This window comes from Silurus meridionalis, chromosome 9, assembly GCF_014805685.1.
Source record: "Silurus meridionalis isolate SWU-2019-XX chromosome 9, ASM1480568v1, whole genome shotgun sequence".
In the NCBI taxonomy this organism is placed as follows: Eukaryota; Metazoa; Chordata; class Actinopteri; order Siluriformes; family Siluridae; genus Silurus; species Silurus meridionalis.
In genome coordinates this window covers 11,597,240-11,850,735 of record NC_060892.1, presented here as the reverse complement: position 1 = coordinate 11,850,735, position 253,496 = coordinate 11,597,240, and the positions used below count along the sequence as shown (strand labels likewise).

At 37.9% G+C, this 253,496-nt stretch overlaps 13 protein-coding genes, 1 long non-coding RNA gene, 1 other non-coding gene and 1 pseudogene across 57 annotated transcripts; 8 read left to right on the top strand and 8 right to left on the bottom strand.

Moving 5' to 3' along the window:
* Window positions 1-26,040: 26,040 nt before the first annotated feature.
* Window positions 26,041-94,463, bottom strand: LOC124391732 (CLIP-associating protein 1-A-like). 25 transcript variants are annotated; one of them, XM_046858496.1, is made up of 46 exons: window positions 94,275-94,463; window positions 92,080-92,141; window positions 91,449-91,934; window positions 77,718-77,796; window positions 77,426-77,529; window positions 77,130-77,221; window positions 76,972-77,047; window positions 74,658-74,755; window positions 74,386-74,450; window positions 58,682-58,810; window positions 58,482-58,558; window positions 57,973-58,065; window positions 56,917-57,062; window positions 56,490-56,625; window positions 55,579-55,649; window positions 55,438-55,497; window positions 55,024-55,101; window positions 54,759-54,926; window positions 54,592-54,638; window positions 54,330-54,500; window positions 53,988-54,011; window positions 52,749-52,856; window positions 52,109-52,147; window positions 51,671-51,814; window positions 50,428-50,535; window positions 49,823-49,882; window positions 47,433-47,536; window positions 47,252-47,275; window positions 46,193-46,437; window positions 44,565-44,628; window positions 44,443-44,445; window positions 44,186-44,349; window positions 42,234-42,312; window positions 40,425-40,568; window positions 37,080-37,175; window positions 36,085-36,231; window positions 35,775-35,881; window positions 34,846-34,962; window positions 33,435-33,582; window positions 32,589-32,823; window positions 32,386-32,442; window positions 32,060-32,250; window positions 31,310-31,438; window positions 30,643-30,849; window positions 30,336-30,452; window positions 26,041-29,834 (listed from the first exon to the last, which is right to left on the bottom strand). In XM_046858496.1, the coding sequence occupies exons 3-46, from the start codon at window positions 91,641-91,643 to the stop codon at window positions 29,748-29,750; spliced, it is 4,833 nt and encodes a 1,610-aa protein (XP_046714452.1). In that variant the 5' UTR covers window positions 91,644-91,934; window positions 92,080-92,141; window positions 94,275-94,463; the 3' UTR covers window positions 26,041-29,747. The 25 variants fall into 25 exon arrangements, with proteins under 25 accessions (XP_046714452.1, XP_046714451.1, XP_046714454.1 ...); XM_046858495.1 differs by lacking the exon at window positions 92,080-92,141 and having other exon boundaries at window positions 94,275-94,461; XM_046858498.1 differs by lacking the exons at window positions 47,252-47,275; window positions 92,080-92,141 and having other exon boundaries at window positions 94,275-94,462.
* LOC124391759 lies at window positions 78,314-78,444 on the top strand. The gene has a single exon (XR_006927046.1). It is a non-coding gene; the product is annotated as a U4atac minor spliceosomal RNA (small nuclear RNA).
* Window positions 94,464-97,135: 2,672 nt separating the features above from the next.
* LOC124391503 (hydroxycarboxylic acid receptor 2-like) lies at window positions 97,136-98,574 on the top strand. The gene has a single exon (XM_046858108.1). It carries the CDS (start codon window positions 97,136-97,138, stop codon window positions 98,105-98,107), a length of 972 nt encoding a protein of 323 aa, XP_046714064.1. The 3' UTR covers window positions 98,108-98,574.
* A 5,645-nt stretch (window positions 98,575-104,219) lies between these two features.
* LOC124391200 lies at window positions 104,220-107,972 on the top strand (annotated as a pseudogene).
* A 2,350-nt stretch (window positions 107,973-110,322) lies between these two features.
* Window positions 110,323-111,258, top strand: LOC124391199 (hydroxycarboxylic acid receptor 2-like). Its single transcript, XM_046857614.1, has one exon. The coding sequence runs from the start codon at window positions 110,323-110,325 to the stop codon at window positions 111,256-111,258; it is 936 nt and encodes a 311-aa protein (XP_046713570.1).
* Window positions 111,259-112,693: 1,435 nt separating this feature from the next.
* Window positions 112,694-119,295, top strand: traf3ip2b (TRAF3 interacting protein 2b). 3 transcript variants are annotated; one of them, XM_046858089.1, is made up of 9 exons: window positions 112,694-112,811; window positions 114,834-115,471; window positions 115,602-115,638; window positions 116,656-116,720; window positions 117,212-117,309; window positions 117,399-117,467; window positions 117,978-118,094; window positions 118,239-118,313; window positions 118,885-119,295. In XM_046858089.1, the coding sequence occupies exons 2-9, from the start codon at window positions 114,847-114,849 to the stop codon at window positions 119,029-119,031; spliced, it is 1,233 nt and encodes a 410-aa protein (XP_046714045.1). In that variant the 5' UTR covers window positions 112,694-112,811; window positions 114,834-114,846; the 3' UTR covers window positions 119,032-119,295. The 3 variants fall into 3 exon arrangements, with proteins under 3 accessions (XP_046714045.1, XP_046714044.1, XP_046714046.1); XM_046858088.1 differs by lacking the exon at window positions 112,694-112,811 and adding an exon at window positions 113,430-113,471; XM_046858090.1 differs by lacking the exon at window positions 112,694-112,811 and having other exon boundaries at window positions 114,967-115,273; window positions 115,363-115,471.
* Window positions 119,259-132,882, bottom strand: clcn4 (chloride channel, voltage-sensitive 4). The gene is made up of 12 exons (XM_046858087.1): window positions 132,668-132,882; window positions 130,869-131,023; window positions 130,138-130,237; window positions 129,866-130,053; window positions 129,408-129,530; window positions 128,193-128,399; window positions 127,994-128,074; window positions 127,271-127,816; window positions 126,506-126,692; window positions 122,827-123,222; window positions 122,458-122,674; window positions 119,259-120,382 (listed from the first exon to the last, which is right to left on the bottom strand). Exons 1-12 carry the CDS (start codon window positions 132,681-132,683, stop codon window positions 120,292-120,294), a joined length of 2,307 nt encoding a protein of 768 aa, XP_046714043.1. The 5' UTR covers window positions 132,684-132,882; the 3' UTR covers window positions 119,259-120,291.
* Window positions 132,883-138,232: 5,350 nt separating this feature from the next.
* On the top strand, window positions 138,233-140,486 carry LOC124391399 (putative claudin-24). Its single transcript, XM_046857948.1, has one exon. The coding sequence runs from the start codon at window positions 138,264-138,266 to the stop codon at window positions 139,080-139,082; it is 819 nt and encodes a 272-aa protein (XP_046713904.1). The 5' UTR covers window positions 138,233-138,263; the 3' UTR covers window positions 139,083-140,486.
* A 2,256-nt stretch (window positions 140,487-142,742) lies between these two features.
* LOC124391484 (claudin-34-like) lies at window positions 142,743-146,936 on the bottom strand. 2 transcript variants are annotated; one of them, XM_046858084.1, is made up of 2 exons: window positions 145,572-146,936; window positions 142,743-144,770 (listed from the first exon to the last, which is right to left on the bottom strand). In XM_046858084.1, the coding sequence occupies exon 2, from the start codon at window positions 144,651-144,653 to the stop codon at window positions 143,871-143,873; it is 783 nt and encodes a 260-aa protein (XP_046714040.1). In that variant the 5' UTR covers window positions 144,654-144,770; window positions 145,572-146,936; the 3' UTR covers window positions 142,743-143,870. The 2 variants fall into 2 exon arrangements, with proteins under 2 accessions (XP_046714040.1, XP_046714041.1); XM_046858085.1 differs by having other exon boundaries at window positions 145,632-146,936.
* A 92-nt stretch (window positions 146,937-147,028) lies between these two features.
* Window positions 147,029-168,106, bottom strand: shroom2b (shroom family member 2b). Of its 9 annotated transcripts, XM_046858077.1 has the most exons (12): window positions 157,646-157,731; window positions 156,723-156,734; window positions 155,526-155,662; window positions 154,174-154,260; window positions 153,921-153,938; window positions 153,506-153,613; window positions 151,069-153,388; window positions 150,637-150,719; window positions 149,685-150,167; window positions 148,987-149,152; window positions 148,181-148,453; window positions 147,029-148,059 (listed from the first exon to the last, which is right to left on the bottom strand). In XM_046858077.1, exons 4-12 carry the CDS (start codon window positions 154,239-154,241, stop codon window positions 147,787-147,789), a joined length of 3,792 nt encoding a protein of 1,263 aa, XP_046714033.1. In that variant the 5' UTR covers window positions 154,242-154,260; window positions 155,526-155,662; window positions 156,723-156,734; window positions 157,646-157,731; the 3' UTR covers window positions 147,029-147,786. The 9 variants fall into 9 exon arrangements, with proteins under 9 accessions (XP_046714033.1, XP_046714032.1, XP_046714034.1 ...); XM_046858076.1 differs by lacking the exon at window positions 156,723-156,734 and having other exon boundaries at window positions 157,646-157,755; XM_046858078.1 differs by lacking the exons at window positions 155,526-155,662; window positions 156,723-156,734 and having other exon boundaries at window positions 157,646-157,757.
* Window positions 168,107-170,022: 1,916 nt separating this feature from the next.
* On the bottom strand, window positions 170,023-170,716 carry LOC124390888. The gene is made up of 2 exons (XR_006926877.1): window positions 170,549-170,716; window positions 170,023-170,102 (listed from the first exon to the last, which is right to left on the bottom strand). It is a non-coding gene; the product is annotated as an uncharacterized LOC124390888 (long non-coding RNA).
* Window positions 170,717-171,042: 326 nt separating this feature from the next.
* LOC124390980 (guanine nucleotide-binding protein subunit beta-4-like) lies at window positions 171,043-177,175 on the top strand. Its single transcript, XM_046857151.1, has 10 exons — window positions 171,043-171,248; window positions 173,352-173,454; window positions 173,565-173,603; window positions 173,784-173,890; window positions 174,014-174,077; window positions 174,502-174,664; window positions 175,101-175,167; window positions 175,336-175,537; window positions 175,623-175,839; window positions 176,513-177,175. Exons 2-10 carry the CDS (start codon window positions 173,398-173,400, stop codon window positions 176,617-176,619), a joined length of 1,023 nt encoding a protein of 340 aa, XP_046713107.1. The 5' UTR covers window positions 171,043-171,248; window positions 173,352-173,397; the 3' UTR covers window positions 176,620-177,175.
* A 361-nt stretch (window positions 177,176-177,536) lies between these two features.
* On the bottom strand, window positions 177,537-189,839 carry LOC124390979 (mitofusin-1-like). Of its 5 annotated transcripts, none has more exons than XM_046857148.1 (20): window positions 189,684-189,831; window positions 189,171-189,225; window positions 188,394-188,428; window positions 188,188-188,310; window positions 187,956-188,091; window positions 187,686-187,848; window positions 187,232-187,356; window positions 186,972-187,080; window positions 185,977-186,084; window positions 185,729-185,882; window positions 184,677-184,744; window positions 183,108-183,229; window positions 182,726-182,852; window positions 182,531-182,635; window positions 181,741-181,843; window positions 180,537-180,763; window positions 180,207-180,395; window positions 179,888-180,084; window positions 179,585-179,719; window positions 177,537-179,360 (listed from the first exon to the last, which is right to left on the bottom strand). In XM_046857148.1, the coding sequence occupies exons 4-20, from the start codon at window positions 188,300-188,302 to the stop codon at window positions 179,291-179,293; spliced, it is 2,253 nt and encodes a 750-aa protein (XP_046713104.1). In that variant the 5' UTR covers window positions 188,303-188,310; window positions 188,394-188,428; window positions 189,171-189,225; window positions 189,684-189,831; the 3' UTR covers window positions 177,537-179,290. The 5 variants fall into 5 exon arrangements, with proteins under 5 accessions (XP_046713104.1, XP_046713102.1, XP_046713101.1 ...); XM_046857146.1 differs by having other exon boundaries at window positions 189,177-189,225; XM_046857145.1 differs by lacking the exon at window positions 189,171-189,225 and having other exon boundaries at window positions 189,684-189,839.
* Window positions 189,840-193,905: 4,066 nt separating this feature from the next.
* On the top strand, window positions 193,906-213,340 carry trappc10 (trafficking protein particle complex subunit 10). Its single transcript, XM_046857142.1, has 23 exons — window positions 193,906-194,123; window positions 195,769-195,850; window positions 199,149-199,284; window positions 200,272-200,468; window positions 201,649-201,844; window positions 202,105-202,216; window positions 202,318-202,565; window positions 202,958-203,104; window positions 203,622-203,736; window positions 205,093-205,169; window positions 205,362-205,453; window positions 207,155-207,295; window positions 207,874-207,986; window positions 208,082-208,617; window positions 209,492-209,633; window positions 210,126-210,284; window positions 210,403-210,632; window positions 210,744-210,844; window positions 210,951-211,077; window positions 211,171-211,335; window positions 211,596-211,776; window positions 211,898-212,092; window positions 212,592-213,340. Exons 1-23 carry the CDS (start codon window positions 194,063-194,065, stop codon window positions 212,837-212,839), a joined length of 3,801 nt encoding a protein of 1,266 aa, XP_046713098.1. The 5' UTR covers window positions 193,906-194,062; the 3' UTR covers window positions 212,840-213,340.
* Window positions 213,341-215,311: 1,971 nt separating this feature from the next.
* On the bottom strand, window positions 215,312-227,363 carry si:ch73-100l22.3 (centriolar coiled-coil protein of 110 kDa). Of its 2 annotated transcripts, none has more exons than XM_046857144.1 (11): window positions 227,340-227,363; window positions 225,654-225,761; window positions 224,522-224,647; window positions 222,394-224,428; window positions 221,368-221,468; window positions 219,311-219,505; window positions 219,041-219,151; window positions 218,368-218,466; window positions 217,208-217,321; window positions 216,171-216,259; window positions 215,312-215,768 (listed from the first exon to the last, which is right to left on the bottom strand). In XM_046857144.1, the coding sequence occupies exons 1-11, from the start codon at window positions 227,346-227,348 to the stop codon at window positions 215,651-215,653; spliced, it is 3,105 nt and encodes a 1,034-aa protein (XP_046713100.1). In that variant the 5' UTR covers window positions 227,349-227,363; the 3' UTR covers window positions 215,312-215,650. The 2 variants fall into 2 exon arrangements, with proteins under 2 accessions (XP_046713100.1, XP_046713099.1); XM_046857143.1 differs by lacking the exon at window positions 227,340-227,363 and adding an exon at window positions 225,862-226,650.
* A 5,829-nt stretch (window positions 227,364-233,192) lies between these two features.
* Window positions 233,193-251,853, bottom strand: mafgb (v-maf avian musculoaponeurotic fibrosarcoma oncogene homolog Gb). 3 transcript variants are annotated; one of them, XM_046857153.1, is made up of 3 exons: window positions 251,237-251,853; window positions 234,428-234,494; window positions 233,193-234,342 (listed from the first exon to the last, which is right to left on the bottom strand). In XM_046857153.1, exons 1-3 carry the CDS (start codon window positions 251,404-251,406, stop codon window positions 233,869-233,871), a joined length of 711 nt encoding a protein of 236 aa, XP_046713109.1. In that variant the 5' UTR covers window positions 251,407-251,853; the 3' UTR covers window positions 233,193-233,868. The 3 variants fall into 3 exon arrangements, with proteins under 3 accessions (XP_046713109.1, XP_046713110.1, XP_046713108.1); XM_046857154.1 differs by having other exon boundaries at window positions 250,794-251,376; XM_046857152.1 differs by lacking the exon at window positions 251,237-251,853 and adding an exon at window positions 234,709-235,321.
* Between the last annotated feature and the right edge of the window lie 1,643 nt (window positions 251,854-253,496).

Sequence of the window (253,496 nt, the reverse complement as noted above, 5' to 3'; positions counted from 1 at the left end):
GACAATATTTCGTGTGTAGTTTAATGGACTTAACGAGGTATCGATATAAATAATTTGCCTCGATGATATTTTTTTTTGTATTCGAATCACTCGAGTTACTCTGGGAATCTTTTCAGCCTTACTATACAGAATTAATGGCTAGTGTATTAATGGGTTTCATTAACAGTGGTGCAAATTGAAGATGAAATCCACTAAGGTCATTTTTATTGGCTTGAATATGACCATATATTCACTATATAGGAATGAATGAAGGGCCAAACTGGCAACGTATTGTCTGTATTGTCTCTATGGGGACGCTACCTCTACTTCTTTGGAGTTTTCATATGGCACACCGCGGTACTGCTGGAACACATTTGAATATCTTCCAGGATGAAACTAATAATTGTCAATATCTTATTATATGATTTAGGTTCCATCTTGAACAAATATACCAATACGAATGCTGTTTATCTAAATAGAGTAGTATAGAATAGTATGAACTATTGCAATGTGTCTGTATGTTTATTTTTCAAATACTTTAAAATACACCAGAACATATTTAAAGGTAAGAAGTTTGATTTTTTTAAAATGTCATAGGTTTGCTAGTTTCCTTTTTAGCCTTCACTTGAATTTTTGCCTACTGAGTACATAAACACTCATTTACCCATAGTCAACCATATTGGTTGTGTGTGTTTATAGTGATGTGTAGCACATTGCACGTACATGAACGGTATAAGAAAAGATCTTAATTAATCTTAATCTTTGAGTTGAACAGAATCCTATATCAGATTAAGCAAGTATAATTTAAAGAAGCATAATTTGCCTTATACACAGTGACCTGGACATTAGCAAACACATTCCATGTCCCAGTATTTATTGCAGGATGTTATAAAATTATTTAACATTTATACATTTAACAAGCTAATATAACTGCATTTTGATTTACACAGCATAAACCATTTTAAAGTTAAAAGAGCTACTTTGATTTTTTTGTTGATTCTGTGGGCAGCCATGTTGATTTGACTATCACATCTTGAATGTCACTTGCTATGGAAATTCAAATTCAAAATTTTTAGTTTAGGTGGCATTTTCTTTCATTTTTTCAAGTCAAAAGTAAAAACTTTTACACAAGTTTTAGTCAAATGCATTATTCTTACCAGCATATTAACATACCGTTAAAGACTAATAGAATTCAACACAAAATGTTTAAATGTTTTACTTCATCACATACTTCACATGGTGCAAAACACCTTTCACAAAGCATTCAAGCAAAACAAGCTGAGAAGAAACTTTATGTGGGACATAAGGGCTCTGTGTTTTGAGAAAGAGCAAAAGGGTTCAGTCATAGAGACCTGAGAGAGGTACAGACAGATAGAGACAGATGGAGGAGGCGATAGGGAGAGAGAGACTTGTGGGAGTTGATAATGGTGTATGTTGAGAGCGGGGGGCTCGGGAGAGCGCTGGGCTAACGATGCTATAATGTAGTGCTGCTGTCCACATGAACAACGCTGTGACTGATTGGGTGAGCAATGAGAGCAGGCCATGGAGCCACACATACATGCTGCCCAATCCATCAGTTAAGCATGTGGGAAGCCCCTCCCGGCACACAGCTAGCCTGAGACAGCTAATTAACACACACTGGGTTGAGACAGGTTCACCCTCTACATGCACACACTCACATTCGTTAGATATGTTAGTACTCCATGCTGATGTGTAACTTTTACGTAACAGGGGTATCAATCAATATGAAATAAACTCAGTCCCAAAGGAGATTCTTTCTTTTTTTTTTTTTTATCCTTTTTTTTCATTTTGTATTGCTGTATTTTTTATTGATATTTTCCCTCTTATTTAACAATTACATTTTTAGGCCTAATAAATTTAGGGAATAGGCAAAGGAAACAAAAACACACAGCACACAGCTGTCCACATGATTTAAAAGAAAATATGATTTTCAATGACTTTCAATGCTCCTTGGTCTAGTTGTGATCCTCATATGCAGAAACCTGTATTACCGTTTGTTTTTTATTATAGCTCGCATTAAATCTCTTAATAATTTGTGCAACAGTGACTCTTCTGTGGGCTCAAAGCAGACATATTAGCCTTCCCACTCAATGTACATCATTGACTTGGGTGCCCATGACCCTGTCAACTTTCACCAGGTGTCTTTCCTTGGACCATATTTTGGTACATACTAACCACTGCATACCGGAAACACGCTAGAAGTTCTGCTGTTAAGTCATCAAGCCATTACAATATGGTGCTTGTCCAAGTTGGGCAGATCTATGAATTTACCCATTTTCCTCCTACAAACACCAACTTTGAGAACTGACTGTTCACTTCCTGCCTACTATATTCCACCCCTTGGTATATGCCACTGTAACAAGAAAATCAATGTTATTTACTGCCTATATTAGTACTGTAATGATTAAATAAATGGCCAAATCTAGTATAAAAGGAAAACTGAAAGTAAATATATTTTCAAATATACTATGATACATACTTAAATACTTGGATATTCTTAACTCTCATACATGATGCATTTAAAAATGCTAAAAGCACATTTAAAATGCATTCTACAAATATTTCTTTTGGGTAATAGATTTTAATACATCTATATAGTGAAAAAAGTGACAGGACATGTTTTACAGCACAATAAATGAGTTGTGTGATGTAAAGGAAAAGACTTTTACCACCACAAAGATGATTACTGCTCACACAATCAGGCAACAATGTGAGTGACAATTAGAAAAAAGCAATCCCAACTTAGTTTGCTTCACTTAGCTTACTCCTGATATTTTGTTAGATACAGATGACTCTCCAGAACCCTGTAGCTGAGGCCATCCCCTGTGTGTGAGCCTAGCTGATATATTAGCATGGATGCCTCGTTTGAAATACTCTGGATGAAAGTGTGATGCCTCTGAAGGAAGCCCGGGGCTGTGCACTCTAGCTACAGATGAAACCAAAGCACAGTAGTCCCAGCGCGTCTTCATCAGGCCGGAGTTTATCTGTCAGTATGAAAGAGAGAGATCCAGGCTGAAAAGTGTTTAATTACCTAAGAGTGAGATGTGGGCTTTAATCTCAGGCCATGACTGTTACAAGGAGCCCACCTGTCTGATCACACTGATGCACTCTCAGCACAAGCAGTTACAGTGTGAAGCTAGAAGATTTTGTCTTGTGGGTCCAAGGCTCCAAAAAAGAATCTGATGTAAATAAAAAATGAGAACAGCAAGAATGTTCTCAGCAAAACTTTGGCAAGCTAAATGTGCAATTAATTTATGCCGAGTATTCGCTACTTTCTTTTGAATTTTGCAGAATTATGGCTCCATCTCATTTTAAACTTATTTGCGGTCTTTAAGGTTATTCATTGTTAGTATAAATGTTTTTCTGGTCAGAGTCATGTGAAGCTGTCGATTGTCCTGGGAGCTCCAGAGCTAATGCAAGAATACACCCTAGGTGTATTGCAGGACATTAGGGCAGTGCTTTGTAGATCTCACACACATATTCGCACTAGACAAGGGCATCTTCTAAATGCATCAAATGTAAATATAAAAACATAAGTGTCTAACATATACACACACACCAGGGACAGTAAAGTATATTCACTTTGTTACTGTAAATCATTATTTAAATATGTGTACTCAATCAGAGTACTTTCATTTTGGGAAATTTTTACTTTATTAGATTTAAATGTGTCATTTCTTTTTCCTTTTTTTCCAATACATTACAGAAAATACAGAAATGCAGCCATTAATGCTACTTTGAGTAAGTGCACTCTCACTGTGTCTGTAACAATAGAATTCTATAAAAATTGCATCAGTTATTCAAATATAATTCTCATAGATCAGTACTTTTACTTTTGATACTTATATTGAAAAAAAGCAAGTACTTTTACTCAAGTAGAAATGTAAAAGCAGTACTTTTACTGAAGTTGTATTCAAGCTGGAAATTTGAATTACCCAATTACCCAATAGGGAATGGCGTACTGTACTTCATCCACCTCTGACACACACATACACACACACACACACACACACACACACACACACACACACACACACACACACACACACACACACACACACACACACACACCTACTCACTCATTCACCTAAGGGCATTTATATTAGCCATTCCACCTACCAGAATGTTTTGGTGAGGTGGGAGAAGACCAGGGAGGACATCATTCAAAAGTCCAAAGAGACTGAAGCCACGGCTCAAGATTAAACCATGAACCTCAGGCTGTACAGCACCAACACTACCTGCTGTGCTGCCCTTACAGGCCTGGTTTTACATCTTTTGATTCAATATATTCCAATAAAGAAAACCACCTGGTCTAGATACAGGACTTTATGTTTTGTTATAATTTTTTAGAGATACTAAAATGCGATTAAACTGGATTACAAAACGACTTTCTAATTTCTTTAGTTCAAACGTATTCTGGATGCATGAATGTGGCTTCTAAAATTTTAAGGTCCACATCCATGGTATATTCTGTTTATTGCTATCTTTATATGCTCTATGTATTCATATATTAATATTACAAACAAATAATTAAATTTGAATACATTTTGGAGTATTCTTTAATTTTATTTCTTTAAGTTAAATCTACTTTGTTCTTATATTAAATCTTATATTAAATCTGTTCTGTATATTCCCAAGGTCATCATTAATAAGAAGTGTTACAAACTTTTACTCTTTTATCACTGGCCAAAATCTTTTTGTCACATCCTTTAAACAACTCAAGAGAGTAAACATGCCCCATTTGTTGAAATTTGCTTGTTTTTTTCATCATTAAAGGCTTTTAGACTTTCACTGTATTAAATGATCCTGATTATATTCATGAGCAAATTTTATAACAGCTTGTTTGATAAAATGCCCTTCATGCCAGATTATATACTGCAGGTCCTCTAACAATATACATTATAGACCGCATACAGTATATGTTCTGTTTGAACATCTTAGTCCACATTTAGTCCCACTTTTCTGTTAGAATAACCTCTACTCCTTAGAGGAATACCTTCCACTAGATTATGGAGCATGTCTTGAAATTTGTGTTTATTTTTTCACAAGAACAACTGATGTTGATGTCTGATGTCTGTGCTTCAGTCAGCTTTCATCCCAAACGTGTTCAATAAGGTTGAGGTCAGGGCTCTGTGAAAGTTCTTCAACTACAACTTTGGCAAATTAATCTGAACCTAATAGGACATGGGGGAATTGTCATGCTATGACAGGATTGGACCTTTTAGTTCCGATAAAAGGAAATCATATTGCTAAAGCATACAAAGACATTCAAGATGTTGTAAGCTACCATTTATATGACAGCAAAATCGATAAAGAAATGCTAGACATTTAATGTAAATTAAAAAAAAAACATCAACAAACTGCAGTGTTTTGCATTAAGTCTGGAGGTTTCTACAAATGTGTTCTTTCTGCATGCCACACATACAGTGTAAAGTAGAACTGAAACTCAAACCCTTGCCAGACGTGTGTGGACTTGTCAACAATATTAGCCCTAAGGACTGGGACAGGACATTCACTTACAATCTGTCTCTCTGGTTACACTCTGTTATTGCATGTGTGCTTTTTTAAAGCTTTCTTTCTTAAATGTGTCTTTTGACTAAGCCTTTCAGAATCTCCTAAGCCATTTAATTGGGCATTTAAACGTATGCCAGGGGCAAAAAAAAAAAAAAAAGAAACTGTGCAGGATCACTAAGTGATAGTCTGGAGGAGGAGAAGGAAGAAGTGCTTGAATATGTTCTATGTGGTGGACTCTAAAGGGAGTCGAGAACCCCCTGGGAGTGAATAATAAGATGTATTAATATCAAATCCGTCTGTCCTACTGACTTCTGGTCCCCTCATTATAATAAGACCACCATACAGCCAATCCAAAGAAAGAGTTGATACTTTTGTAAACGTCAGGGGTCACGAGTCTAGATCAGGTGAATATTAATATTCCTGACTGAATAATTCTACACTGCCACAAGGTCAGAGAGGGTGAATGGGACCCTGCAGCAGGGTTACCAATGCCCACGAATAACCCACTTCAAGAATGAGAGGTTTACCTACAGTACAGATTGAGGAGCGAGTGAGGCAGTATGTCGCATGATGTACTGCTTCTGCTGAGTTTGTGCATCTGTGTTCATCTAAGAACAAAGCTGGAGCATGTAAGCAGGCAGAAAAAGAGACAGAGAGAAGGTGTAAACACTCGTTTTCATGTAGGTGGATGTTTGCAGCTCCGTCTCATATGGGACAGCTTTAGGAAGAATGCTAACTCTGCGCTTGTGGGCCACTTTAAATTGACAGAAATGGACTCCAGCTGCAGACAAACAGCCCCAGCTGTATTTTCACTCCCCTCCTCAATCCCAAACCTGCTGATGATGGCAGCCCCTATTCACCTGATCCTGCCCTGCTCCACCACCCAGAGCCCCCATGCAGGAAATGCATCTCCATCTGAACATGACGCTGATCACAATCAGACATAGAGCCCCTCCTTTCTACAACATATCATTTATCAAAAAAAAATCACAACACAATATTTTAAAGTATTGCAGTATTACATTTACAAGCAAGAGAAAAATTTGGCATTCCACCAACAACCCTAGCAGACCAAGAAGACCCAAGTTTTACCACGACCACCCTAGTGAATGTCAGTGGTCAAAACTGATCATAGGCAAAAGATGTAAAACAGTAAGCCAAAAGACTATTGAGATCTCTACCGACACTTTTCTTTTACTAAGATATTATTAATCCTGCTTTCCCCTGATTGGAAAATTTAACTTTTAGACATAAATGCATGTTTTATATCCCATGTCCTTTTACTTTCATTAAAAAGCATTTCTTAACTAATTTGCAACTAATAAAAATTATCAGTTGCTGAAAATATTATAACTTCGTTTGAATTAAAATGCATTAATAACCTAATTTGTATTCTGTGTTACAGTCATGACAAAAGTATCTTGCTTCTTGTGCATTTTTATTCTAAATGTCTATGTATATGCAAACATTTAAATTGTACATATCAAGCATAATGTTCAGCATTCTTTTGAAAGCATTTTATAGCTATAGATTTGAATGTTTGTATAGCAGTTTGTAATATTTTTTAATATCCCTCGCTCCTTTACAAAAAAAAAAAAAAATGCCAGAATCACTTTGTTGACAACTCTGACAAGCAAACCAGGAATTCCTTTGGTCAACATCCATAAATGCAAGGGCCTTATGAAAACAACATTCTTTAAATGCAAAGTGGCATGTCTAGATTTACCACAAATCACAGAATCCAGATCATATCCCATTCCATATTATTTGAAAAGATTGAAGAAATCCAGAGGTAACCTGACCCCAAACATTTACAATTACTGCACATACTAAATATGGGCTGTGAATTAAAAATCAGCTTAATGATCAGTTGTGTTAAAGTTGAGAAAACTACATAATCATCTGAGATTGAGCCCAGTTAAACCTGTCAAAACACAGGAGGAGATAGAGTCTGTTAAAACAGAGGCAATATTTTTTACAGCAGAAATAAAAGAGCAGTCACATAGGGAAATAGTACAAACTGCAGTTTCTGCATGTTCATGCAAGATATCCTAAACATTACTTGTTGAAGTCAAGTAAATTTCTATCCAGTGCTTTTATATTATTACAACAAATAATAATTTGTACACTTTTACCTGTATTAAGCAAAGACTTTACTCTAGACTCACTTATAATAGAAGTCTATTAATAGTCATATTGCCTTATGTCAATAAAACCTCCTAGGAAGTACATATGTAGTACACATTTTTTTTTTATATTTTTACAAATGATGCTCCTAATATTAATATCAAATTACACCTAAGTATGTAAAACGATTGAATCAGAGTTTTCAGCTTGAATAATATATCATTATTTATACAGACGCTTTCTATGAAGACATTTCTATTATTTATTTGTTTGTTTGCCTGTTTGTCATATAAAACATTGAAAGACTTTACAGCGTCAATTGTTCCTTACATATTTCCACAATCAAGAGGCTTTTAAGTATTTTACATGTTGTAGTTTCTTTGGTAACAAGCTTCATTTTTCCCCTCATTACTACATTCAAGATGCTCACTCAAATGTAAATAGAGATAAAATTGCATGAGAAAAAGCAAAACTAACATTTGTTCCCGACAAAAGCATGATCACTGTGTGAAGAACTCACACTTAACTAGCAAGGTGTTTGACATCTTCATGCATATTGACCAAATTGTTTGGATAGGTTGTTAAAGATCTCTTTTTGGTTGTTTGCTTGAATTTATCCACAGACAAATTCGATGTACAAAGCTGCTTATATATTGTGTGTTGTATACCCTCAAATGAGATTTATTACCAGAAGGCACCTTTTTCATGTCTCTTGAACTATTTGTTGCTAATTGGCATAGATAATTAAAATCTGGTACCAAAATGTCATTTTAATGCAGACATTTTATAATCCGATCCAGAAACTGAACAGAACATAATGTGGTATGCTAATGAGCTAGACTCTGTGTTAGCATTGGCCAAGGCATACTGTGTCTTTACCTGGGGTTACATGTTGGCTTGTGTGAAGCATCTCAACACTTACAGGTCCGTCAGTGTCATTAAATAATTAAGCATAAATATTCATGCCTTGGTTCTATGCAAAATAGCATCTGTTTTGGAATAGCATGCCATCTGTTTTTGGGACTTTAAGGGGACGATTGTGCTAAAGAGCTGTTGTGATACACACTATCCATTTTGATCTAAAAGGATCATTTTTTGCATTGCTCTTAAAGATGTATGCTTTTATTAAGGTGATAAATGTTTTCAATGCTGATCCTGAAAACCTCATCAAACAAATACTAACTTTCATGCATTAATAGTTTATCCTGCCTCATTAATTCACCAGGGTATGTGTAATATTACATAGAGGGGAATGCTTCTATTTATACAAGCAAGTCCTTGTTCATAAAACACTGTTTAAATGCTGATTAGCATATAAACTGCCTACAAAACACTTTAAACATGAAACATCGGTGTATGATAAATTTCAAAGATGGCTGTCCTCTACAGCATTTCAGCTGTTTTATTAAAAACAGGAAGCCATCAAATATAAGCATAATACCCACTCAACACACATTGCACAACACATGATCCATCCACTCATTTGTCTCCTCATCCAGACTTTTTCTATCTCTACATCTCTTTTTCCCTGTATCTTATATCCCTGAGAAAATAAAACTATGTGTTTTCTCAGTTTAATTCAGAGCTTCTCAATGCCACACATGTAGCACTGATGGCTTTTAGCACTCTAAGGTGTAAAACACACACATTATAGGTGGGAAAACATTCCCAGCAGCCCTCAGGGTGATCCCAGCAGCCCTCAGGACAATCAAAGGTTGTGACCTTGCAGGACAGTTTTCAAAAAAGTGGCTTTCAAAATTTTTGCCCCTGCTCAAAAAACACTTGTTTCGGCAAACCAGCTCATTTCTTAAAACCGTCATGTAAGGATAAAGCTGACATTCTTAGACCTGACCATGTACTAACTTTTTGTGTAAATAATCTGTCCAGTGTGTTCACACACAGAAACACAAAGAAATGCATGATAGTAAATAGACATAAATATAATGTAATAATAGAAATAGATTTGAAACCTTTGAAACTCAACACATCCAATCACGCACCATTAAACAGAAGAGCCAGGGATTGTAATGGATAATAGACATGAATACTGTGGAGGCTGTAGAGGGTTCATCAATGATGCTATCTCCATCTCCATCTCCATCTTATAACACAATACACATCCATGAACAGAGAAAATAGAGAATATAAAAGAGATTCATGAAAAGAGGATATGGAGGGGTGAAGAATGGTGTTAAACTGCAATGAGCATTGTGTGAGTGTATGTGAGGAGGCGTCTCTAGCAGGAGGCCCAGCTGAGGGAGGTCACAAATGGCAGTTCCCTTAGCTGGAGACCTGCCCACTGATCCTTTCCTCCATTTCCCGCTTCACATCACCCCAAATCCAATCCTCTGCTCCTCTTCCCTCTTGTCTTTCCCCTTCCATACTCTTTTCTCCCTTCCTATCCTCAAGAGACTCATTAAAACTCTAAAAACTGCACAGATTCTAACATAGGGCTCACTGTGACCCCCCAGAATCCCTAGACCTGTCAGTTCCATGAAATCCTCACTCACCCATAGTCACATATCCAGAAAGTCACCAGTAGCACACTGATAACTTAAATGCCAGTCATTCCATTGCAAGAGTTCTCCAGAGCAGTCCTGAAAAATATAATTGTTAGTCACTGATGCATTTAATCCATGTGTAAGGGCATAATCATTGTATACGCGTAAAAACCACTCACAACATCGTTCTGGTAACTGGTGGATCTGAGTTGATGAAAATGGTCCAATATATGTCCTTAGAGGCTACATTCTAACAGGTAAGTTTAATTTGAGCAATAGAGAAAGGTATTTTAACCCCTTTTATTAATTGATAAAATTTTTATTGAAAACATCATTTAGAATCTTCACCCAAAAATGCCCCCAAGATATTAGAATATTTTATAGAAAATATCTCTAAATAGGTCTTGAGATCATTTGTTAAACAAATGAACTACAATTCAAGTATAGAGTCTAATGCTATTTTCATCTTGATTTTCCTTTAGCAGATATGCATTTATTATAAAGAGAAACTATAAGTATGTAAACAAAGCATTTTATTGTGTTCATTAGTTACTTTTTGCATTGTGAGGTACAGTAACTTAAATGGAACTGTATTAACTCAAGTGGGCACAGTTGTAGGACTACTGATGAAAGCTGCTGGCCATCTGAATTGTCAGTATATGCAAATGAAACAGGCTTTCACTTTCCATTTTTTGCTAATGAAAATTTTTATTTATTTTTCTTGCCTTAACTTAAAACAAAAACAGAAAGGACACTGAGAGAAGGATCATTTAGAGCAAATATGAATAAAGTGATTATAGAAACTTACATGGATGTACCTAAACATTAAATGTAACTATAAATAGAATATAAAAAGTACATACATTGGGTTATAGGAAAAAAAAAATCTATTATAGGTTGGGCAATCATGTTTTATTTTTTACATATGACCAGCTCCTTCCAAAGTTGCCAAACTGACTCACAGTCCACATAAAATAAAACACGGTGTGATGTTTTCCGGGAACCGATCAAAAAAAGTGGATAGTGACCTGCTTGCTGTTACCATTTCAATCATGCGGGTATGTCAACCTACCAACACAAACCCCTTCACTTTATTCTCTTACGGAAAAAAAAGAGGAATTCAACTCACTCACAAACTGCTGAACCCAAAACACAGGTGCCTCCACTCTTTCATCTTGATGCCACTGAAGGTCAACAATGTAACGGTGGTTTGAACATGAAGAATATATTTTACATTATCACAAAGTCGGCAAGTTTAAAGATTCTGCTTTGTTGTGGGCTGAAAGTGAAATGCATGAAAAGGTGTGGAAGAGTGAGGGTCAGATAGAACAACGTTAGAACACCTTTGGCAACTTTGATAAGACATGTTGGTGTACTGGACACTTATGGGGACAACTAAGAGGACATTAAGTCTATAGATTTTAATTTTTTTTTAACAATTTAATAATATACAATAACACACATTTTAATGGAAACCATTTGGTAACTGGTTTAATGGTTAAAAGCTGATAGCTTGTAATGGACTATTAGCTGGGCTGTGGGGCTGTTAGTTGATGTGGCTTTTTTTCCAGCAGCATATTGTTCAGTGTTGTAGCTGACAGGACCTGAGAAAGTACAGTACAGTCTACTTTAATTTTGTTGCTCCCAAAAGCTTATTTTTTGAGATAGCAGTGGATAAATTGATAAGGACTTATTTATATATTAAAATGTTATATTTACCAATATGTTTATACTTATATTTATATATACTGATTATATTTAAAATTTTTAATTATATTTACTTCTGTGAAGCTGCTTTGGTTCAATGGCCATTGTTAAAAGTGCTATACAAATCTATAATCAATAATCGAGTGCCATTGTTATAGATATAGTGTTAGTTATTAAATCTGTTATAAATATTCATTCATTCATTCATTCATTTATTCATTCATCTATCTTCAATTGCCCAATCCGGCTTTCCTTGAACAGTTGACTGAAATACACACACACATATACACACATATACACACATATACACACATATACACACACACACACACACACACACACACACACACACACACACACACACAAACACACACACACACACACACAGTCTCATTCACTTCAATAGGCAATTTCCCATAGCCAGTCCACCTACATGTATGTACCTCAGTTGCGAGGTGCAAGGGAAACTAGAGAACCCACAGGAAACCCACAGACACAAGGAGAATATGCAAACTCTACACAGACAGTAATCCGAGCTTACGATTTTCTCCACACAGACAGTAACTTGAGCTCAGGGACCCTGGGGCTAAGACACTTCAGTTTCCTGAAAACAGTGTGAAGGTTAAATAGTTTTAATTTGGTAAACTTGTTAAAAATTTTTAAAGCTATAATCCAAAGGTTATTTTGGAGTCCTCTGAGAGATCCCAACAATCCAGTGTTACTTTGTCAGAGAAGGTATATGAAAAAAGCATAAAGGATTGTTTCATTCGATGCTCACTACTGTTTAAAAACAATCTTTAACCTTTAATGCTTTTCGAAAACTGGGAACACTCATGCCATGTTTGTATGTTATGCATTTTTGATAGATTGCTGAAAAAAGAATTACACTTATTTTTATATTAGGAATATCTATTTATGCATAACAAAACTGTTATAATGATGTTCAAAACAAATTATAACTTTGGGGTGGTATGGACTAACAGTAGAAATTTGTTATTTTCCGACTCCTCTGTATTCCTTCAGTAAACAGTTATAAAAGATATACAGTTATACATTATAAAATGATAAATAATAATTTTATTTTATAAAATAATCAATGTATTATAACACAGTATTCACAAAGGTCATTATACATACAAGCTATATCGAAATTGTTAGCAAAATAAAACCCTTCCTTTCATTTTCTGTAAAAACTGCAAACATTAATTTGGGCCCTGGCAAAATACATTTTCCTTTAATGGCCAATATGTTTCCGAGCCACCGATCAAATTTTACATGCAAAAGCTTCAGTAATATTTTCCACAGTTAAAAAAAGGTCTTGGGTTACACCAGTGGTGGGCCGTCAGGGCCAGCAAGGCCTTCTTTGCTGGCCTAAACACTATCAGAAGCACTGACCTACATTTACAACCTAAATTCTAATATTTGTTCCATGAAACTGTATTAATTTATTCCCAACAGTCTATTCTCTTCATTTCGTAGCGTTTCTCTTGGCTGCACTGCTTCCAGTATGTGTGTTTGGATGTTCGATTTCTTGTACAATCAGATTTCAGCCTCTATGTGCTGCCATGTCAATCTAATCTGCCCAGGGCCTTCAGATTCAGTAGTGCTGGCCGTTGTACCTCAGACTACCTTAGCAATGGGTCTGTTTCTTTAACCAATTTTTTTTCGACTAGCAAAACATGTCTGTAGTGCTCTGCACACATTAATACATCAGAGTTAGACTTTTTAATGCCCACAATTGCTGATGAAGGAAAATAAATCAATTTGGTCCGGACATTCTTAAAAATCCATTTTCAAGAAAAGCTAGACATCGTGAGAAAAGGTCGGCCAACCCTGAAGCTAAATAGCTTGTCTCAGCCCGGGAAATTGTTTATTCGCTACTTCCAGACCAGTGAATACGAGCGGTACCACTGGCTTACAGCCTCTGAGGAGCGGTGCAAATTATGAGTATGTATTATGAGTATGCTTGTTATATTTAATTTAAACTTTTTATGTTTTTGTCATGTTATTAGACAAATATTGATTCTAAACTGCTCCAGATGATGTAGGGGGCACAGTTGCGGTTGTAGTGTAGAGGTTTGGAGATTGCTTTAGTAAAATGGTATTCACCCACCATATGTAAAATTCCTCTCTCTCAGGTGTAATAGGTGAATAGGTGAATTAAGTTCGGGTAAGTCCCCACTGAAGGCCCAGGTACCGAATGCACGGCCTGGCACTGGGTTACACTGAGATCCACTTTTGGTCTAGTAACGTTTCTTTTAGTGTTTTCCAACAGTCAATTTTTAATGACAGATGGACCCTGTGCTGTATCATGTCAGGACTGTTCCTCAGCCCTGCTAATAATGTCACAGCATTCCGAGACAACATCATAAAATCTGGTCGTGTTTACAATAGAGATTTTGCTGGGCCAACCAGGCAGCGTTAAGTCTCGGTTATGCAGAGCGGTTTGCATGGCCTGTCACTGGCTAATCATCGGCAAGGATGATAGATGATGTTTATTTTGTAGTGATGGAACACAACCCCCTGGCCGATGATAATTGTAATAAAAAGGACAGATCAAGCTGGCGGAGTTATTAAATTATCGGACTATAATTTGCATTAATGTCGAAAGGGGAGCCGCCTCACTGCCGGACACGTGGCTGGCTGCTGTGGAGAAAAAAAAAGATATTTAGATTCCTGGGTTGTCCTTGAATTCCAGAAAGTTCTCTCTTTCTTTTTTTGCTCAGACCATGTTCTAGCCTTTAATGTGGATCATTCTGATACTGTCGAGTGCATGTGGCTTATTACAGATTGCCAAAGCCCTCCACACACACACACACACACACACACACACACACACACACACACACACACACGAAAACCACACTTACTTCCTACATTTATAGCTGTTTCACAAAGCAAAAGAGAGGCCCATAATCATAACAGCATGCATAATAACAGCATGCAATCATTCTGTATGCGTTTCATATTTAACTACAGACATCTCAGGCTTACGAATCTCCACTATATACACAACCACTGAAGTCCAAGAAGGGTAGACAATACAAATAATTCAACAGCATCACAATTACAGAGAGCAAGAGATCCCGTGCCACATGAGCGGCCCGTTTCATGTCTCACATTCATATGCTCTCTTCCCGCAGGCCCAGGAGAGGCTCCGTGTTCATTAGCCAGCCAAGGACTCGGAAACATTTGCCTCGGTTGTCCTTTTCTAAGCGAGCGTTTGAAGGCCTCTCGCTGGGGAAAGGAGGCCCTGGTGCCGAGCCAGCTGGACGGAAACAGAGGAGTAAAAAGACGAGAGAAAGAGAGCGAAAGTGAGAGAGGAAGACAGGGAGGCTAATGGGGCTGCTCCTCTTTTAAGTGTGATCTACCAGAGGAATACACGGATGCGCACAATCCCTGATGTGTGCTGAATCGTGCTGAACAGCCTGTTTCTATTCTCCTTTTCCTGCACTTCGATAATCTCTCTTTTTTTCCTCGTACTTTCCTCTCTCTTTTATTTCACACAAGTCTAAAAATGGATTTAGCACTTTAAATGAAAATTTAAATGATGATGATAATAAAATTCAGGGTGAAATCAACATCACTGAAATGTTCACAGTAATTTAATGTATGAATTTTGAAATGATTGAATGAAAATTATATGAATTATAGCAATGAGCAAATTATTCTAATCTAAAGTTTAATAATATCCACTAGAAGAAAATTTAAAATAGAGTAGCAATTTAACCCATTTTATCTTATAAATCTGTTTTGAAATAAACAAAGCAAACTTTAAAACATTTTAAGGGGAAAACATGAATAATGATTGATTCTTGATTAAGAAAGTAACACTTCTAAAAATGTTTTATAATACCTTTTAATATTATGGAGTGTCTTTAAAACAAAGGACACTCCATAATAGTAAATTATAATACTTATATAATAAGCTTAAATATCATTATATCCGCTTTATATATATATATATATATATATATATATATATATATATATATATATATATATATATATATATATATATATATATGTAAACTGCATACGTATATATATATATATATATATATATATATATATATACGTATGCAGTTTCTGTACACCCAGATACTATTGGCTGAATTTTATTTTCTTTCTTCAGAAAAAAATAAATAATAAATAAATTACCAAACAAACAAACAAACAAACAAATAAATAAATAAATAAAGTGAAAATTGTTACCATTTCACCTATTATTTTTTATTTTCTCCTAAAAATGAATGGGCTTCACAGTTTCATACCCTGTCGATTTACAAGCTTTGAGCATTAAACGATGGTTTTGGAAGGCAAACAAACAATAATAAACAAAAGAAATCACACGTAATTACCAGAGGTGCCAATTTCATCCAGATGTGATCAGGCTTTGGCCTGGGACCTCGGCCGCATTAAATACGTCGCTTGATTAACAGCATGCGCTCCCAGCCGGTCCAAGCCTGTCCCTAATGATCTTGAGGTCAGAGGTCACCGGACTAAAAGCAGATCAGAGGGGCCGCGGGCCTCCAGTTCAGACACCGTCATAAATTCACTCGAGCACAGAGGAAGCCATCTTTCACCCAGCTGTTAAATAATAACACAATCACGCTGGGCCACTCACACTCAATAGAGACAAAACATGCAGCACTGCAGGAAACACACCAAGTGGTTAACAACTCAACTGCAGGCACACAAATCAGTTCCTGAGCTCAGGCTTTTATTTCTGAATTTAATAAAAGGCAGACAGTGTTCAGGTTTAGTAGAGAACTCTAATCCAGGGAATGGCAGAGAGTCAATGCTGGGCCTTTATGGCTGTTACATACTTGGTACTTATAACTTCTTCTAAATAGCAAGTTGCTTTCGAAAAAAATTAATCAGTCACCAATACAGTGTTGGATAGTAGCAAAGAATTCTCACTACTGTACTTAAGTACATGTTTCAAGTGTCTGGACTTTTTGAGTATTTTCATTTCAGGGATCTTTACTTCACAAAATGTCAAGGCTTAAAATCTACCTTTTAATTCTGCCATTTCTAGCTACTTTAAAATGAATACATAAATAGTATTAAATGATAGTCTGTTGTGAGAGTTTGAATCTCATAAAGGTTTGCTTACTGTGGGTCTTTAATGATATAAAACTCTCTCCTTTAAAACATATGGTGCTCAAGAGAATGGAACAATTGCAATATATAATTAAATTAATTCTCACAGATCAGTACTTTACTTTTGATACTTTAACAGTTTCGATAGTGTATAGCATGGTCTTTTTGTACTTTTACTGTACAAGTACAGACGAAATGTATAAGGAGTATGTTTACTGGGGTAATATTTAAGCAGGGGATTTGTGCTTTTACTCAGTAGAGGAATGCTGTGCTTCGGTTATTACTAAAATATGAGAAATTATTATGGCTACAAAAAATATGAATAAAAATACTTCTGAGCTTTCAGTTATAGAAAAATAATCAATCCATTGAGTGGTGTGATGTAGTCCAACGGGAAGTTACTGTGACCACCCTATTTTCCACCACAGAACATCCTGAAGTCATTTTATACTTCATCTGCATACCACAGCAATTTGCCAATGTGAACTGTTATTATTGAGTAAAGAATGACTCATTGTACATTTTGTCTATTCATGGTTGTGCTAAATGTTGGATAGTGAATGTTACTTACTTACATTATAACAGCCATTGCTTTCTCACCAGAAATGTGAAATTTCTCACCTCTTTATCTAGAAAAAGATAAAGAGGTGAAGTCTAGAACACCTCAGCCCGATTTTGCACACACATATATTCAATAAAAAAAATAAATAAATAAATATTTATATATATATATATATATATATATATATATATATATATATATATATATATATATATATATATATATACAGGTAAATAATGAGAAAATAATCGAATACATACACTACATTGGAGACTCATTCCACAAAATGTCAATCAAATGTCTTTTTAGAAAACAAAAAAAAACCCAGATATCATATGAACTATTACAGATGTTTGAAATAGTTTTAGAACATTTATATCAGTTTATATTACATACATACGCTCCTGTGTAGGTTGTTTCTCTGGAAACACATTCAAATAAACCTTACTGCTGAAACTAATCCCTGACCAATCACAATCGAGTACTGAACAATGCTTTGTTTTGTTTTTTTTGTGTTTTTTTTATTTTTTTATTGTGCAGCACTGCAGAAATGCAACAGGCTCTGATTACAGCTGTACCAGACCCTCAATAACAATCAGCACTTATACACCCTCTAGTGGCGATGGTGAGACTAAAACGAGAATCTAGACGCCTTTGCTAATTCATTTAGGAGTAAAAAGTCTTCAGAGCAGTTAAAGTCTGAACATTTACAAGATATTTTTTAAATGGGTACTGGTAGCTAAGCAGTTTACATTTACTCAAAACTGTTTAGAGTGCCTTCTAGTCACACACTTACACAGTGAGTACAGAAATTCTATGGGCTGCATTTGCATAATTTTAGGTTATAGGTTATATAAGCATATTGTATATTGCATTATAATGAAATGTTATGTGAAAATGCTGATTATTTTAAATATTGTACATTTTGAGTCTTTCATTTGACCTCCCCTAGCGTTCATTTTATCTGGAGCAAGACATTTTTACAAGACATTTTTACAATCAGTGTCAAAAGCTATTTGTTGTTAAATATGCTATAAAACGTAGATTTTGATTAAATACTCTCCTAAATCCACACTTTAGGCTTTCGTAGTGGACAGAAAAGGAGATCTGAGATCTAAGCATTAAGTCTACAGAAACAGGTGGATGCATAAAGCTCATAAAGAGTATGGGGAGGGAAAATATATCCATAAAGTTCTGGCCTGTAAGACAATCTTCTTTCAAGACAAGTTTTTTTTTAACATGCCTCACGGGTGATTGTAAAAACAAGGCCGACTGCCAAGCGAAACTTAAAAGCAGCAGATAAAGTAGGCTTCGGTTTAATATTACATTAAGTCCAGTGAGACAAGAACGGAACACAAACTGGGACAGTGACACAAGAACCTGGCTGTTTTCAACATCAGTAAAACAATGAATCAATGCTCATTTTGACTTTGCCTTGTACACATAAATATAACACTAAAATAATGTTATAATCCATCAGTAGCACATTACAACATTGTTGTAATTAGTTATGCAAATGCACTAATGCTATTATGAAGTCTAAACATGTATACTAATCAATTATACTGTATATAGTGCATAATGAGGCATGTGTTAAAAAACAATTAACAATTCATAATATACAATAAAAAATTACTGTCATGTAGTTTTCATTAAAGTGTCATGAATTCCTATAGGTTATTCTAGCAATGTGTTAAGTTTTTCCTAAAATGTTATGATAAAACATTATGCATATGGTCTTCATAAAACAATGTCAAGTTAAAGACATTCATGAACCAAATGACTAAAATCCGACAAGCTAAATATCTTTAATTAGCCTTTTTACATTTTATCACATTACAGCCTTTAGTTATAATATTTAGCAACTGAAATTAGAAGCTTCCTCAAAGCCTAGTGCAAAATAAAGTAAAATAAAATAAAGTGGAAAAATAAATATTAGTATTAGTGCTAAAAATTAGCAGTGTTAAATTGGGAGAGAAAAAAATAGATACATGATGCTCTTCTCATCAGTACAATTTGAATCAGAATCCAACAAAAAATATGAAAATTTTTAAAAGATTGAAGCAGTGAATTAAACCCAGCTGAGACAATGACACTTTGTGTGAGTCTGTGCTGCCATATGACTGGATTACAGCCCACATTCAGCTCAATTACATCTTCATAATCAAAATGGATGATGTGACGGGCATCTCACCCCCCACAGTCCCCCCAACATGAGACATTTTAATGTCAGTCTGACAGGCCTCACATGGGCTGCGGGAGCTGAGCGCATGCATACTAATCAGGCCGATTAGGGCATGTTAAAAAACATGGGCCAAGATGGAGAGGTGGATCTCTCAGACCTCCAGGTCTGAGTCTCATCTCTCTCAGCACGATGTCTTTCTTCCTCTGCTGCGGAGAAACAGAACACCATGCACATTCTGACCTCCTACACAGCCGGCGTCTGCCGCAGTCCAGTGTACCCAGCATGCCCTGGGCCTGTAGGACTCCCACGGGCCTGCGCCCGTTCCCCGCCATCTGCTGTGATTTATAGAAAAGGCCCGATGATTTATGGTGCAGTCATTTCACAATGAAGTCGTTCTCTTTCACTGGCTCGACCTCCCCGACCCAGCCGCCACTCCTGGCCAGGTTTGGGAAATGCACGCTAATCATACGCTAAAAAGATGCTTAAACAGTCAGGCCTGGCCAAGGGAACCAAGGGCCTTTAATAAAATTAATTTTCAGCAGTGGGGAGAATATTGATGAGAATGCGGTGCCGGAGATGAGACGTGCCCACCGGAGAGAAAGATTGGGCCGTAATGAGAGGCGAGGACGGCCGACACACCTTCACTGGACTCCCATTAATACCTGCGATGTTAACACTGCTGCAGCTTTAAAATGAAACAAATAAAAACTGGTGCCTGGTGAAAGATACTTACAGATTTAGGCCAATATAGTTTATAGACTTTGCAGCTTTGGATGAAGTTTCAATGAGTTGAAAACTAAAAAATTACCTCAAGGATTAGGATCAATAAAGGGGTATAATAATGTAACAAGGAAGAACCAACCTGCTGTAATTATTCATGAATGCTAAAAAAAAAAGACTGTATACAAGGGGAAAAAACAACAAAAAAAAGACAAAAATAGTTTTTTTTTTTTTTTTTTAAAGCAAGACCCTCCATATTTTGCTAAAATGCAAATGCATTTTTATTCTTGATTCAGATTTATGTATGATGTAAATGTTATGATTCTATAAGTTTTAAGTTTTAAACCTTCATAATGCTTATTGTCTCGGTATACTCACTCGCCCCTACACAATCTTAGACTGCTGTAGTTATAGTGAAACACTAAAATTGCAAAAGGTGGACTTCTGGTGACATAAAATTGTTTCACCACCACTACACTTGTGTGTATTTCTGGCTTTTAAGCCCAATTTCAGTTACAGAAAATGTGGAAAAGATCAAGGGTGTGCATCCTTATGCAAGCCACTATATAAAATCATTGCATCAATTATTGCCTCTTCCTATTCATTTATAGGAATCAGATGATTGATGACTTAGAAGGAATTCTACAGTAAATGAATGGTTTTGATGTAAATGTATCTGTCAGTGGAGACACTCGAAAGAAAACACCCAGCGCTCATGCTCATATCACTCTGAGTCACGCAGTCGACGTCCAGAGGAACGGCTGCAGAGCCATTTTCAGCTTCAGTGCTCATGCTTTCCAATCTCAATGACACACTGTGTGAAAAAGATGACACACTCACTCCTGACGAGGAACAATGATGACTTGTCAGGACATATGTATAAATACAGTCATTTATCCAATCACCCACTCAAATCGTCTTTTATCACTCAATTATGGTTCCATAATTTTATTCATGAAATGTTTGTGAGGTTAAAAAGCTTACGGCTGTTTATGGAAATCCAAGGGCATCAAAACTAGTTCGATATTAAACAAAAATGGGCAAAATGCAAAATGTGAAGAGCATAATAGCTAGACATTAATATTAATATTTTGTATTCAATTTTGCATTAAGAGTAATGTTGTGTGTTTCTCTATCCGACATTATACTAAATATTAATTATCTACAGTATCTCCAAAAGTGAGTACACCCCTTACATTTCAGCAAACATTTTAGTATATGTTCTCAAGAGACAATGCTATAGAAATGAAACTTAAAATTTTAAGTAGTTAATGTGCAGCTCATATTAGAGTACAGATTTAATGTCCTCTGAAAATAACTCAAAATACAGTCATTATTGTCAAAATAGCTGCCAACAAAAGTGAGTACACCCTAAGTGATAACATCTGTACGTCATGTAATCATGCAAAGGCACATGTTCTATTCATCATGTTCACGTTTTTGACTCCCTGACAGGACCAATTTTTTATATTGTATTAGAGCAGTTAAATTTGGTGCTTTGAGTACAATTCTCTCATACTGATGCGTATTCAACATGGTAAATCATGGCAAAGAACTCTGTGAGGATTTGAGAAATTGGAATTGTTGCTCTCCACAAAGAACGCCTAGGCTAGTAGAAGATCGGTAACACCCTAAAACTAATTAACAGTACAGTGGGCAGGGTCATACAGAGGTTTTCCAAGACGTTTTCCACTCTGAACTGGTCTCACAAGGGTTGAAGTTGAGTCCTCGTGCTCTGTGTCAGGTGCAGAAGCTGGCTTCAAAAAGCAGAAGCATGATTGCTGTCGGTTTGGTTTAGAGGTTGCAGAAAAAGACAAACTGAGTTGCTGAAGGTGAAGGAGTTGCCAAGTATGTCTCCAGACCTAAACCCTACTGAGCACCTGTGGGGCATCCTCAAGCAGAAGGTGGAGAAGCGCAATGTGTCTAACATTCAGCATGTACTTTTGGAGGAGTGGAAGAGGATCCCAGCAACAACCTGTCAGCTCTGGTTAATTCCATGACCAGGAGGATGAAGGTAGATCTAGATAACAATGGTGCTCACACAAAATATTAACATTTTGGACACAGTTATTTAAACAATAATGGCTTTATGTTGAGATATTTTCAGAGGACAGTAAATCTATAATGCTATAAGTTGCACATTAACTACTCTAAAGTATATTCCAGTTTCACTTCTATAGTATTGTCCCTAAGAATCTATCTATCTATCTATCTATCTATCTATCTATCTATCTATCTATCTATCTATCTATCTATCTATCTATCTATCTATCTATCTATCTATCTATCTTGTTATTATTGTAATAATAACCTTCACTCTCCAAGTCACTGACATGGTTCAGGTTTCTACAGGAATATGTGTATCATTGAAGGAAAGAGTCAATGGGTCAGTGGTATGTAACATTCTACAGGATAGTCTTCAGGACAGGAGTTTCTATACTCTGTAACATTACATGCTGCATTTTTGCTCTATTCATTTAAACACATTAACATTCAACTGATTTAGCATTTAGCAAATGTTAATTCCAAGAGCCATAGATATACCTGTTATATACCAATGTGGCCTGCAGAGGCCAACGATTAGCACTTATTAGTTACGTTTTTTTCTTCTTCAAGATACAGTATGTGATGTTTATAGAATTAAAATTGATTTTAGTTTAAAGTTTTGGTTACCCACAAAAGTGATTAAAAAACAATCCATTCTGACTTAACTGAAGGATGTACTATACAACACACTGATTTCCTAACTGTTATTTATTGAGTTGCATTTAATGTACCATGCAAATAAAATTATGAACATAAGTGGTGCAGCAGGTTCTGTTCGTGCTTCACAGTTCGATTGGTTTATTGCTTGTTCCTGAGCTTGGGCACACATTGGGTTTTCTCCAGGTTATCTAATTTCCTTCAAAAAAACAAGTATGTGTATTAGGTATTCAGAATGCACCATGCACCATGCACACACACGCGCACACACGCACACACACACACACACATTCAAACCTTAGGGGAAAATCTAGTGTAACAAATCCACTAATCCACGTAGAGGCATGCTTTTTGGAATTGGGAGAAGGAACCCATGAAGACACAAAAAGAACATGTGAAACACACAGACAGACATCCAAACACTTGTGGAGTCTGGAGTTGTGAGGAAACAACTCTACCCACTGTACCACTTTTTCCTTTAGGAGAAATGGGAACCTCATCTATCTGTCTGACTTTTTTTTTTTTTACAATAATCTAGATAAGTATTTATCTATATATTTTGCAGCCTTGTTTTCTGATTCTGAAAGGCCCAGTCAGAATAGTGTGATATCACCAGGCCTGAGCTTGGATTAATTCTTTCCTGCAGTGGGCTTGTCTAGGCAAGACTTGTCTGCTCTTAAGCCTACTCACATTACACTTTAATGATGGGGCTTTAACAAAGTTAGAAATGTGACCTTTCAGTCAGAATGCACAGCAGTGTTCAAAAATAAGCAGTTTTGAATCAGCATTGTGGAGTAGCTAGGATGAAACAGTTAGATTCCACAATTATATGTGTTGTCTGTGAATGCATTTATTCTCAGTCAACTGAAATCATATATGCTTCATATATATATATATATATATATATATATATATATATATATATATATATATATATATATTTTATTACACACACACACACACACATATATATATATATATATATATATATATATATATATATATATTTTTTTTTTTTTTTTTTTTTTTCTTGCAATAATTTTAGATAATATGCATCCTATTATGATTATCTTCACTGAATTAATAATTACTATGAACTGAATATTTTATGTAGACTGTAAATTTTGTAGTATGTGTCAAAGCTGAGTGTGATCTAACTAGTGGCAGTTGGCTTCATTCTCAGCTCTCTCACTTCCCCTGCTGTCATGTTTAGGAACTGCATGATTACAATGCCAATGACCAATCAGAAATCATAAAAGTGTGCTTGATTGACAAGCCGCTTCAGGTTTTTGGACGGGAAAGGACATTTCATTAACACTTCTCTGACTGCACTTCTGTTGGAAAAGGTGACGGCTTTAGAGAATCGGTAAAAGTCCTCTTGTCCTTCAAAAACACATTACTATATGCAACTACACTTTTATATATATATTTTAGAAATATTAAACTTATTGGTCAGGAAATGATGAGACGGAGCAGTTTCTAGACTCTGGAACATGACGAGCTGCATTTTTATCTTATTTTATATATATATATATATATATATATATATATATATAAGTTATATATTACACATGTTTTTCCTTTTGCAACAATCAAAATAAAAGTCAAAAACATTAAAATTGGACAGTCGATGAATGGAAGAAACTGTAGACAGATAAGTCAAATTAGAAATGTTTGTATCTAACAGAAGAACATATATAATATGAAGAACATGCTATCAGACTGTCTCACACCCACAGTCAGAACTGAAGGTAGAAGTCTTAATGGGGTTGTTTTGGAAGAAGGGAAAGTTGGAGACTTATTCAAGGTGAAAAGAATACTAAATCAACATGGCTGCCATTCTGTCTGAACTGTGGCTAATTGGAATAAGCGATTTCAATGTATCGTTATTTAGACAGTTCCAAACAGTTGGATAGTGTTATCTATGGCTTGCCAGACTGGACAGGCTGAACTGTATGTATGTTTGGTTTGGTGGAAAAGAACATTATATTAGAGAAAAGTGCCGCACAGCTTGTTGGAGCTCATTAGTGAGAGGAGAGAATGGAGAGTGTTAGTGAAGCTACGTGATGTTATGAGCTCTATTCTGCCTCAGGCTGTGATGTCAGTCAGAGGATCAGAAGGTCTAAAACTCTTCCTCCTCCATGTAACCTTCCCTGATGAAATCTTCTGCAAGCTGGCGCACGTGTCTGCTCGGCACAGTGAATGACAGATCAAATAAGAGACAGGTATCGAGAATGGAACAAAGCAGTATGAAGTGCATAAGAACAATGATTTTAGATAACTTTAGATTAACGTAGGAAACATTCTGAAATATGATTTTAATTTACAGATATCTTGATCTAAATAAGACACCTGTTGTTTGTATTATTTATTTTGCTCTACTCACACACATTTAAATACAGTTTAAGGTTGTGTCCTAAACCACACAATGTACTTTTAATTAAACACCTATTTAGCAATGATAGTTATGCATAATAAACTACCGCTGTAAACACTCGGGAGTAGGAATTACTGTGTTCTTATAGGAAACTAAACCAGTGGAGTGACTTGTTTAAATATGAAGTAGAGAAGCCTGGGCATATACTTAAGGGGAGCACCACTTGAGCGCACCAACAGAAATGAACAATGCATAAGAATATATACGATCAACATAATCTGCAAAGATTAGGGCATTGTATAGAACGATGGCTTAAATGTAACAGTTTTATTGATTTAATAAACTTAATACACTAAAATTATTCTATTATAATGCATATGATTGGAGGATTTACACTTGATTCAAACGTGACTCCAATCAGAATTTTCAAAACCAAAACAATTATTTTTTTGTTTAATAAAATTAATTTGACATACAATGCTCAAAACGCAACACATAAAATATACAGTATTTTAAGAAAGAGACAGAGACTGAGGTGGAAAACTGAGGGTTTTGCTTTATCTAGAGCAAATGGAGTTTACAGATTCTATCACAGGTGGAAGTTTAACAAAAAAAAACAACAGATCTTTATGTACAGTTGCTGGAACACACACAAAATAAAAGACATAAATACAGATATGGATATTAAATAAGAGCAGCTAAACAAAAGGCATGCACAGTAAAGCGATAGGCTGCGGCTAATATTTTAATACATCAGCAAAAGCTGAAAAAAACTTTTTTTTGTTCTGGCTGCCATTGTAACAGTCCATCGAAACACTGGCTTTTCCTTTACACACTCACGCATACACATACACACACACACACACACACACACACACACACACACACACACACACACACACACACACACACACACACACTTTTCTTTAGTAGTAGTGAAGAGTGAATAGTAAGGGAAAGGAACGTATAAAGCATTGAGCCCCTCTAGACATTTGTAACTGAAGCCTGAGGACGTAGCAAAGTATCCATGTAAACATATCTACAGTATACACACAGCCAGGATTATTACTCAGTCAGCTACAGTATGATGCTGCATACTGCACACGTCATTACAGTACTGTGTATACATCAGAACAGATTGTGATCCAGAATATGAGATTCTCTTAAAGCAACTGCTAAAACACGCATGCTTTTACGTGCATGCAGGAGGAACTTCTCAGGATGGTCCATCCAAACATTTCCTACACATACCACCTAAGCAAGAAGAAATCTTGAATAAAGGCAGATTCTGTAATTTAGATGGTTATTAGGCCTATTCTTTAACTTGAAAATGACAAACAGTGGATAATTCTGCTTATTTCAAAGTTTTTTTTTTTCCATAAAGACGCTAAATTATCCACTGATTAGAACAGAAATAAACACCATAGAAATAATTAAGAACGATTTTACTTTTTATTTACTATCTCATAATTATACATATTACATGAGTTTGCCTTTTTTCACTTGCATAGATACTGTTTTTATTTTATTTTTTCATTTTATTCTGTGCAGTGATGTTTTAATGTTTTCTGACTTAATACTAATACACTGTGATTAGTATCTGTCTGGTAGTGTTAGGTCTAGACCAGGGGCTCTCAAAAAATATTTTCTAGAAAATAAACTCTAGAGATCCCTTAGCACTGATTTATGAGCATAACCAAACTTATTTAATTAATAGGTTCATTATTTATATATACTGGATTGTTTTTTATTATTTATAAGAGGCACAGAGCTTTATAACAACTAGACAAATGTAAGAATAATACAGTAATTAGAATAAAAGTGAACTGAGATTTTCACCACTATAACAAAATGAATAAATCACAACCCCCTTGGGGTCCCTGGACCCAACCAATGCTATAGACAGCTATTTCCTTTTAAATATATTGAATTCAAGACATTATGCTAACCAGGATTGAACCTAAAGGGCTTTTTTATCTGGTTTCACAGTGACATAAAGACAAAATACACAAACATCCTGGGCAAATAGTTTTTTTAAAGAGTTTCCTGCTAAGGAGACGTCTTTATTCTCTAACCGTTCAACTGAGACCTTTTTTGACTCTGAAAACACCTTATGAACATTGCCTAATGGGTAACAAGCCAGCAGACATACCAACATTCAGCATTCAAGAGCGCAAAGTGTAATAACTAAAGAGCCAGGGTTCTATTATAACGCAGCTTTGTGTAAGGAAGAACTTTAAAAGGCCATACAGGCACAAAACTTTCCCACAACCATAAAATTGGATAAGTGGTTTGGTTAAAAGTAAATCCAATTTGGATCAATTTAGAATTATTGCTCTAAAAAAAAAAAATTAGATTTTGCACTAAATATACTGTGTAGTATTGGAGCAGAATTGTCAATTCACTGCAGTATTTGAACCTGATAAAAAAAGGCTGAATGCATTTTAAACTCAGTTTTAGGTGAAAGTCTCCTTTGGGTCTCTGAATATCATTAAGAGCAAAGTTCACTGATAAAGAAGTTCGCTTCAAATTGAGCACATCTGATATCCACAGTCTATTTAAATACATGTACTTGATCTTTAAAATCAAATATAAAGGAAATCTAATTTCTATATTATTCTAAACAGTCTTTCTTAAGGTACTAAACAAGCCAAATGATCGTCAAGCAAATATAACAGGATATGCTCAGTCCATAGTTTTTTCTTAAGAATGAACCAGGTGTACTTTCATCCTTCATCTGTTTTTTCCTTCTTAATGGACAAAATTGACAATTACTGTACAAATACAATCTGTGTTTTTGCATATTTTTAGCATTAAATGATCCCCCAAAGGAGAGTTTATTTTGTCTGTCCAAATGATTGACATGCAACAGAATTTTCCAGACATTTGAGGCAGCAGAGATAAAGATATCTATTACTAACCCTACATAGGAATAACATATTAGCTATGCCTTATGTTTACTAAAAGGTCTTTTTCACAAGCTAACAATAATGCAGTAGCTGATCAGCCAATCATAAATGTCGTTACTGGAATTTTGTCATAAAATTGATTTTAAACTGCCACCAGCTACAGCAAATAAAAAAAAGTAAAAAATAAATAAATAAATAAAAGTTTTAAAACGGCACTGATGTTTGAAAAAAAAAAGGCTTAAAGTAATACTCCAGAATTTTTCAATCTAATCTCTGTACACCAAATCTGTAGTTCATGTATGTGTAATCTTGGTAGGGGTCCAAGCACAAAAGTTTCCCCATACAGTAGTTGTATAAGGAAACCATTTCTTAGTGGCGGTCCAGGCTCCAAAGTTTTCTTTACTGAAAAAAGTTACACTTTTAACAGGAGTCTAAGGGCAATTGTTGTCGCCGTAAATTAATGTTTAAAGTACAAGGCAATAAAACAAGAATTCTAACCAGTATAGGCTGTAGCAATGAACAGGTTAGAATAGTACAAAAATAAAAGGTAGTGTTACACTAGGTTTTAACACTGCAGCAACAGTAAAAATCCATAAGATACTTTAGATACTTCACATACAATTTTGTGCCATCAGGTGAAAACCAGCCCACTTTGATGTTTTCCTAGAGTTAAAGAGACGTCACATACCGAACAATAAATATTTCCCTCACAAAAGCTAGTCCTGTTTCTAACAGGCTCAATTGTGCAGATTTGAGCTTAAATGCTTTTGATTTAAAAATTCACAAAAGTGCTCTTAACATTTGTCTGCAAAGAAAAACAATTGCCCCTAGACATACATTTTAGGCTACAAATCTTTCCGTTGGGTTTCTTTTCTTTTTTCAGTATTTTCCAAAATTGTCTGTAGTCATTATATATATCTGTAGATGTGGAGAGATTAAGTTAAAAAATGCAAGCATATTCCTTCAATAGAAATAGATCAGCCTATAAGAAAATAAAGACAAACAGGACCACTGGACTGAGGCACAACTGCTCTCGTTAATGCCTGATACATTACACACACATTCAGGAGTACGGTAATACAAGGGACCCCTATATTATAATGCATACTGGAACATGGACCCAAACCGGAAAAAGCAACGTCACATTTCCGAATGCACGTCTTGACATATAATTTTACTGCAGATTTGGGTTTTATGAGGGATTCAAATAAAAACCATTGTAATTTTATTACAGGAAGACCTCAGAATGTGGGTTGGGCTGTTCTGATGAGACCTGACACATTTCAGTAAGATTGGACTGGGCATGAGGTTATGATTGGTTTAGAATTTGATTGGATTAGCTGTGGGAGGAGATGTCAGAGGAGCTGCTGCTGTTGCTGTTGGTATTTTGGGCTCGTTTGATGTAGAGGTTCAGCAGTTTCATCTGCCAGAGGACAAGATGAAGACAGTATTAAAGATTGGCCATGATAGTAAAAACAATGCAGGCATAAAATATAAGGGCTAATTTCATAATTGCTGATTTATTTGTGCATTTAATAACGAATGCTGTGGCGCCTAAATTTTCTCAGGGGGATCAGTCTATCTGTGCATCAGCGTCCAATGCTGCATTAATAGTCACACATTTTTTAATTGATAATACAGCTTCTCTCCTAATTATTAACAGCTTATAAACTAGCTCTTGATACAGTTGTTTATCTTTGTGAATTGTGAAGCTTAAGTATATTAAACTGAAGTTATGATTTCCTAACTCTATGCATTTTATCATGCATTGTTTAATTTCTGTTCTGATTTTTCCAAGTACTCACCTGTAACATTACAGTTCACTTTTAGTATTATATGTAATCATGAATAACTAAAACATTATTGGTATGAAACCATCAGACACATACACATACACAAATACACACTATGTCTTCAGATTTACCTTGCTGCCTGTCAGTTGGGCAAGATGAGGCTTCAACCCTTCTCCAATCACAGAATAAATTGCAACAAGGCAGAAGACACTGGCTTTCCGCACGCTGCTCTCAGTGTTATCATAACCCTTAAACAGAGATGCATTGACTTGAAATGAATGTGTGTTAATGGCTGTGTGTAACTTCAATTTGTAGTTAAATCGTTGTGTATCTGTGTTTTTTTTTAAACTGTGTAGCATGTGTTTTTTAGAAAGTGTGTATTGTATTTTAGTGACTGTGTTGATCTTGGTGTGTATGTTTGAGTGTGTGCATGCGCACCTGTAGTAGGCCAGGGATGATGTCAGGCAGCAGCTGATAAAGAGACTCCTCTGGAATGCGCTCAATGACCTTGGTCTGCATTTTAATTGCGGCCAGGTCGATGGGGTAGTCTGAAGTCTGTACGATTGGACACAGCACCTTTATGCACTGCTCTGGGTGGATGGAGGAAGCCAAGGTAGAGGCAGCCTCCTCTGCAGCACGTACCACCTTGATGCCAGAAAAAAACCAAGTGTGATGTTAAAAGGAAATGTATTTCTACTGCTTTGGCTAAAGCAGCACAAGCGTCATTAAATGATAACCACTGTTATAACTTGGTGGTCATAAGTATGTTTTGTGCTGAAAGTTGGGCGTCAAATCCCAGGACTAGCCACTAAGTTTTTTGGTCTTTGAGGAAGGCACTTACCCCCTCAACTGCAGCATTTGCTGAGCAAATGTTAACATTATTGAAAAAAAATTATCAAATACTGCACATATAAGAAGAGTGACTGTAAGGAAGTTTCCATCCAAGAACTTTGGAAGAGGGAAACATCTGTTCCCTGTTTACAGTGGACAATATATTTTGGGTATGAATATTGCCATCATCAGACCCATCGGTATTTTTCACTCTTTACCAATATGCAGTCTTCTGCAGCAAAGATGAGTTTTTTGCCCCCTACTTGTGTCTGACCTCTTTGTGAGAGTCTTTGTGTGCCTCCAGCGTTTTCATAATGGTCAGTTCTGCATAGTTCCTGAAGCGTGCTGGTTGACTTCGCAGGATCTCTTTTAGAACACGCAGAGCCAGTGCCCGGATGGTATGCTGAACAAGAAAACAGCAAAAAACTACCATTAGGTATGGATATCCACACTCCTACTTGGGAATTAAAAGCCTTAGTGCACTACCAGAGACTGTTTAAAGGGGTAATACTAATGATTCAATAATTATTGGTTCCACACTGATATTGTACACTATGATCTGTTGCTCCAATTGTTTGACTTGACTGGTAATTTGGTGTTAAAGTGTTTCTGTTTATTTCTATCATTACTATTAAAATACTTTGTAGTGTAAGATTTGACACATCACTGAAGCTTAACTGAATATCATACATACATCATTACATTATGTTACCTAGATTTTATTTTCTATGGATAATCTCTTATATAGTTACCTTAATGCTGTATTAGTGCATCTTTGAACTAAAAAAAAAGGGGGGGGCTGAAGTTCCCAGTTGCATCAGTCATGACTTATATAAAAAAACAAAACCTTTTGGCATATATCTGAGTGACACCTCATACAAACATACTTTGACGTTAAAATATGACACGTCTAAGCAAAGTAAATAAGCAGGACACAGTCTTGCTTATTCATTACTCTTTCTGCAGCCTGTATGTGAGTGGAATATACTGACAAGCACATAGGGCTGTAAAGCAGATCACTTACATCTTTGTCCCCCAGTGTCTCAAGGAGCAGAAGCAGCATGGTTTTAAAATGTTCCTCCCATACGGCTACACTGTCGTCACGGGTCACCTTCAAAAGCTCTAACAGGGCAGCTCGCCTCTCGTCCACACGATCACTGTGATTAGACAGCTCTTTCAGGAGGTCACCAACTAGCTCCAAATGCTGTGCCGGGCCTGGGTGACAGAAAAAAAGGAAAATACATGAGACTACTCTCTGAGAACTTGTGTGCTTATTTAACACCTCATGTGCCTGTTTAACATAGCAAAATTACAAAATTAATAAATAAATAAATACTTTTTTTTTTTTACCTGCAGAGTAACTTTTGGGAGCCAAGATTTTGTTTTCACCAAACTCTTGACGACGACCTAGAGCAAATTCTTCATTGTGTTAGAGAACAGAAAATACTGCATGCTATATATATATATATATATATATATATATATATATATATATATATATATATATATATATATATATATACACACACACACACACACAAAAAAGGCATTACCATCACGGAGCTGTTCCGCATCATCGTCAAACACTGCCTCCTTCAAAGCAGCTTTATCATAAGTGCTGGTGGAGTCGGTGTAGTTGTAGGGGTTGTACTCGCGTGTCCTTGGCCCCAGGAATGAGCGAGGAGATGGTGTGTTCAGTAAAGAGGTCTTGTTATCGAGAGCCATTCGGCCTCCCTCCACCACGTCTGTACATAGCCGGGTGTCTGCAGCTGAGGATGCTACTGCACTCTGTGTATAACACAAAAAAAGACACATGGTAACCTTTTGATAGTAATCTATTTTTTATATTATATTAGTTTCATAGATGTTATTAAACAGAAAAGATGGCACTTAATTTGTACATGTATGGATGTTGGAAACTACCAGAAAAAAATTGGTTTCAGACCTGAAATTCAGTTGAATTGCAAATATGGGCACTTAAGTCAAAAGCACTCAGCCTTCACATCCCCTCCATTTTTTAATTGATTTTTATATCTTAAAATTTTTGGTTAAAAAATATTTCGTTCCAATCCAAAGAATGTGCCCTGCATGAGAGCTAGCTCAGTAGTTAAGGTTTTGGGGTAGTGATCGTAAGGTCAAGCTCTGGCCACTGTTGAGCCCATTAACTCTCTTAAGCTTGGATATGCAATGAGAATAAAATTCCCTGCACTGCATTTATTTATAATATATTGACAGTGATGTCAAGGTCAAGAGTCAACAACAGTAAGATGTTTTTTCTTAAAATTATTTAGGGAAATTAATGTTGTAATCGAAGCACATCTGGAGAGATAAAATGTTGTGTGAATTGCCAATAAAGAATTAAGCCAAATTTGTTCCCTTCAGAGTGAAGTCAAACTCACAGCATCATCTTTCTTGGTGTCACGTTTGATTGGCTCATAGCTGTCCTCCTGGCTGCGGAAGCTAAAGCTCTGAATGGCTTCAGTGACTCCTCTCAGAGAGCTGTAGATCTCCTCTGAGTTCATGTTCTCTGTGTCGTATTCCAGCATGCTGCACACATAACACACAGACACACACACACACACACACCATAACCAATTTTACTTTAATTTAAAGTAACAATTAGCAAAGTAAAGCAAATAAAAGAATCCTGAAACCCCTCGGACCCACAACCACCCCCACACACAATGTTTAAGCTCCTGTCAGACTTTTTAATACCATGTGTTATAATCATTAAGAATCATCTGAGAATAATCCAGACTATCCTACTCCAAAGAATATACTATGCTGGGACATTGTTTTAATGCTGGTTTAAGCCTAAAACATACGGAATGACAACAGGATAACCTGAAACGTAACAGTACTGTAGTTACACCAGTTTAAACACGTATATATCTTCATGTCAATGTAAATCCCTTAAGCATAAATAAGGCATCATGTTCAGCCATAAAAAACGAGCAGCTGCGAGTCTCTCAAATCTATAAGACTAAAAAGATTACACTGAGCTTGCTAAACAGTAGTGTGGAAAGATTTAATGTATACTGAATGTTTTTCCTGTTTTCTATTGTATCTCAAAGCCAACTTTACTATTAAGTTCGACTATAAATGATATCTACTAGTCACAAATAAAAAACAAGACAATGTGATGCTTTAAGGATGTAAAAGTAACATTAAACTTAAAACAATAAACAACTTTTTCAGTAACTATTTCTTAACATATGTATTTAAACAACATTCTCATTCAAAATTGTAAATATCTCAATGCTGTATATAGTTTTAGCAATGTCTGTCAGCTCTATCAGACTAATTAAGTGTGACTAGAAATGTGCAGTTTAATGAAACCATGTGCATGTGAGACTGTCTGAATAGATTTAGCTCACATTGTGGAATCCCCTTGTGGACAGGCTCTTTGAACATTAGACAACATGCTGAAAATTTTGTTTTATGTGGTTTGGTAATCTTGTCAACAGCTCCCTGAAGGAAGCCATCGATGCAGAATAAAGCAGAATGACAGAAAAACAGAAACACAAATAAAAGGAGTAAAGCGGATAGATTTGAAATAGTCAGGCAACCAGTGTAGAGTGATGGGGACTGATTTGATATTTAGAGAACCATAATGTGAAGAATGAGATGTGAAGAAAACCAAAAAGGTTAGGACACCTACTAGTCATTTTAAAACATTCCTCATAAAAGAACTCGTAATAAATGCAATGCAAGCTAAAAGGTAATGAACACCAGCCTGTTTCTTAATGGCAACGTGACACCCCATGACCTTTGACCCCACACTGTGACCCCCAAGTGGAAGACCGTTACCTGGGCGAGGGGGCCTGGCGCCCAGGGCGGAGAGGGGGGGTGCCAGGGCCAGAGGGAGGGGGGGTGAAGGGACACGGGGCCTTAGATAGACCGTTCGAACTCCAGCCCCATATACGACTGAGTCAGGAACAAGGGATGATGCAGGGAGAACGAAAAACAAAGAGAAAGACAAGAAAGGGAAGGAAAAGCAGAGGAAAACAGGCTTGCGTGTTAGAAGGTCAACTTGCTGGTTAGTATAACAGGAGTAGTACTCTTTAACAGCAGCAGATATTGGATTTTTTTAATCATGTACAGAGGCATAAACATTTGCCGACTTAAACTTTTCCAACAATTTTTGTTAAAACCTGGAACTAAAATAGACTCATGTAGACTTTAATGTCTACAAAATAATTAGCCATAATATAGGCATTAGGGGATGTGATTCTCTAGCGTGTGGAAACCCATTATTCTGATAATGTCATCTGTATAGAGAAGCACACTGGTGGTAGCATCATGTGAACAGTCATCACTGGCCACTTGGATGCTTCTTTGACTAGTTCACTCCTCAAGTTGGCTACAATCAGCTCACTAACATCAGAGTTGCCATATTCTTTCCATTTTTAACAGATGTAAAGACATACAGTCCCGGTCCTTTTTATACCAGGTTGTAACACTACAAAATATAGAAAAGCTCAAGAGGGTAAATACTTGTTCAAGGCACTATAGGTTCCTACAGTGCATAACCTCTTAATTCTCTGTAAATGAAATGGGAATCTGTAGCATGTGTAGCACAGGGGCTTAGCTACATAAAAATGCATGCAAACTGTTGGAGAATTTATAGATTTTAGATAGAAGCTGTGTGACTCATCTTTGGTAAAAAGCCACAAAAGTGGTCTTGCCAACATACTTTCACAATGTTCTGTAGGGCTTTTTAAACAGAGTGGTAGTACCTGGGTGAGAGTCCTCCATGAGAGCAGTTCGTAGGAGACGTCAAGGGGCTGGTGCGGGAACCAGAGAGTCTTGGATGTGTGCGGCTCACTGTGTTGCTCGGTGAACTCTTGAATGTAAAGAAAATAGAGAAATGGAATGTGTGTGAACAACAAGTTGTATATTTGTTTTTAGAAGTCCATAAATCTGTAAATGGTTTTAAATTCTATGTATTCTGCACGTTCTTCTATAATTAGTTTCAGTATCAAGTACTGTGAATGTTTTAATTCCATTTTTTATAGCACTTAAGAGTAGGTGAGAATATTGGTGTACCGTGGCTGCAGTATTGCTGGAGTTCTTTAGGTGATTATGCAGGAGTTTGGTGGCGCCGTCCTGGAAGGTTTTAGGCAGCGCTCCCAGCAGCATAGTGAACTCTGGTGTGTTTAGTTCGAATAGGGAGATCAGCACCACCTGTGCAGCCTGCAATACAAACACAATATACAGTTATAAGAAAACCAAGAGGGGCGTGAGCCATACAAGGAAGAGGAGTTGTTCCACAGCTGCATAATTATATAGCTGACCTTACATCATGATACGTAAACCAACAACATACATACTGAAAAGAAGTTTGATTAAAAACCAACATAAAGTGAAATATTAAGCCTTTTACTATATTCTCAGAATGGTAATCTGAGCCACTCTATTGTAATCCCAATCTTTCAAAGAAGCTTTACTTCAAATCCACAGTTTATATTCATTCTTGTATGATTATAGTCAATAGAAACATCTCATCTACATTATTTATTATTATTTTCAACCTCATCATCATCATCATCATCGTTATTATTATTATTATTAATAATAATAATAATAATCACGCATCACACCACCACATAATTTAACTGCAGGCCACTTCACGTTTTATTTCTAGTGAATTTATTTATCTGTCCTGCAGATTTTCACAGATCCTAAAACATATATAACTACAGCAATTAAAGGAAGTGAAGGAGATGTTAACAACATTGAAGATAAAAAAAAAAATTGTTAGAGTCTGCATTTTCAGGCATGCACGAGTGCATCATTCAAGCCCAAAGCATCAGAAAGGTCAGATAGTAACAGGTTCTCAGGATGGCAGAGTAAGAATTCCACATCTGCAGATATATATTTAGGAAAGAATACTGATTTTTATGCCTTTTTCCCTCAGTAGCAATATTAAGAGTCACAAATAAGAGTTGAAGGTTATCCAGAAGAGCAGCTTTAGAGAGAGAGTACGAGCCATATGTGGTTTATGCACCGGTCATGCAGGTTGAAAGTGAAACTTTGACTACCTGCTTACATCTTTCCTCCAGATTGCCCTCCACGGGGAGGGAAGTGAGTGAGCTTAGCCTGCCTGCCAGCTCCTCACTTACCCAGCTGTGCAGGGTCTGACACATACACACACACACACGCACAGACACACACACAGTAAGAACAGCTGGGTGCACATACCTTGCACTAATACTCACTGTATATTTAACTGTCATAGGTCACTTTGTAAGCATGATTATCTCATTTAGAATCCCTCTGGACTTCCAGTGGACCACCAATGGCCCGACAGCACATGGCCATGGCACTCACAGTCAGGATAATTACATTTTTATGATGGACTGAACATTACAACCCATCAACAAAGTTATACCGCTAAATAATATGAACTACAATCTAAGGAAAATTGTAATTAAAATGTTTTCTATGGGTGGACAATTTTAAAAACAATAAAATCAACTCTCGGGCTCTACCTCTTTTACAGTTACAAAACATCTTCTGTATAATGATGGATCATTTTCGACACAGCCGTGACAATAGTGTCTTTGGTACTTGAAAGAATTGAAAGGGAACAGTATTATCCCTGATGGGTTGAGAGACAGCGCTGTGGTAAGCAACAGGTCATAAATGGTAGATGACGATCAGCACAGATTGTTCATCAAAAGGGATGAGCAAAAGTGTGTAATTATAGTGAGACTTGTAGAGTTTATCACTATAACACATTCTGAAATATGCCCAAAGTAATGAATCATAATCCGCCTGAAAAACACCTCCTAAATGCTGAAGTAGGCAAAACATCAAAATTCTGTTGATGGACATGAGCTTACATGCTGCTCTCATTTTCAGCATCAACATTTACAACGAGTGAGATGCACAGTTGTCCAATCCTAAGCATTCTAAGGCATTTTCAGGGTGTGTAGGCGTCAAACGTTAGCTGCAACCGGAAAGGGTACAAGTTGAATTGGCTGGTAACGTGCGACATTTCTTAACTTTGTCTTTTTTACCACCAAGCTACTTTTTTGTGTTTGTTTTAACTTTCAGTGACTGCTATAACCAGCAAAGGGGGAGTGAGAGTGATTTACCTGGTGGCACGTGCAACACATACAAACACACACAGACACACACGCATGCACATACACACACACTGGTGGTAATATGACATAGGTGCAACTCATCACATCTTCATCCCATTGTTTAAACCCACAATCACTATTTATTGCACTAGTTATTGGCCTAAAATAGAGATTTTCAATTGTGGAAATTACTTCTTTGCTGTACAATAATTGCCAACCAAATGAATATAATCAGGCAAATATTGTTCTGACCGATGCTTAATATGTAACATGAAACTGTTGATAATGCAAATAAATTACATTTTGAAACTATTCCTCTTTTCAAATGAATGCCTTGAAATATTTTTCTTTTAGATATTATTACCTGGAATTAAAAGACCAACCCCAGCCTACTGTGTTAGGGTGTTTTAGGCTACATGCTGTGTTGACTGCCATTTTGCACAGCAGGCAAACATAGAAGCATATGCTTCTCATTCAACTCGCGATCAGCTCTTGTCCACGCGCCCGTAATGGTGCTTGTCCATGCACCCGCTGCCACATACAGTGAGGAAAATAAGTATTTCCACTGTGAGAGACATAATAAAAAAAAAAAATCCAGAAATCACAATATATGATTTTTAAACTATTTATTTGTATGATACAGCTGCAAATAAGTATTTGAACACCTGTCTATCAGCTAGAATTCTGACCCTCAAAGACCTGTTAGTCTGCCTTTAAAATGTCCACCTCCACTACATTTATTATCCTAAATTAGATGCACCTGTTTGAGGTCGTTAGCTGCATAAAGACACCTGTCCACCCCATACAATCAGTAAGAATCCAACTACTAACATGGCCAAGACCAAAGAGCTGTCCAAAGACACTAGAGACAAAATTGTACACCTCCACAAGGCTGGAAAGGTCTACGGGGAAATTGCCAAGCAGCTTGGTAAAAAAAGGTCCACTGTTGGAGCAATCTTTAGAAAATGGAAGAAGCTAAACATGACTGTCAATCTCCCTCAGACTGGGGCTCCATGCAAGGTCTCACCTCGTGGGATCTCAATGATCCTAAGGAAGGTGAGAAATCAGGCCAGAACTACACGGGAGGAGCTGGTCAATGACCTGAAAAGAGCTGGGACCACTGTTTCCAAGGTTACTGTTGGTGATACACTAAGACGTCATGGTTTGAAATTATGCATGGCACAGAAGGTTCCCCTACTTAAACCAGCACATGTCCAGGCACGTTTTAAGTTTGCCAATGACCATTTGGATGATCCAGAGGAGTCATGGGAGAAAGTCATGTGGTCAGATGAGACCAAAATAGAACTTTTGGGTCATAATTCCACTAAACGTGTTTGGAGGAAGAAGAATGATGAGTACCATCCCAAGAACACCATCCCTACTGTGAAGCATGGAAGTGGTAGCATCATGCTTTGAGGGTGTTTTTCTGCACATGGGACAGGGCGACTGCACTGTATTAAGGAGAGGATGACCGGGGCCATGTATTGCCAGATTTTGGGGAACAACCTCCTTCCCTCTGTTAAAGCATTGAAGATGGGTCGAGGCTGGGTCTTCCAACATGTCAATGACCCGAAGCACACAGCCAGGATAACCAAGGAGTGGCTCTGTAAGAAGCATATCAAGGTTCTGGCGTGGCCTAGCCAGTCTCCAGACCTAAACCCAATAGAGAATCTTTGGATTGAGCTCAAACTCCGTGTTTCTCAGCGACAGGCCAGAAACCTGACTGATCTAGAGAAGAAGATCTGTGTGGAGGAGTGGGCCAAAATCCCTCCTGCAGTGTGTGCAAACCTGGTGAAAAACTACAGGAAACGTTTGACCTCTGTAATTGCAAACAAAGTCTACTGTACCAAATATTAACATTGACTTTCTCAGGTGTTCAAATACTTATTTGCAGCTGTATCATACAAATAAATAGTTAAAAAATCATACATTGTGATTTCTGGATTTTTTTTTTTAGATTATGTCTCTCACAGTGGACATGCACCTACGATGACAATTTCAGACCCCTCCATGATTTCTAAGTGGGAGAACTTGCAAAATAGCAGGGTGTTCAAATACTTACTTTCCTCACTGTAAGTTGTATATGCAGTGGTTCCAAGGTATTTTATTAAAAGCTTACTCTGCTGCTAAATCTTTAATCAATGTCTTTGTGTAGACTATACAGTACTCTATTTACAACTGAATTACAGTGTGTAATTACAACTGGGCAATTGTGGTGGCTCACAAAAGCTTTCGTGGTCAGCCTTCAAAAAAAATAGAAGAGTGTTTTCTGAGAGATGAAGGAAAAACCCTCACTTTTCTGACATCCGAGCTTTTCGGCTCCGTTGTCCAGGTGATGATGCGGGAGACGGCTAGTCGCGTCTCACTGGAGTTTACAAAATCGGTGGGATCCATTTGCCTGGCCAGAGACTCGATATACTTCAGAATGGCCACCTTCACCTACACAACAGAGACAACAAACTGAAATTTAGGGAGGATGTTTGTGGATAAATCAGTTTGCGGATATAAATCAGTAATCTGTTATTCTTCAAATTTTTTTCCAGATGAGCAACCCCAGTAAAACTGAACTAACTGTGGGGAATTAGTGTGTACCTGTGACTGTTTGTGTGAGTTTCACCAATATGCTGTTTTGCAAACTTCTAATTTCCATGTCATTGCCTTTCATAGTCTAGGTCACTTATTTCACATACAGTAATTCCTCTTTTTTCGCAGTGGTTACGTTCCAAAACCGCCTGTGGTAAATGAAAAACGGCGATAAACGGACGCCACACCAAAAATGCTATTTTATGTATACAGTACTGTACTATATTAACCTTTTACTTCATTTTATAATTAATAATTATATTTTTATGAATACATTTAATTATTTTAACTTCAAACTTCAAAAACCCCTATAATTCCATATAAGTTTTTTGGTCTATCGTGCTATCCGCAAGAGACCGGAAAAAACTGCCAAATTAATTAGTTAGTATGTGACAAATGCAATTCCGTGATAAACCACGGCCGCGAGATTCAAACTGCGGTAAAGCAGGGGATTATTGTAAAAGATTCATGTAAAAGATATTTAGGATTGTTGCCACTATAAACCTGCAATTAGAAAGTATGAGAGGCAGCCATTACTCCTGTCACAATGATGAGGGCGTGTGAGAACCCAAATACTGATCACGCTCCCATTCTTTCTTCTGTTAGCTAGCACTAATCAAATTTCACAGTCAGTGGAAAGGAAATAGTTTACTCCTACCTTCCTACTACCACACAAAAGTAACAAGCTTCTTTGTCTAGAAGGATAGGCATACACATTTTATTTGTAAAAAAAGGTAAGACTATGCAATATACATTTTCATCTGTTAATTGAGTGTATATATGTATATGTATAAATATCTAAACTGTATTTTAAATTTTGATTTTAAATTTAACGAGTTCTTCCTTGATTCCTCCCATCTTTCCACCAAATAATAAAGGAAATCGGGCTTAGATCCTATTCACATGCCGCACCAAAAACATACAAACACCAGGGAATAAAACATGACTCAAATATGCTCTGTGTGCATAAAGAATTTAACAATAAATAGTTAAAATAAGGTTGCCTAATCAAACAAAGCTATAATCTCTTTAAGGTTCATATATGTGTATATCTAGCACTGTCCATCCAGCACCTCACCTGCCCTTGATCACACTGCACATCAATGCTTTTTCAAATGCCTGTGATAAAAATGAGTGGCAACCAGATATGACAATATTAAAATGTGTTGTATCAAATGGCACCCTGCGACACCATTATAATCAGTGTTTCTTCAGCTCATATTTTTTTAAAGAGATCAAGCTTTGACTTAATGTGATATTAATTCGCAGCTCAGAGTCCACAAATCATAAACTTTGAGGTGCAGCAACATGAGAAACTTTGTTGTACTCTGCGTGCGTTTCCACATTTTGCATGAACTGAATGGGAGTCAATGGAGTGAAAAGCGCAGTGTGACCATGGCTTAAGGGTAATCTTGGGTATAACACAAAGCAAAGCAATGATTGTGTTATGTTGACAAGTGTGTGTCTGTCAAAAGCTTTACATCGGCTTTAAACATTAAGACTCTGATTAGGTCTACCAACCTTAAGATTTGGAGTTTGTGTCTGATCAACAATAAAGCGCATTAAGATGTTGAACTGCTGATCGTAGGAAAAAGAATCCCTGTAAAATAAAGAGAGGTCAAAGTAGAGAGACAACCACTGAAAGTAACAGGCCTTGAAATAATGCAATAAAAACATGCAATAAATATGAAGTCAAGAAATAAATAAATAATAAAATAACATTTACTAAGATTTATACTGTGTGCACACGAACACATAAATCAAAATAGTTAAATATATAATATAAATAAACCATGCGCATATATATATATATATATATATATATATATATATATATATATATATATATATATATATATACATACATATACAGTGCCCTCCACAATTATTGGCACCCCTGTTTAAGATGTGGTCGTGGACTTCTAAAAATTCTCCTTTTTTATTTAAACAACATAGAACCCAAATGCAAAAAAGAAAAATCCAACCTTTCATTTAAGTACATAACTTTGGTGGTAAAAAATCATACATTTAGAAAAAAAAAACTTGAAATCATGTGTCCCACAATTATTGGCACCCCTAACAATTCCTCTGAAAATGTAATTGTTTTTTTTTATATATATTTTCTGTAGTTGCTAAGGTTGGTCAGGGTATCTAGGGACTTTTAATTAGTAATTCATGATTTCCTGTTTCCTGGGGTATAAATATGACGTGACACAGAGGCCTAATTCTCTTACCCATTTGTCAACATGGCAAAGACAAGAGAACACACCATTCAAGTAAGGCAGATGTGTGTCGACCTTCATAAGTCAGGCAATGGCTACAAGAAAATAGCCACTCGCCTTAACTTGCCTTAACTCGGTATCTACAGTCAGAGGAATCATTAAGAAGTTTAAAACAACTGGAACAGTGACAAACAAGGCTGGAAGAGGTCCCAAGTTTATCTTGCCACAACGCACAGTGAGGAGGATGGTAAGAGAAGTAAAAAAATTTCCCAAGCTCACCGTCACAGAATTGCATCAAAGAGTGGCATCTTGGGGTCACAGAGTCTCCAAAACAACCATCAGACGCTCTCTACATGCCAACAAGCTGTTTGGGAGGCATGCAAGGAAAAAGCCTTTTCTCACTAACACTCACAAACGTAAACGTCTGGAGTTTGCTAAGCGGTACTGGGACTTCAACTGGGATCGTGTGCTTTGGTCAGATGAGACTAAGATTGAGCTTTTTGGCAACAAACACTCTAAGTGGGTCTGGCGTAAAACAAAAGATGAGTATGCCGAAAAGCACCTCATGCCCACCGTGAAGTATGGTGGAGGATCTGTGATGCTGTGGGCCTGTTTCTCTTCCAAAGGCCCTGGGAACCTTGTTAGGGTGCATGGCATTATGAACGCTTTGAAGTACCAGGATATTTTAAATAAAAACCTGATGGCCTCTGCCAGAAAGCTGAAGATGGGTCGTCATTGGGTCTTTCAGCAGGATAATGATCCAAAACATGTGGCAAAATCTACACAAAAGTGGTTCAGCAGTCACAAACTCAAGGTCCTCCCATGGCCATCTCAGTCCCCAGACCTCAACCCAATCGAAAACCTGTGGGGCGAGCTAAAGAGAAGAGTGCATAAGAGAGGACCCAGGACACTGGATGATCTAGAAAGATTGTGCAAAGAAGAATGGTCAAAAATCCCTCTCTCTGTGTTCTCCAATCTTGTGAAATGTTATAGGAGAAGATTAAGTGCTGCCTTGTTGGCAAAAGGAGGTTGTACAAAGTATTAACATCAGGGGTGCCAATAATTGTGGCACACATGATTTCAAGTTTTTTTTTTTTCTAAATGTGTGATTTTTTTACCACCAAAGTTATGTACTTAAATAAAAGGTTGGATTTTTCTCTTTCTTTGCATTTGGGTTCTATGTTGTTTTAAAAAAAAGGGGTGCCAATAATTGTGGAGGGCACTGTATATATAGAATAGTAGAGTTCACACCTGGTGACATCGAGGGCTTTCTGCACTTTAGCCTGCACTGAGCCCAGCAGATCAGCACCCATCTTCTTTAACAGCTGTGTCAGGAGCACAAACAGCCAGTCCTGCAAATCCTCCCTATGCAGCACGATGAAGTCCACCAACGTTTCCAGGAACATGCTGAACACCTGATAGCACAACAGTTTTCAGCATTTACCACACAAAGGTTCATATTACATAAATCAACTAAATAAAGCAAACCCCAGGAGGAAAATACATACTCTCTGTTGAAGCAATCCACACCAAGGAAAAGCCATGCAACAAAATACAAAAAAAAAAAATCTGTAACACCACATATTACAGGAGATTTATACATTTTAAACTCAAGTCAAAATGTACTCACCTTGCTGTGAGGGTCAGCAAACATCCTAGTGAAAATCTCACACAGCCTCTTGAGTTCCACACGGCTGAAAGACAAAAAAGATAATAGTATAAAGATAAAGATAATGATTCAAAGAGAACTACCTTTTTATTATTATACTATACAGAAATGCATATACTGTACTTTGTTCATCTGCATTATTTTGAAAGATTTACAAGCAAGTCATGAACACTGAATAACTTTGTATGTGCCAGAATTAAAAATTTTTAAATCTATTCAATTAAAATAATAATTTAAAAAATAATTTTATGTATGCAATTTTATTCGTCCCAAATACATTACCCCAAATAAATATTTATCAGCTATAGACCTAATGCTGTTTAATTATTAATGGATAATTACTTACTAAAAATCATACTGTTTGGTAATGTAATCATCTGTTTGCATGCAATTTTTATTTACTTTCCTATTTACATATTTACGAATATGTTGACCTCGGATTCAAGATGATCTTTTAATAAGGATTTTACTTAGAACAAGTGAGGAGTAAAAAAGAGCTCTGCCTATTTAACTACTTGAAAAATGTAGCATATAATAATAATTCATAGTATTTGTTATAAATACATAATACATTAAAACATTGTAATAAGATATTAAATGGTTTTAGAGCATTTAAGTGCTATTATTATTTACTAAACTCTATATTGACTATTTATTATTGATAGATAGCTTTTTTCTATTGACTTCACAAGTTAATGTCAAAGGTCACCTAGAGCAAATCAGTAAAAAACAAAAGTGACCACAAAACCTCGCTTCCCCTTTTGCTGTTTTTTGCTGTTTGATTGAGCAAACGTAGTTTATATATGTCTGAAAACTTCCACAAGTTTTCAGGTGTCTCCTGTAACACTGTAGCACTGAGGCCAAACAGCCAAAATGTTACAGCTAAACCATACATTTTGCAACATTTTTATATAATTACTTTATTATAATTATATAACTGTTTACCTGCTGTTTTGAACATCTACTTGATTGCTGCTGTTGCTGTTTGGCACAACTTTTTGTGTTTATATTTTGTGTATATACAGTATTTACAAGTACACTCTTGTTTACAGTTCTCTTTTGCACATTTCTCTGTATAACATATTATAGAGTAGGTTTTCTGCTGGTGCTATTTTGTTCTATGCTGTGTGATGTAGCTCTCTGTTGTGATGTAGTACCAGGGTTCTGGAGAAACGTTGTCTCATTTCACTGATTACTGCTTCAGCAATTTGAAATGACAATAAAAACTTCTTGACTTGACTCTGAGGGATAATTAGAACTACTATAACTAAAAACAAGATGCAAAAAAGCTAATTATATCTTAATTATGCTTGCACTTCTATAAATCTATGGTTGCTAAATGATACCACTTACTCAGATTTTAATCTCTTTTAAATTGCTAATGGTTGCATTTATATTTGTAATAGAGCATGGATATTTCCTTTAGAGATATAATGAAGGTCATAAATGAGGTAATTGTTTCAGATAATTGGGATCCATTGCTTAAAGCTTTAATTCTCAACACTAACCCCTAAAGAAAACGTGACAATCATTTCCAAAAAAAAAATTAAAAATTTTCAAGGCTGTTTTACTGTTTAGATTGAGCCTACCTGAGGGTTCTTTGGCTCTTCAGAAGGTTCTGGAGACCCACCAGGCCTTCTTTCCTCTCAGACCAATTGGAACTGGCACAGTGGTTTAGGATCTCAGCGACGTCCTCCGTCTGACGCATGTAGTGCGGCACTCCTCCGTTACGAGAGCTATAGGAAAGCTCTGAACAGGCACTAGAGGCGTCGCTGTTGGCATCATCGTCCGAGTACATACCAGGAGACTCGTACCAGCGCCGCACTGGCCTCCGCTAACAATCCGATTAAAAACACAAAGCACAGCGAGACTTATTTGCTTAATAATGCTGTTATTTGAGGTTAATGCAGTACTACGCATGCAGCTACCTTTCTAAGAATCTACTGTTGATGGAAAAGGGCATGCAGTGGGTTAATGACTGCTGTCATGTAGGTGTGAAAGATGTTACCACACTACAGGGATTTTAAAAACTCTAATTTGAGACAATATGGAATTATACCACAGCATTGTCAATTTCCCAGATGTGTTTGGTATAAATGGTGTGGACTATTTTCGCACGAGTTACAGCAGCTCTGACAGCAGTGCCAACTGTAATGCAAATCATTTTATATTTATATTTATTTGTAATATTTTGTACACTTAATTTTGTAACATTTCTAAAGCAACCTTTTTTTCTCTCATTTTAACTCAAAAACGAGAAAACAAAGTATTCCCACCTCATACAATGTAAGTGCTAAAAAAACTAACTTGCTTTACTGATGAACTGTACCTACAAACAGATTAAAAAGTACATGTGGTTCTTTAACAAATAAAAAATCTTTAGCAAATTGCTGTGGTATAAGAGAAATAAAACACCTCTAAGCATGCTGTTTAGAGAAAATAGTCCAAATGGCATAATAACAGTAATCAGCCCCAACGCATTGTTGATTATTTTCCTATAACAGCATGCACATTTTATTCCCTGCATAATTGCTCCATTACAAACTACTGCTAGTGACTGTTGTTTGTGATGTCTGTATGTAATGGACTCTTGAGATGATGAAGATGAAGAGAAGGTACAGTTTATATGTCAATAAAAAAAACCCAACCTGATTTCTGGAGTCTCCTAATAGCTGATGATATTTAAGACAGCAGGAGAAGGAAAAGCAAACACAACTACATGTCAGGGATTTCGCCTTCATCATTCCCACACACTTCTGGTGTTAAGCAATAGAGGTCAGTCATGATTTATGTGTTTGTTTCATAAAAAACAAAGCTGAGCAATCTCACCAGAGCATCAGCCACTGCTGCCTCCACTTCCATGCCTGTGTTCAGAATGCGCATGGCGTTGACTGAGGCTGAGATTCGTGCCTGATGGATCAGCCCAAAACGATCTAAGTGAATGAGCAGAAAAAAGAAAAATGTGAAAGCCAAAATTATGGTAATTAAATACTTATCAACAACCGTTAAAAAAGCAAAATGTAATTGTGGATTTCTCTTTGAAATATGATTCAAACATAAACATGAGACAAGCCTCTCCCCGCAGAACAAGCCAGCATAATAACAATACAGCAAAAATATGAATGAACAGAAACATTCATTTAAAAGTAAACTAAATATAATTACAGAATAACCACAAAAAATGCAATGCATGTAACATAAAAAAAGTTCAATAATACAAATAAAAAATGTCAATAATACCACAAAAACAAAGGGAAAAAATATATATTAATACATGCAACTGTAATGTACTGTACTATAGTCAGTGTATCTATTCCTACTGATATAATAATTGAAGCATTAAAGTATCCAGACTGGGATCATGCAGGACCTAACAAAAAAAGCTGAGAGAGCTGCGATAATATTTAACACTAAACTGTAAAATCTTAGTTATCAGTATGTATGGAAATGTAGTTTTTTTGGAATAATAAAACATTTATTAAGACTGTGAATATTGTAATGATATTTTGATGCAACACCAATGCTGCATGAATCTGTCAAATGCAGGGCCCTACACTAATACTGGTACTAGGGATGAGCGGTATACCAATACTAAGGGTAAAAAACCGTATATACTATATTTCAAACGGCAAATGATTTTGCTGAATTCTGTATTTCATACGCTGTTGTTCCGAAATTCACCTGTAAGCGGCAGTGCTTCCCAATTTGCTGCAAAACCGTTAAAAGACTGAAAAGATATGCACATGCATTAATTGTGCTACTTCATTTCAATTTTTTTTTTCCAAAGTCAAAATGTAACCCATGTTCCTGGTAGGTTTTTTGTTACATTTTGAGACATTTTGCAGTGTTTGCACTGAAAAGATTTGAATATATTTTCATTGTATTACTTCAGTTATATATAGTATTTATTTTTCCAACATCAAAAGGTAAACTATGTTCCCTGTAGGTTTTTTATAACAGTTTAATACAAAAGTATTAAGATATTAATCTATTTTTATTATTACTTTTGTTTTGTTTTTTTGTATAAATGTACTTATCTTTTGAGGCTGATTATTTGTATTACATTCTGGTATCGTACCAAAGCCAAAATTATGGTATCAAGCCATCCCTAAATGGCACTCTTGGCAAATTCCTGTCATAGTCATCTCAGTCCCCTGACTTGAACCCAACAGAAAACATGTGGAATGAACTGGAGTCCACATGTTTGGACCATGAAATGTGAACAATCTGGAAAGGGTCCGTTACCTTGAGGCACTAAGAAGACTCAGATCTGTTTTCTTGGCAAAGAAATGCAGCACAAAATAGCGACTAAAGCTAAAACATTATGGCAATAATTGTGCCACACAGATCTTTTTTATATTAAACTGAAATGTCTTCACAATTATTAAATGTTTAGATGTTTGTTAGATGTTTAAACAAATGTTTAAAAGGATAAACTATAAAAAATTTTCACAGTCATCATTTCTCATATTTACGAAGGGTTGCAATATTAGTGGCGTGGACTATATGCAAAATCTATTAAAAAAAACAAGTAAAATCAAAGTAATCTAACTACATTTGTTAAAAGCAAATTGACAAAACCTCTTCTTTGAAGCTTAAAAAATAAACAAATAAATCATATAACCAAAAGCAATAAAAAGGTGACATATCAATTGACACATAAAAAAAAAAACCTTATTTAAATAAATTCCATGATGACAATATGAACAACAGTAAATAAATTAAGCACAAAACACACAAAAATGCAAAAATAAATAAATCAGACACTTCACACTTCGCCTAAACTGACAGCCTTTATGATAATTGCATAATTAGAAGAGTATGGATTCATGGATTTAATTATTCAAATAATTAATTTTTTTTTTTTATTAAATTCAATAATTCATAAGATATATGTATTACAAATTTTACTACGATTTTATAAATAGAAAGATAAGTACATCAACTGTATTAGAAAGTGTAATCATTTTACTGCTATCTAAACACAATATGAATTACAGCTCTGCTTCCCTATTACTCTGTGTTCATGATAGAGAATTTATATTCCGTAAAAAAACCATATTGTTTTTGTACAATTTATTGTTTAACTTATTTCTATGTCCTGAACCCTTGCCTACCCTAAATAACTGACAGTTAAATAGAGATGTAAGTGTGAAATGTGTGAATTTGTGCTCTCTGGCACCCCCTGTGGGTTCAGAGGCCCTCTTGCCAGCGTTCACCTGTTTGCAGGGCGTCACCGCTTGTCAGGGCACTGGTGGAGCGTGAGTGACGCCGAGACACTGGTCAACAGGAGAACCAAATACAGTTCAGATTTAAAAACCCATCTTATATTGCATTTGATTGTTTTGAACAATCATGTACATACAATCATGCATTCTGAAAATACAAGAGTGAAAAAGAAGAACAGTTCTATGAAGTTTAGTTACACCTTATAAGAATGTTATAAAGTTGCAGCGTGCAGATAAAGAAAAGGAAGCTGAAGAAGTGAATGAGAAGAGACAGAGGAAGAATAGCTGCTCCTAGTAAGGAATAAATCATGATGTGGCATAAAAACATCAAGATGGTTTATGTATTTTTTTCCCTTATACACCACCTCAATCTGACAAATGTTAATTTTTAAATTTTAGACAATAACATTCATAATAAAATTAATTTATAGTTAGATGGATACTGTGGATATTTATAGGTTATAGCTGCTCTGAATTGTACATTATTTTAAGGAGCACCTTTGTGATATTTATGCCTCTATATCCCTATATATATATGTATGTATGTGTGTGTGTGTGTGTGTGTGTGTGTGTGTGTGTGTGTGTGAGAGACTCACCAAGGGGAGTAAAACCCCGTGCAGGACTTGTGTCTCTGCTGCTTTCCCTGCTTGTGTCACGACTGCAACCCTGACTCATACTGGGACGTGGGATGCGACTACCCCGCACTACCAGCCCCCATACACACACACATATACGAGCAGCATAAGAAAGGAAAGTGAAACAGGTAAGGCAGGACAAACAAGGAGACAGGAGGTTAGGTATTTTCGAAGCACAGGAATAGGGATGGTAAGAATAGTGAAGAGTAATATGGTGTAGATTTGTAACTCTACCTGCTTCTGCAATCATAAAGACAGTCCTATACTCATCCTTAGACTCATATTTACAATCTTCTCCTACTGAACACACTTCTAACACCTGTAAACTGTAATGATTTAATCCATTACAAAAAAAGGGTCCATTTTGATGAAAGCAGAAAAGAACAGCTCCCTCAGAGGAACTCAAAGGCTGAATGAATATGTTTCACTGACACACATCATCACATTTATCTTTACATTTATCTCTTAACATGAACCTTTACTTGTAATATTCAAAAGAAGTTGGTGTAATTTTGCCCTGAAATAAAATTTCTGTCTAGTTATACACCTTAACAAAGTTTAACAAAATCAGGACTAAGGTCACAAACTACAGAATCATTTCTATGTTTCAGGTTTGCACACACACGCATTTTTAAAATACTTGCATTCGCGTCACTCATAGTTCATGACAAACCAAAAATATATATTTTTTAAATAAATGCAAATACAAGCAAGCCAAAAGAAAACTATATTAGTTCATATTTAAATTAATAACACATGAGTATGAGGAAGCAAAGGTTTTACAATTACAATTAAACTACAATCCAGAATATATTCAGTAATGCCTTCAACAGGTTGGAACATTTCACAGCCTGTACTTGTTTACACCTTTTTTTTGTTGTTGTGATATTAAATTAAATATGAAAGATTTAAGTAATTTTCACAAGGATTTACTGTTCTGTCAAAAAATGTTTTGGCTCAAAAATCTTTGGGAGTCAAAAACATACTCTCAGCACCAGAAAACCTGATAGATGAAATTATAACAGAAACTCTTTTTTATCCACAGATGAAAATTGCCAACTGTGGATAAGCACCAAGCAGGGTTTTTTATTAAAGTGGTTCATCCATGCATGCTTCACTGGTGTAAATTGAACACAAAACTTTATGAAGGCTTTTTCATTAAAACTAAATCTGTGTGTGTGTGTGTGTGTAGTGTTTCTCTCACCCTGGCCCGAGCGACCAGGGCTGCTCTCTCGGCTGCAGCCCTGACTGCGTGGGATCCTACTGCGCTTCTCGGATGGGGTCACAGAGGACACTTTGCCATAGGACTGACCAATAAGCTTCCCAGGAGAACTGGAACGACTCCCAGCTACACACACATACACACAGAGTGAGACTTTAGTCAAATTTATCCTGAACATCTCATAGTAGTATAGTATAATAGACATACAGTATAATACAGTATCACATGCAGGAACACCAGTACACAGGATGTCATAATCACATAAACAAAACTGAACAAATTCAACAATGATGTACATCAACATCACATTACATAAAAACTTAAAAGGGAGGAATTGTACATATGGGTGATGGAGAAAGGGGGTATAAATGGTTAAAGGGGGAATATCTCATGCTGTAGTGGTAAGAAAGTCAGCTGTACCGTGAGTCTTACCACCTGCTTGGTTTGCTGATCTGGATCCTTATATATGAGAAGCACATGAACAGTGAAGGGCATCCAGTTATATAATGACCGTGAAACTGCATTACCCAACATGCATTGGGCATGTCATTAGATTTGCTTGTACCACAGCACTGCTGAATGCTGCTGAATGTTCCATAATGTTAAATGTATATTAACAGATAAAGACTACATTTTCTTTAATTAAAAAAATATTGCTGTGGTATAAGAAGAATAAAAGACGTTGTGACATACTGTTATAAGAAAATAATCAAAATCACGGTGTTAACATTATTTCCACTCCTCGTCAATTATTAATTTCTTATAGCAGCAGACCTCGTTGTGTTTTATTCCTGACATGAAACATCCCTGATTGTTGCCATGGGCAAACAATACCAATCATGCTGATGTTATGAGCATAACTTTTCCTAACACTCAGTCGTTCATAAATAATGCCAGTTAAGAAAAAAAAAAATCAAGAAATACACTAGAATCTATCCCATAATGTATCTGTTGCTTTGCCCTGTCAAGACTTCTCTTGTAACCCTGATGACAAATAGGAATTTTTCCAAAGAACAAATGGAACGTCTAAGAAAGGGAGTGTGTCTGACAGGTAACTTACGCTGTGACTGCGACACCACTTTCGCTCGGCTCCGCCCCCGACTGTCTTTAACAGAGGATCCACCTCCAACGCTGCTGCCAGAACTCTGCCTCCGTGTGCGTACACGACCTAGAGATATACCAGTGAATAATGTGACATAAGTTTCAACAAACAAGTTTCATAAATGTACTTTAGATTTTATAATAAAAAATACATAGACAATGGAATCAACTTCTACATAGAAACACACAGTGTAGCCTAGCAATTAATGCATGCAATTATAGATACACTCAGGATGTCAAGAGAACATCCACAAGCTAAAAGATATTTTAATATTTTAGTTGCATTTTCCATTTCTGGACTGGGAAAAAGGTTTACACAATTTTTCAGATATGTCAGTAAGTGTAAACCTAAAATGCAGCCTATTTGGTAAATGTAAATAAAAACCAATGCCCACAGTGAAGTGTGGTGGTGGTAGCATTGTGCGGAACGTTATCCATGGCTTCTTTATGGTTTCTATATATAATTCCCTTCCTCCTTAGTAACTGTTAAACCATATTCTTCCAATTTTCAAACAAGAGATTAAATGAGCTCGATGCAATGATTAAATTGATTCAAGTTTCAAATTGTAAATGTTTGTTCTTTTTAGAGGGAAGAGGAATTTGTGCCAGTGGCCTGGCATTTATAATCATGTTGGTTCTTAGACAAACTCAAGATTCATTGAGTTACAGTGGAATTTATATTGTTTTGATTTATATAATAAATGTCTAATATTTCCTCCTCCAAAATTAATCATGATTTATGTCCCACATACACAAAATAAACCACACACTTTTAACTGAATCAGCATTCCTAATGTAATGAAGAATCTATCAGCCAGTATGGTCAGTTTAGAGGTTACTGTCAGACTCCATGCAGGTGGTCCATGCAGACTTACTAAGCACAGTTTATAAACAACATCTTATAAATCACTGCATATCAATTACAGCATACCAACCACAGCTTATCAGTCATAGCTTGTCAACTATTCTCAGAGATGCCCAGCTCTACCAAACCTGATTTATCTGTTTATTAGGTCGAGATATGAATCAAGTAAATCAGATGTGAATCAAGTGAACCAACAACTGAGCTGGGCTTCCCAGAATCATCACTACAAGGGAACTAGCACAAGATGAGAAACATGGAGGACTGCACACTGGACCCAACTCTACACACACACACACACACATACATACACACACACACACACAGATACCTTACCCTCCCAATTACCAGGAGTTGCATCTTGGGCAAATAAAAGCAGGAAACCAAAGGAAATTCAGAATATTTTGTTACTTTTATTAGTACTAATAAATAATATAAAACAAAATGTGTTTGATGCCTTTTAACAGTAATCTATGACATATAAAACACCTCAAACCAGGAGGTTTTGCTTTAATCCTGCTATTCCACATTACACTCAACCCATAAAGAGAAGAAACAAGGTTCCCCAAAGACTTAAAATACTTCAATGCAGTTTTATTTGTTTAACACTGAACCAAATGTGATGTCTTCTGTTAAAACTGCAAGCTGGTGGCTGTAAGTGCAGATGTAAGGTGTTACCTAGTGAGGCATAGGAGCCAGGCGGCAGTGCACCGGCTGAGCTGAAGGGAGCAGCAGCGGGTACTTTGGGCATTCGAGACTTGGCGGTAGCGGCAGCATTGACATCGACATCGCTGCGTGAGCGCTGCAATGAGCCAGGTGTAGAGGACACTCTAGAGCTGACCACTTTATCTGAGAGACAGATACACAGCATATTAATAGTTAGATCATTACACTGTAACTTCGCATTACATTTCGTTTACATCAGTTACAGAATTCTTACTTCTGGTTATGCTGCTTTGTACAGATGCTTTAGCAGACTGTGGACGACTAAAACGAACAGCAAAACAAACAAAAAATAGAAGAATTTTATTTATTTAATGTAAAAAAAGAAAAAAAACTGTTCAAGAGCAGATTCAATCTCAAAATCCTCTTAAACTCAAATCCTACTTGAGGCTCTCTTGAGAGCTGGAGGAGGAACGATCAGATTGGGGGAGAGACGTAACACTGTCCGAGGCCTTTAGATGAGACTGCAGTGCCTTCTGATAGGTCAGCTCAAGGGCCTGAAACAGTTGCTCTGCCTCCTTACTGAAGTGGCTGTGAAATCCCCAATAACACCTAAAAAATGAAATCAGATTGTTCCAATCCACATACTTTTCATACACAGATCCTTTGCCTCCCTTTTATATTAAGGGTACAAACCCAAATCACGTACTTTCTGGCAACAGATCTCGCTTCTGAGTCTGCATCATGGACTCCTTTCTTAATAGTCTCCATCAGTACAGCTACATGTCTGCAATGACACAATGCAGCCAAGTTTAACGGAAGCTCTGGTGAAAGCAGACCCAAAATCAATATGTGGGATCTCTCTACTCCCCTATGGTAACCACACATGCACTTTTTTGTTACCACTTGAAATCCTGATACAATCCTGTCCTCACAGGAAGTCCTGATAGAAGCGAAGGTGGCAAACCCAGAGAGAATGCTAGGGATAATGGTAGTGATCAAGGACATGACCTCTATGTGGTGATGTGTGTGCCAGTGAATATGTGATCTTCCTGAAGAGTAAAGCTTTGTCCCTGTAAGTTTAAATAATGTAAAGCAAAGGAGAAACTAATTGTGAACCTACCTGTCCAGACAGCTTGTCTGCCATTCCTGGAGTAAAAGGTCTAAAAACTCGTAACAGCGCCTAAGAATAAAAAAAAGACTTGTCAACATGGCTGGTTTGTCAACATGTTATCTATTGATCACAAGAAAATCTTGAACCTACCGCCGGACAGCCACAGATTTGGACGTGCAGTTACTGGTAAGGATGGGGATAAGTCGAGGATAGTGTGTGTGCTGGAAAAAAAAACACCATTGAATAAAACCATACACAGCACAACACAAAGTCTATAAGGCTGTAATATTATATTCTAAGTAGTCCAAATTTTAAAGAGGCAGCTGGAACAATTTAAAGCAGCAGAATGCAATTCCGTCTGTTGTAAATCCAATACAAGTATAAAAAAAACCTTCACTTTACCTCCACTCAAGCCAGTTGGGTTAAAACTACATATGACTCAGGTGTTGTCTTTTAACACGTCAGACTCTTTTGGCTTTGGCAAGATGCACTGGTAAGGGGACGACTTTTTAAAGCTACTAGTTAAATCAAGAACTAGCTAGTTTAAAAGTAACTATTAACAAACATACATTAAAATGCTGTGTGTATTTATTTTATTAAAGCAACTACAGTCATTGCTATGTTATATAAAACAGTAGTTAGCTTCTGGTTCATGCTGGGTCTCATCACAACATCAGATCATTCATTAAATGCTTTGTTTTATTCTTTACTCTACACAATAGCAGCCTTACCAATTATGGATAAGCACAGTTAAAGGTTATAGCAGTTCAGGACCTTGATCACATGTGACTTCTGGAATTCAGACTTTCAAGCTTCCAGTCACTAGCTTGCTGTTAATTTTCTCTGACTGACAAACACAGCAGTCAAACAGAAGCATCACTTATGCTTCGACACGAGCCCAGTGTGCTGGCATAGACATTATGCTCTGATCAATGCCATTGATTTTTCTGTTGTTTCCTTCAATTTAACAACCAGCTGCACAAGACATGAAGTAAAATCTGGCCTTTAACGGTGTGGATGAAGCAGCATGACAGCAAACAACGACATGAAAACGCACTCACTCGTATAATAAGTCGTATTGCTGCTACACCAGATGTGGCTATTACTTTAGCACTATTGGGTACCAAATTGAGCAAAGTGGGCATGATGGACTCAGCTCCATGGTCAAACTTGTTACCCAGCACAGACGACAGATGCCTAGAGACATATTGAAAGAGAGAGAGAGTAGGAGAGAGAGAGAGAGAGAGAGAGAGAGAGAGAGAGAGACAAGAACAAAATACATCTCGGCTTAATTTACATATCTGCAGAATGGGAATGTGGATCAATCTTTCATTAAGTCACTCCTTCATGATAATGAAATGTAATGGGTGAAGCATAAAAGCAATCCTGGAACCTGTTCAACACGAACACAAATGCATTTCAACTAATTGATCTTTTTTCCTTCATAGCCCTTTTAGAACCAATATCTATCTGGTAAATTGAACGTACCCCAGTGTGATGCAGGCCTCACGGACAACTTGAGAGCGCAAGTCTTTCGCAGAGAGCTTAAACGCTCCTTCCAGCTGCCGCAGTTGTTGTAGGAATGCTTCATGATCAGTGGCTCTGGCGAGAAGCACTGAACGCACCTTCTTCAGCTAAAATAAATAAATGCATTTTAATATGCGTATGTAATCCACAATTAATCGCATTAGATGGCTCCTTTATTTGCACACTTTTTTTTCCATTTAAACGCTGGTGAGTTTATCATGCTGTGTAGGTGTGAACATGGCTAGACTGCAGACTCAAGCATTGACCAAAACAACAAGTCTGACTGCAGATGCACTTGAGAGCAAAAATAACACATTTAATTAATGTTTTAGTGTTGATTAGTGTGCCTTAAATAAATTATATTTATGGCATTATGCATAAGCAGTAAATTTGAGTAAACCATATTACTCCATTTACTCTACTTCAGTTTTTCAACCTGACTACTGACTTTCCTAAATGTCTTACTTCTTACCTTCCTTACTTTTAGCCTGATTGATTTACGTTATTTTTACTTACTGCACCTATTTTCTTTACTGTCTGACTCTTTTACATTGCTACTTCCTTTACATCCTCACTTACTTACTCATTCACTCAGATGTCTTTTATTTACTCTTCTTTATTTACTGACATAATTTCCTTGTTTAAAGACTTACTCATTTATTTATGCTCATTCTAACCTTACTTTTTATTCAATAACTGAATATCATAATTTCTGTTTATTCATTATCTAATTTTTATTCATTTTTCATATTTTTCATATTCATACATTTTTTATTCATACTTTCTTTAATCACAGCTTCTACTGACTTTTTTAATGACTCCCTCACAGCAGATGCAGAGTTTCGGTCAACCAAACAAACATAACAGTAAACAAATTCAGGCACCTGAGGCACAAATGGATGCTGCCAAATCCATATCATAACCTACTGTAGCTTAAATCTAATAAATACACCATAGTTCTGCGCTTAACTTAATTTTTTATCAACAAAAGCAGGAAACGACAGGAAAATCGCTCACCGCAGTCACTCTGTGCTCCCAGTCTTGCTTTTCATCTGAGAGGACCTCTCTGATTTTATTCATGGACTCCTCAAGCTCTCTGCTGGAGTAAATCTGAAATGGGCACAAAGCACAACCCTAATGAGCAGAGTCAGAACTGGGCGATTTCCAAACTGCGAGGCCTCTGTGACCTTTCGATGAATGTTAGAGCGATGGGAAATGACAAGCCCAGCCGCACATCAAATTTCAGATTTGAAAAAGTTAGTGTGTGTCTAAAGCTGAATTTCTTTCTTTCGGGGTAATTAAAATTTATCTGATTTCTTGCACATTTTCATCTTTCAATTTATATATATACATTTTAAAGAAGTGTTAACATTCAGGCAAGAGAGAAAACAAAGCATTAACACAAAACCTGAGATGGGACGGATCCATTCTACCTTCAGAAAGTCTTTAAATATGAATGCTGCTATCCTAGCACTAAATTCAATAAGGAGGAAAAATTGAACATGATGCTGTAAAGAGGGTCATACCTGTAGGGTGGGCACATCCTCAAAGGCTCGGATGAAGTCTTCTTCATCCACAGCACCAGCACTTGAAACCTCTTTTCCTGTGAAGGAAACACACAAACACTAAATTTACATGTCATTATTTACTACATGCAACTCCCAATTACAACATGGTAAATATTACAGCATATTCAGTCTTTTAACAGGGTGGGGTTAGAACCAACCTGTGCTCTTGGTGCTGGAGGCGGAGCTTGGCCTGCGCATGGATCCAGTTCGGCGAACAGACGATGCGCCTTTAGATGAGGCAGAGGAACGGCCTCCATCCACAGAGTCGTCATCATCTATGTTCTTATCTAGGAAAAAAAAACACAACAAAATATTTCAATAACATTTTCACTTTTCAGTTCTGAAGCTGTGCTTAACATCTGATTTAGAAACAGTATTTTCTGTTGTTGATTGTATTAGTAACCCTATTATTAAAGTACATTGTACTCAATTGCTTATTTGTCTATAAAATTAGTGTTTGCAAGCTAGTCATAAAGAAAAACAAATCTAAATTAGCACTGTTCTTCAAGTATTATCTAGTCTACCGAATTTAAATATAACAAAATATAATTAAAATCTAAGATTTAAATTGATGTCTAGTAGTAATCATTGCTAGCTAGCTATGGTGTGAGGTGAATGCTAATCGTAAGAGCTTTCTGTCAAAATCTAATAGCCATCATTGCCAGCTAAATATAGTGTGAATTGAATGCTAGTCATGAAAGCATTTTTAAATATGTAATAACATTTATTGCTAGCTGACAGTGGTATAAACTCTCTCATAACAGCTAGCTAGCAGTGATGGCTGTTAGAGATTGACTTTATAATATTAACTAGTTGTAATTTCAGGTGATGCATAGTTTATGTCTTATAACTTCAAAAGTCATTAATTATTTTTAGTAGTAGGACTAGTAGTAGTAGAAATAAACACAACAACAACAACAACAATAATATATTAATGATTTGATCATGTAGTGTGATGATGCGACGTAAGTGCTTGGCTGGTCATTTTGTGATATGACAGCTAGGTTAGCTTATGATGTGATCTCAGTGCTAGTCATTGGGTGGTGTGATGTCAGTGCTAAGCCAGCTGTAATGTGCATACAAAGCTGGCTTCAATGTAATGTTTGCCCCTCAAATAGAGTTTTCTCATCTAAATGAACATGAACATCCCTTTAGATCACTTCTCTATTAGTTGCCTTTGTACAATAGAGGAATATCCCAAAACAGATCTGGTTTAAAGTAGGTAACAATTATAGCACAATTAAGCACAAAACCTGTATAATTATGACTTTGTAAGTGGAAAATGGGACCATATAACAGGGATGCACATGTTCCAGGCTAGCCATGATGTTATGTGAGTTCTTATCCATCCAAGATGTGAGGTCAATACTAGGCTAAATGCAATGTGATGGCAATGCTAGGCTAGTCGTGGTTAAGGATTTCCTCTATGAAGGGCACTGTCTTATTCAGCACAACCTTATATTGAAAGTGCATCCGTATTTCCCCTTGAGTCGCACACGAGAGCTGCACTGAAATGTGCCAGATCGGCAATCAATTTCAATGAATTATTAAAACACACACACACACACACACACACACACACACACGCACACCTCAGACCAGAGCAGTTCACAAAACTCATCGTTCACTGGCCACAACACATCTTTCTCACAAATGCATCCTTTGATAAACACTTCTTCTATGTGTAGTGATTTCTGCACAGATATTTCATCATAAATATTGAATTTCACACAAGCCAAGAAGAACAGACAGACATGACAGTGATAAATTCACTCAAATATCAATTCACAGTCCTGATTATGACCACTACTTTAAAACAAGGGACTAAAAATGAAGTCCATAAAAAGAAAAAATATATGTTCCCAGTCCAAAATGCTCTCGTTCATTGTGCTATAAATACTGTCTACTGTTCACACCCATTTGCCATTCACACCCAATGCTACTGTCTGTTACCATTCTGCCATGCTTCTGCCTCTCTGTCCCTTTTTTCCCTCCCTCTATGGAAAGAAAGAGTGATGCTTACAGGCGCAGATCCTCCGGCATACCAGTTTCCTCAACATGCCGTCACACTCTCTGGCTCAGCCTCATGCTGCCTGTATCTCCACAGCCTACCTCTCCTTGACTGCTCACTGTGTGTGAGCAGTAAATATGTGTGTGTGTGTGTGTGTGTGTGTGTGTGTGTGTGTGTGTGTGTGTGACTAAGGATGCCCTTTCAAAGTGTGGTCGAACGTGTGGACAAGCAGACACTGAACATGATCATCTCTGCATGATTCATACAAGCACACTTCCTACCCCTGTGCGTGTGTGTGTATGTGTGTGTTTGTGTGTGTGTGTGTGTGTGTGTGTGTGTGTAAGAGAGAGCACGAGAGAGAGAGAGAGAGAGAGAGAGAGAGAGAGAGAGAGAGAGAGAGAGAGAGAGAGAACACTAGGAACACACCATTTAAATGATGTGTCACTCTGTAAACGCTCCTCCCAATTTTACTTGATGGGGGAAGGGGTGACATAGCTGGGGGAGGTGCTAATAAACACAAACCCACCCTCACATACACACATTTACACACATTTAAACACATACACGCACACACACACAAAAGCAGGCTGTGCTAGATTGGACATACGTGTATATAGTATGTAAAGTATAGTGCACCTGTATAGTATATACTCTGTACTATATACTACATAATAGAGGAAGTCATATGTAACACAATGTGCCATATGTAATGGAAAAAAAAACATGACAAGGCGTGCTGTTACAGGAAACATAATCAAATTATTAGCCTTAGATTAGGTAAAGTGTTCGCTCTACATGTCTCTGTGAATGAGGTGTTGCACAGAAACGAAACCATATTCTGACGAGTGCATTAATATAAACCTTCTATTTGGATTATTGCAGGAACTACTGTTAAAGCTGCTGTTATAGAAAATCTACAACACTGTGATAATTGAATAAATAATAATTTAGGCAACTATAGTAATGTCATTTGCTGCTTGCTGAATTAACTACTGGATATAGCTCTCCATTTACCTCAGATATTTGTTGCAGCCAACAGAGGATTAAAGTAACATGTAAATGGTATTTTAGATCACCCACTGCCTTCCCAAAATGCCACTGGTTGATTGGAGGTCAGACCATCAGGCCTCTTAAAGTACACTGTAATATACTGTATATACCCGGCTGATGAATCTGCACTTAAAGCATCCTGTCAGTGAACACATTCTGATGCGTCACCAGAGAAAGTAAATGAGAGAACGGACGGTGGTATTGGAACACAATGCGCCGTCTGAGTAAACTGGGTTAGCAAAGGAATACACCAGTAATAGAGCAGAAAGTATAAAGCTGGTTTGTTTTTTATATTATAGCTAGGGGGCTAAAAAGCTATACACACAATTTTCTTCAGCTACACAGAATCCACAGAAACCCTGATAATGATGAAATGGCACATCAGCTTTTACACTGTTGTTGCATGAAATATACTTGCAAATAAGAGAATAAATGAATTGTCAAACTTTGAGTAATTTTTTCTTGTATTTTTTCAAAAACAGAGATAAAACTCAACGTCAATAAACACACAAAAATATTCTTGAGACAAGAAGAAAGCTACTGCAACCACAGTATTATTCATATCAACAAGCATAAGATCGGTAGAAGATTACAAGAAGAAGAGCCACTGCTTCATGAATAATAGCAGACAAGACTGTCTGCTTTACCACACAGGACAACCAGAAATACAAATATCTAAAAGGCATTTTTACAATGTGCCACCCAAAACAGTAAGGCCACATTAAGGTAATAAAACACATTTTAACAGCTTAGAAATTTTACTCAGTTAGTGTAAGTAACTCATGATACTGGATCCACAATGCCCTTGAAAGTGTGTAAATTAGATATAACGTGAAAAAAATGAATTCCTGAGTGCACAAAACTGCAAATATTGTTGAAAGGATCAGCATAGAATGCACATATTCTTGAAAGGAAACGTTTAATTTCTACACCTTATAATATTTCTCCACAAGATGGCAGCGTTTCTCTTTAAAGTATCAACTGAGACCTTGAGAGTGTGGGTTTCCTAAATATTCCAGATATAGAAAGTGCACTAGTTATTATTGCTTAGACTTTCTGCTGTCACTAAATGATATCATCATTAATAAATTAGTTTATAAAGTGTGCATATAGTATGAACATACACATTTAATAGTTAGTGTCTAATTGGCCTAAACACACAGCCACACCACACACTAACCCTTAATGTCAGTGGACTGTTCACTCCATAATTCAGAAAATGAGGTAAAAATGGCCAAGACACATACCAAACACAGAACCCAGTAATCAACACATTCCATACAGACTTTTAACATGCTGAGATTGGACTTTTTCTGTTAGAAATTGAGATGGAAATTATATGCTTGCGTTGACACATGGCTCAAAGTTGGCAAAAAATGCAGAGATGCACCATAAAACTGCAGCTTCTGAAATACTCCGGTGTTACATCTCAGCTCACAATTTGTCTCAAATGAAATCCACTAATGGATTTGAAAGGAAAAAGAATAAAGAGCTAGAATGCAGGAGGTTTTGGTCTCTGATCGTTCCTGCAGATCAGCTTAACCTCAATCAGAGCTACAAAAGCTCAGAGCACACTATTGTGCATCTCATGTTTCTTAACACTGAAAACTCTCGAATAAAGCAAACACTGCAAAATAGAGACCTCAGAACAGTCACGTGAACGATTTACGAGGTCTCACAAAGAAAGCAATAATGTCCTACTTTTTCGTCCTTGCGTTTTTTTTTTTTTTTGGTTTCTTGTGTTTTTTTTTTCAAGTTGACACTTGTAAAAGTAGCTCTTAACTAGGTCTGGATGTGTCCTTTACCTATATCTTAAAACTGACCTAATTTCTTTCATTTGCCGCATATAACATGCCTCTGCTTCAGGTACCTCCTTATTAGGCTTCTCAGGTCAATGTGTTCTTTAATACTCAGACGCCACAGATAGCTTCCTACTGTAAATAACATTCCTAACTGCAGTGCTGGAGTCATTCATAAAGACCACAGCAGTACTAATCACTTTGAGAATAAAAAAATGTATGCGCAGAAGGAAATGAGCTTGAAGTTGAATGAGCTATGTATGAATTAACAGTGCTTTTATCACCTAATGTTACAGTCAACTGCAGTATTATTGACAATAATGAAAAAAATGGAGAAACTGAAATAGTATGGAAAAGTATATCTTGTATTTGCTTTTCCATTTTCCACAATTACCCTAGACTTATTTCTCCATCAACCTGGTTTTATGTTTGTCCTATTCTTCCTCACTATATTTTGTTATTCTTATTATTTTCCTCCAACTCCCTGGTAACATTTTGTCTCAACACTTTTGTCCATATATTGTAGATATATTTGTACAAGCATTGTACAAGCATTGTAATTTTTTAAATATTCAAAAAACAGTCTTTCATGGAAAAAATATTACATCCACATATTTATTTTTATAGATTTACTAATGTATTCTGTTTTTTGTACATGCGCATTGTGTGTGATACAAGCACATAAACCTCAGAAAGCACAGACGCAGCCACCCAGCACAAAACTGCAGTGTGGGTACTCCAGCTTTGGCTCAGACAGAAAGAGAAAAGGAAACACAGGACGCTTCTTTTCAGGGCAAACCGATACACTATTCAGAACGGTATACAATGAACACAGCACTCTACTTGGATCCATTACAAGAAACAGGAGAATCATAGCATTGGAAGCAAAAAAAATCTAAAGCAAATAAACCAGAGGGTATTTACACATACAGTACATAAGAGCCTATCTACACTACTAAGATTAAAAAAACATACAAATTTGTCAAATGATCATTCCTAAACTGCACATTTTTTGCAACAAGAGCTAAGCACATTTACCCTCACCACTATTAGTCACCTCTAAATATCACTTCTTGCTTTAAAAAAATGTTCCATTCATTACAAATTCTTTCCATTCTACCTTTTTATGTATTGATTTCTTGCTTTGTTTTCTGGATTTTCCTTAAAATTACCGATTGAGTTTATTGAACTGTACATTTCTGGGAACTGGGGCTGGGACTTCTTATTGCCTCCTTTTTTTAATATATGCCACAAAATGACTTTCCATTGTTGTTTAATATAAGAAAAAAAGCAAATACACTGCACTGAACAGCAACCGAACAGTTTGTGGCTGCTTCATGAGGAAGTGATGTGGTGCAAGAAAAAAAAAAGTTCAAGCCTGGCAGGCAGCCACAAGGCCCCAAGTGAAGGTAGAAATCTAGCCCGATCATGACATTAAGGTGCTGAGGTTTGCACACTGCTCAATTGCAAATATTTCTCCCTCACATGATCTGCTCTTAGAGACACATGATTTGCTCTCATATTGAAAATACAGCGTTAAACCCAGCAACAGGGTGATGAAACACATCCTAAATAAAGAAATGCTCTTATTTTGGAGAGAAGTGTCACTGTGTGTGAGCTTGGCACAGTGAAAGAAGGACACATACCCAGCAAGTCCCACACACATTCTATAACACACACATGCATGCCAAGATGCTGGAAACACAACAGTCTACACAGTGATGCCCTTCAGTGTTCCTCTGCCAGGCAGCCATTTACACACATACACACAATTGCACACATTTGATTTGATTCAGTGCCAAATGTATCCCTAAATTCACACTACCGGGCAAAAACATGACAGGTGAGCATTCATCTTCTAGTGTCAGGATTTTCACGACAGCAAAACAAAAAACATTTAACTATATTTTTTTTCAGATGCGTGCAAAATTAGTTTGACACCATTTTGTCTTGTCTTGTAATGTACAAGCTTTCATTATATCTATGTATCAAGAAAAGAAAGCAGAGATTGTTACTTCACTAGTACAGTTAGTTTGTTTTGCTAATCTACCAATGAAGCTAGTACAAAAACTTGTTACATGTAAAACAAAAATACGTTTCGCACTAATTATTGCATTTCCTATTACTTTAGAAGCTGTAAATAGCTATTTCTATTATAGGTATTGTTTCCCACTAGAACTATAAAATATATTTAAGCCTTGAAGGTTGTTACTGTAAATCTAGGGCTAAAATATGATTCGCATTTATTCACACTCAAGTGTGAAGCATTTAAAGTGAGCCTCGACAGAAACTGTTCCATTTCAGTTCTGCAAGCCCTGAGAACTTCTTTTCTCCATGAATCCTTTCAATTGGCACTCATTTTTGATGCCATTACCACTTTTTGGTCAACCTCTTTTAAACTTTTAATTAAAGACCAGTTTAAGCACTGTGTCCTCATACACATAAAACTTTAAATGAAGACTTCATTGCTAGCATCACATTTGTGTATGGCACTTGGCAGATACCCACATCTAACTTACTCTACTTATTCTAACCTAATGATCTTATTTAAACAACTGAGCTTTTGAAGGTTAAGGATCTTGCTCAAAGGCACTACAGTGTAAACTTGGGGTACTGGGACTCTTTGACATTCCAATTCATCTTAACCCCTGGGCCACCACTTCCCTAAAAAACTGTGACTGTGCTATATTAAAAAACAATGTTTATTGAGGAGAACCAAAAGCCATATACTCAAATTCAATCTGAAAAAGAAAATCGATTCTAACACCCGTAATTGCTACTAATAATAAATAAACAGCAAACAGACATTTGCTGCTTATTATTCCTGCAAAATGAATAGATCAAGTTTCTTGCAGTGCACACTTTAAAAATTAAGGTCTTTGGCATCAATAGTTAATCCTTTGTAAGAAATATGAGAACTAGTGCAAAGCAGGATGTCACACAAGATGAATTCATGGCAAAAAACTAAACTAAGTCAAGCAGTTACTTCCTGCTTCTAGAACATAAATTAGCATAAATCCACAAAACAGAAGTATGATAATAAAGGTCCATAAAAGTGCACCTGCTTCATTCCTATTGTAAATGAGGTTAACTATTAAATGCTATAATTGAGCTTATGTAAACAGCTTGTTTAACTCGCAGCATGTACCCACACATAGCGTGTGCAGGAAATCTCAATCACCTGCCAGAGTCTATAAATATTCAAAGACAAAATTAGCTAGAAATGGTTCCTGCCTGTATACTAAGCTCTTACCTTCTCCAGACGTCATGCCCTGATGTTCGATGCAGTGCAGTTAGTGTGTGTGTATATAAGTGCGAGCGTTTGCTTTGCTCTGCATAGCTTCACTCTCCAGTCATCCTTGCTCCCTCTCTCCCTCCCTCCCTCGCTGGCTCGCGCTTTCCTTCTTGCTCTCCTCCCCTCTCTGTGTGATCTTGTGACTGCAGATACAAAGAGACTGCAGCTGCTTGTTCAAGCCTCTTCGTCTACTTCACCTCAGTCCCTTATGTCATCTTTTTATTCTTTTTCTCCATTTTACCCACTCCCCACTTGGCCTCCTTAACAAATAGGACTTTTGCATTCTGGAGAACTGTGCTGGCAGGAAAACGGGTGCTTTGACGTGTGCTAACCTTTAAGCAACACAAAGAAACACTGAGTGGCTTCCACCTCCACTTTCAGACACTCAGCAGAACGAAAGACTCTTTTGAGCTTTTCATCTGCTGTGCTATTTAACATTTTTGGCCTAGGGGGTGTAAATATTTATAGTTCTGTGAAGTGTTCTTAATGTTTACAGTATGGCTACACAAATGAAAAACTCTATCTGTCAATAGAGCTGCCAATGTGGCTGCCAGTCCCACTATAGAAGGTGTGGCTAATGTGGCATTTAGCAAAAGAGGTGTGTACTATAAGTGTCAACTCCATTAAAGGTGGTAAGGACTCTATGCTAGTCTGTTCATTGAAGAAGGTATGTCCTCTTTTTCTGTCAATCCAAATGAAAGAAGTGTGGCCTCTGATTTTTTATTTACACTTGGGGAAGTATGACCTCTGAGGCACAGCTCTGTCTGGCAGTCCAGTGAAGGAGTTCGAGTCCCCGTAAAAAAAAAAAAAAAAAGTTGGTACTTGTCATCAATTAAAGAACACAAGACTGTGTCTATCAGTATCAACAAACATAGTGTGACCTCAATAGCCAGTATATTCGATGACATTTGTGCCTGAAAGTACTGTTAAAGAAAGTGTGTATGTGAAATTTGTACACAATTGGGCATAGCCTCTGTATTTGTTGGTTGCACTGAAGAATGAGTGGCATTAGTGAATATCATACTGTTAGGAGGAGAGATAGCATTGGTATCCATCAATTTTAATGAAGGAGGCATGCCTAAAATGGCTTTCAGTTTCAGCTGTGGAGGTGGGGCCTTTATACCAATCAGATTTAGTAAAGGGAGTGTTGCCAAAGTGCCTGTCAGTTTTAGCTGTTGCTGTCAGTGTCGTGAGTTGGCATTTGAAATGAGCATTTCCTTAGTTTCTCTCAGTAAAAACAAAGGCGTTAGAATATTGAATTGCAGATTAATCGCATGATTGTCATGATTTAACTCATGATTAATCGCAACTTAATTGCACATTTTTACCTCACATTTTATTTAAATTTACCTTAAATTAATACTTTTCAAGTTTTTAATACTCTACTCTACATAGACATGGACAAATTATGGATGCCTTATGCAAATGTATGTTTATTATTAGTAAAACATACTCAACATAGAGCATAAAGACAAAATATTATTGTAAATGTTTTAAAGTAATTATAGTGTTTTAAATTAAATCATTAGGACACAAAACGGAAATTTTGCCTCCTTAACATTTATTTATTTATATTTTTAATAAAAATGGTCAAACAGAAATGCATGCTGCATTAATTACACATTAATAAAATGAGTGCACTTAATAAATTAATTTGTGTTAATGCGTTATTAACACGTTAAATTTGACAGCCCTAATATTTATATTTATTTACACAGACTAACTTATACAGACTATCTTATTTGTACAACTGAGATTTGTTTTTGACAACTGAGATTAAGACAACTGAGATACAGTTGATGTTTAAAGGCCTTGATCAAGGGTCCAAGTGTGTCAGCTTGGTGGTGCTGGGATTTGAACTTCTAATCTACAGTCCACCATTTACCACTGAAATCCCACATCGAATGGAGAATGGAAGAGATTGCCTTACACTCTCCTTACTGACTTTTTATAATACATATTTGATAAACAATACTGAAATTAAATAATATTTAATCATACTATTCCAACAGATCACTGATATCATACAACTAGAAAATTATTTGGAACCAGCAAGAGTATATGAGAATAGATAAGAGTAAATATAATACTTTTCATGAAGACACTAATGCATTTTTTTTGTGTTGACTATATTAAAATATTAACCATACTAAAATATGCAATGCTGACATCATACACAAATTCTGCAGTTAGAATATGTTTAGCCAAAAACATTATACATTTATTTATTAACAGTCCAAATTGTTCCACATTTAAACAAGTTTCTGCTCTTAAATTATCAAACAGAAAATTAATCCAGGCTAAAAAGTCCAAGTGAAACCATTTTCTAAACAACTAATATAAAATGTGAATTAAAGATCTAATCATTTACCTAATGTTATTTTTAATAGCCTTATTCACAAGGTACAAATAATTAGCTTTTTAGCAAGTAGCAGAAAGTCAAGTGATAAAGAAGTTGCAGAATCTGCATGCCACCCTCCTCTGAAGGCATTTTTGCTGGAAAAAAAGGATAACAGTGTAAACCTTGTTCACAGTTATCCTCTAGGACAGGGGTGTCAAACTCAAATTCACAGTGGGCCAAAATTAAAAACTGGGACGAAGTCACGGGCCAAACTCAATATTTATTGAAAGATTTACTGCAATTGTGCATGTTTTCCGTCTCTCCAGATCTCTAATGTTTAACCTTTTCATATGGAAACAAACTTTAGTTTTGCATAAACATTGAATCTGGAACAACCAAAGTTTAATATTAGAAACACATGAGAAATTAAATTTTAAATAAAACACACATCAGTGGTTGTCAGGAATTCACCTGCCACGCCTCCTTCAGAGGCTGCCTTTGCCGCTGCGCGCTCCCAAGCGTGCAGCGCAAATCACACACAGCTGAAGCGCATTATGAACTCTCTCCCTGCCTCCATATAAACCACTCACTCACCCACACTCGGGGTCCGTTATTGTAGGTTCATGTGTGTGTTCGCGCTTCCGCTGCTTCCGCTGCCGCCGCTGCATACTCTCTCCTCCCGGACTCCGCGTCCTTTCCACTGCCGCGTTTGGCTTTCCCAGCGCACCTCGGACTAGAGACGCTTCCCCGTCGCTTCACCCCGTGCCGCGCTTCCTTCTTCACGCACCGTGGTTGTATTCTTTTGAACTGCCGTTTGCCGGATTATCCCGAGTCTGCACGGGTATTTTGTGTTGGCTCTGCCTTTGCTGAATAAAGTTTATGTTTGCCGTTACTCCGGCTTCCGCCTCCGTACCTCGCATAACAGAATAACGGACCCCTGAAAAGGAATATACAAAAAAAAAAAAAAAAAAAAAAGGACAAGACATGATCGGATTAACGCCATGGTCCCGGCGCGAGCCGTGCCTCGGAGGTCGGGTTCGCCAGCCACGATCAAGCGGCAGCCAAGCTCCGCCCGGAAAACCCGGAAGCTCGCAGCCGCTCGGGCACGCCGCAGCGCCACGCCCCTAATGACGCCATAGGACTCGGCTCGCTTCTCCGGCAACAGGGCTGAGTGGAGCGTGTTTTACGGAGCGTGGAAGGTTACATGGGCGTATCCGTCCAGCTTCCCACGGAGAGTGCTAAGATCGCGTTCCACATCTCTCTACTGACTGGGAAGCACTCTCTCTGCCAGTGAGTTGTGGGATGCGACTGGAGGAGAGTTCCGCTCCTGCGCCCGGTTCCTGCAGCTGCTCACCAAGGAACTTGGGATGACCACGGCTGATCTTCATCTCCTCACCCCTGGCCCCGAGAACGCTGTTCCGCCAGAGCTTCCAGGAGGTCTCCGCCTGCTTCAGGCCCTCCAGGGGAGGTCCGCTCCGCCTCAGGTTCTCCAGGGGATCACCGCCGTACTCCAGGCCATCCAGGACGGCTCTGTCCCGCTACAGGACCTCCGGGAACTCTCCCTTCTGCTCCAGAATCTCCGGGACGACTCCGTTCCGCTCCAGGGTCCTGTGGAGAGCTCCATTCCGCACCGGGTGTCTACAGAGTGCCCCTCTTCGTTCCGGAACGGCCCTGAGAGCTCCTCCCCGTTCCCGTGTCCCGAGGAGAGCTCCATTCGGCCCCAGGACCTCCGTGAGGGCTCGGCTCCAGCCCCGGACCTCCGTGAGAGCTCCTCTCTGTCCCTGAGCGACCCAGCGAGCCCCTCTCTGTCCCTTAGCGAACCCGTGAGCTCCTCTCTGTCCCTGAGCGAACCCGTGAGCTCCTCTCTGCCCTGAGCGAACCCGTGAGCTCCTCTCTGCCCTGAGCGAACCCGTGAGCTCCTCTCTGTCCCTGAGCGAACCCGTGAGCTCCTCTCTGTCCATGAGCGAACCGGAGAGCTCGGTTCCGCTGCAGAGAGTCCCCGAGAGCTCGGCTCCGCTGCAGAGAGTCCCCGAGAGCTCGGCTCCGCTGCAGAGAGTCCCCGAGAGCTCGGCTCCGCTGCAGAGAGTCCCCGAGAGCTCAGCTTCGTCCCAGGGCCTCCTGGCGAGCTCCTCTCCGCGCCTAGGCTTCCAGGAGAGCTCCTCTGTGCTCCAGGTCCCTGACGAGAACTCGGCTCCGCTCCCGGTTCCTGACGTGAGCTCCTCTGTGCTCCCAAGTCCCAAGGAGAGCTCGGTTCCAAGCCCATGCACCGCTTCAACCAAAGGGGTCCCGGAGCACACAACTCGTCTCAGAGACTGCGAAAGGGACGTCGACCCGTCGCCCCCGGGCGTCACCAAAGGCTACGGCTCGCCCCCCCGTCTCCCAGAAGGCGATGCCATATCTCAGAGCTCCGCCCACCAAGAGATCCCCAGAGCTCTCACCTCAGTCCCTGGACTGCGAAAGGGAAGTCGTCCCGTTGCCCCCGGGCTCCACCGAAGGCGACGGTTCGCCCCACAGTCTCCCTGAGGGCGATGCCACCTCTCGTTCTCCAGAGCTCTCCACTCCGCTCCAAGACTGCGAAAGGGACGTCGAACCGCTGCCCCTGGCTTCATCCGCAGGCAACGGCTCGCCCACAGTCTTCCAGGAAGCGACGGCTCGCCCCACAATCACTCTGTGGCGATGCTACGTCACAGACCTTCTCTCTTCCCAAGGGGTCCCCAGCGCACTCACCTCAGTTCCTGGACTATGAAGGGGATGTCGAACCACTGCCCCTGGCTGAATCTGCAGGCGACGGCTCGCCCCACAGTCTCCAAAAAGGTGACGGCTCACCCCACGAGCACTCTGAGGACCAAGTCACGTCACAGAGCTCCTCCCACGGCGACGCCTCGCTCCCGAGCTCCTTCCTCGGTGACGGCTCGCCTCAGGACCCCTCTCACGGTGACATCCTGTCTCCAAGCTCCCTGGACAAGGACAGGTCACTCCTGTGTTCCCTGGAGGGTGAACTCACAACGATGAACCCTGCTGAAGTCATCAGTCAGCCTCTGTGTTCAGTCAGGGGCATCGCTCCATCTCCGGTCTCCACCCCGAGGGTCTTCCAGCCGGTAAGCCTCGCCGAAAGCTCTGCCCTGCTTCCGGTAGTCACAGAGGTTGTCTCTCCATTCCAGGTCCACGTGGGTGATGAGGTCCCGTTGCTGTCCTTCCCGGGTAACGCCGGTCCGTTCCAGGTTGCTGCCAGGGACGTCATGCCGTGTCAGGTCTCCAGGGCTACCGCCTCTCAGCTCCAGACCACCGCAGGGGAAGTCGCTCAGCTGCGGTTTTCGCTGAGGCGTGGCTCCACCTCCGGTCTCCGCTGTTGGTATCTCTCCGCCTCCAGTCTCCACCGAGGTGTCAGCCTGCTCCAGAGCTCCGTGGATGGGGTCTCTCCGCCGGTCTCCGCAGAGGCGTAGCTCCGCTCCTGGTCTCCGTGGGGGTCATCTCTCCGCCTCTTGTTTCTGCTGAGGGCGTCGCTCTGCTCCAGGTCCCCACCGTGGGCGTCACCCCTTCCGGGTCTCCGCTGTGGCCGTCTCACAGCTCAGGTCTCCGCCGAGGACCTACAGCCGCCTCCTGTCTCCGCTGAGGGCGTCGCTCCGCTCCAGGTCGCCAGGGGAATCGTCTCTCCGACTCCTGTCCCCGCTGAGGGCGTCGCTCCGCTCCAGGTCTCCAGGGGGGTCATCTCTCCGCCTCCTGTCTCCGCCCAGGACGCCGTTCCGCTCCGGGTCTCCGCAGGGGTCGTCTCTCCACCTCCTGTCTCCGCCGAAGACGTCGTTCCGCTCCGGGTCTCCACAGGGGTCGTCTCTCCGCCTCCTGTCTCCGCCAGGGTCGTCGTTACGCTCCGGGTCTCCAGGGGGTTCGTCGCGCCGCCTGCAGCCTTCGCTGAGGGTGTCGCTCTGCTCCAGGTCTCCGTGGTGGATGTCTCTCCACCTCTGGCTTGCGCCATGGACTTCCGTTCCTGGCCTCCGCATGGGGCTGTGTTCCGTCCCGGCTCTACGCAGGTGTGGTCGCTTCGCCTGGGGCCCTTCCTTGCTGTTCCTGGCTCCGTGACGGCTCCGGCACGTTTGGCTTTCCCAGCGCACCTCGGACTAGAGACGCTTCCCCGTCGCTTCACCCCGTGCCGCGCTTCCTTCTTCACGCACCGTGGTTGTATTCTTTTGAACTGCCGTTTGCCGGATTATCCCGAGTCTGCACGGGTATTTTGTGTTGGCTCTGCCTTTGCTGAATAAAGTTTATGTTTGCCGTTACTCCGGCTTCCGCCTCCGTACCTCGCATAACAGTGGTATTCGTTTCTTATTATGTTTTTCTCTCTCTCTCTCTCTCTCTCTCTAGACGTTCTAATTCCTTTTTTCACAGGGCAACAACAAAACAACCAAAAATAATAATTTCCTTCCATCAAAAAAAGCAATCACTCAACTATTAACAGTCCATGCCTTGGAGTAGGAAAAGTGCATAAAGACATCATTCATTCAAGCTCGGTTTTTACACTCTGATTTACTCTGATTGGTTGAAGCCAGATTCCTCCATCTCTTCTTAGATAAAAGTGCATCATGTCTGGGTTTAGGCTCTGAGCTGAGGAAATCCTCAGGATTGAGTGAAGGTGTTCATCAGTGAGACTCCTGAGTGGTGTTTTGTTCATCTTCATTAAAGAGAACAGTTACACACACAGATATGTGCTGCCGAACATAGAGATGATTTGAGTAGCTTGGGCACGGAGTTGGTGCAGTGTGTCGGGGAGGAAACATGGAAACTGTGCAGCACAAACAGAGTCGTAATTTAACTTGAGCGTGTCTCTACACTGGAGTTCAATCGGCTCCATTTAGAGGTTGTTTGGTGCGCTTTCCACGTCAACCACAAACGGATTACTGAGCAGTTCAAATCTGCATTTTTGGGATTCAAAGTCGGTAAATCTCCGGGTAAATTCAGCACTGAGTACGCGGAGTTTTTCAGCGGTTTCGACTGACGCGCCCGCGCACTAACAAAGCATTCTGGGATTCGTAGTATTAGCGGTATATGCGCTATATACGGGCGGGCCAGCACTAATACACATTTGATATGATCTTGCGGGCCAAAAATAATTACTCCGCGGGCCAGATTTGGCTCTAGGACCTGAAACAATCTAATCCCCTGACACAACTATCACAGATCAGCTGAATGAGTCTACAGCAGAAAATTCCATTTCATACCATTTTGTGTATTTTATTATTATGCTGTTGTGCATGGGTTTAAAAAATCCAGTATAATCCACTGTAAAACAAACAGTAGAAGTGTTGCACCGTTTTATCCTACAAACCCAAAAACAAAAATATACAAAGAAGAGCTGATGTGTAATCACTTACCTGCAGACAGCACCATATTCCCTGATCGATTTACTTCGTCAAATTTGCTAAAAATGACATTCAACCTAAACAAAAACAGAGAGAGAAAAACCACGAGAGAAGAATTGCAGCGCTCCCATTAACGTTATCACACTGCTAAATGTTTACAAGTGAGAACTTCGGTCACATGCAGGAAAACCAAAACAGGGAAGTTCCCAAAAGGTCTAAAATAAAGCAGCATATTCTGATGTGGCAGCATTCAAATAATAATAATACATTTTAAAAAGTCATACCGAGATTGTGGCAACCCTTTTTTCCCCAGATCCATTCGCACTTTCTCTCCTACATGTCTGTAAATCTCCACAAGGCAGTTCATAGCTCCATCTCGAACCTAGAACAGAGAAATTCAGACTTGGACACAAGCAACCATAATTTACATAATGATTTAGGAAGGAAACGGAGAGAAACACATCAGCATTGTGGTTGTGTTCTGCTCAAACATCACGGTTACACATTGTTAGTGCAGTTATAATAGAATATGTAAAGAGAAAAAATGGATCTAACAATCAGATTTCACTGTAAGCTTAAAAAAACTTTTCTTACTCAACATTTCCAGAATCGGAATCAGAAATCGCTTTATTACGAAGTATGTTTATACACACAAGGAATTTGTCTTAGCGGCAGGAGCTTCCAGTGCAGGAGAAAGTACAGACATATTATACCAAAATATAAGTAAAACAGACAATTAAATATTGTCGAAATATAAAGAAGTCGAAATATTGTTTAAACAAATGTACAGATGTTATTTACAAGTGTGCAGTTTACAAATTGACTATTTGGATTCTATGTATAAATGTGCCAGTTATGATGAACAATGTGTAGTTATGAATATTTAAATTGTTCATGCTGAGTATAGCCTGCGGGAAAAACTGTTTTTGTGCCTGGCTGTTTTGGTAGTCGGTGCTCTGTAGCGCCGACCAGAAGGCAACAGTTTAAAGAGAGTGGGCTGGGTGTTAGCCCTTTTTCTCACTCTGGAGGAGTGAAGATCTTAAATGTAAGGCAGTGGTGCCCCAATAATCCTCCCAGCAGTCCTGACCATCTGCTGTAGCCTCTTGATGTCTGATTTGGTAGCTCACCCAATCCAGACAGTTATAGATGTACACAGGACAGAGTCAATGATGGCTGAGTAGAACTGTTTCAGCAGTTCTTGTGGCAGGTTGAATTTCCTCAGTTGGTGAAGGAAGTATAACCTCTGCTCCTTTTTAGCAATGGAGTCAATATTATTGTCCCACTTCAGGTCCTGAGAGATGGTGGTACCCAGAAACTTGAATGACTCCACTGTTGTTACAGTGCTGTTCAGGATGGTGAGTGGGGGGAGTGCTGGGGAATTTCTCCTAAAGTCCATGATCATCTGCACTGTTTTGAGCATGTTGAGCTCCAGATTGTTGTAATTGCACCAGGCTCCCAACTCTTTAACCTCCTATCTGTAAGCAGACTCGTCTCCGTCCTGGATGAGGCTGATGACTGTAGAGTCCTCTGCAAACTTCAGGAGCTTGACAGAGGAGTTTTTAGTGGTGCAGTCATTTGTGTACAGAGAGAAGAGCAGTGGGGAAAGAAAGCAAACCTGGGGAGCACCAGTGCTGATAGTAAGAGACCTGGATTTGAGTTTGCCCAGCCTCACTATCCACTGACAGATTGGGGTGGGCACTGAGAGCTGGGTCTGTTTGGCTGAGAGAAGGTCAGAAATTATTGCATTAAAGGCCAAACTGAAGTCTACAAATAAGATCCTTGCATAGGTCCAAGGTCTTTCAAGATGTTACAGAATATAATGCAGTCCCATGTTGACTGCATCGCATAACTGTTTGCTCTGTAGGCAAACTGAAGAGGATCCAGCAAAGGTACGGTGATGTCCTTCGGGTAGGCCAGGACCAGGCTTTCAAATGACTTCATGATCACAGATATGAGAGCAACCACCTGGCATTAAAGGGGATGCCAGGTGGTAAACTGGGCTTTTCAAACCGGCAGTAAAACGCATTCATATTTTCAGCCAGTTGTTGATTCTCTGTCCATACTGATGCCGGGTCGTTGGCTACAACCTTTTTTTTTTTTTAGCCAATTTGATCTCCTTTGATAGTTTGTTCCTGGCCTGGTTATACGAGATTTTATACCCAAAAATTAAATATTGTATTTCATCAATCTACATTGTCATATTAATGAGGAATCTAAAGTAGAATCAGTGGAGACTACAAATATTGGACTCAAAATTCCAGAATGCAATGAAGCTGTGCAATGCGTTTGTGCTGAGTTACTAGTAAATGATCTATGTCCTTGCTAACAGTGTTACTATGAAATAGGCTCTGCAAAAACACAGCTGTATATTAGCGTTTGAATGTACAGAGCCTAATGTTTATGTACATGAGCCACAGAAAGAGAGAAAGAAAATAAAAGAGAAAGAGAGAAAGATGCATACAATAAACTACCATACACTAACATGTAAATTTTTGTAGTATATTATTTAGCCACTAGATGGCACACAAACCCAACATTTCACATTTAGCCCCATGACTTTTTTTTAAAACCCCAACTACAACAGACACTGTACTGTACCTGACTTGTAGGGTCTCCTAATAGGTGGCATATGTGAGGCACAATCTTGCTCAGAGTTAAACCCTGGGCTCCATATCTGAAGAAGTCAGATTAAAAATTATTTCTATTTTCATGCCCATTTAAAATAATGTGCAGACTGGACAACAGGTGATACTCACATGTTTAGTGTAGAAATAAGGCAAAAACAGACAGCCTCTCTGGTCCTGTTGTTCTTGTGTTTGAATCCTCCCAACATTCGATCCCACACATACTGCAAACGGCAGATCACAAGGTTTAAAGCACACAGCAATATATGATAAATTAGCTAAATATCAAATAATTAGCATGGCCCACACAAAGTATAAAGCATATCACTGGAATGAGTTTTTATGTATTAAAAAAACAAAACTGAGTGGACTGTTTAAAACTGGGCTTCTTCCTAAATCAATTATTTCGCTAGTAAGGGTGTACAGACCTGTGGATTTGCAGCTTGATCCATGATTTTTAGTAGAAGAGCCTGGGCTTGGTCTCTTACTTGGTCTTTAGCATCACCTAAACGATCTGTTAAACTGGGCAGAACTGAAGACAAAAAAGACAAAGACGGAAAAGCTACACCTATTCTTATGACAATGAAAACCTTTATAATGAGTCAGGTGTGAATGGGTCATTTCAGTCTGTAAACGATCCATTCTCTCTATTCATTAAATATAATAAAGGAGTGAGGTCATCTGTAATAAATACAGCAGTGTTTAAGATTTTCTTTTTACCTGTTAAAATTTGGGATTTAAAGCGATTTTGTAATCTGGTCACTAAAGCAGACACAATGTCCATTCCCAGAAGTGCGACCTGAAAAAGAAAGGCAGAATAAAAATAAATAAACATATTAGTCAATACATAATATATATTATTTATATATAAATGCATAGTTTTTATATAAATATATAGTTTTTAACTCTCTCTCTCTCTCTCTCTCTCTCTCTCTCTCTCTCTCTCTCTCTATATATATATATATATATATATATAAACTGAATAAAACTTGTTTTTCATTAAACATGCAATAGGTGCAATGATATTTCATGCGTTTGGCTTGTTTCCTCTGTATAATCCCGCCCACTTGAGATCGGCCTGTTGGTATGCAAATGAAGAAAGCAAAGGCTCATGGGTAGTGCAAAAATCGCTCTTTACTCGCAAATATTTCTATAAATACATGCAGGATTTTAGAAATACTACATTAAACATGTATATAAGAGTTATACTCGTTGATAAACAAAACAATAATAAACAAATGGGAGACGACTATATCTTCCATCAAGTAAATTCCGGGGCAAAATCATATTGCCGGTACAGCAACGGTAAAACGATAACCTTCCTTGTCTTGGGGTGGATTGGGCTGTTCAATGAACGTGTAGTGAGAACATCCCTGCTAACACCAAACCAACACATTTAGCATCACCTGAGCGGTTTCGTTCAGGCTACGGTGCAATTTTTGGAACCCTTTACATCCTGGTTAAAAAAGAAAAAATATTTCTTGTGTTTATACTGCTCTCCAGTGGCTATTTTGTAAAGTGTGGTTGATTTTTTTCAGACACGACAAGACCATGAGATAAAGCACTATTGCTATTTATATTCGTCCTATTCATGAATAGGACCCAAAAAAATAAGTCATTGTAAACAGAATGACGTTTTCATTTAGTTTTATAAACTAAAACAATAGGCACAAATAAGAAAGTCCTTCTTTCGGTTGCTCCCATTAGGTGTCGCCACAGCGGATCATCCGTCTCCATGCTACTTTGTCCTCTACTTCTGCCTATTTTAAACCAAATAAAAAAGTCCAAAGCTCCACACATTCACACAATCGTTCAACATCAAATGGAGATACAGCAGGCACGCAGAGAACTAGTCGGCCTCTACACACACACAATAACCAATGCTCAGGATCGAAAACTGACTCACCAACACATATAACATATAAGGAATAAAACAATAGTTAAATATGTGAAGCAGAGTTAAACGTACCACCCAGAAGTTGATTATTTTCCTACAACAGCATGCCCTGTAGTTTTACATTTCTCTTGCCCTTACAATATGTAACACTGTATCAAAGCACTGACACTAGAGAATCCTTTTAATCCTTTTTGTTAAATGAGAAAACATTCAAACGCATATACTAAGCCGAGTTTATATTGATGCTTCCTGTGTACATGATTATTACTGAAACAATCACATATTCTAAGAAGTACAATAATATAAACTTGTGATTTAAATTACATTTGAAATTAATGTCAGCTGCGGGAAAAATAAAAAATCAACACCTTCTGACTAATCAGAATTCAACAACTTTTGCCCCCACGGTGGTTCACACAAGAGCCAGTAAGCCAGTAAGACAAGAGCTTGTGCTGCAGTTTATTCTTTCCTGGTGTGGATTTCCTGCCTGAGGGAACAACAGGTCTCTAAACTAGAGCCCGCACACATCTGCAATACAAAACACACACTTAGAAGAGTCCTATTGGACATTTAGTCCTCATAACTTTCTTTCAGCTGCTCCCATTAGGGGTCGCCACAGCAGATCATCCGCATGTTTGATTTGGCACGTTTTTACGCTGGATGCCCTTCCTAACACAACCCCTTCCCATTTATCCGGGCTTGGGACCAGCACTAATGCTTGTGCAACCCTAATGGCTGGGGTCGGTTTCCTGACCGGGGATCGAACCCGGGCCCCAGCATTGAGAGCGCTGCATCCTAACCACTAGACCACCAGAGAACTTAGTCCTCATGATTATGCTTATTTGCCTTAACTGATGCTTGTTTCTGCATAACATCAATGTAACATGAGGATAGTCCACACTATTACTCAAGCACCCCATGTGTGTGGGCATGTTCTAAAATATTCTTTATATATATATATATATATATATATATATATATATATATATATATATATATATATATATTATTAAAACCAGACACATTAAAAAATAAAAAAAATTTAAAAGTTTTCCTTTTGGTTACTTCAGGTTTGTTTAGTGTTAGTGTCTGTGTGAAAATACATGCGGAGCTGCACAGGGACTCCTGGCCTCATTTCTCTGTGTGGTGCAGTTACACATGGTGGAGATGACTGGGTTTCCAGGCCAGCTGTGGAAGAAGCACTCTGATTGGTCGGATTTGTCTTAAGCGTTGTGAGAACGTTCTAGTAAAGTGGAACTACAGTATATAGGTCAAACGGTGAGGTGGTGACAACCGGCGCACTCACTTTTCACAAAGACAACATGATTCTTGGGTTTGTAATTTTAGTAACAACGATCCGGATTATAGGAAAATTTGCAGAGCCAAGTCAAAGCACACTGTACTGTTATAAAGCTCTATCTGTGGCTTTGGTTTTTTTTGTTTGATTTATTTGCTTGTTTGCACACTGCAAGGTTGTGAAGGCAAGAAATAAAATGAGCATTTGATTGTGAAGATCTCATGCAGGAGCATAAAGAACACATTGATAATGCTGCAGCATTTCAGGTCTTTCAGGCCTTCCGTCCGGCTGAACTGCATTCATTATGCGGGTTCCACTGCAAAAAACCTACTGCAGTACACACAGGAGCTGCACCAGGAGTACTGAGCTCCCTCTCTCTCCCTCTCTCCCTCTCTCTCCCTCTCACTCACTCACTCACTCACTCACTCACTCACTCACTCACACACACACACACACACACACACACACACACACACACACACACACACACCTAAAAAAAACCTGAAAATGGTACATATTTTCAATAATTTAGAATTTTCTAGAAGAGAGTAAAGCAGTGTGATTGTTAAAGAAAAAAGCTTTTTACAATACCATAAAAAACATATTTTTGAACTGCTGCATCACAAGGCAGCATAACATACTCTGAGGAAAGCAATAGGCCTTACAATGCGTACATAAGCTTGAGAACGCCCAAGACTGGCTAGTGTCTCTGTGATTGACCGTAATGACACAGAGAAAAAAAGTGTGGTCAATCGAATTGAATTGTCTCCAGGCAACAAAGGGAATGTTAGGATTCAATGGCTGTGGCTTCCAAACTCACTGATTCTGTTCCTATTTGTATTGTTTTCATTGTTTGTTTCAGTACTGATAATCAAGTAAATGTTCAGCACCAAACAAAAAACACATCTGTCCATAGAATAAACTGTAATATTTATTTAACCTGTCATGCAGGTAAAACTCCTCCATTCAAGCTACCTGCAACTCACTCATTTGTTTACCAACATAAATAAAAATGCTTTGCAAATTAAAGGTATTGGACCATTACATGAATATAAACATGCATTACCACTGAATACAATCAAATAAACTTTCCTTCCTCAATGAAATAACTTAATTGTTTGTAACCACTAACCATGCATCAGGTTTAAAACAAGTTTTAAAAAACGTAATATTAATGGACTTAATGCTTCATATTTAACACATTCAGATGGAATATACAGATGGGTGAAAGATCTGTATATGACACAAGGGCTGTATGTGACACAACACAGACTGTGTTACAGAACAGCTAAAGATATTTCTGCCATTAAGCTTTGTTGAAGGCAGCAACACAGTGAGCTTTATGAAGCCGTAATCAGCTCCAGGGAATTAAAGGGTTTGCTTATTTTGTCTGTCGAGCGCTTGAGCTACAAAATACATGTCTTATTCCAGCAAATAAGTAAATAGAATGTCTTTCTGTCATGAATATTCCATACAGGCTATTACATCAGGGCATCCAGATGTGGATGAAGCAGATGGTGTTTGAAGACTTGGAGAGAAAAATGAATTAAGGTTGCTGGAGTTGCTCTTTAATGTATGCTTAATAGCTACTATTTAATATATGACAAAACATCCTTATCCAATAAAACTTCCCCAATATGTGGAATATATATAAAAAATTCTAAGGTGGGTTAACAAAAAATGTCATTAATTCCAACAGGAAGGGACACAGAAACAGGCCCAAACCTTTAATCTCTATCCCAGGGGTACTCAATTAAAATTTACGAAGGCTTAGTCATATGGAAGGATTAGCTAGCATGAATGAATGAATAGTGTCATCGGTTTTAAACCTAAAAAAAAGGCAAATTGGTGATGATGGTATATGAGATAATTTAGGCAATTTGTCATTATGTTTTGGTTTGTTGTGGCTTTTCACTTTTCCCATAAACTACATTATCAATTCCAAGAGTTCGCTAATCAGACCAGGGAGGACAAATACAATAAAAACACTCCAATTTTTTACTTAGTAGCTCTCTGGTCTGACAGGCTGATTTGGCTAAATAATATATGTAAATGGCAGTGACTGGATAAAATGACACATGGCAATTTTTCTTAATTGTACACCTATCAGCAGATGTGCAGAACTTATTCTACTGAAAACAGTGTTGCACTGTTTGAATTTGCATAATGAAAAAATAATTGGCACTTTAATTAGGGCAATTCAATTTTATGCCTTATAAGGAAAGTGGTGCTATAACAGAATTCTGTGGCCACCTGACCATAAAATGTACATTCTACATTTAGTACCCATTTGTTGTTATAACAACCTTCACTCTTCTAAAAAGATTTTGGTTGTGTTTTATAGATATTTGTGCGCATTCAGGAACAAGGGCGTTAATAAAGCCAGGTACTGATGTAAGGTGAGAAGGTCTGGGGTGAATTCAGCATTTTAAATCATCACAAAGGTGTTGAATAGGGTTAAGGTAAATGCTCTACAGCAGGCCACACAAATGTTTCCACTCCAAACCATGTAAACCATACCTTCCTTGAATTCGCTTTGTGCACAGAAGCATTGTCATGCTGAAACAGGTTTGGGTCTTATAGTTCAAGTGAAGGGAAAATTGAATGCTACTGCATCCAAAGGCATCTTACACAATTGTGCCTCCAACTTTGTGGTAACAGTTTAGTGACTACATGGCTGGAAAAGTGTTAACATTTGTTTGTATTGTACTACTATCATTTTTAGAAAATGTGTGTTATCACAGATTCACTGAGTAAAAGTACATTAAGGAAATCTAACCTGGACTGTTTGCACTGTGTTATTGTTAGCTCATGGAGGTGCTGTTTTCTGTCTGCTACCCACTCAGAGTGCAAAGTCATTTTTCCTTTATAGCCACAGAACAAAATATAATACAAGGTAGCTTAGTGGCAATAAATCCCAAGACTAAAACAAATCCCTAAGTGAAATCATTCACCCTCAACCAAATCCCAGAGACGATTCAATAGCTGACCCCAGAACTCTAACACAAATCTCTAACCAGAACATTTGTTTAAGAATGTGTGATGCACACAGAGACTCCTTTTCAAGATTCTGAAGCTTGTGGTCAGAAAAGTGTGAAGCATCTAAGGTGCTTCATGAGACATCCTGTGCATATTCCCATATCCAGGGTTTAAATATTGAGAACAAATATAAAGCAAGGGCTGAATACATCAATAATACATACAACATACAACAAATAGATGCATTACTTGTTTTCATTATTGTGTTGGGCTCTGTACATTGATGAAGTAAATGATGAGTAGTAAGAATCAAGATTTCTGCCAGATATTTTCATTTCTCTTTTCTTCCTCATGAACCTTTACAATAGGAAAGAAATCACAAAAATACAGATATTAATAATGATGTTTCACTCGATAGCTGAAATCAACACAAAATAAGCATATAGAAACTTAATAATTAAACAATGTCACCTTATCTGGCCCTGAAAAATTCCATAAGTTCAGGAGCTTATTTGTTTATAAATAACGGTTTGATGTTACACAAGTTATTGGGCTGTAACTGCCAAGTTCATGCCAAGCTCCTGTAATTTTAAGTTTAGCCCAAAATTGTGAACATGCCTCACTTTAACAAGGCTATAAAACCAGCACTGACATTCAGGAAAGATCTAGAAAAATCTGTGTCTAACATCACAGACTACTGTATATAAATACATTTACATTAGTGCGGATCCTGCTTCCCTGCGCTCTCAGCCCGAATTCATTTACATTTAAATCTGCAGTGTCCACACTCACGCATGGTCTGACTGGGTTTTGTCCATTTTATTTTATGAGGTTAATTTAAGGCGCTTTAATATTTTATTCAATCCGATTCGCATCCCTGCTGACCGAAGAGGTTCATTTCACTCAGCTGAGCAGTAAAAACAGGCAAATCTGTCTGAAACACTACGTATCTCATGTTTAAAATACCTGCCCATTTTCTATAAACCTGTAGCAATAATTTGTTACAAATTTATCCTGAATCAATAACCCAGATACTGGAACGGCTGAAAATGTCATGAGAGGAAATAAACCAGACAAATAACAGGAAAAAAAACAGAAGTTTTTATACTGTGGCCTTTTGATACCCCTTTGTCTCAGACACTGTGTCAGATTCAGCACAGTCTGAAATTTCCTGTTGAATAAACTATTAAATGTAGTGCGAGTAATCGTTAGTGCAGAAATACAATATCGTCAATACAACTTTCTTAGCGGTTATAGATCTTAAAAGTAATTACTCATATTTTTCTTTTCAAAACTGGCTAACCCATGTCCGTGATTTACAGTATTAATTACACAATATCATATTTATTATATTATTATGTTTAATGCTACATCTGCATGAAACATCTTAAACTTCAGACAGACATGCTCCTAAATTTTCTTAGATACCTTATTATAGTTGTGTAACAATAAAATAGTAAAAGAATAATCAGTCATTCTGTTCCAGGAAGAGTTTCCAATTTTGAGATTTTGAAGCTTTATTATTTTGTTGAGTCATTACTTTGCATGTTTATATGCTAGGTTTGACATAAAAGGTCAATTAACTTGCACACTAGTTAGCCATATTGGCTAGCAGAGAATTCATGACCCGAGGGCTGTACATTTTCAAATGTGCTACAGTCTGTGGAATTCTGAACCACTATTTCATCTGGTTACTTGTTGTCACAGTATTTTACATGTTCATGATGTTTTAAATAGCTAATATTGTCATAACTAGTGTATAACAAAAACAATAAAATTGGCCTTCAATACTTTTTGAGGAGACTAATTAATCATATATCAACTTAAACTTGGGCTGGTGTCCATTTTCGGTGTATTCCCTGTATCCAAGTGGGTTTTCTGCAGGTTCTCCTGTTTCCTCCTACCATCCAAAAAAGTAGCTACTACTGTTCCCCTAGGTGTGAATGAGAGTGTGTGTTGTGGTGATCTGAAATGGTCTGGCGTCCAGCCCAGAGTGTTTTTCTGCTGTAAGCTCAGCGATCAAGGACCAGGCTCTGATTCCACCACAACTCTGACAAAGTATTTGAATTTGATGAATGAATAAATGAATTAATGAATGGATGAACGAATGAACAAAAAAAAAAAAAAAACATCTCAATAAAAGCTCATTCAACACCAGGTGGTGTTTACAATGTCTCCAATACCAATACACTTCTCATTCACAACTAGCCCAAACATGCTGCAGAATTGAATTCTAACTGTAATATATAATAGGACTGTGCAATATGCTGACATGTTACTGATTATACACAACATCCTCATTTCACCCGTTTGTAGAAAAAGTCACAGTACACTGTTTATTTGAGACACAGAGATGCCTGGGCGTCATTCAAATTGGATTGTCATTTCAATGGCAAATTTAGCGCAGAGCTGTGTGTACGGGATACAGTGATGTACAGTCTTTTTTCTCCTTCAAGGTCACAATGTCATCTGGAATACTGAATCCATGAAGGCTAAAATCACTTTAAAATGCTAATGCAACGTGAGCGAACTGCAAGTGACAAAACAATCGATGAATATTTCATTACTCAGTCCTGGGCATGATCAGTACTTGATAATTCAGATTGCAGCTACTTTTTAGCATTAACAACAGATGTAGAAGATGCTTGTGCAAGACTCAACATGAGGAAAGATTTGTCCGTTCTAGTCCAGATTATAATTATTTGACTCACACCAGTGAGAGCAGAACTGTGGGTGTGGCTCAGTCAGCTCTCATTTGTGAATCAGTATATATCATGGATTGGGACACTGTGTATCATTACACATTGACTAACTAATTTTCAATTTTCTCAGTATTTACTATATAAACCTAAACATACACGTTTTATTTAGGTTATTTGGGTTTCATGTCAAATTTTTTTGCGTTATCACACAGCTGATTCTGTTATGGTACTTTAAGCTCCAGTACATTGTAGGATGTTGGAGAAGCTGTGTGAGAATGACTGTTCATAGGTGCTATAATGCATGTAATAAGACCTAACTTCCTCACAATTAAATGTGATTAAAAATAGATTAAAAAACTCTGCAAGCATTAATACATTATTACAACACCGAGTTGAAAAGTAATCCAGTTCAGGGAGCTCACAGTAACTCCTCTTCACTTCAGGCCACTGTCTAGTCGTTGCTTATTTAAAGAGAAACCTTAAGTGTTTAATTCCTTACATGACTGATATGACAATAATAGTTTGATGGATTTGTAGACTCTGTAATATGTCACTAAATTATTTACTGCGTACTACTAAGACCACTCAAAATCTCATATCCAACCGGTTCCGTTTCACACATAACAAATGAGTGTGTATATCTAACATTTATGCAGGATAGAGGATGTGACTGCAGAAACGGATAAAGAGTGCACACATAATATGTGCACACATACACCCAGACGCATGCACGCACACACACACATAATACACACACTGCTGTAGTTTATCTGCAGAGTCATCATGAGGTCAGTGTTGTTCAGATGACACGGTTGTAAGTCTAAACCTGCACGATGATGTGATACACCAAGGCAGCTAAACATCTTTCATTTTCAATAGGTGACGAATGGGAGTTGGGGGCAGTGTTAGATTTCGTTTTGTCCCCCAGCTGTGAAATATTATCTGCGTTTTATGGTTGCACACAGTCATTCGTACAAAACCAAAACCAGTACACCTCTGATGTTTTCATGTTCTATCTTTTTTACTATACTACAAGCCCTTTAAGACTGTAAAATCAGTGAAAATCACTTTATATATTGTACATACGTTTTTAAGGTCATTCGGACCCAAGTAATAGATTCCCTTGCGGCAGGACAACACCCAAATTTTGTTGTACATGCATTCTACAGCCTCACTTTTAGATTTGTGAATACCTACCCATTAAAAACACGTGCTTATTAAATATCACATGCCAGATTTTAATCCTAATTTCCTTTTATATTCCATCCAATCTTGTAAAAAGGATTCTGGAGTGTGGTTTTGGGTAAATTTGCTCATTAAGCAATAGGTACTTTGGACCTCTTCAAAAAATCGGACCCTTCGGCTCTGTTGTTCAGTGAGGAGCCCTGGGGTGCAATCAGCATTTCAGTTTTACAGTAAAACCCCGTTGGACGAGCATAATTCGTTCTTTAAAATTGCTCATAGGTCCATTTGCTTGTACATTCGAACTGATTTTCCCCATAAGAATGAATGTAAAAGCGATTTAATGCGTTCGGAGACCTCTTTCAATCGCTTATTTCCGCACTTAAAAAGTATTTGTAGCCTATTTCAACAAACAAATACACCGCAAATTACCATAACGTAAACATAATTTAACACTTACCTATGTGATAGTGGTTGATTGCGAGTGTAAACGCACACCACGCTCGTAACCTTCTTGGTTTCAATGGTAATTCTATTTACTTTCTTTTTTGCAGCACCATCACCATCATGAAATAAAAAAAATAACACTAAAAAAAGTTACGTTTTTGTTGCACTGAACAACGAGAGCGACCGAGCGACACGTCATCAACTAAGCGACTGATGCTACCCTCGGCCGAAAGCAGGGAACCGGCGGCGTGGGTTTGCTCGTGTCTTCAAAATTTGCTCCTGAAATAGGGTAAAATTTTGCGAGCAAGATCGCTTGTATCTCTGTTTTCTCGTAATATTAGTTGCTTATACAACAGGGTTTTACTGTATCCCAAAGGTGTTTAGTGGGGTTTACATCATGGCTCTGTGCGCTCTTCCATTCAACCCATGTCTTCATGAACTTTGCTTTGTCTACAGGTGCATTGTTAACAAGTTTGGGCCTTGTATTTCCAGTGAAGGGTAACTGCAATGCCACAAAACTTAAAAAAAAAAAAAAACATTCTATACTGTATAACTGTGTGCTCACAGTCTGTAAAAGGGCACATGGATGTGATGGAAAGGTTTCCAGAAAAGTTTTACATTCTCCCGAATTGACCAGTGAAACCATGGCAACCGATGATAAATTAAACATAGGAATTCCCACATGCATTGAGCATATACTGATTTGCACATCAATGTCAGATATAAAAAAATAAAAATCAGACATATTTCAATACACATACAGTATGTCTATTAGTCATCAGTCTACAGTGAGATTAGTGTGTACAGTTTTCTGAAAAGACTGACAGGTTTCGGCCTGCGCAACAATGCTCAAGTTTTCTTAAGCTTGAAGCCGTTCCTGTGGGTAATCCACAAAACACACGTGAACAGAAATGCAACTATTTAAATCCTCATCAAGAAAGAAACACAATGAGAAGCACAAAACATGAGAGTCTGAGTAAATCTCTCAGACAGGCAAAACTACAATTTGTAAAGATTTATATTGATATGGTACAAAGTGACAGGGGGGAAAAAAATAAATGTAATTTCCAGGCAATATTTCCCAGTCTTAGAATACTTTCCACTGAACATATAACATTTAACACAGGCTCTTTCCATGACACATTTTGAGGTCACACAGTTTACTACTAAAAGCAGGTTATACCGTTACGGCATGCTAAAGCTGGTGTACAGGATCTGGAATCTTATATATACACACACAAATAAAATAAATCAATAAACTAATTTGTGCAGTTAACATAAATGTTTGACACTCGGTAGGACTACTTCAAAGAAAGATATCATATATTAGATACATAAGAGATAACCATCAGACAAAATGGCACCGACCTAAACAATATGGCAAAAAAACTTTTATATTACAAATGCAGGGAACTAAATATACATAATCAGGCACTGCCCTATTCAAAATAGCTAGCTAGTTAGCTAACTAATAATACAGTGCATCCGGAAATTATTCACAACGCTTCAATTTTTTTTTTTAAAGATTTATAGTTTTATCACTAATCTGTGACTCAAGACAATCCTTACTAAAAGGCACATGACAGCCCAACCTGGAGTTTGCCAAAAGGCACCTCGAGGACTCTCCGACTATAAGAAAAAAAATTCTCTGGTCTGATGAAAGATCAAAGATTGAACTCTTTGTCCTGAATGACAAGCGTCATGTCTTGAGGAAACCAGGCACCGCTCATCAGCTAGCCAAAACCTTACAGTGAAGCATGGTGGTGGCTTGTCTGGGATGTTTTTCAGCCACAGGAACTAGGAGACTAACCAGGATCGAGGGAAAGATATGTGCAGCAATGTACAGAGATGAAAATATGCTTCAGAGCTCTCTGGACCTTAGACTGGGGCCACAGTTCATCTTCCAACAGGACAATGACCCCAAGTACACAACCAATGTAACAAAGGAGTGGCTACAGGACAACTCTGTGAATGTCCTTGAGTGGCCCAGCCAGAGCCGACTTAAACTTCATTGAACATCTCTGAAGAGATCTGAAAATGGCTGTGCACCGTCGCTTTTCATCCAAAGTAATGGATCTTGAGAGGTTCTGCAAAAAAGAATGAGAGAAACTGCCCAAAAACAGGTGTGCCAAGCTTGCAGCATCATATTTAAAAAGACTTGAGGCTGTAATTGGTGTCAAATTGCTTCAACAACATATTAAGCAAAGTCTGTGAATTTATTAATTTTTTTTATAAACTTGCAAACATTCAAACTTCTTTCATGTTGTCATTATGGGGTATTGTTTGTTGAATTTTGAGGAAAATAATGAATTTAATTCATTTTGGAATAAGGCTGTAACAACAAAATGTGTAAAAAGTGAAGTACTGCAAACACTTTCCGGATGCATAGTATTTGTCACAAGTGTGTTTTCAGGGCCTCAAATTCCCTTCCTTACTACTACCTGTTCACACGTGGCAAACTTAAATATAGTGACAGCGTTAAAAACAAAGTGGCGTTTGAGAGCGTTTTTGAGTCTATAAGAGACGGCCCAGCAATTCAAAAAATCCAAGCAAGTGACCCAAATGGTTCCACAGAACAATCCTAAAGCTTATGTGGGCCAAATTTTGTTCAGTTTCCCACTCATGGCCAAATTGGTTGGTATTAACCGTGTGACACGGTCATCAAAGAAAAGTATATAAACATTTTATTTTATCCTGTGTTATACAACCTTTCATTAAGAGCAATTCCGAAGACAAATACAACTTAGAATGTAGTATCAACACATCTCTACGAACGCTAACTAATAATTTGCTTTGCTAATACCTCACACCCATCATCATGGCCCGCTGTTATAAAAATAATTTAAACATTACAATTTACCTAGACAATGAAGACCACAGAAGTACCAAAGCCTATCATTACTTACATCTGTTATGAAGTACCTCACTAATTAATATTTATTAGCTTCACAAATCCAAAGAATACACTACACAGTGAAACAATTTAAGGAGCACTATGGAAAATAATTCTGTCATTTATATACAATATGTCCTGTGGGGATTTTGGCTGACTCGACAAAATGGCTGCACCCTACTATGGGATTAAAATAGATATTCGTTGTCTTAACTGTAGATGTATGCATTAAACTGCAGCCAGACCTTTCTTACATCTCCTAGTTTTTCTTTATTATTATTTATATATAACCATTGCAAAAAATTGTCCCAACACTTTTTAAATATTATATGTACATATGTTTTTTAGAAGGTGATTGATTTTTTTTTTTTTATGTAAACCTATAAAACCATGATAAACAATTATTTCATTAGTTTTATTAAATGAGACTATTGTGGCATGCGCAAGAATAAAATCCAATTAGGTTGTAAATAAACTATGTGATGCAACCAGATGCAAAAAGGAGTTACTGCTAGCACCCCTGGACTTAAATTTTTTGCAATACATCTCATATACTGAAATCATTAACCAAATCTTTCATGATCTATTAAGTACACAATGTGCTGAACAAAAAAAACATAGCTTTAACCATATAAATTTAAATAATGTTAATATATATATATATATATATATATATATATATATATATATATATATATATATATATATATATATATATATATAAAATATTAGTCAACTCCAGAAGCATAAACAGCTCTATGAGCCTAAATCTAAGCTGCTGATGAGACAACACAAGTCTGCCAGAGTGTAGAAGTATGTAATTGAACTCCATGTTCCCTTTCCAGGAATGAAAGTAGGGTGCTCTTATCGCCTAAATCAATAACCATTTTCATCTTAATCATGTGATGCATTTCTGCTGAGGTGTGATATCCAAATACAGTACACCACTTAGTCTGCCTACAAATATATACAGCTGACTAGTGTATAAGGAGCTTGTGAGCCTTTTCATCGAGCACAATTCAACATTTTGAATCAAGCAAAAGCATCAATTCACCTTGAAGTTGCTAGAGTTGACCCATGAAGTAGCCACACTGTCCACCATCCTGTCGAGCATGGTCTGGTCTTGCTCTAGATCATGTGACTTCTGCCTGTCCAGAATGTAGTCTATGATCTCCTGTCCAACCTGGAGTCGCCGTCCCAGGTCTTTTTGCATCACCTGTCCCACAATATATTCCATATTGACCTCCATTTTCCCTTATGATGGAACCAGTTGAAGACCAAAACTTGCATAAAAAAAAGGCAACCAAATGCAGTAACCAGTAAAAGCGATGTGTAAAAATGGCACTTTATTCCAAAAAGGGTCTCCCTTTATTTACAAGTCAGTGGTACGTGGGCACCATATGTGAATTCAAAGCGATTACAGAAAACAGTTCAAACAGTGGTGATGGAAAGACTTCAGGGATTCATATGTGATCAAAAACGAATGTGACGTCAGTTCCTGCATTTTCCTGCAGATCAACTCATGGTCCTCTGAGAAACACTGAAACAAGATACAGAAATATTTTGAGTTTTCCAGGACAAAGTATATAAGCCTTTCCTTCTAAAATATTTTATATATGTATGTATGTATTAGGGCTAACAACTAATTGATAAAATCAATAATGAAATTTGTTGTCAACGAATACCATTATCGATTAGTTGGGCTGCTCAAGTTACGGGTTAGTGTGATGGCAAGACAGCACAGCCACTAGCGAAAATGGCAGAAAAAAAAGTGTGCGTCCCAAGTCATGGCAACATTTTATTATAAATGCAACAAAGAAAACTGTACCTGGAAGTTATGAAAAGCTTATATTGTGTGGCATGGAAGAAACAGTGATGCATGAGCACGTGAAAAAAGCACACATTGGTGTTACGTATGAAGGCGAAACATCAGCACGGTAAGCAGAAACTGTATAATACTAATCATGTGAAAGTGGTATAGTTTAATGAAGTGCTACTGTGTAAACTGTTTTTTTACAGTTTGGGACAGTCACACTGGATCTGTTCTGTTGTGACTCACGAGCATTCGGTTGTGCAATCAGTTCCCTCGCGACATAGTGATGGACTCAATTAAAACGGTGCAAACAAACACTAAATCTAAAAGCAGCAAATAACAGCAGCACTTAATTACGTTTTTAGTCACCGTTTTGCTTTTCCGCAAAAATAATTATGCATTTGTACAATGCATATTTTTTTCGTTTTTTTTTTTTTAAATCAAGCGTGTTAGCATGCAGTGTTTCTCTGTTCCATTCTCTTTTTATAGTTTTTGTCTACTACTTCAGTTAACTTATCTGTTTTCAAACATGATTTACTGCAGCTTTACTATAGTCACATGCTGTGTGTTTGAATGTTCAATGTTTGAATATTGAATTTATGCAGATATCATTTAATTACTATACAAAATTAAATTAATTATCTATTCTAGGTGATTATATCGTCACAAATGAACACATTATCTGTGTATTTTTAAACAAATATTCTCAAAACAATGCATTATATTTTATATTGATAATGGTTGTCAACTTGCCATCTTCGGTTATCATTAAAAACAACACAAATATTTATTTACAAGTATTGCAAATATTTTTGTTTAGTTTTTTTTTTTTTTTTTTTTACAGAAACAATCCAGTGAACTTTAAAATGTCTAAATTGAAGATAGTTATGTTAATTAAAGTTAGTTTTGCATTTTTTAAGTACTTTTATACTTAAATACTGTGAATTATGTTTTTTTTTATTGTTATAATAAGCAAAACATTAAATTTTACAATATATATTTGTAATCTGATTAATCAAAAACAAATCTTCTGATTAATTGATTATTAAACTATATATAAAGTATATAAACTATTTATATATATATATATATATATATATATATATATATATATATATATATATATATATATATATATTTTGTGTGTGTGTGTGTGTGTGTGTGTGTGTGTGTGTGTGTGTGTGTGTGTCTGATAATCCAGTGTGTGGATTCAGACCTGATCCAGCTTCAGCTTCTACCTGGGTGGAGTCAAAGCAAATGTGCAGTCGGTGGGGACAACTCGTTTTTAAGCTGGATAAATGTGTTTAATGTCATTTATATTGTATAATATTCGGTTAATAGAAGTGGAATCAGGTTCAAACCAACCCCCTGGTCTTTTAGTTCTGCAGCAAGAACGATGTTATAAATAAACACATACAATGTGACATTCTAAAAGAAATTAAACATATTAATCACATTGTATTGAAGAAATAAAACAATTAAAGACATGTTGTTAATGGAAAATAACCCACTTTGTAAATCACAATACTGTGGTTGGAAATTTGGATAAATACATTTAAAAGCAGAGCTGCAGAATAAAATAGAAAACATTTAAAGTTAATCTTCTTTTCATAATCTGGCCAGTAAATGAGCTTAAACAAACACATGGTACTAATAAAATTGCGTTTAAAAACTCATCCGATTCACAGAAGAAGTAAAAACAAATTATTTGCATTTTTGCAAAGCTATAATTAATAAATAAGTTACAATCAGAATTTTAAAAAGACAGACCTCCACGTAATTGCAGTTTTTTGCTTACTATAGATGCAATTTATTAAAATGCAATTCAGGTTTGTGTTAGAGTAAATTCCAGAAACCACTGCCTATCTGCTGCTACACACTGCTATAACAAGTCGTGCAGAAAAGGATGCCCGGCTAACTTGCTAGCTAGCTGCAGAAATACTACTTTCATTTGTTAGCGTTGTTTCAGCTAACTTGAAATAAAGCTAATCTGGCAGCTAACGAGGCAAATCAGTTTCGTCTAAAAATGATCAAAGATAAAACAACACAGGCTGCAATCGGACATACTTGCCATGTCAGTCTTCTGCACTGAGCATCACCGGGATTGTTGATTAGCAGATATTTCTGCAGCAGGCACCACGGATCATCTCCGCCCAGAAGCGCCCGTTTGGAATAAAAACTAAACTGCGCGTGCGCACGTAGTAGCGCGTTTCAACGCGTTATTTTTTCCAGCACATTTTGAGCAAGTCCCGCCTTCTGCAAGACGATTGGTTGAAATGCTGTAGCCCGATATACAAACGTATCACTTATTGGTTAGTTTACAGCTATTGTGAATACAAATAAGCCAATCCTAGCAAACAAGGCGGGACTTTTAATACTCCCGACTAGTTTAGGAGACAGTGCCCTCTACAGGCAGGAAATAGTTCTGTACACACATATATTAATGAGAGCCAGGGATTAACACAAGTAAAGTCAAGTTAAGAAGCTTTTTATTGTAATTTCAACTATATATAGCCGCCGCAGTACACAGTGTAATGAAACAACGTTCCTCCTGAACCCTGGTGCTACATAAAACAAACCTGACAAATAGTCAGGAATGAACTGAAGTCACCAGAGTATTAGAGTTGAGTGATAATTAAATTGTTAACATTTTTTTATTAATTATAACTATATTGAGTGATTTTTATACAGAGTTTATGTCTTAGAAGCAAATGTAAATGTGCAAAAATCGTAAGAACACTATCTATAGCAAATAGTGTGAGTAATTATTCTAAGTAAAATATATATAAAAGAGCAATAACAAAAAAATAAATAAATAAAAAATTGCACTGTTTACAATATTTGCTGTAGATGGCGGTGTTACTGTTTTTGTACGAACGAATGACATATGCAACATTTCACCAGATCACCTGTGTAATATTTTTACTATACATTAAAAATAAATAAATACATTATTATTATTATTATTATTATTATTATTATTAATAATAATAATAATAATAATAATAATATAATACAAGGTGGTGTATACCTATCATTATATCATTGAATTAGACGCATGCATGCATAATATTGCAGCATGTAATTGTATATAAAAAAAAAAAAAAGAAACCTGTAAGCCCCGTTAACAAATCTTTTAATATGAAAATGTTAAACAAATTGCAAATTGCATCTGTTTTGTTGGCTGTTCGTAAATCTACATTTGTAAATATAAAATTTACCCAAAATAAAAATAAATGTATAACATATTATGGATGCTTTATTTAATTGTGTGTATATTATTAGTAAAACCATACTCAACAAAGAGCATGATGACAAAATAATATTGAAAATGTATTAAAGTAATTATGGTGTTTTAAATTATGTTAATTATCAGGACACCAAACGGAACTTTTACTATGTTTCCACACAGACGGTATTAATTGCCGGATATTGCTTCATGGTGGATTTTGGTTCTTGATTTGAGACTTGGTGCATCAGTGAAACAAATCTTTAGTGATTAAAAGTCTAGAAATGTTGATCAATTTTTTAGAAGAAATAAATCAGATCCTTTGCACATGAACACATGAAAATTAGCTCAGGTGCCTCTGGACTCTTCCAAGAGCTGGTCACCCCGTCACACTTAGCATTTGGGGAAGAAGGACAGGAGAAAGAGATGTGACTCTCTGGTCACCATCACTGCAGCTCTGATTGAACCCTGTTGATAATCTTGGAGAGACATGAAAGACCCAATGCAACCTGACCCATCTTGATTCATGATTCTGCCCATGATGAATGGCTAAATATCCCGCAGTCTAGGTGTGCAAAGTTTGTTGTGTCATACCCAAAAAGACTAAAGGCTGTAATTGCTTAACCTAAATACTGATTGAAGGGTCTGAATACTTATGTACCTGATATTTAAGTTATTGTTATTTTTTTTTTTTTTTATTACTGACATTTCTAGAATTCTGTTGTTAGTTTATCATCATGGGGTGTATGTATGAGTATAGATTAATGAGATGTAGTTGTAGTTTCAGGCTGCAACCTAAAAAGTAAAGGTTGTCTGAATACTTTCCAAATGCACTGTATGTATATATAAAAAAATTAGCTGACAAAATATAATCTTTTTGTCAGCTCCTCACAAGACATCAGACATTGTTACAGCCACATAATTTCATTTGCTAATTAGTTAAGTCGACCGTAGCATTTAGGAAGGTGTTAACCACATTATATAAAGAATTCAAATAAAAATGGGGAAATATTTTTGCTTGGGTTGTCATTAATAGAGAATTGAGCTATCATATTATGAATACACAAATACTGTATACCTATGTCTGTGGTCTTCCACAGACACGAGTGTAAGACACGAGTGTCAAACTACAAAAGTTACCTACCTCATCAGTGGAGTTACCATATCTCATTCAACAAATCTTATTTTACTATAAATTAAATCAATTTCATGTCATGCCACAAAGGTGTAAGTGCACAGTTCTCCAGAATGTCTTTGTTTTCTGTAGCATTAAGATTTCTGTTCACACTACTTAACACTGCCACTGTGCTCAACTGTTAATAAAGGTGTGGTTCACAGTCAGAAGTCTATTGGGAAGCCATCCCAGAAGTGTGCATTTTATTGCATTCTATTGTATATCGTATATTGTATATTTATTCTTAGTGTTTATTGTATTGTGTGTGTGTGTGTGTGTGTGTGTGTGTGTGTTTGTGTGTGTGTGTGTGTGTGTGTGTGTGTGTGTGTGTGTGCTAAGAAAGTGTGTTGCATTGCGTGCCACAGTGAATAGTGTCTTTCTCATAATCATTTTTACAATATCATGTGACTACACAGTGGCAAGTTGTTTGACGTTTTTGTTCACCTAGTTATTTGCCTATGGCTGTAGAATAAAATAGCACTGTGGGGGTAAGTCCCTATGTCCATTTGCATCAGTTCTGCCAACATGTCAAACTCCTCAGTTTGTTGTGCTTTTCAGTCCCAAATCTTACACCAATTCCTCCCCCCTATACTTTATATAGAATTCATTTTTGGCCTCACAGGGAATGTTTTGGCCCTCAGCATGTTTGCTCTCCACATGGAGAGCTGGAAGCCAAACTCTATCTATCTGGCACATCTGGCTGTGGCTGATTCAATGGTATTGTTCTGCCTGCTATTCAGAGCTGACTACTACCGCAGGGGCCAGGACTGGATCTTTGGAGATGCTTTTTGCCGCATCCTGCTCTTCCTACTTGCAGCTAACAGGGCTGCTGGAATCTTTTTCCTCACTGCTGTGGCTGTAGACCGCTACCTGAAGATTGTGCACCCACTACATCGCATAAATCGGATGAAGCTGAGCTATGCCATGTGGGTTTCTGCAGGCCTCTGGGCGATGATTATAGTTATGACGACATACTTGCTGGGCTCCCCGCACTTTTTCATGGTGGGCAGCCGCATCCAGTGTGAGAGCTTTAACATATGCTTGAACAACAGTCCGCTGTCAATCTGGCACAATTCCTTCTATTTGATCCAGTTCTGTGTGCCAGGTGGAATCATCATCTTTTGCACTGCCTGCATTACATGGCAACTGAAAACCAAGACAATGGACACCACAGGCAAGATCAAGAGAGCTGTCCAGTTCATTTTTGTTGTCGCCATGGTTTTCCTCATCTGCTTCTTTCCAAGCACTGCCTCACGTGTCGCTGTTTGGGTCCTGAAGGCCTGGTACCAAGAGTGTTCACACTTCAGTGAGGCAAATCTGGCTTTTTATACTTCAGTCTGCTTTACTTATTTCAACAGTGTGCTCAACCCACTGGTTTATTACTTTTCCACGCCAGCATTCAGTGGGATCATACAGAAATTTTTCAGGAGACTCACAGGGCAAAAAGAAGAAGCGGATTCAGGGAAAAGCAGTGTGTCTACAGTAACAAGTGAATAAAGTAGGGCATCTGCTAAATTTCATGAATGTATATGTAGATCTTGGCAAAATATGTAAAAAATTTTGTTACCTGATAAGTGCATATTATTCTAGTGATGACTGAAATTATGATATATGGCAGCTTTTTATAGTTAAGTTTGCCTAAAGAGAAAAATGCTTAATAACCTTAAGGCTTCTAGTACTGTACTGTTAAAGAGCGGAACAATTGTTAAAAACATTTTAAAACGCTACATTAGTGGTACAATCAAATACTGCATGCTACCAGCATCATGTAACATCTGAATTCATATTGACTTACAAAATTGTCAGACTTCATGCCAAGCTTAGAATCAATGAAACAGTTTCAAAATCTTGCCTACCTATATCAATCTTAATGATAGTATAAATATTCTGTCCAAACGTGCAGCAAATCTACAATATATTTGTACATGCCAATACACTTTGTTCCTTTAAGAGTTTTTGGATAATAAAACAAACAAACAAAAAAGTCTGAAAGACATAGGTTTATAATTATAATTATATATAATTATATATAATTAATATGTATAATTAACAATATAAATAATATAACAAAAAAGTGTTTTCATATGTAATTGACAATTTATTGGTAAAGATCTTCTACTGTCTTATGAAATAGCCTTTAAAATATTAATGATTGCAGTCCCCTCCAGATGTGAAGCAAGTCTCTGGTTGGTAATCTGTGTGTGTCTGGGTGTGTGCGTTCTGGAAATAAAACATTGTTCATGGTGGAATATTTATTGGTCTCAGTACTATAAAAGATGAAACAGAAGTTAGTCTCTGATCGTATAGACCTATTATACTGATCTTTTAAAATATATATCTGAACAAATAATGATTTGTTCTTTGGTAGTTATCGAAAAGCTATTAAAATGAATATTAAAACCTGACTACTTCAGATTTAATTTTGTGTATCGAATTAATTGAAATATTGAATTGTACTATATCAGTTGGAAAACAGTGCACATTTTCCCCATGATTTTTACAAAAAATCATTCAATTTGGTTAATAAATATATATATATATATATATATATATATATATATATATATATATATATATATATATATATATATTTCAATTAAATAAAATTTTATTTGTATTATAATAATAGTATATAATTTTATTTGTACAATGTATATTGCCTTAAAGTAGCTTTACACAGATAAAACGGTAATAAAGTTATATAAAAGAATGTGTAAGTTTATTTAGTATCAGTTATTTTATTATAATTGTTTAACCCTGGTGAGAGAGCCAGTAACAACTGTGGCAAGGCAAAACTCCATGAGAATGAATGAGGAAGAAACCTTGAAAGGAACCAGACTCAAAAGGGAACCCATCCTCATCAGGGTGGCACCGAATTTCCATTCATTGCAGTTACATTGTAGAGGTGTGTAATAATAGGTGCGTAAATAGGTGTAGTAATAGGTGCTTATAGGTCCTGAGCAACTGTATAAATTGTTGATATTAATTACATTCTGAATCAGTCCTTAAAGTTCTTGAGTTGCTTAGTGGCTTAAGCTGTAGATGTTGAACAATTCCCAGCTGCACAGAGTGGTCTCCATCCAGAGGTAGGGCATCAGGATGCACCAGGCAGATCCGAAAAGAAGGAAAGGAAAACTGGAACCTCATGAGCATGTTTACTTGACAAAGAGAAAGCGAGAGAGAGAGAGAGAGAGAGAGAGAGAGAAGAGGGGTGACAGAAAGAGAGAAAATAAAGATTGTTAAGCATTCTCATTGTTTAAGTGTTTAAGGACACTATAGAGATGGTCCCCAAATTAGGATGATTCGACGATTTTCCTATTTTCCGATGACAAGAGCGATACGACAAAATTGTAAAAATATAAAACATTTTGCGCAACAGGCAGCAGCGTACAATGTACGTTACGTTGGACGCCCAGCTGGGATGAGCGTATCTCTCACCCTGTGAGATGCCCCACTCTCGCTAGCAGTCGATTTAGTAAAGTTGTCTGAGTTTGTATTTTTTCTGTTTCAAACAATTTCAAACAGCAATTTTAATGATAAAGGCATGTCTTCCAAGCGCCAAGTATGTTTCCTGCTGGTATTGAAAAAAAGAAGAGGAAACCCATCAGTTTAAAAAAAATTAAATAAAAATTATATATCAGGCTGTCACAGGCTGTCACTGTCACAACATCTTCGACTTACAATTTATTTGACTTACAATGGGGTCATCATAACGTAGCTCCATCGTAAGTAGAAGACTACATGTACAGTGTGATCAAGGTATGAGTTGAGACTCTATAGAGGAAGACCTAAGACATTAGAACTCCTGACAAAAGGCTTGACTTAATTAATGTGTTTTCAGTCTAGACTTGAACATTGAGACTGTGTCTGAGTCCCGAATACTAATTAGCAGACTGTTCCATAACTGTGGGGCTTTGTAAGAGAAAGCTCTGCCCCCTGCTGTAGTCTTCATTATTTTAGGTACCAACAAATAGACTGCACCTTTTGATCTTAATAGGCGTGGTGGATAATAATTTATCAAAAGTTGGCTCAAATACTGTGGCGTGAGACCAATCAGTACTTTATACGTCAGTAGTAGTATTTTGTAATCAAGCACTCAGCCTTCCTACTAATCACCTACACCTGTCTCCAATCTACACTCCCCTTTATAAGGCCCCCTTTCCCACTCGCTCACCGTCAAATCTACAGTTTGCACTAGAGATCATTCCTGGACTTCCTATGCTACGAATTCTACCCATTTTCTGGTTTGTGAAATAAATTAATTCTGGAATTATCTGTTTGAAAAAGCAGGTAGGTAAAGGATCTACAATATAAATTGACGATTTTGATGTGGAAATAAATGAATTCATTTTCTTGAATGGGAATAAAACTTTGCAATTGATGATCTGTTATAACTAAAGTATTTATAGTATAGTACTTCTCTGCTATTTGAAATACTGACAATGTAATTTGACACCATTTACGTTGAAATTCTTGAGTTTTAATTATGATTAAATTTCACTTTGAATAAATAAGATATCAAATACGAATAGTTCATTTTGAAGATCAGACTTAAAACTTGCCTTTTCAAACCCAGAGATGACCCTGAATGAAAGCTCATACCAAAACTTCACCTTCAATATGTCAGCTCCTCACAGTACATCAAACATTACTTCTAACCCAATAATTTCCTTTGCTAATTAGGTTAGTAGACCGTAGCATTAAGAAAGGTACAGACTACACTATATGATAAATAATTCAAATAAAAATGTGGAAATATTAAGCCTTGAGTTGTCACTTATAAGCAGTAGAGTCATTCAATTATACTGTAAGTTTGCAGACATGCCCATATATCATTGTATAAGATGTGTCAAACTGTAAAGTTATTCTACCTCATTATCAGAATTATGGACAGGGACTATGTTTCACACAGCCCACTGCACTGTCACGTCACATCATTTGGCTTTTCATACCTTGAGTATTCTCACGGTTCTCTGTCTTGCTTTATTTTTTATATTTCCACAACAAATAAAATGTATCTGCACTTATATCAGCTTCCCACTCACAGTCAACTCAAGTAAACTAACCTGAATAATACTGAATGTCTATTCATTATAGTTCCATCATTGTTGATGTTATCTGTAAAAACTGTTTACTAATGGACTATTAAAAGCAAAACTATTCATGACAATTGCATTCCTAACCAACTGTGATAGACTGTTTATAATATTTACAGTGCAAATCCATCTTCATAGTTTTTTTAGTTTAACCCTCAACAGTTACCTCATGAATTCTAAGGCTGGTTATGTGGAGCCATCCTTAGCTGCAACGAGTAGTCTCAGATTGAAGAGAACTCCATCTAGAGGCAAGACATCAGGATGAATTAGGCAGGTTTGGAAAGAAGTCACAGGATGACTGGTGCCTTAGGAACATATGCAAATTGACAGAGAGAGAGAAAGGGAGGAGTGGGAGAACAGGGAGTGAAAGAAACATGGTTTATTATATAGTGGCATGAAAAAGTGTTTGCCCCCTTCCTGATTTCTTTTTTTTTTTTTGCATGTTTGTCACACAATGTTTTAGATCATTAAAGTATTTTAAATATTAGTAAAAGATAGCAACCCCAGCCACTTTCAGTGCCAGTCCCAAGCCCGGATAAATTGGGGAGGGTTGCGTTAGGAAGGGCATCCAGCGTAAAAATATGTGCCAAATCAAACATGCGGAGGATCCGCTGTGGCGACCCCTGATGGGAGAAGCCGAAAGAAAACAGTAAAAGATAACACAAGTGAACACAACATGCAGTTTTTAAATGAAGGTTTTTTATATTGAGGGTAAACAAAATCCACTACATGGCCCTGTGTGAAAAAGTGTTTGCCCCTAAACCTAATAACTGGTTGGGCCACCCTTTGGCAGCAACAATTGCAACAAGCGTTTTCGATAACTTGCAATGAGTCTGTTACAGTGCTGTGGAGGAATTTTGGTCTACTCATCTATGCAGAATTGTTGTAATTCAGCCACATTGGATGGTTTTCGAGCATGAACCGCCTTTTTAAGGTCATGTCACAGCATCTCAATAGGATTCATTTCAGGACTTTGACTAGGCCACTCCAAAGTCTTCATTTTGGTTTTCTTCAGCCATTTGGAGGTGGAATTGCTGGGGTGATTTGGATCATTGTCCTGCGGCAGAACCCAATTTCACTTCAGCTTGAGGTCCCGAACAGATGGCCGGACATTCTCCTTCAGGACTTTTTGGTAAACAGCAGAATTCATGGTTCCATTTATGACAGAAAGTCTTCCAGGTCCTGAAGCAGCAACAGAGCCCCAGACCATCACAATACCACCACCATATTTTACTATTGGTATGATGTTCTTCTTCTGAAATGTGGTGTTACTTTTACACCAGACGTAATGGGACACACACCTTCCAAAAAGTTTAACTTTTGTCTTGTCACTCCACTGAGTATTTACCCAAAAGTCTTGGGGATCATCAAGATGTTTTCTGGCAAAACTGAGACGAGTCTTTATGTTCCTTTTGCTCAGCAGTGGTTTGGAACTCTGCCATGCAGACCATTTTTGTTTCTGAATTTCTTTGGATCTCGGCATGATGTCTAGCTTTTGAGGATCTTTTGGTCTACTTCACTTTGTCAGGCAGATCTTATTTAGAATATTTCTTGATTGTGAACAGGTGTGGCAGTAATCTGGCCTGGGTGTGGCTAGAGAAATTGAACTCAAGGGGGGGTGGAGACAGTTTTTCACATACATAAAAACCTTCATTTAAAAACTGCATGTTGTGTTCACTTGTGTTATCTTTTACTAATATTTAAATTAGTTTGATGATCTGAAACATTAAAGTGTGACAAACATGCAAACAATTAAGAAATCAGGACACAAACACTTTTTCGAATCAAGTCAAGTTTATTTCTATAGCGCTTTTCACAACAGACATTGTCTTAAAGCAGCTTTACAGAAATTATCAGTTAAGGTGAATGGTGTGCATTAATCCCTGATGAGCAGCCATGGCGACTCTGGCAAAAAAAAAAAAAACTCCCTTAGATGTTATGAGGAAGAACCATTGAGAGGAACCAGACTCAAAATGGGAACCCATCCTCATTTGGATGACATCAAGAGTGTTTTTCACACCACTGTATATGAACAGGAAGTGGATGCAAGAGCAGATAATTAGGAATTACTGTTCAAAAACACTAATAGGAGAAGTGCACAGTTTGCTACATTCTGCACTTCTTTGGGCCGGCAAACAAAAAAAATGGTTCTCTTTCAAACATTCGTTCGGTATCTCACTATGGGAATCGCCTCGGGCGTGACCAATCCTGGAAGCATCAATCACACCACGTCTGTCGGCTGACAGACCAATCACGACAGTGATGCGGTACGTCTCCGAGCATGGCTGCTTCTTGGGGAGAATATCCACTGTCAAAGCGGATATTCCCTTCTGCTGTTTTCTTTTCACATCGCGTCAAGCGAGTATTAGCATTATTGTTCGAGACCCGTTTTCGAGAAGCACGTCGTGGTGATCTCGTTGTTTTCCTTTTTTTTCCGGTGTTTGCACCTCCGTTATGGCGGCTGCGAGTTCATCCTGGTGCACGGCGGAGAAAGTTCAATCCTGACCGTGTGCATGCGGGTCTACGATCTCGGCAAAAGACTCTCATCCCCTGTGCATCGTGTGCTTAGGAGTTCGGCACGCTCAAACTGTGCTCGCTTACCCCGAGTGCTGCCCGCACTGCGCTCTTTTCCCGTCGAAGGTTCGAGAGTGCCGCCTGCGAGTCGCACCACGAATATGGGACACCCGTGTCTCTCTCTGCTGCCCGCGGAGAGGGACGAGGCTGCTTCGCAAGCACAGTGCAGCTGGGGAGAGTTTATGGACGAGGTTTCTCCTGTCCTTCCTTCACTCTTCGAATCACACTCTCTGCTGGATAACAAGGGTGTAGAAGAGGAAGATGATGAGGTCGCTCATTTTTTGGAGGAAGATTTGGAGGATGATGAGGAGGATGCTATCCTCCCTCCTGATCTTCTCTCCAGGCCTGGAAGTGCTATGGGCCCTTCCCCCTTGCCAGGTGAGCTGGACCTTGTGGAGAGCAGCCAAAAAACTTTCCATCGAATGGCCGTCTCAGCAGGTGCATTCCGACGCTGAGAGGGATTTATATGACGGGAAGAGGCTGCCATCGCGCACTTCCCCAGTTAAGCAGCTGATTCCTTCTGTACCGGCGTGTGTCACGGAAATGCGTCGTTTTTGGGACAAACCCTTCTTGCATAGAGTGCCCGTTAAGGGTTTCTCTAGACTGGAGGTGCACGATATGGATGCTTTGGGGATGTACAACCCCCCCCCCAACCCTCAGAGCTGTCGGTGGCTAGCCACCTCCACCCAAATCAACGAGCTGCTCTATCCTCCTCCTCCCCTTCTCTGCCAGGACGTACAGAAAGGCTGTCCGCCTCCCTTTTTCAGAAGATCTACCGCTCCTCTGCCCTGGTGGTTAGAGCTCTGAATGCCACCTCCATGCTCACGGCTTACCAGGCAGAGCTCATGGAAGAGATGGGAAGGCAGATTGATGCTGGGTCACCAGATTCAACCTTGTGGGAAGAAATTTGCGTCATTGCAGATCTCAACCTGCGTTCCTCTAGGGGAGCGGTCCAGAGCTGCGGCCGCAGCATGGGCCTCGCTGTGGTAGGCGAAAGGGCCCTGTGGTTGGGTTTGACGGGCTTATCGGAGAGGGAGAAGGTGAAGTTCCTTGATGCCCCGATAGAGCCAAAAGCCCTTTTCGGGGCTGCGGTGGCGAATATGCGCCAGCAATGCGACCTTAGCAAGAAGGATGGTGAAGCGTTTGAGGCATGCCTCCCAAGAAAGCCTCCTGCTCGCCCTCCCCAACCCGCACGTTCATATTTCGCCCCTGCATCCAGAGAGAGACAGCCTGGTTTCAGGGCTCCTAGGCAACCCCCAACCCAGCAGTCAATGCGCGGGGAGGCTCGCCAGAAACAGCCCCAACCCAGGAACAAGACCTCTTTTGCAGCGGCAGCTGCTAGACATCGCCCAGCGGACCCTCAGGGCGGGAAGAAAAGGCGGGCGACCTAGCCTGTGGTCTGATTTTGGGTCAAAAGAGAGGTGGCAGCACTCTCGGAGTTTCTGTAGCACCCCTCGACTCATCTCAGGAGTCTTGTCCTCCCCCTCCAGCAAAAAGGCCTTGGGGAGCGTTTCAAAGACTGTGTTCGACGAACGAAATTTCTCCGGTTGGAGTGTTGGCACCAGTTCCCCCAGTGCCCGGAAAGTTACTTCTCCCCTCTCCACCCGCGGGGTTATGCAAGAGAGAGAGCAGAATGTTCCATGTTCATCCAAATTTATTAAAGATTTGTTCTGTGCATCCAGGCAGTGGGCCGAGGGCACAGACGTGTGTGATAAAGAGAAAAGTGAAAAAATCCACACACACAATAAAAAAACTCGAACCAGAGTTGCAACCCCTGGCTCCGCAGCCAGATGGTGCCACCGCACCGTCTGTCAGCGAGAGCCACAGAGGCCCGCTCTCTGCTCGCGCGGAGAGTTGGCGCGCATGCGCAGTTCGTCATTGGGTGTATTCCACAATACAGCGGGGATATCGCCTGCAATTTGCCGTGAAACCACCGCTTTTCAGTGGCGTGATTTGGTCGACAGCAGAGGGCGAATCTGCTCAGGTTTTGGAGGACGAAATAACCTCCTTACTGAGCAAAGGGGTAATTCGATCGGTGCCACGAGAGGACAGCCAGCTCGGCTTTTACTCCCGGTACTTTGTCGTTCCCAAGAGAGGGGGGGGTCTCCGTCCCATTCTGGATTTACGGAACCTCAACAAACACCTCAGAAAGTACAAGTTCAAGATGCTCACTTTGAAAGCTTTGTACAGTGTTATTCGTCCCAGAGACTGGTTTACATCAGTGGATCTGAAGGACGCGTATTACCACATAAGCATTTATCCGGCACACAGGAAATTCCTACGCTTTGCCTATCAGGGCGCAGCCTACGAATATTTGGTGGTTCCGTTCGGGCTAGCTCTAGCTCCACGGATCTTTACCAAATGTGTCGAAGCTGCACTGTCACCGCTGAGAGCATCGGGTCTCAAAGTGTCAGCGTATTTGGACGATCTCCTCCTCTGCGCTCCGTCACGGCAGCAAGCGGAGGTGGATACGAGTGTGCTTCTGTCTTACCTGACTGGCTTGGGTTTCAGGATAAACGAGACAAAGAGCTGCTTGGTGCCCACACAGGAAATAATATGCCTGGGTCTCAGATTGAACTCAGACCTGTATCAGGCTTTTCTATTGAAAGAGCGCATCAGGTCGGTTCGCAGTTGTCTCTCTTTTTTCCAGAGAGGAAGGAAAGTTCCATTCAGACTCTGTTTACGCCTGCTGGGGCTGATGGCTTCGGCAGTGTCTGTCATACCATTGGGACTGTTGCGAATGAGAGAGTTTCAATGCTGGGTTACGGCACAGCGCTTATGTCTGAAGCACCACCTCAATCGCAAGGTGATGGTGACGTCACTGTGCTAACGCGCTCTCCATCACTGGAAAAATCGTGATTTTCTCGAGTCGGGAACCCCGCTGGGGGCTGTTTCCCTGAGGAAAGTAGTGACGACGGATGTGTCACTCGCAGGTTGGGGTGCGGTGTGCGAAGGCAGGATAGCGAAAGGGAAATGGCCCGTTTCGCTTCGGTGCGCGCAAATAAACTTTCTGGAGCTGTTAACGGTGTTTCTAGCTTTGAAACATTTTGTGCAGTTTCTTCGGAGTCACCACGTATTGGTCAGATCAGACAACACGACGGCGGTGGCGTACATAAATCGCCAGGGCAGAACGTGCTCTCCTCGGCTTCACCGTCTAGCGCGAGATCTCGTGGTGTGGGGCATGGAGCATTTCCTGTCGCTGCGAGCGACTCATGTGCCGGGAATGTTGAATGCGGGCGGATCTCTTGTCCAGGGAAATCCCTGTACGGGAGTGGTCTCTCCATCCTCAGGTGGTGAACCTGTTATGGGAGAGATTCGGCCGGGCCACCGTAGATCTCTTCGCCTCGCACGAAAACATTCATTGCCCTCTGTTCTTTTCTCTGGCGAGAAACGGTGCACCTATGGGTGTGGATGCGTTAGCCCACCCGTGGCCAAACGTTCTGCTTTACGCATTTCCTCCACTAAGTTTGATCGTGCCGACTCTACAAAGAGTAAGAGAAGGCGGTCACTCTGTCATACTAATCGCTCCGAACTGGCCAGGAAAAGTGTGGCTGACGGAGATTTTCCAACTCCTGCACGATCGACCCTGGCCTCTCCCGTTGCGCAGGGATCTCCTCTCGCAAGCGCGCGGAGAGATTTTTCACCCGACACCGGACAGAGTAGCTCTCTGGGCCTGGCTCGTGAGAGGATGAATCTCAGCGTCGCTGGTTTGCCTCCGAGGGTGATTGAGACGATTCAGAATGCGAGAATGCATATGATAGGAAATGGAATGTGTTTGAACTGTGGTGTGCTCAGAGACATATCATCCCTTTTCACTGTTCTGTGGCAGATGTGTTGTGCTTTTTGCAAGGACTTTTGGTTAAGGGCAGGGCTTTTTCAACCGTTAAGGTTTATCTTGCCGCTGTTTCTGCATGCCACGTAGGGATTGACAGTAATACTATCTGTCATTACCCGCTCGTTTATGGTTTATGAAGGGAGCGCGGCGTCTGAGCACATTCTCAAAGCAGCTGGTTCCACCATGGGATCTGTTAGTGGTCCTGAGCGCGCTCTCTCAGTCTCCTTTTGAGCCGATAGGGAGTATTGATTTAAAGCTCCTGTCGCTGAAGGTCGCTTTGCTATTGGCTCTTTCTACCGCGAAGCGAGTTAGTGAACTTCATGCTTTGTCAGTTCATAACTCCTGTATGCGGTTTGCTTCGGATTTCTCGCGAGTGGCTCTCAAGACTAATCCGGCATTTATCCCTAAGGTGAGCGAGTCAGCTTTTGCCTGCAGACAGATGGATTTGATGGCTTTTCATCCGCCTCCTTTTTCCTCAGCGGAGGAGGAGCGACTTCACTGTCTGTGTCCTGTCCGTGCGTTACGTCACTATGTTGACAGGACGAAGGGTTTGAGACGGAGTAATCAGCTGTTTGTTTCATGGGTCGATTCCCCTAAGGGTAGTCCCGTTTCCCGACAGCGCCTGTCCCATTGGCTCGTGGAGGCTATTATAATGTGTTATAATAGCGTGGGTCTTAACCCTCCGGAAGGACTGAGGGCTCATAGTACCCGAGGCTTGGCCGCCGTGGGCGCTTTTAAGGGTGTTTCTATTCGGGACATCTGTGCGGCAGCATGCTGGGCTTCGCCACACACTTTTGTCCGTTTTTATAGGCTGGATGTCACAGAGCCTTCGCTGGCTCATTCCGTCCTGAGTGTGTAATACATATTTGTGTATATATTGTAGGTATGAATATATATACATGTATTTGTTTATATAGATGTGCTTTTGGTCATGTATACGTGTATACGTAAGGGAATGACAACGGGTGATGGAAACCTTGTGGTTCGGATGTTTGTCATTTCTCTCACTTTTCCACTCTCTTCAGTGAGAGGGATTATCTCTTTTTATCACATCACTGGGTTGGTTGACACCTGCTTCGGACAGCATATCTGCAATACGGAAGTTGTCTATATCCCATAGTGAGATACCGAACGAATGTTTGAAAGAGAACTTTAGGTTACTTACGTAACCCCGGTTCTCTGATAACAGGAGTGAGGTATCTCACCACACTTCCCTCCTTGCAGTGCACGGAGAAGAGATATGTGACAATGAGGCAGGGACCGCCAGCAGCGGTGTATATAAGAAGTTGATTTTGAAGATTAGACTTCAGATTTGACTTTTCCAAAACAATCAAGTTCTTAAAGAATATGCAAATTTACTCAGATCTGTGGTCTTCTATTAGATAAAATATGAGTCTCAAACTCCAGACTGGAGGACTAAGATACTACAAAGATCAGCTACCTTGTCCAACACATCTTATTTATAGTTTCTGTTTTTAGCTGTTGAATCGATTTTTAAATCATGTATTATTAATGTTAATTCTAATGTAAGTAAACACTAGTACATACAAAGCAACTGAAACAATGTAAATTAAGATTTACAGCTAAATATAATTTGCAACATGTGTCAGTGGTTAAGCTTCAAGATGTCTGTGTGGTTGTTATCAATTAGAAATGAAAAAAAATATATACACAAAATATGACTGTGACAAATTTAAAACTAGATATTTCTGTATGAATAGGTGGCAAGCTGAAAGTATAGAATATATATTGTATATATTTATCTCCTGTGCTCCTGCAGTTACATAAGCATTTATCTATTTATTTCCTGAATCTCTTCTGGAATGTGCTCCCACTGTTTTGGGTGAACACTTGGATCTCTTTGGGCAAAGACATGGTTTTTCTTTTTCTTTTTTTTCAGATGAGATTTAATAAATAATTAGAAAATGTGTATATTTTTAATATACGTTTGATATAACTGCTTTATTTTCACATTAATTCAATGTGCATTTACTATGTTTCACTAATGGTACTTTAAATCAAGTTGCATTCCACAGGGCGCTGTGTCTTTGCCATTTATAAAGCATAATAGGGGTGGTGGGTGGCATGAAGTTGGACATTTTCATCACCAACATATTTGCCTATGGCATCTACTTATTTGCCTATTATGTAGAATAAAACAGCAGGGTAGAAAAAAAACAGTACCATTTTGTATCAGTTCTTCCAATATGTTGAACTCCTCGATTTGTTGTGCTTTTGAGTCCCCTGTTTTAGACAAAATCCTACCCCCTATACTTATCATGGAGTTCGTTTTTGGCCTCACAGGGAATATTCTGGCCATCTGTGTGTTCTTATTCTATGTGGAGACCTGGAAGCCGAACTCTATCTACCTGGCAAACCTGGCTGTGGCTGACTCAGTGGTGCTCTTCTTATTGCCATTCAGAGCCGACTACTACATCAGAGGCCAGGACTGGATTTTCGGAGATGCCTTTTGCCGTATCCTGCTTTTCCTCATGGCAACCAACAGGACTGCCAGCATCTTCTTTCTTACCGCTGTGGCTGTGGACCGCTACTTGAAGATTGTACATCCACTTCATCATATAAATCGGTTGAACCTGAAGTACACGATGTGGGTCTCTGCAGGCCTATGGGCAATGGACTTAATAATGACAACTCAGTTGTTAGCCTCGCCACACTTTTTCAAGGTCGGGAGTCACACCCAGTGTGAGAGTTTTAACATATGCCTTGGCAATAGCCCACTGTCAATCTGGTACAATGCTTTCTATGTGATTCAGTTCTGTGTGCCAGGTGGTATCATCATCTTTTGCACTGCCTGCATTACATGGCAGCTAAAAACCAAGACGATGGACACTACAGGCAAGGTCAAAAAGGCTGTTCAGTTCATTTTTGTTGTTGCCATGGTCTTCCTCATCTGTTTCTTTCCAAGCACTGCCTCACGCGTCGCTGTATGGGTCCTAAATACCTGGTACAATGAGTGTTCATACTTCAGTGAGGCAAATTTGGCATTTTACATATCAGTTTGCTTTACCTATTTTAACAGTACGCTAAATCCTCTGGTTTACTACTTTTCCACTCCTGCATTCGGAGGTATCATACAGAGAGTTTTGAGAAGACTTACACAACAAAAAAAAGACATAGCATGATGAACATCAATGTGGCTACAGTAACAATTTAAGCAAAAAACAGTGCTGTTATTACAGAATAATAAAAGTACTATATAAATGAGGTAATGTTCCTGTAAGAAATCTATAGCTAACAGTTTCAACATTGTACTATTATTTAGCATTTTTCTAGCAATACAACACAGCTGGTTGTAGCATTAACTCTGTAAAATACTGCACTTAATACTATAAATGAACACTGGGCATTATTATTTCAGCATTATATGACATCTGGACTCATAGTGACTTGCAAAGTGTCTCATCGCATCAGTGAGACAGTTTGCATATTTGTCATGTAATCTTTCCAGGGGAAATTCAAAAATATTCAAAAATAAGACGTTCATTTACATTTTATAGGTGGTATTGAATTAAAAGTAAGCTTAAGTAAGCCCCTCAACCACACACCTGTGATGACATCAAGTGAAAACATACAATTTTTGCTTTATAGAACAATTCAAACAGTGTGGCTGGTTAAAATAATTCTGATGGTATAGTAATTGTAATTATTTAGTGTTTAGGTGTAATGTTTCTTTAATTAATCCTGTTTTGAATGTATTAAATAAGATCAATAAAATGTGTATATTTGTGCTGCATAGACTAATGCTCTTTGTTTTTTAATTGTATCATATTTATTTATTTAGCATTGTTATTAAATTCATAATGTTGTGCATTAGCTATAGCATGTTTTCTAATGAAAAATATATTTTATGAAAAAAATCTAAATTGAATTAAACATTACATCATATAATAATGCATATATTATACAGTATTGTAAACAGCAAACTGCAGAGTGCATTGGACTGTGCTACATTTGGGACCAAAGTGGCAATGGGTACACGCACAGAATTTTGAACATTTTTGAGCAGCAGCGTCGTCTGACTAACTATTGTGTTGCCTGAGATAACATGCTTTGGCAAAAATGGGATGAAGCTTCATTATAAGAAATTCCTTTGTTAATAGGGTAGGGGTGCAGGGGCAGGAAAACAGAACAAATTAGGGCAGGGAAACTAATGTCATTTAAACTGGATATTAATACTTTTTGCTGTCATCTTTGATGCTTTTTGTAAATGTAGGCAACAATTAATATATAAAATAAATGATTAAATAAAGAACACAATGAGGGATTGAATGCATGGACATGATGTCACTATTTTTTCTGCAGAATGTTGGTGTCATAAGGATTGTTACACCACAGGAAACTTGTATATGGATTTAGCTTTTTAATTTTTTTATATCCATTTTTTTAAGCCTGACAATGTTCTGACAATTGTCATTCTCCCAAAGAGTACCAGTAATTATGGAGTTGGCATACTACTCAGCACATTTCTACACCCATGGTTTCCATGGCAGCCTCTGTAAAGCACCACCCCCACTGTGTCTATGGGGTGGCCTTAATAAACCCAACCGATCTGTTTTCTGATAATCTACTGGTGGTGCATTACCTTTACTAAACTTCTACAATCTACATAAAACACACACGCAAAGTAGATAGACAAGTGCTCTGATCAGTGCGTTGACTATTCGCCCATCCTCAAGTGAGTTTGTGATTTAATGATTTTTTTCTTTTCTTTTTTTATTGTTAAATGCTTTCTGGGATTACTCTGCACATTTTCAACAATGGTGATTTATAAAAGTCTATACATTGTAGATATATTTCATTTCAACAATCATCAAATGTGTACACATCAAAGTGTAATTTATCATTTATATAATTCATGTTCTGCTAATAAACTGGTTATACAGTAGTCAAGCAAAACAGAAAGTCTTAAAAGTTACTTCCAGCTAAATGCTGATTTGTGTGTGTGTGTGTGTGTGTGTGTGTGTGTGATGATGGAGGTAGATACAACATTGCATAGATAAGGCTCACATGTGGTTTTTTTGTACTTGCAATGTTTGCAAAAAAAAAAATTAACACACTAAAAAAAAATAGCTCAAAAAAATAGCTCTTTTGCAGCCTCAAGTAATTCTTGCAAGTAAGAACGTGTGCTTGTGTGCTCTGTATGCAAAGGCCTAGTTTTTCATCTATGTCACAAACATGCTGCCCTTTTTCTTTTACCACAAAACGTGGCCTTTGCCTGATTTTAAATGTGCACTCGCACTAGTTCTCATTTATGAAGGCGTTGCAAAAAAGAAAACACAACAAATGTCAACGTCAGCGCCTTTATCACTGCATCAATGACTAATGTTACAGAAAGGTAAGTTATGTTGTGGTTAACTTTCTATCTGAGTCTTAGTTAATCTTTGTCACAATTTAATCAGGTATCATTGACACTTTCAGGATTTGATAATGTATAAGTTTATTTTCTTATTTGATTAAAGGAGCATTTGTAGCTTATTCACAGGTTTCATGCTGGCCTTAAGCAGAAAATTATGGCTTTTAAAGTGCCACTTGTTAGTATTAAGATGGGCCTCATACTAGTTCTCTATACACACAATAATCTTTATGATGCGAGTATGTAAGGTATACGGAATGTCTTTTTCTGGGCTCACACATTGATGATTACTGTGTCTTCTTACCAAATCAGGAACTGATTGAACTAACTGTTTCAGCTGAGTTTTTTCCAGTGTGTATACAGTATATACTTGTCTGTTAATTACATTAAATTGAAGAAAAATGTATGTGCCATTCTGTGTGCTGCCACAGGCATCGTAGATCGCATGGGAAACCTCTTCAATAATAAATGTTTTGTTCGGGCATGATAAAAATCTAACAGCACTCAAGTGGGCAAAATGTTTTAGAACTACATGGGGCCTGCTTTTTAAAGTAAAATTGAGACATCTGGGATGTTCAGGATTTTCTAAAATGTTCACTTTTGTCTCCCACACTGGTGTTCATGAAACTGAATTCATAATTTAGTTTAAACATTCAAAAAGGCATAAACATTTTTAACATGTGATTCTTCATGATTCTTCTTGTCATAAACAAGATAAATAAGTTTTTCCTGTACTACTATTTTCAAGATTCAGCATTAATTTACCTAATTTTTAGGTTGTGACATTTTTATTATCTTTACCTCTAGAATTACTGCTAAAATTACCTTGAACCTTATCTCAGATTAATATCAGGCACTGGATTTTAAAATGTACTTGAATATGTTTTTGAATATGTGCTTTCACACTATGTGTTGCTCATTTTGCTCATATGGCACCTGGCCACAGAAAGCTGGTCATCATCTCCCTTTGATTTTCTGCTGCACCAATCTTACACATCAGTTGTTTTTGTAGACAAAAATACTGTTTAGAAGCTTATTTTGTACTCAGACACTCAGAAAGCCGCTCATGTACTGGCACAGTGTAACATTAGTCTACAGCTCAGTGATGTAGCATTCGTATAAACCTAATTTTTATGATAAAAATGCAGGCTGGGTGACCATCCACACAAATTGGGTTAATTTTAAGAGTCTTAATTTTAGAGTTTATAATTATATTTGGTCTGCCCATGTATATCAGTATATCTGAAGTAGTCTTAGACTAGTTTTGCAGTTTGTTGTAATTGAGGCTGGAACTTACTGATATCTTAAACGATGCCTTGTGTAATATATTGGGTTTCTTTGCAGCTCTCGCAGCCATATGGCTCATCAAGGTCAATATCAGACATCACTTAACTGTCCTGAGGAAAATGATGAGACAATGAGTGAGGAATTCCAGTCTGGACTTCTCCTGGCCTCAAAGGCCTCTACTGATCAATCCCTTGACCTAAGCAGGGTGGTGAAAGGACAAACATTTAGCTACAATCACAACCCTGTGCGGCCCAGTCCTACCCAGTCCTGTGTAAAATTAATCCAGAATGATAAATTAATAAGACCAGGCCAGCAGGTGTACCCCAACCAGGCTGATAATGACCAAAGAAGAGATCATGGCTGGCACTTCCCTGCGTACAGCAGATGTCTTGGCGCAGGCCAAACAAGCAGTCTACCATCATACTTGCCTTCTTCTGAGGAACAGACTTACCTGGGGGCTGGCTGCATTTTTCCGAGTTGGCATCACTCCCATCAAGGTACACACAGCCTCAGCCTTAACAGTCTGGATCAGCCTGGATCTCTGCATACTTTTCTCACAACTGGATCTTCTATACACACCAAGCAGGTGATGCCATTCCCAAGCTTTTACTGTGGGTACCATGGTCCAGTTCCATTGCATGTAGATCCTCAGGAACACCTGATTCCCAGGTCTGAATATGAACAAGGACGCAAAGGTATCTAAATACAGCCTGTCAAAACCCTCCCGGACTGCCAACAAGTGTAAACAGATTGATAAATTGTAACAAATATAAATTTTTCACTGCAAGCTAAGCATTTTGTCCTAACTCTTTTTATATCCCACAGATACTAAGCAATTAGGACAAAAACATAGCACTAAAAAGTGAGTAGCTGATTCACCTTTGACAATACTACAGTACAAAAATAAAGGGATTTACCCCCCCCCCCCATCAAAAAAAGGACATATATATGTATTTTTTTATATATGTATGTATTTTAAATACGTATTACAAATATAAATAGGGTTTTGACATTTGTACTAGATAGGGTTGGTGAAAATGGCTTCATATTTTGTATAAGTTTGTTTAAGGTTTTGTATTTTTTAATTATTGTAAAATACTTTGTAAGTTCTTCATGATGACTAAAAAACATAAAAATTAGGCCTCTGATTAGTGCCTACACAGTAGTTTACCCAGATTGTTGAGATCAGAACAGAAAATTTATCCATATGGAAGAATTGCTGCCAGATTCCAAATAGGTGTATAATGACTAATAAATAAATATATAATTGCAGAATACTGTACATTCATTGGAGAAGCTGTTCAGTAGGATCATGATTTTGCATACCATTGCAAGAATGACTGCCTGACACATTATTATATTTATGAGTAACAATTAAATGATTAATTAGACCTTTGTTACCAAACACCAAGTAACTAAACTAGGATACAATTATGAGTCATTCGCCAACTGTTAAACATTAAACTGTTGGTTACTTTAAAACTGACCTTCATCTGAGAGATCATAGGCATTATGTATGTGAATATTTGATCTGTTAACTGGTTGCATATGTCAGATTTATTGCATGAGTCAGCCAGAGAGAAACTGTTGCTATCAAGGACAGATCAAATAGGCCACAAACAGATGGTTTGCAAAGAAATGTTTTGCTCCCTTGTAAAAGTATTTTGTAGTATTATTAATACAGAAAAATACAGTAGTTTATTTTGATACATGGTGTGCCTGTTGTATTGTGTAGTTTACCTTAATCCACTTAAAGTTAAGGTATTTGGTATTTTATTTTAAAATACATTTTCATGTATCTTTGCCCAACCCTGTTATATTTAATCTGTTATATTTAACCACTTATATTTATATCTGATTGGGGGTTTCTTTTCCACAGTGGTGCTGTTTCCAGCAGACCTGAGCAAAAAAGTCCCTGCAGCACAAAGCTTTCTAAGGAACAGAGTGAGCACTCTTAACTAATTCATTCTCTTGCAGAAATCATGGACACTCATTTGTGGCCATGCTCTACATCATAATGATTAAATGAGTAATTGATGTTAAAGAAATTCCAAGCACACTTTCTCTTTGAGGCTTCCTCTAAAAATCTTTGTGGTATCAATGTTAAAAACAGACACCAATGTGAACATGATTTGGTCTTCTCTGATTGTGCTCTGACCTGGTTTTTATCATATCTACAGTATTGATCATTCCATATAGCTTAGAAAATTTTCATTTCATTACATCAGCTTCACTACAGAAGTTCATTTGGGTTCTTAGTCTATTTGTGTTTTTTATACACTAAATTCAATGACAGTTTGTCATATCACTAATATGCTGATTAAATATAAACTACATTTAGTTGGAAAAGTCATGTGTCCCAGTACTTTTGTCCATATAAAGTAGGTCAAAGATGTACTACACTTCTTTCACTCACATCTCTTTTGCATGCACAGGAAAAGTGTTTGTCACATATGAGGTGGACAGTGAAGATCATCTTAAAGAGGTCATCAAGTTCGTGGCCTTGTTAAGAAACAACGGCTTTGACACGCATGTACGATAATATGCATCATCTTTTGCATCTTTTGTGTTTCCATGAAAGCATCGTGAGGTGACAAATTATTTCCATTTGTATGTCTATAGATTGATGTCTTTGAACAGCAGCTTTATAGCATCAGCAAGATTGACTGCATGGAAAGATATCTCAATGAGGTAATGCATGTAAAGGTTTGTTTTTCCTTTCCTTCATTTAAAATCTTTCCAAGATCTTGATCAGTACCAATGCATAATTCTATTAAGAAAGCAAACAAAATACAAAAAAATACGTTTAACTTTTTATCCATTTATGTTGACATTCATTAAAAAAATAAATAAATAAATGTTTCATCAAAATCAAAACGTCATCATATAATTTTCATCATATTAAAACAATTACATTATTTTTATCCATTTACTCTAGAAATAATACTGTATAAGAACAAGAGCATAAATATAAACTTGCAGCAAGAACCACTGTTAGAGCTGCTGTTAGAGAATATAAATCTATATTTATCACTTTCTGAACTGTGAAATCAGCAACTCTGTGGTATAAATTTGGATGGACTGATAGAACATATTACTTCAATCAAATTTGCAATGACCCAAAATAGTTTTTGTCAACTTTATTTCGAGAGAAACTATTACTGCATTTGGATTACTAAATTGCTGTTTGTCTTTTTGCAGAAAGACTACCTGATTATCATGATCATTAGTCTGAAGTATTTTAAGACAGTAACCGGAGCTGGTGTAGGTGTGGACTGTGATGAAAGGACCTCAAACACTGTGTACATCCACAAACAGGTGTCTACTCCTGATTCTTGTCTTTATAGGGTCACACAAATAAATGTTCATTGTTACTTTTGTTACTAAATAAAGTTCATATACTCTTCCTCTTAATAGTGTACAGTGTAAAAATGTACAGTGTGTCTTTTGTTTGCTACTCAGCTTCAGAATGAATTCATTCAGACTGGATGCAGAAACTTCAGGGTAGTGCCGGTGCTTTTTCCCGGGGCTAAAAAGGTAAATGTTTAGCTTATTAGTTCAGCTTTCTTATTAGTGACTAGACGTTTGAGAGGTCAAATTCAAGGTTTCGAGTTCAAAAACACAACTCTATGAATTTGACTGAATGGAAGTATATCTGCATATAGCAAATGAATAAGTGGTAATGTAATGATGACCTCTTAATCTCTGTTTAACTTGTAGACAAAATGAACCAATATTATTTTTGCATGTTTTTGAACCAGGGGTATCAAATCCTTTTAAAATCTCAGCTTTCTAAAACCGAGGATTAAAGGGCAGCATTTCACAATAATATGCTTGAATATGTGGATATATATATATATATATATATATATATATATATATATATATATATATATATATATATATATGGTTTTTTTTTTTTTTTTTTTTTTTTATTAAAAAATTTACTTCAAATGTGAGATTTTCTACTTTATACAGTAAAAATTAAATATATTCTTTTGGAAGATCTATCTATCTATCTATCTATCTATCTATCTATCTATCTATCTATCTATCTATCTAATTTAATCTATTCTATCTCTTACTTTGATTATGCTACACTCCTCAGAGCTATGTTCCCTGTTGGCTGCAGAACACACATTTGTACAGCTGGCCCAGGGACTGGGATGATATTCTGCGCCGACTCATGCGAGTGGAGAAGTACAACCCGCCACCTATTGGCCCGCTACCCACCATCTTCTCCATGCCTATTTAACCAAGATTCATTTGAGACAATCACAGTACAGCAGACTTGGACAATTGTATGATGGGACATCAGTATAGATACTGGTGTAAAATATTATGTTTGGCATCATGTAGAAGAAATAAAAATTTGAGATTATTACGCAAGTTAAATTTGCATATAATATGTATGTACATATAACAAATGCGCATTGTAACAAACAAGTTGGCGAAATGGTCTTCAAGAAAAATGTCCACACGCTCATTAAATGATTTAATAAACATAAACTGAAATTGAGCAGATTCCTGTTTTCTTTTTTAAATTATTATTTCATTAGAGGTTTTATTAGGGTTGCATCACTTAAGACAACTCTGCCATTTGGTAATTTAGTACTGAGCAAATGCTTAAAGTGCACATAAAAAAATACTAACTTGCCACGATCACAAGAAAAGAATGTAACACAACATATTATCATCTAATCATTTTGTTCCTAAATAAATATTTACATGTAAATAATAAATATAAGCAAAATGTGGTACATCACCCTGATATCTAAGGCAAATCTGCCATATCCTGACAAGCTACTGTGTTCTGTGGTGCAAAAATGCAGACACAAAACCTCAAATACCACCCAAATAAATCAAATGTAATTCTGTAATTAAAGCGTGTGATAAAAGTACCTTCATTGTGAATTGATTTGTTCTGAGTGGAAAAAAAACAAAACTACTTAAATGTCAATTGCATCGATCTGTACCAGTTTAGTTATATCCCTTATAATAGAGAATATTTTATAAATGACACTAGCAAAGACTAATGGTTTAAATGAATAAAAAAAATTGTTGTATGGCAGCAGCAGTTGGATAAACACAAGTTACAGTGGTTTAAAACACTTGATCTTTTTGCACCTGATGCACAGCAACTTGAGGCAATTAGGCAATGTAAAGTTCCAGAATCCTAACCAAAGTTTACAGTCTCCTGATATCACTTTATATTATTTTTGAGTATTTTAAAGAGGAACCACTGATTACCAAGGTACTAATATAGAATGCATTTAGTTAAGAACATAAGTGACTGTATCTTCTGTTACCCGATTGCCTCTAAATGTTGCCATGCATAGCATTCCAAGTTTTCATTTAAGATTATGATCTTTTTTGGCCGAAAACACATAAGGGTTTGGTATTACACTTCTACACGTTTAAATACTTGAAGTTATAATAGTGTTGCACTATTTACAATCTGAATGGTTCATGAGGTCACTGGCCTGACAATGTGAAAGGTCAGAGATGGAGTAGTCTAGTTGAACATGATCGATCCAGGGTCCTGGTTCATCATTTGGGCCATGTGTCGTAGCACGTCTTTCTTGGTGATGATCCCGAGTAATCGTCTGAGGAGCAGAGAAATATAATGTCATAATATGGAGTCAGAAAACCTGAATTACCACATGGATTATACATTTACCACCCACTTTACCAGGAACACCACTTCATTCTTTAAGTTATTTAATCAGCCAATCATGTGGCAGCAGCAGCAAAATGCAAAAGATAACAAATACAGGTATAGGTTAAGAGTGTCAGTTATTGTTTACATCATTATAAAGTGCAAATTCGGTTACATTGATAGTGGCATGTATTTTGGTACCAAATTTTGGGTGCCAATGCAAATGGAGAAGGTTTTAGAATAAAAACCAACAGAGTGTGTATACAGTAGTTTACTATATTTGTAATTGATTTAAAAAGATTCTTTGTTTTTTTCCATATTGTACAAACCATACCAACAGTGTTAGCCTAATTAACTTGCATAAGTGTTTTTGACAAAAACTACAATGATATCTTTGATAATAAAGTCTGCTAAATGCTATAAATGCATTTGTTTTATGACAACCTCTATAAACATAAGTGTACTTGGCAGATTATTTGCCATTTGCTTTTTTTAGCGATAAACATAAACCAATCAAGCCATGCAGATACATTTCAGCTCTCATGTGCCCTCTAGTGGACAGTAGATTTCAACCTCTCAAATACACAAATGTTGACTGACTAGTGAGGAGAGTGTGTTGAGAAGATGGAGGGAGTATTTTGAGCAGCTGATGAACTGGAAAATGAGAGAGAGAGATGGGTGGATGGTGTGGAGATGGTGAAGCAGGAAGTGGATAGGATTAGTAAGGAGGACGTGAGAGCAGCGATTAAGAGGATGAAGAGTGGAAAGTCGATTGGACCAGATGACATACCAGTAGAAGCGTTGAGATGTTTAGGTGAGATAGCAGTGGAGTTTTTAACAAGATTGTTTAACAGGATTTTGGAAGGTGAAAGGATGCCTGATAAATGGAGAAGGAGTGTGCTGGTACCAATCTTTAAGAACAAGGGAGATGTGCAGACCTGCAGTAAGTTGATCAGTCACACCATGAAGTTATGGGAAAGAGTAGTGGAAGCCAGGCTGAGAGAAGAGGTGACCATCTGTGAGCAACAGTATGGTTTCATGCAGAGGAAGAGCACCACAGATGCATTATTTGCATTAAGAATGTTGATGGAGAAGTATAAAGTCAAAAGGAGTTGCATTGTGTGTTTGTGGATTTAGAGGTACGACAGGGTGCCGAGGGAGGAGTTGTGGTATTTTATGAGAAAGTCAGGTGTGTCAGAGAAGTATGTGAGGGTGGTGCAGGACATGTATATAGGCAGTGTGACAGCAATAAAGTGGGCAGTAGGAATGACAGATTGGTTCAAGGTGGAGGTTGGACTGCATCAAGGATCGGCTCTGAGCCCTTTCCTGTTTGCAGTGGTGATGGACAGGTTGACGGACGAGGTCAGACAGGAGTCTCCATGGACTATGATGCTTGCGGATGATATTGTGATTTGTGGTGAGAGTAGGGAGCAGGTTGAGAAGAGCCTGAAAAGGCGATACGTGCTGGAGAGAGGGGGAATGAAAGACAGTAGGAGTAAGAGAGAGTACATGTGTGTGAATGAGAACGAGGGCAGTGGAGTGGTGTGGTTGCAGGGAACAGAGGTGGAGAAGATGGATGAGTTTAGGTACCCGGGGTCAACAGTGCAAAGTAATGGAGAGTGTGTTAGAGAAGTGAAGAAAAGAGTGCAGGCAGGGTGGAGTGGATGGAGAAGAGTGGCAGGAGTGATTTGTGATAGAAGAGTATCTGCAAGAGTGAAAGGGAAAGTTTATAGGACTGTGGTGAGACCTGCGATGTTGTATGGACAGTAGAATTGAGTATAAGCTGGAGGAAGTGGTCTATCGTGCTATCCGTGAGAGACCGGGAAAATCAGCTAAACAAATAAGTTATATGGCAAATGCAATTCAGCAATTAACCGGTGGCATTAGATTCAGACCACGGTAAAGAGGGTGATTACTGTATTAGGATACAGTATGTATACAACAGTACTGTTAATACAGCTTCAGGAAATAGTAATTATTAATGTTCTAGTCGGGTGTAGTTTCCTTTTTATATGCTCTTACCCACTGCGAGTGACAAGGCACTGGCGAAGGCCAAGTTTGCGAAAGATGTCCACCACGGTCTCCATAGGTGTGTGGTCAGTGACCGTAAAGGGGCTAAGATTGAGGATGCGCCTTAGCTTCAGGGGCTGAGGGTTTGAGGCTGGCAGCTGGGGTGCATCCTCGGTGAAGTATACCACTGAGTTACTTACCACTCCATCCTGCTTCTGACGTGCAGTCTCTACATTTACATTGACAGAGAAGATGGCATGGGTTAAATAATGATGCATAAGAAATACTGAAGAAATGTACAAAATAATTTGTTAAACATGAATTGTGTTATTTAAATCCTAATTCACAAAATTTGCAAGCGTGACTAAAAAGTGGCCTTACTAATAGCCAGGGTCAGATCCCTGCGCTGCACAAAACCGATGAGTCTCTCAGACTCTCGTGAGACAACCACAGGGAAGCCGTTGTAGTCCGTCTCTTTGATGAGCATCTCTACATCCTCCACTGTGGTGGAGTCCTGCGTGAGAACTGAGAGCTGTGGCTCGTTCCTGCGTGGTCGCATCACATCAGTGGCCAGTGTGCGGTGGGTGAACTCGTCCTGATCCAGGTATGGGTAGCCGTTCAAACGAATGTGTGCCTCATAAATTCCCTCTTTACCAAACGCATCCGCCACCCACTTACTTGTAACAGCGGCAGCCATTAGCGGCACAATGTACTCTAACCCACCAGTCAGCTCAAACATAATGACAACCAGGGACACAGTCATCCGAGTGACTCCACCTGAGAGGAGGAAAAAGAGAGTAAAGAAAAAATGTGATGCAAAATAAAATCGGTCATTTGATTTCTATTGAACAATCATGTTGTTCAACTCTAACATGATGAATTCCCAAAGATGAATTCCCAGGCAATAGGTAAATCATACTCTATACTTCATTAATCTATCATTTGTTTCATTAAAGTTGATTACATTTAAACATTGATTAATAGTTATACAAAGTCATAAAGTCTTTTTGTCAAGTCTGCTTTCTTATTGCTCCTATAACACACTCTAGTTTTAAACTCTAACTTGGTCAAAATTAGAGCTGCAACAACTAATCAAAAAAATCGATAATGAAATTCATTGTGAACGAATGCCGTTATTGATTAGTTGGGCTGCTCAAGCATGAAGGCAAGATAACACAGCCACTTGCGAAAATGGCAGACAGTGCAGGGTGAACCGGCAGCGGGAATAAATGTGCGTCCCAAGTCATCCAAGGCATGGGTGAATTTTATATTAAACGCAAGGCATGGGAACATTTTATATTAAATGCAATAAAGAAAACTGTACCTGAAAGTTATGCAAAGCTGAGCGTGTGTGGTAAGGAGATACCACAGTGATGCACAAGCACGTGAAATGAATGAAACAGCAGCAAGGTAAGCAGAAACTGTGTAAACCTCATAATGTGAAAATGGTATAGTTTAATGCAGTGAAACTATGTAAACTGTTAGTTTGATAACTTCGGGACAGTCGCACTGGATCTGTTTTGTCGGGCAATCAGTTGCCTCACGACATAGTGATTGATTCAATTAAAACTAAAAGGTAATTTATAAATTTAAAAAGCAGTAAATAACAGCAGCAGTAAACGATTACATTTTTAGTCACTGTTGTAGTTTTTTAGCAGAGGTGGCAAAAGTACACACATCCTTTACTTAAGTAGAAGTACAGATACTCATGTTTTAAAATACTCAGGTAAAAGTTGAAGTACTGATTATACTTTTTGGCTCTGACATGTACTTAAGTAAAAAGGAGGTATTACTTCTATCTGTTTTAGTGTCACATTGGTAACTGAACCTTACATCATATTAATATTTGGGCTGTCAATCAAATTAAACATTTAATCACAACTTAATCGCACATTTCTCTCTGTTCTAAATGTACCATATATTAATACTTCCCGTTTTTAATACTTTAAGCAACATGGACACAGAGAAATATGGATGCAACATACAGCATGAAGACAAACAATTCTTGTAAATGTTTTAAAGTAATAATAGTGGTATAAATTACGTAAATCATCAGGACACCAAACGGAACCTTTGCTGTTTCCACACGAACAGTTAATGAGGTGATACCCAAAAAACTGCCCCTCTTCAAGTCAAATCGAAAAGCTTTTATCATAATCATACAGATTTATGGTATGGTATGGTATGGTTTTATGGGATTTATGGTATAAATCATACTGATTTATGTAATCAAATCAATTACATAATCAGTTCAAATTTTTATTCGATGTGAATGTGGTTTATGTAAAAGACATTTCAAGCTTTCTATACATATATTTATGTCTGTGAGGCAAATATTCACTGAGATTCAGGTTGTTTTATTTGTGTTTGTGAAGCGAGATGACATGGCAAAGAGCTGTTTATTTTATTTTACAAAAGCACAGCATTTTGTTGTTATTATAAGTGAATACAAATAAAATTAGACATTTTACAGATTCAAATGATGTATTGTTCATTTCTGTATGATCAAAAAAGACTCAAAACGCCACCAGAGGGTTAATTGTTTGAATCATGGCGGATTTGGCGTTGGATTTGAGGCGCATAAATAAAACAAATGTTTACTGATTAAAAGTATTTTCCGGTGGAGTTTATTTATTTGTTTTATATCTAAGTTAAAAAGGACGTCATGAGTAAAATGTTGTTACCTAATGAATGTGTCCAGGCTGAACATCCACATATAGAACACAAGCAGAGAAAAGATGATGATGATGATCAGGTGATCAGGAACATCTCTGTTCTCAGTCATGTTTACACCACTGTCTCTCTCTGTCTCATCCACGTTAACTTTACTTCTTGTTCCTTTCTGCCCTGCTGATTCTTAGCTTCGTAAACTAGTATACATCTGTGGTATGTGAGAGCCAGGACATTATATAGCAGTGGATTAAAAAAGACGCGCAATGACAAGAAATTGGTTGGTGGGCTGAAATTGGCGCGCAGTGAAAATAAAAATTTTGAAATTTCACCAAATCAGTGGATTAAAACTCAAGTAACGAGCCAGTTTTGAAAATGTAATAAGTAGAAAGTACAGATATTTATGTAAAAATGTAATGAGTAAAAGTAAAAAGTTACTGAAGTAAAGTACTGATACCAAATAAATCTACTTAAGTACAGTAACGAAGTATTTATACTTTACTTCCCACTTGGGTTTTCAGTGAATGAATATGCATTTCTACACTAATATATATTTCTTTTTTCTTTTTTTCTAGCAAGCCTTTTAGCTTGCTAGGTTTCTCAGTTCCATTCCCTTTAATAGTATTTGCCTACTACAACAGTAACGTATCTGTTTTCAAATGTGAGTTAATATGGCTTTACTACGTTCAAATGCTTGGTTTTTAATGTTTGTATATTTAATTTATGCCTATATCTTTTAATTCTACAAAATTAAATTCATTCTATATTAATTATATCTTCACAAATAAACAAAATATCTATATTATCTATAATTATAAAAATGTTGTCATATATATACCATATATATGTTTTTTTTTTTTTTTTAAGCATGGTTATCAACATGCCATCTGCAAAATACAATATAAATGTTGATTTACACAAATTGCTTCACCTTGCATACTCTGTGCTGTGTTTTTTTATAGAAAGAAACAAATCAGCATGAGTGAATTGGAAATCCCCCATGCACTAGTCAACAAGCAGCCACAATGAACTTTAAAATGTTAATATAAGGATCTCAATATGTGGCTTTTGCATTTTTTAAATACACTTTTATACACAGATAACCTGAATTAGGGTTTTATATAGCTATAATAAGCAAAACATAAACAAAAAATAAATAAAATAATAAAAATAATTATCTGATTAATCGAAAAAAAGAAAAGAATCAAAATAATCGATTATCAAAATAATTTTTAGTTGTAGCCCTAGTTATAATATATAGCTTTAGAGCTTCAAATAACCCATTGACTATAAAAGATAAATTCTACAATCACATTTATGGTGTTGTATGCAGCTTAAACCCATAAGGTAATCAGCAGAGTGGAGCCTCTACTTTGCTACACTGTTTTACCGAGACATGCTGCAGCCCCCACCATGGCGTAGAGGCCAGGAGTGACACAGTCTGCACCCGGACGACACCAGTTCTTAAAGATGATCCATTCATGGTGGTGGTAGGCCATCTGCTCCACAGCAATGCCCACTATCCTTCCTGCAATAGCTCCAACTGCCATACTGGGTATGAACAAACCTGATGGGATCTGGGTGAAGCAGCAGCAGGACAGAGAACAACAGAAGTTAGATAGATATAGAAAGTTGGATAGATAGTTTTTATAAATAAAAAAAAAATATATATATATATATATATATATATATATATATATATATATATACTGTATATACTGTGCAACCTCGATACTCGTGGCAGTTACCTTCTATGACCCCTCGCGTTACAAAAAATCTCAAGGTTTTGACTCTCTCCTTTTGATGGTTCATTTTTTAAGGGAAATTACTGTACTGTAAACTCAACGAAAATTATTAATTACTTGTCATAAATGTTTTATTTACTACTTTTAATGAATAAATCAATAATAAAATAGTTTTTCAAACATTTATATGTAATTTATTAATACAAATCAAACATTAAAGACACTCACAGCTTCTCGCAAACTATCATATTTTTTGTGAGTTACTCTTAGTCCGGTTCCAAATGAAAAGTCGAGTGTCAAGGTCGCGAATATCAAGTTTCCACTGTATATAAACACGCACACGCACACACACACACACACACACACACACACACACACACACACACACACGTAAAAAAGCAGTGACCTACCTTCATGCCAAATGTAAAGATGGTGATGACTATTTTAAAGATCAGTGCAAGTGCTAATTGCCAGAGTGCATTGTAGACCCCTGGTCCAGCTGGTCTGTCTGGTATATCATCCTCTGGACGGCTCATGTTAGGGTTATTGATGTAATCGCAGAGTTGGGAGGACTCAAAAGCACCACAGTCATTAAATAACTCAGAGATGAGCTCACTTGTGCTGCGGCGTGTGTATGGGTTGGGGAAAGCCAAGATGGCTGTAATGCCTGTCACCACGATTACTTCCAGGACAGGGTACTTGCCGAGGCGAGTGGTCTTCCTGCGACGGCACCAGGCGATGTTGCCTCGAATAAACAGGGTGCCCCAGAGGCCCCCAAATACCCCAAGCAGAATGAAGGGAACTAGCTCAGCCATGTACCATGGTGTGTGATATTCCACATAAAATAGCACCAGGCGGTTGTTGCCAAATGGGTTGATAGAGCGCAGAGTGAAGGCAGCAACCAGCGCAGCGAAAAACGAGCGCCACAGAGTCTTAAGGGGGAAGTAATAGCTCACCTGAAAGACCCAAAAGATGCTTTAATTGGAAAGGGTTCATAACAGAAAGCTGTATTCAATACTTTTGATATGTAGACAAAAATATATTGGTATTAGAACAGTTCTAAAATAATTTATTTTAAGTTAATATCACATGGTTGTGGTTTAATAAGATACTGATTCCTGTGATTTGAGTACCTCCTCTAAGCTGAAAAGCACTCCACCTATTGGAGCACCAAATGCCACAGACACTCCAGCAGCTGCAGCAGCTGATAAAACCTAAAAATCAAACACAAAATGCAGTGATAGTGTTACTCCTAGACATCAACATGAATAAATGCAAAATTGAAATAAAAATAAATGAAGGGTGTATCGCGTTGCCAGCAGTGCTTCTCACCTCTCTACGTTTGCCTTCATTCTTGCTGTATTTAGAGAAAAGGCTGCAAAAGAGGTTTCCACAGCAGCAGGCTACATGCACTAGTGGTCCTTCTTTTCCCAGGCTTAGGCCAGACGACACGGCCAGCACCAGTGTAACCGTCTTAATCAGCAGGGTCCACTTCCCAAGGTAACCTCGAATTATAAACCCACTCAAGATTGTCTTTATCTGGCAAACAAGACACAAATCCAATTTAGGATAATTGGTGTATACCGTCATTTCCGGACTATAAAGCGCACCCATATATAAGCCCACTAAATTTGACAAAGATTTTTATTTTGAACATAAATAAGCCGCACCTTTCTATAAGTCTACATTGAAACTAATGAACTTCACACAGGCTTTAACGACAGTGTCTGTTACAAGGGTGAAATATGTTGTGGCTCCTTTAAGAGCAGAGCGGCATTTGGGGGATAGCCTGCTGCTGCATTATTCAGCTATTACTGCATGTGTGCAAGACCGAGGAATATGTCCTTATTATTTTCTGATGCTCATTTCTTCTAAGTTTCTTTGATTAACCTGTAACACTGTTGCCAAGAAAAATAAAAAAGCACGAGTTTTGGAAACCTGTCTGTGCTTATATGATTTCTGTTGCAACTGGAGTTAGCGAGCTCTCCCTTCACCCAGACTCAACGCGTTACAACGGCTTGTATCTAAACAGTAGCCTACCAAGAAAGACTGTCTTCCTCCTTCCTTTCACAACTATTTATCTCGGAAGTTTTTCTTTTGGCATCGTCGTGCGTTTAAAAATCAATACCGATGGAAGTTTTTTCTCCCGATGCCATGCAGCTCAGAACACAGGTGAGGTGCGTTTTTTCATTTCCGTTCGGAAAATTTAATTGGTCTAAGGTTATGGGGCTCAGTTTTTTGGCTTGAAGTTTGTGAAACTGGGAAAAACCCAGGAAAAATCCATAAATTAGCCGCTTTGTTGTTTAAGCCGAGGGGTTCAAAACGTGGGAAAAAAGTAGCGGCTTAAAGTCCGAAAAATACGGTAATTAATAAATATAATTGGAATAAAATACAGTTATCATAGTCTGTAGTCTAATTTTATTGAAAACCAAATAATATTCTCAATTGTAGTGTTTAAATTTGTAATAATTGTTAACTGTTTCTGGAGAGATAATAATTCTGAGATGTTCAAATCCCTGTTATATTTCTTGTATCGAAACAACTTACCTCTGGTATTCCTGATCCACAGGCATACGGAGCAAACACTCGTACCAGAGAAACAGCCAGAAAGGAGAAGAACAGCGCCCACAGCACATACAAGAAGTAATTTAACACGTAGGCACCAGCACCCTAAGCACAATACACAAAAGAGAATACAATTTAGCTACCCACTCAAATTTTTTCCTGTCGTTTACTGTAGTTGGCACTAAATACACAAGCCCACCTAACCAATATAAAATCAGCCTATATTAAGATTCTATCATTCCAGAGATGTCTCTTAAAAATGTTTAATAATAAAGACTATAAGGCTAACTTACAATTTTCATATACTGTCTGTTTTTCTATACTGTCTCAACTCTATACAATTATAAAGGGTGATGTTATCAGAATGTTTTGATAATTACTGTGTTATTAAATTAAAGATGCATTAGTCAAGCTAATGATCAGCATGTGTCCACCCCTACCGCAGAGTGTCCTGTCATCAGTTCTGCCCATTTCTGCCACTGAGGACATTTGTCCCTGTCTGCAAATGTAGTCTCATTTGACGTCCAGCAGCACTGCTCATGGCTGTACCAGAATGCAGACAGACAAACCCCCTCCTTTAGGTCCGTCATCCAGTCCACAGCCAGGTCTATCACTCCTGCCAAAGTGCCTGGGGCAGAGGGAAAGAATCATCACACTGACCATCAACCAATCAGTGCTGATCAACCCCACATCAACACACTGAGTTGTGTACCTGATAGCAGTCCAATAAGCAACATGACCACCCATCCTGACCAAGCATCAAGTAAGCTCTTTACAAATTCCCAGATCGACTCCTTCCTCCTTTTGCGGATCTAAGCACAATATTACCATTTAGTAGGTGTTATGCAATATGGCCCAACATATTGTGTACACCTGACCATCACACCCATATGCGCACATTTTACAAACTGTTTCTACAAAGCTGGAAGCATACAATTATGTAGAATATCTTTGTATGCTGTGGCATTAAGATTTCCTCTCAGTGGAACTAAGGGACCCAAATCTGTAAGGGACCCAAACCTGTAAGGGACCCAAACTTGTAAGGGATTTAAACCTTCAGCAGGGCACTGCCCCTTTGTAGAAAAATCTGTGAAGACATAGCTTAGAGTAAAAGATCTCTGACATCAAGCCCACTGAACAGCTTTGGGATGAACTGTCCCCAGACCTCCTTGACCGGGCATCAGTTCCTGTCCTCACAGCTCATGTGGCTGAAAAAACACATATCCTGACAGCCACACTGTAGCAGAAAACCTCCCCAGAAGAGTTAAGGTTATTATAATAGCATTAGGAGTTAAATTCTGGGACAAAATCTTCTTGAAAAAACATATTGGTTTGATGGTCACATGTCCACAAACATTTGTTTATTCTACATGGTACACTTCAGTTTAAAACATTCACAATTACCAGCTTATGAATCTTGTTAAACTCATGTGGCTCTTATACCTTCCTGTGGCGGTCAGTGTCTCTGGATTTCTCCCTGAGCCAGTCAATGGTGTGGAAATCCTCATATGTGCCCACATCTGGAATGGGCTCATCTAGGAAGTCCATCAGGTTCCCAGCCCCATTCATCTCCTCTGAAGGGGTGGCATTGCTGATCACTTAAGAAAAAGATTACACTGTCAGCCACAAACAAACCTCACAACATTGTCTACAGGTCAAGAATATACTTTTTAAAAAGTTAAAACTTCCTAAAGACTTGGGTGAAAAAAGTGGGAGTTTTGCCACAATCTTCATAATCTGTCCCACCCTACACCAAAGTGATTAATTAAGCAAAAATGTTTTCATGCAAGAAGCTTCCTAAAGTTCTTAGAGACATTATTATGCAACATTATCAAAAAACATAATTATTAACACCCCTGCCAGTAGATTGGTTCAATAATATGCAGGTAGAAGCAGTTACTGTTACAATGACAATTAATAATCATCTTTAATTCTACACCTCTATAAAGCTCCTCTACCAAAAAAGCACATTGATGTATGAATAACACAAGTCTAAAATCTACAAACGCTTGAATCAATCAGAAAAAGAACTGAATCTATGAAGAATGGGTCAAATGTAACCACAATGCAGCAGAAAATAAATTATTTGTTACCAGATATGTCTTTAAACTATACCTGACATCAATAATCCTACAAAGGACTTATACTAGCAACTTATTTTGAGTTTTTGCTCACATGTCTATAATTGTCTATAAGTGCAGGTCATGTGACACTAAGGCAAACCATTACTAGCAACATATCATAGTACTAATAAATATGACATTTATGAATAAATATATTTAATATGTACTGATTTCTACAGACGACTGTCTTAAATAATAAATAGATTATACAAATAATTTAAAAAGAATTGCTCAATTGCTGTTTACAAGGTATTAAAATTGTACAAAATTGTTGTTATTATTATTATTATTATTATTAGTAGTAGTAGTAGTAGTAGTAGTAGTGTTATTATTATTGTGGAAATGTAAAATATGAAATAATAAAAAAATATTAGTTAAATTTTTAGGACAGCACTTAAAATACAGCGGGTAATAATAAAGCATTATAGATAATAATAATGATAAATATCTGCTTTATTATTATTATTTTTATGATTATTATTTGTGTTTCACTGTGTTTATTTGTATTACATCCCTGCTTATTATTTTAAGATCATTCCATAACCATGAATGAAACACATTAAATATATATATATATATATATATATATATATATATATATATATATATATATATATATATATATACAATTAATATTATATAACGGCTCAGGTAGACAAAAATAGATTTAAAAAATCAATAAATAAACCAGCTGTTATAAATACATTATAAACAATAACAATGAACAAGTTTAGTATATGTGTCTGAAGATATAATGTTTATATGCTCAAAATATGTATATAATAATGAATATTGAGTGTTATCTTGATAATGCATATCTCTAATAAAGATATAAATGAATTATTATGTTTATCTAAAAATAGTTTATGAGGATTTTATTAGGGCGGAAATCAAACGACTGCAACATAACATTAACACAAAACCACGAACCGAGGGCATGCTAGACTGAATTTGGAAACAAAAATAAATAAATAAATAAATAAAAACAGAGTCACAGCGTAAATAAACGCATAATTGTAATTTATATTATTGTAAATATGAGACGTGAAACAGGTGCATTGTAATTTCCCATAAGCGAAAATGTGTCACTTCATGCATGCACACTAGCGCCTTTCTTACCTTCTGCCTCCGCCATTCTTTAATATGAAATAACCGAATATATCAGGTCACTTATATCTGTCTGTGTAGCGAAACCATTATTTAAAAAAGTGATAACTGTTTTAAACGCCACTTTATGGCTGCCATATAATAATTTACAGCGAGCTAGTAAATAAAATAGCCGTCACTTTCCCAGCATGCAACTGGGTGCGTCTCAAATCAGCAATCCCTTGCTGAAAAAATCCAGTTTGGTCTGACAAACTCCCAGCTTCCAGAACACAACTATCTGAAATTGTTTGTCACGTGTACATTACAGCACACAGTGAAATTCCTCCTTCACATACCAGTGATGTTAGGAAGCTGAGGGTAGAGTGCAGAGTCAGCCATGATACAGCACCCCTGGAGCAAAGTGGATTAAGAGCCTTGCTAAAGGGCCCAAGAGCGGATACCTGGAAATACTGGGGCTTGAATCCCTGACCTTCTGATTAGCAACCCAGAACCTTAACCACGGATCTACCACTTACCCAAAGTCAAGCAATAAATGTCTAAGCCAGGGGTCCACAAAGTTTTTCCTGCCACATCATTTTTCATTTCTTTACTCGGTCTAACAAAATTTGAGATTTTATTATGATTCAGATGTATTTATTCAAATTCATTGCTATTAAAATCAAAACATGTACTTACTTATGCATGTGTATATGTTGATGGGTGAATCTAATAAATAATTAGGTGTATGGTAAAAACTAGAGGCATCCGATGGATTTTACTGATACCGATCACTAGCTTGGATCATACTTTCCGATAATCAATTAATCAACAAATGGTTTTTTTGGATATTGGATAAAAATAAAAAAAAAACACTTCATGTAATATAGTAATGTAATATAGTAATACAAAGAAAATAATAAAACAGTACTGAATCATAAAAATGTGCTAAAGGAAATAAATTTTAATATTTTTAATAATGAATCTATTTCTATAAATAATACATTATAAATAATCAATATAATAGAACGTGTTCCATGCAGTGCGCAGTCTCACGTGTACAAACAAACAGCACCTGGTGTCAGTGATTCGCCCCTAGAGGCCGCTCGTGTAATAGCAGCAGACCGGAAGCCACAAAAAAAATATCCGTATGGATTTTTCCCCAATAGCCGATAGTTCTATTGGTGCCGTGACCTCTGTTAATAAATAATTAAAATTTTAGTTTGAAAGATAACCTTTATTATTAAATACAGATATAATATGAGTAAAACATATATTTAAAATTAAAATTTCAAAATATGTCTCTGGAACTGTTCAAAGGGCCGTTCCAAATGTGGGGGCCGATCGTATTCAGCTTGTGGGCCATAGTTTTGGGACCGCTGGTTGAAGCTATTTGAATTGCCTTTTTGGGAATTTGCCTCAAAAAGCATTTTTCCTGTTCCTGTTGCAATTATTCATTGCTGCCAGCGTTTACGAGCTGCCTTAGATAGTTTACCAGCTTGGCCTTGGCTTTGGCAGCTGGTATCTTGTAGACAAGTAGCCATACGATATTTCAGTTAATAATGTCAGCACTGAATCTACTATGACACGGCAGGATACAATATGATACACAATGCAATATTTACCAGATCTTGTATGGCAATCATATTGGTGCGTCAATGTTTACTTATTACAATGGCAAAAGTTTGGACATTGTCATTGAACATGCAGATCCCAAATCCAGATAAATGGGGAGGGTTGTGTTATGAAGGGCATCCAATGTAAACATGTGCCAAATCAAATATGCAGATCACGAATCAGACTTTTAAAGCAGATCGGTCAAGGCCCGGGTTACCAATGACCACCACAGGTATTGTTAGCAACAGGGTACCGGTGGAAATTGGGCTTCTGTTGGCCGAATTAGGAGAAGGAGTGGAGGAAGATGTCTGCAGAGACGGCAGGTAAAGGAGAAGTGGAGGAGATTGGAGGTTCCGGTTGGTACTTTAAATGTGGGTACTATGACTGGTAAAGGGAGAGAAATAGCTGATATGATGGAGAGGAGAAAGGTAGATTTGTTGTGTGTTTAGGAGATCAAGTGGTATTTTCCGCTAAATTTTGGAGTATGGTTGTAGGGATGTGCAAGATGGTTGTAGGGATGGTTGTAGGGATGTGCACTACAACTAGGGATGTGCACTACACGGAAACAATAGTGAGATCAGCCTGGGGTGCAGTCGGCATTCCAATTCATTCATCTAAAAGAAGCTCTGTAGGTTTAAGGTCAGGAATTGATGCAGGTCATTCAAGTTCTTCCAGTCTAATCTTGACAAACCATGTGATTATACTACACTCCGGCTAACATCTCAAACAGCATGGTAATGGCTTATCTACACTAAATTGCCCCTAGGTGTTTAATGAGTAGGTCCATAGTGCCCTGCATATACCAAGTGTATTCCTGCACCATGAACAGGTTTTCTATCCCATCCCTGCTCTAAGGTGAACCTGACCAGAGTAAAGTGCTTACTGAGGATGAATAGATTATTAAAGTTATTATGGCATGCATATGGTTCCACCTCATGCTTATGGTGGACTATGTGAGTTACCAGAAGAATTGCTATTACAGCCAATATGTCCCAATCCCTAAATTTTAAGCATATTTAGTTTTTCTATAGTCATTTATGTTATGTACTTAATATTTATATTATCCAACTCCTATATAGGACTCCTATGTAGAATCAATTCTACTATGATCTTTAACGCTAGCGTTAAGGGCACACCCTTAGTCCCTAATCAGGTCAGTCAGGTTTTTGATATGAGGTAGTGAGGCCGATTATTCTCGTTTTGAGACGCAGAATCTGACTTAATTAAAAGGTATCAGGCGCGTTTGTAAACGTCAACACAGCAACCAGTGGTGCGCATAAACTGCAGAAAGGGAGAAAACGTTTAAAAGACTGGCGCTTATGCGTGAGCGATTCAAGATTAAACCATTTTTGTGTTAATATTTTGGAGATTAAAAAAAATAGATCGAGATTAAACACAGGCAATGCTGGTTTTAAACGTTTGTCCTAGAGTAGGCTACAGACATACTATAAACTGTACTATATGCTATTATACAAATATATACTATAAACTATAAAATATTTAATATTGTGTTCTGGCGCCCCTCTGTGGTGAGACGTAGCAATAAGAATTGTGAGCTGTTATTATTACATATTTTGAAAGAAAAGAAAAAAAGGAAAAATATTCTTATTATTCTTATTAGCATTATAATATTTTTAAATAGTCTAAATACATTCCAACAAATTAAATGAAAAAGATGAAAACTCCAAACAAGGTATTTTTGTGCCTTTATTTCACAAAAACTTTTTTCACAAAAAATTCAGTGCTTTTATTGTTCAGACAGCTACCAGCAGATGTCATTATCTGCATTGTACTCTGTCCCCTAAAATAGATTCTAAGGAAAATGCACATGGTGCTTTGCTTCCAGCCACTATACCGCACACACACACACACACACACACACACACACACACACACACACACACACACACACACACACACACACATATATATATATATATATATATATATATATATATATATATATATATATATATATATATATACCACATATAAACCTATATATATAAAAATAATTTTATATACCTATAAAAAATATATATATATATATCTTTATCTTTGATATTGGTATATCCCCAGCTGCAGTGTCCTTAACTTTTATACAACAATAAGGATACCTAATAATGCATATCATTCTCTCCCCTCTCTCCTTCCCTCTTGCCCTCTCTCTCTCTCTCTCTCTCTCTCTCTCTCTCTCTCTCTCTCTCTCTCTCTCTCTCATTTGAGTTAAACATGCTCTTGAGGTTCCAGTGACTACTGTTCCTGCTCCTCTCCTTGGACCTGCCCACTTCGTCCCTGCCTGCCTCTGGATGGTGTTTTCTTCGATTGGAGGCCACTCTGTGCAGCTGGGGATGTTTCTTATCAACGCCCTTGGGATCCATGAAATTACAGAGTAATAACAGGCGCTTTTAGGATTTGGATTTGGACTGTAGTTAATGTCAACAGTCTGCTACACTGACTCAGGACTTCAGTTTGCATCTGATCACATCAATGCACACCTCAACAATGTTTATCTTTAATAAATGGACATTCGTTGCCACCCAGATGAGGATGAGGATCCCTCTTGAGTCTGGTTACTCTCAAGGTTTTTTCCTTATGCCATCTCAGGGAGTTTTTCTTGCCACAGTCGCCACCAGCTTGCTCATTACAAACTTACACTTATCAAGTCCTAAAGATTTACAATCTTATTCATTCTTTCTTACCACATTGTCTGTGTAAAGCTGCTTTGAGACAATGCCCATTGTTAAAAGCGCTCTACAAATAAAAGTGAATTGAATTGAATTGAATATTTAACTTTACTAATAAAGATAACTGCTGACTAAGTGGTTGTTTTTATTAATAATAATAATAATAATAATAATAATAATAATAATAATAATAATAATGATGATTATTATTTTTATTATGGTCAAACAACCTGTAAACACTAAGGCAGTTATCTTTAATGTTATCTAAAAGAAATGTTAAATGTTTGACCATAATAATAATAATAATAATTATTATTATTATTATTATTATCATTGTTATTATTATTATTATTATTATTATTATTATTATTATTATTATATAAGCTAGATTTTTTCATGTTTTAATTCCAGATACATGAGGGTTGAAAACCTTTCAATTCAACCGAAGCTTCAAAGTCCAAAGGTAAACATGAGAGCATTAGTGGGTGCTTGTATTATATATATATTTTTTTTCTATAAAAAATAATTGCTTTGGTGATTTTGTTGCTATTTTTATAAGTCCACTTATTTTCACCCTGAAGTTCATGACTTCATATGCTGGAATGTCATAAGTGATGTCAATTATGAAGAAATGTTCTTAATCTAATTGCTAAGTGCATCTATGTGCCAGTGCCAGTGACTTCAACATGTCTTTATGCATCATTCCAAGACTGAAATACAGTGTAATAAATCACCTCTATAATTAAGTTCCCTGGTCTCGGTTGTTTTGTCTGTGTCTTACTCATTTTTAAATACAATAGCAACAAGTTTAGTACTTCATAACCACAAAATCTTAAGAAATTATACTTGTGGTTTGAATGTATTAATTTGTGAGCTGGTTAAAAAAAAAGATGCTTGCACATTTAAAACTTTGAGATTCAAATGTGTAAATTAAATGGTCACTGATTTCACCTGAGTCAATGTGAACAAAGGCTTAACATTTTAGTTTAATTCCAGAACATAAAGATTTTTTATTTTCTCCTTACTACATGTTGCAGTCAACAATTGTTGAGTGCCTTAGCCAAGTTGTATTTTTTCTGCTACAAAGACTAAAAAACTGAATTTGAAGAAGGAGTACCTCCACCATGTAAACTTTCACACTGTTGTACTAGCAGAATCTGCATTTCTAAACCAGCCTGACATTATTCTTCCCACATGCTTTGAGATTGACTGTGTGGAAATGATCTGCATGTGTGAATAACGCTGTTGTTTTCCTGCAAATTTCCCTTGCCGCTGATCCGTGCAGTTCAGACGCAACTTTAGCGAGAGGAGGGCAACATGTCAGAACGATGCCATCCTCCTGGCCGTGCCTGTTAAATACACTCCTTCAAAGGAAACTCACTAGAGAAGAAGGAATTGTTATTAATGCTTTAGTAAGCAGGCAGCACAGTGGTGTCTCTGCTATAATCTCTGCTATTAACTTCTCCTGGTGTACTGTCATGGAACCTGGAGTATGTGTTCTGGAGCTTCTTGGTGTGTTTTTCGCTCTGAGCGCCTGGCTCTTCTCACTGACTACCACTCTGATGTCCCAGTGGCTCACACTGTCCACTGATCTCCTTCCTACTGAGAGCTACGAGCTGGGTTTGTGGGAGACGTGTGTAATACAGGAGCTGGGTGTCCTGGAGTGCCGGCCGTACAACAGTCTTCTTGGACTCCCTCCTGATATCCGCTTGGCTCGCATCCTTATGTGTGCCACATTGGCTGCCGGTTTCATAGGAATATCTTTTACAATCCCAGGCATTTATTTGGTCAACAGCTGCAAAGGTACTGAGACCCTCAGAGAAAAGAGGACACTGAAGATGATGGGGGGAGTGTTGTGCTTTGTTGCAGGGGTTATGGGTCTGGTTCCTGTGTCCTATATAGCCCATCTGACAGTTCTGAGATTCTTTGATGAGTCTGTTCCCGAAGTGGTTCCACGTTGGGAGTTTGGTCAAGCTCTGTTCTGGGGCTGGATTGCAGCATTTCTGCACATTGTCGCTGGATCTCTGCTCATTACCTCCTGCATCTGGCTGCAAGATGTGCCATGCCCGTTGCCAGAGTCTGTACCATTACAAGGAGGACATGCCAAGCCTGAACTTTCTCCAGGAAGGAGGACTGAATATGTGTAATATATGCTAGGGGATGATTTTTTTCAAAATAAAATATCTGCTTCCAATAATCACATTCCACTTCACCATAGAAGTAGTACTCTGATGAGTTGGAACAACTGTACTGGACATAATCTGCAAAATTACAGGATGCTGCTCTTTCACCATTTTTTTTAAGGTAACTTATTTTATATATTAGAATTTATTTTATGCACCAGACAGAACACTGTTACAAATCATTTCAAGCAATATAAAGTGTATAAACATAGTATTTATGGGATTTTAGTAGCTGTTCATGCTTGGACATTTTAAGTTATTCCATTGTTATATGTGTAGGGCTGAATATTATTGGCTAGCCCAGAACACAAGTAAATGCTCTAATGTGCTGCCTAGACCCATGGTTTAGTGTTTCAGAAATGGTTAGAAAGAATGCTGTATACTAACATAGCTAGTTTGCTAGCTAAGTGGATGAATACAGACTAAGTGAAGCAAATGTAGAGCATTGTGTCTGCACCATCAACACAAAATCATTTGCCAGTGTTTTTACTATGCCATTAGCTGTTTGTATGATCTTGCACAGCATGGTATTTAGGTCTGGCTGGCATCTTTATTTTTTGTCTGCATGTTTAGTCAAAAGATAACTACAGTATGCTGCTGTGCGTGCAGAAGAGTTCAACGAGTGCTTTGCATCTAACCTTATTTTGTAAGCCCCTGTCAATGATTCTGTCAGCTGTGACTGTTAATGTACAGTACAGTAATGTTAATGTACATTACATGTACAGTATAGTCTACTTCTGTTTGAATATTTGTGCTTTAGCATTAATTCCCAAACATGTAATCAATTATTATGAGGAACAAACATGAGAAGGTTTTTCATTGCTACTGTAATATGTGCAATGTGTAAAGAAACAGACAATGTAATATACAGCATGTGATCCAAAGACTTTTGGATGCGATGACATTTCAAAGTTTGCTTGACTTGTTGTTTATTATAAAAGATCAATGATAAAGCCTTATAATGAAATGTGCGGAATAAAAGACCAAACAATGCCAAAACATTATAGCATCTTTACAAGAACAAATTGAGCAATTTATCATTTACTGTAAGGACCATTATTAATGTTTTAGGTCCATATTTCAAATAAAGGGATGGAAGATAAAGTATTTAATTTTTACTAGTTACTTTTAGGTATTTTATAACTGCATCCATCACATTGTTCCAGCTTGTTTGATTTTTTTCTTATGTATGCAAATGTCTATATCTTATCAAACAAAATGTATAGAGAGTGTGTGGTTATATCATTTTATTATGTCTACAGTTTCATTTATAATTTTGTTGATTTTTCTTTGGTTAGAATAAAAGTAAAGCAGTTCTTGGTTCTGTTACAGATGATTGGGTGATGTATATGGTGCTAACTAGGTTAAACCGATAAAATAAATATATTGTATACAAACATTGATGTACATTTAATGGATTTATTCTATGTGCACTGATTTGAAAGATTTGTTTCTTTTAAAGAAACCTGACAAAGCAAGATTTTGGAAGCAGCAGTTGAGTGTAATCTTCCCTGATCCTCCTGTCTGCACTGCTAAACTAAGCTACAGTTAATGACCACTTTAATAATGATACAGTTACACAAGACATCATTGAAATTTTCTCAGCAATTCTCAAAACTGTTCTTTAGCCAGGGATTTAACATCTGCCTTTGAAGTGTCTCACAGCTGATTTTGTGTGTGTGTGTGTGTGTGTGTGTGTGTGTGTGTGTGCAAAGCTCTCTTTGTTGTCCTTCCACAATGGACTTCTTTATCTTTGTATGCTAATCTCAACATCTTTAGACATACAAAGGTTTCTTCAGCACCACAACAAGCACATGGTCCTTTCACTAGCTGCCCATTTCCTGCCCACTTCCTTTGTGCAAATAAACCACACAGAAAAGCAGAAGGGAGAAAAATCTCCAAAAGCAAAAGGGAGAGAAAAGAAATCCCTCTATGTCACTTTCACTGTGGATATATTTGAGCTTTAGATACAGTCCAAGACATTTATAATGTTCATATAAAACAGAATAGGGAAAATGTGATCATTGACTATGATGTGGGTTGTTGGTGTTAGATGAGCCGAATTGAGTATTTCGTAAACCTAGGATTTTTACATGCAACAGTCTCAAGTGTTTAAACAGAATGGTGTTAAAATGTCTTGTTGAAGAGAGAGGTGAGATAATTGGTTCAAGCTCGTCAGATTTTTCCGAAATTAACAAGAATGACACGGTAACAATTTCCCTATGGGATCAATAAAGTATTCTTATTCTTCTACATTAAATAATATTTAATTTTCTAAATTCTGGTAAACAGGTAAGTGCCCGATGATGCAAAACACATTCAACCTTAGGTTAGATAGCTACAACAGCATAAAACTACATTGGTTTCCACCTCTTTCATCTAACAACAGTGGGCACAGGCTCTGTAAAAAATATATTTGGGGTGTTTTTCCAATTCATAAACTGTCTAAGCTTCCAATTCCTGTTTTTTTGTTGACTGTAGTGGAACTCTGTACAGTCTACTGCTGTTGTAGCCTTAATGTGTTATGTGTTTTGTATTCTGAGATGATTTTCTGCTAATCACAATCTTGGCATATATGTGACCATTTATATGCTGCTGCTGCATGATACCACATTTAAACACTTAAATTAGCCTTTTATAAAAAAAAATATATATATATATATATATATATATATATATATATATATATATATATATATATATATATATATATATATGTATAAAAAAAAGAAATTCTCATACTGTACAATTCTCCCAGGCATAGTTGTTAGATTTACAAATGCTATTTTTAGTCTCTGCCCTAGCGAACTGCCATAAAGATGTGCTTTGATAAAGATGACAACGCACTTCTGTAAGTTGCTCTGAGTAAGACTGTCTGCAAAATGCCATAAATGTAAATTGTTGACTGCTTAAACAAATAAAAGAATTGCTGAAATGTCATAAGGTATGATTTCCCAGCAGAAAGTTTTTACAGTCTTCAAAAGGTAAAATGTATCCTCTTATAACTGTGATGTATCTGAATCTGGTGTTTGTAGTGTGTATAATTTAAATACATACAGTACTTCTCCCACATTTCATCAAAATGAGTTGGCTTGTGAAATCACAGGCCTTGATTCTTGCCCCTGCCTTGGAGCCAGTCAGGCTGCTGAGAAAGGCCTTTTGTTTTGCCAGCATCAGCCTGTTCGCAGTGCTGAGCACACACACAGTTGGGTTGGCACATGCTGCCCTTCCAGGCTAACAATTAGAGGCGCTATGAGAAGGGTGAAGATGTGCTCACATGCCCTGCCGCTGCCATCCTCCACTGTGGTTTAAATGAGCAGGGAGACCAGAGGGGTCATGGAATGAACTTCAAAGCTCACACTTATAGCATAGGATTCAGGGGCAGGAAATCTTATTTTATGAAGCTTTTATTATTAGTATTTTATTATTATTAAGTTATAGTAACTTTTGATTGATTATTGTACTAAAACCGCAAACAGGTCCCAATTGTTCTTGACATACTGTATTTGTTTATGTATTATATATGTATCCATGCCAGTAATCCACTTTCTTTCCACTTTTTTTGCTAGTGTCATATTGTAAGCCAATTTATTTAGTGATGCCTCTAAAACACATAAAAGAACCACAAACCATTCACCTGCCCAACATGCTTGTCAACAGATAATATTTAGTAAAGATAATGTATAATATAAGATATAATTCTTATACCATTTTAACCCTTTATATATTTCCTTATTCATTCTGAAGCATTTTATTTCAGCATGTGTATTTATGTGGTAGTAATTACTATAAGTTACAAGGGAATTGTCTAGGGATTAAGCAGTTTATGTGGAACATTGTTATAAAGAGATAAAGAAAACAATCCAACATTAGACTTTGAGCATGACTCAGAAGGATTTTATCTCTTCTCCCTACTGAAAATACTGGATCTGGTTACATCAGTTAGTCCCAGGGCAATGTCTCTGAACAAACTAATTTAGCAAAGCAAAGAATAATACATGGTTTTAAGCATTTATTTCTGTTATATCAAATAAGTTTTGTCATTTTCATCTATTAAAGAATGTAGTTAGTTAGGTGAATTGTAGTTCATTCAAAAAGGATCACTTACATTGTAGCAATTATAAGCAATCATTCCCTCACCATCCTATGATTTTTCTTTTTAACAAGAAAAAAAAAAGCAATTTGCCAGCTTACAAAGAATCTACAATGTGTAAAGCTCTCCATCCCGAATACTGTCCTATATCAGCTCCAGTATATATTGAAGTTATAGATTTATCATTGACTGTTAGACTGGAACGATCTGTGCTGCTATGAAAAATTTACATCTTCTAAACAATCAGAATCAAATATTCGAAACAAATGTGGTATAACTTTGTACAGAATTATACATAAAAACCTACACAGAAGTCATGGTTTTCTGTAATCTCCATATCTTTTATCCACAGATGAAAATATATGTCCCAATATGCATTTATTATCAATGTGCTAAAATACATTTAAAAACATAAGTTTTATTAGACATTATTATCTTAGATTGTGTATATGGCATCAACAGTAAAATCCCAAGAGACTTGAAAGTTTATGAATAACTTCCTGATTATCATCCTACCTCAAAGGCAACACACTTTAATGTTCTAATATTGTTTTTCTTGTAAACATTTTGACCCTTTAAAAATACTAGCATGTCAATGCATTCTCATACTACAAAACATTTATTATTTGAGTTTATCATTTAAAAATTTAAAATTACATTCATCCATCCTTCTGGGACTGAAAGGCCAAGTTGTCAATACCAAGGCAGCTTTTTCTGCCTTGCCCAGTCATTTGTCCGGATTTTACATGTTCTGCCATACAGGTTTCACTCAGTTCACAGTGATTCTCCTTTGTCCTAGATGGTTTGATTTTGGAGCTCAGTCCAGCTGGCAGCTTGTAAGATAGAAACACTATTCCACTCAACACCACCAAGATGGATGCAAAAATTCCAACAGCGATACCCGGACCAACATACTGATCATCAGGAGCTGGGGGCATGTTGAAGTTAGATGGGAAGTCAATGGTCTGGTTAGTCACAACAGCATTTAAATTCCAGAAAAGAGGAATGAACGAGGTCACACCAGCAAGTAACAAAAGTCCTCCACCAATGGAAAAAGCCACTGTAATAGATCTTAGCTCATCAACTCCAAAGTAGATGTTTCTGAGTCCATAAATGACACTGGTATTACCAAAACATCCCAAGATAATGGCAAGCAGCATGAGTGCCTGAGCAGCAGCAATCTCATTAGGAGTATAAGGGTCCGTAAGTTGCATTCGCTGGCAGTACATGATCTGGTATTCAGAGGTGACAAGCACGGTGGTGAAAAAGCACACCCTCCAGATGCCCACCCAAGCCAGACCAGAGGTGATGACGGACAGGTCGGATACCACCCACACTCTCCACTCCACCAAGCCGATGGCTACAATTATAAGAATCCAGCCAACTGCACCCACACAAAACCCCGCAAACTGGGCATGGGCAGTGTGGGCCAGGTATGGCATTATACCCTACCTTTTACTCTGCAGTGTACACCATTTTATCTCTGTACATGTCTTCGCTTTTAGCCGTTCCCTTTTGTCCTGTTTCCAAGAAACGTGACAAACACACCAGCTACATCCCTTAGAGAGAGGGAGAAAGAGAAATAAGAGGGAGGGGGTAGGCGGATGATCATAGGCAGTTAAATTAACAGGAACAAACTAAGGTTGTTTAGGGAAGTAAACAAAATACATCAACAAAAAGAATCTCCACAGAACTGAAATTGTGCTAAGCAACAGTCTCTGTATTGTACTTCACCCATATCAGTTGATTGTACGTCACAACAGCAAATCATTACTATGACATTTTGCATAAACATTTGTCATTGTAGACATAAAGGCCTTACAATGCTTTTAAATGTACTTTATTAATATATATTTTATTATATAAAAATTATAAAAGGTAAGATGGTATTAAGTTAGAAAATTATGTATAACCAGTCTATCTAGTGGAGAGTTTTCCATAATAAGAAAATATATTCAGGACTTATCAAGAAATAAACATCACAAATTATAGGCAGATATAGAAGTTCTTGCTCAATTAAAAGTAAAGAAATTAGTAAGGCAAAAGAGAACATGTTAACATGTCAATTATAAAATGTCACCAGCTCGCTAATATATCAAGTACATTTACAAACACAAATATACCTAGCTAATTTAAGTAGCCAAATTGCCAAATATATCTAGCGAATTTACCAAACCTAAACAACATACTTTCAATAATTAAGTCTAAATTGGATATTTTTAACATTAAAAAAAAATACTGTTACCCAAAACTATCAAATCAGAAACATATCTTTCATTCTGCCTCAAATTTAACCCTACTAAACAAAAATCCATTCAGAAAAAAAATAAATCAGAGGTAAATTACTTTTTAAAGCTCACCTCACTGTAAGCAGTCCAATGTCAGTGTATGAATTGTGATTAGGACACTTAACACTGTACCTGAAATCCAGTTGAAGCTTCACTTCCTCCTAGCAGCCTTTCAGAGTAAATATAAAAAGAATTATACGTGTCAATAATTAACTGTACAATCACACTCCTCCCAGATGGTGGGGCATGACATCCTCAATAAAACCTAAACCAAAAATGTTGTAAAGGTCAGACTTTGTAAAGATTTGTGATGTACAATAAAACCCTTGAACATGGGATAAGCATTATTACTCTTCTACCATCAATGCAATATACCATATCGGTGCAATGAATGTGAAATTAGATGCTAATATTTTTTTATATATATAATTTGGTATTATAGGAAGTCTACATGGTCTAACATTCGTTCTGTAAAGCAAAGAAAAATGCAAATACAAGCTGAAATGATATTTCACCCATTTAATCCTGGAACTTTAAACACCTCAGTTCATGCTATGTATGTTTATAATTGTGGTTTTATGTTGATGTACATCATCTGGGCTGTAGGATTTAAAATATGTTTGTTGTCATGTCCATAGTGCCAGGAATCTATGAGGAAATATTTGGAATCAACTGTAAGGGGAAACCAAGTTTGCATCATACTTATGACCTGTGTTTTGTTATCTTTACTCCTTTGTGCAATATGTAGGGTTTTTTTTTTTATTATTTACCCTATATATTGATGACATAACACATATACCTTCTGGACAATATAACAGTGGTCAGTATTTGTACCCCTAACTATTCATGGGTTTATATAATCAGCAACCATTTTGCAGGAGTCCCATACACAAATTCATGTAGATACAGGTCAAGAGATATATATATTTTCACATGAAAAATCAGAATAAGAAAATAATCTGATTTTAGTGACAGCGATGTGGCATGGTTGTTTAACTCACAAAATGTTTTTCCTCCTACTGTGTAAACATCTCAGGATATCAGCAGGTTCTAAAATATTCTAAAAAATAGTTTGTCTGTCATTAAATCCCTGAGATTTTTTCCTATTATGAACTCTTATGTAAAAATAAACTAGAGATATTGACCTGTCGCTGCCTAATTTTATGCATTATGCTTCTGCTACAGGATAATTGCACAAACGAGGAGTTATACTAGTGTTCCAATTAAAGCAGCCAGGTGGTGTATTACACGTTCATATTGTTTATGTACTCTTATATAATACTTCATTTAAAAAAAAGAAATTGCCTGTGAGGAGAGATTATTATATTCCCAATGCACATTACACAACTTGAATTAATTCAGTAGTTTTTCTATCTTCCATAATAACAAGAAGAAGAAAAAAATAATTGAACAGCCCATAAGTGCACCAGCTAAGGTCTAGAAGGAAGAGTGTCCTGCAAAAAAGAAGCATAATTTTAGTTTAAATCAATAGTCCAATTCAGTAACAACATAAGTTTAGTTCAATTCACTTCAGTTCATAGTTTTAGTTTAATTCAGCAAAATAGATTAATCCAGTTTAGGTCAACTTTACAACATTTTTGCAACCTGAGCTCTATCAACTACAACTGTACTGTATATGTTATTGCCCTGGACAGTTTTAGCACATGCAGTATGAATAAAAAACTTTCTGAAACTAATTATAATGTACATCTACAAATAAAATATTTTACAGTTACTGGGTCAATAAACATTTATGATAAACTTGTATGTTTCAGAAGCATAGAACATAAACTATCTACATCAATTAATTAAATTGTTGGAAGAAGCAGCTTCAATAAAACCTGGTGTCAAAGTTTTAGTTTAGAATTTATAATACAGTTATATATTATTGACTTCTAGGTGGTCATAATAAGTAAGTGTTTTTCTATTCTTAGTACATAAAAATGTTAAGTATTACCTGTGGTGATCACACACATTAATGCAGTAAAAGTATATAAGCTTTAAAACTGCTTTTTCCTTTAAAAAAGAACAAAACCACACAAATGAACTAAGAAATCCAGAGCAATAACTCATCATGCATTCAGCACCTAAAATAAAATCACATTTATATTTATTTAATAAAAAAACGAAAAAACAGCTTAATTTGCCAGATTGAATTGATTTTATAGATGATCTATTCACTGTAACTTCCTTACAGATTACTTGTGTAATAGCAGAAAGGTAAAGGTGCCATAGTGCTGAAGATGCCAGTCTGTCACCTCTAAGTTTAAATGAAATAAAATTATAGTCAGTAGTTTATTCTCTGCTCCAGAGGCAAGCTCTCTTTCAGACACTTGAGCTGCTCCTCTCCCAGCTTAATCCGATCCTCAAGTTTTCTCTGCTCAATGATGAGAGCCGACTTCATCTTCACAAAGTGCTGGTAGTCTGCAAGGTGGTCCTCACTCAGATTGCTGCCCAGAATTTCGTACACCAGGCGCTCCCTTCGGTCTAAATTCTCCTTCAGCTCCTTCGCGTCTTCATGCTGGCCAATCAGCAGATTCCGTTTTTCTATCAGCGTGTGCTACATACAGGAACATTCAGGCAAAACAATAAATTACGATTAGATTAAGTATTTTAAGTCTGCCCTCTAATACCATTTTATTAGCAACAGAAATAAAAATCATTTGGTATATATGCTGTACCTTCTCTTCAGCTGAAACACCCTCCTCCAGGTTATTAAGTGCATTTTCCACACGTGCCAGTCTCCCTGACAGTGAGAGCAGCAGGCTGACCACTTTGTCCAGGTCTCCGACAAACATGCGGAACTTGTCTAGCTCATTGGGTTTGCAAATGGCCTGCACGGTGGCCTCCACCTCTTCACCCAGTGTGTTGTTGTCCTGCATGTCCTCCTGAAGACTCTCTCTGGCCTCACGGAGTACCTGCAGTTTCCTGCTTAGACTGTCAATTAGCTCCTGCTGCATGGACATACAAAAGTTACATGAGTTCATCCATATTTCATATTTGTGAGAGCTATGTTTGCAAGAGTTGTGCAGTTAAAATGTCTATTTAATTACAGTGGACATTTTATATATATATATATATATATATATATATATATATATATATATATATATATATATATATATATATATATATAAATTTATTTATTTATTTTGAGTACAGCTTTAAATTCATTTAACAAAAGTAAAAAAAAAAATGTTTATATGATTATAAAGATTAAAGAGTAAAATTTTTGTAATTTGTTACTTTCAACTTTTGCTTAAGACACGCCTCCCTGAGTTGCCTCACATTACAGAATTGTACTAGATTAACACAGATGACGATATAGTAGCACTGCACCCTTTGTTATTTATATACAGTATTGCAATGTCGCAAAAATGCAAAATAATTAAAACAACGCCTGATACAACGCCAATTATGTCTTGCCTTATTAACTATATGGGTAAAGATTTGCACACATTTGTAAATGCTAGGAAATTTGCTGTACCTTCTTACTGGAAAGATCATATTCAAGTTCATCTTCAGAGCCCTGTTCCTTCATCTGTTCTTGCATGTCCCTCATCCTAATCAGGAGCTCTGCTTTGGGAGCTGAAGTGCTGTAGTATGAAGAGTTTGTCACTAGGGAGGCTGAGGGAGCCATTTTGTCATCAGCTCTGCAAATCAAACAGATATTGGGTAATTACAGATATGTGTGGGAAAAAAATAATGATCAAATTGCAAAAACAGGTAAAATATTTATTGAGATAAACAATGAAGCTCTGGCATTTTTAAATACATTAAACTTTTCTATTAATAATTAAAATGATTAATTATAATTTTTTTAATGACAGAATTTTATATAACTTAACAATTATAAACAGTACCTCTGTAAAAAAAACGTCAAGATTAATTTTTTTCTGCTGCTGTTAGTATTGGAAAAAAAACTTTTAACAAATCAAAAGCCTTATATTTACTTTAAATTATAATATAAGCATTAGTGTAAGTACTTCATATGTATGTGCAGTTTTTTCCAGTAGAGGACAGTGTTGTAAAAGTTGGCAAATATAAATCCACAGACTTGTATTTAGTACACTACTGCCCTGCTGAATTAGCCCTAGTCATTCAAAATTACTGAGGTTATTTATCTAAGACATACTGTACATCACTTATCGGCCCCTTTCACACACAAATGCAGCAGGTACTCACTTCTGTGTGGTTTTGGGAGATTGTTTCGAAGCTGATTTTCTCCTTTGCTGCAGACTCTTGAGAAGCTGCTCTCCTTGAGGGTAGATCCCTTCCATCAGGTCCATTGTGGTCTTCATCTTACTCTGATCCAAAATATCTACTAGACTCTTATCCATTCCCATTATATCTCTGGCTAGTTCCTCTCTCTTCTCATCCTCCTCAGATGGGACAGCAGGGGCTGCACTCAGGCTCGCTGTCTCTGTGCTATCCACCTTCTGGGCCTCTGAAGAACTGAACTGCATGGCATTGAAAACAGAAGGAGGCTGCTCTAAGGAGCACAGTAAAGTTAGCTGGTGTGTAAGCCCTTTTTCGGTGCCTCCAGGTGACTCATTAGGAACCAGATAATGTTTTGCTTCTTTATCAGAGTTGCCTTCTGCATGGACAGTCTTCATGGGAATGTTTTTCCTGGCTGCGCTGGATTCTGTTGTGTTCTCAATCAGGTTACTACATTGGGAAGCAGTTAATTTGTTGAATGAAACAGCAAGACATCATACATATTATATAATATTATACCATTGGGCTGCTCTAAAATCTAATCCGAATGTGTTAATAGATTTTCCAGTAGGGTAGAGTAATTAAATGGCAATGTAAGTGATAACAGAAACTTGTTTCACAGACACACATTATTCAATGTAACTATGAACAGTGTTGTTTATTAATGCATGAAAAAATTAACCCCACAAGGTTTGCCTTCCAGAGAGGATTCCAAGAATATGAATATCTTTAAAAATCCAAATAGCCAATGAGTGAAGAAAAAGACATTTGCTAAGGTAAACATTTAAAATAAATTTTAACTAAATCTCCAGAGCTGTGGTAATCTGAAATGAGGTACATTAGCAAGAAAGTCCAAAATCCATGCATTGTTACAACTTATTTGGTATATTGAATCAGAAAGATTAAGAAAGGCTCTTACCTGTCACTATGACTTTTCTCTGGATCTACTGCGTGTTCTGAATAAGACTCTACACCAGGCTTCTCTGCTAACAAACAAACTTTCTGGGGAGAAAAAAAGACAGGAAACATCAGTTACAACAAGTTTACCAAATTAAGACAACAGCAAAGAAATAATCAATTAACAACAAGCAAAATCTCTAGGAAAGGAAAGCTACCTTAATGCTAGTGAATGTTTCTTAAATTCAAGAATGTCAAGAATAACAAATTATATATATATATATATATATATATATATATATATATATATATATATATATATATATATATATATATATATATAAAGTTGTCTACAATAAACATAATGGAACAAGGATTTAGGTGATGTTTTTCATATAGATGTAGTTAAGATGACTAGTTTATATACAAAGGAGACTAAAATAAAATAACTTACTTCTCCATGAAAATCTGCTGAAGGAGAGGATCTGGACCTTTCATGGATACACACCATGTTGCTACCTTCTTCTATGCCTGAATCCAAAATGTTCTCTGCAGAGTGACATCTGCTAGATTTCCTTCCTACTATTGACTTGCTCTGGAAGTTCCATGCTGCCTCATACTCTGCAAAAGTGCCCAGTCGTTGCCCCTCATTAGCTGTGGTGTTACTTTTGTGATTATTAAACTGCAGTTTTGATGCAAGCTCTCTATCTTTGTCACCTACAAGCAAAGTAAACCTATTTCTTCCTCTGCCAGTGCTTTCAATAGAGTTGAATTGGGATTTCTTTGGGATGGGTTTGGAGAATGTTGGTTTAGAAGCTCCTTCGAAGAATTTAAATCTGTCTACAAAGGAGCCAAGAGTTGCTTGTTGTGTGGCTTGTTCATCTACACCCAATTCATTTATCTTGTCAGGTTCTGAAAAAGAATGGACCCTTTTGTCCAAGGGGAAACGTTTTCGACTCCCAATGCGGGTGACATGGCCATTGTTTGAAGCTGATTTTGTGCCAAACTGAAAAGTTTCACTCCCATGAAGCTCCAGATCTCTCCTTTTAAATGATGTGGCCTGTAGAACTCTGGCTTGTGCCTCTTTCAGGTGGTCCTTGTAGGTGCTTGTAAAAGATCCATCCGAAGAGGATGTAGAGGTCTCTGTGGATTTCCAGACCCATAAATCCTCCTCAAATTCTCCAGGACAATTTAAGATAGCAGCACTCCGGCTCTTTTGAAGCTGGGCTCTCTTTTCTTGTATCTCATTAAGCAAAGTAGTGGCATAACGGTCACTTCGTCTCCCTTGCTTGCTACTTATGGGATCAGGTTTTTCCTGTACTGTGCATCCTTTTGTTGTGAACATGGTACTCTCAGCCAGAATCCTGTTTTCCTGAGCTAAAGAATGTAACAATGGGGTTTTCTGAGGGCAGACTTGATGTCCATTCTTGGAGATCAAAGTGCCATTTTGGGTATCATTATGCTGTTTGGTGAAAATGTATCTCTGTTCTGCCAGTTGGTTCAATGTGTTTTTGCTGTCTTGGTTTTTAGAAATTCCACTATCCTTCTTCCATGGATTGTCCTTCTCTTTTTTCCCAGACTTTACAAAGGCTGGACTTGATGCTTCTATTTTTGGACAAGTGACTGTGTATTTGTAGTTTCTGTTCTCAGATGGCTGCTGGGAAGTTAGAGGGTACTTTAATTGTATTGATTTTTTATATTTTGCTGAGTTTCTGTCACTGCTAGCATGGATATAATCTGATTCTGGTCTCCATTTATGCACTCCAACTCCTTCTGAAATCTCTTGTGTGGGCTTTTCAGAAGTGATGCAATAGTAACGATAATTAGCCATTCCATCAGAGCTGTTGTCATAAGCTGTGCTAGACAAAGAGCCTGTGGCATTTCCAGTTTGCTTCTGAAAACCTACATCAGTGGGAAGATTTTGTAGGCTGCGGTAGTAAATGCCAGAACTCTGCATCTTGGGTGTAAACGTGTTATTGGAATACTGATAGAAGGGACTGTCATCACTGCACTGTCGTTGATGCTGAGGCTGACAGGAAAAGCAAGTCTGGCCTTGCCTTACATCATTACTAGATAAGGAATAAGGTTTTGTGCTACTCAGCTCATTTGGTAAGAAGTTCTCAGCTGAAAGGTGCACTTGGAGAAAACCTTTCCTAGGTGGTGGGTTGTAACTATGCTGTGATTGGAGTCCTTGTTCAGTAAAGTGGTTGTCATCATCCTGCTTGTATATAACTTTACTAAGGGATTTCTGATGGGAATGTACAGGAGGTAAATGCGAGTATGGGATGCCTAAACCCTTTTCATGAACTTTAGTTGCTGTAAAACTGTCAATTTGTAAAGGTGGACCTGGTGGGGGTGGTAAGTAAGCTGCTGAAAACTTCTCTGGAACATTCCACACAGGGTTAATATTAAAACTTTCTGAAGAAAAGAATCTGGAGCAAGCCTGGTCCTCAGCCTTGGGGCTAATACAGCTTTCACTATTCACAGGAATATGTAGATAACTGCCATGTTGACTTTGGCTGCCCTGATAAAACATAAACTCTGATGCAGAGACTCTTTCTGCCAAATGCTGCTCAGGTGTACAAGAGGAAAATGCTCTATATCCAGAGTCATGTTTATCACCACCTCTTGTTGTTCCATGCTTTTCTGCCCCAATGTGATGTGTGTTGGAGGAGCACTCTAGAAGTTCCATGTTGCCTAATGAGCTGGACTGGCATGATTTATGCTGTAGATTTGGCTGGTTCCAACAACTGTGAAAGTCATTTGAGGATGAACTGAAAGAATGAGCAGAAATGCTGCTTTATGAGAGACAATTGAACATATTTTACATTCAAAAGGCCACAGTAAAGCACAACACAATAGGGTTTTGATAGAAATTTTTGTAACCTTACCTTGCATCACACTTTGACATGTGCACACCAGTATCTTGAACCTCTGAGGAATTCTCAGAGGCTTTGGAAGAATGCCATGAGTGAGGTCTGCATAAAGGTTCATTCTTCCTACAGGGTAAACAGAAAATGTAACTGTTATAATGTTATAAGATGTTATATGTGATACCCATAACACATTACATAAACATTGAATTATGTTTTGTAGATAAACGTTTTTTTTTTTGCTTTTTTATGCACTTTTTTATCCAATCAAATAGAATGCAAACTTTGAACTCAGCAAAATGCTCTGGCAATGAATTCCAATCCAATATGTAGTTTTATATGTAGCATTATATAAGTGATATATAAGTATATATTTGAAACAATATCCTAAACGCACAAGACAAATCCTTAAAAACACATGCAACACACCTACCCTTTGACCTGTTTTTTTCTGAGAAGCATTCAAAATACGGAAGACAAAACAACACATTATTAGATTATGCCACTGCAAAGATTTGCATTAGTTTCAAAGAAGCCAGTAAATCTTGAGAATCAGTGTAATCTTTTGTTTACACATGGAGTATAAGGGACACTACACTACACAGTACATCCTCATGTGACTCTCATTGGGGATTTATGTGGGATTCATGGAAGAATTAGACAGGGGGCCAATTATTACAAAATACCTAATTGAACTTTGCACAATCTTCGTTAGAAAGCTTCTGGCCACGTGAATGTCACTTTCTGCAGGCATTGTTTGAATTATAATATTCCTGTACAGCATAGAGGAAGAGAAACTGCTCAAGCATGTATACATTTCAACATTTCCACATCCTTGAAGACCTTATTTACCTTGTAAAACTGAATGTTCTTAGGAATTAAGGGATTTTCCACATTAACATTAAGGTGTGATTTAGTGTGTGAACAAGAAACTATACAAATTAGTTTTTAAGCATCACTGGATTTCTGGACAGATGTCAAGACAGATTCTAGACACATGTCTAATACACTGAAGTGCAAAAGGTATTTTAAAGCCTGGGGGCAGTCCTAAGATCCAGTCTCCACCAAACCATGGCACTGTCCACATAAGGTGTAAATGCCATTTGCTCTTTGTACTTTGTGTCTTGTGTACTTTGACATTCAAAGTAGTAGAGCACAGTAAATAGTTAATGTTTGTTGTCTGAGTGCTTGCACTGAGAGTATCTCAAAAACTACATGCCTCATAGAGATCTAAATGTTTCAAATTCATCTTATACAAGAAAAGGTCCTGTTGTTTCTGCACAAGAACTTGCCATGGATCCAGAGAACAATGATCTTCTCCAGTTGGTTCCAAAAGCAAAATAAGAAACAGCATTAAAAAGATAAAGAAGGTGCCTATCATTGTCTTCACAACTGATTTTGGGGAGAAAATTAAGTGTACATTATGCAGTGTACTGCATAACTCACAGTTAACAACATTTTTTACCCTGACTCACATAAATACCAGATCAATATGGAGTTAAAAATCTTAATGCATTCCTACTCAAAACTCCTTACACTCAGGACAATAAGTCAAGTAAAATGTAGGCTGGACAACATAACAATCAACCCCTACCCCCTATTTCCTCCCGCCCTCACTCACAGACACACACAAATAAACAACACAACGCTGCACAATAGGAGGATCACACCCCTTTACCTGGGATTTGCAAAGATCTATTGCTGGGATATGTGAAAGAATTTCACCGTGCAGTAATGTACATGTGACAAGTGAAAAGCACCTTTTACCTATGCAATCCATAAACTTTAAATGGGCGACTGATAAGGTGTGGGGTGTGTGTGTGTGTGTGTGTGTGTGTGTGTGTGTGTGTGTGTGTGTGTGTGTGTGTCCGTCCCCTGGTCAATACGAGGATTATGCAAGAGATTTAGATCTAGCAACAGAGGGTGTCCTGTCATAACAAGTGCTATAATCTGCTTCTCTGATTGGCTCATAAACATGTTGGATTTATAAATGTTACAAGTGACAAAAAAGTCACTGCACAAATGGAAGGCTACCTACCCAAATGCACAGGGACACTCATCTTTAAAAAATTGTGTTGCGGTTTGGGAAAACCCTTTAGATGTCTTTGTGGATGGTTAAATTTGTGCCGAAGGGTAACAGGTTAACAAAGTCATCATTTAGGTAGCCTCAGCAGCCTGTGTGTGGGATGCAGAGCAAACATGAGCCTGGACAAACTGCTGAATAGAACTGCAGAGACAGCAGACAGAAAATGCTAGCATAATCACAACACAGCTTAATGGCAAAAGAGCACATAAAATCCTGGCATACACTACAGCACTACATACATACAGTACAGACCAAAAGTTTGGACACACCTTGTGTCAAACTTTGTCTGTACTGTATATATATTATATATACAGTACAGACCAAAAGGTTTATATATATTATATATACAGTACAGACCAAAAGTTTGGACACACCTGCTCATTCAAAGAGTTTTCTTTATTTTCATGACTATGAAAATTGTAGATTCACACTGAAGGCATCAAAACTATGAATTAACACATGTGGAATTATATACATAACAAAAAAGTGAACTGAAAATATGTCATATTGTAGGTTCTTCAAAGTAGGCATCAAAAGAATGCCAAGAGTGTGCAAAGCAGTAATCTAATCAAAAGGTGGCTACTTTGCAAGAAATATATTTTAGCGGCACTACGTTATTAATGCTCGATTAATGTTTGACCATTTTTATTAAAGATATAAATAAACATAAAAGTGGTAAAATTAAAACCTTCAGCGCAAAACGTTTATTCACGAGGTCCTTTCTTTACTCAGATATTTAACAAATAAATAAACTCCACCGAAAAATAATTTTTAATCAGTAAACATTTGTTTTACTGAAGTCTCAAATCAGCACCAAAATCCGCCATGATGCACACAATTAACTCTCATTTTTTCCTTATATCACTGAAATGAACTTAAATTACTCTTTTTTTAATCATACAGATAAGAGCAATACATCATTGCTGAATCTTTAATGGTCTATTCTTAATTGTATACACTCAGATTAACAACAAAAAGCTGTGCCTTTGTAAAATTAGGAAAAGAGAAAGGGTGTGCTTTCTGTCATCTCTCTTCACAGACACAAATAAAACAACTCTCAGTCAATACTTGCCTCACATCGAAAACAAATTTTCTCTGATTATGTAATCCATATGAAAGTTAGAAGAGGTACAGTTTCTTCGGTATTACCTGATTAACCATCTGTGTTGAAACAGCAAAGGTAGTTTAAAACACCATAATTACTTTAAAACATTTACAAGAATATTTTGTCTTCATGCTCTATGTTGAGTATGGTTTCACTAATAATAAACATACATTTGCATAAAGCACCCATATTTATCCATGCCCATGTTGATTAGAGTATAAAAAACAAAGTATTAATTTAAGGTACATTTAGAACAGATTAAAATGTGCGATTATGTTGCGAATAATCCTGAGTTAACTCGTGACAATCATTCGCTTAACTGACAGCCCTATTATTAATATGACATGAGGTCCAGCGTGACACTAAAACAGGTAATATTAATGGCTACTTTTTACTCAAGTACATGTCAGAGCACAAACCTCTTTACTTTAACTTGAATAAAAAAAGATAGTCAGTACTTTAACTTTTACCAAAGTCTTTTAAAACATGAGTATCTGTACTTCTACTTAAGTGAAGCATGTGTGTACTAAAACAGGTGTCAGACCATCTAAAGATGGCATAGAATGTCTTATTAAATGTCATGTAATAGACTATCTAAGAGCTTTAATTTTAGCTAATATTTGTGGAAAAATATTGAGTGCATACTACAGTTAAAGTGTCCAGTTGGGTTGTGCTGAAAGAGTTAATTGGGTTGTCCTTAAATTACACAATCATTGTCCATATGCCTTAAATATATATATAATTTTACGTTTAATACACAGTGCTATCACCTCAATGATAATCATTAATAAATATCTGAAATATCTCATGGCATAACTTATAGATTAAACAACATTAAAGGTTTCTCAACCCATGCACAAACATTAAAAAGTGAATCACAGATATATTATATTTGCCTATAATACTTTCCCACCAAGGCATTACTATCACTGTTACATCAGGCATGCAATTAAATCAGACAAAATACCTGCTCAGTTAAATGGCTCATTTAGTTCCTCCAAACAAGTTGGCTTAAATGTACTCAGACAAGTTAGTGCCCTTTACCGGATTTCTCTGTTCTGAAAAATCCCCACCAAAACAATGGGCTCACACACAACAGCCAATCCGGGTTGCCCACTGTATTCACCTAGGCAATGGCACCAACCATTTCCCTAGTGCACAGGGGGGTAAAATATAACCGTCCTATTCGATTACCACACCTGCAGCATTGAAGGAATATGCTGGTCATGTTTGTTTTACAGGATATATGTTGAATTACATTATGCTTAATGCATACTCGGTGTCAGGTTACTCTTTGAGTTGTGAAATTTCACTGATTCCCCCACACTCAGGTTTGTCCAGCTTTGCTAACTGTAATTGGATTCTGAGCAAAGGCATCAAGAGAGTTTTCTAAAGCTGAAGTCCTCTATGTAATATGTATAATCATTTATTACAAAGCCTCATAGTTGGACATATTTATGAGTAAAAGAGGATGTAACCATCTATTGATATGTTTCTATTGATAGTTCTTTAAAATTGTAATACATGTCAATGCTATATATAAGTGATTTAATCTGATCGACTGTGCGATCTGAACAACTATTTATGCAGTTAGTGGATGTGTTACTTAACAATAACTTAGTGAGTAATATTATGTGCAAAGTCAATAGAGGAAGCAGTGTTTGACTGGGCCTTTTGTATGTGCTACTGGATTGGTGTAACAGTTTGGGTTGCGGTTTCCCTTTTCTCTCAGTGTCTATGTGGGTTGACTTGGATTAACTGGGTTTCCTCCTATCTCAAAAAACTTTCTGATGCATTGGTTACACTAAACTGCCCCCTTGGTTTGAATGTTTGTATGCATGCCCTACAATGAACTGTGAGTCTATCCTAATTCTATATACTTTATTTAACTCATATTTAGTAAGCCTGTTCAGCGTTACAGTGTATCTTGAGCCTATCACAGAACCACAAGAAGAAAGACAGAAATTGACCCTGGATGGGACGCCAGTCCATGGTAGGGCACCATTAACACAAAACAGTAACATGAAACAGTACAAGTACTGTTTGTACACAAACAGTAAAAAGAAGTAGTCAGTGGTAAAGCTGTCAGACTACTGGTTTAGAGGGTCATGCATTTAAGCCCTTGGTCCTTGATCCACAAATACTGTAAGTGTTTAGATGTTCTGCATGAAAAAGATGCCATATACCATCAACTGTGATGAACTATATGGACAAACAGTTGTGGACACTTGACATCCCACCCTAAACATAAACCTTTCATAAGTTGTTGCCACATAGTAAATAGCATAGCAAATACACAGATGTCTTGGATGTCTTTCAATGTTGTTGCATTAAAATTTCCTTTCCTTGGGAGAAGATCACCAAACATGTTCCAGCATGGCAATACATCTGAGCATAAACTCAGCGACATAAAAACATGGCCTACACCAAGTTCGGACCTAACATCTTAATGATAAACTGAAATGTTGACTGTAGCTGAGGCCTCCTTACCTGATATAATTACGTATTTTAACTAATGCTCTTATGGCTGAATGGACAAAATCGCCACAGCCTTGCTCCCTAATCTAGTTGAAAACCTTCGCAGAAAGATTTAGGTTATTTTAACAGCAAATATGCTGAGTTCAGTATTTTTACCACTAGATGGCCCAAACTGTCCAGTAACAAAGAACTTGGGCATGATGGGAATCTTTGTCTTCAAGCTTGTATATCAAGTATCCTATGCACTGTAACACTGGTCATCAAGTTACCAGTAATTATGCTGAAGTAAACATGCTATGGTGGTCACTAAGAGACACTAAGAACAAACACATTTCTAATGGTGCTGTATAATATTACAATAATTAACTGTAGAAAAGGTCATTCTGCTAACCTGGACAATTAGGACACATATGTATGAATGCTGTTCATAGACTTCAATTCAGCATTCAACACAATCATCCCTCAGCACCTGCTTGAGAAGTTGAGCCTACTGTGCCTGAAAACCTCCCTCTGCAACTGGATACTGGACTTCCTGACTGGGAGACCTCAGTCAGTCCAGAATGATAACAGCATCTCCAGCACCACCACACTGAGCACTGGGGCCCCTCAGGGCTGTGTGCTCAGCCCACTGCTGTTCACTCTGCTGACTCACAATTGTGTAGCAATGCACAGCTCGAACCACATCATCATGTTCGCTGATGACACAACCGTGGTGGGTCTCATCAGCAAGAAAAATGAGTTGGCTTACAGAGAGGAGGTGCAACAGTTAACAGCCTGGTGTAGAGCCAACAACCTGTCTCTGAACCTTGCCAAAAGTTAAGAGATGGTTGACTTTAGGAGAGCACAGAGCAGCATTGATGGACCCTCTATGGAGGCCATCAAGAGCACCAAATTTCTTGGTGTTCATCTGGCTGAGAACTTCACCTGGTCACTCAACATCAGCTCCATCAGCAAAAAATCCCAGCAACATATCTACTTTCTAAAAGGGCTGAGGAAAGCCCATCTCCCTCCCCCCATCCTGACCAAGTTCTAAAGATGGACGATTGAGAGCATCCTGATCAGCTGCATTACTGCCTGGTTTGGGAACTGCACCGTCTCAGATCGTAAGACCCTACAAAGGAAAGTGAGGACAACTAAAAAGATCATCAGAGTCTTTCTCCCCAATCACGAACATTTACACCACAAGCTGCATCCACAAAGCCAACAGCACACACCCCTCAGACACACTTTTCACTCTCCTACCATCAGGGAAGCGGTTCCGAAGCATCCAGACTGTGCAACAGTTTTTTTTTTCCCTTAAGCCATTAGGCTCCTCAACACAGAACTGAACTGGAACTGAAACTCACACACACACACTTACTCAGTTGTGTATTACAGAGCTGCTACAAATTTGAACTCAAACACACACTCAATATTAATTTCACACATCCATGTCCATGTCTTCAGCCCTTTTGTGTATTTGTTCTACACTGTCTTGTGTTGTCTGCACCGTCTTGTCTTGCACCAAGTTGCACACGATGCACTTTATGTGGTGAGGAGAACTTACTTTAGTCTTTAGATCTGTGCTCTGTTATGTAGTTTCATGTAGAACCAAGGTTCTGGAAGAACGTTGTCTTATTTTACTGTGTACTGTCTCAGCTATTTATGGTTGAAATGACAATAAAAGCTTCTTGACTTCTTCTAATGACAAAAAATATATATATATTAATTAAACTGCTACTCTTACAAATGTTGTTTTTAATACATAAAATAAGGTTTGTCTCAGGCATATAGCTACATTTAACACATTTTTATGACAATACAGTCATTATTTATTTTTTATTAGACTGCTGGCGTCCCTAATAAAAGCCAGGTTTCTTAAAGGGCCTCCAATGCCCTCAGCCTCACGTTGGCTCTAGGACCATGAAGCTTCACACAATGATCAGCATGACAAAGCCATGGTGATGGTGGACAATGGTAGCCTATCAGGCCTCTTTTATAAATGACATACACTCTAACAGAATAAGGAGGACCCCTTTGTTCAACTGTGCTATATAATAGTATAATCCACTGACCAGACGTTTCTGGCAGCCTGAGTGTACAACCACAGTGGCATACATTGGCAGAAAAGATGTATAAGGAAGTTATAAAAATAAGAGACTGAGAACAAATTTATATGTCCAATTCTATATTCAAACTCAAATACTAAATATTTACTCTGGTCTAACATAACAGTAAAATAAGCAAAAGACTGAAGCACGTGGAAGGGTTAGTGAAGCCTTCTCATTCACAAGTCACATTCAGAGTAGTTATAGCAACCGATATGTAAATGAGTACTAAATATTTGATTAAATTAGTCATAACAAGTTCATAAAAAAATCTGTTAAGACAAATTTTTTATTTATATTTTATAACATGAAATAAAGTATAGTTTGTTTAATCAAGAAGATGCATCGCATCTTCTTGATTAAACGTTCTATAATGTTTTTTCTCCTAAAATCTTCTGCACAATGAAATGAGTATTTCATTCTAATGACTAGATTCTTTTAAGTATGGAAATATGTCAGAAAATGTTCCAGTATAAAAAAAAGCAATAAAAAATGTGACTTGGGTTATCTAAAATATTAGCCTATTCATTAGATTGCTACTGGATTAAGCATGAATTCACTTTATATATAACTTTCTTCCTCCATCAGTAGTTCATGTAGTTGAAAGCATTGGATCTAGTTTGCTATTCTTATGACTCAGCATAAGACAAGTTTCTTTTTAAATAAATGTTTCTTTAAAACCACCTGTTGCCCTTTTTCATTTTAGGAAAGAATAGCAATAAAGTACCACATAATGGTGTACACGCATACTATTTAAAGAAATTCCTTATTGTATTGGATAAACACAACATCTGCTGGTCCACTGTAGCTCACTAATGATCAGTTTTCACCAAAACATCCTGCTTTTTAACATCAGCTTACATTGCGGCTTGGAATAAAAACATGGAAATCATGGAAATAATTAATGGAGGAACTCTTTGTTCTGTCTAATGTTGTGATTTACACTTTGATCAAAGGAAAAAAACATTCAACAAGAAAATGGCTTCAGGTAGTGAAAGGTTTATAATGGGGTTTGCCATTGTGTTTATAAAATATAAAACATAAGGCATACTTCTGTAAAAAAGTCATCTGAATCCGGATGATGTAATGCCCTTACTGGATCCCAATAGCATGTCCCAAAGTGTTTTATTTGACTTATTAAACAACAGTTCGTCGATTCTAAGATTTTTTGTATATATTAAAGTGCGACTGGTCAAACATTTATCTGTAATTTGTTATTTTTAACGAGGAATGCCCATGAGGAAAGCCCATGAGGAAAGCTAATGAAGCAAGTTGGTTGCACAAAGCTTTCTATTCTTAATACTTTGCCATGTTGGAAAAAGAAGCATTAAGAAACAGCTTCAACTCTGACTATCAAAGTGAGCAATCACTGGAGAGTTTTCCAAAAGTACAAAACATATATGTCCTTACAGAAAACATCGGCATATCAAAAACAAATTATATATTTAAAAATGTTTATCCACAAAATTCTATAGAGTACACCATAAAAATCCTTGTCTAAGTGTACTACAGAAAATGCACATTAACCTAAACGTACAATTTGTATTAGTGTCAGAACTGCTGTTATAAAACATTAATTAACAACAAGAACTTTTGGCAGCCATAAGAAAATATAGAACCACTTCACATCCTTACTTCTAATTTAAACCATATCATAACAATAAAGTGTATGAATGTGTATGAGACCCAGGGGCATAGTGTCACAGTGTTTAAGGCTCAGGGCCTACCGCTTTAACCCCAATGCCAGAGTTCTGAAGGAGCTCTTAACCAGGCAGATAGCCTCCTTTCTGTAGCCGCTCAGAGGAATTGCATTAATACTGACAATCTCATCACCGACCTGGAGCTGGGCCAATGCTGCTCGGCTTTCCTCCTCAACCTGCACACACACACACACACACACACACACACACACACACACACACACACACAAATCGTTTGGTGATACAGCTGACATGGCAACCAAATGCATTGCAAAGCTAACTTTAGATGTAACTAGTAAGAAAGTGAACTAAGTGATCTGACAAAATAAATTATGGTAGGGTTTATATGTTTATGACAGAAAAGAACAAAAACAAAGAACTAAATATTTCTGACATATGTTATTTTCACTGGACAAAACAGAGCTTTAGCTGACTGATGTTTGGTGGAAACTCTGGTCATTGCTGATACAGTTCCACTCTGAACCACAGTGATGATTGCAACCGCTTTTTGTTCATTTAACATAGTTGTCCTAGTTATCTGACAGGGAAGATAAACCACAGTCACAGATTAGCACATGACATTAATGTGGGTGCCAGGCTAGAATTGCTGTATCATCAGACAATTAAATGAGCAACAGGCTATGACAAATTCACAACTCCTTCATTTTCTAATAGCACAAAAGTAAACAGTATATCACTCTCCTTCCCAGACAGACTGAAATGCAACCTGAATGTAATGGTTAAAAATTCACCACATTGCAACCCTACCCTTTGCAGGGGCCCGAGTTTTACAGTGCATGGCCTCCTGTGTTTTTGTGGTGAGAGATCTGCCTGATATACTGTACGTACAACTATACATTGCAAAATAGAATGGAGATAGATTGTCAATGTGTATTATACAGTGGTTTTAAACCTATATGTCCTCACAAATATTACTTATTTTTCATTTTGTAAATTTGTAAGCTTCTTTGCAAACACTTCAAATTTCAGTTAAAAAAACATTGATATGCAAATAATGTAACAAGAGACTGAAATGTTATATCAGACGTAAGGTTTCCAGTAAAAAAAACCTCTAAAATATGTCAGGAATATTTACTACAACCAGCCTGTTTATTTTGCCTTTACTCCATACTGTTACAAAGTATTCATTCATTACTGTGCAACAGTGACTGCAGTAGGAACGACAGACAGACATCACATCAAGGTTCGGCTCTGAGCCCTTTCCTGTTTGCAGTGGTGATGGACAGGTTGACGGACACGGTCAGACAAGAGTCTCCATGGACTATGAGGTTTGCAGATGATATTGTGATTTGTGGTGAGAGTGGGGAGCAGGTTGAGAAGAGCCTGGAGAGGTGGAGGTGCGTGGACAAAAGGGAAATGAAAGTCAGAAGGAGTAAGACAGAGTACATGTGGGAGGGCAGTGGAGGAGTGCGGTTGCAGGGAGACGAGGTGCTAAAGGTGGATGACAGTGCAAAGTAATGGGGAGTGTGTTAGAGAAGTAAAGAAAAGAGTGAGGGCAGGGTGAAGTGGGTGGAGAAGAGTGGCAGGAGTGATTTGTGATAAAAGGGTGTCTGCAAGAGTGTAAGGGAACATTTATAGGACTAAGGTGAGGTGTTGTGTTGTACTGTTTAGAGACAGTGGCATTAATGATGGACTGGATTAGAAATGAAATTTATTAGAGGGGCAGTGCATGTAGGACGTTGTGGAGACAAGGTGAGGGAGGTGCAATTGAGATGGTTTGGACATGTGCAGAGGAGGGACATGGTATCGGTAGAAGAATGCTGAGTTTGGAGCAGCCAGGAAGGAGGAAAAGTGGAAGACCAAGGAGGTTTATGGATGTGGTGAGGGAAGACATGCAGATAGTTGGTTTGAAAGAGGCAGATATAGAGGACAGGGTAGTACGGAGACAGATGATCCACTGTGGTGACCCCTAAAGAGAGCGGCTGAAAGAGGAAGGAGAAAAAGAAGACTGTGATGATAAACTTTGAGTTTTATATAGAGTGTAGACCATTAGCAATGCATAGTTCCTGCAAGTGCATGTGTCCTGTTATGATCATAGAATTAGTCATTACTTAAAGTACAAGTCAATGGACTTCCAAGCACCTTGAGTTTTACATAGCTCTCTCACTCACTCAGAAGTCCTTTAAAAACTTGCAATGAAAGGATGACTGTGGGAGGAGTGTTGTTCAGAGCATTGCTCAGAATCCTCGCCAGTTACTGCCACTGTTCTCTCTCAAATTTTCTCCATAGAGACTTTTCACTAAAAATAGACATGTTTAAATACCTTGGAAACTAGTAAACAATAAAAAGCACAGGCTGGGAGTGGTAGCTCAGTGGTTAAGGTACTGGGTTATTAATCTAAAAGTTGGGGGTTCAAGCACTGGTATTGCCAAGCTGCCACTCTTGGGCCCTTAAATCCTCTGTGCTCCAGGGGTGCTGTATCATGGCTGACTTTGTGCTCTAACCCCAGCTTTCAAACAAACTGGGATATGTGAAGAAATAATTTCGCTGTAATGTATATGTGACAGATGTTTAGGTCTATGTTTAAACACAGGGCAAATCTACTCCAAACACTTCTCCAAGGTATGTGCCTACAGTCTAGTTTTAATAAGTTTTCTAATCTGAATATAGATAATAGTTAAAGTCTATTATTTCTGATAATCCCAGGAGATTGATGAAATAGAAGCTTATGAAATACTCATGATCAAAGTTGCAAGGGCCACACTTTTTCTTCATTCTCATGTTAGATCTGAACGCAAATTGTTTTAATTGGGCTGCTGCAACCCTGGTTTGTCTGATTTGATAACTGCATGAATGTGCAGGTGTACATTTAAGAGTTTTTTGAGATTATATGGAAAGTCCACCATTTAAGCTCCTGTATCAAAAAAAACTATAAAAAACAAAATGCATGAAAAGAACAGTCATTACAAACACAAAGTACAAACTATTGGCAGATATGCTGCTACTAAAAATAAACCAAGTTTCAGGTTTTATTTGTCATATGTACAGATGTACAGTTTGTACAATTAAATTCTAAAGTGAGTTACAGGGAAGCCGCAGCAGAAATTAAATATTAAATATTAAACAGTAAGAAGAAAAAGGAGGGAAAAGTAAAATTGAGGTATAAGAAAGTTTTAATTATATACAAGTGTGTGCAGAAATGCATGTATATATGCAAAGATATATAGCGTGCAACTAAGGTGCAATCGTACAGAGTACAATGGTATTAAGAGTTCTGCAAATTAAGAACTGTGCAGTCCCAGTGTTAACAGATGCAAATATGTATGAAATGTATAACAAAGTCAGTTGGCAGTTCTAATCTGCGTTGAGACAGTATTAGAGTTTGTTGGTCATTTTAATAGCGGAGGGTAAAAGCTATTCTCCAACCATGATATGACCAGTCAGATTTAAAAATGTAACAGTGTGGTGGTATTAAAGCGTGATAATTGCTGTCAATAATACACTGCATACTTGCAAAACAAAAGGCAAGGCAATGTTTTTGCCCAATGGCAGTCAAAGCCCTGTATGTTTTGTTTCTGTCCATAAAAAATGGACCACGTCGAAAAGTAGAGCCAAAAATACAAAGAGTAGAGCCTAAAGATAAGATCAGAGAGTATGGTCAATCAATGTTAGTATTCTTCAAAAGATAAACAAGCATGCAATTTTACCTGCATGTAACTACAGGATGCAGCCTAAATTACATTAATATAACAGAATTATTGTGCAGTTTCTGTGAATGAAATGCCTATGGAAGAATTGTTATTTGCAGTTATATGTTAGTAAAACAAGTATATTAGTTGGATGCTTTAAGAGTTTAATGTATCTCAAACACTCAGTTAGAATGTAAAAAAAACCTCTGTTTAGCATTCCTCTGGAAAAAGAGATCCTTCAGTTTTTGTCAAAGGAAGAAGAGCACTTATATACTGTATACACTAAAAGAGTACAAAATAAAGGTTTTGGAGAAAAGGATAAGTATTTTTAGAACTTTAATACTACCCTTTGTGTAAACTTTAAGGACAAAATACAAGGTGTTTAAGACTTATATTTAAGGGAGTCTACTAGGGATATTATTTTTAGAAAGGACACTCTATTCTCCAAATGAGCCCTCTTATATAGTTTACTTAGAACAAACCAGGGTTTTAAGGGATTTTCATAATAACACCGTATTATTATATAAAAAAAAGACTTGGGTCCTTCAAGAATGAATGTTACAGTAAGTAGTTGCAAACTAAATAAAATAAGGTTATACATAGAACCTTAAGAACTTTCACACAGAAACAAACCAAGTATGCATTAAGGGTGTAATATTGTCCTGATTTGTGTTTATTAAGCTGGCCAAATAAAACTAAATACTAAATGTCCCTAATGATATATTTTAAGGATCGTTTAAAGGTTATATTTATATTAATTGTTTAGTATAAATGTTTATTGACTTTTCCAATCATTTTCCAAGTATATGTAGCAAAAGTCAACTAAAACACAAATATGATGATTATGATATCCTGATGTACCTTTGTAATAATCAGCGGTTCCTGGTATTCCAGACCTCCTCTCAGAGTAAATCCCCATGGACCTCCTCCAATGAGAACAACATCCACCAGCATCCATTTCTCCTCATCTGGAGGAGCGTGCTTCTCCATGGCTCTCCATGTGTCCCTGTCTTTACTGGTCTTAAAATTGGGTTCTCCTGATGGAGCTCCAAATGGTGGACATGCACCTACAGCTTCCATGGCGAGATGGAATGATGACGTTTTATGGCAGATGATAAAGTTTTTTAAATATGTCCATCATACAGTAAATAAGTCTTTACTTTTCACTAACTACCAATCAGCAATCAGCTCTAAAACTGATTCAAAAGTTCAGTCGAAAAAATGTAAATGAAACTCCATGCATCATCCCCACACTGCCTAACAGACACCAGATTATCATGGTTATGTTGATTTAGTAACTTCTGCATGCGTTCAGTCATGCTCCATCATATGGTCATACAAACTCCTCTTTCCTGCATGAATGAGCGTCAAGTACAAATCCATAAAGAAAAAGTATCCAAATTACTTGTAGTCCTTTTTTCACACTGTTGAAAGATTCAGAGCCTACTGAAATATATCCCTCTGTACTAACGCTAAATTGCTGCTAGACTACGACTGTTGGATGTTGTGTGTGTGTATAAGTCAGTTATACGTAGAAGACACTTGTGAGAAGAACCCGTAAGGAACTGATAGCGCTCTCGAGCGCTCTCAGACGCCCCCTGTGGGTCAATTACATTCTCTGCAGCGCTAGACCTTTGTTTATAAAAATAAAGTTAATGATAAAAAAATCATAGCATAAAAATACATTTTATTATTAATAGTAAGACATTTGATAATATATATATTTTTTATTTATTATTTGCATCAAATAACATTTTTTAAATAATAATAATCACCATTATCGTCATCATGTTGTCTTAAAAACTGCATATGGTCAACTTTGTTCATCTCAATTTCACCCTATTACATTATATTTTTGTTGTTCTGTCATTTGTCTTGTAAAATAAAAAAACAGGGAAAGATTCAAAGCCATAAGGACAAACCTAAAAAAAATTACTATATGACTTTACTTCACAATGCTTGTGCATTTTTAAAACCAAGATGGACACAGCTGTACAGTGTACTGTCAGTAGTGCACAGCATAATATGTGTGATTGTATAACATCTTTATGTAAAAATAAAAACAAAAAAAATTGTCAAATTCATTCCAGTCTTGAGAAAGTCATTCCTTTAGTTCTAACAGTATTCTAAGTGAATATTGCACAGTTTTTGCATCATTGCCTCAATTGTCTAAAGGTACTATATAGTGCAATGCTTCAGAGATTTTCATATGTCAATTAGATTTAACATGCAATGTTATGATGTGTCATCTAATGTGATTAAGGATAGGTGCTTTATCATATTTTAATAAATCCACTTTGACTTGTCCATTTTTTCAGCATATACTCTCCATGCTGCTTATCATACCTTCTTGACATCATTTGCCATTTGTAACAGTTGCCTTAGCAACCACTAGCATCCCCCGAGCAAGGGGTCTGAATGTTGAGAAAAGACCAGCTATAATCTCTATACTGTATTCGTACACAACTATAATTTGTCAGTCAGTACTTTAATATTGATCTAAATTTTTTATTCCCAACAAAGTTTTTCCCTCTCCAGCATGTAAATATATCGGTATGGGCGATAAAAAAAATTGGATAACAAAATGTTACAAAAAAAAAAATGCACATAAACACATAAGTACAGGGGGAATATTCTGTATTGTCCCAAATGTTCAAACTTTTTTCTCTGTTCAGACAATATGAACTACAGATGGCCTTGCTATGATAGAGACTATAGTGTATAGGTCATTCTCTTTCCAGTGCTATTTATAGTTGATGTGTCTTTTTTAGAAGCTGTACCATTGATGCTTAATTTTTTCAGTGCTCTTGTCACGTCTCCTCTCACTCTCAATAAACACTCAGGGGTTCAGTCATTTTTAGCACAGAAACCATTTACAATGTACTAAAAATATTTAATCAGAATACATATTCTCGGATTAATATTCATTTATATTGTCAATTATTTTTATAATCTTAGAAGAAGCTAGTTTTTGATCTTAAAGCATAACTGTTAGCCTTTATTAGTACTTTGTATTACCTCATTTGATTACCTCGGGAAAAGTAGCTTTTTCCTTTTCCTAGTAAATCATATGCATAAATGATATGCATAGTGCATAATTCATTAAGATAACCATAGATAACTTTATGATCACCTGGCTCGAGCTAATGCTTTCATAGCAAAATAATTTACCTTGAACTATTATTCTGGTCCTATCTTTCTTTTGACATTTCCATATTCTTTTAAATGTGTCTAACAAAATGTGCTGCAAAAAAATCACAATATGTAGATTTTAATGATAGTGTACTGGAGTGTTTTCTTATAGCAGTAGCATACAGTATATGGTAAAAATAAAACATATTACAAATAAGACAAATGAAACCCCATCACATCAAGCCAGGCTACATGGTGACAGACATTCAGAAATAAGAGAAAGAAAGTAAGAGTGTGTGAAAGTAAACAATAAAAATGTTTTTACATTTATTTTTCTCAGATATCTTGGAGTGAATATTACACGGTTTTCTGCCAGGCTGAAATAGACATACATAGAAGAGATCAATAAATACACAGAGATCAGTCGGGTCTGAAAAATATGCTTAATGAAAGTGACTAGATTACAATTTTAGAGACATTGAGCAATTTACAGCAGACTAACCAAGAGAGATAACTTTCAATGTAATGTAGCTAGCATACAGTTTTAATATGCCCTTGAGCTCAGTTTATAGGATAAATATAAATACAGAAATGTATTTAAAAATGTATTATGCCCATCAGTTTGTCAGTGTTCTTTTTTTAGTTTCAATTTCAAGTGTTTGTTTTGTTTGTGTGTGTGTGTGTGTGTGTGTGTGTGGAGGGGGGATTTTGTAGATCATTTTAGTTACAAAATGTACTTTTGTGACTATTAACATTTATCACGAATGTGGGCACCTATAGGAAAATTCTGGGAGACATGAGGAAAAGTTAAAGCTACACTCACTTCCACAGAAAACATGAACAGTGTGGTATTTTCCCAGGAGCAACCAGGCAAATCTGCCAAATTCCAAATTGCTCTCTACTCCCCAAATAAGTGCACTCATATGATATGATATAATTGGCATCTCCACCCTACACTGTGCACGTTTTGTTCATTAGGGAGCCATTTGGGATTCAGCCTGAACCCACATACGTAACGGATACACTTCCTGTTTCTCATACCGCTGCTGTGTTGAGGCAGCCGACCGACTAAACCATCCGAGGTTTTTTTTTAAAGGGAACGTCGATTTCTAATGTGATCACTTTGACATTTTTTTGTCAACCTATTTAAACCTTGTGTGAGTGATTATGTTAGATTATCCGACTTTCTAAGAATGTAAACAGTTGATCCATAGTATTACCATAGTATAACCACATGTGAGAAATATATAACTTGTGCACCCCCCTGCTCCTGTGCTGTTGCCATGTTCCCGTTTTCTCTATGGGTGTGGTGAAGAGACAGCTTGTTGAAAATTGAGTTGAGCCGAGCCGAGGGTGCATGGCCCTTTAAATCTATTACAATTACTAAAACCGAGTGCGCTTTATTTACTGTTTGAGTTTCTTCTTTCTTTTTAATATTACTTAATGATATTTTTCGTACAACAGTCACCATGTGTGGATTTTGAAAGCAGCTAGGTTAGAGCAAAACGACGAGCTTGATTCAGGTAACGTTATAAAGCGTAAATAACTCGCCTGTGATTTTTCTCTCAATTTCGGCCGGATTTCCTGCTTTTAGAAACGAACACACTCCGAGCAACAAGTTGAACTCTCTTTTGGTGATACTAAATGCTGAAATGTGGGACAGGGATGCATCATTTTAATGTTAAAGTAATAGCTACTAATTGCTAATTGAACAGTTTTGCCCGTGAAACAGGTTGGACGAAAGAGTGTTTACAACCTGTTTTTTCCGTGTGCGGCCTGTGAGAGTTAAAAACTCGTAGGAAACAGGAGCAGTTTGTGGAAACGATACTGTTTTCATCTCAGCGGTCGATTTAGTTTGTTTTGGTTTGTTTTTTCGGTTTTTTTTTCGGGATTTTACTGATATGTCAAAATCTGTAAAGAGGCCGGAAGTTTATAGATACTGCCATAGCAGTTGCAACACAAGACTGATTACACCAAGGCCTGTGAATTCAATACACTCAATTTTATTTTTAGTTTTAACATGATTACAAATCACAATGATTTCAATATCAAACGTGTAATAGTCCTGAAAAGTATCCTTTCTTCATTCTAAACACTTTTACTTTCAGTTTTAGCTGAGTAAACTGGGAAGTATGTGCAGTTTATCTAGATGTACAAACAATACCAGCATTACTGCAATCATCCAAATGCACTGGTATTTCAAATGAAACAAATAATGAAAACTTTTTTTTTTAAACCAAAAATCAAGAGTTTGTGTTTGTCTATGGAAAAGGGGGCCAATAATTTTGACAGACAGTAGTTACACAGCTGTACACATACAGCTGTATACATGAATGAAGCTCAGGTGCCTCAGCTGGAGATTTCCGTGGTTTTGGGAATTCGTGAAATTCAAGAATATCAAGCAGCTGAAATAATTTTGGACACGATTTTGGGGGTTTCCACCCTCACCACTCAGGTTCCCTGGTTTGAACCGTAGCTCAGGTTACTGTCTGTTTATGTTTACTTGTGGGTTTCCTTTGGCTTCTCTGGTTTCCTTTTACCTCCCAAAACCATGGCAGTGGGTGATGACTGTAAATTACTCCATAGGTGTATAGAAAAAATGCAATATTGAAAATATAACATACATACATTTAAATGCAATCTACTGTAGTGTTTATAATTATATTGATCTGCCTGTACTGCTGGTAATAATGAAATATGCTGTGTCAGCATGTCATTGTTAGGATATGCAATAGGTAAATTGTACAAAGCTTCCTGTCACCTTGTTGTTTCATATTTGTTCTGCCATCATTTACTGAATTAAAGCGGCATGATGAAACCATGCTTGCTTTGCTCAGTGCCAAGCTGTGCTGCCACACAGTGTGATGGGGTGTCGTTGGTTAGCAGCACTTCTGTTAGTATTGTCTATGGGTACCATCCTATTGGCTGGGTAATCGTCTAGATTATAAAATGATAACAAACTCTGTCCTGTTTACATTTATCTAAGCTCTAAATGGAGTTTTCATTTCCTCAGAAAAGATGCTGCAGTGATAAGGGTCCTGGTGTGGTTTCAGGTCAATGACAACTACTAGCGCTTTCAGCTTGGATGTGAAAAAGCAAGCTGATTACCTTTCTGGTAGAACAAAACCAAAGAAGAATGCTATTTCAAACTATTGTTTTAACTCCGCTGTATAAGTACTTAAAATAAAGACAAAAGTTGTCTTTCACTTCCACACATTTAAAAGGTGCATTACAAGTACATTGATTTGTGCTCTATTTGCCTGGTTTTAAGTGTGCGCTTAACACTGCATCAGTATTGGTATAGTTATCATGATGGCATGTTTTACCATTGTTAAATCCATGTGCATGCATAATTACAGTCTGTACAATGCATACAATGTGAAATTATAGACTGGATCATAGAAACATGGGTGGGAAAAATCAGAGAGCTTTAAATATTTGGGATCAGATAGTAGAGTAACTGCCTTGTAAGCTTTCAGTGTCTTATACAGTGAGCTTTAACCACATATACAATGTTTTTCAGATGTTGCTTATTGTGAAACAAGATTTTGAATAGAAAATGAATCAAAGTTCACATATGTCTTAAGCCTTATTCCACATCTGAACAGTGTCTGTCTGTGGTGCAGGTACCAGCTGGTCTCTCTGATTTAAAAATTGCATCATACCGGGACGATGAGCGAACTGGAACAGTTACGCCAAGAGGCTGAGCAACTTCGCAGTCAGATCCGGGTAAGAGGGGCTAATGGACGCAGCAAGTTATGAAGTGCTCTACACTGTATTAGGATGACTCCTTTTGTCAAACCAGTTTTTCCTAACATTGCGCTTTGTTTCCTGAACAGGATGCCAGAAAGGCATGTAGTGACTCTACGCTTTCAGAGGTATATTTTCACAAGTGTTAGGATTAAACACACAGTTTTATAAATTGTATTGTTATTTGGAATAAAGAACCTGTCTAGAACCACTACTGATTGTTCATAATGTGTGGATTATTTATTTTGTTCATTTAACTGTGACTGTAATATGCACTGTCACATCATATCATTGTGTTTGCCTTCTAGATCACTGCTGGTCTCGACTCAGCAGGAAGGATACAGATGAGGACCAGGCGTACTCTTAGGGGACATCTTGCCAAAATCTATGCCATGCACTGGGGCAGCGACTCGAGGTGTGCGTGCGTGTGTGTTAATTTTAACTGAACATTGTTCAGTTTTTGTATTGTCATTGTTGCTTTACTGGCATTACTTTATTATGATCTATTATGAAATGTATATGTATGTTTTATGTTCAGGTTACTTGTCAGCGCGTCCCAGGATGGCAAATTAATCATCTGGGACAGCTACACAACAAACAAGGTAATGCATCAAGGCTATTTGCTATAGTCTAGTCATTTATATTATATATCTATACCAGTAGATATGGCTGAATCTGTACCACTTTAGTGCTAGAAATAGCAGTTACAAAGAATAATAATAATAATAATAAAAAAAAAAACTCATTACAATGAATGTTTTTGTCACATGAGCCTCACATCTGACCTCTTGTTTGTGCCTGCATGAAAGTAAAAAAAAAATCTCGCATTACTTTTTTGTTGTCTGTCTCAGTGTAAACACTTTACAGTCAGATGCCATGTGAACATTTGTGGCAAACATTCAAATGAAAAAAAGAAGAACTGAATCATTTATTTGTTTTGGATACATCTACACTTTTCTAATTTACAAAGAAATGTAGTCCAGCATATGACGCAACACACTTGTGTTTTGTGGTTTTATCTCTCAGGTGCATGCAATTCCTTTGCGCTCATCCTGGGTGATGACGTGTGCCTACGCCCCTTCAGGCAACTATGTGGCCTGCGGCGGCCTGGACAACATCTGTTCCATTTACAGCCTGAAAACCCGGGAGGGTAACGTCAGGGTTACCAGAGAACTTCCTGGACACACCGGTAAAGCATACATTCCTATACAAACAGAAACAACAGGTTGTTACCTCGCACGACAAATTGCTCTTCATATGATGGATGAAAATCACTTTTGTCTGCGTTGTAACTGTGTGATTGTACAGTGTTATTTTAAACTCATAGACTTCAATATTCACAGTAGAAAATCTGACCATAATTAAATAAAAAAACAACAGTTTTATATCGACCAGGGTCTGACAAACATGTTTTAAAGAAATTTATTGTTCTCAGAGGCCATCTAGTTTTCTAATTTACTCTGGTACATTACTCTTTCTCAAGGGAAAAGGGTTTTTTAAATGTATCATATGCTTGTTCCAGGTTATTTTCCCCCCAGTTATGTGACCTATCATCAATCAATAATTTTATAATTATTAATTAATTGAATGGAATACTCTTAATGTTTGTCTGCTTTCCACTGCAGGATACTTGTCTTGTTGCCGGTTCTTCAGTGATAACCGGATTGTCACCAGCTCTGGGGACACTACTTGGTGAGTGGTAGAATTTGTGCTCTTTGTTCTTTGTATACACATTATTGGCAACGTTCAACATTGGCAAATAAACTGATAAGTACCCAGCAGCATTGTGGGTTTATAACTGTATATATGAAATCTGTATCTTTGCACAAGCGTAGCTGATTAAGAACTCTTACTCTCCAGTGCACTGTGGGATATTGAAACAGGCCAGCAGTCCACCACATTCACAGGCCACACTGGTGATGTGATGAGTCTGTCACTCAGCCCCGATCTTAAGACCTTCGTATCAGGTGCCTGTGATGCCTCCTCCAAGCTGTGGGACATTCGAGATGGCATGTGCAGACAGACCTTCATCGGCCATGTTTCCGACATTAATGCTGTCTGTGTAAGTGTCAATCAAAGGGAATGTTCTTGCACTTTGTATATCAAACAGTGCACCCCTGTGTTTAGTAACTTTTCTGGTATTGTAGTTTTTCCCGAATGGAAATGCTTTTGCTACGGGCTCAGATGATGCCACCTGCAGGCTTTTTGACCTGCGTGCGGATCAGGAGCTCATGATGTACACGCATGACAGTATCATCTTTGGCATCACGTCTGTGGCTTTCTCCAAGAGTGGCCGCTTGCTGTTCGCTGGCTATGATGATTTCAACTGCAACGTCTGGGACACATTAAAGGGCGAACGAGCAGGTAACGTCATTATTTATTCTCGTACTTGTACATTCTCTAAGATTGATTGCTTATTTTGCAGTGCTTGATTTATAAGGGCCTGGGGATGCCTTTTCTCAAAGGTGTTTCATACACTTTTCTGGCGATAGAAAATTGTAATCTTATAGGCCCTTCACACGCAAAATATAGTTAATGGAGCATAACACTTAATGACATCTCATCTGTAGTTGTTAAATGGTATTGTTAAGAGCCAGAAGTAGTGAGTGAACAAAATAAGCTCAAGTATTGGCAAATGGACAAACACAAGAAAATGTCTGCTTTGGGACATCTTTGTGAAAGAACATAAAAAGATAGAGTAAAGTGTAGTTACCTATGAGTAGCTACTGGAGTTACTATAGTTAACTGCTATAACATTTACATTACTTTTTTGTGAGATATTGTAGTGTTGATTGTTGTATATTGTATATTGTTGATCCATTCAGAAATCATTGAATCAGCAGAATTAGCATTACATTTCACACATCATGACATTACTGGTACTTTTGAAATATAGCAATTCCAGTTTATCTGGGTTGAAGTGTTTGAACGGCACAAACATAATCTCAAGTAAAGCAAAGCCAAATTTACAGTTTTATTTCCTCTGCTTCTTACAGCACTCGAGTTAGTTACATTAACTTTTCATATCCTTACCCAGGTGTCCTTGCGGGCCATGACAACAGGGTTAGCTGTCTAGGAGTGACTGATGATGGCATGGGCGTGGCCACGGGCTCTTGGGATAGCTTCCTCCGTATCTGGAACTAAGCCCTACAGCTGGACTTTCTGGAGGACTGCAACATCACTACAGATCTCAACTGTGAGAACAACATGCCTTTTGTCTTCACTTATTACAACACATTCCTGTGAAGAGGCCCAGGCTGACTCGACAGAGGTCAGACAGGTGGTTATTGAAAATCGATGGAGGGCATCATTGTGCTTTATGTACATACAAATGTACAGTATATGAATATAAATATGGTATATATGTTAAGCAATATGCCCATGTATATGCCATATATATGCTCACACAATGTTATTGTATATATTTTTGTAGTTTGATTGCAACCCATTATAGCTATTTGTTTTGGAGAGGCGTCATTTACCGTATATTTGAAGTCCGGGTTATTTTTTACAGATACCTATAATGCCAGTGCCCTTTAGCACCTGCGGTCATTTTTATTTTTCTTTTTTTATGAAACCGCTAATTTCCTAAATGATGATAGTAAAGCACAGGTGTTTAATATACAGATTAAATAAATAGGGGGTGGGTAGCGACTTTCCAGCATAAGCAACAGAAACAAAATAAAACTGTGCTTCAGTATTGATTTCTACTCAGTTCCTTTTGTGAAAAATATGATCTTGACCTTAGGATACTAGATAGCTAAAGGGCATTATGGGACTTTTTGTGTGCAATCAGCAGCTACATACCTAAACGTGTCCACAAAATGTTTGGCAAAAGGGACCAAATCCCTTATTTTTCTAGTATAATAGACTTTAGACTTGATTCCTGATTCTTGGAATTAATCCAAATTGAGAACCTAAGAGCTTGAATATCTCTTGTATTGCCTTGATACCAGATGATTCTGCACTGATGTGTTATTTTAGTGTACCAATATACTGCTGCCATCCAAAAACTCCAATCTCTGCTCTACCTTACTCCACAGCATAATTCCCCCCCCCCCCCCTCCCCTCCTCATACTAGTGGCCACAATAAGTTTCATAATATCAATTCACATTTTTTTTACTGCAGTACACATGTAAAAGGTTATTTTTGTTCTGCACTGTTGATTATTCGGATCCACCTGAAAATTCATTCTGACCTCAGCCCATTCCAAGTGCTACTTAGAGAATGTTTAAAAACCTGAAGACCCAGACATGTGCAGTGTAGGATCAATGATTAGTCTGTAGTTCATTATAAAGCCATTTACATTGCAATAGCCTGAATGAGCTGTTTGTTTGTTTGGTCAAGACTGTAGCATGCTAACTATTTTAGCTGTGAAATTAAATTTAGGCTGCTGCTAATGAAGAACACTAGATATATTGTGCACAAGGCAGTGTGCCTGTTTTGCCTTTACCCCTAAACATTGCAGTATTTCATTATTTTATCAGTGTGTATCAGCAGTAACCAAAGGAACAAAACAATTGGCAGTGCTTTAGCATTTTTAGCCATGTCCATTACAATTCCAAGCAGTGATTTGATGCATCCAGACCATTCAACATTTATTTATTTTGTATTATAAACCAGATCTTTTAAAAATGCCTTAGTGTGTAGTCTTATCTACATTCATCAGAACATTCCTAGACATTTTTATACCAATATGTGTGCCATTGTTCAACTTGACTGTGGAACATAAAATCCTTTAACAAGTGAGCATAGTGGACACACTGTTAGAATGCAGCCACATGTTGTACAACCCTGGTGCTTAAATATGTGTAGAGCAGAGTGTATTGTAGCGAGTGTTTCAGTGAAATCCCAACGGCATTAACAGCGTTGCTGTTTTTAACTGCAGAATGAAGTGTTGGTTTTCTTAAATTTTATGGATTTTATTCTGTTGGACAGAAACTGTATTAACACTGTATTAAGCCTTTTATATAAAGTGAAACACCGCAGGGCCACTAAGCAGAAATAGATACCTGCCCCTGCTCCTTAAAGAAATCTTTTTAGCCAGTAAAAAAAAAAAAAAAGGCTTTTTTTTCTTCCTTGATATTTTTTAGTGCCATCTTATGGACTACTCATTTAAAAATTATTTTTCTTTTATAGTCTTAACAGTTTTTTTTTAGTATTTGTACAGTGGCTTGGTGATATTGGTGTTACTATAAGTTGATATTGTATTAAATACAATTTTTAACCAAATCTGTTGGTTGCTCACATTACTTAATCTAAAAAAAAAAAAAAAGAGGCAAGCAATTTTACACAATCATGGGGAATATTTTATTTCGTTTTTTATTAATTTTTAGACAGATTTTTTGCAATTTTACAAAGCACAAAAATCCTTCACAAGGGGTTAGAATCAAAGTTTTTTTTTTAAGGAACATACTGAAATATAGGCACTGAGCAAAAGGATACCTTCAAAATACTGATATTAAATAATTTCTGAACATTCTCTTCTAGAAAACAATTGAGAAGAGGGCTCAGTTTCACGTTATATGGATGTGAACAATGAAATCTGGTTCTGTTAGATACAAACTGCTTTACAGTGTTCTGAGAAGTGCCATGAAGTCATTCTACAATTCAACCCTTTTCATTTTCGTTTTCATGGGTTTTTTTCTGTCACAGTTCATACCATAGTGTTTTCAGAGATCAATCTGATTTCATTACAAAACAGATTTAAGCTAAGTTAAACACAGCAATCAAACCTGTTTATTTCCTGGTGGAATAAACGAAAAGTCCCATGGTATGTCGCCTGAGACAAGGTGCTAAGTTAGAATATGGAATTCAGTTATGTGGCTGGAGGTACTGGCTTTTGAAGCTCTCTAGCTGCCTCTCCAACTCTGTGGCTTTGTGTCTGCAAATACAACAAAAAAAAAAAATCATCTAGAGACAAAAAATATAATGGTTGTAATTTGAATGAATGTGGGGGGGTGTGCAGGCTATGCTTTACAGGTTACATTTGGACAATCAAATGGAACCGAGATTTAAATAATTTCCAATGGTTTCACATTATAAATGGTTTTAATTATTCATTAAGTTAAATTATTTATTAATGTCCCAAAAAAGGTGTTTGCTGACCTAAGCGATTTGGAGTTGCTCTGGACCATCTCCAGCTGCTGAATTTTTGTTGACAGGCGGCAAATTTCACTCTTCAGGTCCCGCTGCGTAACATCCACTTGCTGACATAGTCTGGCAAACGTGCTGGTGATCTCCCTGCATGGCACAAATCATCACTCACAACTGTGTACAACCAAATTAACATCTTTATTACAGAAGAGTTAAAAAAATGAAGTAAAACAAATTAACACGCAAAGATCAATTACATTATTATAAGAGATTACGCATTAGCAGTATAGTTAAATGCATAAGTGAGTTACTTACTGCTGCACTTGGTGACTGCAGTTTGAACTGGTGAAGCTGACGACCAGTTGGAGTTTCTCAGTGGCATAATTTACAAACTGCTTCTTCAGGGCTCTCTCTTTAGCCTTGGTTGTCCATGTGAGTCTCTCAAATAAGTACAACAAGCCATAAAGACTGGTGGATAAAGCAATGACTCTCCAGCCTATCATCCTCCACACCTGTTTCAATAGAGAAATGTAGTGATTATAATACTGTGATCGTAATCCACGGGCAATAAACATGGTGAAATAATAGTTATAGGAAACTTTTTTTCACACTTTTGAATTCTTATGCTACTCACCATTCCTCCGACAATGAGCACACTCATAGACGTGCGTGAGGTGATGGAAGCCAGATTTGTGATCATAGACATCATGAGCTCCTCCTGGCTTATAATAGCTTGGGATTCGTTCGGAGTAGTGGCAGCAACTCTAGGGGGTGGGGCCTGTCCGGTGACACTTACTGGAGTGGTGGCCAAAGGACGTGTGAGCTGACAAGGACAAATAAAATAAAAAGACTGTAAGGAGATGTTCCTCTGTGATGTGTAACAAATGATGTGTTTTAGAGTATCAAAAAGGTTAAATTTGAAATTATATTTTTACACAATGGAGCCATTAATATCTGAGGCTACCTGAAGGTTTTGATCGACCAGCATGAGGGCACGCTTGGCATTGGCTGGACCGAGGAAGCGGCTGACAAGAGCAGTCCAGCCAAGAGAGAATTGAAATTCAATATTTTCCTGGAAATCAGCACAAAGCGTCGCACAGTTCAGGTCATAGCTGAGGTCAAACTTTTTGGAAGGAATCAGCATGTGGATCTGGCTCTGAACATCAGGTGGGAGCAAAGGCTGCAAACATTCTGTTAGCATAGAGAGCAGGAGAAGAACATTAGAGGACAATGTGCTAAACTGTTTTTAATAAAAAATGTCTGGGTAAACAGAAAAAACTTTTGTCATAGTAGTTCCAAGGGAGAGAAAAGGAGGCTGGTGAAGGAATGGCTGTTTATAGCTGTTACAACAAAAGTGATAAGCTTGTTTTTCAGGGATGCTTCACAACACTTAAAACTAGGGGTGACCCTGAATAGTCGGAAGAGTTTTGATGCTTCAATAGAAGGATCCGAATTCGACTACCAATCTCACAATCAAATCTTCGCAGAGATGATGTAAAACGAGGATCATGCCATTTTGGTTATATCTGGGTGCTCAATGTCTGATTTCACTTAGAACGACTAGTTTTCTCCAAATAAGTTAATATACAGCCTTTTATGATTAAATAAAAATGTGAAAAGAAAGTAGCTTTTTAATAAATTGTTTTACATGCATGAAATAAATCCAACCACCCCATTACTGATTTAAGTTTCACTTTACATGACCAGTGACTGACACAAGAGCATCTTGGAGGCAGGATATAAATATTTGTCTGGGTGATTCTATTAAGGTATATTCTAATTTAATTCTAAAAATTAATGTTTGTTTTTTAGTGCATCGACATTGCGCTGTACTAAGAGCGCACTCGCGCTCTACCCCCCAACCCCACTATAAGTCGACTAGAGGCAAGACTTGACACATCTGATTTGGCTATAAAAATCCTTAGTCTAGGACACCCCTACTAGAAACATAACTATAAGAATGTGTCACAATTTGCTGTCGGATATTAGGGGAATTAATGCTTTTTTTGATCCAACACTGCTTCAGGTTGGACAGAATCACACCATCCGGTCACTGAATAGCACTGCGTGACATTTTATTTCTTACATAATACACTTCTGTATATTTTTAACATCACCATTAAGTAAGTAGGATTTTCGCTGATTTGCATTACGGCAGCCACACATACCGATCATTTCTTTCTGAGAAGACTGCACAGAAATATTGACTGCATCAGAGCAGCGGAAGGCCAAGTTCTTTCCCATTCCCTTCTCCACATGGTTAAGCAGCTCCTGAGAAAGAGGTTTGCACATTTCACACATTTGTTGAAGACAAGATTATTATTATTATACATTATTCTCATTACTAGAACTGTTTTGTAAAAATGAAAATAACCCACACTTTCTCTTTAGTAAAAATTTATCTGTCATGAAATATTTTGTGTCTGAAATGTGATAAATTGGAACATCGATATTCGTGGCCTCGACACTCGTGACTTTTCATTTAGAGAAATTTGTGAAAAATCGGAAAGTTTGGAGTAACATTTCAAAACAGTTTGTACTAATAAATTAAACAATGTTTAAAAAACTTTTATTATTGTATTATTCTTTTAAATTAGTTAATAAAACATTTATGACAAGTAATTCACAATCTGTGTTGATTTTACAGTACATGTACAACTCAAAAGGAACCTTCAAAAGGAGAAAGTCAAAACCTTGAGATCTTTTGTTACTCGTGAGGGGTCATAGAACATTACCCCAGAAAGTTTTTTTCTACTGGAGCCAGAAGGGTAATATAACCAACCAATGAAGAAGGCTATAAAGTAAATCATCACACACTTGCCATTAAAGACATAATTCGAGCTAAGGTTTTTTTTTTTTTTAACATGAAACGTTTCATAACATAGCAAAATAGCATTTGAAATAACCTAAAAATGTTAAATATCAGAATTATAGGTGTCCAAGAGAAAGTCAACTCACTGATTTGTAGAGTTTAAGCACATGAGGAGAAGGGTGAAAGTCTGCACGAAACTCATCTATGAGCACAGAGAGGCGACAGATCTCCTCTGCCATGGCATTCGATACCTGGTAGAGGCCGATAAAGAGATAAACACAGCTTAATAACTGTCTAAAACTCATACGTTCTAGAACAGTAATGCATTCTGCTATCTCTACCTGGTTGGCCACTTGCTCTGAGACAGTCTTAATTTTCTTTTTAATATCATCAATGAGAAGGTTGAGCTGATTTCGGACAAACTCCAAACGATCCATCAGATACTCTCTCTCCTCCAGAGAGGCCACCCTGAACAAACATTAGTATTATTATCACAGATTGTCACAGATACCTCTTGCTGTTTACAAATATGAATATACTTAACAGTAGTGATCAACTCTTTATAACAGAGACATGATTCATAACTGATATAGCTGAATGTACCCTGAATGTCACACTGGCCTGTAGAAATAACTTAGTGGATATACCAGTCAGTAAAAAACAGAGAAGGACCAGCTGTACCAGAGTAAATCTCAAAAGATACTAGTAAAAAAGTGGACCCACCTCTTTTCAGCGGCTGCGATGTTGATTTGATCCATGATGCCTTGAACCCTTTCAGTGATCTGCTTTGCCCTGATTGTGTGCTGCTCAAACTTTGTTTTCACTGCTGACTGCGAGATACACTCCTGCGAGGCCATATACGTATTACTGGAATGAGCGACTTAATTGGGGCGAGATACTGACCTGCTGTACCGGCTCATCCCGAACAGAGTGATAGGATGATGAGAACAGTCAGCAGCAGGCCTGTACCACTGCAGCGTCATGCTTCATCTCACAGTAACTTACAGTAAATAAAATGCAAAAATGCAAAAGATTCAAATCAGGTCAAAATATGAGAAAATTAAAAAGACAAACATCACAAATCTCAATATATAAACACAAATGTGCAACAGAAATAAAACTATATCAACAACAACAAAATTTTTTTTTTTTTTCTTTTTTCAAATTCTGTATTTTCTGAACAATAATTCGCTCATTTCGTGTATCTGGAGATCTGTTAAATCATTATGCATCCGTTTCTGAAGCAATTCAGATGATAATACTGTTACAGTGATAAGTCACAAAACACTTTTCTGCTACCAAGATCAGAATTTTTATAACTTGTATCATTTATATTTGTAATATAAAATAAAATAATTTAATAAGGAGTCAATTTAAAAACTGACCAATTTTTAACATTGTGAAAGGTTTTACATTTTGCACATATAAAAACCTTTCTGTCTACAAGTATTGCATAATTGAATAATCGAATAATTCTTTTTTTTTGTCGTCAATCCGTGACATTAATAGGAAAAATTTCAAATCGCTTACAAATAGTCCAGAAAACACAGTTCTCAAAACCATATAAAGTACACAAACAATCCACAAAAGCACTAAAACATGAAATAGGAAAACATAAGTTTAAAGGCGAACTGAGGAGAAAAGTGTCCTCGCCTTAGCAAATCTAGACTTCAGCAATGAACACATAGGTTGATGAAAAAGAGCACATGGGCCTAGGAAATGAAAACTGCTAGGCAGGAAATAAACTGGCAGAGTAATTAGGCTACACTTTAACCTACACTTAAGCTGCACGGTGCAGCAGAAAAAAAGACTCATGATCATTTTTGTGCTATTGTCACTATTGGTGTGTGCATCTAAAATATATTGAAATGATAGCTACCGACCTACCGACCTACCTACCTACCTACCTACCTACCTACCTATCTATCTATCTATCTATCTATCTATCTATCTATCTATCTATAAAGTCTCCCTTTCTTAACATTTATGATGGAACTGAAAAATCTTAATGTAACATAATTATGCCTATAGGCGGAAAAAGAGAAAAAAACAAGTTAGTGACAGTGAGTCCAAATTTTTGTAAATATTTATCCTCAGCTTAGAAAAACCAGAACACTCCCACATTAATGTTACAACATTTTTTGTTGGTTTCTATTGGGTTCTTTTTTTTTTTAAGCTTTTTTCTAGTTTGCTGCCATCAATAATACATACTCAGGTCTCAATATTCCAATGCACTTGCTTCAAATAAAATATCATTTTTCATCCTGATTTTTCCTCTCAGCAATCACTTGCCTCAAACGTCCTCTCAAAATTCTGGAACTCCTTCAGTCTCTCTAGGAAGCCTTCTGCTAATGCGCCACCTGAAAAAAAAGCTTCACAGCTTTAGCACTGCAGCTGATCTCAAGGGGTTAAGATTTTTAAAATATGACAAAGGCAGGCTTAAAAAGTTATGGTCAATTCAGGGTGTCACTGATCCATCACTGGCACAAAAATCTTAATGACTAAAAGTGCTGTAAGAATTGAATACATATTTGTAGACAAAACATAAATACAAATACAACAGAGCATGTAAGTCTTAAACTTGAAACCGTGCCGTGCAGCTTAGAACACAGGTGAAGTGCGTTTTTTCATGCCCGGTTGTTTTCAGCGGGACGAATGATTCACATTTCCTGTAGACAGTCCGAGTGAGCGGCAGGTCAAACATCAGAGGAACATCATCCATATTTATGATGTGGTGCGGCCTGATTCAGTGGGAGCGCATCTAATTTAATATAAAGAGTTTCATTGGTTCACCTGAACCCGTTCGGCAATTTCATTGGTCTAATGTTATGGGGTTCAGTTTTTTGGCTTGAAGTTTGTGAAACCGAGAAACACCCAGGAAAAATCCATATATTAGCCGCTTAGTTGTTTAAGCCGCGGGGTTCAAAGCGTGGGAAAAAAGTAGCAGCTTATAGTCCGGAAAATACGGTATTTCAATAACTAAGAAACATGTTATTTATCAGGGTAAAAATTTTATTAATTATTGACTGTTCGTTCATTCATTAATATAGAATATGCAATATAATGCAGATTCATCGCAATTTACAATAATTGCTTTTTGTTGTTGTAAATAACATTCTCTCTTACCTCTAATGAAGTCTGTGCAAGTTAGCATCATGTTCGTGTCTTCATTTCTGCCTGATTTTCCAAATGTATGCATAAATAGTGTTTTTTCAATCATAATATTTGAGCCCCTTTTTGATGACAGAGTCACACTATGACTACCCTCACACTACCCTTGAGGGACAGCATGCGAGATGAGGGAGTTAAAATGACATGTACCCTGATAGTGACCTCCTGCTTACCAGACTCTGGCATACCCTGCGCCCGCTGCATTCTGGAGTTTAACACCTCCTTGGCAGACACAAAAAAGATGTGATTGTGAGCCTGTTCGCGATCCACCACCTTGAGCTCCTCCACCAGGAAGTTCACACACCGGTCCATGTGCTGCTTACGCACCTAAAGTGAAAGACAGTTGTAAAAATTATAAAATCAGTCATTTAATATTTAATATGTATATATAATTTGTGATGATAAACTATAAGGCACTTACATCCTCCATGTATTCAGGTTCAGAGGCAGAAGCATCCCAGCGATTATTCAGGATGAAAATGTTAGGCTTTGAAAGGCGTTCATTTACTTTGTGGAAGAAGTGTTTCTCCTTTAAGGAAGGCAACACAAAGGAATTTGTTAACATGGAATAGCATCTCAGCTTAGAAAAAACCCTAAGATTGCCTGTGCAGCCTGTGTTATCTGAGCAAAAGTGTTCCATGACTAAACAATAAAAGGCAAATTAAACAGTTACTTAGATATTATACATTAATCATTTTACCCTGTATCATCATTAAAGTGGTTTAGGCATGGGTTTGTTTTGATCTGTTCAAGTTTTCTCGACAAAACGTCTCACATTTCCCATACAAAATTGATCCCCTAGTTAGAAATCTGACCAAATATAATTTTTAGTGATTTTAACTTCTGGTTGTCTCCCTACCATAGGTACATCACATTATTTTTCTGACCAGTAACTGTTTTTATAAGCTGCTGAATGTTCGGTAAATTCATGTGCTGTATAAATTAAATGTATACAGAGTATATTACAGTATATTTATTACAGGCTTTTAAAAGATTAAACCTAAATCAGTTTAAATGTTATTATATTGCAGCTGCAAAAAAAACAAGCCGACGCTGCAGCTCTGAGGCAAGCTCATATAAGACCTCAAAGGCCTCGGCATTCCTCTCATACTTCAGCTGATCTAAACAGAGCTGGGAATGAGCAACTGCTCTCAAATATACAACCAATCACAACACTCGACAATGTGCCACTCCCCCACTCTGGGTCTCTAGTCACTCTTAGGCAAACTTGCAACTCCACACATCAGATCATTTGACAGTAAAATGACTTACTGTCAATTAGAAGTCACTCACAATACATAGTATAAAAAATTTTAAATCCCGTACTGTTGGAATTACTATTTTTGAATTTAACTAGGCTATGAATAACAAAATTGTGAAATGCTGTCAGGAAGATGTGCTGCAGCAACTTCTCACCGTGTTCATTAGTGTGGACTCTGAGTTGGCCACCAGCACAAACACATCAGCGTCCAGACAGAACTTGTCGATCCAGCTGTCCAACTGTGTGGTGACATCAGTCCCAGGACTGTGGATACAAAACACGATCAATGTCACCCTACTGTTTTTCCCTGAACTAATTCTTTACCTTAATTGTGATACTCATGAAAGGGTCCACATCTATTAACAAAACCACACCAATGTACATTTAACAAAGAAAATTTGCCATAAATATCTACCTGTCCATGAGTACTAGGTCATCCCTAAGAAGAGCACACTTCGTTTTGGGCCAGAAGACCTTAACCAGACAGCCTGCGTCAAGACTTTCATCCATGTGCAGTGCATGAGCCAACTGATTGACGGTCTACAAAAAAAACACATACACACAACGATGTTTAAATGCTCCTCGTCCAATAAGCACACAAAACTGTTATAACAGAATCAAAACAACAAACATCAAACCATTTTTACAACTTGTAAATGTAGCTATGCACATAAGAAGTACATGCTGCTGTGGCATACAGGAGAAACATTGCAGGCCGGGATGCTATAAAAAATATTTATCAGCTTTAGGGTGGTAACAGTAACTCCAAATCTGGTCACATTACAACACCCTGCTACTGATATTTGCATTTCCATAATGTCACCTTTGGTTGTTAGAATGTTAATAAATCTTGTGAAGGGGGTTCGTACCTTGATGCTCTTCTCTTCTTCTGATCCCTCAGTCTTCAGATAAGCCCGATCTTCATCAGTGCCTTCAACGCTCAAAAAGCAGTTTGTTGTGTGACCAATGCCGCTGGGCATCACCCGGTCACGGAGCATGGCATTGATAACAGTGCTCTTCCCATTGCTTGTTCTGGAGAAATATTATGAAAATCTATTCACATCCTTTATAGAAATCCAGCCTCAGGTTACAAGTTAACAAATCATTTTATTATCAGAAGGAAGTACCGTAAAACTCACCTTCCGAAAAAGGCCACCTTCATATGTCTGCGAGCCAAAACCTCTTTTATAACTGCTAGTTTGCTGGTGTACGTCTCTATCTCCTCTAATTGATCTCTATTAGCAATGTGTTCTAACGATTCATTATAACACGTATCTAATAGACAAACAGATAAAAAAAATTATTTAGATCATACCGAACAAAAATTCTTTCTTTAGCACAAAAAATTTACAATTGTTAATTTCATTTCACCTTTAACAAACTGTGAACCTTCCTCAACATAATTAAGCAGCAGCTTGAAAACATCGCTGATCTTCTTTTTGGCCAGTACAAAGTGTTTGAGAGGAGAGCGATCCTCTTGGTCCATGTTTTTGCCTGTAAGTAGGACAACATTCAAAGATCAAATTTCACCACCATCATGTTTCCTATGGCAGGACATTACTTTCCTTGTGTCATACCTTTAAAGTCTCCAAACAAGGTAGATATGCAAAAGCTGCAAAAAAAAAAAAAAAAAAAGAAGAAGAAAAATTCATATACAGTTTACAATTTTCCACTATATTTAAATACATAATTTCACTGATAAATTCATATAGATTTATTTACTAAATCCTATTTTAGATTGAGTGTCCATATTGCAAATTCATAATCACAGGTCTGATTACAAAAATAAATAATAATAAACTATAAATAACATTGAATATTATTTTCTTATTAGACTGCAAAAAAAACTATTGTTTGGGGTATTTAACTTGTATACAAGTAACCATCTCAATATTTCAGATTTATATTTATGGCATTTGGCAGATGCCCTTATCCAGAGCAGATGAAGGTTAGTGGCCATGCTCAGTGGTCCAGCAGTGGTAGTTCAGTGGAGCTGAGATTTAAACTCAATCTTCTGATCATAAGTTCAAAGTCTTAACCACCTCGATACCACCTCCAAAATACGTTAAATACTTAAAACTATATTAATTTTTTGCTTTTTTGGGGGGGGACCTGATAAGCAAACCTTTGACAAACTAAATATCGTGATGCACAGTAAATATAAAATATCGTTAAAAAGAATCGTGATTTGATCTTTTTTGCCATATCGGCGACCGAACAGAAACCGAAAGAAAGGTGCCGTTTGCTCTAATATATTCATACATCAAACAACAACGAGGTCTAAAAAGTTTATATTTGGATTAATTCTTTTTATTGAAAGACTCATTAGAAATAACAACGGTGTATGCTCTGACATTTACCAGTAATGTGTATGTCCTCTTGTATGCCTTAATGATAAACAACCTAAACCTATGAAGGATATTCAATACATAGAGAAAAAAAGTTATTAATGTATATTTTGCACTTTTTTTTATCTCCACTGATATTAGTTCATGAAAATATAACTCAAGACGACGGTACGATTCGATTCTGTTTCCTCGGTTTGTTTCATTATCCAACCTATACTTTAGCTAGCTGACTAGCTATACAGGCTAGCGCGTGCTACATATAAACAAAAATACACTGGTGCTTTTGGATGAATAACTTTCAGTAATGCATAAGTATTATTTGCTTTTAGACCCCTAAACTAAAGAGCCAGGGTCGTCTAGGATAACTCAGTCGACTGAAGGTATGCACCGGCAATGCAGGCTGCTAACAGGCTAACTGTTCAATGTCAATTTTTCCCCCAAACTAGATATTACAGCTTAATGACAGACAGGACACAATAAATAATACTTAGAACAATACCGACTTTATAGAATGTTTACCTGATTTGGAGACTGATTATATCCTATTTGGACTTGACATGCTAACGGTGGCTAAAGGAAAATATTTGACCCACACACATTCAGACGACATGCAGAGTGTAAACCAGTGGAGCTGCTGACTCCAAAGTAAAAGCCTGAATCTCTTTACTGAAAACAAACCACTGACTTTCCAGCACCACCATCACACTAAAACAATCACCGTGTCTCACACAAGGACATGAAGACATTCAATACCCCAGTTACTCTGCTTTAAACTGTTATAGTCTGGTTTTATTTGAGTTTTTATTCCACCTCATGCTTGTTACAATGTGTTATATAGGGTCACGTGAAGTAAAAGAAGAGTAAAGAAGAATATGAAACTCTTTATTTTCACTTGAATAGTTGATTAACAGAGTGAACTACGCAGAAAACAATGCTACTGACTCCCATTTACTTTCATCTCTCTCAACCCAGTACATTTACCAGACACATCACTACATTTTTTACAATCATGTATGTCATCAATTCATCTTGAGTAACTGTGGTTTCATCATGGTCGGTGGATCCAACGTCTCTCTGAGAAATATACCAGACAGTAAAAATGACCTATGACTGCAATTTGAATGAACAGCTCTGCATTAAGACACATCACTAAACAGCACACCTCAACAATGATAGATCAATAATAAATGTTCATTAGGAGCCACCCAAATAAAGGGTTCCCGTTTAAGTTTGGTTTCTCTCAAGGTTTCTTCCTCATAAACATCTCAGGGAGTATTACCGCCAATGCTGCTACTGGCTCACTTATTAGAGATAAACCTATAGTCACTAAGTATAAATTTAAATTGTAGAACCTTTTTATCTCTGTAAAGCTGCTTTGGAAGAATAAACATTGTTAAAATTGCTATACAAATTGAATTGAATTGAATTGAATTGAATTGAACTGCAATGCACTCTGCACCAGACATAAGTCTAGAATACACCATGACCCAGAGAGAGACAGGACATTTTCAGCACAGGACACTTTGCAGAGATACATTTTACATAAATCTTCCATATGCTTTTTGGTAGGTTCGAGGAAACTGAAGAACCCAGAGAAGGGATATGGCGAAAATGTCTCAGTGATGAGAGATTTGTGAGAAATGTAAAACTTGTCCAGTCAGTAGCCAGAGCTCAGGTTTGAAGCTGTAAAGTTGTGAGGATGCAATAATACCTTGTTGTGCCATACCCCAACTGTTATTATTAGAGTTATTTTTACACTAGCTGACATTTCTGAGAAAAAAGAAAAATACTTAAGAATGTGAAAAATAATTAAAAAGAGGGTTGTGTAGTGAAACAGGCAACAACTCATCCTAAAGTGTTTTATTCCTCTTATACCGCAGCAAGTATTGTTTAATTTATGGTTTGGTTATGGTTTTTATATGTTTTTTTTTTTTTTTTTTTTTTTTACAATTTATGGTTTCCTGTAGCAGGAAATCTGACTGCTGTCTCTAGAGACTCCTTTCGTAAACGTTAAATATATACATATAATCATAATAAAATATTAAATATTGCGTTTTCTGTTTGTACTTATAATTATACAACTACCCACTGACGCCATCTTCTGGTCATCTCTATAAACATCAACTTCAGTAAGAAGCTTAGCACAAATGACAAATAGTATAACTGACGTCTGCATTCTTTATTATCTGAAGATACTCCAATATAATAAACGTAGCTGAAAATAATTCATAGATATTTAAAAAAGATATTTTTTGCATTCATTTGTTGTCTATTTCTGTTCATTGATTTAACTTTGTGTATATAAAATAGCCTACTATTATTTTAAATAAATTGTTTCCCTCTCCCCCTTAAGAATGATTGTATTTTTGTTATAAAAAAATTGCATGCAAAGTAGCTTCCTGATTATTTTAGTGGAAATATTCAAGTTGGAGAATAACACAACTACACAACATCATCATTATCTAATTATCAGTACTGTCTTTTCTTTATGCATAAAAACATCTATACAGATGGGTTTTGGGTTTGCAGTGTATTGTCCATCTCATACCTGTCATATCACATAATCAACCAATTGATACCTTTCAATCTGTAAAATCCATTTATTAAATAAATGAAAACGAGAAAAGATAACGCCACAAAACAAAAAATAGACAATAAAACGATAAGATTAACACAATATGATGATGATGATGATGATGATGATGATGACTATTATTATTATTAATATTATTATTATTATTATTATTATTATTATTATTAAATTAGGATTTATAAATTCAACCTGCCACAGGATCTGCTAAAACTCGAGTCTGTCCTGTGTAGATCTATAACTGTCTGGTTTGGTTCAGCTACCAAATCAGACATCAAGAGACTACAGTGGATGGTCAGGACTGCTGAGAGGATTATAGGTGCACCACTGCCCAATCTCCAAGATTTTTACTCATCCAGAATGGAGATAAGAGGGCTAAGAAAATCACTTTGGACCCCACACACCCAGCCCACTCTCTTCGAACTGTTGACTACCAGAACAGCCAGGCACAATTAAAATATTCATAACTACACATTGTCCATCATAACTGGAATTCAAATGGTCCATTTGTAGACTGCAAACTTGTAAATAACATCTGTACATTCATTTAAACAATATTATTTCGACTTCTGTATATATTGCATTATTTATCTGATGTCTGTTTTACTATTTTGTTACATTATATCTGTACTGTCTTCTGCACTGGAAGCTCCTGACGACAAGTCAAATTCATTGTTTGTGTAAACATACTTGGTAATAAAGCTATTTCTGATTCTAATTCCTGATTCTGATTATAATTAATTTTATTTTTCTTGTTAGAATTGGTTAGTCGGTCAGTCAGCTAGTTAGTTAGTTAGTTAAATGTAATATTTTTGTATTTCTTTTAGTTAAATTGTTTAGGGTGGGGATGAAGTACTGCGTTCAGCCACTAGAAGGCGTCTGATACTTTTGCCCACATACCTATTTGTTTCAGGTTAATTTTAAGAAATAGTAAGCTGCTTGACACATGTACATTACACCACAATAAAAATCTTTCTTGCCAATTTTTTTAGGATTGTCGGGTTAGGGCACATTGTCAAATATAGTTTGCTTTACGTTTGTAAATGTATTAGTAGGTGTTGCTTTCGTCGCTAATATATTCTTAAATTGGCCTGGAATTTTTTATTTCAACTGGTTTATTAACCATTACTATGGTATGCATTCCTGATCCTGGATTTGCCTAAACAAGAGAAGCATTAGACAAAGAAACAAAATAGGCCCGGTTCAAACAATCAAACTTTTTTTATTAGTTAAAATAATAGATTTGTATCTTTTTCTTCTTCTTCTTCCCGCTTCTCCCATTAGGGGTCGCCACAACGGATCATCCGTCTCCATACCCCCCTGTCCTCTACATCTGCCTGTTTTAAATCAACTACCTGCATGTCTTTCCTTACCACATCCATAAACCTCCTCTTTTGGTCTTCCTCTTTTCCTCCTTTCTGGTGGATCCATCCACAAAATTCTCCTACTGATATACCCCATGTCTCTCCTCTGCACATGTCCAAACCATCTCAATCGCGCTTCTCTCACTTTGTCTCCAAAACTGTCTTTCTAATAAACTCATTTCTAATCCTGTCTATCCTCATCACTCCCAACCAAAACCTCAACATCTTCAGCTCTGCTACCTCCAGCTCCACCTCCTGTCTTTTACTCAATACCACTGTCTCTAATATATACAACATCTCAGGTCTCACAACAGTCCTATAAACTTTCCCTTTCACTCCTGCAGATACTCTTCTATCACAAATCACTCCTGCTATCACTCTTCTCCACCCACTCCACCCTGCCTGCACTCTTTTCTTCACTTCTCTAACACACTCTTCATTACTTTGCACTGTTGACCCCCAGGTACCTGAACTCCACCACCTTCACCACCTCTGCTCCCTGCAACCGCACCCCTCCACTGCCCTCCCTCTCATTCACACACATGTACTCTGTCTTACTCTTTCATTCCTCTTCTCTTGTATTATATTTTTTGATGACAATTTATTTTAATATAAGGCTGCACTGAATCTTTGAAGTACAGTGTCTGTACGTATTCTACCCCTTGGAATATCTTTTATAAATTGGTTCCTTCTCCACTGGCGTATGCAAATTTTTTGCACTCACCCTTACCAACGGGTTTTTTATTTTCCGGTCCAACCAGAGTCCAACTTCCGCTTTTCACGTTGACGAGAACCGGAAGTCGTCATCGCGTCAGCAAATAGGGAAATGGAGAGGAAAAGGGGCCTCAGTGAACCCTTAGCATACTGCAGTTATTAGCGCTCGACTGGTCTGTTTTGCCGAATGGACGTTTTTAAGGTGGACTAAATGATCGTTTCTACAAGCCATGGAGTCCCATGAGGAGAAGCCCATCATTTACACGATGGAGAACAAACCCATAGTGACATGTGAGTGGCGGCTTTCTTGCTTGTTGTTAGCAGATTAGCTTGGCCAGTTAGCCCGGGCGGCTGTGCGCGAGCGTTGCGGTGTCCACTGCAGAGCAGAAGTAGCCGTGATTCCGCTCAACCATTCCCGCTTGAACCACTTTATTAACGCGGATTATTACATACGGCTGCTAAATGACACCCTTTTACATGTACAAGCAGTATTGTCAAATATAAAATGTAATATGTGTCACACGGTACGCATTGGCGAACTGACATGTTACCATGGAGCTCACATTACTGTACATTCTGATTAGGAAAAAAAACCATTTCACTTTTTTTCAACAGCTACTCTCAGGAATGGCAGAGGGTGGAGATTACACTAAGACTGTACCGATCTTTGATGTGTTAGCTGTACTATAGTTTTCATCTAAACCCCTACATGATTAGTGCAGACACCGAAAAATGGATAATTGCATGTATGGAATTGGCATATTGCCTGGCGAGCCGAATGCGCTGCACTGTTGCACAACATATGTGTTGGCTGAATAATCAATCCAGCCCTGATTAAACGTGCTGAACATGTTAATGTGGCAAGGACACAGAAAAATCACATCGTATATTTGGATTTTAAAGCTCCAAGCTGGGATTGAAACAGTACACCAAGGCCTGGTTCACATTGTGTGCTGACATTGTTGTCACTACAGATGTCTTTCGTAGGATTTACATTTGCAGTCTATTGCTGACTCCTGTCTGATACTGTTACATGGGTATGGCTTTTTTTTTTACTGGTCATATTCCATATTGTTCACATTCATTTTACAGACCCCAGGCTGTCCATGAGGATGTTGCTGAGGTTCAAAATCTTAATGCAAAATCACTACGTCTGAATACTAAATTAAACCTGGTAAAAACAACAGGCTCATTCGTCTGTTTTACAGCAGAGAGGCTTTCATTTGCATGTAATGTGCCAAGTGTTTCAAAATTGGATCTAGCGAACAGAATTGGAGAATTGCTTTACTTACAATCACAAGGCTGTCTAAAATAAGACATCTTAAGTGGCAGCTGTCCTTATGCTGCCTCCCTAATGGGACGGATTTTATCTAATGAACGGAAACCCTGCCAAAAAATATGGCCTACATAAGCAACCATCTTCTGAATGCAATGCAAGGTAGTAGCGATGCTAATAATTCTTTTTTTTTTTTTTTTTTGCATTAGATTTCTCATCATATTTCTGAACATCAAGTATATAAATTTTTTGTATTGTAAAATCCGATCCTCAGTGCTTGTTTACTAAAGGTGTGGTATTAACTCATTATGCTGGAATGAGTGGTTTCATGGCATGACAAATCCCAAACAAGTTACTACAGTTTTATTTCTCACTCGACTATTTATTAAAAAGAATTGTGTTGCATTTCTTTAATACGGAAAGGGTGAGCTGAGAAATCTATACAACCATGCAGAAACATTGGTTCCTGTAGCTGTTGCACTAAGTGCAGGTGTGAAAGGGCTGTGTGTGTGTGAAAGAGTAACAAAGAGAGCAAGTGAGAAATGTCTATTTAATGTTAATAAGTGTTTCAGCATTAGTATGCAAAGATACTAATGTAAAAACACAACCACTTTTAATGTGCAGCGTAATGAATTATTTGTGTTCTTTTATAATGTATAGGTGCTGGGGACCAAAACCTCTTAACTGCTCTTTATAGCCTGCTGGCACAGCAGCTTCCCTGGGAACCTATGGAATGGAGAAGGCAAGTCTGTCCATTGTTCATCTTTCGAGAATAGTGTAATAGCATCATCATTATCGGACATTTAGACTTGTATTCTTGAGAGATAAAAGTTTGCCTCAAAGTGTGTAATTTTTCCCTTATTAGTTCCTATATGTATTTACACATTAGGCAGTACTGTTGTTTTGCTGACTCTTAGTTTCAACACTGCATGTGAAAAGTATTTTGTACGGCCAAATTCTTATGGACATTCATGCTTTTTATTTCTTTTTTTACTTGTTTCGATTTGTTAATATAATAAACACTCTTCAGAGAAGGTTTCCACTACATTTTGGAGTGTGGCTACAGGGATTTTAGAAAGTCAGGCACTTGGTTGGTGTTTCAGTTCATCCAAAATGTGTTGTATGGTGTGGAAGTCATGGCTCTGTTTGGTACACTTGAGTGAGACAAACAATGTTAAACCATGAAGCATACTTTATGCACGAAGGCACTGGCATGATGAAAAAGGTGCTTAACATCAAGTGAAACCCTAATGTTAAATAATAGAAATACATTTTGTACAATTGTGTGCTTTTAACATTGTGGCAACAGTTTGCTGAATCTGCCCACAAACTTATCTAGTTGGCTAGACAGAGCTGATCTTTGAGTACCTTTTTTTTCTTTTCTAAAATAGTAGTTAGAAAGGAGTCAGAATCAGTAAAATTATGTAAACATGTCATTTCTCTGTGCTTGCTCTGTGCACTTCTTATGAGACAATGTAACATTACAAGTTATTATGTCTGAAGGTTTTCAATACCATAAATAACATCTTGCTATCTGAGATATTTATGATAGATGGTGTAACACAACATTTAGGTTTGCTAATAGATTTTCTGAAATTAACTTTGGGAAATGGAGTGATGCCGGAGTATGCTGTTATAGGTGTATAAACAATGAATTGATGTAAGTGGCCTGATGCTATGTAGTTTATTATTTTCCTTTAATAGCAGGCACCATAATGATTTATTTCTCTGATACCATATTTTCAAATTAGGCCTTTATTGTTATTGAATGCGTATTGAATTTAATAAATAGTACATTTGATCTGCTTACAGTTTTCATTTCATGTTGTGGAATGTCTGAAACAAGTTAGTTCCTGTTATCACTTGCATTATTGCTGTAGACAGTATTTTTAACTTCAGCCTCTCTCTCTCTCTCTCTCTCTCTCTCTCTCTCTCTCTCTCTCTCTCTCTCTCTCTCTCCCCTCTCTTTCTCTCTCTCTTTCCACTCTCTTGCTAGAAGAAAGGCAAAAATAGCAGGGTGTCATCAGAACACAAAACTATCTGTCCTGAAGACTAAAATATTTAATGTAACAGCTTTACCACTGACTGTTAAGTCTCTTCACAGAAAATGTAATGTCATTGTTTTGTTGTTGTTGAGATTTTAGTTGTCCAATTACCGTTACAGTGTGTTTCTATTAAAATATATACAGTGGAACCCGGTTATGTCGATGTCCTAGGGGGTCGCCAAAAAGCATCGAGGTAACCGATGATCGAGATAAACGAAAATCAAAATGGCGGCAATATATTAACGTGCTTGAAATTTCTTTATGTACATGATGTGCGTTAATAAATGAGAATGTGCATGCACATGTTTTTGAAGGTTTTTTTTACACAACAGCGTTGCCGCGATTTGTTTGATGAAGGCATGCTATAAAAATACATACAGTACATGTTTATCTGTCAGGAATCCACTCTGCCACGCCCCCTTCGGCCCCCTTCAGCGTGTCAGGTTCTTTCTCGGCTGCTTTCTCTGAAGCTCCCGCGGCCTCAATCGCGCACATATGGTGCTCGTTTATCATCATCACCACCTCCTGTTTAAACTTCCACACTCTCACTGTCCGTTATTGTTGGTATATGTTGGTTCACGGCGGTCGTTGTTATCGCGCATGCGTATCCCCGTACGTGCCTTCCCACCGGCACTCTCTCAACGGCTGCGCTTTTCTTCCCAAAGTGCATCGCGGATTCCCCCCCCCGATCCTGCCGGTGTTCATTCTATGATTTTGGATGGTCATCACACGTTCCGCGCCGCCAAGCCCGGCTTTCGCCTCCCGTTCATCGCATAACATTTAACCACAAAAGGCATATGTGCTCTAACTAACAGCAGAGATTCACCAGTATACAATACAACACCTGTAGCAGCTGTAAGCCTTGATTTTTCCACCGTTAAATGGCAAATTTTTCCCCCCTTGTGCTCGAGATTTTAGAGTTCGGCGACATATAAAAAGTCAATATAACCGATTAAAAATGCTTAGAAAAAGCGAGAATTTGGCGGTTCCACTTTAAAAACGTCGACTTAATAGGGTTGTCGAGATAACCGAGGGTGAGATAACCGGGTTCCACTGTATATATAATTCATTGATACATGCATGAATGTAAAATTACAAGCACTATTGTCAGGGCTGCTGTTAAAATGTTTATCAATTGAATCAGACTAATCAGAATAAAGAACACAAAACCAATGCTTTTTAAAGAGTGACTATTTGAATGAAATTAGTTCTGTATCATGCGACAACCCCCGAATATTATATTGAGTGGTAGATGGTGTTTCTCAAGATTCAGTGTTGTTTTTCTCGCAATGTGCTTCCCTGAAATATACACAAGCAGTGACCTTGCATTTCCTCTGAGAAGAAAGTAATTATAAAGCATTAGAGCAAGGTTGTTTAGTGTTATTCTTTCAGAGTGTATTCCTTGACACAAATAAAGCTTGATATTTAATGCTTAGTCAAGGACACATCTGGCTCAGAGAGGTGCCTGCTCTTAATCTAAACTCACTCATCCAAGCTGTTAACACAATGTGCTGATACACACTAAGCATTTCTGCTCTTGTTTTAATGTTTTAAAGTGTTTTTTTTATTTTATTTTTTTATGTATAAAATAAATATAATGAACATCAGAAATGAGCATTTCGAGAGTAAACTCTAAATGTACAGTGCTTCATATGCAGCATGCCCTTTCCTTTTGAATTCTAAATATGTCTAACATTTGTAAACTCTACCCTTCTTTTATAACCTTCCTGCTTTGACTCAAAGGCAAGTTACTGCTGATCTCAAGACTCTGTTAAGCTGTGTGGCATGAACTGGATGAACACTTTGCATTTCTCAGCTACATGCCATTTAGGCTTCTGAGAAAGAATAGTTGCTTACAGTATCTATGTAACACTGGAAACCTCAAAGGAAAGGTCACTCAAGTGCATTAGATGCATGCATAAGTGTAGACAACTAATGGATAAACAGATATTGGTGCTGGAATTCTGACTTATCGGTGTGTTATTTTCCCTCAAGGTCGTATGGGCGAGCGCCGAAGATGATCCACCTAGAAGCCAACTTTGTTCAGTTTAAAGAAGAGCTGCTTCCTAAAGAGGGAAACAAGGCTCTTCTCACGTTTCCTTTCCTGCACATCTACTGGACTGACTGCTGTGTGAGTCTTAGTCTCAGCCAAACAGTAGAATCATTTGGGAACAGGGAAAAAGCGTTCATGTTTTTTATCCTGATTTATAGATTTCACATATTGTCCCCATGCCAATGTTTTTTTGCTGGTTATCTAATTTTCTCTGATCTCCTGAAAACATGTTCAGGAGGTTCATAGCACCCTTTTCCCAATGTGTGATTGTGTGTGCTTATTGAGTGAGAAGGATTGATAATTCTGAAGAGAAATGTATTTAAATAAATTATAATGAAAACATAAATGAAAATGTATTTAAGGGCAGTATATGTCCAGTGGGAAATCTCAAAAATGAAGCTGACCTTAAAAATCACCTTCAAAAATCTGATACTTCTGACATAAGGACATAATGAACTGATGGAAGTGTGATGAAAGTTTATGCCCTTGTAATCACAAAGTTGAATGAGATGTTTAATGTATGTCTGAATATATATGACTATTTATATGGTTAACCTTATTGTTTATTATTATTTTTTCAATTATAAAGACAATTCATTGTTTTGTTGTATCTCAGTATTTGTGTTAGTATTATATTGCAAAATGGTTAACTAATTATGTGATTATGAATCAATTCCGTATTTTATTATTAGTACTTTTTTAATAGTTCTTCAGTTAGCGCTATAATTATCGTAACCTTTTCCTCTAACTACAGTATTCTTTTCCTAATACTTTATTGTTAACTCTCTCATGTTGATGAAAAGTTTGGAAAGTTTGGCCTTTGCATCAGTGCATATTTAAATTTCAGTAAAACATGCAGTCATGGGTGATTCTGTAAGAGGTCTTAAGCACTTGGGTAAATAAAAAAAAAAGAATTAAAATTGGGAACTGCTTCAATTACATTTTATTCATAAGAATTTAATATATTACCAATAATGGATATCTGGTTGTCATAACATTTAAGCTAATTATCAAAATATGTGCATACATTTTTTCTTATTTGTCCCTATCTTGTCCATGCTCCAGGACACAGAGACATACAAGACCTCAGTGAAGGAGGACATGCAGCGGTGGCAGAGCGTGCTTAAGCTACACGGCTCAACCGACTGGCTCATCGTGGTTGTGGAAAACGACAGCAAGAAAAAGAACAAAACTAACATCCTACCAAGAACCTCCATCATGGACAAGATCCGCAATGACTTCTGCAACAAGCAGAGCGACAGGTGAGAACAGCTCAGCAGCAGCTGCAGCCCAGTCTCAAACCCTATTCCCTCAAAGCTGGATCATTTTTTAGACAGGTGTAAATGAGTGGGTCTCTGTTGGATTTTGTTTGTGCTATCTGATACTCAGCACTGTTGATTATGTGTCTTGTAATGTGCTAATTTAGAAAGGCTTTGCTGGCAGGCCCTATTTCTGGCCTGTGACTCTACAGCAGAGCTTCTCTGTAAAGCTAGATAAAGACATGACTCATGTATACTTTGCATTTGACGAGTGTGTTTGTTAAAAGTTATGAAAAGTGTGGACTACTGCATAAGAATGTCTTTTATAAAAGACATAAATTGCACAATGTCTTGTATTAGAACTATGTGTCATGTACAACCATTTTCTCATATGGAGACCGGTTTTGCTCGTTTATTACCGAGTTGCCCTTATGAGGATCATTGTTTTTTCTCTTTCCCTTCAATTAGGATTGCTGAATATGCAGTTGAGCTACTTGGTGTAACATGATTAGGCTATTTGTTATTAACTGTAATGTACCTCAAAGGGGTTTAAATCAGCACAAATGATCCTACTTTAATGTTAATGTTCTTAAAGTTATTCATTAATGAGCCTTGTTATTCGTTAGTAGCATTTAATATAACCAAAGTATAAACCTTCAGTAGGCATAAAATAGTTAGCATATTTACAATATTATTTATATTTTTTTTTTTTTTTTTTTTTTTTTTTGAGAGCATGAGGGGTTTATGCGATAACCCATGGTACTGCAAAGTCTAACAGATGTGATGCTCTCAGCAGTTTTACCATCATACTAAGTGCTTGCCTCAGTGTTTTTCACCAGAGAAGTGGAATTTTACTCTGTTACTTCCAGTTCATCCTATTATTTAAAACAGTTCATTAAAACGGGCATGGCACGCTATTTTATATGAAAGTATATTGTAAATATGATAAACGTTCTTTTTATTCAATAGAGAAAATATAAAAAGGTGCAAATAAGTGTACCATGTCTTTTAACCATGATGAGAGCGAGCATGTTATACGTTGTCTTGTAAACTAACACGATTCAGTGCGGCATAACTGGAGTCGTATATGTTGTATTGCTTAAAAATTAAACTGTTATCAAATTATGAGGGCACAATAGAGCTACTTTTTAAAATGTTAAATTTCTTTGTCTCTCTCTTTCAGGTGTGTTTCTCTGTCAGATCCCCTAAAGGAGTCATCTCGCTCTCAGGAGTCATGGAACTCATTCTTGACAAAGCTGCGCACTCTGCTTCTCATGTCCTTCACCAAGAACCTGGGTCGCTTTGAGGATGACATGCGCACACTGCGGGAGAAACGCACCGAGCCAGGCTGGAGCTTCTGTGACTACTTCATGGTCCAGGTACATCCTCACTACGGCTGTTTTTTTTTTACAATCACTTTTGAATTAAAATGAGCAAAATTATGCAATATTCAAATGTATGTCACACGTAAAAATCACACATGAAAAATATTGTCGTTTTTTTTAAGCTAAAAAAATAACTGCAAATTAATCTTCCGAGCTCCTACTTATATCTTACTTTAGAGAATACAAATGCTGGTACAGGGTAATTTTTTCACCACTTACACATGTCTTATGCCTTTGGCTTTTTCTATGCGTAGGAAGAGCTGGCATTTGTGTTTGAGATGCTACAGCAGTTTGAAGATGCGCTGGTCCAGTATGACGAGTTGGATGCCCTGTTCACCCAGTATGTGCTTAACTTTGGTGCTGGAGGTACAGTCTCTTTGGCCCTTTTGTATATATTTGTTCAGTATTTCAGTGGGTTTCAGTTCATATGCTAAAAATTAAGTGTTACTGTATTGTATGGTGTTCAGATGGAGCCAACTGGCTAGGCTCATTTTGCCAGCCAGTGCGGAACTGGAACGGGCTGCTCCTGCGCAGACCGATAGATATGGAGAAAAGGGAACTAATCCAGCGCGGCGAGGCTAGTCTGCTAGATCTGCGTAGCTACCTGTTTTCTCGCCAGTGCACACTGCTTATTTTCCTGCAGAGGCCCTGGGAGGTCACACAGAGAGCTCTGGAGCTGCTGCACAACTGTGTCCAGGAGCTTCGTCTGCTTGAGGTTGGTGTGTCTGTGTGTGACAGTTGACTCCTCGCTATTGATTGACCGCTACCTAAATATTATTAAGTTGATTGATGAGCACAGCAGTGACACTGATGAAGTACTTGTACAAGTGTATTAGGCACCACTGAGGTTTTCATACATGCAATCTGGGATATGTTGGGAGAAGTGTCAAATATAATATAAAATTAGCTGAGAACGAGCTACCACAGAAATACTACAGAAATCTGATCAGCTGTAATTTATTGGTGGTCCTCTTCCGTCAAGGATACGTGTATTACTGACACAACAGTAAAACTTAAGTAAGGTAAAACTTTTTTCAAATAAAGAAACCTGAGTAAATTTTGCATTTAGGTACAGCTCTGATTGCTGTTGCTACTGTTGTCAAACAGGTGTCGGTTCCCCAGGGAGCTCTGGACTGCTGGGTATTCCTTAGCTGTCTGGAGGTGTTGCACAGAATTGAGGGCTGTTGTGATCGCACACAGCTGGAGGCCAACTTCTCCCACACTGTGGGCCTCTGGACTTATGCTACTGAGAAGGTATCATGTCCCACTTGTACTGTTTCATGCTGCGATGCACAAACATACTGTGCAATAGTTTTTTTTTGTTTGTTTGTTTTTACTGCACAATCCATGCAGTGGATGACCCCAGTTTTAAATGATGACAAAAGTATATAATTGATCAATTTGTTTTCTTGCAAATAAATGTAATATATCAGTTTCACATGTTCAGCTTCACATTAGACACTTTGATACAATAACCTCTGAATTAAGCTAATTTATATTTTTAATTTAATGTAATACACTATTGTCCCTAAAAGGGGAATGTTGTGTTGGATTAAAGGTGTTCACATTAACAAGTCAATTGGAACAACACACAATAAAAACATTAACATTAACAAGAGCATTAGATCAACAACAAAAACACACAGGGGAAAAAAAAGACACTCATTCACTGATTAAAATTTTTTGATGTTTAAGAAATGTGTGACACATAAGGGAAGTGGCAGTTTGACTTGACTCTGTCTATGCCATGCTTTTGTTTGGGCTGTTTCAGCTGAAGTCTTTAGGCTGTTTGTGTGGTTTGGTGTCAGAGAATGGGCCCAACTCGGAGGAGCTTAACCGCACTGTTGATCTACTTGCAGGGCTTGGAACAGAGAGACCAGAAACAGGTCTGTCATATAGAAGAGTTTATATTGACTTGATTTATATTAGAGAGTTTATATTGACATAATTGACTATATTTCATTATAGAAATATGCATTTCTAAATTAATGAACAATTCTCTCAAAAGTTTCACAATTTCCAATTATCCCACATGAAGTCAATCAACCAAGACCAGTTTGCTGTCTCGTTCCTATGTTTTTTTTGCTAGAGGCATAATGTAAGAGAAGCTTTCACGTACTTGTTTGCTATTATAAAAAAACTTGCTGACTTTATGACTGTCATGATTTACTGCATGACTTTTGACTCGCATTATGTCAAGTTGTTCAGTATATAAAACACACAAGCTTATATGGTTTCTGACGCTGTATGATTTATATTGTTCTCTATATAAATGTACAAAAGTCGCATAGCTTAAATAATAAAACTTGTGTCGGACTCAGAAGGTGTGCTACAACGTTTAAATGTTGATTTGTACAAACTAAAAACTGGCCTTTGTTAATTAGCTTCATGTGAAATTAGTGGGAAAAACATGAATGTTTTTTGGCAACTGTTTAATTGTGATGCAATTTCACACTTTTTTTTTTTTATTTATTTTTTATTTTTTACAAATAAACTGTTCATACACAATAGGCACTGAGCCAGAATGTAATAGTAAAACGATTTATATACCCAGTTTACATGATGCTAAATTTATTGCATTAAATCTCTTACACAGCAGTAGGGCTGCAGCTTTCGATTATTTTAGTAATCGAGTATCCTACTGATTAGTCCAGTTTACTGATAAAAAGTATTTTTTTTTTCTTTATTAAAGAGCAATACTAAATATACAAGCGAAAATAAGACTTTTAGTTAAAATGATCCCAAACTTTGGAAACTTACTGTTGTGTTCTTTAGCCTGAATCTTCTGAATCCTCGCTGTTTTTTCTACGTTTCTCCATTTTTCATTCCACAGCATCTTCTGTGTTTACCTGTCCAGGGGTTTGCACAATGTGGAGAAACAGAAGGCGAATTGAACGTTTAGAAATAAGACTCCAGAGCGGTCCAAAATTTAGCGGTTGATGCGTCAGTAATAATGGTTCATGGGGAACCACAGTCCTCCGTGTGTAGTTAAATGGACTAAATGAATGTGTTTTTTGTATTTAAATAACTCGAGGAATTGTTTCCGCCCAACACAGCAGTGATGGCTAAAGACATCTTGACAAATGGACCTCATGAGCAATAAATAACTGCAGCACTATACATCTATATAAAGCAGCAATTTGTGTAAATTCCATTTTTGCTTTAACTGTTGCTGTTAATACCAGAAGTGTATAATAGTGTTTTTTTAGATGATCTGACTCTTGGTTATCATGATCTTTTAGCCAACAGTCTTCAGAGCCCATATAAAAAACTTAAAGAAGCATTATCATCAGTAGAAGCTTTTGAAAGACACTACCTGGTAAGTAGTGTCTAACTGTTAATTGTAATGTTTTTTACATTTCTATAATTATGCTGGCCTTATGAAAATGCTAAAACAGAATGTGATGCATTAAAACTGATATATTGATTATAAACTTATGAAAACAATGTCTGACTTTATCCACCCTCTTTGGACACCTTATTTATACACTCTTTGTATCTTCCTTGGTAGGAGTTGTCCCACGCTGCTCTGGAGATGTACAGAGCCATTGGGAGGCTGCGGTCAGCACGACTGGTGGGAAAGAGTCTGGCTGAGTTCTACATGTGAGAGTTTTTACATCGTTACTTTTAACCACAAATTCTTAGTTTCACTTATTCAGGTATAATTTTATTTTCCTATAAATGTAACCATAATCTACAAGGAAAAATTTTATACTCTATACTATTTCCACTTCTGTAGAGTGCTGTATATACTTGGTACATCACCACTGGCCTTAAATTACATTAGAAGGACTGTAAAATTGTTGTTTGGAATTACATTAAATTAAGGGACCTGTAGACATCCTGATACCTTAACCTGTTTAAGCACATATTCACACAGGTAGGTTAATCTGCTAATTGAGAGTGTATGACCAGTGGTGGACAGTAGCGAAGTAAATGTAATTCTTTACTGTACTTAAGTAGTTTTTTCACATATCTGTACTTTACTCAAGTATTTCCGTTTGGGGAGACTTTTACTTTTACTTCACTACATTTTAAATATCTTACTTTTTACTCAACTACATTTTGCGAAATCAGCCGTTCCTTTTTTTTTTTGAGTGTATAAAAAATGTACTTGTCAAACACGCTCTGTTTTAAACTTGTTTTGATTTTGCCCTTCGGCAGTGGCGGATTTAGGCGACATAAAAAAAGTAAGGGGGGTGCAAAAGATAAAGGTGTGTATGCAGCGCTACACTCGTCTCGTTATGCATTTAATAAAATAGACTAATAACTGTATAGCACGTAGGTTATGCTGTTTTGTCTGCTATGCTTTTACACATAGAGCAGCAATATTTATTTTAGGCTGCATAACATTATAATAGTATAATTGTAATGTTAACATTATAATTATATAGTATGTAGTTTATCATAATGTGTGTAGCAGCAAAACAATTACAGCCTAACTAGTCTAATCAGATTGTAGTTAAACAGCTCTTATTTATTTGATTATCTTTTAATTGAGGTGATGTCATAAAGGTTTTCTATGATTGTACTGAGTTCAGTAAATGGAATCTCCAGTGCAGCTTAAAAGAGGTTCATTTAAAAGACATATTTTATAAGAATATAGATGTTGCATGCATCTTAGGGCTACAATTAGCCGAATAGTTAGTATGGTTCTTGGTTCTGAGAGTTTGATAAATTGTGCAATAAATGCATTCAGAGTGATATTTATACATGGACGGGAGCTCTCAGAAATGTATTGTGGATGGCTCTGAGAATATGTCTTATTCATTAAAGAGGAGCTTTTCAAAGCTGAAACTAAACAATGGGGGAGACGTTGGGTCATGGTGTGGTTTATCCAGGGCGTCATTCAAGCTAGAACTGCCATTACCGGTTGGTGGTATCTACTTAACAAGAGCATACAGTTCACCTTCAGTTCAACATCAAGTAGAACATTTTGAGAGGAATAAATGATGATAATCATTATGATAATTTTAATAGTTATTAATTAGTGATTGACTTATTAATATCGTTCTATTAATAGATTGGTGTGCTTAGAGTAACATTAGAGTCTTTTCACATAAACTGAGTTGATTAAGCAAAGAGTCTTGTGATAAAAATGACATGACATTTTAGCCATAATAGATTATAGTACTTGGATACTTAAGTAAATTTAAAGACATATACTTTATACTTTTATTTTTTAATCAGGTACATGCTTTATGTACTCTGTCCACCACTGTGTATAACAGCCTTATTTAGCGATCGATACCGAAATCTTATAAGAAGCCAACTGAAAGCCTGTGTGTGTCTCTGTGTGCATAGGAGGAAAGGTGATGCCCAGACAGCAAAAACTTTCCTTAAGGACTCTTTGAAGTCCTACACGGCCGAAGGCTGGAGCCTGCCACTTACACACACGCGCAAGCAAACCGCCGAGTGTCAAAAACAGCTGCAGCAGACCGAGGAGTATCCTTTACTGAACCCCAAACCCCTGTTATTGCTACCTGATCTCACCTCCGATCTCTTTTGTTACTATCAGCCGTTAGTAACAGTTATGCTCAAAGTGTGAGACCACATTTAATCAGCGTTTTACATTTTTAAAGTCTGCCTGTTTTACCTGTGACATTAATGGACACACCTGTTTACTTTGTTTTTGTTATTTTGTACTGTTTTAGAATAATAATGACATTATAAAGGCATTAACATTGTAAAATAATTTCTAAAATATGAAATACAAAACATTTACAAAACATTTTACGTTTTTTTACATTTACAAAAACGCATTTAAAGAAATATAGGAATTGTAAATAAGTTTTGATAAATTTGATTAATTACATTTTTAAGATACTGAAAGCCATAAATTGAGCCTAAAGAAAATACAAGTCATAAAACTTATAAAAAAAAATTTTTGGGGTGGTTTTTTTTTTTATTATTTTTGAATTTTATTCATTTTGAAATATGCTAATTTTCCTGGTCTCTCGCGTATAGCATGATAGACTGTATAGACTGCTGGATTGTTTGGACTCCTTTACTCTCTGTACCAGCTACTTGCAGACAAGTGCTCTGCTGGCCAGTGATACCAACCTGACAGATGAGGAGAGAAAGCACTTCTGCCAGGAGATCCTCACCTTTGCTAACAAGGCTCCAGAGGGCAAAGGTCAGGGGTTTGGTATATTGCAAATCTTGTAGTTCACAATAGATGCTTTCCTTTGTTCTCTCCTTAATGGTCTGCTTACCTGTTTCTCTATTTAGATCAACGAGTGGTCCTGAGCATGACTGCGTTTGCTCAGCTGCGAGAGCTGCAATTTCTGCCAGCATCTGCCACAGTGCATGTTGGTGCATCCTTGCAGTTAGAGCTGCGTCTGTGCAGCCTAATGCCTGTTCCTGTGCAGCTAGAACAGCTGGCAGCCAGTGTCCACTTTCTAGGGGAGCAACCAAGCACACGTTCTGGCTCTGCAGGCACCCAGCGGCGCCCCGGTCTTAGTCCAGACGGCACTATATCCTTCCCTGCTGTGAGTCCCTCTGGTGGTGCGCTGCCAGGAACAGGCATGCCTGCTCTGGAGCTTCATGAAATTCAGGACCGCAGTCCCTCCGACAACACTCTTAACTCCACTAGTGTTATCTGCAAGAATGCACACATGCTGCTGCGTGCCAATGATGGCTCCTCCCCTTTGGATGTACATAGCACTTTAAGCTCCACCTTTACTATGGAGGACGGAACACAGGTGCTAAAGACCCACAACGTGACTTTGTTGCCAGGAAACAACAGCATTATCTTCACTGCACTGGTGAGGGACGTTGTGCATGCTTGTGTGAAAACATGGGTAACAAAAGCAGCTGCTGAGAAATTACAACATGAAAAGGAAACAAAGCTAACAGCATTAGAGTTCACTATTAGAGTTCCCACAATAAAGACCACAAAACAAAATCTATCAACTTTACCACACAAACTATAACATTAAACTTTATCACAAAAAAAAAAACAATAAAAAAGCAAACCCGACACCACAACAAAATGGGTCTAGTGAAAATCTTAACGGAGCAACACAAATTAATAAAACCATAACAGAAATATTTCCACATTGTCTTCTCAGCACTGTGGAGAAAAACTACAAAGGCCACTGAGATTTGTCTTAAAAATATACGTTCCCCAACTAAATCTCATAAGGTCAAGTGACTTAAGGAACTAAGGTTTTATTTTTTTTTGTTTTTTTTTTTTTTTTTAATCATTATTGATTCTGTGCATAACTTGAATGCAGAGAAGCATGAAAACTAAATAATTTTTGTGTGTTCATGATTGCTTTTCACATGATTAGTTTAAAAACCATCCTGATTAACAGTGGCGAGTGCGCATCAGTGCGGTTGAAGTCTCGCGTTTAAACATCACAGAAAGTGTTCACACACTCGTTCAGCCTAAATAAACTTTGTTTAGCTTGTATAGGAATAATACGTTAATCATTAGTTTGCATTCCAAAAAAAATAGTAACACTTTGTTAAATAAAGCAGTCTTGTGAATTTATCTGAATAATAATTTATGCAACAGCTCTGTGTTTTAAGACTTATATATGAATTATCATTGTTGTTGGAATTTTGTTTTGTGTGTTTGGATTTTGTCACATGCACTCATTAAATAATCTTTAACATTCTCTCTCTCTCACTCAGAGCACAAAGCCAGGCAGCTACAATCTGCGACAGTTGTGTGCTACAGTGGGTCGCGTACAGTTTGTTTTGCCTCACATTTACCCAATTGTGAAATATGAGGTATATTCCCAGGAGCCACAGTTGACCATCGAGCCCCTCACAGGTCAGGCCGCTTTCATCAGTCTGCTGTAGATTGTATATAAAGTTTTGTTGTCTTTGAATTTATTTCCTTAACTATCATACTTACCAAACCCTTTACAGACTAGAAAATATTTAAATTAGGGTTATTTGATCTATTGCTGATCTGAAAGATACTATCTGGGGATAATAAGGGCCTGATATCGCATATCACGTTATGCGCAGATCGATAGGATTGTTTTTGTTAAAACTGTTTTGTTTTTTTGTGTATTTTACCAGTTCCTACCGCTAGCTAGCTCTTCCCAATCATACATCAGATTACTGTGGGACAAGAGAAATGTGATAACAGTAACTCCACCTTGTTTTGGGCTGAATTACACCACCCAGATTCAGTTATTCTGTTTGAAGCTTATTTGCTTCTAAAGTAACTGTCCCAGTTTGTTCTTTGACTGGGGAATTATGCAATGCTGAATTCCCCCATACCTTACTGTACTTGTTTGGTGTGTTTGTTTTGTAGAGAGCCTGCTGGCTGGGCTTCCTCAGAGGGTGAAGTTTACCATTCTAACAGGCCACTACCAAATTAAAAAGGGTGATGCGCTGCAGTTGAGTAACACAGACTCTATGCCTATCCTGCACTCCTCCTCCTGCTCTGCCCGCATTCTTTCTGCCACTGGAGGTGAGAGGGAAAAGCTCACACAGAAATCACATGATCTCAGATTTAAAAGATTGTGCATGCTGGTTGTTTCCTGTGACTTGCTGTCATTAATTTATCGCTCATTATTTATTTTTTGCAGAGCTGGTAGGTGAGGCTGCTCTGTCCATCCAGGCTTCAGAGAAGGTTACAAGCCTCTCTCTGCCTCTAACTCCACCCTACCACACACTGGAGTTTCAGCTCGAGGTGCTGTGCCATATCCCACTATCGCCGGCTCGGGTCGAAAGCGAGCGCCTCACCAACGGCGAGATCCGTCACCGGCCAAGAAGTCGTACACGCTTCAACAGTGGCATGACCTGCATTGACCAGAAGGTCTGATGACTCAGCAACTGCGATGAACACTGCAATAAATTAAATACATAGGGGATTTATATCATGCACTTTGTTTTAGATTTTGCATATAATGTAAATTTTTTTCCACAGGTGTCCATTGACTGCCCCTGGTCTATATATTCCATCCTTATATCTCTCACCTTCTATACCCCCTTCAGAGCCAAACACTCGATACTGTCAGCAGGGAAAAGGTTTGTGGGGGGGGGAAGCTCAACTGTGAAATGTAGCAATTTTTTAATGATTTTTTTTTTTTTGTAATGCATTGTTTAGTGTTTAAATTATCTTTTGATCCCACAGAAAGTACATCCAGGTGTGCCTTGAAAATGTATCAAACACAAACTTTCGTCTAGCCAATCAGACTCTGTCAGACCGTCAGCATACACCTTCACTGGAGCTCCTCTCTCTCAATGCTAAAACACACCAGGTGAGTCAACAGTTTCACACTTACTCACATCGTATCTCTTTTGTTTTGGGTGAGTCACTAAAATTGGACTGATCTCATTTCCTGCGTGTGAAGGTGGTGTACAGTAAGCAGAGCTTATATAGTCTGTGGGAGGTGAAGTGGACAACAGAGCCGCTGCCATGTCTGCAGTGTGTATTTTCTGCCAGCTTTTCTCCTGCCAACGCTCCAGACACAGCACTCAAACCCTACAGCTATGAGTTCCAGCTGGAAAGAGTCTCGGTGAGGACACACACACACACACGCACAAATATTCACACAAAATAAAGGTGTACTTTGGATTTTTCTAACGAACACATTTCACCATGTAGATTGCAGGGCTATTTATTCTGTGTATATTCCACATGTTGGTGGTTGGGTAAATGACTTGTTGCTTGTGCTCTAATTGTCACTAAATGGTCATCGAAACTCGATTTCTTTTTTTTTTTTTTACATTATGGGTTTAACAGCTGTGCTTAAGTATTTCTCTTCTCACACTGCAGACACTGTATAGTGTGAAGGCAGACATCCAGCCTGCTTTGGGAGAGGAGCACTGTCGCGCCGGCACCCTCTGTCGGCTTGAAGTATCAGTCACCCATCTCACAGAGCCGAGTGACACGGAGGGAGAGGATGAGGAGTTAACGGAAAACGAAGGCCTCCGCACAACCAAGCTCATGTATGAGGGTAAGACATCAATGAATATAGAATATGTAAATAAACCCTTTTCATTTGAGGTATAATATAATTGTGTGTGTGTGTGTGTGTGTGTGTGTGTGTGTGTGTGTGTGTGTGTGTGTGTGTTTAGTGGTGGACAACAGCAGTAACTGGGCTGTCTGTGGGAAGAGTTCAGGGTTAGTGTCCATGCCTGTGGCTGCCATGGCAACACACAAAGTACAGATGGAGGTCATGCCTCTATTTGCAGGCAAGCTGCCCTTCCCCAGCATCAGAGTGTTCAAGTACCTGCCCCACAGCGCACAACCTATAAGCCAGCCTGACACAGGTAACACACTTGCACTGTTTCTCTTCTAGGTCTTTCTTTAACTCTCTGTCTGTCTAGAAGACACTCTTTCAGCCTCACTGGACACTTTTTATAAGGAGGCGCAATAAGCAGAACGTAGTTGATGAATTACCGAGGTGCAAGATGAATAAAACCACTGTTTTAAGAAAATATATTATTTTCCTTCTAACAGCGTGCCCTATCATGATTTATTTCTTACTTAAACACTACAGAACGTACGATTTTTGGAATATTGCCCCCTCTGCAAGAACTGTGATATTGCATCCGTTTGCAGAAACTTTTGCCAAATGTGTTTGTCCTTTGTTACACAGTCAGAGTGTTCAGCTCTGGATAAGGGCGTCTGCTAAATGCCACAAATGTAAATGTAAATGTTCAGGCAGTGTCCCAAATCGTTTAATGTATGCCACGTAGTATGCCTAAATAGTAGGGTCCCTTGTGCTGTATGTATTTTATTATTCATGTTAATTTTCTTTCCTTCCAGACTCGTGCCTAGAGAATGACAACCTCTCACTTCTCGATAAGGGTCTGGAGGAGCAGGCAGACACGGCCAGTCTGCGCAGCAGGGGAAGCATTCACTCTGTGGGCAGTAACGAGCAGCAACAGAGGGCTCTTCCTATGCCCCGGCTCGAACCCTTCAGCCCGGGACAAGTGTTCAACTCTAGCCAGACGCAACAGGTTCTCGTGCTCCCCAGCACTGATGACCATGTGCTTGAGGTCAACGTCACATGACACCAAAGTAAGGCCTGCCCCCGCCTAGTCCTGGACCCTGCTTTCTGTGATCTCAGTGGACAAGAGACAGGGGACAAGGGAGGACAAGTGGGGCAGTGGCACATCCCGATCTCTGGACTCGGTTGGCAGGCGATGGCCATTGGCCTGGCCTGAATACAGATACACTAACAAAAGGCTGGAGCCTGAGAATCCATCTACTGTCTAATGGTTTCTGTCTCATTTCTTTATCGCTTTTTCATCTATAAAGAGATGTGCAAAACTGGGAAGAATCTCCTGTCATTTTCTCTCCTACTCCGAGGGCAGCCATGGATTAAGTATCATCCATTTCTGCCTTCCCAGTTCAACTTCCTGCTGGGGCAGTCTTTAATACTACCGTGACAAGAGTCACACTAGCTGAGAAAGACACACACACTCACACACACACACACACACACACACACACAGTGACCTCTGTGAAAGTTTTGGCAGGTATTGCAGTTATTAAAATGGAAATACACGTGACTGCATTGCAAGATTTTATTTGATTATTTTTGTTGCTGTTTACAGTGTCTGACCCTGGGCTCACATGCATGTATTTGCTCAGAAACATGATTACGGCATCAGACAGAGGAGATGAGAAAGGGATGCGACAAGTCCTGCTGATTTACTGCTTCAGATCTCTCTGCTTGTTTAGGCTGCTTCATCAAGCTTGATGTTCAATGTGTGTGTGTGTGTGTGTGTGTGTGTGTGTGCGTGCTCGCTCGCGTGCCCTGTTAAACAGAAATGCAGTCCCCTTGCCCTCTATGTACTGTTAGATATCCGTATTACTGTGAGATGGATCACTGCAGCAGATCTGCTCAGAGAAGAAACTGACCATGCCAGCACGAGTCACTAACACCGTACCGTTTTGTTTTGAAACCCTGTTCGCCAGATTTAAAAAATGAACATTGCTTACCTTGGAGGGATTAGCATGACACCTCAGAGGAAACAAGACTATTTTCTTTACACTGCATTCATGTTTGAAAGTCGGGGAAAAACACAGCAGACAGCAAGTTAGCTATGATGCAGTGTGGAGCAGCAAGCTGAAATAAATTACCCAGTAAATTTGCTCTGATGCCCCCTGTCACTACTCTTAAAACAGATGGAATAGAGAAACCTGAAGGAACAATAGTGACTTTTCGCTTGCTAGCATGATTGTATTTTTCGGGACGCCCTCCTGTTTTTACAACCAAAAGACACTCATCATTGATGATTTGCACATAGTACTAAAGCTTTGTTTTTTATCAATCAGTTTGTCGCTTTGCCAATCCAATATAATTATTTGCACAATCAAGCTACAGCTTGAGACGTTTTTCATCACTGGTGTATTACACACCATGTTTAATCCATTCAGGAGTGAGTTTCCCCCTGATGCTAGACTTTACAACATGGTTCCTGATGACACAATGGCCATTTTAAGCTTTTGTTTACACGACAGTCCAATAGTTTGTGTGTGAGAAACACTCCTGTAATGGCTTGAGCAATTAGAACCAGTATTTAGAATTTCAGATTTCTCTGCACAGGAAGTTGGTAAATCAATGTTAAAAAAGAAATGAGGATAAAAGTAAAATATAACTGTATAACTGTTTGAATTTCTGACAGGATGACAGAGCAGGGAGCTGATTATTAGAACGCTGCTTATTGTTTTGTGAATTAATGGTAATGAAAGGCCTGTGACGGCTGCAGGCCTGAGGCCGTAGTAAAAGATGGACACATTTTATTGCGTACTAACACGGACTAGGTCACATAATTATCACCAGCTAGTGATTGTGGGAGGAGGGGGTGTATGAGCAGCTGAATGGGGTTGTGTTTGTGCTGTGTGCTTTCTGGGTGAAGTATTGTTGCTGTAAGCAAATGTTTAGGACGAATTTAAAAAAAAAAAAAAAAAAAGAAGCAGACTTGTCATGTCTTTGCTCGTACTTGTACGTGTGCGTCATTGCAGATCCTCCGATTTTTTATGGCTAGCACAGTATTTATTCTGTGAATAAATCTTTTCCTCTGTCTCGGATGAATTGAATTAAACCAGGGGTCACGTGTTAAACTGTAAGAGTGACTGATCAGTCTTCCTTTCGCCCATCATAATGATCAGAAGGGTCTGGAAGCTGATCTGAGCACCATTACTCTTGCACACTTCATACACATGGGAGCCTGTTGGTCTCCCACTTCAGCAGATGGGCCGTGGGATTACATCATGTGAATCAGTGGGTCAGCCAACAATGTCAAATTTTCACAAGCTGTTTGTAAATTATTCCATCAGTTGAGCACCACAGATTGTATTTAGATTAATTATTTAAATGAAGAGTATGTACGCATTATACAATTATAAAAAAATATATGTTTTAAAAATATTTGGTGTGGTGGTGGTTTTTTTTTTTTTTGGCTGAACATTTTTATTTTCTTGTACAGTCATTGGTTGTAGAAATAAATTTTAATTTTCAAGAACTGCACAGGGACTTGTTAGAACAGTCGTTTATTAGAAAGTGGACAGATGCAAATACAAAATAAGTTAAGAAGCAAGTCAACATACAGCTGACAGTATAAAAAAAAAAAAACATTACCTAACAACAGCCTGTCAATTTGCAAGTGTATTTTCCCGTATTTTCCCACATTTCACAATAAACTTGGCAAGATGAATAAATAGGAAACTTTTCCAAAATTTGACATCCAACTTAAAAAAAAAAAAAAAAAGAATAAATAAATAAAGGCATCATGTCATTAAACATGACATGGTGATATTCTAGCAAGGCCCCATGCTGTGTTGGCGTCTGGGTGTGCAGCAGAAGTGTAAGCTTTTCACCTGCGCCGTAACGGAGTAGTCTTCTTTGGAACTCTGCGTGGGTTTGGCACAAACGTCCATCTTTCCTCTGCACCCACTGCCGGCTTTGTCCTTTCTGCCGCTTTCTTCTGTAACCTGACAACAGCAACACCAGCAGAGAAGTTACATCAGATTTCCTCAGGAGAAATTGGCCTGAGGGCCTGGAAAAACTAAGGAGACTTATGAGAACTTGTTATATTTGGTCTATTGAGTGCTGAAACCGGATTCTTGCCCAGTGTCCCCTGTGCTGTCCTTTCAGATTTCTTTAAAAACAATTTGTTTTGTGAGATAAAAACCGCTTAGATCAGAGTTTCTCCACCATCAGGATTCTGGATATTTAAGCAAAGCTTGAAAATACGGTTAAAGAAATTACAGTGCATGTGTGAAATCTAGATTCTAGTGATCGTCTATCAGACACTTAAAGACTAATTACCTTCAATTTTTAGTTATATAGCTGAAACATGATGAAAACAGTAAGTCTACAGTAAAAGCACTCACATTATTGTCCTCTTTCTCTCCAGGGCTTTTCTTGTAGCAGCAGACAGAGAACCCTTTCCTTTCAATTTGCCCTGCAGCGCCGTACTCTCCTGGAATAGGAAACGCATTTACACAGTGTCGCGTTCAGTCTTTACATAAACTTCTTTAGTGTTCACTTTTCTTTAAATGATTAAGAGAGACTGGGTGTGCTGAGTTTCTAGACATCAGTGTGACTAAGACTGATCCTGATAATACGTTTAACCTGTACTGGGCTTTACAAGTTCTAAAAATGTTTATTCTAAATTGCAATCTAAAAATGTAGATTATATTAGTTTATCGGGGGGCATTGGTAAGAACTCTGCTCACTGATAGAGTTCTGGCATCTTTGGAATCAACCATCAACCAGAATCAACAAAATTATTTTATCAGATATAAGTTATATGAGAAAAAAAAGTGTGTGATATATATACACACACACACACACACACACACACGTTTTTATATTTCACCTTTTAAAATATTTGTATATGTATGAATCACTTTATTCTGCCACACATTACACACTGTAAATGAATGTTTGATCCTGATGATGCCTACACTGTGCTGGGAGATTATAGTACTGATTTGCCTTGTTAATGTCATACTGTAATCAACTCTCTGACCAAGCTCACAAAATGATAACAGTGACTATGACACAAGCATTAAATTATTTACTATGATCATTACATTTTAGGTATAAAAACACAAAGCTAAATCAAAACCTCATAAAATGCCAGCAGGCATACAGTCAATAGCTGCGAAAGCCCTGAGGGTTGCTGTCAGCTTGACACTTTCAGATGGTATTGGCATCCCGCACTTCCAGGATCAATATGGCAAAATACACAGGAGCAAAGCCAGTGATCAGACTGATTGAGTGATTTAAAATGGATGTCTTTTAGACTTATTCTGTTGTTCAGACTCAAAGCCATCTGATGGAGAGATTGTAATATAAACTGCACTGTTTGAAAACAGTTCTCACACATGACTGAATGAAGCAAAGATCATGATTACATTATTACCTTAGATCTGAACTCTCTTTCTCTGATACGCTGTCGGTCCCAGCTGATCATCTGCATGCGCTCTGCAGGACACATGGTGAAGAGGTCGTACAGCTCGTAACGCGCCGACCGCAACTGTAACAGACAGGGAGAAGAGATATATATATTTAAAAAATGACAAATTCCAAACCAAAGTTTCTTTAAAACTGTTGGCCGACAATAGAAAAGTAATGTTAAAGCTGCTTTTGATGAGGGTTGCAAAGGGGCGGAAACTTTCCATGAGAACTTCATTTGAGGAATTTAGGAAATATTCCAGGTTGGAAAATTACCAAAGGGAAATTAGGAAATTAATTAGACATTTTGGAAAATTTATATAAACTCTCATACAAGCATAAATATAAACATTGTGTTTGGTTATAAAGTCGACATGCCTATAAATTGAAAAAAAAAAATGTTACTGTAATTTAATTGTTAGTATATTTTGGTTGCACAACAGCTTACACACAGCACAAGGTAGTTGTAAACAATGTTATTTTATTTTTATGTAATTTACGTGAATAATCACCATGGTGGACATTTTTTGGCATAATTTTGTGTGTATGATTCAAACATTGATTTATGTTATGTTATGGAGGAATATACAGGACATGTGGGGGTGTGGCCTCAGTAGTCCTGCAGTGTGCTGTGTGCATGTGATTAATGAATGTGCAGGATAGAAATTTAACTAAAATTCAGTCTGGTTATTTTAACCAAGATTTTTTTTCCTGTTAAAAGCTAACCTGCAATTTTTTTGATAAAATTCCCAGTTTATTCCAATACATTTTCATGGAAAGTTTCCAGCCTTACTTTTTAACCTTTACTTTTGACACATACATTTTTCTCCCATTTTGACTTTTTTAATGAGACAATCAGACAAGCTTCTTGTAATTGTGGTAACATTAAGTGCTACTGCTTGTTACTTGTTGTTAATGTTAATATCAGGTTACATAAAATGTACACATATATTTTAAAGATTATATATATATATATATATATATATATATATATATATATATATATATATATATATATATATATATATATATATATATATATATGTGTGTATATATGTATGTGTGTGTGTGTGAGTGTGTGTGTGTGTATGAAGAATTGATCCAGACTGACCATAGTGTGTGGTTTACCTGTAGTGTGACTCTCTCTTGTAGGACTCGGTCCTGTTTGCTGCAGTGTTCTCGGCCTGGTGTGGGAGGCTGAAAGCCCTGGAGGAACAGCTGAGTGTCCTGTGTGTGAGAATTAGCCCCAGAAACTAATGACGTAAGAGTTCAGTGACCAGTGTATGTGACTCAAAAAGATTGTAAAGATAATGAGTGTGATAGCACAAAATTCTCTCTATTACAGTGACACAATCCCTGTATCTTTCACTTTTTCTTAATAGAACTGAAAAACCCCAGATATTTGCTAAATGGAGAACACCGCAAGCATGATACTTGTAAAAATGTTGAAATAATTTTACGTGATTTGATAACGTCAGTATCATGTTTTATTCTGTGAGCAATTTTAGTCAGAACACTTTGTACAGCTCATGTAATTCTGAGAGGGTGGACAAATACAGGCTCAGTATGTGTTATATCTGTGAGACTATTTTTAGCACAGTTCCACTGAGAAGATGCCGTTCGTGCTGGTTTAAGTGTCTATTTATTATCATCAGGATTTAATGGCCTATTACAAAAAGACATTCTTGGATATTTGTTCAAATAATTTTAGGGGGGAAAAAAATGCCATTAAAATGAAAGAATGGTCAAAGAAAGAAATATTATAAAAGAGGATATGAAAAGATGAATATGAATCCGTCACCTTGATGGTTCTGATGAGTTGAGCTACTCTCTCTGTACGAAGAAGCCTGCGAGTCAGGTAGCCTTTCACAGCTGCTGCCACCAGGGGGCGATGGCACAGAGGAAGAAGGTACTAATAGAGCACAGTAACATAACACAAGCCATTAAAACAAAAGAGAATGACAAATAAATGTAACAGCAACACAACAACAATTTATCCTAATCAACATTACTAGTGTTAACCTTTGTTGTGAATTAGTTTATACATTATTGTCAATGCAGCGGAAGGCACCTGTGAAATGTGCATTGAGTCCGACAGAGCACTCAGTTCAGATGGAGCGAGCTCGTGTGCATGGGAAGAAGAGCCCAGCCCCACAGAAACAGGGGAGGAGGAAAGACAGGAGGTTGTCATGTCCTCCAGACGTGATCCTGAGCTGGGACATGGGAAGGACACGCTCCAAAGAAACTGGTACCTCATCGCCAGAGACTGAAAAAGAGAAAGGGGGGAGAAATGGATGAATAGACAGACAAAAGGCTAAAAGAGGCTATGAGAAATAATGGATGAGAGGAAGGTATGACCAAAAAGAGTCCAAAGGGAGAAAATAAGGGAATGTATTGAAATGAAATGGGGTAAATGAAGGACAGTAACAAAAATATTAACAGGGAACAGAGGTGGCATCTAAGACACCCTACTGAAGACATGAGCAACAGGGCACTGAGGCATCAGCACTTAAGCTCAGACGATCATCAATTAAACAAAATGATCGTCTCATTTTCAAAATGATCGTGTCAATTCCCACAACAAGGCTGGGGGGCTGGGTTTCTCCTCTCTGACCTGACACACCCACAGCGCGTGCGAGAGAGAGAGAGAGAGAGAGAGAGACAGAGAGAGAGAGAGAGAGAGCCAGGATTCATTACAAAAACCGCCCAAGTTCATTACAGGCCTGTTAGATGCATAAATTACTGCATGTAATTAATGTACAAGGACACAGCCTACAGAGCACTCTGAAGGAGAAACAGAAGCCAAATTGAGAGTCCTTGAATAACACAGATTCTGTATTTTTATGGCTTTTAATACCGTTGTACTGCTATACACCCTTTACAGCCATAAAATTAAAACGACCTGCCTAATGCTGTCTAGCTCCCCCTTGTGCCCCCAAAATAACTGACCTGTTGAGGCACAGATTCCACAAGACCTCTAAATGTGTGCTGTGGTATCTAGAACAACGATGTTACCATCCTTTAAATCCTGTAAGTCACAAGGTGAGACCTTCCCAGATTAGACCTTTTTATCTAGCACCTCCCCCAGATTCTTGGATCGGATTGAGATCTGAGGAAACCGGGGGACAAGGCAGCACGTTGGAACCTTTGTCGTGTTCCTCAAACCATTCCTGAACAATTCTTGTGGGGTGACATTAGGGAATTCTATTGCCATGAAGGGGGGTACTTAATCTGCACCAATGTGTGGGTGCATAGTACATGTCAAAGCAATAGCCACATAAATGCCATAAAAGGTCTAAACAAAACATTGGCAAAATAAACTATTCTTATAGTCAGATTGCCTTATTCCCAGAATGAATCCTTGTCCAGTAAGTGACATACACAAACTATATAAAAGAAAAAGTCAGACCACAAGATACAAAAGACCTGTCGTTGTTTTAGAGATGCTCTGACCAGTCATCATCCCATCACAACATAGTCTTTGTCACAAACACTCAGATCCTCACACATGCATTTTCCACCTTTTAACACACTTTGAGAACTGACTGAGCAACTGACTTCAGTTCCTGCCTAAAATATCCCACAACGTGACAAGTGCCAACATAGCAGGATAATCAGTGTTATTCATTTTACTGTGGATTTAATATTAAGGCAAAAACACTGTAAAACTTTCGATACACTATATGGCCAAAAGTATGTGGACAACTAACTATTACACCCATATGTAGCATTATGTAGCATGTAGCATTATGATTTTCCTTCACTTGAAATAAAGGGCTTACACCTGCTCTAGTATGATGTCCCTGAGAATAAAGTACACTTCTTTACGACACGGTTTGCCAGTTTTGGAGTGGAAGAAAACGAGTGGCCTGCACAGAGCCAACCTTAACCTCACTCAATAGTGAAAACTTAAATGTACACTTTTTGTACACTGGATTGGTCACATTCCAATTGGTTGAAAACGTGCCAAAAACAACACACTAACCAGTCATATAACAAAAAGAGTATATACTTATTAGACCATTTTAATCTTATTTTACTTAGTTCAGTGCTGCAACCTGTTGCACTGCATTTTGTGGTAATGCAGGACAGACTGAATTGTCTAGTGTAATATGTTGCATCTCTCACCTGCAGCAGCTCACGCTGTTGTATTTGCTGTTCCCCGATCAGAGCTTTGACCTGCAAATCATGCTCATCCCTCTGTAGCTCCGGCACTGCCCTCTGCATCGCTGATAACATAAAGCTTAAGCTCTCAGTATAAATCATTTCTTTAATAATGGTTCATTCTAATCAAGACAGATCAACTAATCACCGCAGCAGCACTTAAAGCCAAAAATCATTATACTGCACAAAAGCACAACTTCTCACAGGGTACTTAACAGGCATCGCAAGTGAGACAAGATTATGATCTCACAATCATCATTATAACAAAGGGCTTTATCAAAAATTATCCTCTTAAAAGGATCATAAAGCCAGTCCGACAAAATATGCCCCATTTGACTTAACGATGAGATTTGAACAAAAAAATTGCATTAAGTAAAAAAAAAAAAAAAAAATCATGGTTTTAAAGACAGAATCTTTCCTGCAGTTTAGGAAAGAGTTAAACCATTATGCTAGAAGCTTATTACAATTTACTTATACATGTCAAAGTTCCTAGGTTTTATTGTATTTTCAAGGTGCTGGGTATAAGATCTGGGGATATAAAGTCTCGGGCTAACTTGTTTCAGCGATGACGTAGAACACATTTGAGCTGGTTTATGACGTGCGCATTTAAAAAACAATTCAAACCAGACATCTCTGACTGAATTACAGGACTGCCATCGTGACTCAGAGCAGCTCAAGAACATCATGTTTTACCTTTTTTTTTTATTTTCCTCCCACAATTTTTTTTTTTTTTTTTTTTTTTTTTTAAGTCCACCAATGACTCACATTTTTCCCATTGTTTCTAACCAAAATAAATCCTACACACTGTAGCGTTAAACACCACCAATGCAACAAATAAAACTAAAGAGTATACAAGTGAAAACTATAGAAATAATGAGTTCACCTGTTAATTAGTGCAAGCATCAGCTATAGAAATATATTTTGTGGCACAAAGTCTTCAAAAATGGTTGATAAGTTATATATTTAAGTTTTCAAGCTAGTTTCTCTCACCTTTAGGTGTACTGGACTGAGCTTGTTCCTCATCATTCTGTTGGCCTGATGTGTTTCCGTCCACAGCGTTCATCTGCAGTCTGCGTTTGGCACGTGACACACCTTCTTGCCCACCCAGCTCTGGGGTCAGCTGTTTTCCTGACTGGGACCACAGTCTCGAAGGTGTGTCCACATCATATGACTGATTGAGAGACATGCCTTGTGGGGAGTCTTCCATTTTTCCTTTCTTTTTGTTGCCCGAGGCATTCTTCTTTTCTTCAAGCTGATTGTTGGCATTTGTAAGGACAGCGGACCTCTCAGAGTGTTGCTTTGAACCATTGATAGTGCAGAACGCCTCCGGCACTCGCATTTTATGCACCAGGGGGGTCATGCTTTGTGATGGCTGTATCCCATGATCCTTAGTTAGGACTTTCTGCTGCACAGTCTCACTAAAGGTAACCACACACGGAGACTTTTCTTCACTACCAGGCAGACAGATGTTTTCATGTTCCGAATGCAGGGTTTGTTGCGGGTTGCCGGCTCCCTCTTCGGGAGTATGTTCCTGCGACTTTGCAAGTGTACACTCCAGATCTGAGATTAAAACTTTAAGGCTTGACAGGTTAAGCTCCAGCTGAGCGATCCGTTTGGCCTGATCCATGGTCTTGCACAGAGGCACACCTCCCTCAGTCCCTGGCAGGAGACTCGCAGCTCTGTTTTTGCTTTGCCCACAAGGATTTGGCCTTGATTCATCATCCACACAGACAGGCGTTTTGACCAGGGGCTTTTTCACTGTGACACTGCCTTTTTTACCACGCACTGGGCTTAAGGAAAACTTGGGAGTTGGGACATTCTTAATTTTTTTATTTCCTGTGAGGCAAGGTCTTGGAAGCATGCTGCCTATTTTCTTGCCCTTGGACTGATAAAGAGATTTTGCTGAACTGGATTGAGTGGGACTGACAGCTATATTTGGACGGTTTGAGAACGCTGATGCTTTTCCGTTTGAGCACCCCGTGCTGTTTGAGGCTGAAGTGAGATTAAGGCAAGCTGTGTGTTGGTTCATGACTTCACAAGGCTCTATACTTTCTCTCCCTCCACTTTGTTTGTGTATCTGGGGATGTGGATCTGTTAACTGATCCTCCCTCTGGATCTCAATAGTTCTCTTTACCTCTATTTTCCCAGTTTCCTCTGGCTGCCATCCCTCATTTTCTTTATCAGAGAGGCTGTGTTCATTGGCACGTCCAGCTTCGCTGGCTTTCAAAGGCTTTGCCTGGTTACGCAGGAGGCGCTGACGCCGTCGATACTCTTGAGATTTCTTCAAAAGGTTCTGCAGACTCATGCGGTAAGGTCTTTCGGCTGGCTCTGGCTCCACTGCTAAATTTACTGGCTCCGTAACCTCATCGATCTTTGCGTTGCTCAACACTACATACTCCTCCTCCAGGGCCTCTCCATCTACTGGAGTGTGGCTAATGATGTCGCCAGTCCTATTAGTCATGTTTGAGGAATTTAACACAACTTCACAGCCATGCGTATGCCTGTCCTCTGGATCTTTTCTGACATTTTCTGTTCTGTTTGTCCAGCTAGGGGTGATGTCGGAGGTTTCATTGGTCACATATCCAGATGAAAGCCCTTGGTGGCTAAAATCTAGATAAGAATGCTTCTCTGAAAAGGATTCTGAGGAAAAGTGACATTCGTAATCTGTGTTCATCTCAACAGCTTGCTCCAGCCTGGGACCAAACACAGGTAGTCCTCCAAACAGAACAGTTGTGTGGCTGCTTTCTAAAGAATCTTCTCCTTCGAAAGACCTACGGCTTAAAGCTGTATGACCGTCACAAGCTGTAGATGTCAGAGGTGTACTTTCTATCACTGCCATTTTCTCACTAGACATTTGTTGATTGGGAGTTAAGGAGGATGAATTCCAATGGATAAATCCTTCTGTAGCTGTGTTATACTCGTTTTTACCTCCAGGGATGCAAGTGGTACTTTGGAATTTAGTGTTTAAAGGATTTTCTAGGCCTGTCTCATCCTGAAACTCTTTAATGGTTGGAACCTTTCGCAGCTAAATCCATGCAAGGAAAAATGCATAAAAAAAAGACTGTCAATTCTTGGAAATGTAACAAGCTGATATCTGTGACACTGCTTTCTGTATTACCTGAACACTCTCCAGTATGGCCTGTACATAAGACATCCGAGAGGGTGAAGATGTTTTCCTCTTATTGGTCTGATTAGAGGTAGCTTTTCTTAAGCTTCGCATTTCTTCTTTCTGATCTTTGTTCAGCTGAAAAACAAATACTTTAAGTCATGTTCAGTTCACAGCTGACATAGACTGCACAAACAATTTTGCCTTCTTGTGTTGTCAGAATGGTTGCAATCACATATCAACCATTTACTAAAAGCTGCAGACAAATCAAGACTATGTACGAGACTAAAAACAGATTTGATACATTTATTTTGTCTTTTAACCATTCCTCGGGTGCAATTGACAGAAGTGATTGATAGTTACATTGACTGAGTACACTATAGTCATTAAATGGTAACTCTTACGTAATGTATCCATTTGCTAATCTGCACTGCTATTGTTAGTTGTTCGCTGGTTAGCTGCCTTATTCATTCTAGTACCTTTTTTTTTTAAAACACATTTCCATTGTAAACCTTCATGCACAATTCCAATACTGTGACCCATATCTATGTTTACATCCCAGCATGTAAATCTAAAAAAAATGCGCTTTTAGCCTCTTTTTTTTACTTGGACTTCACTTTAACAATGAGGTCAGGACTATTTCTTTGCCTGCAATGGTCTAAAAACATTCAGTGTAGACAGCCCGGTTTCTGCAGCTACCCTGATGAGAGTCAAATAACCAAACTTCATTTAAATGTGGTCTGTATCTGATCACACAAATGCAACATTACTCTATCTGTACCAGACATCACTGAAGTAAAAAAAAAAATCTGTTATAAATGTTTTCTCTGCTCCTCACACATCTGACTCAACTTTCAGTGTGTTAGAGCAGGAAAACACTGTATGGTAGACAGGAGAGACTGGACCAGACGTACCGACTTTAGACAAAAGGTGCATAATTCCTCATATGTAAGCCAGTGAACATGATAATTAATGGCTGCTAAAGTTGTGTTTAGGGAATAATTATATATATATATATATAAAATTAGTTTCATACCTGTTTTGCATGAATTCAACAGGTGTTAACATCCTTTTCATTCATTTTTTTTAAGTCCAAATTGTATTTCCAATAACTGAGGGTAATGTAAACTGACAGAACTCTTACCAGAGGAGGCAGAATGGGCAAGCCGTGAAACCTGATCATCGATGATGGATGGCTGCATTCTGCTTCAGACTTTTCAGGGACATTACTGCGCATGCGGCTGGCCTGTTTCTGGACAAAATCCTCATAGTTTTCCATTGTATATAGTGCACTCATATACTGCAATTACATCAAAATTTGCCTTTTGTTCAACAAAAGTCTCCGAACCGACCTGATTCAACATCAAAAGAAAACGAGCAGCAATGGTGACTGGCTCATGTTTATTCCCCTTAGCTAGCGCTTTACTTGACTCTGTAACTTGGAACAAGCTCATAACACTTAAATCGATCCTAATCTGAAAGAAACAAAAACATCTGGAAATCTTCTTAACATAAAGAGTTACCCAGAGCACGTAACACGGATGTAGCAACTAGCAAGCTAATTTATCCCAGCAGTAAGAGCCATGCTTTAAACATCGAATTGTAGCAAAAAAAAAAAAAAAGTATTTCTTTGTAATGGCTTTAAAATCTTATGTATGTTTATTTTCCGCCACTTTAAATTAATAATAAATTAACAATACGGATGTAAAAAGAGCAGGCGTTTGTGCTATCTTAGCTACCGTTAGCGACCGGCCAAGTGTTTACGTTTTAGTCGTTTCTTAGCTGCATTCTGACAAGCCCCGCCTACTGATTTATGATTAGCCAATGCGCTTCCGCCTCTTGCGCGGGCAGATAAACTGTCTAATCAGCAAACAGCGCGAGAGTACAAAACGCTAGAAAGCGGGTATCTGTCGGAATACAGGTGCACAAAAAAAAAATCCCAACCGTGATCCTGAGTGACTCGGCGTATTTAGGACCAAAGATAGATGTGTTTCGAGGCGCACTGGAAGTGTAAAGTCGCTTATATATCGTTTCCGTAAAAAAAAAAAAAAAAAAGCGCGGTTATAACGGTGATACGAGCGCAATATTTATAAGCCTACTGTTTTTAAGCCAGCTTTACCAAAGTAAACAGGTTTTGCCGCGCGTTTGTTTGTGTTATTACCCGCTGTATTGCGGCCACGTCGCCACCTACAGGCGTGGAGGAGCTCCGAGGCGCTCAAGAGAACAAAAGACTGAGTGGGAAGAGTGTCGTATACAGTGTATACAAATACACGTTTCTCAAAGTTTTTACACATGCATCTATCTATCTATCTATCTATCTATCTATCTATCTATCTATCTATCTATCTATCTATCTATCTATCTATCTGACAGACAGACAGACAGACAGACAGACAGACAGACAGACAGACAGATATTGAAGGACAAGGCGCCGGGAGCGCGCGGTTGCATCAGGAGGTAACAGTGCAGATAGCAGCAGTGGATAGTGAAACATCAGTGCAATCCTGCAGCTCCAGCAGTGCATGATACTCATTATAAAGTCTTATTGCTGTGGCAAGGAATAACCCTAACATAATTTCCTGGGTGCAGTACAAAAAGGGTTATGCATCAGTTGGGTCTTAATTACAGACAAAAATTTATTAAGTGAGCCACGAGCTTTTGAACTACTGAACTTTCTACCCACAGACCGTAAACCTAAACCAGTGCGACTGAATAAATCGGAACTGACTTTGAAATGAGCAAATAAGACAATCTTTTTTTTTCTTTTTTCTTTTTTTACATAAACACGTTCGTGTAATTGACATTTTAATACGGATCCCAGTCAATTCACCTTAACCATAATAATAATCCAAACATAAACATACAGTAGGTTCTAGCATATTAATATCCACTTTCGTGATACTTAAAAAAAGAATCTCAGACAAATGCATTAAGGTTGAAACGCCATTATTTGAGATATTATTTCGTTTATAACTCCTAACAAAAAAACCCTATGAATTAAAAAAAGTCTGGAAAGTCAGATAAACATCAGCAAGCACAGTCCCTTATTATAACTCACAGCCACGATCAGGACAGACACGTGATTTGTCATTTTCCGGTCTTCAGACCTGATCAGCTGTTCGTGCTGATGAGAGTTGCGGACACGCGCGCCCTGGAACGCGCCGAGACACCTGCGCGCCCACGTGAAGCGGCATGGTGCGTTCACGCGGATCCATCATGACCGGTGTGTGTGTGTGTGTTTTAAACAGATGTCAAGCCAAAAATATGTCCGCCGAGAGGAGGTTGTTCCAACTGGGTCACTCTCTGCTACATTCATTTCAAAATCTCCTTGAAAAAAAAAAACCGATATGAAATGTGGCAGAGCTGTTAATGAAAAAGATCAAACCTAAACATGTGGAGTGCTGAGGAGATGCTTAATATAGATATATTAGGTCATGCATCCAGATCAAATGAACCAAATAAGCACAACTCTATCCATCCATCCATCCATCCATCCATACACATGCACATAAAGGCAACAGTGTTTTTCAAAATGTGTTTATTGGTCATATACAAAATAAAGTAAGTTGTATATCAACAAACATACAGTATATACATCAATAAATTAAAAGACGCCCCGGACTGACTGATACAGTTAATTTCAGCATTAATATACCAATACATTATATTATTTATCTACAAATTCCAAAAAGTACAATAACTTAGTTGATAAATACTTACAATTAAATGGACTTTTACTGTATGTATAATTCCCATAAAAGTACTGTGACAGAATTCATTACACCCCATTACAGAAAAACAGACAAAAAAAATAAAGATGATGATACTTTCTATGATCATTACCTCTCGATTTATAGCTTGAGTACTTTGGAGTTAAAAAAGAAAAAAAAAGAAAAAAACATTGCTCCTATGATGAGGTCTGTCGTGGACAAAGCAGTTTGAGTGATGGAGAGAAAAACAAGGGGGACATTCAGGAAAAAAAAAAAACCGATAAAGAAAACAAATTGGTCTATAAAAGGGGACAAAGAAAAACGAACTCTCGGAAGTGCTGCATACAAATTGATTTTGCATTAAATGATACATTTCTTTTTGCTTCACACAGAGGAGTGAGAAAGTCAAGCACCAAAAGCTAAAAGAAGCACAGCAAAGTGCCATTAATACAAATGTATAAAATGTCTGACAGTGTTTAGGGGATCCTCGTTTTATTGATTTAGGAGTCAGGAATCTGGAAGAGAAGTCACGCGGTGTGATAAGCATGTCCCAAACACCAATGGCAATGATGTTAACTATTACAATAGCAGTGCGATAAGAGGTTAATGATTTAAACTGCCCACGGCGGCCAAATGCAGGGGGAAATCTGGGTTTCTTGGTTAAACCTTAACAAGGGACGAGAAATGTGAAGAATTTGAGACTCATTTGTCTTTGAGAAGAAATGAAACCTTTCAATGCTGCTCCCACGAGACCTGAAGTGAAAGGCAACTGGGAACGCAACAGAGCAGGCAAGTACGAATAGAAGTCATCGGGTATGATGTGTTAACGCAGCTTGGCGTAGTTAACGCACAACACTTACACTCCACAGGAGGAGAAGTAGGACAAAGTGTTGCATTTTTGCACAGCAACAGAAGCGGACACCTGAGACCAGAGCGAGCTCTCACTCAGCCTGCTGCTTCCTACTGATCTGTCAAAAGAGCCGGTTGTGGCTCGGGGTCAAACGGGTGCGAGTTGGTGGTTACATACACATTGTTCTCAGCAAGGTCATCTCAAGCGAGTGTTTGAGCCAATTCTGGAAGCTGTTCCCAGGATTGTCTCAGTTTGCTTTTAATATCCACAGTGTTCTGCTCCTGGGAGGTAGCGCTATTCTTGAAGGGGCAAAACGAATTGCAAGTGTATTTTCGATTAAAAACACCCAACAGAAGCTGTATTAATGTATCAGAGGATGTTCCAGAAACAGTCTTGAGGTAATTGTTAATCGTTGCATTGTTTAATGTTGATTGTTGCATTAGCTAAGTCGATCAAAATCGCCGCCGAAATGAAACTCGAGCTTGGTCTGACCAGTTACAAAAACACAAACTGAACCGATCGAGCTTGTAGACTTTGATTGCCAGATGGTAATTTATTTCCCATCTTTCTTTATTACTTGACAATGTTGATTAATAAATATTTGAGATGATGTAAAAAGCCTCACTGTTGATTTTCGTGGAAATAAATTGTCTACGACGTAGCATTAGTGGCAGGAATTCAGAAACGATTTCCGTCTACCAGCTGGCAAAGACAATCTACCAGCTTGTGCAGCTCGGCCTGTGTTTTGGCATCTGGTCACCGGATTTTTCAGCAGGAATGCGATATTCATACATTCAAATAAAAAGGCTTTAAAAAAATTAGACAAAAAAATTAGACAAGCTGTAGCATTTAAACAAATGGAAAAAATGGAAACATCTTACTGTTTGTGGTTACTGGGGGGAAAAAAAATAAAAATACAGAAACCTTCCCTACCGCCCACATTTGCATATAATTCATATGTTCACTTCTACACCAAGTCACCACGACGACGACAACAATGACGTTTGTGAACGAGCCGAACCACCCCGTCCTCCTGGTCGAATGACAGGAAAAGGAGGGGTGCAAGTCTAAAAGTATTAGGCAGTGGCGCTACCTGGAGCACAAGCACTTCCATGAGGAGCACGACATTGTTTCACTAGTAAGCTAGTAGCATTAGGTTAACCCATTAAAAAAAAATAAACACACTCTCTCGCTTTCCTTCTCACACACACACACACACACACACACACACACACACACACACACACACACACACACACACATTAACATCGCACAGAACTGCCACAGCCGATAGGAGAAACGCCACCACTGGTTACAAAAGCAACGCCAAAAATGGACCAAAGACTCCATTACAGAACAAATTCACAGATTAACCAGTCAGAGAAAGTTTCATTTTCTTCATTTACACTGATTTCTAATTAAAAAAAAAGAAGTATAATAAATAGACCTACAATATTTATTTGGACCTAAATGCCAGATAAGTGCAGCTTAAGAAGAGCTCAATATGTTTAAAGCCCCATCATAACTAACAGCAAACCTGAAGTGGACTGAGAATAATCAACAGAGACACTTTGATAACATGATATGATGCAGCCAAGCATCAAACGAGCATTCCTGTGGATTTAAACTGCAGAACTACGCGCATTTAGTAATAGATTCTCATACTGACTGAAATTGACATTTCATCTTTCACTGAAAAGATTCATTTAATAGTAGGATTATGGCGGTACTGCTCAGTGGATGTGCCGTTTCTTTATTTCTTTATTTGAAGATGCAGCCTACTGATAGTGGATTAAAACGGGATGGGATGAGAGCAGTCACGTGCTATCTGGATCTGTGGATTGTCACTCAACTCTGCTTTAACCAGGGTTCCTAAAACACTGGAGAGCCATAACAGTGCTCAGGCTTACGAACACACGTTCATGTGCTGAACATTAAGCCCTTTCTGAGACGAATCAGGTGTGATGGAGCTCAGAATCCCCAACCCTGATCTCTAGAGACAGTGTACAGTGTAGGCATGCACAAAGTCAGGGCTGGAAAAACAAAAGAAATAATGAAAATTTTGGCTGGTGTAAAGTTTTTAAGGCCTAATTGAGCTTTTTTTTGCATTGAACCTACTAACATTTGTTATGAAAAGGAAACTTAAAAGGAATATGAATAAAAAACAAAACAAAAACAAAACAAAAAAAATAAAATTCAGTACCATTACTGCATACAGTGCTTGTAGAATATCTTCTCAGCATAATGCGAAAGGTGTGACCCTTCACTTATTGGTTTACATTTGTTTTTCTTACATTTAACTAGTGCTGCCTCAACCTACAGCTCAACACACGAACAAAAGGCTTTTCTCCAGTAAAAAAAAAAAAAAAAACTAATACAGAGAGAGCATATTACTACTTCTGTTTCATTTTGCTCATTGAAAAATCAGTGCAGTGTCACTTCCCTGGCATTTAAAAAGAAAATGACAAATAATAATAAAAAAAAAAAAAACCAATACTTTAAATAGAATCTACCATAGAAACAGTTTACACCAAAAATATAAAAAAGTCACACGTCACAAAAAAAGGGACTTTATCAAACGAAGGTGATGAGACCACAGGATCTTTAACACGTATCCCACAAACCCTTGCTGTAGATCCACTTTCCTGAGATTTCTTTTCTTCTTAAACTCACTGTACTTTTTTTTTTGGACAAATACAAAGAGTGAAAATAGTTGTTGTCTAAATGGGGCACAAAGACCCAGTGTTGCTGATGTCAAGGAAACCGTGTCCGGTCCCTTCGGCATTCGAGTGCCAAAGCACTCGACGCTGCTGCTACACTTTAAACCGCCCGAGACCGCTTTCACACACCACATACAAGCTCAACGCTCACTGCAGTTCCCGCCAGGAGAAGCCAACTGTCAAAAGTCTAAACAATTTTATAAAAACTTCATAAAAGATCTCTGACATTTTAACTCAGTACAGGCTGTGTCAAATCAGCTGCACTATGGAGGAAAAAGCTGAAGGATTGTGGGTAACGTGTGTCCATCACCTGGGTTTGGATAAGAAAAAGAAAAAAAAAAAGAAAAAAAAAACAGAATAGCATCACATCCAAAAATAGTGAACAGTACCATCACCTTATCACTTACACGTCACACCACACGCGCTAGTCCACAGTTTTACGCGCCTAGTCACTAGAAAAAGCTATCGACTTCAATAGTTAAGCCACTTTTGGTACAATTGCAAAAAAGAGAGATATCAAACAACTTTATAGTTCTTTTTTTTTTAAATGTTTTATAAATAATGCAAGATACTCTATGTGTGATTTTTTTATATAAAATTCAAGACTCCACCATAAAGACAAAGAATCTTAGAATACGTTACGCAACGTCACAGCGACAGATTTTATGGTAAAGCTTGTGAGAGATTGCCGATTTATGCAACCGGATAGTCCCCTTTTCAAATGTCTATTTTTTTTTTATTATTATTATTTAAGAGCAATCTTTTCTGATTTTGTCAGTATTAATAATGGGGACAAATAATGAACAAAATGAGTCTTTCTGGAGTTATTGGGAAGCATAAGACAAGGGAAAACACACTAATATTAACAACAACAGGGTCATACTTTGTGATCAACAAAGACATATAAACAAAATAAGAGTTTTGCCAGCATAAAAACACATGACAAAAATTTCATGAGCTCCACAAAGAAAACTAAATTAGCAGTTTGACTTTCCACAACATAAAGGTCTTATTGCCTTTGCCAATAAGCTTCTGTTATAAAAAGAAATTAATCCTTTTAAAGTTGACTTGTGGAAAAAAAAAGGACTATCCAATCACATAAACTGGTCTCAGTTATCCTGATAGCTACCATACGAATATCATCAGCTGATTTCTCTCGTTTTGTCTCCTCTCGCTTCAGCAGCGGCTGGTCAGTGCACGACATTAGGCAACGGTAAATGGACGCAAAAGCGTGAAGGGTAGAGCGTGTTCAGGACTGGAAGCATCTCGGAGTAGGAGATACACCAGTGCAGGGTCAGTATAAACACAGGAAGAACACTAATACTCCACAATACGTCAGACGTGTGTGTCCTGGACAAGCTCTCTTTCCCAGCTAACTAACCCGGCTTTATAGGATTCGTTGTAAAAAAAAAAAAAAAGAAAAAAAAAAACGTCTTTATTCCACGTCCTTGTGTTTCTAAACACAAGGTGGAGATTAAAAGTGTACAGAGTGTATGTCTGTTTTGTGACCGAGTTCTCTGACACAGGAAAAAGATGGAAGTACAAAACACAGCAACACAATGAAGTTCAAATATTGCATAAAAACCTGACAAAAATAATACACTTGGGCCCTAAAGTCCAACAATATCATACAAAAAACTAAGTATAAAGACTATAAATCCAGCAATCGTTGCAGTCATGTGGGACAAAACAGTTTTGCTGTTTCTTTTTTTTTTTTTGAAAATACTTGTAATTTCATTCAAATGTGGAGATTTTTCTGGAAGCCCAGTCGTCCTAATTGTCCATGATGGTGGTTTTGATGGTTTCGGAAGCGTGTGATACAGAAATATTCTGTATTGACCAATTCAGGTGGAAGTATCAGCATATGTTGAGGACATGGCCTTCTTAGGTACCTGTCCTCCACGTCAGGCTCCATCTCACAGAAATCTGGAACAATTTGCACCAATTTGACCTCTTATTGATTCTGTCCCGTGCCTAAATCGTGATGCACTGACCAAGCCCATTTCTCTCTCTCTTTCTCCCTCTCCCCTCCTCCTCTCTCTCTCTCTCTCTCTCTCTCTCTCTCCTTACTGGCCTGTACTAAGACCTAGCATCTGTTTTGGACTTGACTATCGTGATGACGCTGGTGGCGCCCACCTTCCCCGGTACGAGTGGCCCAATGACGGAGGCCAGGGACCCTCGGGCGGAAACGGGAGCGTTGCTGATAGGCACCGCAGGTGCACGAGCGACAGTCCTAGCGAAGCTCTGCAGCGCCTCATATTTGGAGCGCAGGGCATCGAGCTCCACCTTCATGCTGGCGTTCTCTGAAGCAAGCTTCTCCACCTCCTGCTGGAGCTCGGCTTTTTGACGCTCGAGCTCCTCCTTCTGCGTGACACGCTTGACTCGGCAGCTGGCAGCATAGCCACGGTTTTTGAGCGTGCGCCGCCGCTGCTTCAACTGTACAATCTCCTCCTTGGAGAGGCCGCGCAGGTGCTGGTTGAGCTCGCGCACCGACATCGACACCAGCTCGTCGTCTGTGAGGCTCGTGCCATTCTCGCCTGGCTCCCGCTTCACCTAAAACCGAAGGGCAGAAAGTGAGTGATGATGGAGAAAATCGTAGTAAATCTTTTAAAACAGTTCAGAAGGAAAAGGGACACACCTTCAAGGCTTTGTTTCCCTTGTTAGTGGTCGTCATGCCACGAGAGCCGCTTGTAAACCACACAGATCTGCGAGACAGGAAACAGATATGTTTCAAACAGTTTTTAATCCGCCAGTTCTATAAATCATACAGTACTGGTTTTACAAACTCATTGCACCCCCCCACCCCCAATAGATGAGTCTTAGATTAAATCATTTTTATATTTAGCTGCAACTGATATGATTTTAAAATAAACTGCACACTAAAGTATTCTCCAGCCACGTGTACCATGAACTAGTTACCTTTCTCTAAAAAAGAAACCTGGAATAGTGAAAGTGGCAGCATGAAACCACCAGCTTCCTGTCTCCAACTTCCTGTGCGGTTCTAGTGGTTGGAAACCTTTACTCAAGTTTGAGAACACCTTTTTTGATGAGAGTTCTGCTCCACGCTGATAGGCTGATGAAGAGCCAAGCAGGGGAGGAGCTGAACAGTATAGAAGGAAGTGGTGGCACAGGCAGCAGGCCAGGGGATTACCAGACAGTAATAAGCTAATTAGACTCAGCTCACTCATTTGTAAAGGGGAGCAGGAGGGGCTTTTCATTTTAATATTTCAACCATTGTTAAGGCATAACCCAAAATTTAGCTACATTCAAAATGTACTTTTTTCTTTTTGAGCTTACGATTTTAGACAGAAACAAAGTTCTAATTTAAATAAATAAATAAACTAATAATAAATAGTTGTATCTGTTACAAAATATATACTTTAGAACAGCCTTTTTCCATTTGCCAAACACGTACACAAGGCTACTGCTCAATATAATCCAGCTGAGCTGTGACAGCTGACTGAACACTTCAAACTGCTCAGCCGTTTTCATTAAAGTGACAGCTAGAAAAACCTAAAGCCGGTCTCTTAGTTCTTCTTTTTAAATTGAATTAGAGGAAGCAGACACCTATTACATGAAACAAAGAAACGGAAAGCAACATGTAAAATGTAAACGAGGTAAATGCTCACGCGAGCGTGCACACACTACAATGGGCTTCATTGAAGTGGGTTCAGGGATGACACCCCTACAGCACCGGGGTGCTCCCATGAAGAGCAGCCATTGTTCCAGCTGCCATCATGGGATCGAGCGAGGATGATTCTGCACATTCCTTCACATCCCTTAGCCTGCACCACGCCTCAAACAGCAGCGTGCAACACTACTAACAGCCACAAATCACACAAACCCCAGAGCAAACAGAAGGAATAAAGAAGAAGCTGCTTTGACCCCAAGACATGAGCTGGGTCTCAACTTACAGACCATGCCATAATACCTTCAGGTATGCACTGTGTACTAATTAGTAGAACAATCCATACTTATTACAACCCCATTAAACTCAAAGGCAGATTGATTGCAGACTTGGCTTCCTCATCCTTGTAACATTCTTTCCTACTAGTTTCACTGTAATAAGTGAATAATAAACGAGTCAGGCAGGCAAGCAGATTCAACAACCATTGAACAGAAATTCTCTAAAAGCAAACGTTTCATTTGGAAGGCATGTTTCATACAGTATCTACGTCATACTTTTCCGAACCCACATTCCACACAGTTCAGCTGAGGTGCGATCTGGTTGATGGTGAAACTATTTTTACTGGGTGAAATAATTATCATGCACAGATAACAGACAAGATTTTTTCATAATCAGAAACACAGGTATGTAGAAACGGAGCTAAAAAGGCGCCAAGGTAAACATTTCAAAAGAAAATAAAGATGCTAGCCAAATAGTTTTAATCCGGGAGGAGAGAAAACTACAGATTATATGTGTGAAAATCCAAGGAGCTCATTAATTTCTGAACAACCACAGTCGGTGTCACCATGATCATTCCCCCTCATTCTGGTGTTTGATGTGAACATTAACTAAAGCTCCTGAATTGTATCTGCATGGCTGTATGCATTGCACTGCTGTTGCGTGTTTAGCCGACTGGAGCAATACATACAGCATGCAGGTGTTCTTATTAAAGTGGACAGTGTGTGTACATACATACAGTACATTTCCAAAAACCATCTAGTATTGTACAGCATACGATTAAAGACCACTGTACTCCATTATTAAATAAGCGAGGCTACTTTTCCCCATCACTCCACAGTACTGGTTTCTCAACATCAGATTTTAAAAGCCTGGAATTTGCATTTCACACAGAAAGGGCTTTTCAAAGAGGGCTTTTCATTTATTTAAAGCCGTCATTCATTGGGAGGACACGAGTGAAGTCAGACGCCGTTGACCTTCGTCTCAGTAGTAAACACACCCAGTGCATATTAAGAGATTAAGGGCCTGTGTGTGTGTGTGTGTGTGTGTGTGTGTGTGTGTGTGTGTTGGAAGGAGTCATTTCCTGGCAGAAGCTCTCAAGATGCGTCTGCATAAGTCCTGCCACCAACTACACCCATTTCCAGCACCGGTTTACAGGGGGACGCCTACAGCTCCGAGTAATGAGAACCTACTAATCCCAGAAGGTCCTATACAAGAGTGTGAGCAAGAGAGATAGACAAGTGTGTGTTTTATCCTGCACAGGCCAGCTGAAATCCCTCCGTATGAAGCAGTGCACTGGGCCACAGGCTCAGGATTAGGCTGATTAACCTGTCCGTCATCATCTCAGCCTGCAAACGCAACAAACAGTGACACAGCATGGCAAGAATGGATCCATTTTGTTACGTTTACCAGTTTTGCAGAAAAAATAAATAAATAAAATAGCCCTTTTGTTTGGTTATTCATTGCCCATTCTTACAAAAGAAAAGAAAAATGAGTATCACAATTACCGTAATTTCCGGACTATAAAGCATGCTCTATAAAGCATGCTCTTAAAGCATGCTCTTAAAGCATGCCGCTCTGCTCTTAAAGGAGCCGCAACATATTTCACCCGTTACACCGTGTAAAAGACACTGTCTTTCGTTAAAGCCTGTGTAAAGTTCATTAGTTTCAATGTAGACATATTATTCAATGTAGTCTATAAGACTTAGGCTTATTTATGTTCAAAATAAAAATCTTTGTCAAATTCAGTGCTTATATATGGGTGCCATATATAAGCACTGAATTTGACAAAGATTTTTAGGTCCTTATTATTTTCTGATTCTCATTTCTAAGTTTCTTTGACTTACCCGTAACGCTGTTGCCAAGAAAAATAAAAAAGCACAAGTTTTGGAAACCTGTCTGTGCTTATATGATTTCTGTTGCAACTGGAGTTAGCGAGCTCTCATGTGACCCTGACTCAACGCGTTACAACGGCTTGTATCCAAACAGTAGCCGACCAAGAAAGTCATTGTTCACTGTCTTCCTCCTTCCTTTCACAACTATTTCTCTCTCGTTTATCTTTTTGGCATCGTCGTGCGTTTAAAAAAAATACTCTTTTTCTCCCGATGCCGTGCAGCTCAGAACACAGGTGAGGTGCGTTTTTTCGTTTCCGTTCGGAAATTTCTTTGGTCTAATGTTATAGGGCTCAGTTTTTTGGCTTGAAGTTTGTGAACCTGGAAAAAACCCAGGAAAAATCCATAAATTAGCCGCTTCGTTGTTTAAGCCACGGGGTTCAAAACGTGGGGAAAAAGTAGCGACTTGTAGTCCGAAAAATACGGTATACACTTTCTGGCCAATTTAATAGGAACAACCTTTTCACCTGGCTCACTCATCCAATTCCAATCTATTCAGTGTTAGCGGTATTCTGTATTTTTTCCACAAAGCAGCTTATCGGAAATTTCAATATAACTGTATCCCTGTCGTTCAAATTTGTGCATTTATTTAATCAGTCAATCACGTGGCAGCAGCACAATGCATACAATCATGCAGATGCTGGTCAGCAGCTTTAGTTTATGTCCAAATCAAACATCAGGATAATGTGGATAAATAAATGTGGTCTCGGTGACTTTAACCGTGGCATGATTGTTGGTGCTAAACAAGCTGGTCTGAGTATTATAGAAACATGCTGATATCCTGGGATTTTCACACACAACAGCACAAAGTATAGGCACAAAAACCAAAAACATTCAGTTTGGGGCAGTAATGTGAGTAGAAATGTTTTGTTGGTGAGAGAGGTCAGAGGAGAATGGCCAGATTTGTTCATAGCTCAAAGCAAGGTGAAAATAACTTAAATAAACAACCTATATAGCTGTAGCAAGCAGAAAAGCATCGCTGAGTGGGGACAGGCTTGCTGAATCTAGATAGCTGAGAACTGGATAAAGACTAGCTGACATTTTTTGCATCTTCAACAGTCCACGTTCAGTGGCTGAATAATTGCATGATTGCGCAGGTGCACAGGTGTTTAGCTAATAAACTGGTGTATGCATGACAACTGTTCGTGTCATCAGATTAATGTGCATAACAAACGAAACAAAATAACTGTAAGGAATTATGTAATTTTTTTTTGTTTGGTCAACCGGCTTGTAAAGCAGCCAGAAAAGTGGAAAAAATGGCAGATTTCATAGTCTGTGCAACAGATTTATGCGAAGTGGCACAGAGTAAAAATAACCCAAATCTAATCAGATTGCAATACCAGAGCAACTAGCAAACAAACATAAAGACAGTTTCCCTCCTGCATTCTTCCACTCCACTGTTTTTGAGCAAAAGCATCGCTACACAATAGACCGGATTAACACGCACCAACCTGAGGGGGAGGGGCTTCATCTTTATCGGGCCTCGTTTTATTTCCCTAGTGCCCGACTCCCATCCCCCATCAGCCACTGCTCTGTTAGTGCCGCCAGCCAACGACCCACCCCCCTGTACCATGCACCAGCCTGCCACACACACACACACACACACACACACACACACACACACACACACATGCACACGCTCCTTACTCCACCGGCGAGTCCATTGAGAACACCAAAAAGGTTAGGATGATTTAGGACAACATGTGTAGACGAACGAGGGAAAAAATAAAAAAAAGGGACACGTCCATATGGTGCACGCAGCGGGCAGCGTCTAGCCTAAATTTCAATTTCAACCCACGTGGACTAAATAGTGCAGCATGCAGCGATTGGTCGCTACGTTTGAGCAGCTGTTCTGTGCCAGATCAGACTGGTGTCTTCAGCAAGAGGCTCAAAGAGGAGATAATAAAGAGACAGTAGCAGAGAAAACTGTAGAGTAACACACACACACACACACACACACACACACACACACACACACACACACTCAAAAAAAATATATAGTGGGAATTGACTTTGAAAATGTATGAGAGATCACACAAGAAGGACAGAAGGGCAACATTGTAACTCCTTGCTTTCATCCAACCACCTACACACACACACACACACACACACACACACACACACACACACATTTACCCACCCACTCACCCACAAACACAAAACACACACCCCCCACACACCACTTATGGCGATTCTGTTTAATATTCCTCTGTGAGGAGAGGTCACAGACAAGAAACAGACATCTTCCCACTGCACCAACACACCTCATTACCTCTGATAAAGGACTTACACTCCTGTGAGGGTGTGTGTTTCAGCAGCACACGTGCTGTAATGGAATTATTCTTTCCATTAGTTCATGATAACGACTGGAATGAACACTGAAGTCACGATTTTGCCTGATCAATTGCAATAGAGAAAGAAGCAGCTTTTATTTTCATGTTGCTGTTTAAAATAACTGAAAAGGCACACATGCAGTATGAACTAAAAAAAAAACCCAAGAAAATCTGAATAAATACAAAGACTCACAGAGTTAAGCAATTTGTGTTTAAATGAACAGCATTGGAGTTAATGTTTATTTGTTTTTGGAATCTATTAATAAACATAAATAAATAGTATTTACATATATACATATATAGGTATCCAGCCGTAGTGGGGTGTGTGTGTGTGTGTGTGTGTGTGTGTGTGTGTGTGTGTGTGTGTGTGCACGCGCGTACGTGCGTGTGTCTTGGAAGAAATAAAACATTTCTGAGAAAGATAAAGATGAGGAACAGTGTGCTGAGGTGGTCATAGTGGTCTTTTGCAGGCATATGCTAAATTCTTCTCCATCACCCCTCACACTGCTGACATCTCTAGAGGGAAGTCTCTCACTCACGGAACAAAAAACAGGTCTATAGAAGCCTACGAAAAGACCGAAAGAGACAAAAGGAGGAAGACAAAAGAAAAGTTAAAGCCAGGAGCTGTAGAGAGAGAGTGAGAGATAGAGCACATAAAACCCGTGTGTGTGTGTGTGTGTGTGTGTGTGTGTGTGTTGGAAGGGGGTTGGAGGAAAAGAGCCTGACCAAAACTGCATCATCAACACATTTGTGGGAGCTTAGAGGCCGGGGAGGAGGATTGGGGTCGCGCCGAGGGGAGAAAAGCCCTGAACTCAGCAACCAACGCAACTAAAACCGCCAATTAGAAAAAGTTCCTGCGCTGATCCTCCGTTACAAAACTGCAAGGCCGTCAACACGCCACTCGGCTATTGCTGAGACAACCAAACGAGGCCAGTAAGGGCCAGGTGGGGGGATTCAACAAAAGAGGGATGGTGGAACAGACGGAGGAGGAGAGTTCACCGGAGATGGGGAATAACGGAGGCGTGTGATAGTCTGTGTTTGGTTGGAGTACAAGTGTGTAATTAATTAAACAGAAGTTTGGCCTCTAGAGTAGGATGTCTAAAGTAGTGGTTTCCACTACCAGTCCCTGTTCATGCACTTCACCATGATCTGCCTCACAGAGGGTGTGTCTCCTTTAAAAAGGTGTGTTAAACACGCTGCATCCTAGGATGTCCCGAGTGACTCCTCTACATTTGGGTCAGTGAGCACAAATTCTTCTTCTAAGCTGTGGAATCAACGCTGACTATGTAACTGACAAAGCCAGACAGAGTGGGTACACGAACAGAAGATGGAAGTGGCATAATAATGTTGTTTGAAGTAAAAAAATAAACCTTTTAATTTAAGCCACCAGCAGTTTCAGCAAGTGGTGCAATAGAAATTGTCATTGTCTTATGTCTGGGAATGGGACAGCTATCCATAGCCAGGAAAACAAGAGAGCAAACACTGCCCATACAGTCTGGTTCGGAGGGATGGCATACTTTCTCTCCCGGTCAGTCACAGTCTCATTAGCCAATTGTGGCATTTTTTTAGGTAGTGTTTGCAGAACTGTACAGGATAGTGCTTTCCACCGAGTGTATTACACTCCCCCTGTAACGCTACATAATCTGCATAAACTTGAAAATGGATCTACTATGCGAAAACGCTTTGTTCGTGTTTCTATTTAACAAGCTGTGTTTAGGCACACCAAAGTCTTACATGTGGACATACGAGAATTATTGCTGCTTGAGAAGCATATGAGAAGTGTTGCTTTTCTCCCTATTTGCTTCCTCCTGAAAAGCTGCTTTCCAATTTATACAAGCCGAGATTGTCCAATCAGCTGGACTGGTTGCAACATAACTAACCAATTCCAGCACAGGAGGTATTGCTGAAATATGGGTTAGGAATAGAAAATAAAAGAGAGATGGAGCTGTATGCAATTTTTGTATTCTGAGTTCACTGATAGATTTCTGGTTTTAAATTAATGCCAGTACTGAGTGTATTGATGGACTGGGGCTAGTTGGTGCCTCTCAGTCTTGCCCACTCGGTGTAGCAAAAATCATCAGGAGGATCAGGAGTAAAAATTCTTTATGATGTGACCGCTATGTGTGGCTAGAATTCTAAAAAGTATACTTGGCCTTTAAACCTGGGTGGGGGAAAAAAAGCTTACCTATATATCCATTTAACAGGAATAGCACTAGCTGTTCACCTGTTAGATCATTTAAGCAGGATATAGCAGTCTTCTTCATACAGAATTTATGACACTGAAAGTCACATTATTGGGTAATTTAGAAGGCTATCTAGAACAATCTACGACTTGCATGCTTTTTTGGTAAGTGGGAGGACACCAGGGAGCCTAAAGCAAACCCACATGGACCCAATGAAAAAACATGAAACTCCACACAGTCAATAACGCATGCTCAAGATTGAACCGGGAAGCCTGTAGAGAGGCGAGACTGCAACTCTATCCGGGGCACCTACTGTTGTATGAGGAGCAGTTATGAGAATATGAGGCTTCAGGTATCTTGGAAGAAGTATGTGTAATCCTTCACCCTGCTAGACTGGAAATGAAAACTAATTTAAGAAAAGATTTAACAAAAATGTATACAAAAAAAATTTTATGTCACATAATGTACACAGATACAGCATTCATTTTAATAATATTTGTATTAATGTTTAATGGTTGTTACCAGTGCCACAACACATCCCTATAATTCAGGCAAAAGCACAAGAAATACTCTAATTCTGGCTGTGTGGGTGTATTTGGTTCCTTATATGGGCCATGTTTAGCCTTATTAATCCTGTCTGATGCTCTCCTATGAAGTGCACGTCATTGGCAAGTTCCTGGTAAGCATAGCTCTATAATGCACCAGTTCAGCAAGCGAGCACACACACACACACACACACACACACACACACACACACACACACACACACACACACAGAAATGGGATTTGGCTCGCTGGAGAGCCGCAGCCGTATCGTTCCCATTATAACAAATGAATCATAGGGCTGAACTGTAAGGCCTGACAGGGTGTAATAAACATCATAAAACTCAGGTGCTTGTGTATCCCCTGAATGCAGCTCAACTCCTGATCTTCAGACAAAAGCACATCTGTGAGCCACCATTTCTTAGAAGAGTGCTGAGTGACAGACGCTACTTTTCAGTGGTCTTCCCTCTCACCCACATTTCTGAATGCAGTCTGGATATATCGATTAGAGACAGCCTCTCTGCTCAAGTGTGAAGTGAATAATTGAAGAACGAGCGAAACTGAAAAACAGAAAAGGAGAATAGAAGACCACCTGGATGATGCAGGACACGGAAATATAAAGGTAAGTAGAAAAAGACAAGAAAACGATACCAAGACAAAACAAGTTATATTAAAAAAGTAAAAAAAAAAAAAAGGTGGGTACGGTTTAAGGTTGGATAGAGAAGGAAAGCCTTTCTATCTACACACTTTCTCATCTCAGGTATAAGTGTGTGATGGCAAAAATTTCCTAACACAAGCAGAAAAAAGTGCAATGTCAGGAAGCGGCTGTGTGCATTTTTTTTATTTAGTAAGGGTTTTTTCCAGTAGTGAAGCTCGTAGGTTAATTTGCTCCCCCACCCACCTCTTTATAGGCACACTGAGATAAAGTTAACTAAATCTTATTTTTTCCTCTGATCCTCCAGGTCAGCACAAAAAGCAGCAACGGATGAAAGAAATAAACAAGCCTGAAGATGGATTGTGTGTGTGTGTGTGTGTGTGTGTGTGTGTGTGTGTGTGTGTGTGTGTGTGTGTGTGAGAGTGTGTGTGAGAGAGAGAGAGAGAGAGAGAGAGAGAGAGAGAGAGAGAGAGAGAGAGAGAGACAGAGAGAGAGAGAGAGAGCGCAAGTTAAGCTCCGTGCAGTTTCTTAGATTTGTCTGAGAAGTACTGTGTTAATCTTCACACCAAACACAGGAGCTGGGATGATAAGTACAGAAAGATAAGCAAGGAATAAAACACTTGGGAGTATGCTGCTATAGGAAAATAATCAAAGACAGAGTGGTATAATGTTGAGCTCAGTAGCTCCTAGTTTTATAACCATAAAGACTGTATAAGACTGTAGAAAGAACATTACTTATGAGCTTATACTTCAGGGCTTATGTTAGTTACATTTACATTTACGGCATTTAGCAGACGCCCTTATCCAGAGCGACGTACAAAAGTGCTTAAAATCTCTAGTAATGAATCAATCTACACTGGTACGCAAGATTACAAACTTAATATAAATATAACTTAATATAAATATCACTAGTTATCACTCTCCAGTGTTTTGTATTGTTGAAAGATTTATGATCAAACTCTTGGTCACCCAAATGAGGATGGGTTCCCCTTTTGAGTCTGGTTCCTCTCAAGGTTTCTTCCTCATTACATCTAAGGGAGTTTTTCCTTGCCACAGTCACCACGGCTGCTCATCAGGGATAAATGCACATCATTCACCTTGACTGTTGATTTCTGTAAAGCTGCTTTGAGACAATGTCTTGTTGTGAAAAGCGCTATAGAAATAAACTTGACTTGACTTGACTTATAATGCAGCTTAGATGCTCGGCCAGTTACTGTTACCAGCCTGATGAGGATTGTTTTTTAATAAAAGCCTTATCCAGAATTATTTGCCTAACGGTTACAATTTTGTAATTTACTAACAACAACAACACGTTCTTCATGGTGGAAAACGTAAAAAGCACTGACACTTGGGACTCCTTCAAAAAGTCTTTTTACAAAGTCTCTGTTTACAAAAAATGTTACCTCTCTTTATATTTTTTTATTACATTTTGTAGAGCATCCACCATATGTCCCTGTTCTAACCCAGAGGTTCTGCCCACTTGGATTTCTGAATTCAACATCGTTGTGGTAGAACCATCTCGAACTCTTTAAAACAGTGAGATTTACAGTAGTGGTGCAGGATTTCAGTGTTCAGTTACCCTAAAATTGCTACCATTCTGCATTTTAAATGATTTATATGATTTATTTATGATTTCCGATTTCCCAGCATCTTCTTCTACTGGGGATCTGAGTACAGTGAAGTGCAGAGGTATTTATTTATACTCCCTGTGGTTCCTTAAAAAAAAAAAAATTTTTATTATTTTACAAATTGCAAGGCTATAAAAACACACTATAGGGAATGCCCTACAACATTACAACATTCTAAAACACAAGGAAAACAAGTCTAAAACAAAGTTTTGCCATAGCCCTGTACGTCTCCAGACCTGATTCAAAGTCTTGACAGGCTTGTCAAAGAGTTACATTACAACTGCAAGACTCCAGAAGTTGCTCAAAGAAGAGTTGAAAGAGTGAATTGTACATTTTGTAAAATTGTAAAACAAAGGAATAAATGTCTTTTCTTATTTGTATTTTTTTTGTGTGTTTTTTTATTGTTTTTTGTTATCATGGTGTATAAACTTCAATCTATAGTTAATGGTTTTGGTTGTTAAATTGACTATTAAATTATCAAACCAAAATTTTAAAAATACAATCCAACATTTCCCATCAAAGCCACGCCCACAAAACATCCACACTGCCTAGGTTAGGAAGCCTGAATGCCAATGCAGGGGGTAAAATCTTTTTCCTGATTGATTGGATGATGGTAGTTTGGGTTATTTCTTGTTCTTCTGGTTTAAAACCCAGAGCACAACAGATACCAGAGTTTTTTTTTCTCTGAATTGATTTGTTTGACATGGAAATAAAAGTGCACAGAATTTAAAATGAAGACACTGATTCTTGTATTATCACTTAGGCGAAGTTTTACACACCTACAAACAAGCTGCCTAGAAATTCTCATTTCCGTGAACTTCACTGTTTTCACATTTCAACCTAGTATCCAGACCATGACACTAAAAGTCAGCATGAGTCAGCAGGAGCTCAGTTACGGACAGCGATACGTAACAGTTTTACAGGATGGCCTGTGGAGTCTATTTGATTGCGCCCACAGATGAATGTTCAGTCTGGGAGCGAATGTGATCATGATAGACAGTGTTGCTCAAAGTCCGTCTCATAACATGACTAGCATTGACTATTTCCAGCATTTAAATAGCACCATGAACCTGCATCCCACCATTACTACTATCACCCACTCTGCTCTCCTCTATCCATCTTTTCACAACTCCATCTTTTCCTCACGCTTTTTTACGATGATCTTAATTTCTCCGTTCATATTCAAGCTCCCTTTCTTCCTCCGTTCTTTCCCAGAAACTTCTTTAAAGGCATCATAGAACTTACCGCATCTAAACACAAAGTTTTTTTTTTTATATAATTATAACCTCTTCTATTCAGATGTGTGTCCATTTCAAACTTTCAGACACCTGCTTGTCCTTGACAGGACTTATAACCACAAACAAACATGGCCCTTCTCTCTCCCTCGTTCTCCATCTGTGTGTTTTCGAAAGAGTTTCGGCCGCCCTGTTTTCTCTTTTTCGCAGTGTTTCGCAGCTGGAGCATGGCAGGAGCAGCGTGCCACTGCGGGTAAAAACTGCGGCATATTGCTGGTGAGATGATGCAACTCGGAGACATTCAGCCCAGCCCGGCAGTCCAAGAAAGCCTTCAATGCCACGAAAAAAACAAGACCTTATGAATATCCACATTTCACTGTGCAACCCAACTGGGTCAAATAAGATGTCGTGACTAAAATTCTCTCTGCAATATACAATGAGCAGAAAGTAGCTAGTATTCTTTAAAACTTTTCTGCTTGTGAACAGCTATTAATATGTGCCGAGTAAAAGATAGTGATGCAAAGCTTTCCAAGAGTGATTCATTCATGCCTTTCTCTCTGAAAGGAAATTCTAAATCTGATTTTATCCTTTTTTTACAGGTGGGAAAAAGGACCTTTAAACACACAATTAAAGTATATTTCCGAGATTAATTAAGGAGAATAGCTTTAAGCAGAGCTTTTAACACAAACTATTATTAAACCCTCGATTTGTTTTCCTCCAAATTACCTTTATTGTGCAACTCAAACACACCACAGCAAGAAATTCCTCAAACAGCAGTTTGTGACAAATGAGTGTTGTGAAATGTGCAAGATTCCCCACTGAAATCACCGTTAAATCGCGCACAGCTCTCTCTTCTCTTTCCTTTATGAAACAGGAGAGAGAAATGCGATAGATATTCTACTGCAGAGGAGAGATTACGCGTCTTACAACCTATTTCATCTTCTTACAACCTATTTCATCATTACTGAGAGCGCGCCAGAGCAAGAGTGAGAGAGACAGAGTGGAAAAAATAGACTCTCCTGATCCCCCCCACCTCCTTCCTCACTGCCACCCCAAAGTCCTCTTCCCTCCCTCCTTTGTCTGTCGTTCCCTCTCTCGAGACCTTCGGTCCCTTTATCTTGTGGAAGCTTTCAAACTTGTCCCTCCGGATCCCTGGCGCGTGCCTACACACAGTCGGCCATGGAGCTCCACACTCTCGGCGATAGAAAACTCAACAGCGATGGGTTGGATGTGTAAATATTGTTATTGGTCGATTCAAAAACCAGTCACAGTTAATTAGAATGGGCCGGGTGCAGGAAAGAATGCTCACGTTGGACACTGTTGCCATGGCGGGAAAACGTGCACGGGTTAAACACACATAAGTTAATGATCACCTTGAGCATGTATTTACTCTATGCCACCCTGACAAATAGCAGAAGAAAGCCTATAAAGATGTAGCTCATTAAACTTCCTGATAGTGTGTGGGTGTGAAAGTCTAGGTTACATGACGGGTGCTACACACATAAGCATAAAACAACTTCTGACACAGAAGTGTGTTGGGGTGCAACTATGTGCGTGCATGTGTGTGTGTGTGTGTGTGTGTGTGTGTGTGTGTGTGTGTGTGTGTGTGTATAAACAAGGCGTGATGAGGCAGAGAGCTCTGGCAATTCCTTCACAAACGGTGATAAATCTGAGGTTCCTAACGACGTGCGCCATTCATTCGTCCTCATAACTGCAGCCACTAAACATATATTTATTAAACGGGACGTGGACAGACAGAAAGCAGCGCCGAGACGGGAGGAGAAAAGAAAGGAGGTTGGCGCATCATTCACTCCCGAGAACTTTACGGCAAAAAAGAAAATGTGCCGCTGAACCTCATTAATAAATTAAGGTTGCTCTTCCAAAAAAAGACAGATGACACATTTTTCAGTGCCTCGCCAATTTCCAAATCTGCCTGCCTCCCTCTTACTACACCTGGTGTGAAGAGAAATTAAGGAACAATGCTTCATTGCTTCTTTCTGTTCCAATAACACAAGCCGACATGACTGTACGACCCAGGAGCTCTAGAGAATGTAACTTAACATAAATCAGCAGTGACGGTCATTTTAGTCATTGTCATCATCTTTGCTCTGGAAGTGAAAAAGCAGAAGAGGAGTAGTGTAAAAAAAAAAAAAAAAAAGAGGTTAGACTACCTGTTAGCAGAAAGAGGAAGCATAAAAACTGCCATCTGTTGCAAAACTCGTACTGTAAATGCAAACCATCATATTTCTTTTTTTTTTTTTGTGCAACGATGATGCAAGAGTCGCATTTTTTCCTCCGAAAGTTGCATGTACAGCATTCAGCACTGGGAAGTAAGCAAAAAATAAAAAAATAAAAACACTAAGTGAACACACATTCAAACGTCTGGATGAAATGCTGCAGTATCACAGAGGAACCAGGTTTATTTTGTATTTTTTTCAGTTTTTTTTTTTTTTTTCCCATTAATACTTGTAGGTTTTCGGCCTGGAAATTTTTTCAAAAAGAACTCGAACGAGTTCCACACAAAACGGAGTGAACACAAAAGTCGAAAATTATTTTTCTGAATGAAAAGAGAGAAGGAACTAAAACATGCATGCATGGTTTGGAGCATATATCAACACTTTGAAACACTCTTACACACATGCTCCAAAATCCTGCTGCATACGTTTAACACTTCAGTCTAATCAAACTCATAAAATAGCTAGCTAAGTAACAAGTGAAAATGCCATCTGTCAAGTGAGGAAGCATTTTGGTTGCTTCAGCAATTTTTTTTCTTGAGGGAGTGAAAAAGAGAGGGAACGAGTGAGTGAGAGAGTGAGAGAGAGAGAGAACGAGAGAGAGAATGCCTTGAAGACAAAACCGTTCTTGTTCTCCTTCGTCTCGAGCCGGCCCCATCGCACATTCTTAATCTTATCTCTCTCTCTCCACTGTTGGCTTTTCTGTTCAGCCATCAGCACATTCTGCCCATCAGCATCGGTCAGTGCTCAATTAAGCCAGAGAAAGTGAATGTGGAGCAAAAATTGCGCTGCCTAAAGTGCAGCCTAAGTACTCGGCTGATCAAATTACACTTGTTCCTCTGCCTCTCAACCGGACCATTTGTGCTGCTAATTGCAGCACCGCCACAAATTACAATTCAAATTTTATCAGACGATTTGGGGATAATATGCTGGATGTGGCTCTTAAAAGGGAGGATGTCTCTCTTGCAAACTCTCTTTACATGTTACTACTGTAAATCAATCCACTAATTGATTTGTAGAAAGAAAAAAAAACACACACAAAACAAAACAAACTGAGCATTGTGGCAATTAGTTGCAAGTCTCTGGGCCTTTCGTTTTTCTATCATTAGGAGCGTGGCTGTCTGTGAATCATGACAGACACTGACACTCGTTTATCTTTTATTGAGATTTTATAACAATGAGATAGACTTTCTAGAAAATACAACAATCCGAAAACACCGCAGGTTCAATGCTAACAATGGATTTGTGTTTTATTGTTTCCAGTCATGTCACATATACATACAGAACTTAAGCTGGTAAATTAAAAATCCTTAGGCTTTTACAACATCCTTCTCCAAAAGTTAAAGAAATGAACACAGAGGCACCCGAGTGCCTACGTGTCCTCAACACACAGAGACTCCTCATACCCACACTTCAGTCCCAAACCCCAGACTCGGTGACTGATAAATCAGCGTCTTAACCCCCCGATGCCATAACGACTACAGACCCATCAAATCTAAATGAAAGAAGAAAATAAATCCATAAACACCAATCAAGAAATCAGGAGAATAATGTTTTTTGATCACATGCCTTTAGTCTGTTTGGCACAAAATAGCTGCCACACAGGCAAATGGAAAAAAATAAATAAATAAATAAAAAGACCTCATGGGTGAAGTGTGAATTTATATCCCTGCTGCTGCTATAACAAGCGACCTCACACAAAAACAACAGACATCATGACCACGGGCTACAACCTTCTAGAAATAGTACGCTTCACATCATCGTGCTATTATTAGCTACCTAGTTACTACTACGTTGGCAAACAGGGTGGGATCCTGCCTGTCATTTTCAGTTCCTGGTGGGAAATAACAAGCTAGCTAACTCTGAAACCTGCTCCATGATATCTCCTGTCTTAATGTTTCCTCCGGTCTCGGAGCAGAGGGAGCCAAGTGAGTTGAGGATGCGAGATGAGATGAGATTAGATGAGAGAGATTCTTTTTTGTTTTGTTTATTTTTAAACCAGATTTTAACCATGGAACAGAATCAACACTTAATATTAAATGAACAGATAGATCAATGTAAGGATGGATCTGTGTAAATGTATTTATGAATATATGAATATATGATATATATATATATATATACACACACACATATACACACACACATTTCTGTATTTGTCACGTTCTTGCTACTATAGGAACTAACAATCATACGTACACATGCACACTAATTATATATATATATATATATATATATATATATATATATATATATATATATATATATATATTGTTTGTGTGTGTGTAGGTGTGTGGCCTCAAAAACGATCGTATCACATTCTTCCCTACAGACATCCAAACAATCACATCTGCAAACACCTGGACTAATTGTTCCGGAAAACAAGCTCCGACTTACTCCAGTAAATGTCCCCTGTCCCCTGTGAAATCCCCCTTTGTGTAGCGGTTGGAGGACTGGCTGTCCAGCCGAGACAAGCACGGCGCGGCTCGGTTTGACCCCGTGATGAAGATCGTGATGAATCAGCACGGCTTAGAGCGCCTTTAAATAATCGAAGCCATTCGCCTGTCGCTTTCGTAACACACTGACACTGACACACACTGACACACACAATAACAGAGGGAGAGGGAGAGAGAGAGGGAGAGGGAGAGAGCGAGGGAGAGAGGGAGAGAGAGAGAGAGAGAGAGACGAAACGCCAAAGCGTGCGCACTCAGCAAAACAGATCCGCAAGCCAGCGAGTCTGACACGACGCGCGCGCCTGTCTGTGAGTGTCAGCTAACTCAGGTCCTTTCACCTCGCTCCGAAATTGAAAGCCGAACGAAACAAACGGCGCCTTCACTCACCGAATGGGACCCGGGACGCGTCTCAGGCTCTGGCACCGGTTCAGAAGTACAAGTTCGAGTCGGCGAAGGTGAAGTTTTTTTTTGCCGACGCCGCTTCGGAAATTGTTGTAACACTCCCACCTTCTCCTTGTTGATCCGCTTTCTCTTGTGCCGAGGAGGCCAGACGTCATATGATGTTTGGTCACGTGGTTTCATTCATGAAGGATCTACGCAACTTGGAGAGGAAGTCTTAAAGGAACAGGTGCACTGAAATGAAAACGCCACCTGTTTGCTTAGGTACAATGTGAAGTGCATTCAGGTGCTTTCTTTTCTTTTTCATTTCCACCATGTCCAAAAACTCTCTGCTATGTATATAACTGAGTCGTGGTAATCCAGACTCTCGGTTACTGATCAGAAGGTCAGTGGTTCAAGCCCCAGCACCACCACTCTGCCCTTGAGCAAGGCCCTGTTCCAAGAGCTGCTGAGATGTGTGAAGAATTTATGTTTAATGTTTATGTGACAAATAAAGGCCTACAAATGCCTATGTTCGTTTCGTTAAGAACTTTTCTTTATCATTAACATATTATACTTGTATGAACACACGAAATGACACATTTTTATATCAAGAGTACATATCATAAATATCACATAAAAGCATATAAAGCAATAGATACATAATTATAATTTACTTTATCATTTTATGGTTCAACAGTACATCTTTTGTTTATGTGTCATGAACAATTGAACACATTAGTTATTACAAGTTTATTACAACTGTAAAAAAAAATGTTATAATAATAATAAAAAAATGAAACAAAGTATGTAATTTTTCCTCACCTAAGATTATTGGGCTCAAATTCTTGTTTAATGCTGGTTACACCCCACCCCCTTATATGATGATGCAAGAATTTAGTTAGAATTTGGTAATAATTTCTATTAGGTTACACAGGTCGGATTAAATTGGCATCCCCAAATACCAAAATGTTAAGTTAAATAATGTTTAAAAAAAAAAAAAAATGTCAATAAAATGTCAATTTAAATTATACTATTTAAATTAAATAATGTCTTTTAACATTTTAGTTTAATTGTCATGTAATCAAATAGCTAACCAGAGCAGGCTATAGAGAGGAAAATTAACTCTTCTTCTTCTTCTTCTTCTTCTTCTTTTTATTATTATTATTATTATTATTATTATTATTATTATTAAGATGCATATCCACATTTCCTTTTTATAAGGATATATATTTTTGTTGACTTTGTTGGCACTCTTATGTCAATGTGAAAAGTACACTTTTATTGCAATTAATCCAAAGAAAAGTGTTTGGGTTTTACTTTAAACAGCAGCAAAAACAACAGTGTACAGTATATTTATGTTAATGATATGTCTCTGATAATTCTAGCAGAATGTTGAAAAAAATGGACACAAATTGTCCACTTTAATCCAACAATGCTCAGATTAATCAAACAAAAAAGTACAACAGTTCAAGTTTGAAAGTAGGCGTATGAAACTATAACTCACTACCATAGACATTAATACCAATAAATGGAGATAGAAGTAATGCACAGAAGCTTATATCAGTAGTGTGTTACTGTGCATATGATTTGTCACAGGTACTGATGCATATCCAAATAAAATTATTCTTCTCTGATATATTGACCAGTTAATGAATAATTAATATATGCTCCTTATTTTTATTTGTATTTCTTCAAAATAAATAGTTACACATCTACTCTGTGCAAAGATTACTTTCTACAGTACGTGCATCTTTATACCTTACCTACTTTGTAAAGCCCCAAAAAATATATATTTTACGTTCGTGTCAGCTTCTTTTGTTACTGCTTGCACTTTAGTATAACTTCCATAAATTTGTATGTTATGTCATTTCCTGGCTTTGCAGAATATTGAAAGAACAGCAGCTATTTAGGGAGTCGGTGAGGTCATCAAACCTATTGTGCAAACAACCATATTCCCAGAACTACTGCTCAAGAATACAATAGTTCATAAATAAGGTAAGATTCATGCACTATTTATCTTAGTACACAATAGTAGTGATTGCCTCACACCCAACCTTGTCCTTGTGTGCTCAGACCACTGCTTCATTGGATTATAATAAAATATTAGACTCATTATTTTATTATTTAAAATAATATTTTGGCATTTTTTTTAAACATTGAGGTTAAAGACATACATTATTTGTAATCTTTTTACTTTCCACCAAGAACAATAATGTTCAAACATCAGAAGGTTTGAAAATGTAATCTCAGTGATGTAAACTGTGGC

What these genes read in the sequence shown, in the direction of transcription:
- LOC124391732 (XM_046858496.1), bottom strand. Translation starts at nt 91,643, where the DNA reads ATGGAGGTCAATATGGAATATATTGTGGGACAGGTGATGCAAAAAGAC. An exon ending in TGGCTCCTATGCCTCACTAG is followed by an intron (nt 54,012 to 54,329) that starts GTAACACCTTAC and finishes TATTTGCCCAAG; the next exon opens with ATGCAACTCCTGGTAATTGG. An exon ending in CGCCAGGCCCCCTCGCCCAG is followed by an intron (nt 33,583 to 34,845) that starts GTAACGGTCTTC and finishes TTATGTGTGCAG; the next exon opens with CATGCTGGAATACGACACAG.
- LOC124391503 (XM_046858108.1), top strand. Translation starts at nt 97,136, where the DNA reads ATGTCAAACTCCTCAGTTTGTTGTGCTTTTCAGTCCCAAATCTTACAC.
- si:ch73-100l22.3 (XM_046857143.1), bottom strand. Translation starts at nt 225,963, where the DNA reads ATGAGCTTGTTCCAAGTTACAGAGTCAAGTAAAGCGCTAGCTAAGGGG. An exon ending in TCAGTCCAGTACACCTAAAG is followed by an intron (nt 221,469 to 222,393) that starts GTGAGAGAAACT and finishes TTATGTTATCAG; the next exon opens with CGATGCAGAGGGCAGTGCCG. An exon ending in AAGAGAGAGTCACACTACAG is followed by an intron (nt 217,322 to 218,367) that starts GTAAACCACACA and finishes TGTCTGTTACAG; the next exon opens with TTGCGGTCGGCGCGTTACGA.
- mafgb (XM_046857152.1), bottom strand. Translation starts at nt 235,007, where the DNA reads ATGAAAAGCCCCTCCTGCTCCCCTTTACAAATGAGTGAGCTGAGTCTA. An exon ending in GGTTTCTTTTTTAGAGAAAG is followed by an intron (nt 234,495 to 234,708) that starts GTAACTAGTTCA and finishes CCTGTCTCGCAG; the next exon opens with ATCTGTGTGGTTTACAAGCG. An exon ending in AGGGAAACAAAGCCTTGAAG is followed by an intron (nt 234,343 to 234,427) that starts GTGTGTCCCTTT and finishes CTTCGGTTTTAG; the next exon opens with GTGAAGCGGGAGCCAGGCGA.
- clcn4 (XM_046858087.1), bottom strand. An exon ending in GTGGATCAGGAATACCAGAG is followed by an intron (nt 128,400 to 129,407) that starts GTAAGTTGTTTC and finishes CTTGTTTGCCAG; the next exon opens with ATAAAGACAATCTTGAGTGG. An exon ending in ATGAAGGCAAACGTAGAGAG is followed by an intron (nt 128,075 to 128,192) that starts GTGAGAAGCACT and finishes TTTGATTTTTAG; the next exon opens with GTTTTATCAGCTGCTGCAGC.
- LOC124390980 (XM_046857151.1), top strand. Translation starts at nt 173,398, where the DNA reads ATGAGCGAACTGGAACAGTTACGCCAAGAGGCTGAGCAACTTCGCAGT. An exon ending in GTGACTCTACGCTTTCAGAG is followed by an intron (nt 173,604 to 173,783) that starts GTATATTTTCAC and finishes TTTGCCTTCTAG; the next exon opens with ATCACTGCTGGTCTCGACTC. An exon ending in AGCTCTGGGGACACTACTTG is followed by an intron (nt 175,168 to 175,335) that starts GTGAGTGGTAGA and finishes CTTACTCTCCAG; the next exon opens with TGCACTGTGGGATATTGAAA.
- LOC124391399 (XM_046857948.1), top strand. Translation starts at nt 138,264, where the DNA reads ATGCCATCCTCCTGGCCGTGCCTGTTAAATACACTCCTTCAAAGGAAA.
- LOC124391484 (XM_046858084.1), bottom strand. Translation starts at nt 144,653, where the DNA reads ATGCCATACCTGGCCCACACTGCCCATGCCCAGTTTGCGGGGTTTTGT.
- shroom2b (XM_046858074.1), bottom strand. Translation starts at nt 167,673, where the DNA reads ATGGAAGCTGTAGGTGCATGTCCACCATTTGGAGCTCCATCAGGAGAA. An exon ending in ATGTCAAAGTGTGATGCAAG is followed by an intron (nt 153,389 to 153,505) that starts GTAAGGTTACAA and finishes TCATTCTTTCAG; the next exon opens with TTCATCCTCAAATGACTTTC. An exon ending in CAGCAGATTTTCATGGAGAA is followed by an intron (nt 150,720 to 151,068) that starts GTAAGTTATTTT and finishes TTTTCTCCCCAG; the next exon opens with AAAGTTTGTTTGTTAGCAGA.
- LOC124390979 (XM_046857145.1), bottom strand. Translation starts at nt 188,302, where the DNA reads ATGGACCAAGAGGATCGCTCTCCTCTCAAACACTTTGTACTGGCCAAA. An exon ending in AGGTTCACAGTTTGTTAAAG is followed by an intron (nt 188,092 to 188,187) that starts GTGAAATGAAAT and finishes TTTGTCTATTAG; the next exon opens with ATACGTGTTATAATGAATCG. An exon ending in AAGAAGAGAAGAGCATCAAG is followed by an intron (nt 187,357 to 187,685) that starts GTACGAACCCCC and finishes TTTTTTTTGTAG; the next exon opens with ACCGTCAATCAGTTGGCTCA.
- LOC124391199 (XM_046857614.1), top strand. Translation starts at nt 110,323, where the DNA reads ATGTTGAACTCCTCGATTTGTTGTGCTTTTGAGTCCCCTGTTTTAGAC.
- trappc10 (XM_046857142.1), top strand. Translation starts at nt 194,063, where the DNA reads ATGGAGTCCCATGAGGAGAAGCCCATCATTTACACGATGGAGAACAAA. An exon ending in GAACAAACCCATAGTGACAT is followed by an intron (nt 194,124 to 195,768) that starts GTGAGTGGCGGC and finishes TATAATGTATAG; the next exon opens with GTGCTGGGGACCAAAACCTC. An exon ending in TATAAGCCAGCCTGACACAG is followed by an intron (nt 212,093 to 212,591) that starts GTAACACACTTG and finishes CTTTCCTTCCAG; the next exon opens with ACTCGTGCCTAGAGAATGAC.
- traf3ip2b (XM_046858088.1), top strand. Translation starts at nt 113,452, where the DNA reads ATGACTAATGTTACAGAAAG. An exon ending in ATATGAACAAGGACGCAAAG is followed by an intron (nt 115,472 to 115,601) that starts GTATCTAAATAC and finishes TATATCCCACAG; the next exon opens with ATACTAAGCAATTAGGACAA. An exon ending in ACAACGGCTTTGACACGCAT is followed by an intron (nt 117,310 to 117,398) that starts GTACGATAATAT and finishes GTATGTCTATAG; the next exon opens with ATTGATGTCTTTGAACAGCA.